The sequence below is a fragment of the Cetorhinus maximus genome, chromosome 9, assembly GCF_964194155.1.
Source record: "Cetorhinus maximus chromosome 9, sCetMax3.hap1.1, whole genome shotgun sequence".
Lineage (NCBI taxonomy): Eukaryota > Metazoa > Chordata > Chondrichthyes > Lamniformes > Cetorhinidae > Cetorhinus > Cetorhinus maximus.
In genome coordinates, this window is record NC_135887.1 from 71,555,889 (window position 1) to 71,844,246 (window position 288,358).

Below are 288,358 nucleotides of genomic sequence, written 5' to 3' on the forward strand. Positions count from 1 at the left end.
GAATTTGAGGGGAGCTGCGTGGAGGATATGGGGGGGCGGGGGCTGTGGGAGATATGGGAGAGGGGAGGTGAAGGAGTGGCGTGGGAGATATTGGGAGATGAGTGGTGTGGGGGGTAGGGGGTGTCGGAGGTATGGGGAGTAGGGGGGCATTGAGGATATGGGGCGAGGGGGGAAATGGGGTGAGTGGGAGATATATGGGTGGGCAAGCGAGGGAGGTGGGGCTGGAATGGGGCGAGGTTGGGGGTGGAAGGCGGGGGGGGAGGTAGGGATGGAAGGCGGGGGGGGGATGGAGGGCGGGGTTGGAGCGGGGGAGGTGGAGCGGGGGGAGGTGGGGCGGGGAGGGGGCGCTGGGGGTGGTCGGGCGGGGAGGGGGCGCTGGGGGAGGTCGGGCGGGGAGGGGGCGAGCGGCGGGCGGGGGGGATGGGGAGGAGCGTAATGGGGCAGATGGGGGAGCGAGGGGGGATTAGGGGGAGCGAGGGGCTAATGGGGCAGATGGGGGAGTGAGGTTGTAATGGGGGAGCGAGGGGCTAATGGGGCAGATGGGGGAGTGAGAGGGGGAATGGAAGGAGCAAGGGGGTAGTGGGGGAAGGTGGGGAGGAATGAGGATGCAAAGGAGAGTTGGGGAATGGGACAGAGGGAAAGAGGGAGAATGGAGGGGGAGAATGGAGGGGGAGAATGGAGGGGGAGAATGGAGGGGGGGGAGAATGGAGGGGGAGAATGGAGGGGAGGGGAGAATGGAGGGGAGGGGAGAATGGAGGGGAGGGGAGAATGGAGGGGAGGGGAGAATGGAGGGGAGGGGTATGGAGGGTATGGGGCTGGAAATACAAACGTCCTGGGTGAGAAGCATCAGGCAATACAATCACCTGAGGTGGGAAATAACACCCTCGGGTGTTTGTGGGTAGGGAGGCCCCAGCACCCAGCACCCTCGGGTGTTTGTGGGTAGGGAGGCCCCAGCACCCAGCACCCTCGGGTGTTTGTGGGTAGGGAGGCCCCAGCACCCTCGGGTGTTTGTGGGTAGGGAGGCCCCAGCACCCTCGGGTGTTTGTGGGTAGGGAGGCCCCAGCACCCTCGGGTGTTTGTGGGTAGGGAGGCCCCAGCACCCTCGGGTGTTTGTGGGTAGGGAGGCCCCAGCACCCTCGGGTGTTTGTGGGTAGGGAGGCCCCAGCACCCTCGGGTGTTTGTGGGTAGGGAGGCCCCAGCACCCTCGGGTGTTTGTGGGTAGGGAAGCCCCAGCACCCTCGGGTGTTTGTGGGTAGGGAGGCCCCAGCACCCTCGGGTGTTTGTGGGTAGGGAGGCCCCAGCACCCACAGGCTTCTCCTCTTTACACTTATGATTATTCTTGGTCCTCTTCCTTTCCGATACACGTATAGATGTGGTTGCCTAGTGAACAGGAGAGTCTAGGCTTCAGAATTGACAGAATAGGGGAGCAGAGTTAAAGCCAGTGGAATAAAACCACAAGGCTTAGCAGAAATGAAAATATGACCAAAAATGTAGTGATAGATTAAAACAGTGTTGTAAACTGATCTTACAATATCTAAAGTTAAATGGGAAAACTAGGAAGAAGAGTAAAGCTAAACATTTAAACGAATTGAAGTTTGAGTAACGTTTAAATTTACAAGTATTTAAAGCAATTTATTGAAAAACAAAATTGAGAGTTAGCAGCCTTAATGGCCACTGATGGTAGCAGGTTTCAGGAAGACCTAGATAGACTGGTGAAATGGGGCAGATACATGGAGAGGAAATTATTTTTCATATTCGTTCAAGGGATGTGGACGTTGTTGGCTAGGCCAATTTTATTGCCCATCCTAATTGCCCTTGAGAAGGTGGTGGTGAGACGCCTTTCTGAACCGCTGCAGTCCATGGGGTGTCACCCACAGTGCTGTTAGCGAGGGAGTTCCAGGATTTTGATCCAGCGACAATGAAGGAAGTGAGATAATTCCAAGTCAGGATGGTGCGTAACTTGGAGGGGAACTTGCAGGTGGTGGTGGTCCCATGTATCTGCTGCCCTTCTAGTTGGTAGAGTTCGTGGGTTTGGAAGGTTTGTTGAAGGAGCCTTGGTGACTTGCTGCAGTGCATCTTGTAGATGGGACACGCTGCTGCCACTCTGCATCGGTGATGGAGGGAGTGAATGTTGAAGGTGGATGGGGTGCCAATCAAGTGGGCTGCCTTGTCCTGGATGGTGTCGCACTTCTTGAGTGTTGTTGGAGCTGCACTCATCCAGGCAAGTGGACAGTATTCCATCACACTCCTGACTTGTGCCTTGTAGATGGTTGACAGGATTTGGGGGGTAAAGAAGTGACTCACTGCAGGATTCCCAGCCTCTGACCTGCTCTTGTAGCCACAGCATTTATATGGCTAATCCAGTTCAGTTTCTGGTCAATGGTAACCCCCAGGATGTTGATAGTGGGGGATTCAGTGATGGTAATGCCATTGAATGTCAAGGGGAGATGGTTAGATCCTCTTGTTGGAGATGATCATTGCCTGGCACTTGTGTAGTGTGAATATTACTTGCCACTTATAGAATGCAGTGATTCATTTTGGTGGGCAATAGAAAATAAATGGTACAATTTTAAGACATGTGCAATAACAGAGAGACCTGGAGATTTATAAGTCTTTGAAGGTGGCAGGACAAGTTGAGAAGATTATTTAAAAAAAAATAAGCATATTGGTTTTATGACTTTATAAATAGAGGCATAGAAGCCAAAATTAAGGAAGTTATGCTAACCCTTTAAAATACATGTCAGGCCCTGCTGAAGTATTATGGCTAACTCTGGACTCCGTACTTTAGCAGAGATGGCCTCAGAGAGGATGTAGGGGAGACTTACTAGAATGGTGACGAACTAGTTCTGGTGAAGGGTCATACAGACTCGAAACGTTAACTGTCTTCCTCTCCGCAGATGCTGTCAGACCTGCTGAGTTTTTCCAGGTATTTTTGTTTTTGTTTCGGATTTCCAGCATTTGCAGTTTTTTGCTTTTATTTTACTAGAATGGTACCAAGTTTAGCTGGAGAGGCTAGAGAAACTGGGTGAGTTCTCCTTAGAGCAGAGAAGGTTAAGGGGAGATTTGATGGAGTGTCCAAAACCATGAAGCATTTATGTGAATAAGGAGAAACTGTTTCCAGTGGCATAAGGTCGGCAACTAGAGGACTCAAATTTAAGGTAATTAACGGAAGAACTAGAGGTGACATGAGGAAAGGACATTTGAGCAGTGAGTTGTTATGATGTGGAATGCAATGTCTGACAAGATGGTGGAAACAGATTCAATGATAACTATCATATATATCCAATATAACAGTACTAGAATTGAAAACATTTCAAGGTTTTGGGGAAAGAACAGATTAAGAGCTTGGACAGGCATGATAGGCCAAATGGATCTCTGTGTTTTATCATCCTCTGATTCTAACAATGAAGGGCAATGTACGGTAGCTGTTACAGAAACCTGGCTTGAGTTTGGCCGGGACTGAAAGTTTAATATTCCTGGTTAGAACATTTATAGGAGTGGCATGTTTGAGCTGTATGTATTAGTGAAGCATTCTATTAGAACATGTGAGAGCAATGTCATTAAAGGGATTGCATTAAGGCTGAATCCACATAGATAGAGTGAAGGAGTAAGAATGGAATGTATGTTACCCGAAGGTGACTATGTGATAGAGATGAGAACTATAGACAGTTCTGCAACATGTGTAAGAACAGGGCAATAATATTGGGGTTTTGTTTAGACTATCCTAGAACATAACGGTATATAAGCAATGTATGTTGTCACAGTGAGAAAGCATCAAGGACTGCTCCTGAATTGGTCTGTTTGTCATCCAACAAGTAAAGCAGCATTCCTTGATTTCATCTTAGGAAATTAAGTGACACAAATAGGGCAATAATGGTCTAGTGGTGATGTAACTGGACTAGTAATGCAGAGACCCAGGTTAATGCTCTGGGGGACATGGGTTTAAATCCCACCATGACAGCTGGTGGAATTTAAACCCAATTAATTAATAAACCTGGATTTAAAAGCTAGTTTCAGTACTGTAATGGCAACCATGAAACTATCAGATTGTTGTAAAAATCCATCTGGTTCACTAATGCCCCTTTAGGGAAGGAAATCTGCTGTCCTTACCTGGCCTGGCATACTGTGACTCAAGACCCACAACGATGTGGCTGAATCATAACTGCCCTCTGAAATGCCCGAGCAACCTCCCAGTTCTACCAAACTGCTACAGAAAAGTCAAAAAAGGAATAAAACCGGATGGACAACCCGGCATTGACCTAGTCGCCAGAAGTGACAATATCGTGCCCTGTCGACCCTGCAAAGTCCTCCTTACTAACAACTGGGGGTTTGTGCCAAAATTGGGAGTACTGTCCCATAGACTAGTCAAGCGATTACCTGACATAGTCATACTCACGGAACCATACCTTACAATGTCCCAGACACCACTGTTATCATCCCTGAGGATGCCCTGTTCCACTGGCAGGACAGACCCACCAGTAGTGGGGGCACAGTGGCACAGAGTTGGGAGGGAGTTGCCCTGGGAGTCCTTAACATTGACTCCGTGAAGTCAGGTCAAGCAAGGGCAAGACAACTTTTGCTCGTTACCACCTCCCGCCCTTCCTCAGCTGATGAATCAGTGCTCCACCATGTTGAGCACAGCTTGGAAGAAGCACTGAGGGTGAGGAAATTCAGTGCCCATCATCAAGAGTGGCTTTGAAGCACCACTACTGATTGAACTGGCAAATCCTGAAGGCCATATCCACCATATAGGTGGAGAGGGAAAACCTACCAGATCTTGTCCTTACCAGTCTGCCTGTTGCAGATGCATCTGGCCCATGAGAGTATTGGTAGGAGTGACCACCTTGTGGTGACAAAGTCCAGTCTTCACATTGAGGATACCCTCAATCGTGTTGTGTGGTACTATAATTGTGCTAAATGGAACACATTCAGAAGTGACCCAGCAGCTCAAAACTGGGTATCCATGAGGGCTGTAGGCCATTAGCTCCAACAGATTTGTGGCATGGCATATCCTTCACCCTACCATTACCATCAAGCTAGGGGATCAATCCTGATTCGATCAGGAGAGCATGCCAGGGCAGCACCAGGCATACCTAAAAATGATGTGACAACCTCGTGAAGCTGTAACACTGGGCTGCTTGTATACCAAACAATGGAAGCAGCAAGTGATAGACAGAGCTAAGCGATCCCACAACCAACAAATCAGATCAAAGCTCTGCATTCCTGCCACATCCAATTGTGAATGGGGGTGGACAACAACTAACAGGAGGAAGGACTCCACAAATATCCCCATCCTCAATGATGGAGAAGCCCAGCACATCAGTGCAAAAGACAAAGCTAAAGCATTTGCAACTATCTTCAGCCAGAAGTGCCAGGCGGGCAATGTTTCCCTTGTCCTGGTAACTTCTTAAAAAAACAATCAAATTGGTAAAACACCACCTTTTCAGGAAGCCATGTGGTGGGCCCCTGATGGGACCTTTTCAGTCTAATCATGTGACGCATCCCTAAGGATTCCTTGGAGTATTTTATCCGTTCCTGATGCCAGGCTCATGGACCTAGAGTTCTTTGATTTGCTCTATTGCTGAATAGTGTAAATGTATTTCAGGGGAAGCTAGATAAACATTTACCTGCAGCAAAGATAGCGAAGTTTTTTACCATTGAAACTTCCCAATGAAGATGTCACTTTTACATTGATTTAGCTATTGCTGAAATGGGTGTGTCAGATGAAACATGTTATAAGGCTGGCGAGTCGTGGATTAGTGTAACCTCTGTTGAATTTAAGAGGCCCTCAAATGTGTATCTGGATTAAATAAGGAAAAACCACTTCCTATATAGTGATAATTTTTCACAGTATTGTATTATCTAGACGTATTGCAGTCAATGGGTACATTACCTGATTTCAGGATATAATGGCAATAAATGTTCACTGTAGTTTTGTTGTAATTAGTAATTTTCATAATTGAACACTGAAGGAAAATCTTTCCACGAGAGAAGATTATGGGGTCATGTCGAACACATATACTGGATAATTTTGGCCTAGGTGGAGTATTTCCAGTTCCCAAAAATGAAACCCTATTTGGTGCCTGGTGTTTAATACACCTTATACATAAATTATCTGCATTCATAAAATGAACTTCACTGTCTGTGTCACTGCGACATTTGACATAGACATGGCAGTCGGTCTGCTTCAATTTCTTTCGTAAGGAATGACTAGCAAATCAGGAAAGGAAGGGAAGGAAGTTACCAAGTTTAGTTTAGTTGAATCTCCTTGCCTTAACACAATTCTCAAATGACAGGCCTGACACAGAGCAAATCAACACGTCACTTTATTTCACTGTTCTTTATTTAGCTATATATATTTCTGATCAATGTTCAATTTTGAATGAACATCCCTGGCTGTCATCTCTGCTTGCTGTTGAATCAGCTCAGATAAGCTGAGGCAGGCACAGAGACAGGATGATGTTATGGAGGTAGAAATGGACAGTCTTCATAGAGTTTGCTGAAGAACACCGCTTGTCACATTCTGCTGATCAAAGGGCATTCTCTTTTTCTTGATTCTGTCTCGTACCTCCCAACTAATGACTAGCCCGTTTCACGAGGTTGCCTCCATATCTTTGTACTTTTATTTTTGCCAGTCTCTCTTGGGAAAGTTTATTATATGCCTTCTGAATGCCCATGTAGACAATCTCCATAGACACTCCCCTATCCACCCTGCTAGTGGTCTCCTCCTATCTGATTCCTCGACCCATGCCTAACATTTTCAGTTCCACTCACAGGAACTTGATCATGTCCATTCTGAGACTTTAATTATGGGGTATGTTTTGAACTCCAGCCCACTCCAGGACTGGTGAGGCTGTGTTAGGAGTGGCAGGGGGGTTAAATTGATTAAAAAGAAAAAGCCGACCCAGCCCATCGCAAATACATCTAAATACGGTTTAACCGGACTGGATTCGGGGTCATCTGAGTACCCACAATTGAGAATGGATTGATAATCATAATATTGAAGTAAGGTTCTGTGACTCAAAATTTGTCAGTGATTTTCAAGATAACATCTCCAGCATGGGTTTCCTGGGGCTTGAGAGCTAAACTGAGAAGGGAGCTGTCAAATGCTGCAGGTAAGTGCCTTTCCAGCACTGCTTGTGGGCCAGGATGATTCATCGTGCTTCTCTTCACCCCAGGCAAACCTGCTGCATTCTTCTGACCATCCTCCGCACTCTGAACACAGCCTCTCCCCCATCATGACCCATGTTCTTCTTGGTTGCTGGGGAATATTCCCAGCTGCTGTCTTGTACTGCAGGCTTTCCTACCCGTCAACTGGCCAATTAATCTGTCTGGTTACTGCACAGGAAACAGTGTTTTTAAAAATTCTGATGAAGCCATGCTCTTAAATTCGGCAGCACCTCTGTGTTTGCAGCATTGTCGGGTTTTGTCGATCGTTGACAGCCGCCCTTGCTCCCTCCCAGCCTCCCCATAAATATTGGAGACTATGTCTTTGTTTAGCTGATTATAACCTAATTCCTTTGTTTCTTAATTGTCCATGTTGTACCTTGATCAACTATTTGATTCCAATAACATTTATAAAATATGCCAATATTTATTCTAATTTACTGCCATGAAACAGCTAATTAAATTCACACCTTATTTTCAGTACAACTGTAGGGGACATAAATCTGCTGGGGTTGGTCGAGAGATGTCTGTATAAACATAAACTGTGATAGTTATTGAGAGGTAACTAGGTTAGATTGACTCAGTGTGCCTGTGAACTTTGTAGCAGAGTTACATTCAGGCTAGAAGTTCTACTCATCCCAACTTCAGGAGAGCACCCTTTTTTGTCCCCAGACTTTTCCTCTTGCAGCCTCAGGCCTCTTTGAGAGGGGCTGCAAATCAGTGCTTGTCAGGAAGATATAATTATTCTCATAATGTTATTGGAATTTATTGTAAATTAGCAGTGTATGTGTGTGTGAGAGAGAGACTTAATTGGATTAAAGGCAGCTGCTCTGAAGGTTTTGTTGTAAATATGGCAAACATGGGAGTCTTTTAAAATCTGTGTCTTACTGTTGCCTTAATGAAAGTGTAACTGGGAGTTAAATTAATTATGGGATTTGGAAGTTATAGTAGTAATTTGTAGACATATGTGTGTGCTTAAAAATCATTTTTGTTAAATATTTAATCTAGTTTTGTAAAAACCTATAAGATTTGGTGGTCTTATTGCTACTGAATTCAAGGCAACCATCTCGAAATTTATGCAAATTGAAAAATAAGTTGTGGCAGTTGTTTCAAGTTTCCCTTTAGGATTTGACAGCTCAGCATTTGCCATCAGCTGTGTCATAACAGTGCTGGGTTAGGTGGAGTTTTAGACTGTAGACTCGGACCTTGTATAAATTGGATTGTGAGTGTTCAAGTTAGTTTCACACATTGGTGCACCCTTGCAGCTAACAAAAGAGTTATTTGTCCATCAGTCTACATTTGAACCCTGATCTTGGATGTGAAAAGCCTTTGCGTGACCTATTGGGACCACCTCGCGCCTCTTCCCTGAGACTCCCAATGGTATTATAAAGGCTGGGCTAGCAACCCTCCACATCAAAGTTTGTCTCTCTGGGAAAGATCCATTGTCAACCATTGAGATGGTGACGTAGTGGCAATGTCACTGGACTAACAATCCAGAGGCCCTAGCTAATGCCCTGGAGACATGGGTTCAAATCCCATTGTGGCAGCTAGTGAAATTTAAATTCAATTGATAAAATCTGGAATGTAAAAATAGTGCCAGTAATGTTGACCATGAAACTACCTTTGATTATTGTTAAAAAAAAAATCCACCTAGTTCACTAATATCTTTTGGACAAGGAGATCTGCCATCCTTACCTGGTCTGGCAAACTTGTGACTCCAGACCCTCAGCGATGTGGTTGACTCTTAGCTGCCCTCTGAAATGGCCTAGCAAGCTACACAATTCAAGGGCAGTTAGGAATAGGCAACAATACTGGTATTGCCAGCAACGCCCACATCCCAAGGAAGAATTTAAAAAACGGGGAAAAAAAAGGAAAATATTCTTAGTTTCTTCATTATGTCTCATCCAGTTCAGCCCCTATGATTTTACAGGTCTCTGCTAGCCGACTACACGTAGATGACTATCACCTAATGTAACATTCCAACAACTGCTGTTCTCACTGCTAAGAACACCTATTTTTGATAGATCTGAACTTTGTTTTAACAATGTTATAAATGACTGTCAAAACAACACCCAAACAGCATTTTGCATTAGCAACTGTGGGCAAACTAATCTATTGCTAAATTCTCCAGACTATTGTCCGGGATACCCTAGTCCACTCCTCCATCACCCCCTATACCTTAACCCCCTCCCATGGCACCTTCCCATGCAGCCGCAAAAGGTGCAACACCTGCCCCCTTACTTCCCCCCTTCTCACCGTCCAAGGGCCCAAACACTCCTTTCAAGTGAAGCAGCACTTCCCTTGCACCTCCTTCAATTTGGTCTACTGCATTCACTGCTCCCAATGCGGTCTCCTCTACATTGGAGAGACCAAACGCAGACTGGGTGACCGCTTTGCGGAACACTTTCGGTCTGTCCGCAAGCATGACCCAGACCTTCCTGTCGCTTGCCATTTCAACACACCACCCTGCTCTCATGCCCACGTGTCCGTCCTTGACCTGCTGCAATGTTCCAGTGAAGCTCAGCGCAAACTGGAGGAACAGCATCTCATCTTCAGATTAGGCACTTTACAGCCTTCCGGACTTAACATTGAGTTCAACAACTTCAGATCATGAACTCTCTCCTCCATCCTCAGCCCTTTTTGATCCCCTTTTTACAAATATATATTTTTTAATTTTAATTTTTATATTTTTTCCCCACCCATTTCTATTATTATTTTTAAAATCTATTTCCATTCATTGTTTTATCCCCACCTTTTAGCCTATTTTGATCTTTTCTCCCATACCATCCCCTCCTCCCACCCCACCTCCACTAAGGCCATCTGTCACTTGCTCATCCGCTTGCTACTCTTAATACCACCATTAGCACCTCCTTTAGCCAGTACCACCACCATCAACACCCCTTCAACCTTTTGTTTATGACATCTTTTGCAATCTCTCCTTTGCCTTCACCTATCACTGGCCTTCTATCCAGCTTCATCTGTCCCATCCCGCTTATACAGTATATATTTCGCCACATTTCTATTTCTCTTTAGTTCTGAAGAAGAGTCATACAGGCTCAAAATGTTAACTCTGTCCTTCTCTCCACAGATACTGTAGGACCTGCTGAGTTTTTCCAGCAATTTTTGTTTTTGTTTCAGATTTCCAGCATCCGCAGTATTTTGCTCTTATTTCCAGATTACCTTTTTGACTCAGCAGGGTACGGAGAGTCAGTGATAGACTTGTTAGCAGCTATGCTAGACCAACTGTTAACAAAGGGGAAGTTACCCAAACTGGCAGAAGAAAGAAAACGCAAGCTGGGTAGGGGGTGCAAAAAGTCAGAAAAGTTACTTATCTCAACAATTGATTTATTCCTGTTAGGAAATAAAATATATATCCGGTATTTGATTATTCAGTCATTGCTCAATTAGCGAATAATTTATTTGTACGAAACAACCATTTAATTCTATCCAGCCAGGAATTTCATTGTATTTCATTATTTATCTATCCCTTTAAGGCTTCTTAGTTGATGGGTTAAACCTTCATGAACAAAGTCAATATTTATACATGTAGCAATTACATTTACAATTAATTGTTTATTAGTATGCTGCTTAATAAAAGTCATGCTGCACTTGACATTATTCAGAAAAGGTGCTCGCAGATAAAGAGCAAAAAAGCACGGATTCAAGACCAATCTACAAGATTAAGCTAAACGTAAACATAAAGATAGATCCTGAGGCAAAGTAGCAAAAATGATGGCATCCATTCCGCAGGAAGTTTCAAAATGTTTAGCAAGTTGCCAAATGTTCACTTTTTATACAGTCACTCAACTTTTGCAGGCACAGGATCTCATTGAATGACAAAATAGGGTCGAGGGGCTAAAGGGCCTATACGTGTTCCTATCATGGCAAGCAGTAGATTTCCAAGTTCCCACATAAACTCAATTTTTGTGCTTAAAGCGAGGATTTGGCAGTTATATCTTACCTATGCCTCTCTTCATATTCTCTTCCATACTTATCTAAATTTTCCTTTCAACTCCATATGAAGGCTTTAACTGATTGTACTCATTGAGAGAATTTTGGGGTCGGACAAAAGCACAACAATATTTCACAGAAAAACAATGAATTTTGGAATATGATCCTGAAATACCAATTAAATGCCTTTTTATCACTTTGAGAATTTTAACTTGCGCAATGGTCTGTTCTCTGTTGGACTTTTGTCTACTTGTGTTGAAGCTGTTCATCAGCTTTCCTAAGTTTCATAAGTTTCATAATACATAAGCTTTTTGCATGAAAAAAATAGTGGTTAATGAATTTCTTCCTGTCTCCTGTAGGTGTTGCTCCACTCAAAGTGATGATGCCTGCACTATCACCAACAATGGAAAAGGGGAATATTGTAAAATGGCTGAAAAGAGAAGGTAAGTCACAATATTAGTGACTAAATCTCTTAGAAGTGCAAGTCGTTAAAACAGAGAAATGAACTGTTTTTGAAGTAGCATTTGTGGCCAGTGGCCTCTTCTTCTCCACCGCGCCCCCCCCCCCCCCCCCCCACCGCCCCAACAGCCTGCACATCACCCAAGTTTAAAGGATCATTGAGTTTTGAATCACGATGGGACAGAAACTCATTTTATTTTTTAGAACAATGTACTGTTCTGAAGCTATAGAGTGTGTGTAAATCTGTGTGCATATATATCACATGTGCACATATAGAATGTGTCTCTAAATTAGGGAGCATCTTCTGTTTGACATATGATTTACAGCAGAGAAACAAACCATTCAGTCCAACAGGCCCATAACAGTGTTTAAGTTCCACATGAGCCTCCTCCTACCCTGGTTCATCTGTCCATCAGCATATCCTTTTATTTCTTTCTCTATCATGTGTTTATTTAGCTCCCCTTTAAATGTATTAATGCCGTTCACCTAAACTCCATGTGGTAGCTCTTTCCACATTCTAATGGTTTTCTAGGTTCAGGAGTTTCTCCTGCATTCCCTATTGGATTTATTAATGACTATCTTATATTTATGGTCTCCCCCACAAGTGGAAACATCTACCCGAAGTCAACCTAATCAAACCCTTTCTCAATTATAAAGGCATCTATCCGGTTGCCACTCAGTTTCCTCTTTTCTAGAAACAAAGAACCCCAGCTTGTTCAACCTTTTTTGATACGCATAACCTCTCACTTCTGATATCATCAGTAAATCTCTTTTGCACCTTCTCCAGTGCCTCCACAACCTTTATTATAACATATTGAGCCCTTCACAATACTCCAAGTAAGGTCTAACTGATGTTCTATACAAGTTTAACATAGCCTTTCTGCTTTACAATTCTATTCTTCCAGAAATAAATCTGAGTGCTTGGTTTGCTTTTTTCTGACTTTATTGACCTGCTTTGCTGCTTCTACTGATTTGTGTATCTGTACCCCCAGATCCCTTTGCTCCTCTGCCCAACTTAGAAACTTATTTTCTAAGGAGAAGGTGGCTTCCTTATTCAGACCAAAATGCACCACTTCACACTTACCTATATTGAAGTTCAATTGTCAATTACAGACCCACTCTGCAAGTTTACCAATATCTTCCTGTAATTTGTCACAGCCCTCCTGTATTAACTACGTGCTCCAATTTAATGTTGTTTATAAATTTTGAAATTATACTTTTGATTCCTAAGTTTAAATAGTTTACATAGATGGTGAACAACAATAATACCAGCACCGACCCTTGTAGGACATCACTTCCCAATTGTTTACCAATCTGAGTAACCAAATTTTTAACCCCTATGTTCTCTTTTCTGTTTTGTAGCCAGATCTCTATCCATTCTGCTACTTGTCCCCTGCCTCCACATGTTCTGTCCTTAGTCTATCATGTGGTACCTTTGCAAAGGCCTTTTAAAAATCTAATATATTATGTCTATTAGGCTACTGTTAACTATCTTTTCTGATCATTCTTCAAAGAATTCAGGTTTGTTAAGCATAACCTTCCTTTGAAATCTGTGCTGACTACTCTTTAGAAAAAACTTCTAGATGCTGAAAATATGCTACCACATTTTTGAGTAAGGATTCCATTATCTTTCCTATCACTGACGTTGAGCTAATTGATCTATAGTTTCCCTTTTTAAATATAAAAATACATTAGCTGCCACTAGTCTTCCAACAGTACTCTATTTTCGAATGAATGTTATATATGTGTTATTGTACCTATGCTGTCTCTTCCTACGAACGTATGAACAAACATACAAATTAGGAGCAGGAGTAGGCCACTCAGTCCTTTGAGCCTGCTGTGCCATTCAATGAGATCATAGCTGATCTGATTGTAACTCCAACCCCACATTCCTGCCTACCGCTGATAACCTTTCACCCTCTTCCTTATGAAAAAAGCTACCTAGCTCTGCCTTAAAAATATTCAGACTCTCCTTGCACTATCTTTTGAGGAAGAGAGTTTCAAAGACTCACAGCCCTTAGAGAAAAAGTTTCTCCTCATCTCTGTCTTAAATTATTTTTAAACAGTGACCCCTAATTCTAGATTCTCCCAAGAAGAGGAAACATCCTCTCCAATCCACTCTGTCAAGTCCCCTCAGGATCTTAAAGGTTTCAATTAAGTCATCTCTTAACGCTTCTAAATTCCAGTGGATACAAGCCTAACGTGTCCAACTTTTCTCCACAAGACAACCCGCCCATTCCTGGTATTGGTCTAGTAAACCTTCTCTTAACTGCTTCTAACATATTTGCATATCTCCTTAAATAAGGAGACCAATACTATACACAGTACTCCAGATGTGGTCTCACCAGTGTCTTGTACACCTGAAGCATAACCTCCCTGTTTTTGTATTCGGTTCCCCTCACAACGAAAGATAACATTCTATTACCTTCCCTAATTACTTGCTGTACCTGTATACTAACCTATTGTGAATTATGCACGAGGACACCCAGATCCCTCTGAATCTCAGAACTCTGCAATCTCTCACCATTTAGACATTAAATATGCTTCTTCATGTACTTCCTGCCAAAATGAATTTCACAGTTGCCCACATAATGCTCCATTTACCTGATCTTTGCCCACTCACTTAACCTATCTGTCCCTTTGTAACCTCCTTATGTCATCTTCACAACTTACTTTCCTACCTATCTTTGTGTCGTCAGCAAATTTAGCAACATAGGCATTTATGCCTTTCATAAGACCAGGAGTTTTATTTCTTTGTTTAGTTTATCAATTAGCTCCCCCTTTTTCTATCTAAACTGTCTTTATATCTTTGCCAATTTCTTCTAACGCTGTGTCCACTGTGCCTTATATTTACCAGGAAGATTAACAATGTAATTTTTTAATATCTCTGCCATTTTGTTGTCGTTATCTGTAAGTTTATTGTCTGTATAGCTTAGTTGCTCTGTCCCTATCCTGATTTTTCTTTTGTTTTTTCTGTGCCTGTAGAATACTTCATGAAGGAGTATAAATAAAACGAACTTCCTAATTTCTTTGAATTCTTTCTAAATATTTTTGCATTCCCTTTTGCTATCCTTTCCTTTGTTGTCTATGTACTTAGTATATACCTTTTTCCTGTTGTTTCAATTTTATCATTATTTCTTTAATCATCCATGGTAAGTCACTGGCTGGATTGTTCTTGTTTTTTGGTGGGATATAAATCTCCTGGACTCCCTTAATCACTGTTTTAAATGTGTGCGACTGCTGTTCTATTTCTTTGACTGCATGTAAATTTTCTTCTTTATTTTCCCTAGTTCCTTTCTCATCTCCTTTAAAATAACTTTTTTTCCCCCAAAGTAATTACCCAAATTGGCCTTTGTCTTACTTCTGTCCTTCCCAATCTGTATCTTAAACTATATAATGATGTGATTGCTATTGCTTAGATGTTCCCCATGCTTTCTTTTATCTGTTCTTTGCGTACTGTGCTTTAAAACCTGCATCACTCACGCTATTTGTTTTTAAATGATACAGAATGTTAGTTTTTGAATAATTGACATTATCATCGTATAGTTCATGGGTGATGCTATGAAAAACCTCAGCCCTAGTGACTGGCCTACCTCTTTAAGTCCCATTCGTGAACTAGACTGGCTGGTCAATTTCACCAGTGTACTGTGGACCTGTCTGGCTTAGTTATTACAATACTGGGTTTGCAATAGAGAGTTGGCCTACTCCACCAGTTATGTGGATATTGATTGGTTTTATTCCTACTGACTTTTTGTGTTGATAAAATTATAAACGGATCCACAGACAGGGAAGGTCACTGAGCTCCATATGTAACTGTGATAATGGAAGTCTGATACAGTGAGCATATACACCAAAGCATCTTCAATATGAGGACAATATCTCAGTCAACCATGTGGTTTACACTGTTCGTCTCCGGCTGACGGCACTAGGACTAAAATACACCTTTGATTTACAAAGGTTATGGGATTAGAAATTGGTCATGTATGATCTTTTCTCCGGTATGCAAATTGTTCTAACACAACTTGTAATTGCCCAGCCTAGAAATCTATAAAACTGAGTTGGTGATGTCGCCTCCCAAATCCATATCAACCTTCTCGCAACTCCATGTTTAAAATTCTCCAAACAGGCTTCTGCTCCTTTCACAGCACTGAAACAGCCCTAATCAGAGTCACAAATGATATTCTGCCTGACAATAACCCTGGTAAATTATCCCTCCTCACCCTTCTCAATCTGTTTGCAACCTTTAATCTTATCAACCAGGTCATACTCCTGCAGTGCCTCCTTTGTTAGCTCTGTGGATTACCTTCACCTCGTTCTGCTCTTACCTGTACAGTTGTAACCAAAGTATCTCCAGAGATGGCTTTCCATCGCTGCACTGTTACCTCTGGAGTCCATCAGAGATCTACCCTTGGCCTCCTCCTATTTCACATTTATATGCTCACCCTTGGTGACATCATCCACAAAAGTTAGAGCCAACTTCCACATAAACACAGGCGATGCATAGCCCTACCTCGCAGCCTCTCTCTGCCCCTCCACTACTACAGTTGTCAGACAGTTTCTCCACCATTCAGTGTTGGGTGAGCTGCAATTTCCTCCAGCTAAACCCTGGGAACACTGAAGCTATAGCCTTTGATTCCTGCCACAAGCTCCCTTGTCCCCAATTCCACCCTACTCTGGGGCAGTGTTGGATACTGTCTCAGCTGATCCAAATTATTCACATTCTCCATATCCTACTTGACCTTGAGCTGTTTCTGACCCCATATCCTGTCCACCACAATGGCAGCTTCCTCCCACCTCAACCATCTAATGTTGAAACTGTCATCTGTTCCTTTGTCACTTGCCGATTTTAAAAAAAATTCATTTATGAAATGTGGGCATCGCTGACTAGGCCGGCATTTATTGTCCCTCCCTAGTTGTCCTAGAAGGTGGTGGTGAGCTTCCTTTTTGAACTGCTGGAGCCTGTATGGTGTAGGTACACCCACAGTGCAATGCTGGGTGGTCTTTCCAATTTTATTTTTATTAGACTTTTCTGCAGTGGTTTGATACAACTGAGTGGCTTCCTGGGCCATTTCAGAGAGCAGATAAGAGGCAACCACTTTGCTGTGAGTTCATAGTCACATGTAGGCCACACAGGGTAAGGACGGCAGATTTCCTTGCCTAAAGGATATTAGCTATTCAGATGGGATGTTACAACACTCCGGTGGTTTCGCGGTCACCCATGCAAAGTCTTCTTTTTTGTTCTAGTTTTTTTTAATGAACTGAATTCAAATTCCTCAATTTGAACGGGTTTAAGTCCCACCCCAAGGCTTGACCTCAATCAAGGCTGACATTCCTGTTCAATACTGAGGGAGCGTTGTACTCTTGAGCTGCTGTCTTTCAAATGAGGTGTTAAACTGAGACCCCTGTCTGCTCTCTCAGGTGGGTATAAATGATCCCATGGCACTATTTCAAGGAAGGGCAAGGAAGCTATTCCAAGTATCCTGGCCAATATTTAGCCCTCGATGACATCACAAAAACAGATTATCTAGTCATTATCACATTGTTGTTTGTAGGAGTTTGCTGTGTGCAAATTGGCTGCTGCGATTCCTACATTACAACAGTAACTACACTTCAGAAGCACTTCATTGGCTGTAAAGCGGTTTGAGACATCTGGTGGACATGAAAAATGCTATAGAAGTGCAAATCTTTTTCTGTCTTACATCTCCGGATGTCCAGGCCTCTGGGGTACTAGCCCAGTAATGTAACCACTATTACTACCATTTGACTGTACCAATTACTACCATTTGGCTGTCCTGGCCAAGCCTCTCATCCTCCACTTTCCAGAGTCTTCAACTTATCCAAAACTCTGCAACCTTGTATCCTATCATGCAACTAGTCCTGGCCACGTTAAGCCTAAGTTTGTGGACTACAGGAGCTCCCAGTCCACCAATGCCTAAAATTTAAAATTTTCATCTCCATGTTTAAATCTCTTCTTATCTCTGTAACTTTGTCCCAGACTCTCTAGGGAGATGGAGCGATTTAGGGAGAGAATTCCAAAGTATTTCCCAGATGGGTGACAGCACCATTTCTGAGGTGCAGGGAGGTAGTGATGTATAAGACCATAAGACATAGAAGCAGAAATTAGGCCATTCGGCCCATCGAGTCTGCTCTGCCATTCAATCATGGCTGATAAGTTTCTCAACCCCATTCTCCCGCCTTCTTCCCGTAACCTTTGATCCCCTTACCAATCAAGAACCTATCTATCTCTGTCTTAAATACACTCAATGACCTGGCTTCCACAGCCTTCTGTGACAATGAATTCCATAGATTTACCACTCTCTGGCTAAAGAAGTTTCTCCTCATCTCTGTTCTAAAAGGTCTTCCCTTTACTCTGAGACTGTGCCCTCGGGTCCTAGTCTCTCCTAATGGAAACATCTTCCCCACGTCCACTCTATCCAGGCCTTTCAGTATTCTGTAAGTTTCAATCAGATCCCCCCTCATCCTTCTAAACTCCATCGAGTATAGACCCAGTCCTCAAACGTTCCTCATATGTTAAGCCTTTCATTCCTGAGATCATTCTCGTGAACCTCCTCTGGACCCTCTCCAGGGCCAGCACATCCTTCCTGAGATATGGGGCCCAAAATTGCTCACAATATTCTAAATGTGGTCTGACCAGAGCCTTATAAAGCCTCAGCAGCACATCCCTGCTTTTATATTCTAGTCCTCTCGAAATAAATGCCAACATTGCATTTGCCTTCCTAACTACCGACTCAACCTGCAAGTTAACCTTAAGAGAATCCTGGACTAGGACTCCCAAGTCCCTTTGCACTCCAGATTTCTGAATTCTCTCCCCATTTAGAAAATAGTCTATGCCTCTGTTCTTCCTACCAAAGTGCATGACCTCACACTTCCCCACGTTGTATTCCATCTGCCACTTCTTTGCCCACTCTCCTAACCTGTCCAAATCCTTCTGCAGCCTCCCCGTCTCCTCAATACTACCTGTCCCTCCACCTATCTTTGTATCATCTGCAGACTTAGCCAGGATGCCCTCAGTTCCTTCATCTAGATCATTAATGTATAAAGTGAAAAGTTGTGGTCCCAACACTGACCCCCGCGGAACTCCACTAGTCACCGGCCGCCATCCTGAGAAGGACCCCCTTATCCCCACTCTCTCTCCTGCCAGACAGCCAATCTTCTATCCATGCTAGTACCTTGCCTCTAACACCATGGGCTCTTATCTTACTGAGCAGCCTCCTGTGCGGCACCTTGTCAAAGGCCTTTTGGAAGTCCAAGTAGATAACATCCATTGGCTCTCCTTTGAGGAGGTAACGAGCAGGTTAGACAAAGAATTCTAACAGATTTGTCAGGCATGACCTCCCCCTGATGAAATCATACTGACTTTGCCCTATTTAACCATGCACGTCCAAGTATTCTGAAATCTCATCCTTAATAACGGACTCTAAAATCTTACCAACGACCGAGGTCAGGCTAATTGGCCTGTAATTTCCCGTCTTTTGCCTCACTCCCTTCTTAAACAGGGGGTTACATTAGCGATTTTCCAGTCCTCTGGGACCCTCCCTGACTCCAGTGATTCCTGAAAGATCACCACTAGCGCCTCCACTATCTCTTCAGCTATCTCCTTCAGAACTCTGGGATGTAATCCATCTGGTCCAGGTGATTTAACCACCTTCAGACCTTTCAGTTTTCCTAGCACCTTCTCCTTGGTAATGGCCACCATACTCACCTCTGCCCCCTGACTCTCTTGAACTTTGGGGATGTTACTCGTGTCTTCCACCGTGAAGACTGACGCAAAGTACCTATTCAGTTCCTCCGCCATTTCTTTGTTCCCCACTACTACTTCTCCAGCTTCATTTTCCAGCGGCCCAATGTCCACTTTTGCATCTCTCTTACCCTTTATATATCTAAAAAACCTCTTGCAATCTTCTTTTATATTACTGGCTAGTTTACCCTCAAATTTGATCTTCTCCCTCCTTATTTCTTTTTTAGTTGTCCTCTGTTGGTCTTTGTAGGCTTCCCAATCCCCTGGTTTCCCACTGCTCTTCGCCGCATTGTATGCTTTCTCTTTAGCTTTTATGCTGTCCCTGACTTCCCTTGTCAGCCATGGTTGCCTTGTCCTCCCTTTAGTATGCTTCTTCTTCTTAGGGATAAATTTTTGCTGTGTCTCCCATATTACTCCCAGAAACTCCTGCCATTGTTGTTCCACTGTCTTTCCTGCTAGGCTCATCTCCCAGTCAATTCTGGCCAGCTCCTCTCTCATGCCTCTGTAGTTGCCTTTATTCAACTATAATGTACAAGACCAATTTCAGAGAAATGGAACATTCATAGGGGCTTTAGGGTGGAGGAGGTTACAGAGATGGAATAGATCTAAGAAGGGATTTCAACACAAAGCTGAGAATTTTAAATGGGAGGCACTGGGGGAATCATGAGCCAATGTAGGACAGAGAGTCCAGGAGGCTTTGGTATAAATAGCAGAGCTTTAGATAAGCTGGAAATTTGTGGAGGATGAGCCAGAGAACATTGGAATGGTTTACTGTGAAGGTGATAAAGGCCTGGATAAGAGTTTCAGCAGCAGATGGTCTCAGAGGCAGGAGTGGATCAAAGAATGGTTACAGCACAGAAGGAGGCCATTCAGTCCATTCTGCCTGTGCCAGCTCTTTGTAAGAGCAACTTAGCTAGTTCCACGCCCCGACCTTTTCCCTGTAGCCCTGCAATTTCTTTCTTTTCAGATAATTATCCAATTCCCTTTTGAAAGCCATGATTGAATCTGACTCCTCCACACTCATGCAGTAGATTCCAGAGTGTGACTCGCACTGTAAAATAGTGAAGTTAGATGATATTACACAAGTGCTCGTGAAGGAGAACACATGGAGTCGGAAACTCAGTTGAGGGTCAAATAAAGAAATGAGAATGCAAATGGTCTGAGGCAGTGCCTGGGGAGGGGGATGAAATTGGTCGTGAGGGGATAGAGTTTAGGGCTGAAGATACTGGCCTTGCACTTGCCGTTGCTAAGATGAAGTGGGAACTTTGCTACAATAGGCTTGTGCAGAAAGCTTCTGAAGAAGAGTGAATCTGCACTTTACAGAGGAGAATAAATGGTGTATAAATGGTATCTTTAAATGCTGTTTTGCAGGATTGATTACAGTTGTATAGAACTAAGTGTCCTGGCCAGCTGTGTGATTCACTTATCCTGTCATACTCCTGGGTGACATTATTTGTGGGACTTTCTCTTGAAAGTTAAGAATTTTAATCGGCATTTTGGTGATGTTGTGAACAGCCCTGTGAATGTGAGTCATGTGTGAAAATGTTTTTTTTGCTGTAGAACTGTTACCCTGTTGGCAGGTGTTAAGAAATGGGGGCGGTGAGCTCTGAAAACTGTTTAAGTACTGTAACTGAACTACATCCTTGATGAATGAAGTGTGGTGTTTCACAATTCATGGTGTTATTTTATCTCTGTTTGCCAGTGGGCCTTAATGCCAAGTGACAATTGCATGTTATTGAAATGTATTCTACATTTACAATGTCCATGAACTATACTCTTCTTATTAAATGCCAGCTAAAAGCAATTGACAACAATCACATCATTATTTTAAAAAGAGGGACACAGCACAATAGCCTTGATGAAGCACTGTTATAGCCTGTTCTGCACTTAGATTTTTAATCTGTCATACTTAGCAAGGCTTGCATGTTAACAAATTGGATGCAAACTTTCAATGGCAATGATACGCTGGTTCTGTGATCCAATATGAACAGGAACATTAATCTGAATTCTAGTACTGATAGAAGCGTTTGATGTACATAGTCCCTTTCAAAATAACTTCCCTTTTTGTCCCCCCAAATATTAAAAGCTATTGCAGAACATTCCACAGTCATCAGTGGTAGGTAATTAAAAGTTTGTAGGGAATTCAGATTTAATTGGGCCATTTGTGCAGGAAAACAGTTTCTAATGTTTACTGAAAGTGGAATATCTCTGGAATATCTAAGAAGCCCATCTAAAAGATTAGACACCCTGTACCTACAGAACTAGCAAGCCTTAGGTTGGCCTGATCTCCACCTTGCACAGGTGTTGAGATTAGTCTGCTAGTGATATCATCAGAACTATATTCACAGCGATTGACTTATAGGTGGTGGCTGGCATTTCTTACAGTACTTCATTTAATAACTGCAACTCAAATAGATTTATACAGTGTGGGGAAAAATGTTTTAATATAAACATCTGATCCTACACAAATCACGACAGTTCAAAGTATTGTGAGTGGAGCACTCCAAACGTTTCAACATAATAACAGTATGAATGTCGGTATTATGGATTCACTGCCTGCAGTAATTAAATTCTGTTCAAACCGTTGAGTTTAATTGTTTCCTTTATTCTTTTTGTTAAGGCTGATAATTGCTTTAGAAAATGTGTTTAATATTCAATTGGAATTATTATTGAACGGAGCAGTGAGGTATTTACCCGAATGTTGCTGTATTTAATACCCTAACAATCAGCAGTGTAACTCCTTCCATCTGTGCCTTTATTATTGCCAAACCTCCTGTATATTGTGTGTTCACATGGAAAGATCTGTTCGCAGAACATTCTGCTAGTCACACTTTTATTGAGAGAATAATATCCTCCTGTAACAGGCTTTACTAAAGAGGTGTTGTGGTTGAGAGAGAGGTTTTACAGACAGTTAGATAATTGGAACAGAGGTCACTGACCTCCATGCACTTGTGCCACACTGACTGCAGTCACACTTTATCTTCTAATGTTACAAATTTGGTCTGACAATGGGTTACAAAGCACTCCAAGAACTGTATTTTGTTTTACTATTTTTAGTGTTTGGCACTTGCAATGAGAATATAGCGTTCCACGCCAGAGACTCAAACAAAAAAATAATCAAAGTACTACACTGGAGTGTCAGCCGAGGGAGTCCTGTTCCAAGTGCCATCTCCTGGATGAGGCATTAAACCGAGACTCCATCTGTCCTCTTGGATGGACATAAAAGACCCCGTGGCACTATTTTGAAGAAGAACAGGGGAGTTATCTCCAGTTTCCTGGCCAATATTTCTCCCTCAATCAACATCGCAGTATCACATTACTGTTTGTGGAATTTTGTTGTGATTACATTGTAACAGTGATTACAATTGCTAAGTACTTTGTTGGCTCGACGGTGTTTTGGGACATCCCGAAGTCATGAAAGGCACTGTATGAGTGTGAGTCTTCCTTTCTTTACTGTATCTGGTAGCATCCTGCAATGTGAGTACCTGAAACTTGAAGTTATTGTTGGCTCATAATTCCAGCCAGTAGAGGGCAGTACAAGCTCATTGTTGGTAGTGAGTGTATATGAATATGACCGTCTGTGCATTTTAACATTCCTACCTAACATTTGTTCTGCCCCAAAAGGGGGATTAATACTGCCGTGACGTTACATCTCAGAACAACTATGAAGCTTGCCAAGACATGTGATACCAGCTGAGCACTGAATCTTACCTGGCCAGTTGAAGCGATGAACAAGCATTAAAATCTTTGGTCTGTCCACAAGCATGACCCAGACCTCCCTGTCGCTTGCCATTTCAACACTCCACCCTGCTCTCATGCCCACATGTCCGTCCTTGGCCTGCTGCATTGTTCCAGTGAAGCTCAACACAAACTGGAGGAACAGCACCTCATCTTCCGACTAGGCACTTTACAGCCTTCCGGACTGAATATTGAGTTCAACAATTTTAGATCATGAACTCTCTCACCCCCTTTTTTTTCCCCCAATATCCCACCTATTTCCATTACTTTTAAATGTATTTCCATTCATTGTTTTATCTCTGCCTTTTAGCCTATTTCGATTCCTTCACCCCACCCCACCCCCACTAGGGCTTTCTGTATCTTGCTTGTCCTGCTTTCTACCCTTAATTAGCACATTCCTTAGATAATATCATCACCTTCAACACCTCTTTGTCCTTTCGCCTGTGACATCTTTTGGTTATCTCCACCTACCACTGGCCTCTATCCAGCTCTACCTGTACCCCCCACCCCCCCTGCCTTAAACCAGCTTATATTTCACCTCTCTTCCATTTTTACTTAGTTCTGTTGAAGAGTCATACGGACTCGAAACGTTAACTGTGTTCCTCTCCGCAGATGCTGCCAGACCTGCTGAGTTTTTTCAGGTATTTTTATTTCTGATTAAGATCTTTTAACTGACCTTTCCAAAATTCACACATTTTTGTTAACTGCTGAGATTTATCAGCACTTCAAAACAGTAAACCAAAGCAGTATGATAACCTGTTTATACAACCCATGGTTCTGAGTGGGAGTTTGGCTCTGGGAACTTTGTTTCTGTATGTTACTTAGCTGTTCTACTTGTATAATTGGATTACCTCACAGGGAGAATATCTACTGTTGGCCCTTTTGAGCTTTCAGAGTGAGCTTCCACGGAAGCTGTTGCACATACTCCAACACCAGCTAAAAGGGCAACTTTTTGTCCATAAGCTTCAATGAAATATGAATCCATATCACTGCAGCGTAAATTATGCAGTGCATTCACACTCCAGTAGAAGTTATGTAGTGCAATTGCCCTGCAGTATGAGCCACATTGGGAAGTCACATTCCAGTATCAGTCGTGCAGTGTAATAATACTACAATTGGAGTCATGTGTTTCACATCAGGTGCATCCTGTCTGGGAACTTGACAAATTTTGCTGTATGTACTATCTGGAATAATGCGTATTATCTGAATGGCCTCTTGTCTCTCACTGCATTCTCAAGCTGCATGTTCCCCTGCCTGCATGGCATTCCCAAACTGCCAACATAAGCTATGTCGTTCTGACTTGCTATGCACTCAGTTGCAAAACAGTCCACAGCTGTACTTTTCCCAGCTTGAACTGTGTGATGCAATTCAACCTGCAGTGATTGTCCATTCCCAATATGTTCCTAACCCCTTGTGTAATGGGTCTGTTTGTGTGTGTTGGGATGGGGGTGGGGGATGTAGTTAGGGGGCGGGGGTCACTTGATTTCCCAGAATGGTAAAGGGCTGTGCCTACTCAGTTCTACTGTATTTACTACCTTGTGGTAGGAATTATGCCATGTAGGATTGCCAACTCTGGAGGACATATTTCTGGAGGTTTCATCATGTGGCCCCCTGGCTCCAACTGATGCACAGTTAAAGAACCTTTTCCTCACCTCCAATATTTTCATAACTAATAAATGAAGAAAGAAACATTTTCAAAGAAACTGGAAAAATGTACTTTTTTACTGCTGCAGTGATTTTTCTCCTGGGTTGCTTGCCAGAATTTTTAATTCCTGGAGAGTTGACAACTCTAATGGAGAGCAGGCCAGTTATTTGCTCTAACAATACTATGTGTGCTTCATTTTTCTAGCTGTCAACAGGGATATCTACATGTGGAATTTAGCAGTTTAAAAACTAATAATTTTAGCATTCAGAGAATAGTGTGCCTTTTGACAGCAGTAATATTGGAAATTCTTGTGAAAGTAGCATCATAGAGGGTTTATTATGTATATCTTTTTTGGGAGCTGGAAGTGTTTATAGTAGCTGAACATCACGCCAGATTCAAGAATGTACAGTGCTGATGGGTTTACAGATTAGGGAACATTGAAGAATGTACAGTGCTGATGGGTTTACAGATTAGGGAACATTGAAGAATGTACAGTGCTGATGGGTTTACAGATTAGGGAACATTGAAGAATGTACAGTGCTGATGGGTTTACAGATTAGGGAACATTGAAGAATGTACAGTGCTGATGGGTTTACAGATTAGGGAACATTGAAGAATTTACAGTGCTGATGGGTTTACAGATTAGGGAACATTGAAGAATGTACAGTGCTGATGGGTTTACAGATTAGGGAACATTGAAGAATGTACAGTGCTGATGGGTTTACAGATTAGGGAACATTGAAGAATGTACAGTGCTGATGGGTTTACAGATTAGGGAACATTGAAGAATGTACAGTGCTGATGGGTTTACAGATTAGGGAACATTGAAGAATGCACAGTGCTGATGGGTTTACAGATTAGGGAACATTGAAGAATGTACAGTGCTGATGGGTTTACAGATTAGGGAACATTGAAGAATGTACAGTGCTGATGGGTTTACAGATTAGGGAACATTGAAGAATGTACAGTGCTGATGGGTTTACAGATTAGGGAACATTGAAGAATGCACAGTGCTGATGGGTTTACAGATTAGGGAACATTGAAGAATGTACAGTGCTGATGGGTTTACAGATTAGGGAACATTGAAGAATGTACAGTGCTGATGGGTTTACAGATTAGGGAACATTGAAGAATGTACAGTGCTGATGGGTTTACAGATTAGGGAATATTGAAGAATGTACGGTGCTGACGGTAATACAGATCCGGGAGTATTCAAGAACTTTTGGTGCTGAAGGTAATATTGACCATGGAATATTGCAGAACATACAGTGCTGATAATACAGATCAGGGAGTGTTCAAGAACGTACAATGCTAATGGTAACACAGAACCGGGAGTATTCAAGAATGTACAGTGCTGATGGTAATACAGATCAGGAGGTATTCAAGAACGTATGGTGCTGATGATAATATTGATCAGGGAGTATTCAAGAACGTACGCTGCTGATGGTAATACAGATAAGGAGGTATTCAAGAACGTACGGTGCTGACGGTAATACTGATCAGGGAGGATTGAAGAACGTACGGTGCTGACGGTAATACAGATCAGGGAGGATTGAAGAACGTACGGTGCTGACGGTAATACTGATCAGGGAGGATTGAAGAACGTACGGTGCTGACGGTAATATTGATCAGGGAGGATTGAAGAACGTACAGTGCTGACGGTAATACAGATCAGGGAGTATTGAAGAACGTACGGTGCTGATGGTGATACAGATCAGGGAGGATTGAAGAACGTACGGTGCTGACGGTAATACAGATCAGGGAGTATTGAAGAACGTACGGTGCTGATGGTGATACAGATCAGGGAGGATTGAAGAACGTACGGTGCTGACGGTAATACAGATCAGGGAGGATTGAAGAACGTACGGTGCTGACGGTAATACAGATCAGGGAGGATTGAAGAACGTACGGTGCTGACGGTAATATTGATCAGGGAGGATTGAAGAACATACTGTGCTGACGGTAATACTGATGTTTCTGATATGTATTTGCGAAAAAAGGTTGAATCTTTATTTGGTTGTGGGGGGTCCTGAAAGGCATTTATTTAACCCCTAGCTGGATTGGAACTTCCTGACAAATTGAAAAACTGTATTCAAATGAGCTGTTTAGTAACCAGAAGCAACTCTCTGATACAATCTTTAGTTCTGTACAGCGCTAGGCAACACAAGAGCTCTTCAGCAGGGTCAGTGTTTTTAGTGTCAATGCAGGGTGAGAAATAGGAAGATTTCCATGATCTCATGCTTGGTGGTATTCATTGAGAATTGTGTTCTGTTGCGCTGTTATCTCTGGCCAAGTACATTGAAGAACCAGAGATTATACTGGTTGAACAGGCCAATTGTGACTTGAACAATGCAAGAGGTATGAGTTGTTCTTAATGTGGCATGCTCTAGGCATTCCGCCATGAGAGCAAAATTATTGTTTGGATGTCAAATGGGGATATAGTAAACTAATTGGTGCCCCTTAAGTGGCCTGATATCCAGTTTGACACCACATGGCTAATGATAGTTGTTACATTGGGACATACCAGATCATGTCGCTGAATTTGATGCTTTATCACTTTGCCTCCACAGCGTTCAAATAAAACCTCGAATGCAAAGCATATATTGATGTTTATCATTATTTAATTCTTTATATACATTTTCTTGGGTTTTGGGATACACACACACACACAACAGAAGTAAAAATGTGGCCTTAGTGTTTACTTGACAGTCTTCTTACCCTTGCTGCTCAGCATTGAAACAATGCATCATCAGTGTTCTACCTCATGTATTTTAGCTATCCCCTTTCTCATCCTCTCCTGTTCCCTCCCACATATCTCCCCACTCAGTTCAGTGCTTTTACATAAATTCTGAATTAAAACCTTTGAAAGCACCATAAGCAATTTTAAAAGAAAAAAATATAATTATTTTTGCTTTTATCAGAGAGAGTTTATGCAGTAGTGGAACCACCTTTGTTAATTTTAGCATTTACAACTTGTGATGTATTATTGATTTAACTAGCATCTTTATCAGTTGTAGTTAGCCTTGGCTCGGTGATAGCACTAATGCCTCTGAATCAGAGGTTCATGGGTTTAAGCCCCACTACGGGACTTGATCAATAATCTAGGCCTTCACATCAGTACGGTACTGTGGGAGTGCAGCACTATCAGAGGTTTTTTGAATGAGGTGTTAAACTGAAGCCCCATCTGTCCCCTCACATAGAAAACCTCATAAGACTATTCAGATAAGAGCAGGGCAGATCTTTCCAGTGTCCTGGTCAATACTTATCTCTTAACTAACACCACCAAAACAGATTATCTGGAGATTTATTTCATTTGTTTGTGGGACCTGTCATGTGCAAATTGGCTGTCATGTTTGCTGAAAGGACAACGAGAGTATTCACCAAAATAGTCCATTTTCTGGAAAGCACTTTGGAAAGTCCCAAAGATATGAAAGGTGCTATAGAAATGCAACTTCTTCCTGATATCCTTTCTTTCTTTTCCCAGGTGAAACTGTTAATGTTGGTGATGCACTGTGTGAAATTGAAACGGACAAAGCTGTTGTTACGTTGGACTCTAGTGATGATGGTGTGCTAGCAAAAATCATGGTAAGAACATTAATTTCAGATCAAGAGTGTCATTCATTATCTATCCTTCTCAAGAATAGTAAATCGGTACCAGCCTAATTCAATGTTGTGTAGCAGAATCAAGGACAAGGAAAGGAGGGTGTGAAAATTGAAGGACAGAGTAAGCTCCTATTACTGGTACATCTCTCAGCAGCTGCTGGTAGAATGGAATTGGCAGAGCTTGACTTATGTGGAGATCAATCGCTAGTTAAATTGTGAGGAATTGATGAAAGAAAGTGTGTTGAAGAGGCATGCCTGCCAATTCTGTTTTACCATCGTCTTTTTTTCTGTCTTTCTATGCAACTCATCTCAACAAGAGTTGTATTCTGGTGCTTGGGTTGATGTTGGATCTGGACTAGAAAAGGGGAAATAAATGGAATGTTTTATGAAATGAACAGCTGCATTTGTGAACTTTAGGAGATTGATGGCTTTCCTGTAGGTTACCAGAGAGTGTAGCAGAAAAGTACTATCATCAATCAGGATTTTACAGATGAGGGCAGGCTGTACAGTAGATCTTGCTGCTGATTTGTGTTTTTTCAGGGCTCTGGGTTATACGGTCCTACACTGCTCTGGTTTATTTCTCATTAATTTCTCTGTACCCTATCATTATCCTGCACTTTAATTAAATGGAGTTACCAGTGGTTTTCAATGATGTCTGTAGACCTTGGTGATATTCAGAAGATTAACTGTAATGTTCGACACATCTCAGATTTTACACCCATGGTTCATATTAACTTTCTTTTGCCTGGACAATTTTGTTGACAACTGGGGGAAATTACTATTTCAGCATATCCTATGTACAGGAAAGATTTATTGAATGTATTCCAATTCTGGAATCTCTTAACTTCTACCCTCAGGCACTAGAAGTCAACAGTGCATAATACAAAAACAAAACTTTATTGGTATATAGATTGGTCTGTAATTCTCAGTTATTAATGCATAAGGTATCTGTATAAATGCGTAAGGAGCCTCAATATCTCATGTAGGAAATGAATTCTTAAAATAAGAAATGCCAATAGAAAATCTGTCTAAAATGATGACATAATTGCTCTGAGAATTTATTGATATCTTCAAATTTCTTGCAGGGTTATGAATAGCTTCTCCGGCCCTACAGCTTGTGGCAAGATCTATTAACATAAACAATGAATTGACTGTACATTTCAATAGTTCAGTGAGGAACCCCACTTTACATAGTGTGATAAAAATAAGGAAGTTCCCTGGTTAGCTTTCTATCACCTTTCTCCTATTTCTCTGCTTTGGTGATGTTTTTCACCATGGATCTTGTACCCAGGTTTCTCATTGCAAAAAAAAAATGAATTTGCTAATTTATAGATGCACTTCAGAACACTGAATAACTGCAATAGTGATATATCTCAATCTAATAACAGTCTTCTGCATGTGCTTTCTGTGTACAAATCCTTATTTCCTTTTGTCACACTTTTATATCACTATTTTTGATTTTTAATTCCTGCCTTTTATTCATAATGAAAATGGAACTTATTCTGTAATTAAACCTTCTCACTAGTGGCGGCACTGCACCATCTCAATTTAGCAGGTCTCTGGTCCTGATCCCTTACTATAGAGAAATTGCAGATTCCTGCTTCCCTAATGATGTATGAAGTTAAAATGGAAACTGAAGTAAATTTACTAACCCTAGACCAATTACCTCCTGCCTTTTAACTTTGTTTTATTTGAAGATGACACTTGGTCTGGGCTGCTTGTGTAGGTCATGGGAAATCAGCTAGCATTTCAAGATCAGGGCTCTTCATTACAGTCTTCCATTCTGTACTTAGTACTATTAGCTCAATGGAGTTTGATATATAAAATACTTAGTATTCATGAACGAGCTTTTAACCCTTTGCAAAAATTCCAAAGAATCAAGAGTCTTTGATTGATGTTGTTTGGCTTTGGTCTCTTAGCTTTTTAAGATTGCGTTTCGGCCCACTTGCCCAACTTAACTTATTTCAGTGGGCAAAGTTTAAAAAAGTAAGAGGGCATTCTTTAAATAGAAAATGCTGGAAATACACAGCAGGCCTAGTACTATCCGTGGAGACAGAAGCAGAGTCCACGTATTAGATCAGCGACATTTCACCAGAGCACTTTTTTTAATGAGACAAGTAAAGGAACAAAAGATATTTCCAGAGGAGGTGTGAATGGCAGGATAAAGAATAGCTGGAGCTGAAAAGCGAAGAAAAAGGAAAGAGAGAAATGAGAGAGAAAAAACAAACCAGAAAACAGTAAACTAAATGGTATTAGAGGTTACGATCTAAAATTGTTGAATTCAGCATTGAGCCCAAAAGGCTATATTGTGCCCAGTTGAAAGATGAAATGTTCCTCGAGCTTGTGTTGATTTTCAATGGGATACTGCAGGAGACAGAGGATAGATAGGTTCAGAGTGGGACTGTGACTACTGCTTAAAATGTGATTGCCCATGTTAGTGATTAGCATAAGGTCAGAAGCATGGCATTGCTTCCATCTGCCAAGATAAAAAATACTGTGTTGTTTTGCCTCGTGAATGAAGCAATGGTTATGAAGCAAGGCCTAGTCCAGAAGGTCAGTTTAATTTTGATCTGATTTTCTCCATCTCCAGATAGTGTGGCCCGGGTTGGCTAGGAGGTTTGTACAGATTTGCCACTCTGAAATGATTGACTCACTATATTACAATGACCTGCATTAGATGCAAATTGTTCTGTGTTAATTCCAATAATTGTATGTTGAGGAAGAATGAGTCCAAAGCTACCTCCTGTACCTTAAACAGGTTTATTCCCAAGACAGCAAAGCAAAGTCATAGACTCTCCCAGTTTCTCCTCCTCCCCCTCTTCAGTGTTCCAGTCCCCATTTATACTTCTTTGAGTATAACGAATGAACAGAAAATAAACCAAACTAACATAACAGGGACACTGTCCCCATTTATACTCTTTTTGAGTAAAGCTAATTAACAAATAAAGGGGACAAATTAACAGAAGAACAAATGAACAAATTAATGGGGCAACTCCTTAAAGGGAAAAAGGGCAGGTGTAGCCCCTAGTTTAATGTCTCACCAAAACAGTAGCGCTTCCAACAGTGGGACTTGAACTCAATGCTCAGAATCAGAGGCAAGGATGCCACCACTGAGCCAGGATTAAGACCGTCCCCATTTTGATCGCTTCTCAGCCTTTTGGCTAAGATCAAGTGTAGTATGTGGTTTTATCTGTTTAATATCCGATAGGTCCCCTATTTGGCGACCAAATATTAAATTGTCCCCATTTATAGGGCAATTGTTCTGAAAGTGGGGCAGGGCTTCGAACCCACGCCTCCAAGGAGCCTGGAATCTAAATCCAGCAGCTTAGGCCACACTGCCACTGGTGGACCAATACTGATCACTTGTTTAACAATGCAACTGCCATTAAGCCTTTATAAAGTGACTGCTGTTGGACCGTAACAATGTAATTAATAAGACATTGACATCTGTGTCAACAAGATCTGCTCTAATATAGATAACACAGCCAAATGCTATGCAGAGAGTAAGAAAGCTGGCAAAAAGGAAGTCAACATGTTCCTCCTGAAGCCAGGTTACAAACAGATTATTTCTAGAATTTAGGGACTGGAGACAGATTGTATAGCAGTTGAGATATTCAAAGTCCAGCTGAAGGATTTTCAAGGCTGGTCCAATATCCAAGATTTCTTGATCGTGGTTAAGATTGGTGAAATTGTTTGAGTCCATGCTTACCAGTACCTAAAGGGCTTGATTTGCCAGTTGTAGTTTCGGTTTTCCCTGTTTGAAGTGGGTTACTTATTGGGAATGGAATGCAGCTGCATTGTTTGGCAAAGGAGTGATTGGAGGCTTGTGGTAGGGGTGGAGAGGAGAGGAGGGGTGGTGGAGGGAGTTGCAAAGTGGATTTTGAGTTTTTAAGCAATAATACAATCATAGAATAGTTACGGTATAGAAGGAAGCCATTTGGCCTGTCATGTTTATGCTGGCTGCCACTTAGCTAGCTCCACCCCATTGCCTTTACTCCATACCCCTGCAATTTTTTTTTCTCTTCAGGAACTTATGAAAGTAGAGAAGTGGATGGGCATTTGAGAGCATGCCTGTGCAATTGAAAACTCTGCTACCAATCTTGGGGCGGGGGAGAAAGAGGATGCATGAGAGCTTGGAGTCAAAGAGCATTATGAACAAGGTAATTGACAGTCTAGAATGCAAAGGAGGGAGGCTGAGGTGGTGAGAGCCTAGGACAGCAACAAGGGAGAGAGAAGGCTGGGGAACAAGCAGGAGGAGTGATTGAGGGCAATGTAATGCTAGAAAAAGTGGAGTAAAAAAGGCAAAATGGAGTAGCTGGATGAGAAGTAGAGGAGAAGTGAACATAATGGCCCGAAAGAAAGGCTGGAAATTGGTGGATTCCGGTATGAAGTGGCAGCTAGAGAGTATATGCGGAAACACATACAAGGAACTTAAATTGCATGGGCCAGTGGAAGAGATGCAGGCATTATGATGGTAGTAAGCTTGAAGCTGATCAACGAGGAGACAGCCAGGTTAAGATGAGGAAGAAGGAAGTTTTCTGAGCAGGGCTTCAAGATATAATGAATTCAGCAGTGCATAGGGGAAGTGAAGGTAACACTAGGAACTGGAGATGACAGAGCAATTTCAGAGCCAACTGAGGAACATAGATTAAACCTGGAACCATAGAAGGAGCAGGGATGTAGGAGGAGATGGTTATCTCAGAAACTAGTAGAGGAATGGAGAACAGCTCAGTAATAGAGGAATGGAGTGGCATCTGTGGAAAGCAGGAACAGAGGGAAAATGAAATCTTCGTCCAAGAAATCAGAGAAGTAAAATTCAATCAAGGAGTTAGTGGCAGAAGTGCAGGTTGAATCAGGAGAGCAGTTGGGTAGACAAGGGCCCCAGGAGGAGCCAATCTAGGAGTTAGGGATGGGTAATATCCAGCCCAGGAGACCAGTGGGCAGTGAATAAAGAAAGTAATGCGCTTTGACTAGGAAACAGGGGAATAGTCTAGAAAACAACAGAGTCAGCAAACTCATAAGGCATCGACCAACAAATCTATAGTATAACAGTTAGCAAATCCATGATCCAAAAATCAATAATCTTATGGTACACCAGAAGGTAAATCCACTATATATCAACTTTTAATACATCATTCAGCGAACTCGCAATACACCAGAGTACCCATTGTCCATCAATATTAGAGGATTTATTTTCAAGTCTGAAATAATCTCCATATATCAAGGTAGAGAATTCAATTGGACAGGTAAGGGCTCACAACTACTGGAAATTCCGAAAAGTCAATTTATCTTTCCTGTACTGAACATTCGGCTGTAAATCGCATTGGGATGGGTTAGAAATGTGTGCAGTAAATTTACACAAATATTTCCCTGGGCGTACTAGTTGAGGCATTTTGGAAGGCCGGTTTTTGATGCATGGTTAGCTATACTTATGAAGTTTCAGAGACTTAACTGCTGCATGGTAATTCCCCATTACACATTAGGTGTATTCTTGTGTGTTTGGACGTCTATACAAACAATGAAAGCATTTGATGAGAACTGAGTCTCTTGGGAAAATTAGGAAAGCCGGTTACAGTTTGTGTAATCGTGGGGCTGATTTTGGCAACTGCTGGCGAATCAGAAATGTCAGGGTTTCATACTTGAAAGCGTGTTGTTATTTTAACAAACCAGCTGATGATATGTCAGAGGTGGGATTGAGAGGCTTTAAACATGTCCTGGGAGCCTGATGACTACATGAAGGGGTAAAAGATCTGAGTTTACTGATAAGCAGCACATATCAGAGTTAAATTAAAGTACTGTGTTACTGTTGTGTTGTCCAATTGCCATAATGTCAAAAAGTTGTAAAATACCATATTTATTGCAGTGATTGTGGAAAACTGAATGGTTCAAATGTGGATCTACTCATAAATCAGTAGTTTTTTTAAAAAATATTGGATTAAATGTCAAAACATTTTCATGTTCAAATTGAGTGATGAGCAGACAATGAAGTGTGCAATCAAAATGAACAGTTTGTATAAAATGTAAAATTATGGCAACATTGAAATGGCTAACAAACAAGCTTTGTAATCAACCGATCCTATTGTGAAAACGTTACTGACTTTTCAGTGTGTGCAATAGCTTGTTACAAACGTCATTGTTATTTCACAGTTTTAAAAAAAGGCATCATCGTTCAGCAGAATGTTTAACCTGAAACACCAGAGCTCTTGGGAGTTGATTTTTTTACTCCTCGGTGACTTCTGCAGAAGTAAAATTCCACAGATAATTACAAGCCAGCCAGGAAATTAAAATGTGAACATTGCTGAGAACATTGATTGGATGTTTTGAAGCCCATGCAAGACTGTAATCTAATCAATTAAGTCACTGGAACCCACATCCCAAGTCATTTTTTTTATTTGGTTCTATATTATAGGATCTGAATGTGTGAGTTTTCAGGGAGAATATAATTGTTGCTTTGTTACCTCTCTCTCTGATCAGTGCTTGCTTGACCTGACTGGAAAATGTTTTAAATTGTCATTTTCTTTCAATGAGATGCAATATGTTTCAGCCCATGAACTGGAAGTGATAGTCTGTGGGATTTGAATGGGTTGAGCATCAGATTGTTCCCATGTGCTGCCTTGTCTGTAGCAACTTTTCAATCTAACTCAAATTAGTGAAATAAAGCATGTGGCTTCAAGCATAAGCACCAATGCTGTCTAACTGCGTGACAGCATGACTTAGACCTTGCAACTCTCTGATGTACAACACAGTATAATACAGTGGGACAGTTCAAATATTCCTTTCTGGGCAACACTAGGCAGAAGTACAGCATTCCATGGGCTGCGTGTTGTTTGTTTTTATTCATTTTTAATGACGAATTGCCATTATTTTCCCTTTTAGCAATAATTTTACTAATTTTTATCCTAACTTGTACCTTTTTTTAGCATTTCAATATCTTCTGTTATATTTTTCTGTTTCTGACTTCATCTGATAGCCATTTGGGCCCATCTCCAAAGTTCTTTGCAAAAACTACATTTCTTACAGTGAAGTTTCTTTCAACACTGTGGTAATCATGTTCATTTTCCTGGGCCTCCTGACTTCTCTGTAAGCTCCCTCCTAAATTCGGCCTTATGAGGCTCAAACACGTTCTGAGACATCTCTTCATTAATAACTCTGCGGAGACAATACCGGTGGTCGTATGTGGCGTAGTCCTATAGCTGAGCAGGAAATGTGATCATTTCAGTTGCTATAGAGTCTCCATCTAGTTTCTTCATTCCAGCCTTGAAGGTCTGGACTGCCCTCTCGGCCAATCCATTGGATGCAGGGTGGTATGGCGAGGTTTTGACATGTGTTATGCCATTGAGACTTGTAAATCTTTAGAATTCCCCACTGGTGAATTCCGTTCATTGTCAGACACTATTATCTCTGCTAAACTGTGTATCGCAAAACTCTTATGCAATCTGTCTTTAGTGGCGACAGATGTGGGTGATCGTACCTCGTAAGCATCCATCCATTTAGAGTGAGAGTCGATAAGTAAGAGGAACATTGTGTCCAAAAAAGGTCCCACGCAGTCAAAGTGGAGGCGGATCCATGGCCTTCTTGGCCATTCCCAAGGATGCAGTGGAACAGAAGGAGGCAATTTCTGTACCTGTTGGCACTGCATGCTGCTCTTGACCATGTTTTCGATCTCAGTGTCCATCACTGCCCACCATTAGTAGCTGCTCGCCAACATTTTCATTCTAGAAATGCCAGTGTGAGCGCTATGTAATTCTATCAGTAATGGTTGTCTTCCTCTGGGAGGCACAATGACTCTCGCTTCCCACAGTAAGATGCCATCTTGGTAGGTGAGCTCGTATCTCCTGTTTAAAATAGGGCTTCATTTCGTCCGACTTTGGCTTGTTAGACCATCCCTGCAAGACTGGATCGCAGTTGGTCCACTCACTGATCTGTTTGGCATTCACTGGTGATGAATCCAGAAAATTTAATAACAAGACAAGTTCTTGAGGGATGGGGACATTCACATTGCTGTCCTTCAGGGGTAATCAGCTCAGTGTGTCGGCATTGGCAATCTGGCTTCCTGGCCTGTGGATAAAACCACATTCGTTTAGATAATATCACCACCTTCAACACCTCTTTGTTCCTTTGTCTGTGACATCTTTTGATTATCTGCTCCTATCACTGCTTGCTTGTCCCTACAACCACCACCCCCCTCAACTTCTCTCCCCCCCCACCTTAAACCAGCTTATATTTCACCCCTCTCCTAATATCACTCAGTTCTGTTGAAGGGTCATGAGGACTCGAAACGTCAACTCTTTTCTTCTCCGCTGATGAAATCACTTCTTTTGCTTGGAAGATACATTTTTCCTTTTTCAAGTGTGCTCCAGCTTGTGAGAAACGTGTCAATACCTCTTCCAAGCTAGCCAGGTGTTCTTCATCAGTTAGTCCTGTTACTAGGTCGTCATCGAGATAAACCACTACATGGGGTAGACCTTGGAGCAAATTTTCCATATTCCGTTGGAAAATGGCACAAGCCGATGAGGCTCTGAAGGGTATACTGGTATAACACCTTATGTGTCTTGATAGTCACAAAATCCTGAGAGGTCTTTTCTAGCTCAACTTACCGGTAAGTGTGGCTCATAAATAATTTTGTATTTGTGGTTCCCCCTGACAGTTTGGAGTACAATTCATAAATTTTTGGTATAGGGTGCCTATCAAGTCTGGCTACCGTGCTAATGGTCAATTTGTAGTTCCCGCATATTCGCACACTTCGGCCTGGCTTTAGAGTTGGAACTATGGGCGCTGCCCATTCGGAAAATTGTACAGGTTGTAAGACTCCCAACCTTTCCAGCCTGTCTAACTCAATATCCACCTTTTCTCGTAATGCATAGGGGACTGGCCTTGCCTTCAAATATCTGGAGGTTACTCTGGGATCCAATGGATTTTACCTTGCAGTCCCTGAATCTTCCCGAGCTCTTCCCTGAACACGGGCATATTTCTGTAATAATTCTTGTAGGTCTTTCATTCTGAGTTGGAAAATCTCAGTCCACTCCAATTTTATTTCCTTAAGCCAGTTGTGACCAAGTAGAGTTAGACCCTCCCCTACTACCCATATCAGGGGCAGGTTAGTACACTGGCCTGCATATTATACTGGAACCTTGCACATACCTTTCACTTATATGTTTTCACCTGTATATGTCTTTATAGTCTGGCATCTGAGTGAGCGACCTCCTCCGTTCAGATACTTAAATGTGTGTTCTCCTATGACTGTCGTGGATGCGCCTGTATCCACCTCCATTCGAAGGGGTTTTCTGTTGACTTCTACATTCACCGTAGATTGGCTCTGTTTTATCCATTTTTAAGTTGTGTAGCAAGTAAATATCTGACTCTGTTTCTTCTGGTTCCTCCATTATATAAATTTCACAACTTTTGCCTTTTTGCTTGAACTTTGTCTCAATCTTTCTTCACAATATTGCATAATGTGCCCATTGCGATGACAGAAGCACTCGATTCTTTTAAATTGTCATTCGTTTGTAGGCTGTCTGGTTCCAATCCTGCTGTAATGAATGTGGTTTTTATCTGTTAAGCCATTGCTTTTTGCTGGTCTGTTAATGGCGGCTGTTTCCTGCTTTTCTGCGGAGCCCTGTGCCTCCCGATGTGAAGAACGGCACCATTTTGTGCTCCCTTGATTTCTTCTGAGTCCTTGACTGTTTTTTCCCTGAGTGCCTACTCCATGGCTTTGCTGGAGTCCGAATTTGTCTCAGACAGCAACCTTCTTTGAGTGACATCTTCGTTAACCCCACACGCTAATCAGCCTCTTAACATGTCATCATTGATCAACATCCCGAACTCATAGTGCTCTGTTAGTTGTTTCAAGGCTGCTACATAGCAAGTGACTATCTCTCCAGGTGCTCGACACCTCAAATTGAATTTAAAATGCTGTGCTGTTACCAAGGGTTTCGGTTGGAAGTGGTCTTTCACTAGATTCACCAACTCATCAAAGCTCTTGGAATCTGGGGTGTTGAGTGCCGTTAGACTACAAAATAGGCCGTGTGTTTTACTGTCACATGTTGATAAGAGGATCAGCCGCCTCTTCTCCTCCCCCGATATGTGGTTGGTCAAAAAGAAAAACGTGAGGCGTTCAATATAATGTGACCAGTCATCAGTGGTCTGATCAAATGGTTCAATGCGGCCAAATTGTGGCATATTGGAGGGTGATGGCTTCGACAATGACGGTGAGGGCTTACAATTGTAATGTACTTACAATCGGCCTGCAGACACAGCCACATCCAGTATAGTTGAGTTTTCGCAGCTTTCCTTGGTGCTGTCAACTGGTCGTGTTTTGCCTCGTCGCCAGTTGTTATGTTTTATCTATGGGTCACTTTGCTCACGAACCGGTTACACACTTCTCTGTTGGCAGGTGAGTTGATTACAATATACGGCAGACGCAGAGACCAATATGCAATGAAGCACGTGCTATTTATTTATACAGGCAACAGAGCACTAACTCTGTGTGCTTCTCCAGCCAGACCCTACTCTAGACTAACATTAACATGGTGGTCTGCACTACACAGCTATTGGGTCTTACAGTCACGTGGTCAATCTGCTCACAGTTTCTTAAAGTTGTGTAACACCTTAGATTACCACACTGACATGGGGTGTGTAGCATGTCTATTAATTTGTATTGTTACATAGAAAAATAAAAATATGGCACAGAAGGGGGCCATTTTCATACATCACACTTGTGCAAAAAAAAAGATATCCAGCCTAATCCCACTTTTCAGCTCATGGCCCATAGTTCTGTAGGTTATGGCACCTTGAATGCATATCCAATTTTATTTTAATGTGATGAGGGTTTCTGCCTCTTCTACTCTTTCAGTCAGTGAGTTCAAAACCCCTACTAAAAATCTCCATTCCTGGCAACATCCTTGTAAATCTCCTCTGTACCCTCTCTGCTGTGGTCACATCCTTCCTACAATGTGGTGATCAGAATTATGCACAGTGGCCTGAATCGTGCTTTTTTTTCTTATTCATTCAGAGGTGTGATCGTTGCGGGCAAGGCCAGCATTTATTGTCCATCCCTAATTTCCCCTGATAAAATGGTACTGAACCTCCGCCTTGAACTGCTGCAGTCCATCTAGTACACTTGCAGTGCTGTTAGGAAGTGAGTTGCAGAGTTTTGACCAGCGACAGTGAAGGGACAATTTTTGTCCAGTTATGCTCTTGTGATGAGCTTTAGGATTTTGAACTACATTAAAGACACTGTGGAATTGAAAAGTATTATGATTGAATACTGTTCCACATGCATCGCTCACCTCCCTCAGGAATCACTCTTCCCATATGAAGCAATGAATTCCAGCAGGCTTTTCCCTATCACCAATGACTGATCTTATCCTCAGCCACCATCCACACAAGTACCCTTCCAGCTGGAATTTAAATAATCCAGTGTCAATGATGCCAAGGGCAGTACTCTGAACACCTTTCCAGGCGGCATTAACTAACTCAGCACAGCCCAAAGATCAAAGCCTCTGGCGAGAGCCTGATACCTTAAGCTTGTGGGCAGGGTTGAAGCGCTTCTGCTCATCCTACAACCAGTGCTGTAAGGTCACCTACATTCTCTCCAAAACTTTTCTTGCCTCCCTTTAGTTGTCGGGTTTCCTGAGGCCTGGGAAATCCAGTCAGCCAGGGTTAAACATGCAAATTGGGCTAAATCAGAGGCTGCTAGCTTCATTAAAATATTTCAATTGCCAACCCGGTTCCTGCAAGTGAGTTGCCTACTTGCTCCTTGTACCATGTCCATTAAACCCAAAAGTGAGTAAGTTGGAGGCAAGTTTCAGACCCTTTAACATTTAACATCTGACCTGACCCCCACTGTCCTCACTTGGGTGTTAAAATTCACCCCAGGGATACAGCAGAGAAATAAACAATACAAAACGAGAGAAAGACTGGTGTCATACCAGAATATGTCCATCTCCTTGAACTCCTTTAAATACCAGCATGTAAAGTTGTTAATACATAGGAGATCTGGTTGGATATGGATTTAAGGATTAAGCATACAATACAGTTATTAGCTCTGATATGAACTATTAGTTTAGTGAATAAGGTCTGTCTGAAACCAGCAGCCATGTGAGGTTTTTTTCATTCCTCAGTTACAGGATTTTCACCTGAAATTCCTCGGTGAACAGATTAAATGCCAAATCAAACAAGTAATCCCAGCTTGTGTTTTCATGAATGAAATATACTTAAAGTTCACATCCAGACATATATTACAGAATTTGGGATTCTTTTGAGAGCAAAATACTGCGGATGCTGGAAATCTGAAATAAAAACAGAAAATGCTGGAAAAACTCAGCAGGTCTGACAGCATCTGTGGAGAGAAAAACAGCGTTAACGTTTCAAGTCCGTATGACTCCTCTTCAGAGCTAAAGAGAAGTAGAAATGTTTCACACAGATGCTGTCAGACCTGCTGAATTTTTCCAGTATTTTCTGTTTTTATTTGGGATTTTTTTTTTGTTTGCTGCTCCCTTATGTTACATTTCCATTTGCTAGGAAGGTAAACATCTGCAGTCACTGTTGGTGTAACTGAGTGTTGTGCAGTTCCTTCTTCCTTCTCAGTGCAGTGAGATAGAGAGAAAGCTCCAAGCGACAGGGAATTACCAGTAAACCATCTTTTAGGTGCTATTGCTTGGTGAGGACAATGGGGAAATTTCCCTACTCTTCCCCGAATAAAACCACAGGACATTTTAACATTCACTGGGACAGGAAGATGTGAATTGATTTAACCACTCATCTGAAAGAAGGCATCTCTGTCAGCACAATACTCCCTCAATGTCTCACTGAAGCTTGTAAACCTTCACTTGCCAGCTCCCCATGATGGCTTAGCTAAGGTTAGAAGTTAATTGTCACAGCTAACAGCTGAAAAAGAAAACTGACCTTAAATCGATTATGGATAAACAGCAAGTGGATCATATTATTTATTGGGCAGTCTGATAACGGGAGCTGATGAAATTAAACAGAGGATAGAAACAGCAATAGTGTCTTTACTAACATGAACATGTTTCTCTGAAGCCATCAAATCATGCCAGTGATTCAACCATAAAAGCATTTATGTTCTGGACCTTGAAAGCTGGAGAAGCTTGAGACATGGGGCTACATATGTGTGTTGAAAAATAATTATACAAGAATAACTAATGGAAAAGTCCTTGAACCAGTGCAAGAAAGTAGAGGAGTGAAGTGGCAGTTTACAGCAATAAAAATGATATACTGTGGAGCAGAGATATTGATTGATTCTAAATCACAGCTGTTGACAACAATGGCAATATCAATATTTTGAGCTCCATGTCCCTGGTCTCCATTCCTGCAAACAATTCCCAAGAATTTTCAGTGTTTATTTCACATCCAAATTAGGTAAAAAGATTTTCAAAAATCTAGAAAAGCAAAAATTCAGTGTATATTGGAGAAAAAAATCCAAGTGCTGGAATTGTAAAATTGTTAAAATATTTAACTGAGTCTAACTGATTCTCTTTTATTGGAACACTATTCTTGCAAATATTAATATATTTTCTCATTTCTTTGTACTTTTGAATTTATATTTCTCTAAACTTCAACCAGTTACAAACATATAATCAATAAAAGAATTAGAAATCAGCCAGCGCCTTCAAGAAAAAAAATACATCAAAAGTGGCATCAACTGGTTGCTCGATATATACTAGAATTTTTAATTTGTGTATACCGTACAGAAGCTGCTTTAGGTCTCATGAGAGCTCTGAAAATAGATAAGCTCTGTGATTGTGTGTTTAATGTCAGCAAACCCACTATCGCACAGGGAGCAAAGTTGTGAAGGTTTAGAAATACAACAGGTTTCAATGACTAGTGATCCAATGGAGAGTCAGTTGCACCCAAGGTTGATGTTGTTACATCAGCAACAAATTCAGAGCTTTCTCTTTGAAAGAGTTGTAAAAGTAGGGAATACTTGCTGGTCATTATTCATGGTCTTCTCTGAGGAGGATTGATCCATTGCATGACATTCCTGAAGGAGTACTAGCATTAAAAACTTGTGCTTTGGAGATTAGCGGCTATTACAAATTTGGGTCTACAGTAAACACCTTCTATGGTTCAGTGGACAGTCACTCCTGTAATCAGATCGCACACCATTTATATGCTGCTTTTGCTCTACTTGTATCTAATTATGTGATAAGGATGTAACATTACATCTCCTTGACAGCCAAAGTGGATATTGTCTCTTTTGTATGGACTCTCCCCTGTGCTTCTCCAAATTATTAAAAGGTGGACCAAGAAAACACTTGGTATGAGGAGGCCAGGTAGAAATCTTTAGGCTGCTGTATTTTACAGATCAGCAGTGATGAAGGAGCTCACCTAATTCAATCAGTACAACTTACATTTGCGTAATTGAATAATTGAAAGAATCCAATTATCACCCCTTGACATTCAATGGTATTAACATCGCTGAATCCCTCACCATCAACATTCTGGGGGTTACCATTGACCAGAAATGAAACTGGACCAGCCATATAAATATTGTGGCTACTAAAAGCAAGTCTGCAATGAGTAACTCACCTCCTGACTCCCCAAAGCCTGTCCACCAAGGCACAAGTCAAGAGTGTGATGGAATCCCCTTACCTGGATGAGTGCAGCTCCAACACACTCAAGAAGCTTAACACAATCCATGGCAAAGCAGTCTGCTTGATTGGCATCACATTCACCACCTTAAACATCCCTCCATCACTGATGCACAGTTGTAGCATATACAAGATGCACTGCAGCAACCGCCAAGCCTCCTTAGACAGCAACCACTACTATCTAGAAGGACAAGGACAGCAGATGCATGGGAACACCACCACCTCCAAGTTTCTCTCAACCACACACCATCCAAACAAACACTTGGTCAAAGAGAGAGGTTTTAAGTAGAGCCTTAAAGGAGGAGAGAGAGAGGTGGAGGCGAAGAGGTTTCTGGAGGATATTTTATGGATTAGAACCTAAATGGCTGAAGATATGGCCACCGATGGTGGAGCAAAGGTAATTGGGGGTCAGAATTGGAGGGATGTTGAGTTCTCAGAGGGTTGTAGGACAAAAAGTAAAAGTCATGTCTGGGAGGAGGAGGAGGAGACGAGGAGAGAACTGGGGGCGGGCGGGGGTGGTGAAATCAGCAACTGAGTTTAATTGCAGTTTTGTTAAGCTTTAATTTATTATTGTTCAGAGTCCTGGGCAAATGCAGAATTTTGTCAGAAGAAAAACACTGTGACAATGGATATAGAAATTATCACTCACAATTGTTGATAACGAGGCTTGTGCCAGTTTCAGGAGCAAAGATCTGGGAGCCACAGATGGTCTCTGTGTGTGGTCTTAGTTTGGGAACATCGATTCTAACATTAAAGCAGCAGGATCAGTTGGTAAAACACGAGGCACATTTGGAGGTGGTCCAAGATGAGCCCTAAGGGATAACTTTTTTTAGTAAAATAATTTCCTTTTAATGAAACATTAATAGAACACGAAATCGCTACAGCACAAACCTTGTAGACTGCATCCCTTGACTACAAAGACTTTAAATAGTTTTCGATCATTTATAAATCTGAAAGCCTTTTTAAACTCAAAATATTATACTGTTTGAAATTGTTATTGACAACCCCTGAGATGCTCTTCCTAATGCAAGTATTACTTTAAACTTAGATCTCCCACAAAGACTTACAAATCTCTTCTACCAGTTAAGGAAAATCGGAAGAGAGAAATATCCTTGCAATAAAAATTCATCTTTCCTCCCAGCAATCATAGACGAGTGCGGAAATCCTGAAGTTGTAGTCTGTCACTTAGTACTCCGACATAAGCTGGACTGTGGACCACCCACACCCCTATAGATGGCAAGCATTAAATCAGTGAGAGCTTTACCTTTCCAACCCCACATTGTTGTCAGAAATCCCATAAAAAGTTACACCTTGTTCAATCAGGTGTGACTGGGTTTTTAAGAAGTGATGTGATTCATAAAATTTGATGAACAATAGAATTTGCCCTGAAAAAGCAATTTTATAATCGTGCATTTCTGTAAAATGATGAATTAGATTTTTAAGCTAAATCCTTTAAATTTTAGAAGTTTTTTTTCCAGAATACTTTAACTTCTGCATTGCGCATTTCCCAATCTTAACTTTGCTTTATGTAAAATAAAATTAAGAATTTCCTTTGGGTATCTGAAAATCCTTTAATGTAATTGGTGCTTGGATAGCTTGATAAAACGACTGCAGCTCCAAGCTGTGAATGCCTAGTCTAGAACGCTACAATCAGCTGGTTATACTGCACAGCAATTGAGGTGAAATTCTCACTGGAGAAATGGTTAAATTCCTCAGCGAGTCTTCCTTCAAATTCAGTGGCAGGAGCCCTTGCTTTGCCGCTGGCTGTAAACTCTGAGCTTTTGACTCTGAAAAAAATGTTATGAGAACAATTTTTGGGATCTGGTGGCACCACTTATCTCACCGATCCTTGTGATACCTTTAATATTGAAAATAATCATCACAGTGCCATCTACAGGAGTATCGGGTAATGCATACAATTACAAACCATTTTCAGTCAAACACCAGTCCTTTATACGAATTTAAAACATAGTAGACTTACTACAAACATCATATATGTCACCTGTAGTTCAGTTGATAGCACTCTCACATCTCTGCCACAAGGTACCGAGTTCAAGTCCGGGCTTGAGTACGAAAATCAAAGCTGACACTCCATGCAGTTCTGAAGGAGTGCTGAAGCGTCAGAGCTACCATCTTTCAGATAAGATCCCATCTGAGGCCCCATCTGCCTGCTTGGATGTAAAAGGTCCCATTTTGAAGAACAGGGAGCAATACCAGGTGTCCTGACCAATTAATATCACATAACGCTATTATCAGGCCATTATCACATTTCTGGTTATGTGAGTTTGCTGTGTGCAAATTGGCTGCTGTGTTGCCTACATTCCAACAGTGATTACACTTAAAAATCCCTCCATTGGCTGTGGAGTGCTTTGAGACATCCGATGGTCCTGAAAAGCACATTAAATGCAAATCTTTTCTTTATGTCCGTCATATGTAACCTCTCGTATTCAGTGGTAACTCCTGTAAACAAATATGACATCTCTCAGATAAAAGCACACCACCCTGCTCTCATGCCCACATGTCTGTCCTTGGCCTGCTGCAATGTTCCAGTGAAGCTCAATACAAATTGGAGGAACAGCACCCCATCTTCAGATTAGGCACTTTACAGCCTTCCGGACTTAACATTGAGTTCAACAACTTCAGATCATGAACTCTCTCCTCCATCTAATTATTAGAAAAAAGGGGATAAAAAAGTGGTGAGCACTTTTTTGTCCCCTTTTTTCTAATAATTATTATATATAATTTAAAAAAATATATATATATTTTTTTCTTTTCCCACCTATTTCTATTATTACTTTTACAATTTATTTCCGTATTGTTTTATCCCAACCTTTTAGCCTATTTTGATACTCTCCCCCCACCCCACCCCCACTAGGGCCATCTGTCACTTGCTCATCCTGCTTTCAACCCTTAATGTCACCATTAGCACATCCTTTAGCTAATATCACCACCGTCAACACCCCTTTGACCTTTTGTTATGACATCTCTGGCAATCTCTCCTTTGCCTCCACCTATCTCTGGCCCTCTATCCAGCTTCACCTGTCCAACCACCCCCCCCACCCCCTTAAACAGCTTATATTTCACCACATTTCTATTTCTCTTTAGTTCTGATGAAGAGTCATACGGACTCGAAACGTTAACTCTGTCTTCCTCTCCACAGATGCTGTCAGACCTGCTGAGTTTTTTCACCAATTTTTGTTTTTGTTTCATGATATCTCTCAGACTTAGGTGTATGGCTATGTCTAGTTGTGAGATACCATGACCCAGTTGTGCAATAATAGGAACATTACATAAACTAGATGCCAAATCTTTAGGTGCGCATTTCCAATTTTATTGTAGGTGGTCTTTAGCCTACATTTTACCATCAGCAAGTGATTGTACAGAGTAACGATTACAGAAAGTTTTAGTGACTTCAACTTGATTCAACCTGCAGAGATTTGAAATTATTCCAAGTTGGGTCTGGGCAGCACTATTACTAAGGTGGCCTACCTGGGCCTTACTTGACTCTCAGCAGCTCCATCGATCATCCTTAAGCATTGTAGGTTTTTGTTCTCTGATTCCGTGCCCAAAAGCAGGTTGGGGAATTGACTTCAGCCTGGAGATTTGTCAATTGAGCTTGCTCCCCAAAAGCCCCATTCCCACCCCTTGAAACTAGCTTCATGCAAAGCTCAACTGGAAGGAATAAGCATCCACGACAAGTTAATGACTCCCGTGCTGTCCTCGATCATTGGGTAATGGCTGCTAATGAACATGCTAGTCCTCTTTGTCCCAGTGGTTCCAACGTGTGGCTGTAAAGTGGGTTTTAAACTTTTGTGAATTCTAAAGCAACAGCATAAGTCACATCTATTCCTGTCAATGAAACAAATGGTTGAATATCCCAAATATTTTTAGTTATGTTTCCACATGGATTTAGAATTGTCATTTTAATTGAATATATTTTTATCTTCATGTTTTTAATATTATCAAATATTTGTATCCCATAATTGTATATTAATAGGATCTAATTTAGTTAGACTTGTATATTGCACATGTTTGGAGGACTGCATTTTTCCAATTTTTCTGTTCGACATGTGTTCTATTTAATATAATGCCCTGCATTTGTCTCTTTCTAAGCCAGTGTTGTGAATTGCTACGTAAGTTTCAGAAATGAGACATATTTCTATGTGAATTGTTATATGAGAGAGACATATTTATGCAACCAGTATGTGCACAGGTTTATTTATAGAGGTGCAGGACCTGAGGGAAATAAATTTATTCATGTGCACTATTTACTTCTTGCACACCACCATCTGTGGCACAGCCTTCAGATGCTATACCCTAAAAATCTAGAAGTTTCACTCCTAACATCATCAACTTGCTACATCTCTCCCCCACCTTGAAAATTTACCTTTTTGATCAGACCTTCGTCAAGCCTGCTTCCAACTTTCTAACTTCTGTTTTCCTCATTTCCCCCATGGAAAGTATGGGGGATGTTTTAAGTTATGCATGATGTTGAACTCAATTTACTCTAAACATTTATGTCATAGAATACTAATACTAGGTCACAAATCCAAGCAGTGACATATCTGTACACTCCCAAGAATATCAGTAAGATAGATGGATTCCTGTCATTGGTGGATTTAAGTTCCTTTAATTATTATGTATACATCCTCCAGAGTAGATAAATGTTCTTTAGGTTATTTTAATGCTTTTGAGGATGTTTCCCATGACTGTCCTAACAAGACACTACATTGGGTCACAAAGAACCCTATTTTGGTGATTATGCATGATCACCTGGAATATCTGTTCTGGCTCTGTAGCGGAGAATTGGTGAAACCTCTAGAAAACGCCCATTTACACTATTTCTCCAGGATTCCTGCCGGAATTACAATGGGAGATCGAAAGGGCCCTCCAGAAAACCTCCCCATTAAGTTTAAGCAAATGGTGCCAAAATGGTATGTTCTTGCAACAATCCTAAATCATCATAAAAGATTACTGCTCAGTTGCACTGTTGCCTACTCACTGAGGAGAATCAATCTTTTTTTTATTCTGTGTGGCTCATAGGTAAGATGCAGTTATCAAGGCCTGGGCCATTGACTTAAAAGACTTCTATTACTTTGTTGGACCTGGTGATTTGGGACAATTTGTTCTCAGATTTTGTACTATATTGGTGGCAAGATTGCAGGTGCATTTGTGACTTACCTTGGGAGAGCGCTTTTATATAAATTTCATTGCAAACTTAAAATTAATTTTGAGCATTGATGGTCATTAAATAACTAACAGACTCAAGTCTTTGCTAGGCATTTACTCTGCTGACTAGGTAGTACAGCACTGCATATACTGCGTGAATTTACTAGGTGATATATATGTGGTAAGTTATCTTTATTAACCAAATCTCTACAATGAACCTGTAAAGTTTTTCAGCATTAAAATGAATTTTCTTGCCAGTGTGTCAGTCTAGTAGGGGAGCTAGGGTGCAAGGACATTTTGGAGCTGGTTCTACAATGTAGTCCTGACTTCCTGACCTGTGTCCCCTGTGTATTACGTCCTGCTGAGAGGGTGAATTTACCCATCTCATCTATTTATACACCAACATATACTTTAAGTTGCCATTTTCTGTATTGCCATTGCTGTAGATAAATTTTTCTGAAATTAGAAATGCTTCTTTAGGGGCTGCGTTAACTCCTTTAGCCTCTGCCTCTGTTGGAAATTACTGTTGCTATCTAATATATACAGTCTTCACCATGGCAATGATGGAATATCCTTGTTCAGACTGAGAGAATTCATCATCTCTCAGCTTCTCATGGGAGGATCTCTACCTGTCACTAGAGGCAGTGAGGGCTCTAACTTGACAATTTAATGTATGGTAATAAGATTACATTGTCCTGAGAGCTGATTGCTTTGGGAGTTTAACAATATTTTAGTATCACTTCATCATGTGGTGGTCTTTTAGACTCTGTGGCTCAGAAAGCTAGTGGGCCCACGTACTGGGGGAGGCGGTGGCACAGTGGTATTATCACTGGATCAGTATTCCAGAGACCCAGAGTAATGCTTTGGGGACCCAGGTTCGAATCCTACCAAAAATCTGGAATTAAAAGTCTGACGGTGATGATTGTCATAAAAAAAAACCTAATTCACTAATGCCCTTTAGGGAAGGAAATCTGCCGTCCTTACATGTGACTCCAGACCCACAGCAATGGTGGTTGACTCTTAAATGCCCCAGAAGGCATTTTCTTTTAGGGATGGGCAATAAATGCTGGTCTAGCCAGCGACGCCCACACCCCATGAACAAAAAACCTGAGACACGATGCCAGCTACAGGATGCAAAGTGGTGAAATACCATCCTGACTCTAATCACATTCACAAGATTTACCTATATCCTCTTTTTAAAGCTATATGTTATCCTTAAGTTTATTGGTTGTAAATTTAATTTGCTTTGTCTCTTTGGGCCTCTGCTTCACCCCTGACACTTTCGCTAAGCAGACAGACCATGCTGGAATCCTCATTCAGTCAGAAGTTAAAATCCCAGCAGAGTAGGAATGAGGCTCTTGCCAGAGGGAGACAATAACTAAAGTGTGTATGAATGAAAGAGATGTTTTTTCTGAGAGGGAGAATGCAGTCTTTGCAGAGTTACTGGTACTGGTATCCATTAAGGCTAAGAACTTCAGCAAATATTTGTGATATCTCACCTGAATGAATGGCAAATCCAATTGTTTGTCAAATTTTTAGCTGCAAGTTCTGTTTTTGTGATGTTGTATACCAGCAAATTTGATTAAGTTTGCAGTTAACTTTAAAGATCTATGCTTATGAGGGTTGACAGGGATCCTAGTAGGGCCTCCACTAGAGAGAAATCCTCTAAACCATGGATCTCAGCAGGGCTCCTCTAAACCGCGGATCCCAGCAGGGCCTCCTCTGAACTATGGATCCCAGCAGGGTCTCCTCTAGAGCAGGATCCCAGCGGGGTCTCCTCTAAACCATGGATCCCAGCAGGGCCTCCTCTGGAGCAGGGATCCCAGCGGGGCCTCCTCTGGAGCAGGGATCCCAGCGGGGCCTCCCCTGGAGCCGGGATCCCAGCGGGGTCTCCCCTAGAGCAGGGATCCCAGCGGGGCCTCCCCTAGAGCAGGGATCCCAGCGGGGCCTCCCCTGGAGCAGGGACCCCAGCGGGGCCTCCCCTGGAGCAGGGACCCCAGCGGGGCCTCCCCTGGAGCAGGGACCCCAGCGGGGCCTCCCCTGGAGCAGGGACCCCAGCGGGGCCTCCCCTGGAGCAGGGACCCCAGCGGGGCCTCCCCTGGAGCAGGGACCCCAGCGGGGTCTCCCCTAGAGCACCTTGCTGGACAATTGTGCACATTGCTCATTATTTTCCTATCATTAAAATTAGTCTCTTTTATATCATGGGAAATTTCATCATCTGTAGCATCCTTAGGAAATGTTCACGAAGTTCCTCTCACAATGTCTGTTAAATATTTTTGGGCTCTTTTTGTTGAGACGTAGGAGATTACGCAGTGTTTTGGTAGAAATGTTTAAAATTATGAAAAGATTGGCCAGAGTCAGTAGAAATGGACTGTTTCCAGTAAATGAGAGGACATGGCTGTAGGAATGAAAGAAAGAGATTTGGAGCAGAGAGCAGGGAAAATACAAAACCTGGTTAATACAATGAACTTTATAAACTAAACTGACCCTTTCTGCGACAACCAATTCTGGTCCCTCGGCCCTACTTTCCAGGACCTTTTTCCCCTACTCCAAATTAGTTCAAGCATAATTTCCTGCCAGAAATTGGGTCTTTCACTGCTAGAATAGCTGATTGTTAAGGCTCCTCCTGCCATGTTTCACAGGCAAAGTGCCAGAGTGGAAATAACTGCAGTGGGTGCAGCACTGAGCTACTTAGTTTTCTACATATGGGTTGTGAGTCTGTGGAATACATTAGCAACTTCAGTGGTTGAACATTTTAACAACATGTTAGGTAGGTGGTTGGAGTAAAAAGGGATATGAAAACGGGACAGATGCTTTAGGAATATGGTTTCTGTAGAAGACGAACAGAACCATGGACGGGGTGGACTGAAACACCCGGTTTTCGGGTTGTCGACTCTTTTAATTCAAAGATGTGCTGCTTCAGCCTCGTCTAGGGTGATGTGATTATTTTACTAGTTGTCAATGTTAAGTCAATAGGCCAATAGTTACACAGCTCAGATTTAATGTCCTTTTTATATATTTTCAAGTCTGCAGTTAATTATTTCTCTCCAAGAAAGTCTGGTATCTCTTCTCCAAGCTCTTTACTTAAAACTGCAATTTAGATCAAAATGTAGTCATGTCACATCAAGATATTAGCATGGATGGTCAATTCAGTATATTTCGGGTTTTATTTGTGCCTTAGACTCCCATTTTTGTTTCCTACATACATAAGTTCATCCAGAGCCTGTATAACTGGGAGAAGAACACCCCTTTTATCATCATTGCTAACCTTGGGAGCAGTTTAGAATTCAGCAAAGGAGAGCCAAGGGATTGATTAAGAAGGGGAAAATAGAGTACGAGAGTAAGCTTGCAGGGAACATAAAAACTAACTGTAAAAGTTTCTATAGGTATGTGAAGAGAAAAAGATTGGTGAAGACAAATGTAGGTCCGTTACAGTCAGAAACAGGGGAATTTATAATGGGGAACAAAGAAATGGCTGACCAACTAAATACATACTTTGGTTCTGTCTTCACAAAGGAGGACACTATTAACATACCAGAAATGTTGGGGGACACAGGATTTAGTGAGACGGAGGAACTGAAAGAAATCAGTATTAGTAGGGAAATGGTATTGGGGAAATTGATGGGATTGAAGGCCGATAAATCCCCGGGGCCTGATAATCTACATCCCAGAGTACTTAAGAAAGTGGCTTTAGAAATAGTGGATGCATTGGTGGTCACCTTCCGAGATTCTTTAGGATATGGAACAGTTCCTACGGATTAGAGGGTAGCTAATGTAACCCCAGTATTTAAAAAGGGAGGCAGAGAGAAAACAGGGAATTATAGACCAGTCAGTTTGACGACGGTAGTGGGGAAAATTCTTGAGTCCATTATAAAAGATTTAATAGCTGAGCACGTGGAAAGCAGTGGCAGAATCAGAGTCAGCATGGATTTATGAAAGGGAAATCATGCTTGACAAATCTAGTGAAATTTTTCGAGGATGTAACTAGTAGAGTTGATGAGGGGGAGCCAGTGGATGTGGTTTATTTGGACTTTTAAACATTTGGACTTTCGACAAAGTCCCACATAAGAGATTAGTGTGTAAAATTAAAGCGCATGGGATTGGGAGTAGTGTATTGAGATGGATAGAAAACTGGTTGGCAGGCAGGAAACAAGGAGTAGGAATAAACGGGTCTTTTTCCGAATGGCAAGCAGTGACTAGTGGGGTACCGCAGGGATCGGTGCTGGGACCTCAGTTATTCACAATATATATTAATGATTTAGATGAGGGAATTAAATGTAATGTCTCCAAATTTGCAGATGACACAAAGCTGGGCGGGAGGGTGGGCTGTGAGGAGGTGCAGAGATGCTTCAGTGTGATTTGGACAAAGAATGAGTAGGTAAATGCATGGCAGATGCAATATAATGTGGATAAATGTGAGGTTATCCATTTTGGCAGCAAAAACAGGAAGTCAGATTATTATCTGAATGGCTATAAATTGAGAGGGGGGAATGTGCAACGAGACCTGGTGTCCTTGTACACCAGTTGCTGAAGGTAAGCATGCAGGTGCAGCAGGCGGTAAAGAAGGCAAATGGTATGTTGGCCTTCACAGCCAGAGGATTCGAGTACAGGAATAGGGATGTCTTGCTGCAATTCTACAGGGCCTTGGTGAGACCACACCTGGAATATTGTGTGCAGTTTTGGTCTCCTTATCTGAGGAAGGATGTTCTTGCTATAGAGGGAGTGCAGCGAAGGTTTACCAGACTGATTCCTTGGGTGGCGGGACTGACAAAAGAGGACAGATTGATTCGGTTAGGATTATATTTGCTGGAGTTCAGGAGAATATGGGGAGATCTCATAGAAACCTCTAAAATTCTAACAGGACTAGACAGGGTAGATGCAGGAAGGATGTTCCCGATGGTGCGGGAGTCCAGAACCAGGGGTCACAGTCTGAGGATATGGGGTAGACCATTTAGGACTGAGATGAGGAGAAATTTCTTCACCCAGAGAGTGGTGAGCCTGTGGAATTCGTTACCACAGAAAGTAGTTGAGACCAAAACATTGTGTGTTTTCAAGGAGGAGTTAGATATAGCTCTTGGGACGAAAGGGATCAAAGGATATGTGGAGAAAGTGGGAGCAGGCTATTGAGTTGGATGATCAGCCATGATCATAATGAATGGCAGAGTAGGCTCAAAGGGCTGAATGGCCTACTCCTGCTCCTAGTTTCTATGTTTCCCTTTCTCCAAGTGTTTCTGAGAGAAAACTGGTCAATAACATAATAAGTATGCTCCCATTATAAGTAGGTCATAAATCCTGAGCACTCTTACTACTTTCAACCTTCTGGTAGTTCTTGGGATAGGCTCAACTCTTGTCATTTTAGTAGGTTAATAGCATTAACAATGTTAAGTACAATGTTAGTGGGTTTTCTAATACCAAATTCAAATACATCATCATAATTCAGCCATGATTCATTATACACATTGGGCCTAGGTTTTCCAATAGGGGGCATCACTGACGGTAATTTAGGAGGTGGGCTTCCCGATGACTCTGGGCAGTCATGCCAGAAGCGGAGACTTGGGAAAGATGTGCATTGATTATCAATTAAAACTGGGATTCATATTTGAGGCTGTCAGTTGGTCAGTGCTTCCAACCATTTGGCTGCAGAGTGTCAATCGTACTTGAACTTCAAAAGGATGCAGCTTTAGAAGCATTTGCCATTTTCAAAGAGCCGGCACAGACAGGGTGGACCAAATGGCTTCCTTCTGTGCTGTAAGATTCTATGATTTCCAAGCACTGCTGGAAATTTGCAGGTTGAGGGTTCAAGCGTTGCAATAATGTGAGTTGCCACAATCAGTTCTCACGTGGGAGGTGTTCTTCAACTCTTTTACAGTGCTTAAAATATCTCTCATTATCATTCCATAACTGCTAATTGCTGCCTTCTTTCATTTTACATCGTTAACATTGCATAAATTATGTAGAGTATTTCTGTTCAAATAAATGGTTCCAATGTGGAGCCTAATTATTTCTCTTACAGCACATCTGGCCACTGCAGTGTTGTTTTGTGTGAAGCAACATGTTATCATCACATCTGAAAAGTACAGAGAAAAAATAAACTGGTAGAGTTTGAGCATCTGTGTTTGGCAGCCAAACGTGGGCTGGTCTGAATGCATGCCCATTTTGCATTTTCTTGAATTACTTCAAACTGTCACATTCATATAAGTTCAGAAAGGTGTAAAGTTTCACAGGCCTGCACAAAATCTAACAGCACTAGAGACTGTCATTCGGTTCATTGTGCCTGTACTTGCTCTTTGGTAGTGCTATCCTGTTAGTCCTACTCCCATGCCCTTTCCCCACAACCCTGTAATTTTCTCCCCTTCAGGTTTACCCAGCTTCTTTTTGAAAATCTTGTTATTTAAAAAAGGGGTTAAATAAAACATTCAGTTAACTTAAGTGACGCCAACAAACGGGAAGTGAGTAGATGGCGAGTCTTTTTTTAAGTAGTGAGGTTTATTGGTAGTAAGGTTGGTTATCTAATAGATAGAGGAATGGCAAGGCATCTGCAAGCTCTCGTGCATATCCAGTGCAATGAGAGAACTTGGGGACGCTTCCCGTGTCCTGGATAACCATTTGTCAGGAGTGTCATCAGTTGTAGTAGCTCAAGCTCCACGTTTCGGAACTTGAACAGCAGCTGGTGTCACTGCAATGCATCCATGAGGTTTAGAGCTTCGTGAATAGCACATTTATAGATGTCACCCCACAGCTTAAGAGTATGCAGGAGAAAGGGAATGGGTGACCACCAGGCAGCCAAGAAGAAACAGGCAGGTATTGCAGCGTGTATCTGAGTGTAACCCAATCTCCAACCAGTTTCCAGTCCTGAATACTGATGAAAGTGAAGGTTCATCTGGGGAGTTCACCAAGTGCAAAGTCCATGGCAACACAGTTAATTCAGCTGTACAGGGGGGCACAAGGACGACTGGGAGAGCAACAGTGATCAGAGATTCAATAGTTCGGGGAACAGACAGGTGATTCAGTGGCCGCTGACATGAATCCAGGATGGTGTGTTGCCTCCCTAGTACTAGGATCAATGGCTGCACAACACCGAGGGGGCAGGGTGAACAGCCAGCGGTCGTGGTCCATATTGGTACCAACAGCTTACGTAGAAAGGAGGATATGGTCCGCGGTCAGAATTTAGGCAGCTAGGTAGGAAATGAGCAAGCAGGACCTCAAAAGTAGTAATCTCCAGATTACTCCCAGTAGCAAGCAGAACTGAGTATCAAAATAGGAAGATAAAAGAATTGAATGTGTGGCTGGAAAGATGGTACAAGAGGGAAGGCTTTAGATTCTTGGGACATTGGGACAAGCTGTGGGGGTGCTGGAACCCATATGAGCCATACAGGTTGCACCTAAACAGAGTCAGGACTAATTTCCTTGCTGGTGCTATTGGGGGAGGATTTAGACGAACTTGGCAGGAGTGTGGAAACCAGGACGTAATACGAAAGAGGAATAATAAAGTGCACAGAATACTGGGACAGACAGTACTAGAGTAGAAAATAGTAAGTTACTGGTGTGTTCAAAGTAAGGGGGAAAATAATAAATTAGGGTTACTGTGCATTTTTGTGAATGCGCACAGTGTGGTAAATAAGATAGGTGAGTTGCAGGTGCAGATAGACATGTGGAAATGAGACCTGGCTCAAAGAGGGGCAGGGCTGGGTATTAACTAGTCCCAGATACAAGGTGTTCAGGAAAGATAAGGAAGGAAAGGAGGCGGGGTGGCAGTATTGATTAAGGAGAGAGAGAGAGAGGATGTCCTAGATGAGTCAAGGACAACATTTACTTGGGTAGCGCTAAGGAACAAAAATTGTGCAATTACATTGCTTGGTGTAATCTATAGGATAGCAGTTAGTGGATAAGATTTAGAGGAACAAATTTGCAAAGAAATTATAGAGAGATGCAAGTATTATATAGAAGTTATAATGGAGAACTTTAATTATCCGAATATAGACTGGGATGGCAATAGTGTGAAGGGCAGAGAGTGACAAGAGTTCCTAGAGTGTGTTCAGGGGAACTTTCTACAGCAGTATGTTTCCAGTTCAATGAGAAAAGAGACATTGCTGGATCTGGATCTTGGGAATGAGGTGGGCCAAATGGACCAAGTGTCAGGATGAGAACAGGGGATAATAATTGTTATATCATAGGGTTTAGGTTGGCTATGGAAATGGACAAGGAGCAATCCAGAGTAAGAATAATTTTTAAAAATTCATTCACAGGATTTGGATTTCGCTAGCTGGGCCAGCATTTATTGCCCATCCCTAGTTGCCCTTCAGAAGGTGGTGGTGGTGAGCTGCCTCCTTGAACCGCTGTAGTTCATGTGGTGTAGGTACACCCACAGTGCTGTTAGAAAATGAGTACCAGGATTTTGACACAGCGACAGTAAAGGAACAGCGATATATTTCCAAATCAGTGTGGTGAGTGACTTGGAAGGAAACTTCCAGATGGTGGTGTTCCCATCTATCTGTTGCCCTTGTCCTTCTAGATAGTAATGGTCGTGGGTTTGGAATGTGCTGTTGAAGGAGCCTTGGTGAATTCCTGCAGTGCATCTTGTGGATGGTGCACACTTCTGCTACTGTGCATCAGTGGTGGAGGGAGTCAATGTTTTTGGATGTGGTGCCAATCAAGCAGGCTGCTTTGTCCTAGGCGGTGTCAAGCTTTTTGAGTGTTGTGGGAGCTGCACTCATCCAGGTAAGTGCAATAAAGGAACATCTGTAATTATGGGTGACTTTAATTTGCATATAGATTGGGCAAATCAAATTAGTAACAATAAGGAAGAGGAGGAATTCCTGGAGTGTATACGGGATGGTTTTCTGGATTAATACGTTAAGGAACCAATGAGAGAACAGGCCATCCTAGACTGGGTATTGTGTAATGAGAAAGGAATAATTGGCAATCTAGTTGTGTGAGGCCCATTGGGGATGAGCTACCATAATATGATAGAATTCTTCATCAAGATGGAGGATGACGTAGTTGATTCTGAGACTCAGGTCCTGAATCTTAATAAAGGAAATTACGATGGTATGAGACACGAGTTCGCTATGATGGCATGGGAAACGTTACTTAAAGGGATGACGGTGGATTGGCAATGGCAAACGTTCAAAGAACGCATGGGTGAACTGCAAGAATTGTTTATTCCTGTCTGGCACAAAAGTAAAATAGGAAAGGTGGCCAAACCATGGCTTACAAGGGAAGTTAGAGATAGTATTAGATCCAAGGGAGAGGCATACAAATTGGCCAGAAAAAACAACAGACCTGAGGATTGGGAGCACTTTAGAAATCAGCAAAGGAGGACCAAGGGATTAATTAAGAAGGGGAAAATAGAGTACGAGAGTAAGCTTGTGGGGAACATAAAAACTGACTGTAAAAGTTTCTATAGGTATGTGAAGAGAAAAAGATTGGTGAAGACAAATGTAGGTCCCTTACAATCAGAAACAGGGGAATTTATAATGGGGAACAAAGAAATGGCTGACCAACTAAATACATACTTTGGTTCTGTCTTCACAAAGGAGGACACAAATAACATACCAGAAATGTTGGGGAACACAGGGTTTAGTGAGAGGGAGTAACTGAAAGAAATCAGTATTAGTAGGGAAATGGAGTTGGAGAGATTGAAGGCCGATAAATCCCCAGGGCCTATTAATCTACATCCCAGAGTACATAAGGAAGTGGTCCCAGAAATAGTGGATGCATTGGTGGTCATCTTCCAAGATTCTATAAACTCTGGAACAGTTCCTACAGATTGGAGGATAGCTAATGTAACCCCACGACTTAAAAAGGGAGGTAGAGAGAAAACAGGGAATTATAGACCAGTCAGCCTGACGTTGGTAGTGGGGAAAATTCTTGAGTCCATTATAAAAGATTTAGTGGCTGAGCACTTGGAAAATAAGTGGCAGAATCGGACAGTCAACATGGATATAAAAAAAGGGAAATCATGCTTGACAAATCTACTGGAATTTTTCGAGAATGTAACTAGTAGAGGGGGAGCCAGTGGATGTGGTTTATTTGAACTTTCAGAAGGCTTTCGACAAAGTCCCACATAAGAGATTAGCGTGTAAAATTAAAGCGCATGGGTTTGGGGGTATTGTATTGAGATGGATAGAAAACTGGTTGCCAGACAGGAAACAAGGAGTAGGAATTAACGGGTCTTTTTCCAAATGGCAGGCAATGACTAGTGGGGTACCGCAGGGATCAGTGCTGGGACCCCAGCTATTCACAATATATATTAATGATCTAGATGAGGGAGCTAAATGTAATATCTCCAAATTTGCAGATGACACAAAGCTGGGTGGGAGGGTGAGCTGTGAGGAGGATACAGAGATGCTTCAGTGTGATTTGGGCAAGCTGAGTGAGTGGGCAAGTGCATGGCAGATGCAATATAATGTGGATAAATGTGAGTTTATACACTTTGGTAGCAAAAACAGGAAGTCAGATTATTATCTGAATGGCTACAAATTGAGAGAGGGGAATGTGCAATTAGACCTGGGTGTCCTCGTACACCAGTTGCTGAAGGTAAGCATGCAGGTGCAGCAGGTAGTAAAGAAAGCAAATGGTATGTTGGCCTTCATAGCGAGTGTACAGGAGCAGGGATGTCTTGCTGCAATTATACAGGGCCTCGGTGAGACCACACGTGGAATATTGTGTGCAGTTTTGGTCTCCCTGTCTGAGGAAGGATGTACTTGCTATAGAGGGAGTGCAGCGAATGTTTACCAGACTGATTCCTGGGATGGCAGGACTGACATATGAGGAGAGATTGAGTCGGTTAGGATTATGTTCGCTAGAGTTCAGAAGAATGAGGGGGCATCTCATAGAAACCTCTAAAATTCTAACAGGACTAGACAGGGTAGATGCAGGAAGGATGTTCCCGATGGTGGGGGCGTCCAGAACCACAGGTCACAGTCTGAGGATACAGGGTAGACACTTTGGACTGAGATGAGGAGAAATTTCTTCACACAGAGAAGGGTGAGCCTGTGGAATTCGCTACCACAGAAAGTAGTTGAGACCAAAACATTGGATGTTTTCAAGAAGGAGTTAGATATAGCTCTTGGGGCAAAAGGATCAAAGGATATGGGGAGAAAGTGGGAACAGGCTATTGAGTTGGATGATCAGCCATGATCATAATGAATGGCGGAGCAGGATCGAAGGGCCGAATGGCCTACGCCTGCTCCTATATTCTATGTTTCTATTTATATGGCTAGTCCAGTTCAGTTTCTGGTTAATGGTAACCCCCAGGATGTTGACAGTAGGAGATTCAGTGATGGTAATGTCATTGAACATCAAGGGGCGATGTTTGGATTCTCTCTTGTTGGAGATGGTCATTGCTTGGCACTTATGTGGTGCAAATGTTACTTGCCACTTGTCAGCCCAAGCCTGGATATTGTCCGGGTCTTGCTGCATTTGGACATGGACTGCTTCAGTATCTGCGGAATCACAAATGGTGCTGAACATTGTGCAATCATCAGCGAACATCCCACTTCTGACCTTATGATGGAAGGAAGGTCATTGATGAAACAGCTGAAGATGGTTGGGCTGAGGACACTACCCTGATGAACTCCTGCAGTGATGTCCTGGAGCTGAGATGACTGACCTCCAACAACCACAACCTTCTTCCTTTGTGCTAGGTATGACTCCAAGCAGCGGAGGATTTTCCCCCTGATTCCCATTAACTCCACTTTTGCTCAGGCTCCTGATGCCAGACTCAGTCAAATGCAGCCTTGACGTCAAGGGCAGTCACTCTCCTCACCTCAGGAGTTCAGTTCTTTTGTCCATGTTTGAACCAAGGCTGTAATGAAGTCAGGGTCTGAGTGGCCCTGGCAGAGCCCAAACTGGGCATCAGTGGCCAGGTTATTGCTAAGCAAGTGCCGTTTGATAGCACTGTTGATGATCCCTTCCATTACTGATGATGGAGAGTAGACTGATTGGGGCAGTAATTGGTCGGGTTGGATTTGTCCTACTTTTTGTGTACAGGATTTACCTGGGCAATTTTCCACATAGCCGGGTAGATGCCAATGTTGTAGCGGTACTGGAACAACTTGGCTAAGGACACCCCAAGTTCCGGAGCACAAGTTTCCTGTACTATTGCTGGAATATTGTCAGGCACTATCCAGTGCCTGCAGCCGTTTCTTGCTGTCACGTGGAGTCAAATTGCCTGAAGCCTGGCATCTGTGATGCTGGGGACCTCCGGAGGAGGGAGAAATCCAATTTCAATGGGATAAGAATGGACCTGACCCAGATCAATTGGAATCAAAGATTAGCAGGCAAAACTCTAACTGAACAATGGGCTGCCTGTGAAGAAGAGATAGTTCACGTATTGTCAAGGTATATTCCCATGAAGGGGAAAGGTAGGGCAAACAAATCCAGAGCTCCCTAGATAGTGAAAAAGATAGAGATTAAAATGAAGCAGAAAAATGGTGCTTATGACAGATGTCAAGTGGGCAATACAATTGAGAACCAGGCTGTATATAGAAAGTTCAGAGGAAAATTGAAAAAAACAAATGAGAAGCAGAGAGAACATGAGAAGAGACTGGCAGCTAACATAAAGGGAATCCAGAAGTCTTCTATAGGCATAGAAATAGAAAAAGGATGGTAAAAGGAAGAGGGGAGGCAATTAGGGATCAAAAAGGGGATTTACTCATGGAGATGAGGGGCATAGCTGAGGTATTAAAGGAATAATTTGCATCTGACTTTACTAAGGAAGAAGGTGCTGTGCAGATCATGGTGGAAGAGGAGGTAATTCAGACACTAGAAGGGTTTAAAATTGGTAAGGATGCGGTATTGAATAGGCTGTCTCTACTGAAAGTTGACAAGGCACCAGGACTAGATGCAATGCATCAAAGGATACTGAAGGAAGTGAGGGTTGAATTTGTGGAGGCACTAGCCATAATTTTACAGTCTTCTCTAGACTCAAATGTGGTGCCAGAGGACTTGAGAATGACAAATGTTAAATTGTTGTTCAATAAAGGATTAAAGATAAGCCTAGTAACTACAGGCCAGTTAGTTTAACCTTGGTTTGGGGAAGCTTCTAGAAACGATAATTCGGGGCAAAATTAATAGCCACTTGGGCAAATTCAGATTAATTAAGGAAAGCCACCAGAGTTAAGGGCAAATCATTTTAGCTAACTTGCTGCAGCTTTTTGATGAGGTAACAGAGAGGGTTGATGAGGTAATGCGGTTGATGTCCTGTGCATGGACTTTCAAAGGCATTTTATAAAGTGCTGCACAGCAGACTTGAGCAAAGTTAGAGATCATGGAATAAAAGGAACAGTAGCAACATGGATATGAAATTGGCTCAGTGACAGGAAGCAGATAGTATGGTTAATGGATGTTTTTCAGATTGGAGGAAGGTTTATGGTGGAGTTCCCTAGAGGTCGGTGTTAGGACCCCTACTCTTCCTGATATATATTAATGATCTAGACATTGGTGTGCAGGGCACAGTTCCAAAATTGTGGACGATAGAAACCTTGAAAGTAATGTGAACTGTGAGGAGGTAGTATAGAACTTAAAAAAAAACATAGACAGGTAGGTGGGATGAGTGGAAAATGACAGATGGAATTTAATGCAGCAAAGTGTGAAGCGATTCATTTTGGTAGAAGGAACATGGAGAAACAATACAAAATAAAGGGTACAATTCTAAAGGGTGTGCTGGAGCAGGGGGACCAAGTGTATATGTGCATTAACCATTGAAGGCAGGGCATGTTGAGAGAGTGGTTAATAAAGCATGCAATACCCTGGGCTTTATTAATAGGGGTATAAGAGTACAAAAACAAGGAGGTTATGTTAAACTGTATAGAACACTGGTTCGGCCTCAACTGGAGTATTGCGTCCAGTTCTGGGTACCACATTTTAGGAAGATATGAAGGCTTTAGAGAGGGTGTAGAAAAGATTCACGAGAATGGCCTCAAGGATGAGGAACTTCAGTTATGTAGCTAGATTGTGGAAGTTGGGACTGTTTTCCTTGGATAAGAGAAGGTTGAGAGGAGACTTGATAGAGGTAATCAAAATCATGAGGGACCTGGACAGAGTGGATAGGGAGAAACTGTCCCCTGTGGTGGAAGGAACGAGAACACGGCACAGATTTAAGGTAATTGACAAAAGAAGCAATAGCGACATGAGAAAAAACTTTTTCACACTGCGAGTGGTTAGGACCTGGAATGCACTGCCTGAGAGTGTGGTGGAGGCAGGGCCAATCAATGCACTCGAGAGGGAGTTGGATTATTGTCTAAAAATACAGATTGTGCAGGGTTACAGGCAGAAGGCAAGGGCATGGCACCAGATGAATTGCTCCTTCAGAGAGCTGGCATGGACATGGCAGGCCGAATAGCTGCCTCCTGTTCTGTAACCATTCATTCTAACTATTGAATCTGCTTCCAACTCATCCCCCCCACTTTCACGCAGTGCACTCCAGATCACCATCATAACTCGATATATAAAGACATATTTTCCTCACCTCATTTCTGGCTCTTTTGTCAATTACCTTAAATTAGCAATAAGTATCCTTTGTGTTTGTTGACTCTCCTGCCACTGGAAACAGTTTTTCCTACTTACTTTCCTAATTTTGAACGCCTTCATCAAAGCTTCCCTTAACCTTCTTTGTTGATAAGGAAAACAACCTCAATGTATTATCATATATGTTATTTTTTTAATTTTAGAACTGATAGAAACTAACCATGAGGTATCAGAGAGAAACAGAGCTTTTACCAAGCTGCTTAGCCTGAATAAAAATGTTGCAGGTCCCATCTGCTGTCACTAGAGGGAGACCTGACAACATGTAAAGGCCTCATTGCAGGATTATGATGGTGAACATCACAAAACTGATAAACCCGGTAAAATGCTTGAGGGCATCAACATGTTTGATCCTAGATCCTGAACCCGCAACCATTTCTCACTTCTCTGCTGTCTCTTTTAGGTCATAGGCAATAAAAAGTTGTGGGACCAAATGGTAATGGGGGTTCTGTGCACGAAGGAAGACTGTGTGAAATGGATTTTAAGTTGTTATTGGTTAAGAGTTACTCTTCTTCAACAAATTCCTTCCTGTCTGGTCCTCCTCTGTGGTGATGGTTAAAAGAAAGAAATGCATTTATGTAGCACCTTTCATGACCTCCAAACTTCCCAAAGCACTTTATATCCAATGAAGCACTTCTATTTTGAAGTGAGGAGTTGATTAAGAACCATTGAGATGGATGTTGCTACACAGGGAGAGCTGAGGGGCACCGTTGCCTTGACAGCACCAACACACAGTGCTATAGTCATAAAACATGGGATCAGTATCCCCTGCAGCAATTATTTTTATTTGTGCATGAGTGTGGATGACACTGGCATGGCAGTATTTATTGCACAACCCTGTTTGCCATGAAGGCATGAACAGTCAATCACAATGTGGGACTGGAGTTACCTATAGGCAGATCAGATATGGGGCTGCAGGTCCTCTTCCCTAAAGTGACCCCTAATGGGTTTATACAGCAATTTGGCAGTTTGTACAATCATTTTAACAATGCTGATCCACAAATTACCAGATTCCTTTCGTTCAACTTCGCAGTAAGCTCCCAGTGGAATTTAAACTCATGCCTTCTGGGGTTCTAATTTTTACCACCAACAATATGTATATATTAAACCATCCCAAGCTGCTTCACAGGAACACCACCGAATTAAATTTGGCACCAAGCCACATAAGAATATATTAAGACAGGCGACCAAAAGATTGGTCAAAGAGAGAGATTTTAAAGCAGCCTTTAAAGAGGAGTCATAGTCACGGCACAAAAGGAGGTCACTTGGCCCATCGAGTTCATGCCAGTTCTCCACAGAGCGATCCAGTCAGTTCCATTTCCCCACTTAATCCCTGTAGCTCTGCAAGTTTATTTCCCTCAAGTGCCCATCCAATTTCTTTTTGAAATCATTCATTATCTCTGCTGGCATCCTAGCAGCAGCAATTTGAAGCTCAATACCACATTAGCATTAAAACATTCTTCCTCATATTCTCGCCCCCCACTCCCTTCCAAATGCCCAAAATCTTATATCTGTCTCCCCTAGCACTGTACTATCAGCGAATGGGAACAGTTTGTCCTTGTCTACCTGATCCAAACCTGTCATAATCTTGTGCACCTCTATCAAATCTCTCCTCAATCTCCTTTACTCCAAGGAGAACAACCCCAGTTTCTCCAGCCTAGCCCTGTAGCTAAAGTCCTCCTCCCTGGAACCATTCTGGTAAACCACCTCTCAAGGACCTTTACACCTTTCCTAAAGTGTGGTGACGAGAACTGGATTCAACACTCTAGTTGGAGCCTAACCAGAGCTTTATAAAGATTCAGCATAACGTCCCTGCTTTTGTACTCAGTACCTCTATTTATGAAGCCCCAAGATCCTATATGCTTTGCTAACTACTCTCTCAATATGTCCTGTCACCTTCATAAATTGATGCACCTGCACCCCCAGGTCCCTCCATCCCCACACATGCTTTAGAACCTTGCCATTTAGTCTATATTGTCTCTCTCTATCCCTTCTGCTAAAACACATCACCTCACACTTCTCTGTATTAAATTCCATCTGCCACTTGTCTGCCCATTCTGCTGGCCTATCTATGTCCTTTTGCAGTGAATTAGTAACATCCTCACTGTTTGCCATTCCTCCAAATTTGGTATCATTGGCAAATTTTGAAAGAGAGAGAGGCAGAGAGATGGGGAGATTTAAGGAGAGAATTCCAGAAACTAGAGCCTTCTCACTTAAAGGCACAACTGCCAATGTTGGAGTGATTAAAGAGGCACAATAGGCCAGAAATAGAGCAGCACAGATATCTTGGAGAGTTGTAGGAAGTGTCATAACATAGGCTGCTAACCTACCTTACTCTCAGTGACTGTGGAGGCTAGACACCTACACATTGAGAGAAAGGAAAGATTTAAGGTATAGTGGTCACTGTATCACTGTTATGCGCCTACATTGAGCCTTGGTTGAAGCTTGAGAGCAGGTGGTATATAGCCTAAAGGAACCACGGGAGGAAGGAAAAGAAGCATCACTGAATCTGAGTAATGCAGTGTTACATAACAGTGTAAACAGTGTCTGGTATACCTATGTAATGTAGTAAAATCTATTATCATGGAATCATGCCATCAGCAACGACACTCATTGCTGTAAAAACAATCAAAAGCAGAATTCAAAACCACCACATCAATTCTGAACTGCAAGAACTACCCTTTCTATAGCTTATTACTACCCTGACTTCTGTCTGTATGTAGCTATTCTGTGTCACTCCCTACCTGAGTGTGAAGTACTGTTTCTGCAAGGCATTCTAGTAACCTGATAGCTCTGATTACTCACCGGGCAATTTACAACCGGAACTCTTGTGTGACATATACTAAAGACTTCACACTGAAAGCAACCTTGATTCCCGTCCCTTTATTCTTACAGGTCAGACATTTTGGTGCTATGCACTGAGCTCGTGACATTTCCAAGCTGAGTATAGATCATTTCATCCTGTTACCTAATCTTCCCCAACTTGCTCACTTTCAAGCAAGCAAACACGATGGCACAGAATATATTTGGAGGGATGACCTGCAAACAGTGACTTAGCGGATGTTCCTCATGGAGACAGCCATGTCAGGAGCGCAGGGTGTAGGCTTTTGATCTGAACCAACCTGCACCCTTTAACGGCCCTGTTGAAAATTGGAAACCTGGGAATGGGGCTGGGGATGCCAGAATTGAGTCCTAGCCACCATTTTTAAAGGGCTGCCCTAACTCAATGCAAGTCCAGGCCACAGTCTCAGGATAAAGGGGCAGCCATTTCAGTTCTGGAAAGGAGGCCTTTCTTCCCTCTATCCCAGAGGACTGTGCATGCCCAGTCGATGAATATATTCAAATTGAGATCAATAGATCTTAAAGGAATCAAAGAAAATGGGGAATAGAACAATGGGGTTGATATGGAAGATCGGCCATGATCTTTTGAATGGGAGAGCAGGCTCAAAGAGCCAAATGGCCTACTTCTGCTTCTGTTCCTTTTGTTCTTATGTATATCAGTGGCCCATAAAGCCTAGTTGTAAATCCGACTAACATTCACTCCATCTGTCACAGCACTGCATGATTATATATACACCAAGGATTAAAATTAACTATTGTAGAGTCATTTTGGACTCTAAACATTAACACTGTTCCTCTCTCCACAGATGTTGCCAGACCTGCCGAGTTTTTCCAGCATTTTCTGTTTTTATTTCAGTTTTCTAGTATCTGCAGTATTTTGCTTTTATTAAAATCAGCCATGATCGTATTGAACGGCAGAGAAGCCTTGAGGAGCCAATTGTTTACTCCTGCACCAACTTGTTCTCAAGGTAGTGAGTTTGAGCAGGGAGCATCACAAAGCATGTCGTGTGGCAAAGGCTAAGCAGGAACCTGCAGGCACTGAGTCCTCCCTCCGCTAGTTGAAACCTAGAGCTCTAAGAACCTGTCTACAGAAACAGTTTGCCGTTTAAGTTTGACTGTTTACTGGTTCACTTGAGGGTGCCCAAAGCATACTGCAAGGTGTGGATGTACGTGTGGCGGAGTTTTCTGGACTCTTTGTGGTAGGGTAATTTGCATCCACACATCACATTTGCATCTGAAGCAAAGACATGAGTTGCAGAGGTCCAAAGCACGGTTTCAGTATCTCTGAGTGCTGTTCTAGAGGCTGTGAGCCTATAGCAGGCTCCCTTGCCTGGCTTCACAAGCTGGCAAAGCGATAAAGAGACACTCTGCAGGACTTCATTGCCGTCATTACAGTTCGGAGGTCTATTCCATGGCACTCAACTCCATAAGCACTGCTGAATCATCAGCTAATATGCAGTGTGCAGCCTTGCACACTTACTGGCAACTCCAGCCCTGAATCTTGCTGGCCACCCCTTGTGCACTAGAAAATTATTGCGGTTCCAGTGTATCATCTCCTAGGAGCTGAAACATTCAGATTATTTAAGATTGTGGAAACCTGACTGTATCGAGTAGTTGTGGGACAGTAGTAATGACAGCAGCTACTGAGATTAGTTATTTAGAAATGAGATCTCAAGCATATGTAAAGCAGTTCGATGGAATGAACAGCTGTTTTTTAAGACTGGAGCTGCAGAAGTAATATGGCCCAAGGGGCTGAGTGGCCTACTCCTGCTCCTAATTCGCTTGTACATTCAAGGCCTTAGTTTTCCTTTCATCGCCAAGCTGTTTAGATTAGATCCCTTCCACGAGCAACAACACAATGATATTTGAATTGCTCTGTGGCTAACATCAAGAAAGGCTCGGTAGAAAACTGAGTAGATTTAGACCCTAAAATGGTCAGGCTTTATTCTTTCATCTGGCATATTACTTGGATTGTACAATAACAGACATAGTTACAAGTAAAAGCTTGTGCATTCTGAAATCCCCCACATGAATCAACATCCTGGGGGTTACCATTGACCAGAAACTGAACTGGACTAGCCATATAAATACTGTGGCTACAAGAGCAGGTCAGAGGCTGCGAATTCTGTGGAGAGTAATTCACTTCCTGACTCCGCATAGCCTGTCCACCATCTACAAGGCACAAGTCAGGGGTGTGATGGAATATTTCCCACTTGCCTGGATGAGTGCAGCTCCAACAACACTCAAGAAGCTGGACACCATCCAGGACAAAGCAGCCTGCCTATTGGCACCCCATCCACCATCTTTAACATCCATGGACTGCAGCAGCTCAAGAAGACAGCTCATCACCATCTTCTTGAGGGAAATTAGGAAAGGGCAACACATGCTGGCCTGCCAGCAATGCCCACAACCCATGAAAGAATTTTTTAAAAATGCAACGTCACACTTCCATTTTTGTTTTCTCCTTGCACTTGTTGCCGCTTGTCCAACTGACTTAGAGTGTTATGATCCCAGCTGATAATACTGGACAAATCAGATCCCAGATTCAAATTCTCACTATTCCTTTTATTCCAGCAACACTTACAGACACAAAATCCCAGTGAAGATTTACCACTGTCTCAACACCTTCTTGCTTGGGTTAGCTCAGTTTCAAACAGTTTTCCTCCAGTGGACTGCTGAGCATTCATGAGATTTTTTTAAAATTCATTTATGGGGGATGTAGGCGTCACTAGCTAGGCCAACATTTATTGCCCACCCCAAATTGCGCTTGAGAAGGTGGTGGTGAGCTGCCTTCTTAAACTGCTGCGCTCCATGTGAAGTAGGTACACCCACATTGCTGTTAGGGAGGGCCTAGGTCGATGTCAGGTGGTCTGTCCAGTTTCATTCCATTTTTTATTGACTTTCTAGTGGTTTGATACAACTGAGTGGCTTGCTAGGCCATTTCAGAGGGCATTTAAGAGTCAATCACATTACTATGGATCTGGAATCACATGTAGGCTAAACCAGGTGAGGACAGCAGATTTCCTTCCCTAACAGACATTAGTAAACCAGATGGGTTTTTACAACAATCGACAATGGTTTTCATGGTCATCATTATATTTCTAATTCCAGATTTTTATTGATTTTATCTGCCATGGTGGGATTCAAACCCAGGTCCCAGAGCATTACCCTGGGTCTCTGGATTACCAGTGCAGAGACAATACCACTACGACACCCAAAAACCCAAATCTAAACTCATTATTACTTCAACTTCAGAGCAAGCACATGAGTTCCCTAAACTACGTTCCCTGCAGGCTTGCAGGATTTCTTATTAGAGGGGTTAGATCTTCTGCCTAACTTATCACCTTCTATGTTTCCCTGTCTCTCTGGATCCCTGTCGCTAGGCAACAACATAGTTTTTCCTACTTTTTAAAAACTTCACTAAACTACTAACCCCTTGGTAACCCATCTCTTCACTTTGAGTTGTAAAACCTCATTAAAAATGCATGTATACAAACAGGGCTACAGACTTTCTGGCACCTGGCTCACATAAACCACTAAATAAAACTAAAGCCAGGTTTCACCTTTTTAACACCCAAATACAAAATATAAATTAAACCTAAAGCTATACATTGTTCCTAACAAGAGGGCAGTTTGGGATCATGCTCCCAAAGCATCTATTAATGTCCTGTGGAAACTCCCAACAGAAAAATCTGCAAGGGTGGCTCGAGGTGACTTACCCTATGATCCCTACCTGTTGCAAAGTATTGCTAGCCTGACACTGAATATCTTTTGAAATCCTGCCCTTTCCCAGGCACAGAACGCCTTGTCTCCAAAACATTCTGCTTCTTAAGTTCTTAGGGTGATTTTCTTATGGAATTAGTTGGGATAAGGAAAGGATTGTCATAAAAAAAACCTATATTTAATTTTCAAACCTGGAGATAAATGCGACTGGCTGTTAACAACAAAGTAATGAAGCATTTCATTTAACTAATCTTAGAAATAAGATTTTCGTCACAGATTGTGGAAAGCCAAGATTGTTTGTGCTAAAAGGATAGTGTTGCAATTTGTTGAAAAGCTCCCCAGGGCTCTAATCACTGAATAACCCAGCTGTTGAATTGCACTTTGTTGAGATATTTCCCCAGCTTTGGAGCCGTGCTGAGAATCCTGAATAACATCAGTGGGTGTAGGAGGTGTGTGCTGTTGACAAACAAGGCTGAGACACAGTAAATGGGGATGGAATGATGCATCTTTATCACTGTTTTTTAGTGAGTAAAGACATTTGTCTCACCAAAAGAAAAAGCAATTTAGCCAGACCAAGGGCTGATCTTGTCAGCAATGGATCCATTATTCCTCTGTTACTGATGTGGAGCTCGGTATGATGGCATCCTTCCAGGAGAGAGAAAATTACTGTTAATTCACTTGTATTTAAGCACACATCTGAGTCACTGTGATAAATTTATACTTGATAGTTATGCAGTAATGATCAAGAATAATACCAGCATTGAGAAATTATAGTGGTCAGCAAAGACTGAACAGGCTGGGACTCTAAGGCTGAGGGTTGATAAAGGTTTTTAAAATGATGAAAGGGTTTGACAAGGTAGACGGAGAGAAGTTGTTTCCGTCTGCAGGGGAGACCAGAACTAGAGATCATAAACATCAAAATGAAACACCAGTAAACCAAATAAGGAATTCAGGAGAAACTTCTTTACCCAGCGCAATTAGAATGTTGCACTTACTGCCACGGTCATTGAGATGAATAATGTAGATGCAGTTCAGGAAATGCTGGATAAATACACCAGGGAGAAAGGAATAAAGGATATGCTGGTGGGATTAGATGGAGTAGGAAGGGAGGAGGTTTACGTGGAACATAAGAATCTGTAGTGTTGTCATGGGTTTTATTCTTGCGCCTCATTGTTGCTGGACTTTGGGGGGTAGCTGAACCAACCCTTTGTAAATGACACTCCTAATTTGGCTGCAACACAGGAGGCCAGAGTACATGACATTGACTTAAACCTCTCCTGTAACAGGCCTCAGTGAGAATGAGAAGCCATTTCATGAGCAATCACACCCACAAACCCACTAACAGCAGGGCATCGTATTGATATGTGCATGCATTGCTCTCCGGGGTCATCTGTTGTGGATGCTTGATACTGTTTAGCTGTGAAGTGACCATCTTAATGAACCCTGGTGGATGAACACATCAATGCAAAAGGAAAAAAATCTGTGAGAACGGAAAAAATTGGAAATGCACAGATTTGATCATACTGCCTGACACCCCCCCATATCTGCAGGAAAGTGAAGAAAGTGGTACAGAGTTAAAATACAAGATGGAATCACAGTAGAAAATGGCCCCGATCGATTTCTGCCCAGCAGTTTCACCAGTTTTGCACATTGGCCCTGATCAGAATTTTTGAATCTATAACCTTTTCTTTTTTCATATGTCGACAGGCCTCTTTTGTTTTTCCTGCTTATATAAGATCCGCGAGGTTCAGCACAGAGACAGGCCATGAAATCTGCTTTATCTTTATCTCCAATTAGCCAACCAATCTAATTCAAACCCCCTGACCCAACTGCATCCTCCAACCTGACCCTAATACCCCACGATCTGACTATCTCCTTGATCCCACCCAACTACCAAGCTACCTACTCACCTGTCTCAACCAGCTACTCATCCATTCACACACACGTGCAATTACCCACGCACTCACCCATTTTTAAAAAGGGGGCGTGTCCTCTCCTTCCCTTGACTCTACCCCATTTGCTGGTGTTAGATGGGAGACGCTGCGCTGCCCTTTTCTGTGTCAGTTGGGTTCGCGTGATCCCGGAAAAAACGGGCAGTAACGTTGGGTCGGGAACATCATCTTGGGCAGCCGCTGACTGGAAGATTTGGACCAATATCTTATAGTAGCTCTTTGTAAATCTTGGAGACACCTCAGGTCTCCCCTTTGTGAATCTTTGTGCAAAGCATCCCTAAAGTTTCACTTCATAACTGTAACCTCTCATTCTTCATTGCTCCGTTTTATGTTCACTGTTGCCATTTAGTTATAATCATGCATGTTTATTTATATTTTGAAGATTTGTCCTGCATTTGTTTTCAGTTACCGAAAGTATTTTTTTTGCATTCTTGTCACAGATTTGAGGCAGACAGTGGAAGCTGAGTCAAAATGGTGCTGTTTATTTACTGGGTTTACACCAAAACTGTTATCGATCTTACACATAATCTTACCAAGCATTAATAACATAATAAAATGTGATGAAGAAGCCACTCATCCCATTGATTTGCCCCTATGCAAAAGTCAGGGACAATTGACATGCTGCTGACCCTCCACAATATTTAATTTCTTTACGGGGGCAGGATAACCACAGGGGAAAATCTTGAAACCTCACTCTCACTCTCACTCTCGGAGACAGTTCGACAAAGAACTGTTACTGCGGTGCCTCTAGGGAGCGAAATCTTGTCATTTAAACAATTCACTTTAATAACTTTATTAACAAACACTGCAGAACGCAGAAGGAGTTAATAGTTACCTCAATTTCTGGGTGTGTTCAGCGCTGTCTTCCTGAGTCTGTTCTGTTCCATTCTGTTCAGTTCCATTGTTTTCCAACAGATAAGTGAGCCTGTTCTAATCTAACACCAAGTCTATTCTGTTCCAAACTTGTTCTCACAGTCAGTGGCTATACGAATTATTTTTATAACCAATTAGTCAGAAAACCATTGGGTTATCCCATAGGTACCATACACAACAATTATCTGCTTATGCATAATCAATTTCTACAAAATGAAACCGAGGTGAGTTAGGACAGTAGATGCTATCAAATACTCATCCTGACACTGCAGCTTCAACAAAGCTACCACTTTACCCTAGTGACAGTAACAGTTTTTTCTGGGCTAAAAATAATTTACTCCATACACTAGGAAAAATGAATAGAAGTATAACAATATACTGGCCTTTCTAACAGAATCTCAGTGGTCTACAGTAATTATCCATAATAGCAAAATGTTAATAAGGCAGGAGTGGAAGAATTTATAATGTTCCACAGCAATACATGATTTTGTAATTTTCTGTTTTCACTCTCAGGATGTAGGTGTCCTTGGCAGTGCTGGCATTTGACTATCCCTAGTTGCCTACGTGGCAGTGGGCTGCCTTCTTGAACCAATCAAGTCAGTGTGATGCAAGTGCTCCCACAATGCTTTTAGTTAGTGTGCAAATGGATGAGGAAGTGGCTGAGTGGGTAGATGGGTGAGTGTGTACGTGACTAGTCGAGTCAGGGACAGGATTCAGTCCTATTGACAATCAAGGTATGTCCAAGGCGGGATAATGGATGCCTTGGAGATTTATGTTCCCCTATACCGACTGCCCTTGTTCTTCCAGTTGCTGGAAATTGTGGGTTGGATAGATGCTGGTGAAGAAGTCTTGTTGAGTTTCTGCAGTGCAGCCCATAGCTAGTACCCACTGCAGCTACAGTGTGCAGGATGGTGGGAGTAAATGTCCTTGTGTTGGATAGTTTGAGCTTCTTGAATGTTGTTGCAGGCCCCTCCATCCAGGCAATTGGAGACTATTTCACACTCCTACTTGTACCTTGTAGGTGCTAGAGAGGCTGTGGGAAGTCAGAAGGTTACCACAGAATATCCATTCCCTGACCTGCTTTAATGTTGCTGGTCCAATTCAGTTTAGAGTCAATCGTGACCCCCTAAGGTTTTGCTGGGGGCTCAGAAATGGTTATCCCATTGAAAATCAAGAGGACGTGGTTAAATTCTCTCTCATTGGAAATGGTCATTGCCTAGCATTTGTGGAACGAGTGTTACTTGTCACATGTCAGTCCAAGCCTGGATATTGTGCACATCATGCTGCAAGTGAGCATGAACTGCTTCATTATCTGAAGTGTTGTAAATGGAGCTGAACACTCTGCAGTCATTATCGAACAGCACCTCCCCCTGATAGCACAACTCAGATCAGTGACTTGAGTGAAGAATCGTGAACATAGACCCACCTTTTACCTTGCATTACAATGTATTACTTGTGACATCTTAATGCCCTTATCTTTTGTCCCCATAGCCTTTTCATTGGTGATTATTAGTGGCATCACTGCTCTGGAAGATAGTAAATTGCCGAAAACATTTATTAAGGTTCTTATCAAGGATTGTACCATGCATTCCCAAATAACCTACTGTATGTTTGTGCCTGTATGTTTGAACAAATAGTTACAGGCGAATGGGTGCAAATTGGCAGAGGGACACGAGAATAAGGGAAGTAAACACGTGGCTAAAGGAGTGGTGCGGGAAAGAGGGGTTCCATTTCGTGAGGCACTGGCATCAGTATTGGAACAGGAGGGATCTGTACCGTTGGGACGGTCTCCACCTTAACCGATCTGGGACCAATGTTCTAGCAAAAAGGGTAAATAGGGTGGTCAACAGGACTTTAAACTAGAAAGTGGGGGGGGGGGAGGGAAGGGTAAAACTCCAAGAAGTATGATTAATGGGAAACAAAGCAGCAGGTTAGCATGTGGGGGGGTGGATTCAACTTCATGGAAAATTATGAAAAAACTGAAAAGAAAGGAGAGCCCAGGAGAGGCTATTAAAGTCTCCAGAACACAAAATAGGACAGTGTGTTTGGAAAGGGCTAGGAATCTAACTTCAAACACATCTGATAAAGGGACGACAATGAGAAAGGGGACGGGAAATACAGGACTGAAGGTGTTGTATCTGAATGCACGCAGTATACAAAATAAGGTAAATGAGCTTGTGGCGCAGATTGAAATTGGCAGGTATTATGTGGTGAGCATCACGGAGACATGGCTGCAAGGGGATCAGGACTGGGAGCTAAATATCCAAGGATATACATCCTATCGAAAAGATAGGCAGATTGGCAGAGGAGGTGGGGTTGCTTTGTTAATAAGAAATGAAATTAAATCGATAGCAAGAAATGATGTAGGGTCAGATGATGTAGAATCTGTGTGGGTAGAGTTGAGGAACTGCAAAGGTAAAAAACCATAATGGGAGTTATGTACAGGACTCCGAACAGTATTCAGGATGTGGGGCACGAGATACACCAGGAGATAGAAAAGGTGTGTAAGAAAGGCAAGGTTACAGTGATCATGGGGGATTTCAATATGCAAGTAGACTGGGAAAATCAGGTTGGTAGTGGATCCCAAGAAAAGGAATTTGTGGAATGTCTACGAGATGGCTTTTTGGAGCAGCTTGTGGTGGAGCCCACTAGGGAACAGGCAATTCTAGATTTAGTGATGTGTAATGAGGCAGATTTGATAAGGGAGCTTAAGGTAAAGGAACCCTTAGGAGGAAGTGACCATAATATGATAGAATTTACCATGCAGTTTGAGAGGAAAAATCTGGAATCAGATGTAACGGTATTACAGTTGAATAAAGGCAACTACAGAGGCATGAGGGAGGAGCTGGCCAGAATTGACTGGGAGATGAGCCTAGCAGGAAAGACAGTGGAACAACAATGGCAGGAGTTACTGGGAGTAATTTGGGAGACACAGCAAAAATTCATCCCTAGGAAGAAGAAGCATACTAAAAGGAGGACGAGGCAACCATGGCTGACAAGGGAAGTCAGGGACAGCATAAAAGCTAAAGAGAAAGCATACAATGCGGCGAAGAGCAGTGGGAAACCAGGGGATTGGGAAGCCTACAAAGACCAACAGAGGACAGCTAAAAAAGAAATAAGGAGGGAGAAAATTAAATATGAGGGTAAACTAGCCAGTAATATAAAAGAAGATTGCAAGAGTTTTTTTAGATATATAAAGGGTAAGTGAGAGGCAAAAGTGGACATTGGGCTGCTGGAAAATGACGCTGGAGAAGTAGTAGTGGGAAACAAAGAAATGGCAGAGGAACTGAATAGGTACTTTGCGTCAGTCTTAACGGTGGAAGACACGAGTAACATCCCCAAAGTTCAAGAGAGTCAGGGGGCAGAGGTGAGTATGGTGGCCATTACCAAGGAAAACTGAAAGGTCTGAAGGTGGATAAATCACCTGGACCAGATGGATTACACCCCAGAGTTCTGAAGGAGATAGCTGAAGAGATAGTGGAGGCATCAGTGGCGATATTTCAAGAACCATTGGAGTCAGGGAGGGTCCCAGAGGACTGTAAAATCGCTAATGTAACCCCCCTGTTTAAGAAGGGAGTGAGGCAAAAGACGGGAAATTACAGGCCGATTAGCCTGACGTCGGTCGTTGGTAAGATTTTATAGTCCATTATTAAGGATGTGATTTCAGAATACTTGGAAGTGCATGGTAAAATCGGGCAAAGTCAGCATGGTTTCATCAAGGGGAGGTCATGCCTGACAAATCTGTTAGAATTCTTTGAGGAGGTAACGAGCAGGTTAGACAAAGGAGAGCCAATGGATGTTATCTACTTGGACTTCCAGAAGGCCTTTGACAAGGTGCCGCACAGGAGGCTGCTCAGTAAGATAAGAGCCCATGGTGTTAGAGGCAAGGTACTAGCATGGATAGAAGATTAGCTGTCTGGCAGGAGGCAGAGAGTGGGGATAAGGGGGTCCTTCTCAGGATGGCGGCCGGTGACTAGTGGAGTTCCGCAGGGGTCAGTGTTGGGACCACAACTTTTCACTTTATACATTAATGATCTAGATGAAGGAACTGAGGGCATCCTGGCTAAGTCTGCAGATGATACAAAGATAGGTGGAGGGACAGGTAGTATTGAGGAGACGGGGAGGCTGCAGAAGGATTTGGACAGGTTAGGAGAATGGGCAAAGAAGTGGCAGATGGAATACAACGTGGGAAGTGTGAGGTCATGCACTTTGGTAGAAAGAACAGAGGCATAGACTATTTTCTAAATGGGGAGAGAATTCAGAAATCTGGAGTGCAAAGGGACTTGGGAGTCCTAGTCCAGGATTCTCTTAAGGTTAACTTGCAGGTTGAGTCGGTAGTTAGGAAGGCAAATGCAATGTTGGCATTTATTTGGAGAGGACTAGAATATAAAAGCAGGGATATGCTGCTTATAAGGCTCTGGTCAGACCACATTTAGAACATTGTGAGCAATTTTGGGCCCCATATCTCAGGAAGGATGTGCTGGCCCTGGAGAGGGTCCAGAGGAGGCTCACAAGAATGATCCCAGGAATGAAAGGCTTAATATATGAGGAATGTTTGAGGACTCTGGGTCTGTACTCGATGGAGTTGAGAAGGATATGGGGGGATCTGATTGAAACTTACAGAATACTGAAAGGCCTGGATAGAATGGACGTGGGGAAGATGTTTCCATTAGTAGGAGAGACTAGGATCCCAGGGCACAGCCTCAGAGTAAAGGGAAGACCTTTTAGAACAGAGATGAGGAGAAACTTCTTTAGCCAGAGAGTGGTGAATCTATGGAATTCATTGCCACAGAAGGCTGTGGAGGCCAGTTCATTGAGTGTATTTAAGATCGAGATAGGTTCTTAATTGGTAAGGGGATCAAAGGTTACGGGGAGAAGGCGGGAGAATGCGGTTGAGAAACTTATCAGCCATGATTGAATAGCAGAGCCGACTCGATGGGCCAATTGGCCTAATTTCTGCTCCTATGTCTTATGGTCTTATGGGTGTTTCAACAACAACAACACTTAGATTGCACCTTTATGAAAGTAAAACATGTCCAGGCATTTCTCATGGGCCATCATCAAAATTTGACACTGAGCCACATAAAGATATTAGGACAGGTGATAAAATGATTGGTCAATAAGGTAAATTTTAAGGAATGCCTTCAAGGAGGAGAGGCAGAGAGGACTTGGGAGGGAATGTTTGCATTTAGGTCCTAGACATCTGACGACATTAGTCATCAGTAGTGAGGTAAAAGAAATTGGAGTTGCAAAAGAGGCCAGAATTGGAGGAACATAGTTCTTGGAATATTGTAGGGCTGGAGAGATTGGAACAAAAGAATGAGAATTTTAAAATTGAGGTGTTGCTACTAGACTAGATAAAACAGTAAGCACAGGGTGTTGGGTGAATGGGACTTTGTGCAAATTAGAATATGGACTTCAGACTTCCCAAGTAAGCCTGTGTGTGCAAATTATTAAAGGCTGTTACCTGAACATGCTTGGTGGAAGGAAGGAAGTGCGGTCTGCCAACTGTTTATATATATAATTAGAGAGACCATACTGCAAAATGTTTTTTATGAAGTGATAATAATCTTCACCTGGATTAGCACAATTGCCTTCATCAGTATGCCTCAGGAGAAAATTCAGTTGTCTCTTAGATAAAAATCTGTTTTGTTTGGCACATAATTCAACAATCTCAGATCTTGACAAAATACCCATATAGTGCAGGTTTTCTGAAAGATTTCAGGATTATTAGATTATTTTTTACTCAGTTGTTGACAGCAGATCAGTGATGGTGTACTTCATTATCCTCATGCAAGTTTAATAGAATTATAGATTGGTTGCAGCACAGAAGGAGACCATTCAGCCTGTTGAGTCCGCGTTGGCTCTAAACGAGCAGTTTAGCCATACCCACTCCCCTGCCTTTCCCAGTGGCCCTGAAAATGTTTTTCCTTCAGGGTGCTTATCCGAGTTCCTTTTGAAAACCAAGATGGAATCTACTTCCACCACACTCTTGAGGTAGTGCAATCCAGATTGTAACCACTCGCTATGTAAAGAAGATTTTCCTCATGTCACCTTTGGTTCTTTGCCAATCTCTTTAAATTTGCGTCCATTGGTTCTTGACTCTTCTGCCAAAAGTTTCTCTCTCTCTACCCTGTCTAGACCCCTTATGATTTGAACACCTCTATCAGTTCTCCCCTCAACCTTCTCTAAAGAGAACAACCCCAGCTTCTCCAATCTATCCTGCATCCTCTCTAATGCCTTCACATCCTTTCTAAGAGCAGTGCCCAGAATTGGATGTAATATTCCAGTTGAGGCTGAATCAATTTTTATAAGGACTCATCATAACTTCCTTGATTTGTACTCTATGCCTCTATTTACAAAGCCCAGGATCCCATATGCCTTATTGACTGCTTTCTTAACTTATCCTTCAATGATTTATGCACGTATAGCGACATGTCCTGCACCTCCTTTAAAATTGTATCCTTTATTTTATATTGCTTCTCATTCTCCCAAACAAATGTATCACTTCACACTTCTCTGCATTAAATTTCAATTGCCAAGTGTCTGTCCATTGCACCAGCCTGTCTATGTCCTCTTGAAATCTATCACTATCCTCCTCACAGTTCATGATACTTCCAAGCTTCGTGTCGTCTGCAAATTCTGAAATTGTGTACACTCAAGTCTAGGTCATTTCTTTTCTTCATATATACAGTTAGCAGTGATCCTAATATTGACCATTTGGGAACCCTATCCTGTACCTTCTTCCATTTCGACAAACAACTGTTCACCACTACTCTTTGTTTTCTATCACTCAGCCCACTACATATCCATTCTTGTTGGGCCAGAAACATATTGAAACCTTTCCCCCTCTCTGCCCTTTGTTATTACCCCGGTCTATATCAGGATAATTAAAGTTTTCCGTTATCACTGCCCTATAGCTTTAGCACCTCTGCTTTTTCTGCAGATCTGCTCCCCTACATCTTTCCTACTAGGTGGTGGTCTATAGAATATACCCAATAGTATAATGGCATCTTTATTGGCCCGTAACTTCCGTGCTCCCCAGCGTTGGGTTTGGGGGCTACCCCAAAGATGTGCTGGGGAATCCCTCTGGCAAGTTCCCAGGTAAGGGTTTGCACAGCAATTGCCCAGAAGTGTTAACTTCCTCTGGACAATTGCACTGCGCTGGGAACCATCCGAAAATGTGATTTAAATCGCAAACTTCGATGGTTCCGCTGGGGCTATACCAATAGTTACCCTGAAAAAATTAGAAGAATTAAAACCTCTTCTAACTTCTGGGTAACTATTGCAAAGACCCCACAGGACTCCCCCAGACCCCTGCTCCCCCCAACCCCACCCCCTGACCTCTGACAACCCCACCTCCCCACCCAACCTCAGAGCCCCCCAACCACCCCCCAACCTAGGACCCCTCCCCCCGACCTCAGACCACTCCACTTACTTAGGGCCACCTCCCCTCGACCTCAGATGCCCCCAACCTCCGGCCAACCCCCAACCTTGGACCCACATCCGACCTCCGAACAAGCACCCCCACCCCAGTCCCGTACAATCCCCACACCCCGACCTCCGGACCCCCCATCCCGACCTCCGGACACCGCTGCACCCCCGACTTCCGGACTACCCCACCGCCCCCCAGCCTCCAAACCCCCCAGATCCCTCTCCCAAAACCACCCCCCACCCCAAACACCCTCCCCCGAACCCACCCAACAACCTCCCCCCCCCCCCCCCAATCCTGGAGCACGGCACCCCCGAACACCCGCCTCCCCCCGAACACCCGCCTCCCCCCACCCCCCGAACACCACCGATCTACACTTCACTGAGGCCTGCGAGGATTCTTTCGATGCAGGCCCCAAGCAGCTCCGGAGAACGGGAATGGCAACGCAGTTTTCAAGACCAGGTGAGTAGACATTTATTTCTTCTAATTTCTGCGTGCCAGCACTTTCCGATGCTAGCCCATCCTTTCTTAAGCCTAACCAAGCAGATTCTGTCCTTGAGCCCTCTAAGACATCCTCTATCTCTCTCGCAGTGTAATATTGTCCTTAATCAATACTGGCACCCTCCTTTTTTCCTTCCCTATCTTTCCTGAACGCCTTGTATTCAGGAATCTTTTGTACTCAGTGCTGCTCTTTTTTGAGACAGGTCTCTGTTATTGCCACAGCATCATATTCCCATGTGGCTGTTTGCACCTGCAGCTTAGCAACCTTGTTTACCATGCTTTGTGCATTCACATACACACACCCTAAATCTAATTTAGACATTGCATTCCCTCATAGTCTGACCCCATCCAATATGTTTTTACTCTAGTGCTATTTGTCTCTCTCTTTGTGCACCTTGCTTCTTCTTTCTAATGCAACATCCTGGTTCCGAATCCCCTGTCAAATTAGTTTAAACCTTCAGTATATCTCACAATGATCTCCTGATTTTGGATTGGGCATTATAGGACAAGCAGTTGAGATAGCAACTTGCTAATGCTTAATAGGATAAACAAGAGTAATGATTATAGATCTGAGTCAGTAATCCAGCCGTCATGAAAGATCCCACTGTCGCAAATCACAAAGCTTAGTTCAATAAATTTGCTAATATGTGAGCCATGAAAGCTTGCCTCAAAAACCCCAGCTAGTTCAGAGAAGGGAACCTGCCATCCATACCTGGTCTGCCCTTCACACAGCTTCAGTACCACAACATGCAGCTGACTCGTAATGGCCTCTGAACTATCATAGCAGCCACGCTCCTGTTTGGGGGGAAAAAAACTACCCAATCATAACATTACCAGGGCAATTAGGAATGAACAATGAATACGCCCTTGCTAGCATCACTCCCATCCTGAGATGCTGTCCGCAATTACCTGGAGTAGAGGGGAACCTTGGAGAAAACAACAAGCAAGGCTAACTTTCCTAGTAAATAGACAGCTACTGTAAATTTAAACTGAATCATGCGTCAGCAGTAACTTCAGAGAATGATAGAACGATACAACACCGCAAGTGATCATTCAGCCCATCTGACCTGTACCAGCTCTTTGAAAGTATTATCCACTCCCCTGATCTTTGGGTTTTTTTTGGCGAGGTGTGTATCAAATTACAAAAAGCGGACCTTCCACCTTCATAATCCATGTAAACACATCTAAGAGCTAATGATTTATTTCATGAATGCTGACATTATTTTAAACCTATTGCTGACTTGGTGGCATTTATTAAATACTTAACTTACCAACGACTTACTCTGGGGATTTTCATTTGAGTTTAGATTGAATTGCTGAACAAGCTCTTAATCAGGTTGCAATAAGTGACTGCAAAATCATCTTTTTTCTTTTTAAAAACCTGCAGTTCATGGAAATTCTTATCCAAGCACATTAATTCTCCTCAAGCAAGCTAAAGGGCTCATCCAGATTGAGCTGTACAAGTGTCCAAGATGGAAATAGAAAATGCCAGAAATACACAGCACCAGGAAAGGGAACATAAAAACTGGATAAAATGCTGGAGCCTAGTCTTTATTCATCTGCAAACTTTTATTTACAGAGACACATTGCATATTATGCACATTCAACTTTTTCAGCCTGTGCCTATAAACATATTATATACAATATATGCACAGATGAGCCACCAATTAATTGCCACTACCTGAATACAATTAACACCCAATTGCTTTGCAGTTAACATTAATGAACGGTCTAAACCCAAAACTTTAATCAACCATTCCTTCTTTACTGCTTTTACCTCTGATTTCCAGCATTTGAAGTGTTTTGCATTTTATTGACACCAGTACCACAGCTGTTCCTGCGATTTGTGGAACAATGTCGGTGTGGAATTATTCGAGCACTGTTTATTTTCCTCGTAATAGATAATAGGAATGGGAGTAGGTTAGTTAGCCCTTTGAGCCTTTTCTTCCATTAAGTATGATCATGGCTGATCTGTGACCTAAGACCACATACCTGCCTTTCCCTGATATCTCTTAATGTCTTTTGTTAACAAAAATCCATCAATCTCAGTTCTAGCAATAGCAATTGATCGAGCACCAATTGCCATTTGCTGCAGAGAGTTCCTAACATCTACAAACCTTTGATGTGATGTGTTTCCGATGCTTCAAGTGAATACATAATTAAACATGTTTTTAAATTTGAGCTTTGCATTTGTATTCAGAAATGGAAACTTAGTTCTCAGAAACTTGATATGACAGGGATAAAGGTTCCTTGGCAAGGTTACCTATTATTTCACAGTTCTCTCTCCAAGCTTTGCAAACCCAGTGCTAAAGGTCATGAATGCAGTTGTTGTTCAATAGATGAGATTTGGAAATGTCAAGGCAATGGTGAATAACAGCTTTCACAGCAGTATGAGTGCAGAATGAGAGCAGGGGCAGCCCCAGGAGGGCTTTAACTGAAAGTGAGGGACACACATTAAGACCTGCAATTCTTCAAAGAAATACATCATTAATTTTTTTGGCAGATGCTAAGGACTGTGAGTTTTGTGTCTGATATCACTTAACTCGCTCATGTCCTTGTATCCAGTCAACCCACAGCTAGCGTAGTTCATCCAGCAACCAACCTGCAGCTGGCCACCACCTACAGCAGGGGAAGGCACAAGGTTCCCCAGGTCGTGGGAGCAGCAACAGTAGTGCAGTTGCTGCCAGGAATGAAGTCAGAACTGGAAGAGGCAGCAACATAACCGAGAAAACAGCTGGCAGGGGTTGAAGAAATTAGAGAGTTGGAAACGCGAGATACCTAATTAGGTTTTACTGTAAACCTCATAGTCAATGCAGAACTGCCACTGAGAGTTGGAGACTTTTGTACAGAGATTTACTGTAAAAACTTACTAGTTCTCACCTTTCTGTCACTCTCACTTCTCCAGTCTGCCTTCCTGCCAGCTCTCCTGCTTCCGATTCTGTGACAGGGGAGAAATTGTGCGATGACACACAAATTCGATGCCAATTTCTGCAGAATCACGAAGTCTCTAAGTTTGTTTTTGATTTATATTTTAAAAATTGAGAGATTTTGATATGATGAAGTATAAATCAACTGTTACTGTAATTTCAGACCAGAGATACTAGGACAGTTATTGAAACATAATTCCATTCACTGAGAACAGGCATGATTCCTGATTTGATCCATTTAATGATAGTTTTCTGATTTCTCATTCCAAATTGTGAACTCCCTCAAATACTGCGCTTCATAATTTAGAGCTTGTATTGTTTATGGAAACCTTTTAAAATTTTGAGTATTTGGTCACCTGACTGCTTCTCATTTGTAAAGGCCTGGATTTTTTTTTTGAAGGGGTTTGTACTGAAACCTGAATTGTGGCTGAACACGTAGATCATTGTTGTATGCCACCATTAGTAAGGTAAGTAACTTCATATCCCAAAGCTTACTGACAGTTGTGGGGGAAATGGAGGAAATCCAGGACAATTGCAAAAGGTATTCTCGTCGCACCTGCTGACTAATCCCCAGCAGGAACCCTGCTCTCCCCCCCCCCCCACACCCCGCACTGACAGCATCTATTTTAATCAGTAACATGGTTTAAGGTTTCTCACGTGTCGATGCAGACTCGATGGGCCGAAGGGCCTCTTCTGCACTGTGAGATTCTGTGAAGGTGTTAACACCAACATCTGCCTACAATCCACCTGCTTAATTGTGCAGGAGTTACTGTAAAGCTGCCCTTTAAATCAACATTCACTCTTTCACTTAATAGTGCTATAATTGCCTCATTTTAAACTATGCTGGTGAGTAGGATGCATACTGTGTTGGATAGTTGACATAAGCAGGGCATCAGCACAAAATCACTGTTGAATAAAGTTCAGTGTTGATGAAGAGAGAACTGACAGAGGAAATAGCATTGTCATCTGAAATTTGTGGGATACCGATTTATGACGAATCATATTCTTTATATATTGTAATAGATATGGGGTTTCAGTCTGTATCGTAATAGATATGAGGCTTCTGTCCATAGTGTAATAGATATTGCACTTCAGTCCATTCTGTAAGAGATATAAGGCTTCAGTCTGTACAGTATTAAATTAAAAGCTTCAGTCTGTACAATATTAAATATGAGGCTTCAGTCTGTAGTTTTTTAATATTCATTTGTAGGATGTGGACATCGCTGGCTAGGCCAGCATTTATTGCCCATCCCTAATTGCCCTTGAGAAGGTGGTGGTGTGCTGCCTTTTTGAACCACTGAAATCCCTGTGTTGTAGGTATGGTGTAGGGAGCGAGTTTCAGGATTTTGACCCAGCGACCGTAAGTGGCTTGGAGGGGAACATCCAGGTGGTGGTGTTCCCATCTATCTGCTGCCCTTGCCCTTCTAGGTGGTAGTGGTCGTGGGTTTGGAAGGTGCTGCCTAAGGAGCCTTGGTGAATTCCTGCAGTGCATCTTGTAGATGGTACACACTGCTACCACTGTGCGTCGGTGTTGGAGGGAGTGAATGTTTATGGAAGGGGTGCCAATCAAGCTTTGTCCTGAATGGTGTCAAGCTTCTTGAGTGTTGTTGGAGCTGCACTCATCCAGGCAAGTTAGAGAATGTTGCATCACACTTCTGACCTGTGCCATGTAGATAGTGGACAGGCTTTGGGGTGTCAGGAGGTGAGTTACTCGTCGCAGGATTCCTAGTCTCTGGCCTACCCTTGTAGCCACAGTATTTATATGGCTAGCCCAATTCAGTTTCTGGTCAAGGGTAACCACCAGGATGTTGATAGTGTTAAATATGGGGCTTCAGTCCACATTCTATTAGATATGGAGCTTCAGTCCACATTCTATTAGATATGAAGCTTCAATCCACAATCTATTTGATATGAGGCTCCTGTCCACATTCAATTAGATAAGGAGCTTCAGTCCACAATCTATTTGATATGAGACTCCTGTCCACATTCTATTAGATATGGGGCTTCAGACTGTACTGTAATAGCTAAGGGGCTTCAGTCAGCACTGTAATAGATATGGGGCTTCCACCCTTGTTAAAACGTTTGATTTATTTGTTTGCAGGTGGAAGAAGGCACCAAAGATGTAATTTTGGGGTCCTTAATTGCTTTACTAGTGGCAGAAGGTGAGGACTGGAAACAAGTAGAAATTCCTGTCCAAACAGGCCCGCCATCACCCACTCAGACTGTGTCTGCACCGAAAGAACCAGCAGCCCCTCAGGCGCCTGTCTCTATCAAAGTACAACATCTAACCAGCAAAAGAGAGTAAGTACGCAGCAACTGAGACTACTACCTTTGTGGATCTTATACAATATATTAAAGGAAGTCTTTTTAAAGCTAAATAAAATTACTTTCAGCTCGGTAGATTCTTGAGATTTGTAGCAATAAGACTTGTATTTATATCACACTTTTCATGACTTCAAGACAACCCAAAGCCTATGTACTGCAAATTATGTACTTTTAAAATGTATTTGCAGTTGTAATGTAGGAATTATATCAAATTGTGCACAGCAAGCTCCCACAAATAGGGATGCAATAATTACCAGTGAATTTGTTTTTATAATGTTTAATTGAATGATAAATATTGGCCAAGACACTGGGGAGAACTCCCTTGCTCTTCTTCAAAATAGTGCTGAGGGTGTCAGTTTAACATCTCATTCTAAAGGTGGTACTTTTGACAGTGCAGCACTCCATCAGTAATAATCTGGACTGTCAATCTGGTTTTTTCCCTGTTTTTCTTAATAGAATCCGTTTAAGCCCAGCTGCCCGCCAGATCCTGGAAACACACGGGCTTGACCCAAGCAGCACTGTCCCCACTGGACCACGGGGAATCTTCACAAAAGAGTAAGTAGGAATATAATAACCATGGTTGGAAAACTGTTCAAATTAAGCTGTGTGCTGTCAGGGTTTGATAAGTTGACCATGTCACATGCAAACTCCTGACAAGTCAGTGTGGTCATGCATTGTGCTGATGATTAGAGGGAGTTTTTTTTTAATTCTTTCATGGGATGTGGCCATTGCTGGCAAGGCCAACAGTTGTTGCCCATCCCTAATTGCCTTTGAACTGACCTTGCTAGGTCATTTCAGAGGGCAGTTGAGAGTCAACCACATTGGCGTGGGTCTGGAATCACATATAAGCCAGACCAGATAAGGATGGCAGATTTCCTCCCCTAAAGGACATTAGTGAACCAGATGGGTTTTTATGATGATAGTTTCATGGTCACTATCACTGCTTCATATTCCAGATTTATTAATTGAATTCAAATTCACCAGCTGCCGTGGTGGGATTTGAACCCATGTCCCCAGAGCATTAGCCAGGGTCTCTGGATTACAGGTCATCGGACCTGTAAATTTGCTGGTCTCTGGATTGCAGTGACATTCCCGCTACACCACCGTCTCCCTAAATATTTGAACATGTAACAAAACTGCAGTGCGATTTTAGATATATAAAAGCTACAATCACAATATAATGCTAAGGAATGTTTTAAGTCACGTGCCAGTGAATGGCACTGCTTATGAAGTAGCTCCAAGAAACTAACTTGAACTTTGAACCAAAATAATCATTTTGCGGCATTGTTCATGAGGCAGCTGAGTTGTGGATAAGAAAATGAGTTGCATCAGAAATTTGCTAATGTGATTGTAAAAGAAAGTAAAATAAAATTGGAATGCAGAAGAAAGAAGCAAAGGAAAAGGCAGATAATGTGCCCGCTGCCAGGCTTAAGAGGGTAAGCAGCATAATGTCAGGACTAAGGCCTGAACAATTTCAGGAGTCAGGAGGGAGGGTTGGCATGTTGCCAGAGGCCCATGCCACTGCACAAAGGGCCATGATCCAAAATACTGCAGGGGTAAGGAAACCAGCCGGGCACGTGGCTGGACACCTGAGGGTAGATATGGGGTGTCTGAGGCCGGGCACAAGAAACAACCGAAGAAAACTTCAGATGCAGAGATGAGGCCAGAATCAGGAGCAGGAGGTGAAGGCAGCCAGAAAGGCAAGAGGCCCTGGACAGAGGATCTAGAGGGTGAGCGGGAGCCCAAAATGAGCCTATGATGCCTGGATGGAGAGAACAGTAACACGTTTACAAAAATATATTTGATATATGATGGAATTTTCTTAGAAGAAAAATATTTACCTGTAAGCAGAGCAGGAAAGCAAGATGGCAAATGGATTGACAGACACTTCAAAACTGCTGCATCATGTCATCCAGTGGTCAGCCCACACAATATCAATATAGAGACCAGTTTATGTACAAGATTTCCATTCTAAATGTTTACAGAGCAGTTTGTGCAGAAAGTTGTCGTGTATAATTTTTATTCATCGCTCAATGCAATAATATTTTTATATAATTGCTTAAGTAAAGTTCAAAAAATACTTAGCTGGAAATATAAACTTGATTTTTGGGAAGTTGTTAAATATGACATACTTAAGTTTGTCCCTGGTCTATGCATACAAACAAACTAATTAGAAGCAGGAGTAGGCCATTCGACCCCTTGATCCTGCTCCGCCTTTTGGTAAGGTCATGGCTGATCTGATTGTGGCCTCAACTCCATTTTCCTGTCTACCCCCATACCCTATACGTACATTTTTGGTTTTAAGCCTTCCGTAAAATATTTGCAAGATACTGGATGAAGTCTTCATATATCATCTGTTCTTCAATAAATACTGAATGGTAAATCAGTGAATACATGGTTTTCTTGTTTACAAATGGGACTTAGACAACTCAGATACTGGCTGACTGGTTTGAAAATTGTCTGCCAGTGACCTATTTATTGGTAAAGGCAAAGCTGCCTGTAATCCCAACGTAAGCAGCTTTGTAGATGTTGACACCATCTTTTTACATGCCAGTCCCACAGCTCACTCCTCATCCCAGGATAGTGTGAATCCCAGATTAGAGCAACCTCTACTATGCCTTTTAAGAGGGCTTCTCTTTGGCCCTAACACCTTCTGGGTTCTACTTGTTTTATGCTTTAGAAAAATGTGAACCATACCTGGTTCGTAATGCACTAAGGTATGTTCAGGCAGCCCTTACCACAAATAAAGCTTCAAAACTTAATTCAATGCTGTTGTACTTGGTATTTGCAAAAACTGGAAAGGGGTCATCTGATTCTAATGGGTTACCTCCAGGAGATCAACAAATGCTGACTATTTTATATGCCAATATACAATTAGACAATCACTGTCACTCCTTCTATGATGTGTATCTTTTATATTCATCATTTTTTTGTCTCATGCATATGTGTATACACACGTGCACATATGTACAATCTTGTATCAATAATGTATCAAAAATATTGATATTAAATAGTTGGAAAATCTTGTTACTGCTTGATCATTTTTAATTTACTAATGAATATCTAGTCAGTCAGAGCACTGTATTACTTTCAGTGATTACCCCCCTGGAAAGATATCTCTGATCTGCTAACAGAGACCTGAGACAATTCCAGGAACGAATACTGAAAGGAATGCCGCTGGACTACTTTGCAACAGTGAGCAACAGATGGTGTGTTTTAATGTCCCATTGTCTGAATAAGATGCATTTTAGCTAGTTGGTAAACACGTTTCATGGCATTTATTTGTAATTTAAATTCAAGTCTCAGCTGTCAGTGAGAGCTGAAGCAAGTTCTGATTCATTCCGGAAATGACAGCTTTCACAAGCCTGCATGTGAAATTTCTAGACGAATGGCTATAAAGAGATCTGATTAAGTTTTTTTCTTCAAAAATATTTTCTGTTGTAACTGCAGTTTGATTGATGTTTTCAGACAAATCACAATTGCCTGACCCTGATTTTGAATAACTGTATGAAAATTAACGATGTATAAAATGCAGAATTTTTATATTTTCTTATAAGTACAGGGAAGTTCGTTTTTCAAGGAAACTTGCGTTCCTGCTATCTTGGCTTACATGCGAAATGCAGGCCATCTGTGTGTTTTGCACCTTTACTTTTACCACCTACCCACCTATAGCTGACTCCAATCAACATAAATTGGCTCTAATTTGTCAACCTCATTGAGAGGCTATGGTGCAGGACATGGAATTGTTATTAGTGAGTTATCTACTGGGCTTATGTTATGGGAAATTGGTGGGGTAATTTATTCTGCACTTAACTTCTATCAGACAAGGACCAGGGAATGCTACTGGGGCAATGTAGAGGCAACTAGCATATGCCATACCTGACCTCAAAATAGCCTGATATCAATATCAACTTTCAAAAACTAAAATTGTCTTCAGTATGAGAGGATTGTCATAGAACGAGTTATTGGCTGCATGATAGTTGGGATAACTAGTTGGCAAGAATTACTGAAGGTGGAGATAAGCCAGATAAAAATTCTTGCAATAAAAAAAGAGCCATCTCATGTTATTTTTGAGTTCTTTACACATACCTAGCCTTGAACACCGAACTGGCTATGACTGATGATAGCAGCAACCTCACCAACTCAACTCAACTCAACAATAAGTAGATATTTATGAAGGTAACTTCTGACATGTGAATATCCCCCAGATGGGTGCTGGACCCCCTGAGTCTTGAACTAATCTAATTAGTGTTCATAGTTGGCATGAACAATTGTCAAAGATTTCCTAGAAACATTCAGTCAGGGCCAGTAGATAGGGCAGTTTTACAGGACTGCAGTTGACTAGACCCAACTCTCTCTCACCCTGCTGCTTAACATAAATAACCCATGTAGTGCAAAAGTGACAAAATGCTTTTCTCAACATCTCAGAGAGCAGGCATGTAAATTGTCTCAGCTGCAAATGGTAAGGAAGACCCTTGTCATTCCAGGTAATCATCATCTGATAAGTGAACACTGAGGAATGTAGTAACAGGAGGCGTGCAGTCAGCTCAAGCTTGTTCCAACATTCAGTTAGATCATTTGTTAGATCCTAACACAATTCTACCTCCTACCCAAAATCCACAAACAGAACTGTCCTGGCAGACCGATCGTGTCAGCCTGTTCCTGCCCCACGGAACTCATTTCTCGTTATCTTGACTCCCTTCTCTCTCCCCTTGTCCAGTCCCTTCCCACCTACATCCGTGATTCCTCTGACACCTTACGTCACATCAACAATTTCCAGTTCCCTGGCCCCAACCGCTTCCTCTTCACCATGGATGTCCAATCCCTCTACACCTCCATCCCCTACCAGGATGGTCTGAGGGCCCTTAGCTTCTTCCTTGAACAGAGGCCCGAACAATCCCCATCCACCACTACTCTCCTCCGTCTGGCTGAACTTGTTCTCACACTGAACAATTTCTCCTTTAACTCCTCTCACTTCCTCCAAATAAAAGGTGTGGCTATGGGTACCCGCATGGGCCCCAGCTATGCCTGTCTCTTTATGGGGTATGTGGAACATTCCTTGTTCCAGTCCTACTCCGGCCCCCTCCCACAACTCTTTCTCCGGTACATCGATGATTACTTCGCTGCTGCTTCATGCTCTCGTCGGGACCTGGAAAAATTTATTAATTTTGCTTCCAATCTCCACCCCTCCATCATTTTCACATCGTCCATCTCTGACACTTCTCTTCCCTTCCTTGACCTCTCTGTCTCAATTTCTGATGATAGACTGTCCACCAATATCCATTACAAGCCTACCGACTCCCACAGCTACCTCGACTACAGCTCCTCACACCCCGCTTCTTGTAAAGACTCCATCCCATTCTCTCAGTTCCTTCGCCTCCGTCGCATCTGTTCTGATGACGCTACCTTCAAAAACAGCTCCTCTGACATGTCCTCCTTCTTCCTTAACCGAGGTTTTCCATCCACGGTCGTTGACAGGGCCCTCAACCGTGTCCGGCCCATATCCCGCGCATCCTCCCTCACGCCTTCTCCTCCTTCCCAGAAACATGATAGGGTCCCCCTTGTCCTCACTTATCACCCCACCAGCCTCCGGATTCAAAGGATCATCCTCCGCCATTTCCGCCAACTCCAGCATGATGCCACCACCAAACACATCTTCCCTTCACCCCCCCTGACGGCATTCCGTAGGGATCGTTCCCTCCGGGACACCCTGGTCCACTCCTCCATCACCCCCTACTCCTCAACCCCCACTTATGGCACCTCCCCATGCCCACGCAGAAGATGCAACACCTGCCCCTTCACTTCCTCTCTCCTCACCGTCCAAGGGCCCAAACACTCCTTTCAAGTGAAGCAGCATTTCACTTGCATTTCCCCTAACTTAGTCTACTGCATTCGTTGCTCCCAATGCGGTCTCCTCTACATTGGAGAGACCAAACGCAAACTGGGCGACCGTTTTGCGGAACACCTGCGGTCTGTCTGCAAGAAAGACCCAAACCTCCCTGTCGCTTGCCATTTTCACAGTCCACCCTGTTCTCTTGCCCACATGTCTGTCCTTGGCTTGCTGCATTGTTCCAGTGAAGCCCAACGCAAACTGGAGGAACAGCACCTCATCTTCCGACTAGGCACTTTACAGCCTTCCGGGCTGAATATTGAATTCAACAACTTTAGATCTTAAACTCCCCCTCCCCCCATCCCCACCCCGTTTCTCCCCCCCCCCCCCCTTTTTTTTTCAATAATTTATATAGATTCTTCTATCCCCACCTATTTCCATTATTTTTAAATCTAAAACTAAAACCTTGTTAGTCTGTCCACCCCACTCCCACTAGAGCTGTACTTTGAGTATCCTGTCTTCCATTCTTAATTAGCACTTTTCTTAGACAAATATCACCACCTTCAACACCTCTTTGACCCTTTTGTCTGTGACATCTTTTGATTATCTGTTCCTATCACTGCTTATCTCCACAATCACCACACCCTCAACGTCTCTCTTCCCACCCCCCCCCAAACACCTTAAACCAGTTTATATTTCTCCCTTCTCCTAAATATGCTTCAGTTCTGCCGAAGGGCCATGAAGGCTCGAAACGTTAACTGATTTCTTCTCCGCCGATGCTGCCAGACCTGCTGAGTTTTTCCAGGTAATTCTGTTTTTGTTTTGGATTTCCAGCATCCGCAGTAGCTTTTAGCTTTTTTGTTTTTAGTTCTGCATCATTCATGACTTCCCAGATGCTGAAGCAGTCCATGTCCAAATGCAGCAAGACATGGACAATATCCAGGCTTGGGCTGACAAATGGCAAGTAGCATTCATGCTACACAGGTGCCAGGCAATGACTGTCTCCTACAAGAGAGAATCTAACCAATGAGCCTGGACATTCAATGGCATTACCATCGCTGAATCCCTCGCTATTAACAACCTGGGGGTTACCATTGACCAGAAACTGAACTGGACTAGCCATATAAATACTGTGACTGCAAGAGCAGGTCAGAGGCTAGGAATTCTGCAACGTGTAACTCACCTCCTGACTCCGCATAGCCTGTCCACCAACTACAAGGCACAAGTCAGGAGTGTGATGGAACACTCTCCATTTGCCTGGATGAGTGCTGCTCCAACAACACTCAAGAAGCTTAACAGAATCCAGGACAAAGCAGCCCATTTGATTGACACCCCATCCACAATCATTCACGTCCTCCACCACCGATGCACTGTGGCAGCAGTGTGCACCATCTACAAGATGCGCTGCAGGAACACACCAAGGCTCCTTAGGCAACACCTTCTAAACCCATGACTACTACCATCTTGAAGCAGAAGGGCAGCAGACATGTGGGAACACCACCTGGAAGTTGCCCTCCAAGCCACTCACCATTCCTGAACTCAAAATGTATCGCCGTACCTTCACTGTCACTGGGTCAAAATCTTGGAACTCCCTCCCTAACAGCACTGTGGGTGTACCTAGACCACAGGGACTGCAAGAAGGCAGCTCAGCACCACCTTCTCAAGGGCAACTAGGGATGGGCAATAAATGCTGGCCTAGCCAGTGACATCCATCTCCCAAGAAAGAATAAAAAAAGAATGGAAGAGATTCAGTTGGCAATCTGTTCATGGGCCTATGGCATTTCCACTTGCTAGCTGGCCGCAGAAGTAGGTGGGAGTCTTCCTGAGGTGACTGTCTTTCTGCCTCAGTCCACTTAGTACTGCCCAACAGCAGCTATTTATACAGCACTGCCCAGTTTGGTTTGAAAATGATGTTGGGTAAATTGAACAGTCCCCAGTCACATGCACACTTAGCCTGCACCTGTGGATGAAATGCAGGCAGCTTGCCCACCTAATGTTACCTTGTACAGGATACTTACATGCAGCCAGTGTTAAACATGCTGTTTATTGGCTGCACACATCTGCAGGGGGCCCAAAGTTGATACTTGCCCTATTTAAAGCTGACCTGCTCTGTTTAAAGCTAGCATCATTGGAGCTCTGCGCTGGGAGTCCTGTGTAGGTGACCTCATGGACACAACTCAAAAATAAATCCACAACAAAAAGGGACTGTCTCGGTTGTTACCTCCTTTCCTCTTCCTCCTCCTTGTGCTCTTGCTCCTCAGCTTCTCGTGATAGCTGGTGACAAGGGCTGTCCCATCGTGATGGCAAAGGTTGTGCAGCATGCAACAGACCATCTTGAAGCTTGACTGATTCTCAGTGAGTACTGCAGGGCTTCTAAGCGGTCCATGTTGTTTCAGCAGGCTGATGGTGTGCTCTGCCACATTTCTTGTGAAAGCATGGCTCTCACATTATGCATGAGTTGTGAATGAATTGACATCAGCACCTGACTGTTCTGCATAGTTTCAGTGGACCTTCACTGTGTGTGTACTTCTACCTGCACCGAAATGGTAATTGGTACTTCACAAATATGCGTGTGTGCCATGGATGCTATTTTGAAGCTCTAAGGGCACTCAGCCCCAGAAAATGGGCCCTCCCGAGGCTGATTTCTCACCTATATGGGGGCTTTGGACAATTGCAAACTATAAATTCAAAGTTTCAGCAGTTTACAGATACGCTCCAAACTCAGGGTGTTTTAGCTTGAGTGCACTTACTGTCACTTTTAATAATGTACCAGTTTTTACAGCATTCTGGAACAGAAAAATAATATACAGTTTCACAGTGGTATAACACTCCTATTATAGAGAGAAGAAAGGAATATTGTAATCTGAAATAGAAACTAGAATTACTGGAAATACAAAGCAAGTTGGTCAACACCTGAAAAAGAAAGATGGGTTAACATTTTGGATGTATTTTTTTCCTCAAAATTTCTAACTTATAATCTCCTACCCAAACTGCTATATGTTGTAATAAATACGGCATTGTTTCAGATTATGAAAGCCTATTGCAGTATATGACTGTCCAGTTACTTAAGTATGTTTTCCTTCATCCTGAATCCATTATATAGAACACTTTTTTTTTCCCTCCAAATACTGATGACTAGTCCGTCTCTGCAATTTGCCCTCTGGACATAAACCATTGTAAATTAAGTGGTCTGTAAAAAAAAAAATTCCACAAAAATCACAGTAAAACCATTGCTCTGTATTGAAAACATTGCTGTGATAAATTATCCAGACCTATATCAAAGGGCCAATTCATTTCTGTAATTAAGTGACTAGCCAGTACTTTGGAGAGTAGAGAGAGAGGAGAGGAAGTTTCAATGTGATAGATTGAAGGAATTACCTAATGTAAGGAATTTAATATGTTGCAGATTACAGAGCACTTATAGGATTGTAATTAATGCTTTGTGTAATGCAGTTTACCACAAGGAAAGTGAAGTCCCTTGCGAGATAGGATGGAGATCGACTCTATCATCCCGTGGTCCTTTATGTTTTGTGTTTGTTAAAGCACTTAAATAATGTCCTGTATTTGTTATTTCCATCCCAAGAGTTTTTTTTTGTTCAGAGCACCGTGACAAATGATCACCAGCAGCTCCAAGAAACAAAAATTGTGCTTCCGAAATCTCTTGATATCGATTCCGCATGGATAAACTCAAGCGCCTCATTCATGTGCTATGCACAGTTTGCACTATGTCCACAAGCTTAGCATACAATGAGAGGCTTTTCCATAGTCGTTTGACTTTATAAATACTGTCACCTGCATTAACCATTTATTCCAGCGCCTCTTCACCCATCGAAATGGTAAGGTGCCTTCTAAATGTATTAGAGTCCTGAAATATCGCTGCTTGTTTTGAAATTTTTACATGCCATCACTCTTCGAACTGATTCATGTTGATGGACAGTGCAGTTTGGATTAAATAGGATGAGTGGTTGAATAGGACTCTGTTTTAAAATCCTAATTCCATTAAGTGCAAATGTACTAAAGGCGGTTAAATTGCACCAGAATGATATGAGGAAAGTGTTTAGATAACAGAGGTCTGCAAAGACACCATGAAGAAGGCATTGTTCTACAACAGAACAGACTACTAACCAGAAATGACCAACCACTCCTGGTCAGGCCAGATTGTAGTATCAGCCCATTTGTGCTGTGCTTTCCACACTTGAACAGTAGGTGGCAAGACCATACCCTCAGAATTCCCATCTCCCAATTTGTAAAATCCTACTTTCCGGAATTACCAAAAATACTAGGAATGAAAATTCCCTCCTATTTAATCAGCCTTCTTCCTGAACTGAAAATGTGTTAGAAAATTAACTCTTTCATAAACTGAGCAGTTTCTTATTTCTAATCAGCCCAATTGGCAGACTGTCGTTTTCTTAATGGGCCTTGGGTTTAGTTATACCTGTTGGCCCGTCAGTATGGATAGGAAGAGAAATGTTCCTAACTAGGCTACACTCTCCTCTCAGGACTGAGGTTGAGATTTAAGCTGTGTCTTTTATCCTGAGTGGAATTTCTTCCCTGAAATCACGTACAGAATCTACTTTCTGTAAATAGAAAAATAGGCTCACAGGTTGACCATTTAACCCTTCAAGCCTATTCCACCATTCAATAAAATCATGGCTGACCGTGACCTAACTCCATAAACTCACATTTGCCTCATAACCCCTTAATACCTTTGGTTAGCAAAACTCTGAAAATTTCAGATTTAAAATTCATATTTGATCATACATCAATTGCCATTTGCAGAAGATAGTTCCAAACTTCTCCCATCCTTTGTGGTCTAAAAATGTTTCCCAATTTTCTTCCTGAGAGGTTGGGTTCTAATTTTTAGACTCTGCTACCTCGTCCTAGACTTCCCAACTAATGGAAATAATTTGACTCTATCTACCATATCTGTTCCCCTTAATAGTTTGAAAACTTTGCTCAAGTCACCCTTTAATCTTATAAATTCCAAGGAATACAATCCTAGTTTATGTAATCCCTCCTTGTAATGTAGCCCTTGGAGTCCAGGTATCATTCTAGTAAACCTGTGCTGCCCTATCTTTGAGGGTGCTGCCCTATCTTTGAGGATGCTGCCCTATCTTTGAGGGTGCTGCCCTATCTTTGAGGGTGCTGCCCTATCTTTGAGGGTGCTGCCCTATCTTTGAGGGTGCTGCCCTATCTTTGAGGGTGCTGCCCTATCTTTGAGGGTGCTGCCCTATCTTTGAGGGTGCTGCCCTATCTTTGAGGGTGCTGCCCTATCTTTTATTTACATATCTGGCTTTGTATTTCATCATCTAAATTGTTAACGAATACGATATGGTGAATAGTTGAGACCCCAACACAAATCCTCCTGAGATCTCACTCGTCCCATAAATTAAGCAAAGAGATAGTTCACTCGTATCCACTGATTTTCATCTCTGAAGGTTTTGGCTTCTGTATGTATTCGGTATTCTACAAGTTAACAAGGAGAAAAAAGGAACTTTCTACATGGGATATAGTGGGTGGATGGGTGGAGGGACAGTGCGGGGGAGGGTCGGTGATTGTAGTCATTCCTTTGCATCTACTAGGAATAGGAGCGATTTTTTTTGGAGAGCTGAAGTATTTTGTGTGTGATGAGGTAGTTATACCCAGTAAACTTAGAGGGAGCTGTAAGATTAGCCTTTGCAATTGCTGTGTATTTGAACAAAGCAGCTGTGACATACAGCTCCAATTGGACAGATTACCATGGTCAGTAACTAGACCAACGAAGCTTGTTTCAAGAAGCACAACCCTTGTCCCAGAGAACATGTTTTAAAAATTCTTAAGATTTTTCATTTTTCTGCATGGTTGTTAATTTAAATTTTCATTCTCCTGAAATATATCTATTGCGTACATAATTTAGTTTTATATAAATGCTCTGCTCACAATGACCAACTGCAGATTATTCCTTGTTACTTTACAGTCATATTCATCTTCCTTTCTGGCAATCTTCATTGCGCTAGTGACCTGAAGTATATCGGCAGCCAGTGTCTGAACGGAGATTTGCCAGTGGTAGAAAAACAGACCGAAATCTAGGGAGGTAACCCTGAAAAGTGTATCAGAGTATAATTTAAAGTTATTAGATTGCTGCCTCATGATCACTCCCTGGTATCCATTGTTTTCCATGAGATTAGGAAGAAGGGTGTATATTCTACTCTTTTCATTAATGCTTTGTAACTTAAAAATTGAAGTAATGCCTGAATGCTCACTAGATTCTTCATTCTCATTGAGTTTAATTTTGGGAGATACTATCCTTGGTGCCTCAGCTGATGACTTATTTGAGTCCTTCTTTTGCACACAAAAATAATCTTCTGGGGAAAAAGACAGTATTACTTTCAGAGGATTTCATAGAATATAAAGCACAGAAACAGGCCACTCAGTCCAACCAGTCCTTGCTGGTGTTTATGCTCCACTTGCGACACCTCTCATCTTTCCTCATCTAAATCTACCACCATAACCATCTATTTCCTTTTCCCTCAAATGTTTGTCTAGCTTCACCTTAAATGCATCTATGAATTAGATTTGCATGTAGTTTGAATGCTGTGTCAAGGCGTAGATAAAGAATGGACCGATCTTCACAACCTTTTAGAAAGCATTCTTCGAAAATTAAAGCAAAAATAACAGCCTTAAGGTGATTATAGGTCATAAAACTTCATATCCAGCCATTCATGCAACAGTGCAATTCTGTAACATTAATATGCTTTCTAATTTGTACACTGTTCTAGTGCAGAAACGGGGGAAGTTATAATGGGGAACAAAGAAATGGCAGAAGAATTGAACATACATTTTGGTTTTGTCTTCACAAAAGACGACGCAAATAATTTCCCAGAAATGTTAGGGAACCAAGAGCCTACTGAGAGGGAGGAATTGAAGAAAATCAGTATTAGTAAAAAAAAATGGTGCTAAGTGAAATTACTTGGGTTAAAGGCTGAAAAATCCTCAGGGCCTGATGATTTACATCCCAGAGTACTAAAGGAAGTCGCCCTGGAAATATTGGATGCATTGGTGGTCATCTTCCAAAATTCCATAGACTCTGGAGCAGTTCCTACAGATTGGAGGGTGACAAATGCAACCCCGCTATTTAAAAAAGGAGGGAGAGAAAAAACAGAGAATTACAGACCAGTTAGCCTAACATCAGTAGTGGGGAAAATACTAGAGTCCATTATAAAAGACATGGTAACAGAACACTTGGAAAGCATTAACGGGATTAGACAAAGTCAGCATGGGTTTATGAAAGGGAAACCATGCTTAACTAATCTACTGGAGTTTTTTTAGGATGTAATTAGTAGAATAGATAAGGGAGAACCAATGGATGTGGTGTATTTGGATTTCAAGAGGCTTTTGACATAAGAGGCTAGTGGGTAAAATTAAAGCACGTGGGATTGGGGGTAATATACTGGCATGGATTGAAAGTTGGTTGACAAACCGGAAACAGAGAGTGGGAATAAATGGATAAAAGCAAAATACAGCAGATGCTGGAAACCTGAAACAAAAACAAAATGCTGGAAAAACTCAGCAGGTCTAACAGCATCTGTGGAGAGAAAAAAAAATAGAGTTAACATTTCGAGTCCGTATGACTTCTTCAGACCTGCTGAGTTTTTCCAGCATTTTCTGTTTTTGTTGCTACTGTTGTTGTGGGAATGAATGGGTCTTTTTCCGGATGGCAGGCGGTGACTAGCTGTGTACCACAGGGATCAGTACTTGGGCCCCAGCTATTTACGATATATATAAATGACTTGGATGAGGAAACCAAATTTAATATTTCCAAGTTTGCTGATGATACAAAACTGGGTGGGGTTGTGAGGAGGATGCAAGGAGGCTTCAGGGTGATTTAAACCAAGTTGTGTGTGTGGGCAAACACGTGGCAGATGCAGCATAACGTGGATAAGTATGAAGTTATACGTTTCGGTGTGAAAAACAGAAAGTCGGTGTATTATTTAAATGGTGATATATTGGGAAATGTGGATGTACAAAGGAATCTGGCTGTTCTTGTACACCAGTCAATGAAGTAAATAGGCAGGCACAGCAAGCAATTAGGAAGGCAAATAGTATGTTAGTCTTCATTGTAAGAGGATTTGAGTTCAGAAGTTGGGATGTCTTACTGCAGTTATACAGGGCCTTGGTGAGACCACCTGGAATACTGCATGCAGTTCTGGTCTCCCTACCTAAGAATGGATATACTTGCCATGGAGGACGTGCAGCGAAGATTCACTAGGCTGATACCAGGGATGGCAGGACTGTCGTATGAGGAGAGATTGCGCCTGTATTCACTGGAGTTTAGAAGAATGCGAGGGGATCTGATTGAAACGTATAAAATTCTAACAGGGCTAGACAGACTGGATGTAGGGAGGATGTTTCCCCTGGTTGGGGAGTCTAGAACCAGGGGCCACAGTCTCAGGATATGGGGCAGGTCATTTAGGACTGAGATGAGGAAAAATTTCTTCACTCAGAAGGTGGTCAACCTGTGGAATTCTCTACTACAGAAGGTTGTAGCGCCTGGGTCACTGAGTATATTCAAGAAAGAAATTGATACATTTTTGGATATTAGGGGCATCAAGGGGTATGGAGAGAAAGTGGGAATATGGCGTTGAGATCGAGGATCAGCCATGATCATATTGAATGGCGGAGCGGGCTTGAAGGGCCAAATGGTCTACTCCTCCTAGTTTCTATATTATTATGTTTCTTGTAAAGGTTGAAGGTCATTTACTTTTGTTGAATAGCAATCAAGAACAGGAACACATGAGTGTTATTCCTTCCCCTCTGTAGCTCAGGGATTGAATTATTCTCACACTGCTATTCTAACTGAAGTCATCTAACTCATCAGAGACTGGGGGTCCCAACCTGGAACCTTCCTGCTCTGTATGGCACGATGCCACTCATGCAATACTTTTACCCATTGAGCTATTAGAACCTCATCTCACACCAACTATCAATTCAGGAGCTTTAGAATGGAGCATTTCATTAGCTACTGATAGACAGAAATGAACAGTTGTCCTCCATCAGTCCCAAAATCTTCCTGTTCCCCTTTGCCTGCTGGCTTCTATTATTTTTTAAAATCACAGTTCCTTTTAAGTATTTTCCCCACTATATCACACTCTAACATCAACAGTGTTCTAACCACAGCAGTGCATAGGAGGAATGCAGAACTCAACTTTCTCTTAATCTGTTAGATGGCGGTTTACTGTCCGATACTCAATTCCCTGCAATCCATGCTGTCATTCATTTCTTAGTGCATTTCTTGGTTCCCTATTACCCATGAAATCTTCCTAATTGACCTTGCTGACTCCATCCTCAACCTTTTCACTGATTCTTTGTGCCCGTCACATTTGTAAACTTCTGTCTATGCTGTCAGAATGGGACCATGGTGTAATAAATATTATTATACGTTTTATAGCAATCTCAAGTGGCCCAATACTTATACAATAGCTTAACCAGGTTTAACAATGTACCCCCTTTGACATGCTCGATGGGACCAGCTTATCTCTCACAACAAAAATCCCCTTTTCTTTTTTTTCCCCAATAATTTATATAGATTTTTCTTTTCCCACCTATTTCCATTACTTAAACCAGCTTATCTCTCTCTTATTTCCAAAACTAATTTGATCCACTACAGAATTTCATACAGTTCACACATACGTATGAGAGCGCCATTGTGTTTGTGGCATCTGTTTATTTTCCTTGATTGTAAGTATATACACAGTAATATATTATTTAGTCCCTTGAGATTCCTACATTAGAGAAACCTTTATTCAGAATAAAGGCTGATTATCTCTCTGATGGGTACAATTAGTTGGTATAGAAAATTTGCAAGAAAGCAAAAGATATTTATCAAGGACTCATTCATACTCAATCTCAAGTCATTGAGTGACTGACCCATTACAAGCTTTCTTGGTTTATGCATGTACATAACACTTATAATATTTCATTTTTGGACTTCATATTACTATTTAATTGTAAATTAATGCATTGGTCTGCAGATTAAATTAACCAATTGTTTTTCACTATTTTGAAGAGAGTTTGATATCATAGCTGCCGTTTGGCTCATTGTGCCTGTGCCAGCTCTCTAAAACAGCAAACCACTCCACTGCGCTTTCCCAAAGTCCTGCAGATATTTTCCTTTTTTAAGAAATTCAACTCCATTTTGAAAGTACTCTTGAGTCAGTCTCCACCACCCTTTCACTAAGTTGGAAAAAAAGCAACCCTCCTCTCCTCCCTAAATTCTTCTGCCAATTACCTTAAATTTATGCCTTCTGGTTACTGACCCATCTGCTATAGGAAACAGGTTTTCCCTAACTTAACTATCAAAACCCCTCATAAAATCCAGTAATCAGAATTACTTCAAGCAGGTAATTATTAACCTATGTGTAACACTGCAAGGACAGCATATAGAAAGATTCTGAATGTTATATCACAAGTTCTATGGGAAATGCTCCGATGCTATTGAAAGAGAAGGTAATTTTACAAAAAAAACCCACAATAGTTCGAGCATGCCTGGTTGTTTGACAGACAGTTGCGAGAATCTTTTTTTACAAAGCAAATGAAAACTGAGGCATAGTGGAACTGGCAGCAGAAATGTAACTAATGTCAAAACTCATCTGCTGTTAACAGGGAGCTTCCTGGTTTAGACTTGTAAGTGCACCGAATAGCAAGACAGCATAAGATTTTCAAACTTCCTTCACCTGAAAATGCCTGTTCCTTTCCTTCTGGACTCCCAATATTCCTTGATTCAGAAGGTGATTGTTGGTAATAAGCTCAGCTGCTGTGCCATCTGGCATCATGATACTAACTGATCTCCGGACGAATTTTTATACTCTCAGTACAGAACCCCGAAAGCTTAATTTATTATATATGGTATTTGAAAAAAAGACAAAATATATTCATAATGCATTATTGGGCTTTGAACAGTGATTGCAATCTTGAAGTTTCACTGATGCAATGATATCATCCAGTTGTCAGAAGTGTGTTAACTTTGTAACAGTTTCAGCCATCTGTTGTAAATGGTCTTCTGCAGTGAATGCCATTTGGGATGCTTTTGTTAGATGTCATTTTATCACAGTTCAGTACATTTGATTATTTATGCACTTCCTCATAAATGCAAATTCAACACTGTTTTCTGAATGTCTCTAGGAAATCTAAGTCTTGATTAGATAAAGAGTTTGCACTAGGATATGATAGGCGACCAAATTTGAGATCAGGGCACTCCATTACAAACCTACCAGCTATCGTTGCACATAAGAAATAGGAGCAGGAGTATGCCATTTGGCCCATCAAGTCTTCTCTGCTAGTTGGTAAGATCGTGGCTGATCTGATTGTGGCTGTAACTCCACTTCCCTGCCCCATAACGTTTGACTCCTTTGTAGATTAAAAAGCTATCCAACTCAGCCTTGAATATATTCAATGACCCAACCCCCACTGCTCTCTGAGGAAGAGAATTCCACAGATTAACGATCCTCTGAGAGAAGAAATTCATCCTCGTCTCCATCTTAAATGGGAGACCCCTTATTTTTAACCTGTGCTCCCTAGTTATGGCTTCCCCAATGAGAGGAAACATCCTCTTAGCATCTACCCTTTCAAGTCCCCTCAGAATCTTATTTTTTAATATATATTCATTCATGGGATGTGGGCATCACTGACTAGGCCAGCATTTATCCCCCATCCCTAATTACCTTTCAGAAGGTGGTGGTGAGCTGCCTTCTTGAACCGTTGCAGTCCATGTGGTGTAGGAATACCCACAGTGCTGTTAGGGAGGGAGTTCCAGGATTTTGACCCAACAACAGTGAAGGAACGGCGATATATTTCCAAGTCAGGATGGTGTGTGGCTTGGAGGGGAACTTCCAGATGGTGGTGTTCCCATCTATCTGCTGCCCTTGGCCTTCCAGATGGTAGTGGTCATGGGTTCGGAAGGTGTTGTCTAAATGTTGTCTGTGAGTTCCTGCAGTGCATCTTGTAGTTGGTACACACTGCTGCCTGTGCGTTTGTGGCGGAGGGAGTGAATGTTTGTGGATGGGGTGCTAATCAAGTGGGCTGCTTTGCCCTGGATGGTGTCAAGCTCCTCGAGTGTTGTGGGAGCTGCACTCATCCAGGCAAGTGCACAGTATTCCACCACACTCCTGACTTATGCCTTGTAGGTGGTGGATAGGCTTTGGGGAGTCAGGGGTGAGTTACTCGCTGCAGGAATCCTAGCTTCTGACCTGCTCTTGTAGCCCACAGCACTTATATGGCTAGCCCAGTTCAGTTTCTGGTCAAGGGTAACCCCCCAGGTGTTGAAAGTGCAGGATTCAGCGATGGTAATGCCATTAAATGTCAAGAAGTGATGGTTAAATTCTCTCTTGTTGGAGATGGTCATTGCCTGGCACTTGTGTGACATGAATGTTACTTGCCACTTGTCAACCCAAGCCTGGATATTGTCCAGGTCTTGCTGCATTTGGACATGGACTGCTTCAGTATCTGAGGGGTCACGAATGGTGCTGAACATTGTACAATCATCAGCGAACATCCCCACTTCTGACCTTATGATGGAAGGAAGGTCATTGATGAAGCAGCTGAAGCTGGTTGGGTCGAGGACACTACCCTGAGGAACTCCTGCAGTGATGTCCTGGAACTGAGATGATTTACCTCCAACAACCACAACCATCTTTCTTTGTGCTAGGTATGACTCCAACCAGCAGAGATTTCCCCCGATTCCCATTGATTCCAGCTTTGCTAGTGTCCCCTGATGCCACACTTGGCCGAAGCAGCCTTGATGTCAAGGGCAGTCACCCTCATCTCACCTCTGGTGTTCAGCTCTTTTGTCCATGTTTGAACCAAGACTGTATTGAGGTCAGGAGCTGAGTGGCCCTGGCGGGTCCCAAACTGAGCATAAGTGAGCAGGTTATTGCTAAGTAGCTTGATAGCACTGTAGATAACCCCCTTCCATCACTTTGCTGATGATGGAGAGTAGACTGATGGCACGGTAATTGGCCAGGTTGGATTTGCCCTGCTTTTTGTGTACAGGACAGCCTGGGTAATTTCCCACACTGCTGGGTAGATGCCAGTGTTGTAGCTGTACTGAAACAGCTTGGTTAGGGGCACGACAAGTTCTGACTTCATCCCTGCCTCAGCTCATCTGCTGCTGAAACCCTCAATCATACCTTTGAATCCTCTAGACTTGGATGTTCCGATGCACTCCTGGACACCTCCCACATTCTACCTTCTGTAAGCCTGGGGTCATCCAAAACTCTGCTCTCAGTGACCTAACTTGCACCAAGTCCCAATCACCCTGTTCTCGCTGATCTGCATTGGTCCCCATTTGAGCAACATTTCGATTCTAAAATTCTCATCCTGGTTTTCAAATCCCTCGATGGCCTTGCCCTGTCCTATCCCTAATCTCCTCCAGGCCTACAACACTTAGATATTTTGGCACTCCTCTGAATCTGATTTCTTGAACATCCCTGATTTTAATAGCTGCACCATCGGTGGCTGTGCCTTCATCTGCAAGGACCCTAAGCTCTGGAATTCCCTCCCTAAGCCTCTCAGCTTCTCTATCTCACTTTCCTCCTTTAAAGCTCTCTCTTTAAAACCCACCAAAGTTTTTGGTTATTTGCTCCAATGTCCTATGTGTCATATTTTGTACAATAATGTTTCTGTGAAGCATCTTGGGAAGTTTTAAGTTAAAAGTGCTACACAAATATATGTTGTTTAGATTGTACAGTTTCTTATTTTAAAACAGCTCAATACCTATATACAGAAAGTAAGTTTTGAAAGTAATTTCAGGGAAGAGCTTTAAACAGCTGAAACATTACTTCCACTTCTTTGTATTCCAGTCCCTTTAGGATGAAAGCAAACATTCCACTACCTTCCAAATTATTTTCAGGTACCTGTTCACTAGTTTTTAGTCATTTGTGTACATGAATCACTAAAGCTCTCTGCCCATCCACAGTTTCTAGCTCATCACCATTCAGAAAATACTCTGGTCTACCATTTTTCCATGTTTAATTCTAACTGCCACCTTTTTTGCTATCAATTAACCCCTCGATCCTGCTTAGCCATTCAATACGATCCTGGCTGATTTCCTGCCTCAACTCCACTTTCCCACCTGTTCCCAGTATCCTTGATTCCCTGAGATCAAAAATCATTAGCCACTTATCTTGACACTATGCACCCCTCCTGTGTTCTAGATTCCCCAGCCAGGGGAAACCACCAGTCAATGACTACCCTGCTAAGCCCCTTCAGAATCTTGTATCATTTTTCTAAGCTGCAGAGACTGTAGCCTAATTTACTCTGTGTCTCATCAAAGGATAGCATTCTTATCCCAGGAATAAATTGAGCAAAGATTCACTCCACTGCTTCTAAGGCAAGTATATCCTTCCCTAAATATGGAGACCAGAATTGCACACAGTACTCAAGGTGTGGTCTCACCAAAACATTATACAATTGTAGAAAAACTTGCTTATTCTTGTACTCCAATACCCTTGTAATAAAGGGCTACATGCCATTTGCCTTTCTAAATGCTTGCTGTACCTATATGCTAACTTTCTATGTTCCTTGCACACCAAGTCCCTCTAACCATCAACATTTATAAATTTCAAGCCTTTCAAAAAATATCCTGCTTTTCTATTCCTACCACCTCACACTTCCCAACATTATACTCCATTTACCACCTGTTGCCCACTCACTTAAACTGTATATATTCTTTTTGCGCCTCTTTGTGTCGTCCTCACAGCTTATATTCCCACCTAGATTTACATTATCAGCAAACTTAGATACTTTACTCAGCCTGCTCCTCAAAGCCTATCTCTGCGGGAAGACTTCCTACCATTGCCTGCAGAACTGACCCAGTATCTGTGTACCAACTTAATCTTGCAGTATCAGCACCAGCTCGGAAGAGAACTTTACACTTCGAGTTTTCAGTCAGCTGAAATCAAGCTCCTACCTGAAAGAACTCCTCATTGGACTCTGACTCTGGACTCTAAAAAGCAGACTAGTTTTGAAAATGAACCATATTCTTCTCAATAGTGAGGGGAGTAACTGATTAATTATTGCCAACATTTAAGCAGATGAATGAACAGTCACCTACTTCTGAAATTTAATTTGCTTTCAGTACCTTAATGCAATGAAAATCATTCTTAATATCTAATAATCTAGATAATTTGAATAGTAAAATAACCTTTCAGAGCAGCAGTAATTTTGAACATCACCTAGATACCGGACTTTAGCCACTTAACTGATCTGCATATTGAATGCCCTGTCTGAATTTTGTGAATAACATACCTGCCTGGGCACAGTATTTGTTCTCAGCACATCTTTGTGTATTGGCTCTTCCTTGAAACAAATTTGACTCATTTAAAGATACAGTCACCTAAAGCTAATTTTCAAATATTTTCTCCCATCTCCCAACGATGTATCTTATACGTCTCAGCCATCTGACCTCTGAATCAAAAGGTTGCAATTCACACCATTTACGGAACTGAACACACACTAGCACTTCAGCGCAGCGCTGAGGGCATGCTAAATTGTTTAAGGTGCCGTACTCATGGAGGAAACATTAAACTGTGGCCCCGTTTGCCCACTCAGATTACTGTAAAAGCGCCCATTGCACTGTTTGAAGACATGCATAAAGACCTCCTGGCCAGCATTCCTCCCTCAACCATTTATCTATTTTGCTGTTTGTAGGCACTTGCTATATGCAGATTGGCATCTATGTTTGACTAGGGAACAGTCACTGCATTTTAAAAGTAATCCTTTGTGAAGCATTACCATTATTCTAAGGATGTATAAGGTACTAGGTAAGCTGAAATTATTTCTGGAATCTGTATACTGTAATAGTGCAATAAAATGAAATGAATCTCTACTTATTGAGGACAACCTTGTGGAAAAGCAGATCATTATTGAGGAAGGCTGTAAAAGGCAGTTAATATTGAACAGCAATAGTGAATGCTGTTTAAATGATAGTGGGGAATTAGATCTAAAGTTAGATCTCATGCCATCAGCAAAGTATAGGCAAAAATCCATTAATTGAATTCATTTTAAAATGTTTTGTGATCTGCTAGTTTTGTAGAGGAAGAGGGCGTGTGCAATGTGCTAAGATTGTAGGTTGCTAACTTATAAACAGTTTTTATAGAGTAGTTAAAAATAATTTGCTATTATATAACAACTTGTGATGACATGTACCTACTTCCTCTGTGTTAAGTTTCTCTGTAAAGAGCTAAGCTTGGTATTTGTACCATAAAGACTGTGTTGTTTGATCAGCAAAATAAATTTTAGCATTTTTAATTGAGCACTACATCTTGATTATAAGATCCTGTACTGCAGAAAGCACTGTGGGTGTACCTACACCACATGGACTGCAGTGGTTCAAAAAGGCAGCTCACCACCACCTTCTCAAGGGCAACTAGGGATGGGTAATAAAGGCTGCCACAGCCAGCGAAGCCCACATCCCGTGAATGAATAAAAAAAATGACCTAGACTTACTTGCAGTACTATTTCTATTTTTGTATATGCTCATAATAAAAAATGGTATTTTATTCAAGAAACATGTTCACAGCCTGAAGGCTGAACTGCAGTGTGACTTGCATTGAAAAATTCATATAATGTTACATTAAGTAATGTAACAATTAAGCGGTAACAAAAATAAACAAATTCAGCAGATAACAGAGAAGTGGTGTACAGTATATTAAAAGAAGTGTAATGTTAAATTAAAATTATATTTAAATTACAAACCATTACACCATTCCTACATTGCAGGCACTGAAGCACATGTAAATTTCTTCATTTAAGTGCTTCATTGAGGACCCAAACCATGTGAGTAATAGGGTTATATCAGTACCTTTGCATTCTGCATCTTAACAGGGTTGAATTTAGTGGAACTTCTGCATGCCTTGATTGCTCTGGACATGCTGGGGGTAACCAACTCTGAAATTGGGTAGATTGCAGAAAGGATTTTCCAAATATTAACTGTTCTTGTTTGTAAGGTTTTGAGTTTTGTGACATGAAGGACATTGTCATACAACTGATATTTTGAGGGCCAAAGAGCAATCTCAGCGCATGCTTCTGTATTTTTTCAGTCTGGGTCGTTTATGCGTGTGTGTGGTCAAGGTGCCAGACAAGCACAGTGTATTCAAATGACGATATAGTCAGTGTAGCTCAATAGACGTCATGGACAGGGAATCTGAAAGGGATGAGGGATCTGAGAATGAACATCGTTCATTTTTTTACTTAGCATATTGTCCATTTGCCATCCTACTTCAAGTCAGCTTGAATGTGTATACCCAGGAATGCCAAGGCTTTCACCTCTGACAGGGTGTAATTGCCTGACTTTATGCCAAGGGGCATATGCTCATGTCTACTGAAGTCTGCTGACATGATGTTACATCTACTAGCATTTAACTCCATACTGATTTCTCCACGCCATTCTTTGAGGGCCTCATGAGTTCCCTGAACCTTACTGACCACAGTCCGTGGCCTAGACTGTCATATCGTCCACATATATTTCCAGTATTTGAGGTCAGAAGAAGAGAGAACATCATTCATGAAGATAAAAAATAAAACTTCACGGCACCCTGGGGCGAACTCCATCATCTCGACCAAAACTGTACTAAAATTATGTTCATTTTACGTATTATATATGTGAACATAAAAAATAAGAGCAGGAGTAGACCATACAGCCATCTAGCCTGTTCCACCTTCAACCTCTTTGTCTACCCTTCAGAATCTTGTATGTTCAGTGAGATCACTTCTCATTCTCCTAAACACCAGAGTACAGACCCGGCTTACTCAGCCTCTCATCATTAGACAACCTCATCTCAGGAACCAATCTAGTGAACCTACACTATAATGCCTCAAAGGCAAGTGTGTACATCCTTAGATATGGAGACCAAAACTATACACAGTACTGCAAAGCTTCCTTATATTTATACTCCAATCCCCTTCCAATAAAGGCCAACATGCCATTTGCCTTACTAATTGCTTGCTGTACATACAGTGATGACCTATGTTCAGCTTTTTGTCCAGTTTAACTCTATTACGCAGCAGAGCACCTTGTAAATGTGCCTTCTCTGTTCTCCCCACCCCCCTCACCAGCTGCAGCACTCCTTGTGCTTGCCAGCCACACAGCTGTCAAATGTTAACTTCCCTCCTGTTGGTACTGTTTCCGGATCAAGGGTCACCAGGTCAGCTACAATATTCCTTACTGTCTTGAGTAAAACCACAGTCTGCTCCATGCACTGTTCATAAGACCAAATTCTATCTTTTTCTTTCTGATTACACTGTGATCCTCCCACACATCCAATATGCATGCTAAAATAACTTGAAGAGCATTTTTAAGAGAGATTTATATCCACAATTTTTGACCTCATTAGGAGCTTTCATGTGGATAGAGGTCACAGTTATGTACTAGAGCACTGATGGTATGCCTGTACGTGAATCAAATAAAATCCTATCAACCATCTTGATAGAGAGTCTAAATGAATCAGAGATTCTGGTCACCTCTCTCTTATCTCAGCACATGTTATAGAGCTATACCTGTTGAATTCAGTGAGCTATCTTTGTTTGGGTAGATATTATTTTAACTCAGTGGTCAAATGGTGTAGGAGTTCCAATATGCTCTGAAACATAGGCCCAGAAGTTCTGCAGGGGGTGGGAGGTGGGTGGATGGGTCGTACCCCAGAATATGCGCTGGGTGCCCTCCACCTCACCCCACCCCACCTAGACATCCCCTTGCAAGCATCATGACCACGGATCTTGGCCCCGAATTACTTACAGACATATTGAACTTTTAAGTAAAATGTGTTTTTTTGAAGAAAGGACATACAAGCAAAATGTGGCTGGGACTGTAAAGTAACCACTTGCTGGAAAATGCCTATGTAGATTACACTGAACCAACTAGTCCAGAGAGAACAGAATGTCACCTAAAAAGGTATCCAGGCCTACTTCACACACAGACACTTCAAAGGAAGAGATGCAAAGCAAAAACTGAACTGTAATCTCCTGTGGTTGCGGGGATAATGGAGGCTGATTACCATCTCAGCGGAAACCATCTCCTGTTGGGTTATATTCCAGACTGGACATGAACTGAGCTGAAAGAAAGTTTCTGGGCGAAAGACATGTTTGTTTTTTCCCTTCCAGGAATACACAAGAAAAGGGGTTAAAAGCCAACTCCAACCCTGGTCTCTGTGTGCTAGCTTTGGTGTTCTGTTCTGGTGCTAGTATCTGCTGTAACGATCACAGCTGAGGAACATCAACTAGGCATACCCTGCGCTTGCAGGTAAAACAATTTCTCCTCTCTCTGATTGCTAGAAGCAAGTCACAAGTCAGCAAAGCCACAGTCGAAAATGAAACAGGCCAATTTCTTTCAGCTAATCTGCCAAAACAAGAATCTCCAAACCAACTGCCCAAGCTCCAAAGTCAGCTCTATCAGAATCTTCCAGTTTAAGGGCAGCAACGTTTCATCATTCACTCCTCACGGGCAAGCCCAAAGGGTGATTTGTATAGCTTTATAAAATTTTTATTTCTGCACTCACTTCTCATTTTTAATCTGTGTGCATGTGTGTTGTGTTTTTTTTCTCTCGTTTTAGTACTTAATAAACTCACTCTTTCTTTAACTCAAGAAAGCCTGGTTAGATTGGTTCCCAGTTCAATCCTCCTCACCTGGGAGCATAACAATTTGGGGTATCTCGTCTGGGATCATAATAAATTGGGGAACCTTGTCCAGGAATCAGTCGTATCACAAGGACTACACGGGAATTGCCCGGGATGTTTAAACTTCTGATGGGCAATTGCCCTGTACCTAGAACAATCCGATGCTGTTTTAAATCAGAGACTTTGGATGGTTCTGAAAGTCTTAGCAGAAGTTACCCAGGAAACGTTAGAAGGATTAAAACCACTTGTAACCCCTGAGTGACTATAGTACCACACCCCCACTGGACTCTCCTGACTACCCCCACCCGGCCCTCAACATCCTCCCCAACCTCTGACATCCCTCCACCCCCAACTACCTCTCCAGCACCCCCGACTACTACTCCACCCCCCCCTGACTATCCCCCACCCCTGACCACCCTCCTGCCCCCCCTCCACCCCTCTATTACCCCTTGACCCTCCCCCGACCACACTCTTTCCCCCCCGCCCCCCACCAACCACCCTAACCTTACCTTACACACTTACCTTCTCCCTGGCTTCTCAAAGTGGCTGGGGCCTTTAAACTTACCTTGTTTATGGCAGCCAGTGCTGTAAAATTGAGGCATGGCTTCACTTCCCCCGCGCTGCTGCCCTGCCCTGGAAGGAGTTGGGAACCATCTACATTGCACATTTCTCACCTGGCCTGAAATGGAAGATTGAGTGGGAAATGGTGTAAGAAAAAAGGAGCAGAGTGGCAATCCAACAGTGGTTGTCACTCCTCAGAAGTTCTGGCACATTAAGAATTGCCAAAGAATATTCCATGACATTTAAAAAATTTTAGAGGTAATTGATTTTTTTAAAAGCCTATCGAAGAACATTGTAGTGAACTTTGAAGAAATGTTGTGTCTGACATTGTAACTTGGACTGATTTGGTCATTGTTGAGGCAGGCTAAACATAAATTTAGGAAGTTTCCATTTTTATTTTACTTTGTTTGCTAAAGGAGGGTGTGAGAAATGAATGTCCCTCCATATTATGTCTCTTTGTTTCTCCTCCCTTGCTTTTGTCTGCCCAGCTTCTTATTACAACTCTACTTACATGTATTATTCCAGATTTTGTTTGCTCACAATTGAAATACAAGCCATAACAGTTAAGACTTGAAAAATGGATTTGGAGGATGTTTTTAAATGAATCTCCATTCACCAAGTGGTGTGATATGTTTTTAAAAGTCCACATTAAGGAAGTGTTTTGTTTTTCTTTCTGTCTTTTGATTGTTTTAAATTGAATATTCTGAGTTTTGAAGAGTGTGGGTGGCATTGAAGCAGTTTTGGAGCAAGCAATGTGAGCGAGCGGAGTTAACCTGTAAACTTCAAGTTGATAGCCCATTGGGCTGACAACCATCTTCACTGACACCAGTCTAACTTGCTCATACCCTGAAGGCTTGCTGCTCTTCACTAAAACCTGTACCTTAAACTTGGCTGTAATGGAAGCATAACCCCTTGCCTTAACTGACTGTACTCTTCTGAGTTTGAAAAACCGAATACACCTTGAAGATGTTGCCTTCCTTCATTAGCATTGCTGACATTACACTTCTATCAGCAGGCTTACCAGTTTAATAGTGAATCTCTGGAAGAATAGTACCGCCCTGCTGGGGCTGCAGTTTTCAGTGAGCAGACTGCAGCTGTGTTTTTCCTGCCCACGAGCAACCTGATTCCACTTCACAGTCTGACCAGGACACAGCCTTGCGTGCACTATGGCGCCTGTCACTCCAACTGATCTGACCGAAGTCTGTAATACCCAAGCTGGAGCAATGCTGGAACTGTTAACTGGTTCTTTTAGAGTGAACTTCAGAGCAGTGATGGTACAATGTAGCCTCAAAAAAACTGAAACCTGCCACTCCTTTCAATCCTGTACTCGTATATTGCCCTTGGGGCTAAATTGATGCTAAATTAGAAAAACTGTTGGGAGAGAAGAGGCAGAGTGCAGCATTAATATAAATTAACTGTTATGATAGCCTACCTCTGGGTAATGAAGAATATCAAACAGCAGTTATATCACAGTTTCTGCTTTAAAAAGCCCTCAAGGCACATCAGAGATGTAACCAGCAAAAAGGACACTAAATTGAAAAGGAGGATGCTGAAGAGATGATAAAAGAAACTTGGTCAAACATTTAGTTTCAAAGGAGATCTTAAAGAAGGAGAAGTGGTGGGGGAATTCCAGGGTGTGGAAAGTAAAACAAATAGACTGCAGGAGTGTACCTTTCCTGCTCCCCTTATCTGACAGTGGCCACAACAGCCCATTGACTGAGATTTCAGAAATTTAAACATAGTTTAGGTGCACATTGCTGTTGTACTGGTGATAACTGCAGCGATCATTCAGAAAGGATATATAATGAAAAATATAAAAGACATCTTTTAACATTTAAAGAAGTAACTTGCACTCTGACACCAAAGGCCTTGATATTTTACAGGGATGCTCTGAATATGTTGAAGCAAAAAGATACTGTGACATTACCCAGGACAACAGCCAGTGCCCCTGTGCAGCCCCCTGTGAAGAGTACTCAAGCAGCATCAAGCACCCCTGGATATCCCAGACCCTCTTCACCACCAATCTCCATTCCAGGACAGGCATTAGCTCCGGTGAGTTTTTCTGAATCAAAACTGATAGAATAGAATGGAAGAAAATATGTTTCATAAGAGCACCATTTGCCCTGTATGAGTCTCTCGGCCCTTCTCTCACTCTCTCGCCACCTGCCCCTCCCTCTCTCTTGCCCCCTCTCCCTCCCTCTCTCAGCCCCTCCCTCCCTCTCTCTCTCACCCCCTCTCTCTATTTCTCTCTCGCCATCGTCTCCCCCCCCTCCCACTCTGTCTCGCCCCCTCCCTCCTTCTCTGTCTCGCGCCCCCCCACCCCGTCTAGCCCCCCCACCCCTCTGTCTCGCCCCCACCCTCTCTCTGTGTCACCCCCCCTCTCTCTCTGTCTTGCACCCCTCTTCTCTCTTTTTCACCCCCATTTTATCTCTCAGCCCCATTCTCTCATTGTGTAACCCCGCCACCCCGGCCCTCGTTCCTGTGATTTGCCCCTAGCCCTCTCTCCTGTGACCCCCTCGACTTTACCATGCGTGACCTCCCCGCCAGCCTCCCTCCTGTGACCCCTACCCCCAGCCCACTCTTGTGACATCCACCACCACTCATGATCCCCCTGCCTCTTCTTGCGACCCCGACCTCCCTTTCTTCCGGTCCCGCCCCGCTCTCCCGTGGCCGACCCCTCCCCTCTCCCTCGTGGCCTGCCCTGCCCCTCTCCCTCACACCCCTGCCACACCCATCTCTCTCGTGCCCTGCCACACCCTCGCAGCCCACCCTGCCCCGATCTCTCACGGCCGGATCCGCCCTGCGCTCTCGCACGGCTGGAACAGCCTGACAGTCTCACGCAGCGGGAAAATCCCATCTCCTCTCGTGCGTGATGGGCCGCGCCTCAACCCACCCTCTGGTGGCAGGCCCTGCCCTGCCCTTTTGCCGCCGGCCCTGCCCTTTCGCCGCCGGCCCCACCCCGCCCTGGCGCCGCCGGCCCCGCCCCACCCTCTCGCCACCAGCCCCGCCCCGCCCTCTAGCCGCCGGCCCTGCCCCGCCGTCCTCACCGCCGGCCCTGCCCCGCCGTCCTCGCCGCCGGCCCTGCCCCGCCGTCCTCGCCGCCGGCCCTGCCCCGCCGTCCTCGCCGCCGGCCCTGCCCCCCCGTCCTCGCCGCCGGCCCTGCCCCGCCGGCCCCGCCCCGCCGTCCTCGCCGCCGGCCCCGCCCCGCTGTCCTCGCCGCCGGCCCCGCCCCGCCGTCCTCGCCGCCGGCCCCGCCCCGCCGTCCTCGCCGCCGGCCCCGCCCCGCCGTCCTCGCCGCCAGCCCCGCCCCGCCGTCCTCGCCGCCGGCCCCTCGCCGCCGGCCCCGCCGTCCTCGCCGCCGGCCCCGCCCCGCCGTCCTCGCCGCCGGCCCCGCCCCGCCGTCCTCGCCGCCGACCCCGCCCCGCCGTCCTCGCCGCCGGCCCCGCCCCGCCGTCCTCGCCGCCGGCCCCGCCCCGTCGTCCTCGCCGCCGGCCCCGCCCCACGCTCTCTTTGTCGGCCCTGCCCCATTGACTCGTGCCCAGCCCTGCCCCCTGGCGGCTGGTCCTGGGGCGCTGTATTGCGGCCGACCCCACCCTGCTTGCTCTCTCTGGCCCCGCCCCACTGTTTCACTCCAGCCCTGGCCCCCTCCACTCTCTCGCCGCCGGCCCTGTCCTGCCCTGCCCCACTCTCTCGCCGCCGGCCCTGTCCTGCCCTGCCCCACCCTCTCACTGCCGGCCCTGCCCTGCCCTGTCCTGCCCTGTCCCACTCTCTCGCCGCCAGCCCCACTCTCAGGCCCTCACCCATTCCTCTAAAATTAAGTTTGTCCTCATTTGTTGGACACGCTCATGATTTGTGGTCTGCCTCCTCCAATTAAGTTCGAGGTGTACAACTTGGAAACTTTATATATCCACCTCATCTGAATTATTGTACCGTTGCTCCATGCCGTAGAATGGCACCCGCATTGCTTTCTACTTGAGTCTGCTACTTGTGGCCCTTGTATGCAGCAAGGCAGGTCTGACAGTGTTCTTTATAGACTGCATGGTACAGCCAGCCAGCTCTTCATAAAGGCAGGGTGCACCTTAAAGGAAAATCTTTACAAAAATAGTGATAGTGATTGATATGGCGCTGGAGGCATTAAATGCTAGTGAGCGGGAGGAGTTCATGAGGGACAAGGAGACACTCGAAGATCACCCTCAGCAGGCTAGTCAATTTCCCCAGTCGGGACCTGAGAACCTGGCCACAAAAAGTCAAATGATGTCAAGTGAGTAGTTGTTACGATCTCGGTAGAGACCAGTAACTTATTTTAATAAGTAGAAGAAATTTCAAATCCCAGCTCTTTACTAAAAGAATGAAGCCAAAAGATTCCACAGTTTAAAACAGAAGAAGTTTTGCTGTACAAGAGTCAAACAAGGCAAACACTAAATACAATATTAGATAGCTTTTTATACTCGCCTAGAATCAACATAAGTTAAACATGAATTAACGGGCAAGTTACGGTCAATTATAAATGATAAATTACACTTTAAATGGCAGATACAATTAAGACAGATCTTACGAATTGGCTCGGCACTCAGATTCTATATCATCAATCTCAGTCACAAAGCCCTTCAAACTTTGTCTTCCTCATGAGGAATTTAAGCTCCTCTCCCTCTGGGATGTATTCTGATCCCCAGCCAACAACAGCATACAACCAACCCAAATTCTGCAGACACGATCTTCACTGCAAATGTCACACGTCTGCAGCACCTCCTCAACTCAGTCTGGATGGGGTAAATCCACCAACATTACCTTCCTGTAACAGAAACAGCTGTAACTACTTATTCTCAGCTTCTGGACCTGGACTTTGCCTTCTTCAGCTTGTCTGTACTATACCAATTGACTCATCAACTGCTACTACCCAGCTTGGATTAATCTGTGTCCTTTTATAACTTTCAACCATGTTCAGTCTACCTAGAAGTTTTGGTTTCCAAACCTGTTTGTTTTCGTTTCCTTAGAAACTGGGAGTGTCTGTTTCCGTTTCAGTTAGGGTCTGACTCAAAAAATACAACCTTTAAAAGCACAGATTCCTTCAAAATGTCAAGGTCAGTGAATGACATGAGACATCTCCAACCCACCACAACTCCATCCTCTCACACTGCTCAATGCACCATACCTCCATCACTCACCTACCAGCAGTCCGGGGCACTCAGGACTCACACCTATCAACCCAGAGAGACCAACTCACCCTCACACACCTACCAATGCTGCCAGCCTCACATCAACCTGTGGCTGTCTCCACATATCTCCAACTACTCAGCGATGGCAGATACAAAACCCAAATACAGTGCTACACAACCACTAGTATTCTACTCTCTTGCAGGATAAGGTGACGCACAATAAAAGGAAACAAGTAGAACTGATGGGGGACAAGGCCACCTGCATCCCCTGAATAGCAGAGATGGTTCTCTGGATCATGGTGTCAGCTGCTGGGTATCTGATATCAGAGAACATTGAGGATAACGGCCTGTTCCTGCATCTCCCTGCCCTCCCTCCAGCCCACCACCACCACCACCCCACCCGTCCCTTCTTAACTCCCAAAACATCCTCATCCTGTTACCTGGCATGATAAGCAAGTAGCTGATGTTGTGACCATGGACCTCTTGCATCCCACCCATCCCTGTCCTTAATACCAACCTTCCTCCTCTGAGTTTTCAGACACCCAAGGACTGCTGTCTGCCTGCCCAGCCACAGTAGGCTCAGAAGGAGGAAAGAGAACAAGAGCAGAGTGCTACTGAAGATGCCGCATCACTGGCACTCTCAAACACCAGCTCAGATACTAGGCTGCAAGTATCTTGGAGGCTGGTACAGAACTGGAATCAGCACATGATGAGCCATCTGGGCACGAGTGGCCTTCAGCCAAGCCAGGGGTAACGGGTGGTTCATTTCCTAGCTCATTGGAGGCTGAGGTCACAGATGAACTCTGCTGCAGCAGACTCAGATTGATGGGGCGCCATACAGGAGAGTGCTGATAGGCATGCACATCAAGATGCTGGGTGCATTGGCTGGCCTGCCAGACAGCTCCCTGTCACTGTCCAGCTACAATTTGGCAGGGAGGATGATATAAAGCTGGTCCTCTCCATAGTCCCTGTTCCATCTCTCTGTTATGCTGCAGGCCCAGTAGTACTGCCACTGCTACTCCATACCTGTTGCAGTCTTTGTGTAGATAGGTCACCTTTTCCTCCAACACCCCCATCCTGCTCCTTGAGGATGGGGCAACACTCAGGTAAATCCAGAAATTTACCAGAACACGTCCAAAACTACTTACTTTGCTTCACAAAAAATTTCAATAATTCCACTCGCCTGCAATCAGCGTGCTTCACCCTTCAAATACTGCAGGGCCCACCTTGCAGCTTTGCACGTTTTTCTCGAGTAAATAACACAGCCAGTACCTGGAAATGTGTTGAATAAATTTGGCATCCTGGCGTCACACATCAGAATAGAGCTGACTCAGAGCCTTCTGGCGTACGCAAGAGACACACTTGCTTGTGGTCTTATCCTGGTGGTACACCACGCAGGAAGCAGCCGAGTGTGCATAAGACACTGGTAGAGCGGCACAAGGCTCAGCAGCGATGTGCCAAGCCAGCGCACACTCCTGAGACGATTTCATTAACACCCTGCAATCTTAGCATGTAGAGACAAGAACAATAACCACTTACATTTATACAGCACCTTAGCATAGTAAAATATTCTGGCATTTCAAGAGCATCGTCAAACAAAATGTTATACCAAACCACATGAGATGTTAGGACTAATAACAAAAAACTGGTTCAAAGGGCTAGGTTTTAAGGAAAAGTAGAATAGAAAGGCAGAGAGTTTTAATGAGGGCATTTTTAGAACTTAGTGCCTAGCCAGTTGAAAGTGCAACCGCCAATGGTGGAGCAATTAAAATCAAGGATGCAAAAGAGATCAGAATAGAAAGAGATTAGATATCTTGGAGGGTTGTGGGGCTACAGTAGGTTACAGAGATGATGCCAAGATGGAGGGATTTCCAAACAAGGATAAGAATTTTCAATCAAGGTGTGACTTAATCAATGTAGGCCTATATCACAGAGGGTGATAGGTGAACGGGCCTTTGTGCAAGTAAGGATGAGGGCAGCAGAGTTTTGGATAAACTTAGTTTAATGTTTGAGGGTGGTGGTAGGGGTGGTGTGTAGAACATGGGAGGTTGGCCAAGAGTGTATTGGGATAGTCAAGTGCATGCAGACTTCCTTTCCCTTCAAGATCACCATTGGCCTTTTGGCCTCCATAAATTTTATGTACAAAATTAAATAACATTATATTCATATACAGTTGGTCTGGACTGCAATAATTCACCTTCAAGAAGGAAAATCCAGTTAAACCCACAGGGCGGTGACGGTCTGGAATGCGCTGCCTGGGAGGGTGGTGGAAGCGGGTTGCCTCACATCCTTTAAAAAGTACCTGGATGAGCACTTGGCACGTCATAACATTCAAGGCTATGGGCCAAGTGCTAGTAAATGGGATTAGGTAGGTAGATCAGGTGTTTCTCACGTGTCGGTGCCGACTCGATGGGCCTCTTCTGCACTGTGAGATTCTGTGATATACAGCTTTAATGCAGTCAAATCCTGATAATCATACTTTCCCTAGGAATCCTAATCATTATTTTCCTAGGAAATGTTATGCTTGGAGTAAGATTATATCTTGACCAGAACTCCTGTAAACTAGAGATTGAAAATAACCCATTTGTAAATCTATTCACTGTAACCCACCCAATTGCAGAAACAACATTCAGTCAAAACAAAACTGAAAATGCTTCACCGAATCCTCGATTCTATATACTACTGTAAAATGCATTGCAGTTACTATGTAAAATTGAATGCTTCACTGTCGACATTTAGTGTAAAGATAGGTTTATGTTTTATGTCGTGCCGTTCACAACCTTAGAAGGTCCCAAAGTACTTTATGACAACTTAAATACCTTTTGAAGTGTAGTCATATTGTAATGTAGGAAATGTGGCAGTCAGTTTGCATGCAGCAAGGCTCTGCAAACAGCAATGTTATAATTACCAGAGAATATTTTTTTAGTGATGTTGCCTGAGGGATAAATATTGATCAGGATACCAGGGATTACTCCCCTGCTGTTCTTCAGAATATTGCCGTGGAATCTTTTATGTTCACCCAAGAGGGCAGAGACACTCTCAGTTTGACATCTCATCAAAGTAGTAACAGCTCCGACAGTGCAGAACTCACTGTCAGCCTGGATTACGTGCTCAAGTCTCTAGTATAGGCCTTGAACCCACAGCCTTCTGACTCAGGGGTGAGAGTGCTATCACTGAGCTAATCTTTTTATTTAATTCATTCGCAGAATGTGGGCTTCGCTGGCTGGACCAGCGTTTATTGCCCATTCGTAGTTACCCTTGAAAAGGTGGTGTTGAGCTACATTCGTGAACCGCTGCAGTCCATATGGTTTAGGTACACCCACAGTGCTGTTAGGGAGGGGGTTCCAGGATTTTGACCCAGCGGCAGTGAAGAAACGGCGATATATTTCCAAATCAGGATGGTAAGTGATTTGGAGGGGAACTTCTAGGTGGTGGCGTTCCCATGTGCCTGCTGCCCTTGCCCTTCTAGGTGGTAGTGGTTGTGGGTTTGGAAGATGATGTCTAAGGAGCCTTGGCGAATTCCTGCAGTGCATCTTGTAGATGATACACACCGCTGCCACTATGCGTCGGCAGTAGAGGGAATAAATGTTTGTGGATGTGGTGCCAAATCAAGTGGGCTGCTTTGCCCTGGGGGGTGTCCAGCTTCTTGTGTTTTGTGGGAGCTGTACTCATCCAGGCAAATGGGGAGTATTCTTCACACTCCTAACTTGTGCCTTGTTGATCATGGACAGCCTTTGGGGAGTCAGGAGGTGAATTACTCGTCGCACAATTCCTAGCCTCTGACCTGCTCTTGTAGTCACAGTATTTATATAGGTAACCCAGTTCAATTTCTGGCCAATGGTAGCCCCCAGGAAGTTGATAGTGGGGGATTCAGTGATGGTAATGCCATTGAATGCCATGGGGTGATGGTTAGATTCTCTCTTGTTGGAGATGGCCATTGACTGGCACTTGTGTGGCGCGAATGCTACTTGCCTCTTGCCAGCCCAAGCCTGGATATTGTCCAGGTCTAGCTGCATTTGGACATGGACTGCTTCAATATCTGAGGGGTTGTGAATTGTGCTGAACATCGTGCAATCATCAGCGAACATCCCCACTTCTGACCTTATGATGGAAGGAAGGTAATTGATGAAGCAGTTGAAGATGGTTGGGCCTAGGACACTACCCTGAGGAACTCCTGCAGTGATGCCCTGGAGCTGAGATGGCTGACCTCCAGCAACCACAACCATCTTCCTATGTGCTAGGTGTGACTACAATGCTGACGCCAAGTACTAGTGAGCTGATTGTCTATTTATGTGCTTGGTGGGATATTGTGTTTTCAACAAAGTTGCATTCAAAGATAAAAGTGTTACAAGAAAAACATGTAATTTTAATTGACTGTATGTAGAACTGCTGGTGAACCAGATGGAAAGGGGTTTGGTCCATTAAAATTATATAGTTATGTATAAATTGGGAGATAGAAAACAGTACAAATACAAAGGAAATAGGTTCAATTGAATAATTGAGGCTAGTTCCCTTGAACACTTTGTCTTCCACCTAACATGGAGCCCAGAATACTCAATTTAGTTATGAGTAATGAAGCAAAAATAGTGATCTGGTAGCAAGGATGCATCTTGTGAAAAGTCATAACAAAATGGTGAACTCAGAATTAACCTAGAACAGGAAAAAGGAGGGTCACAAACCATAGTTTTGGACTTAAAACAGAGCTAAGGTTTGAAATAATGAGGAAGGAATTGATCACAGTATGGTGAGATAATCATTTGTCAATCTACCGCCCAACAGTGGAATGTAGGAAGTAGCTATAAAGACAGTGGTATTTCTGGGTGGATGACACCATGCTTTACAAGAATGGTTAAGATCAATATTAACAAAAACAAGAAGGCAAAAAAAAAAGCAAACCTTATTAAGCGAAGGAATATAGAAAGCAACAAGCAAAGATCAAGAAGATAATGAGGCAGTGGAGAGGGATTTTGGAAAAGATAACTTGGAGATTGTTATGGACAGGAGAGAGATAGGCAAACTGGACTGGTTTCCTCTCGCCACATTTCTTTAAGCTGAAGATGTTTTGAATTATTTTTAAAGTATGCAGTGGCATGTTCTCCCAAACCCTCGGTTTGTGTGATCCAATTTACTAATAACCCGCAGCAAACCCATGTTATGATTAACTCAGAAGGTTCGTTTATTTCACATTCAAAACCCGGCGGAGGCATATTCGCAACTTCCCACTCCACTACACATACATAACACACGTGCTCACGCAGATGCACACATGCACACACACAGAGTAAAGGGGGGGAGAGAGAAATAGGAGTTTTGCAACTATAGATATTAATAGTACAAGGACGACAGATATGAATATTAGTTCATGTGATTTTCAGAGTCCAATGAGGAATTTTTCACATAGGAGTTGAAGTTCAGTTGGCTGAAGACAGGAGATGTAGGGTTCACTTTGCAGTTGGTGTGGATACTGCAGATGAAATAGGTACACAGAGACTGGGTTGGTTCTGCAGGCAATGCTAGGAAATCTTTCAGCAGAGACAGGCTTGGAGGAGCTGAGAAATGGTAACCGACTGCTTGCTCAGCCAGGCAGCTGGAGTCCTTTCCAGTTGATAAAACAGCAAACTGAGGATTTCTCAGTTCTCAAAGGCATATATAGATTTCAAAATGGTCATTTGAGTCATGTGACCTTCTCTCGCCACAATGACTTCCAAAAGGAATGTTTATCCATTGGAAGGAACTGGCTTTGACTTCTAGACCGCTAATGTCCCGGTCATTAGTTGTTCAAAGAGCTACCATCCGTATTGAGGGACCTGGTGTCAGGAAGCCATTGTCTAGGCAGATGCAGTGAGTCCGCTAGCAAGGTGAGCTTGTCAGATGTAAATTACGTCCCTTTGGTTCCATTTTGAAATGGGCCTGAACAGTCCCAGGTGTGATATGAGTCCCTTAACAGCTCTGCAAGCATAATGAGTTTCAATGTGTGAGTCTCCTGGCTTTTGTGATTACAAGGGGTCCAAACAACAAAGTGTGAGGTAACCACTGCCTGAGAAAATAATTCTTTTGCTCTTGTAAGTCTGGGGAGAAACTCTCCACTGTTGGGAGTCTTACCTAGCACAAAGGAAAATGGTTGTGGTTATTGGAGGTCAATCATCTTAGTTCCAGGGCATCACTGCAGGAGTTCCTTAGGGTAGTGTCCTAGGTCCAACTGTATTCAGCTGCTTCATCAATGACCTTCCTTCCATCATAAGGTCAGAAGTGGTGATGTTCGCTGATGATTACACAATGTTTTGCACAATGTTCAGCACCATTCACGACTCAGATACTGAAGCAGTCCATGTCTAAATGCAACAGGACCTGGGCAATATCCAGGCTTGGGCTGACAAGTAGCAATTGACATTCATGCCACTCAAGTGCCAGGCAATGGCCATCTCCAACGAGAGAGAATCTAACCATCGCCCCTTGACATTCAATGACAATGGCTGAAACCCCCACCATCAACATCCTGGGGGTTACCATTGACCAGAAACTGAACTGGACAAGCCATCTAAATACTGTGGCTTCAACAGGTCAGACGCTATGAATCCTGTGGCAAGTAACTCGCATCCTAAATCTCTAAAGCCTGTCCACTATCTACGAGATACAAGACAGGAGTGTGATGGAATACTCTCCCCTTGCCTGGATGAATGCAGCTCCAATAACACTCAAGAAGCTCGACACCATCCAGGACAAAGCAGCCTGCTTGATTGACACTCCATCAACAAACATTCACTCCCTCCATCACCAACTCACAGTGGTAGCAGCGTACAATACCTACAAGATGCACTGCAGGAACTCACCAAGTCTCCTTCGACAGCACCTTCTAAATCCCCATCCACTACCATCTAGACGGATAAGGGCAGCAGATAGATGGGAACACCACCACCTGGAGGTTCCCCTCCAAGCTACTCACCATCCTGACTTGGAGATATATCGCCGTTCCTTCATTGTCACTGAGTCAAAATCCTGAAACTCCCTCCCTAACAGCACTGTGGGTGTACCTACACCACAGGGACTGCAGCGGTTCAAGAAAGCAGCTCACCACCACCTTCTCAAGGGCAATTTTGGATGGGCAATAAATGCTGGCTTAGCCAGTGATGCCCACATCCCATGAAAACTAATAAATAAAAGCACCCAGACAAAGTGCCAGCCTTGTGGTCATGTGACTTGTAGCAGCCATCTTTTTTTGGTTCAGCAGGAAGTCAGTTTTTAAAAATGGCAAAAGTACAAAGGCCTGGATTTCTTTTCCCATCATATGGAACCCAACAAGATGGTTTCGATGTAAAAGCAAATATTTTTCTAAGTATATCAAGAAAAAAGAGTGGAACAGGAAGATCCATTATCAGAGGTACATTGATCATTCAGGATTAATGAAGGGACGATTATTATGATCCTTGCAATGTCCTGTTTATAATATAAGGTTGGACCAGACAAATTTCTAAATCCTGAAGGTATCCATTAGAGAATATTTAAAAAAAAAGGTGAGGAAATTAGGCTGCTATGAGCTATAGTTTACCAAAGCTCAGTGGACCTTGAGATAGTGCTAGAGGGCTTGAAGATAGGATATATACCATTTCTTTAAAAGCAAGCAAGAGATAAGTCCAGCAAGCGGAAGACAGTGAGTTAAATGTCAATGTTGTGGAAGTTGATAAGAATCCATTATCCGGGAACAATAAATGAAGCATTAAAAATCTGTGAGCTTATTGAGGACTTCTGTATGGTTTTGTAAAAGATGGAGCGCACCAACCTAACCTAATAGAAGTCTTTTGATAGAATCGCTAAGGTAGACAGAAGAGGTTCAGTGGAACGAGGAGCCACTTTGTCAGTTTTTGGACTCATCTTTACAGAGGAAAGTGGAAAAGGAATATTTGAGGATAATGTGGAAGAGCACCACAGGAGACAATTTTTTAATTGAATGCACAAAAAAGAACTTTTTTTAAAAGAAGTTTGTAAGATCATAAGAAATAGCAGCATGAGTAGGCCAGTCAGCTCTTTAAACCTGTTCCTCAATTCAATAAGGTCGTGGCTGATCTGATTGTGGCCTTAAATCTACTTTCCTAGCTGCCCCCCCCATAACCCTTGACTCCCTGTAGATCAAAAATCTGCCTAACTAAGCCTTGAATATATTCAATGACCTGGCCTCCTTTGCACTCTGTAGAAGAGAATTCCAAAGACTAACAACCTTCCTCATCTCTATCTTAAATGGGAGACCTCTTATTTTTAAATTGTACCCCCAGTTCTATATTCTCCCACAAAGGAAAGCATCCTCTCAGCATCCACCCTGTCAAGCCCCCTAGAATCTGATATAAGATCACTTCTCATTCTTCTAAACTCCAATGAGTATAGGCCCAACCTGCTCACTCTATCTTCATAAGGCAACCTCTTTAACCCAGGAATCAGCCTAGTGAATCTTTTCTGAACTGCTTCCAGTGCAAGTATATCCCTTCTTAAGTAAGGAGACCAAAACTGCACACACTACTCCAGGTGTGGTCTCACCAATACTCTGTACAGTTGTAGCAAGCCTTCCCTTGCAATAAAGATGAACATTCCATTTGCCTTCTTAATTACTTGCTGTACTTGCATGCTAACTTTTTGTGATTCATCTACAAGGACACCCAGATCCCTCCGTACCGTAACATTCTGCAATTTCTTCCCATTTAAATGATTCAGTATTCTGCTTTTCTATTCTTCCTGCTAAAGTGGACATCCTCATATTTCCCCAAATTATGCTCCATATGCTAAATTCTTGACCACTCACTGAACCTATGTATAATTCCTTTGCAGACTCCTTAAACCTCCTCACAACTTGCTTTCCTACCTATTTTTTGTATCATCAGCAAATTTGGTTACAATGTAGTCTGCCCCTTCACCCTGTCATTAATATGGATGGTAAATAGTTGAGGCCCCAGGACTGATCCCTGTGGCACTCCACCAGTTACAGTTTGCCAATCTGTGACTGAATGCAAAAAGATCAACAGTTCTGGATGGTATCGTTTCCAAAATGCTAAAGGAACTAATAGGGGCATTAACCATAATTTTAAAAACACATGGGTTGTGGCCAATGACTGGAATGTGACCAAAATTACATCCCTATTTAAAAATGAGGAAAAGAAAAGCAAATTCAGTTGTGAATTACTTTCTAGAGTTCATTAATGCTGACTTAAAAAGGAATGGACTAATCAAGCTAATAATTCATGAGGGGAAACTTGCTTGAGCTTGACCAAGAAGCCAGAACTGCTGAGTTGATGATCCAGCTTGACCTCCTTTTGAGGATCCCAGCATCACAATCGCCAGCTTTAGCCAATTCAATTCACCCCATGCGATATTAAAGCCCGTAACATCCAGCAATTGAATCGGATTGCCACTCCACTCCTAGTTTCTTACCTGAAAATGAAGCTGCTCCTATCACGCCTGACATTCCAATTCGGGCTGGGCGAAATTACTCCAGCACAGAGGGTTCCCATGGCCTACAGTCAAGGGCAGCTGAGTCGAAGGTAAGTAAAGCACGCTCCCTTTTTTAAAAGCACTAGCTGACATAAACCAGGTAAATTTAAAGGTCCAGCCACTTTGACAAGCCAGGGAGAAGGTAAGTATATAAGGTAAGTGGGTATGATTTGGGGAGAGGGAGGAGTGGGGTCGGGTTGAGCCTGGCTGCGGGGGTTGGTGGGGTCAGATGGAGACTTGGGAAGGTGGGTGGTGGGGTTGGGTTGAGCCTTGGGGTTTGGGGGCATGGAGGTTGGCAGTGGTGGGGTCAGGTTGAGCCTGGTGGGGCTGGTCGGGCCCGCGAGTGGAGGTTGGGTCGGGCTAGGGGGAGGGAGATGTGTCAGGCTGCGTTGGGGGTGTGGGGTCAGGTCGAGGGGGGGAACGGAATCAGGGGGGCTGTTGAGGGGTGGGGGTTATCCTATGGGAAGTTGGGGGGTGTGGTAGTCGGGTGTGTGGAGGAGTCCCATGGGGACTCGGCGTGGGGGGAGTCCCCTGGGGGGAGTTAGGGAGGAATAGTGGGGAAGTGGGGGGAGTCCTATAGGGGGTGTAGGGGGTCTTAGTGAGGGGGAGGGTAGTGAGGGGTGGGAGGAGTCCCATGGGCAGTCTGGACGGTGGGGGGTGGTGTCCTGTTGGGGGTTAGGGTGGGCCAGTGCTATAGTTAGCCAGAAGCTAGAAATGGTTTTAATTCTTCTAACTTTTTCTGCATAACTATTGCTGTAAGACATTCAGAACCATCTGAGGTTTGCGATTTAAATCACATTAGCAGATGGTTCCCTGTGCAGGGCAATTGCCTAAAGGAAGTTTGAACATCCCTGGCAATTACCTGGGAATTTCCAGGGTGGGGGCCCACCCCAGAGCTTGGAAGTTACGAGCCCAAGAATTGACTGAGCACACTGAACATAGCTAAGGCTATGGGTTCTGACAACATTCCAGCTATAATGCTGCAGACTTGTGCTTCAGAACTTGCTGCGCCCCTAGTCAAGCTGTTCCAGTACAGCTACTACGCTGGCATCTACCTGACAAAATGGAAAATTGCCCAGATATGTCCTGTGCACAAAGCAGGACAAATCCAACCCGACCAATTACCGCCCCATCAGTCTACTCTCCATCATCAGTAAAGAGGTGGAAGGTGTCGTCAACAGTGCTATCAAGTGGCATTTATTCAGCAATAACCTGCTCACTGGCGCTCAGTTTGGGTTCTGCCAGGACCACTCATTTCCAGATCTCATTACAGCCTTGGTTCAAACACGGAAAAAAGAGTTGAATTCCTGAGGTGAAAGTGACTGCCCTTGACATCAAGGCAGCATTTTATTGAATGTGATGTAAAGCAATTTAGCAAAATTGAAACCAAGGAATTGGGGCAAACTCTAAACCTATTAGTACCATACCTAGCACAAAGGAAAACAGCTGTGGTTGTCAGAGGTTAGTCATCTCAGCTCCAGAACATTCTTGCAGGAGTTCCTCAGGGCAGTGTCTTTGCTTGCTTCATTAATGACCTTTTCTCCATCGTAAAGTCAGATGTTCCTTTAAGATTGAACAATGTTCAGTACCATTCGCAACACCACAAATACTGAAGTAGCCCATATCTGGGTGTATCAAGACCTGGACAACATTCCGGCTTTGATTGACAAGTAGCAAGTAACATTCACATCACACAAGTACCAGGTAATGATCATTTCCAACAAGAGAGAATCTAACCATCTTCCCTTGACATTCAGCGGCATTACTCTCACTGAATCCTCCACCGTCAACATCCAAAAAGATACCATTGACAGAAATTTAACTTGACCAGCCACATCAAAACTGTGGTCAGAGGCTGGGAATTCTGAGGCAAGTAACTCACCTCCTAACTCCCCAAAGCCTGTCCACCATCTACACGGGCACAAGTCAGGAGTGTGATGGAATACCCTGCACTTGCCTGGAGGAGTGCAGCTCAAACAACACCAAGAAGCTCGACACCAGCCAGGTCAAAGCAGCCCACTTGATCAGCACCCCATCCACCATCTTAAAAATCACTTCCTCTACTACCAACGCACAGTGGCAACAGTGTGTACCATCTACAAGCTGCACTGCAGCAACTTGCCAAGGTTCCTTTGATAGCACCTTCTAAATCCGCAACCTCTACCACCTAGAAGAACAAAGGCAGTAGACGCATGAGAACACCATTACATGCAAGCTTCCCTTCAAGCCACACGCCATCCTGACTTGGAATTATATTGCTGTTCCTTCACTGTAGCTGGATCAAAATCCTGGAACACCCTAACATTGTACCTACACAAGATGGGCTGCAGCGGTTCAAGAAGGCAACTCACCACCACCTTTTCAAGAGCAATTAGGAATGGGCATCAAATGCTGGCCTAACTAGTGACGTCCAGATCCCATAAAAGAATAAAGAAAAAGCAATGAAAAGCTTGAAATACTCGACATGTATGGCAGCACCTGTGGAGAGAGAAAAGCAGTTAGTGTTTCTAGTCAATGACTTTTCAATAAGGTTCTGATTGATTATGAGAATGTGGAATGCACTGTCCCAGACTGTCGTTGGTACAAAAAATTTGTAATTTCAGAGTTTCTCAAGTTGGAAAGGTGAGTGAAGAATGGGGAAAGAAAAATAGGGATGAAGATGGTTACTGAGGTAGAGCTATGAAGGTTTGATGGTAAGAACAAAAACCGTCAAATTGACTGATAGGGAAACAGGGACCCAATAGAACCTATCAAGGCTTGGTACACCAGGATAATCACTTGAGATGTTTAAAACAGGGCTGAATACCGAGGAAGTTTAGAATTCTATCCATTGGAAATTAATGGGAAGCTGTTCGTTTATTGGAAATGAAAGGGAAGCTATTTGTTTATTGAAATTTGAAGCAGGCTATACTATTATTTGTACGAATTCAGTGGTTTGTTTTGTGCTGAATAAATTGAGATTTATGGAGTTTAGATGCTGGGCAATCAGTTAGTTCTAAGTGTGTGTTCAGATTGACCTCAGAAGTTCTGCAAAATTAGCATCCTGATTGAACTGTGAAGCCTGCTGGGGACTGGGTGGCCAATCAACCAAATAGAAGCAATTATCCAGTGATGTTTTACATACGAATTAGGAGCAGGAGTAGGCCACTTGGCTTTTCGAGCCTGCTGCGCCATTCAATAACATCATGGCTGATCTGATTGTAACCTGAACCCCACATTCCCACCTACCCCCAATAACCTATCACCCCCTTGCTTATCAAGAATCTATCTACCTCTGCCTTAAAAATATTCAAAGACTCTGCTTCCACTGCCTTTTGAGGAAGAGTGTTCCAAAGACACTCAATCCTCAGGGAAAGAAATTCTCATTTCTGTCCTAAATGGGCAACCCCTTATTTTCAAACAGTGACCCCTAGTACTAGATCCTCCCACAAGAGGAAACATCCTTTCTACATCCACTGTCAAGAACCTTCAGGATCTTATATGTTTCAATCAAGTTGTCCTTTTAAATCTGATATAAGGTCACCCCTGTTACAGCAACAGTAATGGTTGTTGGGAATACGGAGCTCCCGTTCGGTCAGCCAAAGGGGCAGATGTGAGCCTTATTGAGATCTTATCTAAGGCATGGAGGTGATCATTTGGGGAGAGTGCATATTTACTCTATCTCTAGAGTGAAAAGATGTGAATATCAAACTGTCTCATTTGGGATAACTGCAGAGTCTCGCTGAAACACAGTGTCCTGAAGCCAGAGAAATTGCACATATCTAAGGTATTTATCAAACCAAAAGTCTCTGATACAGCACCGTTTTATATAAAGCCTTACTTTTTGAAGACTAATCAGCTGGCTGTTGAGGGAATTGTAAGCACTCCACCACTTTTAAAATATTATTTTTGAAATTGTTACAGACAGGAGGGGGTTTAATTTAAACAGCCCTGATTTCTTCTCTCATCCCCTGTCTGTAAACAGAAAGGTGTTTTGATTTTAATTTTCCCTTTTATAACCAGTGGCATATTTCCCAACCTCTCAGCTTTGGTGTGATCTAATTTCTATTAATAACCCCACAGCAAACTCGAGATGGGATGAACTCAGAGTTTGGTTTATCTGCAGACATTCAGATGCAGGAGGAGGGTCACAACGTTGCCTCCTTTGCATTCATTAAGTAAAAGGGCAAAGACCACAGAGAAAATAATTGTTGCACGTGTGTGCAGAACCAAAATCCAATGGTGAATTCCTTCACAGAGGCTGGCAGGCTGAACTGATGATGGATAATTCACTTTTCCAGAGGTGATGACTTCCACGATGAGCTAGGCACACAGAGATGAATTATCTTGTAGGCAATGGTAATAGGTTCCAGCCGAAACAGTGTAGATGGGGCCAGCCATTCAAACTTGGCCATTGCCCCATTTTCTGTGCTGCTGCTAGGAAGATAGAAAGACAGCTGACTGAGCTTTGCAGCTCCACAAAGCAATATTGCTGGTTCTACCAGTTGTGGCTGGGGGGGCGGGGTGGAGGCCATGTCAATGACTCTCATCTCTCCAATTTGGCTTTGACAAAGGGTGTGTATCCCTTTGTCTGGATCCTTTGCCCTGGCTTATGAAATGTAGATGGCCTTTGTATCGTTCCCTTTGAATTTGGCCTCTGCAGCCCACAGGGTGTCGTTAGGATCCCTTCAGAGATAACGAGGTACAAATTTATTTGACACTCAGGGTCACAGACAGACATAGCTTCAGCCATTTTAAAAGCCTTTGCCCAGTTTAAAAGTTTTAGAAATTAGCCATAAGGATATATATTTTATAAAAATATAGAGTGTCTTAGCCCCCTAACAAAATACAGATAACCAATGTTAGAAATAAATACTTCACTGTAAGACCTTCTTCATCACTGTTAATACTAGCTCATGAAAATCCCAAAATCTAGTTGCCCTCATGACAGTCCCAATTTACACTAGCTCGTGACGGTCCTGACATACACTTGCTCATGATGGTCCCAATATGCACTGTCCCTTGACGGACCCAATATTTTTTTTTCATTCATGGGATGAGAGCATCGCTGGCAAGGCCAGTGTTTATTGCCCGTCCCTAATTGCCCCTGTTCAGAAGGATTTTAAGAGTCAACCACATTGCTGTGGGTCTGGAATCACATGTAGGCAGGACCAGGTAAGGATGGCAGATTTCCTTCCCTAAAGGACATTAGTGAACCAGATGGGTTTTTACGACAATCAACAACAGTTTCATGGTCACCATTAGACTTTAAATTCCAGATTTTTTATTGAATTCAAATTCCACCATCTGCCGTGGTGGGATTTGAACCTGGGTCCCCAGAACATTACCCTGGGTCTCTAGGTTACCAGTCCAGTGACAATACCACTACCACCTCCCCGCAAAGAAAACACTCTCCCGTGACTGTTCCGATCTACACCCTCCCGTGACGGTTCCGATCTACACCCTCCCGTGACGGTTCCGATCTACACCCTCCCGTGACGGTTCCGATCTACACCCTCCCGTGACGGTTCCGATCTACACTCTCCCGTGACGGTTCCGATCTACACCCTCCCATGACGGTTCCGATCTACACCCTCCCGTGACGGTTCCGATCTACACCCTCCCGTGACGGTTCCGATCTACACCCTCCCGTGACGGTTCCGATCTACACCCGTGACGGTTCCGATCTACACTCTCCCCTGACGGTTCCGATCTACACTCTCCCCTGACGGTTCCCATCTACACTCTCCCCTGACGGTTCCGATCTACACTCTCCCCTGACGATTCCGATCTACACTCTCCCCTGACGGTTCCGATCGACCCTCGCTGGCGGCGGTCCCGATCGACCCTCGCTGGCGGCGGTCCCGATCGACCCTCGCTGGCGGCGGTCCCGATCGACCCTCGCTGGCGGCGGTCCCGATCGACCCTCGCTGGCGGCGGTCCCGATCGACCCTCGCTGGCGGCGGCCCCGATCGACCCTAGCTGGCGGCGGCCCCGATCGACCCTCGCTGGCGGCGGCCCCGATCGACCCTCGCTGGCGGCGGCCCCGATCGACCCTCGCTGGCGGCGGCCCCGATCGACCCTCGCTGGCGGCGGCCCCGATCGACCCTCGCTGGCGGCGGCCCCGATCGACCCTCGCTGGCGGCGGCCCCGATCGACCCTCGCTGGCGGCGGCCCCGATCGACCCTCGCTGGCGGTGGCCCCGATACACATCAGCCTGTAAATATTTTATCAACACTAGCCTGCGAATGTCCTGATAGCGTCGGCCTGCAATTAAGTTGCTTAACCTTGAAGACCTCTTGTGACATTTTGTATACAACTCTCCTTATTACGTTTCCTTTATTTAAAATAATACTCTTCAGAAAGAAATTTTTTAGCATACTGTCTTTGCTCGTCTGGTGTTTCATTATGTGCCATTATGGTTAGAATCACTTCAGCAAATGATGCAACATTAAATTGTAAGGTAATTGGTATTATTGTATTGTGTGTTTGTAAACAAATGGAAAAATTACCAGACGGTATTCATAGAAATTACATGAGCTCACATTTTCTTAGTTTAATTCTGTAACATTTCCTAAAGTAACCCTACAGATGAACCTTCCACTCTCCTTAATTGCTCAGATATAATAATGTATTCCATTGATATGTTTGTGTTTGGCACTGTCAGTCCCAGCCAGGTTTGCATGCCAGATGAGGGCCCAAGGATGTTGTTTGACTGGAGCCCATGATCCTCACAACAGCTACATGAACTAAATATAACCAAGTGCAAGAAACCTGGAATTGTCATATCTGAGTAATTGCAGCAGTATTCACTGTAAGACAGCAATTAAACAGGATTGGAAAGTTGCTTTGAAGCTAAGATTTCTTTGAGAAGTACTTTTGAACGAAATGAGGTAATGGAGCTTGAAAAGAAAACAAAAACAGATTGCAAAAAAAAACAAAGATTTCCTTGATTCTGCCATTTAAAAATTGTTGCACGGTATCCTTGGTCCACTGACCTATAGAGATGTGCATCACTGCTGTCTGGTTTTATAGTTCTGCTGTATACAGTTTGTTAGCTCCTGGGACTATGCTGTAAAAGATCCTGAACCAGGACCATTTAGATCCCACACATGTTAGTTTGCGAATGACAAAACTGGTATAAAGATACTGTAGACACCATGACACTTCCAGCGAAGAAGGTTCCTCATTTCCATCAACAGAAAAAATGGATCATAAATTAAAATCAGTAGCATGTAAATGACAACACTTTAGTTACACTGCACCTTTCGTCAACGAATTTCAGACCTTTTCAATTTTGAAACAAAGGTACCACTTGAATAATTTGATTGAATTTTTTGAGAAGGTAACAAGGCAGGGGGATGGGATCCCAAGGAGGATCATTGAGGGAAGTACATTTGATGTAGTCTGTATGCACTAAAGCCAGGCTTTTGACATGGCAGATGTGTCAGAAAAGAAAGGTTCCATGGTATCCAAGGGAAAGTGGTGAGTTGGATCCAAAATTGGCTCAGTGGCAGGAAGCAAGATGTAATGGTCGATGGATGCTGTGACTGGAAGGCAGTTTTCATTGAGGTTGCACAGGGTTCAGTACTAGGCTCCTTGCTTTTTGTGGCATATATCAGTGATTTAGACTTAAATGTACGGGGCACATTTAAAAAATTAGCAGATGATACAAAAATTGGTCATGTGGTTGATAGTGAGGAAGAAAGCTGTAGCCTACAGGAAATTATTAATAGACAATGGTCAGATGGGCAGAAAAGTAGCAAATGAAATTCAATCTGGAAAAATGTGAGGTAATGCATTTGGAGAGAGCAAACAAGACAAAGAAATACATAATCAATGGTAGGATACTGAGAAATGTAGAGGAACTGAGGGGCCGCGGAGTACATATCCACAGGTCCCTGAATGTAGCAGGGTAAGTAGATAAGGTGGTTAAAAGGACACACAGGATACTTTCCTTTATTAGTGAAAAAATTTAATATAAGAGCAAGAAGGTAATGCTTGAACTGTATTAAAAAAAACTAGTTAGGTCATAGTTAAAGTACTGCGTACAGTTCTGGTCACTGCAATACAGGAAGGGTGTGATTGCACTCAAAATAATACAAAGGAGACTTACGAGATTTTGCCAGTAAATAAGAATTTTAGCTGTGAGTAAAGATTGGATAGACAGGGGTTATTTTCTTTAGAAGAAAGGAAGCTGAAGGAAGATTTAATTGAGATGTATAAAATTGAGGGGTCTAGATAGAGTGGATAAGAGGGACCTATTTCCCTTAGTAGGGAGGTCAATAACTAGGGGGCAAAGCAGTATTGGTAGGAGTTGAGAATTTTTTCTTCCAGATGGTGGTGGGGAATTGGGTCTGGTAAGAATTGGTAAGTGGGATTAAGTTGGAGAGCTCTTTTTTGGCCAACACAAATGTGCCAGATGCCCTACTGTGCCTTAAATTTTCTATATTTCTAAAAATATTTTGGACTGTGTAGCACCCAACTTACAGTATTCAATATAGATAGATGTGTGAAATGCCTGCCTCATAGTATAACAGGCACAGATGCAAGATGGCAAGGAGCTTTCCATTTTCCAGATGCAGGGTAACACTCAGTCTCAATGGATGACAAGTTGCTGAGGTCTTCAGGGGTTGTTTTAAATCAGGATAGTCAAGCAATTTATCAACTCAACCATGCAATACTCTAAAATGTGCTCCGTAGTGGAACTATTTTCTAAGAACATTGTAATGATGCATTTTAACTTCCAGTATTGCTCTGCCTGCAAAGTGAACTTGTATATTTTAATATTTTATTTTCATGATACATTGATAAAGATTGCACAGTGTCCATCAAATGCCATGACGTTTCCAACATTCTTTACACCTGTGTAGCATAGCTTTTGTGGAGTAAGTAAGTACCTTGGTCTGGCACGAGTGAACTCATGTTCAGCATCAAAATGCTGTGAAGATCTGTCCTGGTGATGCTTCAGAACATCCTTTCCTGTGAAAAAGCTGAATAGAACCCAAAGGAATATTAATATTACTTCACCATATTAGAGAAAACAAATAAATAGTAACAGGATTATATTTTCTGAGAGTAAAATGTTAAGTGAGTACCATGAATAGAAAGTTTTTCATTTTTCATCAATAACATCTAATAAAATCAGAAAATGCTGGAAATCTTCAGCAGGTCTGGGAACAGACTTAACATTTCAGGTCAATGACCTTTCAGCAGAACTAGAAGAAGTTAAGATGTAATCGGCTTTAGACAGTTAAATGGGGGAAGGTGGGAAAACAGCGCAAAAGATAAGGCCTGTGATAGGGTGGAAGGCAAGAAACATTAAACAAAAAAGGGATGATGGTGCAAATCTATAAGGCCTGTGATAGGGTGGAAGGCAAGAAACATTAAACAAAAAAGGGATGATGGTGCAAATCTATAAGGTACGGTAACGGGACAAGTAAAGAGACAAAAGATGTATCTAGAGGGGATGTGAATGGCAGAACCATAAACTCTTGTCACAGTGAAAAAAAGGAAGAGAAACACATGAATAAAGCCAAAATCAGCAAAGAAAAAGGAAACAAAATAGGTACAAAGGTTATGATCAAAAATTGTTAAACTCAGTTATGGTCCCAGAAGATTATAAAGTGCTCTCAGAATGCAGAACTTCTCCTTTAACTTGACTCACTTTCCCCAAATAAAAGGTGTCAATAAGAGTACCTGCATGGGTCTTAGCCATGCCTCCTTTTTTCTGGAGTATATGGAACATTCTTTGATCCTGTCCTACTCAGGCCCGCTCCCTTCCTCACTTCTTTATCTGGTATATTGATGACTCTGTCAGTGCAGTTTTATGCCCTTGCCCTGAAGTAGAAAATTTTGTCAACTTTGCTTTCACTTTCTATCCTTGTCTCAGCTTCAAAATGTCCATCTCCAACTCTTCTCTTCTTTGACTTCTCTGTTTTCATTTCAATCAATGGGTATTTATTATAAGCCCACTGACTCCAACAGCTACCTTGCCTACACTTGCTCACACCCCATCCCCTCTAAGAATTCCAAGTTTCTCCATCACTTTTGCATTTGTTTTGATGGTGCTATCTTCCATGTTAGCATTTCCATATGGCTTCCTTTCTCCTCAACTGAGGATTGCCCCCCCCTACCCTGAACCCACAACACTGGTTGACAGGACCCTTGACCATGTCCATTCCATATCCTGCACTTCTGTTCTCACCTCTTCCCTAGGTCCTGAGCACTCCTTCCACATGAAACTGTATTTGCTGCTCACAAAATGGTGGTCTCTACACTGAGGAGTCCAAACTCAGATTGAGTGACCATTTTGCGGAACACCCCCATTCAGCCCGCAAAGTGACCCCAAGCTTGGAGTCATTTGTCATTTTAATTCTTCACCTTGCTCACACTCTGAACCTTTTCTGTCTTAGGCTTCCAGAGTCTTGTAATGAAACTCAACACAAGCTCAAGGAATTGTACCTGATCTTCTGATTAGACACTTTCAAGTCTCACAGGCTCAACATTGTGTTCAACAGTTCTGGGTCATAATCTCTGCCCCCAAATTATTTCTTTATCTTTGCAAGCCTTGGTTTTTTTCTCCCTTTCACCCTCTTTTTTTTGCTTTCATTTGGCAACTCTTCACGGTTCTGCCATTCACACCTCCTCTAGGCACATCTTTTGTTTCTCTACTTATTTCATTGCCATTCCATTTGGCCTTCCATCATGAGCTCTTTTGTCATTTAACCCTGTCATAGTTCTTCCCTTTTATTCTGTACCTATTGTATCTTAACTTCTCCCAGTTGTGATGAAAGGTCATCGACCTGAAATGTTAACTCTATTTATCTCTCCACAGACATTGCTGGATCTGCTGAGCAATTCCAGCATTTTCTGTTTTTATTTCAAATTTCCAGCATCTACAGTATTTTGCTTTTTCAGTAACATCTCTCGCCTTGAACACAAAATTCACCCTAATTTTTTGAAATTAGAAAGGAATTGCCCAGTATAAAAACTGCACTGCATTGGTACGCTTTCCAATAGCCTCAATATCTGCTCAGAAATACAGGGTTCCCGGGCCTCTGATAATGGCAGTATGTACCTGGCCAATTTTCTTTATTCTCTAAATGTCGGCATCACTGGCAAAGCCTCATTTTTTGCCCATCCCTTGTTTATATAACCGAATGACTTTCTAGACCAGTTGAAAGGGCACTAAGAATAGTATGGGACAGGAGCCATGTGTGAACCAGGCTGGTTAGGGGTGGCAGATTGCCTGACAAGTGGCATTAACTGCTGAATGTACAAACAGTGTATTGGAATGAAGAAAGTACAAAATAATATTTACCCCTTACATTTACCAAACTTATGTCTTGTTTAGCTTTTACCTTCTGATTGGAGTTCTGTGCTTTTAAAACAAAATACCAAAAATATTTTGGAAAATAGCATATAAAAATATATACTAAAATGCACATATGGCAAGTTGCAAAGTTTTATTAAGATTCTTCAATAACCCATTGACTTGAGTTATCTGGAAAAAACAACACTATGTACAGCTCTGCATTCAGATTAATGTGGAGTTATGTTTGAAGTTTGCTTTTTCTTGCATCTTGACTAAACAAATTATTTCTGATATCATTTGGGTTTTTTTTTATTTATTTAAGTTTTTTGTCATTTCTCTATATCCCCATATTAGTTGGGAAGGTGAGATATACTTGCAGGGTACAGTCGGAATCAGTCTGAGTCTAGGGAACTGAAAAGTAATTTATACTGTTGATTATCTTGGACAGATGGGATTGTGTGGTTTAAATTAAGCGGAATTATTGTCAGGGCTGAACAAAGTCACTGAAGATTCAAATCTGGACCCTAGATTTGACCCTATATTTTCCATTATTAAAATCAGATTTTAAATTTAGAAAAAATCCGACTTCAGATTTGTCAAAGGTGCAGTCAGGTAACTTGATGAAATATGTCTGCATCTCATATTTAGTTGACATGGCCAAATTCAAGTACATCCCAGTATAAGTGATTAACATGGTTCTGAACACTGGTATCTTTCAATCCTACCAGCAGGGCATAGCCCAGAGCTTAAGGGCTGTATGCACTGAAACAATGGAAATCTTCTTGGCACTAACTTTCACACTGCCGATCTAAGTTGGAGTACCAGAAGATCATGGGCTAAAGCCCGGTTCCATGACTTGAACACATAATCTAGCTGGCTGTGGCATTTTTTGGATGAAAGGTGCCACCTAGTTGTTTAGATGGATGTACAGGTTATAATGGACATATTTCGAAGAACAGAATTCTATGGGTGTCTTGGTCAACATTCATCCCCAGTCAGCGCCGCCAAAACAGATCAGCTGATCACTCACCTCAATGCTGTCAGTAGGAGCTTGCTAGGTGCAATTTGACAACCTTTTTTTTTTCATTCCGTCATGGGATTTGAGCATCTCTGGCGAGACCAGCATTTATTATCCATCCCTAATTACCCATGAGAAGATGTGGTGAGCCACCTTCTTGAATATGATCGAATGGTTTGCTAGGCCATTTCAGAGGACTATTAAGAGTCAGCCACCTTGCCTACTTAACAACAGTGACTACACTCCAAGTAATTTATTGGCTTTTGAAGCATTTTGGACCATCCTGTTGATATGAGATGTGTTGAATAAATGCAAGTTATTTATTTCATTTGGCAATTTACATTGTTTCCTATTGCTTGCAGGGCACATTTACTGAAATCCCAGCTAGTAACATTCGGCAAGTCATTGCACGGAGACTAACAGAGTCCAAGACCACCATCCCTCATTCATATGCCAGTATTGACTGTAATATCGAACAAGTCTTAAAGATGAGGAAGCAACTAGCCAAAGGTGGGTTTTGCTTTTAATCTGACATTACTGTCAGAAAGACCTGTTTCATTTTTCACATGTTCCCCCACAGCCACCTGACACTAATGCTGTAAGTGTAAAGCAAAAACAGAAATCTCTCAGATCAGGAAATGTGTGGAAGGGAAAGTTAGGTTAACATATTGCACAGGACTCACCATCAGCAAAGTCATTCAGTTATATAAACGAGGATGGGCAAAAAATGAGGCTTTGCCAGTAATGGCCACATTTAGAGAACAAAGAAAATTGGCCAGGTACACACTGCCATTATCAGAGGGCAGAGAACTAGTTTTTCTCCTTCAAAAACTGAATACTGTGCATCACCATTTTCTATTTTCTATTTAGCGACACAGGTGCTTAAAAGAATGATTTCACCAACCAAACAATCTAGGACATTTTCTCAGCTTTAACATTACAACCATAGTGTGATATATACAGTTTATGCTGTCATCAGGAACGCCATTGACCATAAGGGGACAGATTTTTTCTTACTTTACCTTTCACTTTCTCTCTCCCTCTTGATCCAGCGATAACGCTACAGCAAAGGAAACTGGGCATTTGGGACCTGAGTGGGCAGCCAACAGGGTATCTCTTTAATCAATGACATTTAATGATTGGGAAATAACAGAGGAAGGACTCAGAACGAGGATAAATTAGATTGGGTGAATTCAATATCACATCAGAAAGTATAATGAGGTACAGGAAGAGGGAGAAAAGAGGGAATTAAATATTGGATTAAGAGAAAGAAAGAAAAACTAATTTTAAAAAAATAGCACCTTGCATTGTTACTATAGCACTTAGGCTGGTAATTACTAGCTCTACATTTTTGCAGCAGATTTAGTTTGTATCTGCTGCAAAGAACAGCAACTTCACACCATTCAGTGTACATTAATGGTGAAGCAGACAACAAAATGCCATCTTCACAAAACTAATGGCAAAGCGGCGCAACTCTGACAGCAACATTTGTGCATTCGCATTTAGCCAGAATTTGCCCTATGCTTCAAGTTGCTGTACCACTTATGCATAAATAACGATGAGCACCATAGCCTCTCCTGCTATTTTGAGAGCAACTTGGCGGGGGAGATGGTGGCATAATGATAATGTTGTTGGTCTAGTAATCCAGAGGCCCAGGCCAATGCTCAGGGGACATGGGTTCAAAACCCACCATGGCAGCTGGTGGAATTTGAATTCAGTTAATAAATCTGGAATTATAAAGCTGGTCTCAGTTTGCAGCAGATTTAGTTTGTATCTACTGCAAAGAACAGCAACTTCACATCATTCAATGCACATCAATGGTGAAGCAGACAACAAATGCCATCTTCAGTAATGGTAACCATGAAACTATCATCGTAAAAACCCATCTGGGTTCACTAATGTCCTTTAGTCCTTACCTGGCCTGGCCTACATGTGACTCAGATCCACAGCAATGTGGTTGAATCTTAACTGTTCCCTGAAATAGCCTAGCAAGGTCAGTTCAAGGGCAATTTGGGTTGGGCAACAAATGCTGGCCTTGCCAGCGATGCCCACATCCCATGAGAGAACAAAAAAAAACAATTTATCTTGCAGAGAGTAGCTAAATCTCAAGTGTACAATGACCACCTGAACTTTGAGCGTTTGGTGCAGATTGGCATCTAATTCACTTGATGAGATAGATGACAGTTTGTTCGTTAGTCATTAACCATTATTCTCTGCATGAGTGACATGTAATAAATTGAATGTTGCACATTTTTATGACAGGAACATTATATCATTTAAGATCCAGGAAACCCATTCAAATGGAATCACTGCTTAAAGATTTTGTTAAAATGGCAAGAGATTCCTTATTCTATACAGTGTAACAAGAATAACTGGGAGCACAGTGATACAAGTATCTGGCTCAATATTTACTATTGTGAGAATTTACTTCAGAGGGCCAGCTTGTTGGAATTTGAGCAGAGGATATTTGGGTCAGGGAGGAAGGTTTTCTGAGTTTTTTTCTGCAAATGTACTGCAATACATAAGAGCCCTGTAGTTTCAACTCTGGGTCTTGGGTTTGAATGTACCTCAGACAAGTAAGTAAAAGTTGCTTCTCTTTGGCTTCATGTTCGGGTGTTTTATTCAGTTTCCAATGGGTTTAAGTTGGCAACGCAAAATACCGTATAAGTTGGTTTCAACTGATGGGTATGACTAAAGTAGTCTCTTGCTCCTTCCATTAAGCTTTTCAGCCAAATTGCTCATAATTACAACCTCAACAAAAAATTTGTAAATACATATTTTTAGCCACACAACACATTGGACAAAAGTGTAGAAAAGAGGTGGCCAGTGGTTGATATCCATTTATCGAATCAGGCAGTGGAAGACACTCTTCATGCAGCTCCTAAGTACAGGCTTCAGTGAGCATCGCCTGCTCTCAATTCATTCTGAGGCTTGTCCTGGTTTACTCTTAAAGGGACCTGCATTTCTAACATTGTCAGCCAGGAAAGGATTTATACCAAACAACGTACGTTTAGAGGTTGTCCAAAATTGTATCATTGTGCTCCCACGTATTCTTGTTATGCTGCATAGACTAAGAATCTCTTACCATTTTAATCAAATCTTTAAGCAGTAATTCGATTTGAATCAGTTGCCTGGATCTTAAATTATATAATGTTCCTGTCACAAAACAGTGTACCGCTCATTTTATTATGCAGCACTAATGGATATGGGGTAGTGACTGACTACCAGACTAATCTATCACACAAAAGAATTAGATGCCAATCTGCACCAAAAGCTGAAAGTTCAGGTTGTTGTAGCTACTGTCTGCAAGATAAATTGGTCGTGCCAAAATATTTCAAGTTTATTGAGTGATCATCTAGAGCCATCAACAGAAAACGAGAGTCAGCAGAAATTGAGAGACTTCAATGTATCTCGGGCTTATGTGATTCTCATAACTGCATGAACAGCATTTGTGCCACTCATGAATCATATCGTCTCAACTTGCTTGAGAAGTGCAGAAAGTATGCCACTGTTCCACACAGCGTGCCTTTTATGAATAGTATAATTTTATTTCTAGGGGAATATGTGCACTACCATTCAGTTGTTACAGACCGATTATCACATCCCTCACCTGAAATGTTGTTGCAGTCAAAGGCATGCTGCTATTGTGCAATATTTCCATTGGCTTGGACCCCTGGTTAGGAGGTAATGCTTTCATTGAATCTCATTCACTAGCTCAGCCAAGACTATAGCTTACCCTCAGAGTGCTGAATGTCTTCTTCAGGTCAAAGCCGTCAGTTTCTACTGTGCTGTTGTTTAGACTGCACAAAAGTTTACTGCAGTTTTCCTTTCTTTTCTTTACAACTGGCAACTTTTAAAATCTTATATTAGCTTTGCAGGTAAAATGCTCAATAAGATAAGTAACTCTTTACCAAAGGGATTCAATCAAAGGGAATCAGACAAGGCAGTAACTTCACTACAAACTCGAAGAGTGTGTGCAAATTCTGCTTACCATGTGTGATGTTTCAGCACTTTTTCCCCTGCTTAGTCAACTCAAGTTACTTTAATTTGTGAGAAATCAATGCATGTAGTTCTCTGGAAAATTAAGATGCCCTTTCCCTTCCCCACATTCACAAAGTACAAATACATTCTTCCAGCTGAAGCAACTTGCAGATCTCTAGCAAGTTTAACTGCATACATGTTGATGTGGACAGGGTAAAGTTCTGTGTTATTTGTTTAGTGACTTTATTTGTATCCTGAGGTTCTCAGCTTTAAATCTGAGAAGAGAGTTCATGTTCTGAACCTGGGCCCATGCCAGAAGCAGGAGCACTGTTTTATCTGGAAAAAGGAATCCTATATTTCTATTTAAATCTGACTCCTTTGTCATTATCAAAGTAATTATTATAATCTTGCCAAACCTAAAAGCAAAATAATGATTGTGCCATGGTGTATTATATAACAAAAATCTAATGGCATGTCATGAGTTCACTGAAGACTGGGTTTACAAAAGGTTGTGCCATCTTTATGACTGCCTGTCTAATATTTCACCTAAGTTAAAGTATTGCAATTTCTAAGAGCCAAATCAGTTTGAATAATGTCCCCTCCCCTTTCTCATCACAGAATGTGGGAGGGAAATCAAAATGACTTGTCTCACGGAGACTTTCCTGCTGGCAGCTCAAGTTTACTCATGGTCGCAGCTGTCACAGACCTTTGGAGCTTCAGGCATATCGAATAAGCAAATTTAAATATTTTCAATCCTCACCTTTCTCTCCCTGGTCCTCTCAAGGAAAGGAAAAGAAACCAAAATAGTTTCCCATGTAGATCCAATTAAACAGTTTCAGAGGCTCCAATCAAGAAATTAATCAGGCTCCTGTGTCATATGATCTCATCTGTGTTGCCAAATCCAGGTCTACAGCTGTTGGCCATTTGCCGAGTACCTGCGCTGGGACTTCAGCAGTACCTGTACAGGACCATTTTAATATTTTACCTGCACCACTAATCCTTCCCACACAATGCAATAAAATACAGGCTGCGAAGGACCATAGCATTAGAATGTAACACAGCATATTCAAAATATCCAGATAATAAAGATTGTGTCTGAACATGGATGGCATGGTCCTTGCACGTCCCCTCTCGAATATGTCCTGTAGACTGAACTACAATCTCAATTTAAAGGAATTGCTAAGATTATGTTAGTTCAAGTGTTCTAATAGGATTTAATACTGGAGTCATTGGTTTCTCATAGAGTCTAGACAAGCTGTTTTGTTTCATGTCCTTTTACGAGCATTGAGAGGTATCAGAGAGCCAAGTTAATCCTTCTGCTGATGAATAATCTTAACATTGTTTTTTAGTGTTCATGTTTTTCTTCATTATACTCGTCAGTAATTTTGACTCATTTCTAATATTGAATATTGCATAACTGATTAACAACTTGAATTTATATTGCATCTTTAATGAAGAGAAACATCCCATAGAGCTTTATACAGCTGTAAGAAAACCAATCAGGATTAAAAGAAAGTAGCGTTGAGGCCAGCTGAAGGGATAATTATACATCAGACAAACGGCATCTGTATAACAACAACAAGTCATGTGTCCAGTATGTGATGTGATACCACGTTCATACACAACAGTGATCCTGGGGGAACCACTGTTTGTGAAATGAAATGGCAGCACTTTCATTTTGTAAAGTTTTGTTTATTGTAACTGTTGCAGTTTTGAGTATTTAGTTTTGTTTCTTAATAGCAGACCTTGTCCCTAGGAATTGGGAGCCTGTACCTTTACTATACTTTTGTAGGCACTTAAGGATTATTAATAACCCGACTTGAACCAGACTGCATGCTAGATTTGATAAGAGATCCACACTTCACTTCCAACCCTCTTCAAAATAAGTATTGTCTCATGGAAAACAATAATATCTTTATGCCTTAATAGTGAGGTTAATAGGCCATGCAAAAAGCAAACCAAGCACTATTTCCGAAGGTTTATTTCCGAAAGGATAGAATTGAAAAACAGAGAAGCTATGCTGAACTTAGAAAAATCCTTGGTTAGGCCACACTCAGATACAGTGTACACCATATTGTATTGTAAGAAGGATATAGTGGCACTCGGGAGTGTGTAAAAATGATGTACAAAGATGATAGCAAAATTGTGAGGTTATACCTTTCAGGAAATGATGAGTAAGTTACATCTCTTTAAGAATAGGTAGTAAAATGGGAAAACACATGAGACCAGAGTCAGAGGAACAGTGTTTGGGAACTGATGTAGGGCTGGAGCAGCCTGTAGCAATAAGGCACCGTGAGGCTGTTTTGTGGGGGGGGTTATTTTTCAAGAAAAGGACAGTGATTTTAAATTTTAGGCTTTGCAGGATGAACAACCAATGTCAGGGACAATCTGGATGATGGGTAAGTTGGACGTTGTATAGGACAGGACACAGGCAGCAGAGTTTGAAGAAGTTAGTGTTTATGTAGAGTAAAGAATAGCAAAGTGGAGTCATTGAGTATGGAGGTGACAGTAGGTATAAGGGTTTCTATGGCGCAGTGAGTCAGATTTCAGTGGCGTAGTGATAGAACAGAGGCAGGCAATGTTGCAGAGGTGGGAATGAGTGGTCGGTGTATAGAAAGGATATGGGAATAGAGATGACATTTTAACATGTCTCTTTCTCTCGTTTTGATGGTATATCCTTGCCAAGAGCCAGGCTGCTGAGCACTGCACTGCTAGGCTCCGGGCTGCGCTGGAGACAGCCTGCTGACTCCACTGTCTTGTTGGCTTTGATGACCTTGGCAGTCGTCCTATGACCAGTTGACCCTGTGCTGGCCCCACCTGGGAAGGAGCGGCCAGTGCCACTGCTGACATCCCCCCAGTCGCCGCAGCCTCATCAGATGCCACGGTCACTGGAAGAGAGGCGCAGGAGCTGCTGCTGTCACCCAGAGCGCCCTGAGAGGAGCCCGCAGAGACGACAGACAGCTCATGTGCCAATGTGAGGTTGCTCTGGACCTCCCTGCTCACCATTGATGGAAGGGCATCTAGCTGGGATACTGGGTGCATCATCCATCTTCCACACAGGCACTGACCACCTGAGGTCAGTGCCTGTGTGAGGGCTTGCAGGTCCGAGTGCAATCCCAGGAACTCCTCATTCTGTCCCTGGAGCAGCCTCTCCATGAGAGTCGCCACTTTCTCATTGGAGGAGGCAGTGCACCCAGCCATGAGCACCAACGGAGTGCTCATGCTCCGCATGGACTCCTCTATAACGGAGACCACGGCACGCACCCTCATGGATCTCAGCCTGATCCTCCCGCACATCTCGCTGGATATCCAGCATCTGCCGCCTAATGGACGACTCCAGAGGCTCATCATCTGCCTTCGACTGAGTGTCATCCTGGTCTCCAGCGGTCCTCCGACTGCCGGCACCCTGGGCACTCTCTGCCTCTGCCTACACCTCAAGCAAGTGTGAAGTGCCCTCACCACTGTGCACTGACATTCTAACTGAAGATCTAACGCCCACCAAGGTGCTGGTAACTGTGCTGGTGCGGGTGTGACGCAGGTGCACCTGGAGTCTGGCAGTCCTCTAGCGTCAGGAGTGCCTCTTCGGCACCCTGTGATTGGGTGCGTAGTGGCAAACCTAAGGGAGAACAACATGTCACTAGTTTAAGTAGCCACACTGTCAATGTGCATGCAGGGCACCCTGGTGAGACAATGGAGATCTGCATCATGGTGCCCTCGTCGTTCAGTGATCAATGGGGAATCCAGTTTTGAGGTTCCCATCAATGATGAGGCTACACAGGAATGTTTGCAACATCCAAAATTCTCACCTCTGTGCACTGCACTCTTACCTTCGTCTGAGACCCCAGCCTCTTCATGGCCAGTTGACCGAGGTGCCTGGCACCTCTCCAGCTCCAACGTGTCCTCTCGTATCTGGTTAGGATTGGGAGGTTAGCGGGGCCTCCGCCGGTCTGCAACCTCTCAATGTTGTTATGGGCTGTCTTCTCCTGAAAGGACAGAGGAGCATTGATTAGTCCACTCTCTACCTACAGCACCATTGCAGCCTGGCCAACCCCACCTGAGGAACACCTTGCAGGGCACATCCAAGTCGTGGCCTCGATCCACAAGGCACTCAGCCCAAGCAGACAGGGCTCACCCCCTTGGCCAGATCCAGTGTCATAGACAATTGGCACTCAGACTTTAACACCCTTGAGCTCCACAGGGGGGACGGCCATCCCTTAACACTTAATAGACTGATCCGTGCCAACACAGTACTCACCCTGCTTGAGCACAGCAGGTTATTAAACCTCTTGCAGCACTGGAAACAGGCGCAGCACGCATCATGGCTGCTAACCAGCGCTGCCACCTCCTCCCAAGTTCTTTTGGTTAGGTGCGATGGCCTCCTCCTTCCATCCCTGGGACAAGGGTGTCCCTCCTGGCAGCCAACCCCTCCAGGAGGACCGCGAAGCACTCATCAGAAAACCGGGAGGCTGAGTGCCCACCTGACCTGTGCTCCTGCCTGGCATCTGCAGCCGCATTGGAATCAATCATTTTGAATCTCCTGCTAACAACACTGAAGATGTCTTCCTCGCCAGCAGCCCCCCAGGGCCTGACTGTGCCAATTTTAAACCAGCCGCCGGGTCACCGTTAGACCAGGCGGCCGACAGGCCCCCACCCTCTTCTCGACCATTGGGGAGCAGCTGTTCATGCTTGGTGGGTCTTAATTGGCCCGCTAGCGTGAAATCATAGTCGGGGGCCGATCGAGGGCCATGGGCTGTTTCCCGCTCACTCCCAGGCCTGCAGAGCTCAAAATTTTGGCCAATGACTTTTACACTTGGCTCTCCAGAGAATTGTCTTTCCAACCAGCACAGGAAAATTTCTAATGACGAGGCTGACTCCAAAGTGTGGTGCATTCTGATATGGCCATGGCATTTAAGGTATGATGTGTCAGCACTGAACTTGCCCATCTTCTCTCAGAATTGGGTGTCAACTAAAGGTACCCCTAAAGGTTTATCCTGCCATCCAGCTGAATATTAGAGATGGGGTGAAAGTGTGCAGCTAGAAGGTAAGGGGTTACTATCAAAGCCCAGTGGTCAGTTTGGGCTGAGAAAGTAATCACTTGCTTCTGGCTCCTAGGTAGTGCTCCCTGAAACCCTTTCTTTTTCATCGTTTCACAGAGTGCCTTCATCCAATATAATCCTTGCTTAACCACATTACTTCAGAATAGTCCCTACTGCTTTTATTTCTGGAGCTGCCTGCTCATGTTTAACACTGCTCAGACAAGAGCTGAACAGAGAGAGTTTTCAGCACAGATTTGGCTGCGCCTGACTTGTGTGGAAATTAAAAGACTTTTTTCTCTTGTATAACATTTTAAGTGCTTCCTCTTTAATCAATGGCTGTATATTTAAGTGAAAACCATTTAGTGTCGAACATAGACTTATTAAACATTTCAGGCTCTAGGCTTGGATGCCTTTCTTTGTCCAATAAAAAAAACACTTAACTATGTAATATTTGAAGGATTGCATTTAGAAACAGGGCCTGATTATATTGCTAAACTGCTCAAATTCAAGTTCACAACGCCATTTTAAAATACTTCTGTAGACTGATAATACAGACAATCCTCTGTGTGAACCTGGAGCAAGCACATAGCAGCCTTAGCAAACCCAGCACCACAGACAATGTGTGACCCTGTATTCAACACACACAGTAGACAGTGTGTGACCCTGTATCCAACACACACCACAGTGAGTGATCCTGTATCCAACACACACCACAGACAGTGTGTGCCCTGTATCCAACACATATCACAGACAGTGTGACCCTATATCCAACACACCAAAGACAATGTGTGACCCTGTACCCAGCATATAGCAGTGCCTGACCCTGTATCCAACACACCATAGCACAGTGTGTGACCCTGTATCCAACACACACCACAGATAATGGGACCAATGACCTGACCTCACCCTATGATGCAAGTCAGCTGATTCCTGTAATATGACCACTTGCGAGGCATAGTGCACAAGTCGATTGGAGTGTCAAAGAGCCTGGAGCCGGAGTAAGAAAAGGGTTCCCAGCTGCCTTTTCATTACCTACATTTTTTCCTGCTTCCTAGTCACAGAGTTCAATGAAAACAATGGCCTAATGTCAAGTAGAGGGCCACTCAGGTTCAGCTTTTCTGTGATTCCCTGCAAACCTTCCTAGATATCTCTTCCAAATGTACATTCATTGCTGGAGTGCTAATTTTCATAAATACCATAGATCACGATGTATAAGTCGACCTTTGAAGCTTTAAGAAATCTTTCCAATAATGGGGTTGATTTATACACTGAGTATAAAATGTGAACTGCAATTCCTGGTGTAGGTGGTCACCATTTTAAAACATGAAAAAAGACATAACACTGGTAATTGAAATTAAATCAACGTGTCACTTTTTAAAAATTAAGTAATTTTACAGGGATAGTTTGAACCATAATCATATTGTTTTAAAAACTCATTGCCTGTGCATCCAACACAGAGGGTTCATCGAATTTATCCTGAATCACTTTGGCTATGGCATCATTGTAAGGACCCACTCTGGATCAGATGTGGCACTTCTAGTCTCAGAATGATCCCTCCACAACAAAACCTTCTCCATCCATTGAATTGGATTTTCCACATTTTTTGAACAATCTGATGACACTGTCTGCACTAATAGAATCCCATGATTTGATGACGAAACCACACACAACAACAATAGGGACAGCATGCATATTTCTACTCTTTGTGAAGGTTTTTATTCCCATCAGCCATCCACCTATTCCAATCAGTGCAAACATGATCCTTGAATGACTTGATGGGGCACACATCCAAAGGTTGAACCCTTTGGACTTTGGAACCCTGATATATTTTTTTTAATTCGTTTATCGAATGTGGGCATTGCTGGCTTGGCCAGCATTTGTTCCACATTCCTAATTGCCCTTGAAAAGGTGATGGTGAGCTGCCTTCTTGAACCACTGTAGTCCCTGTGGTGTAGGTACACCCACAGTGCTGTTAGGGAGGGAGTTCCAGGATTTTGACCCAGCGACAGTGAAGGAACGGCAATATATTTCCAAGCCAGGATGGCGAGTGCCTTGGAGGGGAACTTCCAGGTGGTGGTGTTCCCATTTATCTGCTGCCCTCGTCCTTCTAGACGGTAGTGATCGTGGGTTTGGAAGATGCTGTCTAAGAAGCCTTGGTAAGTTTCTACAGTGCATCTTGTAGGTGGTACACACTGCTACCACTGTTCGTCGGTGGTGGTGGAGGGAGTGAATGTTTGTGGAAGGGGTGCCAATCAAGTGGGCTGCTTTGTCCTGGATAGTGTCAAGCTTCTTGAGTGTGGTTGGAACTGCACTCATCCAGGCAAGTGGAGAGTATTCCATCACACTCCTGACTTGTGCCTTGTAGATGGTGGACAGGCTTTGGGGAGTCAGGAGGTGAGTTACTCGCCGCAGGATTCCTAGCCTCTCACTTGCTCTTGTAGCTACAGTATTTATATGGCTAGTCCAATTCAGTTTCTAGTCAATGGTAACCCCGAGGATGTTGATACTGGGGGATTCAGCGATGCTAATGCCATTGAACGTCAAGAGGCAATGGTTAGATTCTCTCTTGTTGGAGATGGTTGACCTCCAACAACCACAACCATCTTCCTTTATGCTAGGTATGACTGCAAGCAGCGGAGTGTTTTCCACCTGATTCCCATTGACTCCAATGGGATCCTGATGCCACACTTACCCAAATGCTGCCTTGACGTCAAGGGCAGTCACTCTAACCTCACTTATGGAGTTCAGCTCTTTTGTCTGTGTTTGAACCAAGGCTGTGATGAGGTCAGAAGCTGAGTGACCCTGGCGGAACCCAAACTGTGTGTCAGTGAGCAGGTTATTGCTGTGCAAGTGCTGCTTGATAGCACTTTTGATGATCCTATCCATCATTTACTGATGAAGTGTGGATGGTATTTCTTCGCAGGCACCTCGATCTCATCAGTTATATGGGATCTGAACATGTCCCACACTAATAAACTGCAATCTTTGTTTAGGCCTATTCCACACGCTATCAAAACATAACTTCATTCCATCCTCATCCATCCAACCATGGTCATGGATATGCACAAAACCCGTGCAGGGAACTTGATTTTCAGCATGGTTTAAAGTTTGAAAATTGCCATTGGCTATAATTTTGTTTTGTTAGCCATGCAGACTAGTACCACTATGAATTTTGTCTTCCATGAGCTGTGGTTTTCACTAGAACTGTTTTTGAATCTTTGCACTCCACAATTCATTTGCTAGGCATATCAAAATTCATGGGAGCTTCATCTATGCTACCAATGTGACATAATGGGTACTCATATTTTTGCTGCTGTCTGGTGATGAATCACTAGAAACGTCATTTTGGCTTTGAGGTCTTTTGGTAGTCTCTGAGCGATCTTGGTCTTCTGCATTTTCTGAAATCTTTGCTGGACTCGAGGGTTTGATTTAGCTCTCTTAAGTGCATACATAAGTTTTGAATTTCCTGTGATGATGTAACCATTCTGACAATTTTCAAGGACCCATTCCGATACATGCTTCTCAAGATCAGGCCTGTGGCTGGACTCTGTTCCCATGGTACGTTTGGTCTTGGGCATGTTCTTCAGGGAGGGCTCCTTCTCCTTTCATTCTCACGCCATTTTATACTAACACCGAATTCCTTTGCTTCCATACAGTTATTTGACGAGTTCACAAACGTTGCAGCTTTTAGCTTGAAAGCAGCTTCGTACTTCATTTTTTTTGTAGGAGGACCCATTTCTGTTCGTCAGTCACCATGCACGATCTACTCTGTGTGGGTGTGTCTTTTACAGCCTCACATCATCTTGGCAAGCGCCTGATTGATCCCATGTGCTGATTTATAAGGTGTGTATAACCCTAATCATATTTGAGTTGAAAAATTGAGGCTGACTCCAAATGCAAGTACAGCTCTGAAAATACATTTATTAGCTGAAAAATGGGGGGTCGACTTATACACCAAGTATAGGCCTAAACATGCATTTTGGCACCAAATTGTTTTATACACTGGGTCGACTTATACGCCATGATTTACAATAAAAACAGAAAATGCTGGAAATACTCAGCAGGTCAGGTGATATCCGCAGAGGTTGAAACAGATCATCTTTGATCAGAATGGGTTAATTAATAGTTCCTACAATTTACACACTATAGTTAATACACTCTTCTCTAAATTGTTTACAAATTTCATACTCAGTTTTCTTTCTATTGTTCAGTGCACTCCAATAATGGGTCACTTAATAATCCTTAACTCAATCCAAAGGGATTCTGTTCAAACAACTTCTCTGTTTAAATGCCATTATTTCTAATTAATAATTCTACCCCATCTTACTTTATCTTTCCCTATCCCTCAATGGAAACCTGCCCATTTTCAATTTTCCACCTTCCATATCCTTAAATTAAAAGGTTCTAAAAGAAATACCTGAACTACTAATACTGTTCAGTAAATCTAACGCAGGGCTTAAAGTCCTGGATATATATTTAAGATAGATGTTGTATTCCAGCCCAGCTGTAATGGTTAACAGGGTTATTACGCCACCAAGACAATGTAAAATGAGAGTGAAGCCTGATTGCTTTGTGGACCTTGTGCCTTATCCAGCAGTTACTACATAATCCAAAATGTGGCTGGATGGCATAGCAAGTGATTACAAGTTGAAATAAAAACAGAAAGTGCTGATTAAACTCAGCAGGTCTGGTAGCATCTGTGGAGAGAGAAAGAGAGTTAACATTTCAAGTCCAACATAACTCTTCTCCAGAACAGAAGAGAGGCAGCTCTGCCAACTCTGTTTCTGATGCTGCCAGACCTGCTGAGTTTTTCCAGCACTTTGTTTTTATTTCAGATCTCCAGCATCTGGAATATTTTGCTTTTATTTTATTGTCACAAGTTGAAATCTGTTATCAATTAAGGAATATGCAAATATCCATCATGAAGGCAAATTGACAGCCTGTTCCACACTTTGCTGCAGTTAAATCAGTTGAAAAGGAAATTGAGCAGCATGTAAAATGGACTACTGAATCACCTAACACCTGTTTTGCATGAACACCCAAGACAAATTTCAATCCCTTTTGCGTTTCAGGCAAAGAACAAATGGAACTGTGCTCTGTTAGAAGAAAGATCAATGTACTATCAAACTGTTCCAACTAGTTTGGGTTAGGCTCCTTATTGCACTAAGACTTTCCTTATAGAGCAGCTTTCTTTCTTTGTTCAGACAAGCATCATTTTAAGGCACAAAAATAAAAGACACACATGAAAGAGCTCATCAAATTCCAGCTTTTCACAGAACCTTAGCTACAATTAATCATGTCCTGCTTAATCAAAAAGCCACAATAACATCAGCTTGAAAGCAAAATGTGTGGAATTATTTAGTTAAAGCATCAAAATTAGGTTCCGCTGGCGAAGGCTGGTTTCTCACTTTCTTCGAAGTTAGGCCCTATCCCAGAAATTCTAGTCCAATACTGAGGGAATGCTGCGCTGTCAGAGGTGCTGTCTTTTTGAAGAGATGTTAAACCTCGCAGGCGGGTGTAAAAGATCTCACGGCAGCCTTTCAAAGAAGAGCAAGGGAGTTCTGGTGTCCTAGCCTACCATTTATAGCTCAACCAGTAACATTGATCTCATTGCTGCTTACGGGGAGGGCCTTGCTCTGCACAAATTGGCTGCCATGTTTCTTACACTTACAACAGTGATGAGATTTCAAAAGTACTCTATTGACAGTGAGGTGCTTTGGGGCATCCTGAGGTTGTCAAAGGTATTATATAAATGCAAGTTCTTTTTTTGATGCCTCCTACCACTGTGCAATCACTTTGAGTGCACTCCAAAAATCTATCCTTCGCCTTCTTTCTATTCCTCCTTTAAATGTTGTCCTTCAGTAACACCATCCACAGGCAAGTTGCCAGCTTCCACATGTATACTGACAACACATACCTCAACTTCTATTATACTACACAGTCACAACTCTACCATCAGATTGCTTTCTGACATCAAACTTTAGATAAGGGGAACTTTCTTCAACTTAACAGTGACCAGGCCAAGCCATCTGTTTGGTTACCACCAAAATGTCTGTACCATAGCCCAGCTCTGTCCAAGCTGCAGTCCCTAGGTCACATCCAGCCCTAAACCTTGTCAAACAGGCAAACTTGAAGCTCACGCAACTCAGTCATTTTTATGTTGTTTAGTCCTGCCTATTTCTTGCTTTCTAGTTCTTTCTAATTCTTTTTGAATTTCATGTGCCTGGAGACTTGCTAAAGCCTGTTCAGCAGAGTTGCATCATTGATGATAAATATTAATCCTGTAGGAACAAGACATCATACATACAAATCAATGGGAAAATTAATCTATGTTTCACATATAACCAGGAATGCTCCTCAATGCATATATATATTATCCATGAGGACAAAGGCTTGGCCTGCCCTTGCCCCTAACTTTCGTTTCCCCTCTAGATGATCACTCTGTTTGAACTGGACTGTACATAACTCCCGTGTTATGTTTAACTCTGAGCTTCAAGCTCCAAATACAATCCATCACTCAGACTGCTCATTACCACTTCCACAGAATTCACTAACTCCGTCCTTTACTGAGATTCACCAATAACAAAACCCTCACCATGTTTTTATCTCCAGACACAACTTTTCCACCACTCTTCTTGCAGCCCCCTGAGCCGTGCCATTACATAAGCCTGAACTTGTCTGAACTCTACTGACCACAACCCATCCCACAATACATCCAACTCAACCATCAGTCCAAATCTAGCCAACCTCTAAGTTCCCTATCCCCCTACACATCAGGTTTGCAGCCATTTTCTTCATTTATAAATCTCTCTTCAGCCTCACCCGACATCTGCAACCTCCTTCAGCTTTTCAATCCAGCCAGTGCCATTCAGTCCTCCTGTGTCTCTGAACTCCATCATTCATGGCAGAACCATCGGTTGTCTTTGCCCTAGTTCCTCCCAAATCCTCTCTGCTTTGCCAGTTCTCTGCAACTGTATCAGTCATCTATTAACTCCGCTGATACTCTTGGGTGTCCATTTTTTAAAGTTCATTCACGGGATGTGGGTGTCGCTGGCTGGGCCAGCATTTATTGCCCATCCCTAATTGCCCTTGAGAAGGTGGTGGTGAGCTGCCTTCTTGAACCGCTGCAGCCCATGTGGTATAGGTACATCCACAGTGCTGTTAGGGAGGGAGTTCCAGGACTTTGTCCCAGCGACAGTGAAGGAACAGCGATATATTTCCAAGTCGGGATGGCGAGTGACTTGGAGGGGAACTTCCAGGTGGCAGTGTTCCCATTTATCTGCTGCCCTCGTCCTTCTAGATGGTAGTGGTCGTGGGTTTGGAAGGTGCTGTCTAAGGAGCCTTGGTGAATTCCTGTAGTACACACTGTTGCTACTGTGCGTCGGTGATGGAGAGAGTGAATGTTTGTGGATGTGGTGCCAGTCAAGTGGGCTGCTTTGTCCTGGACGATGTGAAGCTTCTTGAGTGTTGCGGGAGCTATACTCATCCAGGCAAGTGGGGAGTATTCCATCACACTCCTGAATTATGCCTTGTAGATGGTGGACAGGCTTTGGCGAGTCAGGAGGTGAGTTACTCGTCGCACAATTCCTAGTTTCTGACCTGCTCTTGTAGCCACAGTATTTATATGGCTAGTCCAACTCCGTTTCTGGTCAATGGTAACTCCCCAGGATGTTGATAATGGGGGATTCAGTGATGGTAATGCCTTTGAACATCAAGGGGCGATGGTTGGATTCTCTCCTGTTGGAGATGATCATTGCCTGACACTTGTGTGGCGTGAACATTACTTACCACTTGTCAGCCCAAGTCTGGATATTGTCCAGGTCTTGTTGCATTTGGACATGGACTCCTCTTGTGAGGGGAACTTTATTATTACATTAAAGGTGCTATTCTAAATATCCAGCAGATTCAAGTGTACTGCAGCCACTTGATGTTCAGCGCTCTTCTATAGTGCCATATAGTTATCATTGGCTGTTTCATTTCTTCTCCCCCCACCCCTTCCCCTTCCCCACACCTCCTACTAATGTAGCTGGGGAAAGAGTAATCAGATGAGCACATACAAAGAATGTGGAGTGTAAATCCGACAGGGCCGGATTTGGGTCGAATGACCAGTTTGTGTTATCTGTAACCCTTGTGGATTTCTATGTACTATCATTTTCTAACTGGACTGAAGTCCAAAGGGAGCAACCTTCATTGATGTTTCCACTCCTGAACCTATGCTGTGCTCTATAATTGCGCTGGCTGAGGCGAGATAGCCCAGTACGGACAGGGATCAAACACATCCATCCTGGCCTCTGTGGTTCACTGATTACTGTGTAAGCTCATTGAGCGCCAGGAACAGGGAAAGTATTTGTCATGGCTGAGAACTAAGGGATTGTTGTTCAGGATTGATCCTTACCTACATGATTGAAAGATACATCCCAGAGATAAACAAAGTGCGAGAATCACTTCCATCAGAGAACACTGTAAAATAAAGCCAAAATGTGTGCTAGCGAGGGAAGCAGCAAAGAGAGAAAACCAGGAGAAGATACAGAGGCTGGGAAAAAAGCAAGTAACTCAGCTGGCCGATGAGCAGAAGAATTTCATGTACTGCAGTAAACCACAGAAGACAAACTTCCACTGTAGACCTCACATCTATGATATAAATATGTATCTCTGCAGCCTGCATTAAGAAACTGTTATTTTCAGTATATCCTGACCAGAGGCCTGTATGAACGATGGAATGTTTTTTTTTACTGGTTTTGAAGCCTCTGCAAACATTATTTTCCCATAAATACTTTTTGAAAAATATTGTACAATTTGAACAAAGTTTTAAAATATCACAAGTGCTTTCATTCAGGCAAATGTTGGCTTACAGCCTGTAACTCAGCTAATTGTATAGAAATTTTAGCACAGTAAATGTCCTTAACCCTCAAAGCTATACACATCTCTGTATCACATCTGCTGGGACACTATTCACAACAACAGAAGGGGGGTCTGTGCAGAAATGTCAAAATGACATTAGCATTCCACTGCCCTTTTTTTTAAAAACAATGCACTAATGAAAAGCTGCATTAGAATCACAAGTCCCTGCAGTCTCATTGCTTTTTATTGTTTTTTTTTCTAGATGATATCAAGATCTCAGTGAATGATTTCATTATTAAGGCAGCTGCTGTCACACTGAAAGTAAGTGGACTCTAAAAGAGGAATGGTACAGTGTAAGAGATTCCCTTGACATCAGGAATGGTAATGTCATTCAGAGTCTCCTCGTGGCCCTGACTAGAGTAAACTGATGCGTCCAAGCCCAAAAACATGAGTTGGGATAATACAGAGCTGATAGAGCCGGTACAATGCCTGTAATGTATGTGTACACGAGCAGGCATCTTTAACCCTGCTCTGCCAGGAATGAGACGATACACAGTTAAGATGCTGCCAATGTATGAGTCCAGTTTCAAACCCCGACTCCACCCTCTAAAATAATAGAAAGAAGAACATACAATGCTGGAAATACAGCAGGTCAGTCAGAATCCATGGAGAGAACAGACAGGTCGAAGTTCAGGACTTCTACAAAGGGCCTGACCCCTTCTGTTCTCTCTCTTGACCAATGCTGGCAGTTGTAGGGTTTTTTTGCCTCAAACAATTCGTTGGACAACACGTAGCCTCTGTAATCAAATTGTAACCAGGAAGCTATCTTTATATTTTAAGTATCCTAGTTATGAACATTTCTTCAGGAATCTCTTTAGCCCCTTTCAATCACTGACACCCCTGAAAAACAGCAAGCAAATAGCTTTGCATGGATTTTAAAGGTCAAGTACAAGCTAAAGCTGTGCCCTGAGGAAAGTTGCACTAATGAGCTATTAAAATAATTCATGAGTGACTAAATATTCCTGTTCCCCAAAGTAAGCAGATGGTTCTGTATAGGTCAGATTTTGCAGAGCAGCATGACTTTTCCATTTTTCTTGTAAATACACTCTCACGTTTTATAAATGGGTGTATTTTAAACTGAGAGCCCTTTAGATGCAAATGAGGATGAGTAACATGCAAAGAGACCCAGTAAAGAAGAGTAAAATGCTTGCCTAATTTAAAAATAAATGAAATGTCTTGGTGTTTAAAGAGATCTTAATAATGAACCTCTTTACAATTGCTACCATGCAGCAAGATGGAATTATTAGAATACATTCAAAAAATTAAGTAACTTGCTATGGAGGAGCTAATCGTGATTATGTCTTGCAAGAGCTGGCTAATGGCATGAGATGGGAAAAGAAAAGTGATAGTAAGAGCTTCTAAAATTTGGCAAGTGTGTGAATTTAGTGCAGACTGGGAGGGAGGTGCTAAACAAACTAGCTGATATTAAGAGAATGTAATATAAACGTTGAAGTGAGCTAAAAACTAACCAAAAATGTCAGCACCTGAAGAGATAATGATTTGTCATTCCCGCAAAATGTGGAAGATTTAAACATTAACTGTTGATGTATCAGGAAGGCACTGAATACATCAAGAGGCTCGTCGAGAACGTGCAGAGGCGAAGTTGAGGGTCGGAGCCTCAAAACCTCCAAACAACCCATCTACCAAACACTTCAAGCACCACCTACCTCACGTGTGGCAGAGTCTACAGATCGCACGTTGGACTTGTCATTGGACCTTAGAACCCATTGAACCAGAGTAAAAGCTCCATCCCGGGGGACCATCTAAGAAGAAAATTGGGACAGTATTGGTTGAAGCGAGAATAAGTTTGTAGAAAGGGAAGATGTCACAAGGAAGGTGTAGAGAGAAAGTCAATATGGTTAGAACTTAAAGATTAAAATAAAATAACTTGTTAAGTGAGTAGGGTGTGTTACAATCCTCCAAATCCTGAGAAGGAAATGGAGGAAGGAATCTGCACTGGGATTAGAAAGATGAATCGGAATAACAAAAAAAATTTGAAAAATTCACTGATCGATGGGACAGAGAGGGAGAAAAGGGAATGGGATTCCTAAATTGTGTACAAGATTCTTTCTTCAAGCAGTAAGGTGTAGGCATTATTTGTTCTGGTTATAAGGAATGAAATGGGTCACATAGATAAAATAAATGATGGTGATCAAAGTATGATGAGGGCTAAGTTAACCAGAAAGTGTAGATCCTGCACAAAGACTAAAAAAGCAAATTGGATTAGGACAGATTTCAGAAAAATGAAGCAAGCTAGCTGAGGTGAGATGGAAGGGCACAGTGACACAGGACTATAGAGCAACAGTGGAAGTTTTTAATAAAGAAATTACAAAGGTAAAGAATAAATAGATTCTATTTTTAAAAAAGAAAACTACCAGTGGTTTTAGGATCCCATGGATAAATAGAGGTTAGAAACCAATGAGTGAATAAGAGGGCCTATCTGAGGAAGTAGGAGGTTGAGTGAGATAAGAGAAACAAAGAGTGTGAAAAATGTCAGAAACCATACCAGTAAAAAGAGAATTATTAAATGTTAGATGGAACCCATGAGAGAAGAGGATTGTCAGTTTGTAGATGATAGATGTAGATGATGGCAGAGGTACTTACTAAGTATTTAGTAAAGAGAAGGATGGTGGAGAGATATGAATTCTGAATTGGTTGAGAGTAAGATGAGTGATATTATGATAACTGAATTATCTGAAATATTATTTTATTTATGCCAGAGGAAGGCAAAGCTTCAGAGCCCAGAATCCTAAGAGCATTAGGGGAAGAATTTGCCTAGACTCTAGAAATTGTACTTCAAGACTCTAAGTGTGGATGTGTATGGGAGGACTGGAAAGTGTCTAATGTAATGCTGATTTTTAGAAAGGGACTCAGCTAATCCAGATAATTATAGGTCAATTAGCTTAAATTTTAGAGTCATTAATTAAAATGAAATTGCCACACATCTGGATAGAGAAAATAGCTAGAAGTAACCAACACAGATTGCCAAAGGAACAATTGTGCTTTATAACCCTCTTAGAATTACTTGAGAGGAATTGACAAACCTGGTAGTTAGAGGAAAAACAGTGGAGGTGCTACCTGAAAAATAACTGGACAAGATTAATGGTTGTGGTATTAGTGGGAGGATCACGAATTGAATTAAAAATTACATAGAAGGCCATTAAGAAAGAGTAAGAGTTGAGGGCGGTTTTGCAGAGTGGTTGGATGTGGGTAGTGATGCCCCGCAGGGCTCACTACTCGGGAGTGATGTCAAAATTTGCAGGACATGCAGTTAATTCTTAGAACTATAAAGAGATATTTTTAAGATTGGGAACCAGCTGAAGTGGCAGATTGAATTGAATATCAACAATGTGATTTTTTTTATTTTAATGAAAAAATACTGTACAACACAAATGTAGAATAGAATTAGGTTGACTGCTCTGGAAGAGAAGAGGGGTTTGGAGGTACAGACTCACAGGACATTAAAGACAGTATCTTATGGTGCTAAGGCAGTTTTAGAAAAACACTAACAAATGGAATGTCAGATTTCATCACAGGTGTAAATATAAAAGCCAAGAGGTAATGATCATATTTAAAACTGAGTAAAACCTTAGTTAGAGTACTATGTGAAGTATTGAGCTTTAAACTATACAAAGAATATTGAACTTTAAAGTGTAGTGTGGTATCACTAGAATGCTGCCTAGTATGAGGAAACATAAATGCAAAAATAGACTTGGAAAAACTGGCCTTTTTTGATAGAACAATGCAGATTATGGGGCAATGTGATAGAAATTGTTTAAAATTCTTGAGGATGGGAGAGGGTAGATCGAAGCAGACTGTTGGCAGAAGTTAAGGTGTCAAGAATAACATCTTGGATGCAAGATTAACCGTAAAAGATTTAGAACATAATCCCACAGCCACTGAATCTACAGTGGGCATTACCATTTGATGGTAAATTGCTTCTATTTATAACACAAGCATTTTGTTTTGCCCACTCCAGTTCTTTCTCTGACAGCTGTCTTTTTTCCTCCACCATTCACACCACCTCCACCCCCACACCTCCCTTGCTCCCTCCCTTTTCTCTCGATGAAAATCTTTTGAAGCAAATGCCGGATGTGAACTCCACCTGGAGCAATGAGGGCCCTCATCAGCTGAGCTCCATCGACATCGCAGTGGCAGTTGCTACGGAGCGTGGTCTCGTTACACCAATCGTGCGAGAAGCTGCTACCAAGGGAATAGAGGAAATTTCCACCATGGTCAAGGTAGGACAAGAGGGTCTGAATGCCACGAGAATAGTGACAGAAATCAGCATTTTATTTAATCCTTTCACCACCATAAATGTTAACATGTTGGTGTAAAGTCTGTCTTCTCGATAGAATTGATACATCTACTTAATATTTCTGTTCAAATCATTATGATAGATTGTCCAGTGTTTTGTAAATTACAATACAGTTTAATAAGAATTTTAGCATACTTAAGAAAACAGATTGATGGAAATTCAGCATAGCATGATTGTTGCTTTTTTCTACACTTACCATAAGAAACACTGACTTTTGGAAGGTTAGTGGATGTCTGATACCAAAGCTGTTCAGGTTTTGAGGCCTCTTGCCAAAAGCCTTACAGCATGCTGCAGAGTAGTAGAGTGGCAGGACTCGCATTCACACTTGTGATACCCAGTACCCTAAGGGCACCTTTACACTATAACAATAATATCGGTGCAAAGTGGAACTTCAACCCAAGTCCAGAGTCAAGCATGGTCTGGCACCAGAACAAGAGGAGTCCTGCTTCAGGTCTCAACACTTGATTTCTATTACACAAGTTTAGCATCGCTGTGCACCAATGCTAAACCTGTAGTGCAAATGAACCCCTTTGATATCTGTAATTACCTAGGCTGGCATGGCATGCTGTTGAGTGGAGAAACATAGAGACCCATATCCAGTGTAACCAGTGACAATCCAAAATTGGCAATATATTCGGAGGCCATCTTGAGCCAACCTGTTCAACCAGGAAAATACTGCAGTATGACAAGGAAACAAAACTGAAGTTATTTAGGAAAAACTGTGATGTGAAAAGATCTGCATCATTTTTATGTAATGACTAAGAATAGGCAATGCAGCAGGACTAGTGTTAAATAATTCGACATGAAGTATTATAGGTGTATTTTTTGTTTGTTTGAGATTTTTTTCGAAGAATGAAATTTAAACTCATCAAGGGGAGAGATGTTAATCCTGGAAGGTAGAGTAATACCATTTTCCACATATCCCAGATAAAGCATCAGCAGTCCTGAGTCAGATAGAGTGCAAGTTAGATGTACAATCAAAACTGCACTGCAGAGCAGCACTCCTTACTGCACCAAGGTGACAAGTTCCACTCCCCATAGCAACCATCCTGCGGGGTTGGAGTGAGATTGCCAATCTACTTCCAAACTAAGACAAATTTTTACTGGCAATTCTCCAGTCATCAGGCACAATTTCCACATCTAAGAAAGTTTGTAAGATTGTGGTCAGACTCAGCTATTTCCTTCCTGATTTCCCTCAGCATTCTAGGATGTGTGCCCTCAAGCCTTGGTGCCTTTTGCACTTCTCACTTAACTCCAGTTTATTCAGTAGTGTTTCCTTTTGGTTCATTCCCATTCTCAGTATTCTGTGACAACCAGGGCAAAGTATTAATTTAATATTTCCACCGTCCCTTTATCCTCCATTAGACTTTCTTTCCCCTTGCTAATCAGTGCTACACTTTTTTTTACTTTTAGTGCATTTATAAAATCCTTGACCAGTTTTACATGCCAATTTTTGTTTTTTTTAACCCCCTCAGCCTTTCTAAACCTTTTTTTTTGTTTCACTGTATTTCATTTATTCAGAGATAGAAACAAAAAACTACTGCGGATGCTAGAAATCCAAAACAAAAACAGAATTACCTGGAAAAACTCAGCAGGTCTGGCAGCATCCCAGAGAAGAAAAGAGTTGATGTTTCAAGTCCTCATGACCCTTCAGCAGAACTGAGTAAAGTTAGGAGAGGGGTGAAATATAAGCTGGTTTAAGGTGGGGTGGAGGGGAGAGAAGTTGTGGGGGTGGGTGGTTGTAGGGACAAGCAAGCAGTGATAGGAGCAGATAATCAAAAGATGTCACAGACAAAAGGAATAAAGAGGTGTTGAAGGTGGTGATATTATCTAAGAAAATGTGCTAATTAAGAATGGATGGCAGGACACAAGGTACAGCTCTAGTGGGGGTGGGGTGGAAAGAGTGACAGGGTATTACAGTTATAGATTTAAAAATAATGGAAATAGGTGGGAAAAGAAAAATCTATATAAATTATTGGAAAAAACAAAAGGGAGGGGGAAGAAATGGAAAGGGGGTGGGGATGGGGAAGGGAGTTTAAGATCTAAAGTTGTTGAATTCAATATTCAGCCCGGAAGGCTGTAAAGTGCCTAGTCGAAAGATGAGGTGCTGTTCCTCCAGTTTGCGTTGGGCTTCACTGGAACAATGCAGCAAGCCAAGGACAGACATGTGAGCAAGAGAGCAGGGTGGAGTGTTAAAATGGCAAGCAACAGGGAGGTTTGGGTCTTTCTTGTGGACAGACCGCAGGTGTTCTGCAAAGCGGTCGCCCAGTTTGCGTTTGGTCTCTCCAATGTAGAGGAGACCGCATTGGGAGCAACGAATGTAGTAGACTAAGTTAGGGGAAATGCAAGTGAAATGCTGCTTCACTTGAAAGGAGTGTTTGGGCCCTTGGATGGTGAGGAGAGAGGAAGTGAAGGGGCAGGTGTTGCATCTTCTGCGTGGGCATGGGGAGGTGCCATAGGTGGGGATTGAGGAGTAGGGGGTGATGGAGGAGTGGACCAGGGTGTCCCGGAGGGAACAATCCCTACGGGATGCCGCCGGGGGGGGGGGGTGAAGGGAAGATGTGTTTGGTGGTGGCATCATGCTGGAGTTGGCGGAACTGGCGGAGGATGATCCTTTGAATGCAGAGGCTGGTGGGGTGATAAGTGAGGACAAGGGGGACTCTATCATGTTTCTGGGAGGGAGGAGAAGGCGTGAGGACGGATGCGCGGGAGATGGGCTGGACACGGTTGAGGGCCCTGTCAACGACCGTGGGTGGAAAACCTCGGTTAAGGAAGAAGGAGGACATGTCAGAGGAACTGTTTTTGAAGGTAGCATCATCAGAACAGATGCGACGGAGGCGAAGGAACTGAGAGAATGGGTTGGAGTCCTTACAGGAAGCGGGGTGTGAGGAGCTGTAGTCGAGGTAGCTGTGGGAGTCGGTAGGCTTGTAATGGATGTTGGTGGACAATCTATCATCAGAAATTGAGACAGAGAGGTCAAGGAAGGGAAGGGAAGTGTCAGAGATGGACCATGTGAAAATGATGGAGGGGTGGAGGTTGGAAGCAAAATCAATAAATTTTTCCAGGTCCCGACGAGAGCATGAAGCCGCACCGAAGTAATCATCGATGTACCGGAGAAAGAGTTGTGGGAGGGGGCCGGAGCAGGACTGGAACAAGGAATGTTCCACATACCCCATAAAGAGACAGGCATAGCTGGGGCCCATGCTTGCTTGTCCCTACAACCACCCACCCCACAACTTCTCTCCCCCCACCCCACCCCCCACCTTAAACCAGCTTATATTTCACCCCTCTCCTAACTTTACTGAGTTCTGCTGAAGGGTCATGAGGACTCGAAACGTCAACTCTTTTCTTCTCCGCCGATGCTGCCAGACTGCTGAGTTTTTCCAGGTAATTCTGTTTTTGTTCATTTATTCAGCTTTGTTTCTTTTGTATTATTAAGCTTGATTCCTTGTATGCCTCTGTCTTTAAGTCTCAGTTTAATTTTGATTTGTCTATTCCTAATAATCTGTTTTCTATTGTTTGCATCTTATCTTTCTTACTAATTTTTCAATTTGGTTTATTTTGACTTGTTCCCCTTTTAATCTCATACCTTTACCCTGACTGTTCCCTAGTCAAATACCTTTGTAATTGACTGCTCCCTCACCAAACACCTTTATCATTGACTGTTCTCTCGCCAAATACCTTTATTGCTGACTTCCTCTCCTATTTAACTTCTTTATCAAACATAACAATGTTGTGGTTACCATCTCCCAAATATTTCCCTACCCTTATATTACATACACATGCCTCAAACATCTCTCTGTCTGTTTGGCAGTTTCACTTATTTTAGTCCATCCTCCTTTTGATATATTTTCTGTCTTATCTTACTGTTCCTTCGACTATCAGTTATGCTTCCTCATCATTTTTTCCCTTTTCATCCACCTCATTAGTTTAAAACCTCACAATGCACCAGTTATTCTCCCAGCTAGCACATTGGTTACATCCAGTACAGGTGAAACCCATCCGTGATGAGCAGGATGCTCGTGCCCCAGCACTGGTCTCATTGTGCCAGGAATCTGAAACCTTAACTCATACACCATGTTTCCAATTGTGCGTCTAACTTCATTGTCTTCCAGTTCCTATATTGACTAGCATATTGCTGAGATTACTAACCTGGCAGTCCTGCTTTTCAATTTTTATCTCCTAAGTAATGAAACTCCCTTTGCAGAACTGTATTTCAACATGAGCTGTGGCATTTTGCATACTCCCCTTCCCTCTGCAAAATCTTTTGCACCTGCTCCATGTTATTCCATACCTAGGCCAGAATTTTACATTCATCGGTCAGGCAGGCCCGACCGACTCGGCCGTGGGTGGGCGGCCGATTGCCGCTGGCGAAACGGGCCACGTCACCATTTTCCGCGGGCAGGCCAATTAAGGCCCGCACCGCGGCTTTGAGACTCCCGTGAAGAACGGGAAAATGGTCGCGGGGGCGGGCGGTCTCAGACTGCCGGTTCCAATGGGGAGCCGGCAGCCTGTTTAAAGAGTGGCCAGGCAGCCTGCTTGAAGCAGTGCACCATGGCCACTCAGAGAGGTAGAAATGCTCCAAGGAGGGCAGAGGAGGAGGAGGTGGAGGAGGAGCGGGGCAGGCTGCAGGAGAGGCCAGCGGGGGCCACTGTGCCCCCAGATTTTCGGATGCATGCCTTGCTGTCTTCCTGCAAGAAGTGGGAAACCGGCGTCAGATTCTGTATCCTGAGGATGGGAGGAGGAGGGCTCCCCATGTCACCAGCCAGGCATGGGAGGAGGCGGGTGAGGCTGTAAGTGCCCATGATGACATCCAGCGCACTGATACACAGTACAGAAAACGATTTAATGATTTGCTGTGCTCCGGACGGGTGAGTACCATGTCTGTCTTGGCCATTTGGCCCACAAGGCAGCCTTAGTCTTTGCCCCCCCCCCCCCCCCGCCCCCTCGCCATGTATTGCTGTCGTTACTGCAGAGGACATCTGTCGCACTCTGGGTGGGCAAATGGGTACTGACAATGCTTACATCAGCCTTAGTGGTTGAGGAGAAGAAGGGCTTTCTCCACAGCATATATTGGTTTCTGTGGCATTTAAATAGTTTGGGGGCAAGCTGCAGGGGAGGCCTCTAGACACATACTCAGAACTCCAACACGTCATATTGATGGTAATGAGATGGTCCAAGGGGTGCCTCAAGGTCTTTTGGGCAAGTCCCGTCTGCTGGCATCGGCACCGCACCTATTTGCTCCTCCTTGCCATGGGTGCTAGGACCCGTATACTATTCAAAGTGATGGACGCCGAATGTGTCCAAGGGAACCGTTGGGGGAGGGGGTTGGGACCAGCCGTAATATCTTCTGGGAACTCATCACTAGTAGTGTGGACAGGAGCCACTGGAGGCCTCAGATGGGCCACTGTGGTTGGGGTGCGGCATGCGTGTGCAGAGTACATGAGCGGGCTGCCCCAATAAATCCTGTTCTCGGTTTTGCAGGCAAAAAAACCACAATGCCCGGGAGCGCCTGAGGACTGGAGGTGGGCTCCGCCAGCGCCTCACACCCTTCGAGGAGCAGGCCATGAAGCTGGGCAGGAGGCCAGGGCAGCCCGGGGCAGTGAGGCTGGGGTCCAGCGGGCAGGTACTTGTGGTCCACAGTCTCATCCACTCTGTCTGCCCACAATCCAATAATCCACTGATGGTTGTTGCAATCATTAATGCTGCAACAATGCTCATTCACAGACTGAGACATTCTGACCTTTGGGTCATACAGGAGGGACCCTCGTCCCCTTGAGGAATAGCATCTCCACCACCTTCCAAAGTCACCTTATCCCATTTGTTACCACTATCACCATGGTCTAACTTGCCATTGGATCGCTGCTGCACAGCCAAAGACTTATTCCATTCTAGGAGGCTTGGGACCTCCTGCACCCTTTCAGCCAGTGCACCCCACATTACTTTGTCCAAAAGGTCCTCAGCACCTCAGCTGTGAACCTCATGGCACTCAACTTAGATGAATGCCACCACGTTACTCATCCCTGCGCCAAGGGGAAATGTTGCCTTCTGGCCTATGCCCCTCCTTACGGAATGAAGGGCAATAATGTGACCTCTCAATCTCCTGTGTGCGGCGGAAAATGTCACAACTGTTTGAGATGTTTCCTCAGCCCCGCAACTATCCAGGCAACAATGCATCCAGGTCAGGTACCCCTGCACTCTCCCCATTCCTATGGTTCATAACAAGCCACGTGGCATTTTATGAGGCCATCTGACCAGCCTGTCTGCATGTGCGTTTAATGGTTGGGGCCCGTCTTGACTCATTTCCACCTCACCAATGTTCTTCTTCTTAGGTTCTTTAAGGGTGAGCGACTTATGAGGCTGGGGGGGAAAGGGATGAAAGGTTGAAGTGATTGAACGCTAACTGATGCACTGTCCTTGTTGTTAATTTCAGCATCACCACCATAGCGACCCACATGACCGCACCGCAGCCCCTCCTCCACACCTGAGGGGCAACATGTGCAACTTGCAGCACATCATTTCAGCCAGCCAGGCACCAGTGCAGACACACACACCTCGGTGGGGACTTTACCATCGGCTAGTGTCCCAGGTCACAGTGGAGAGGGCACATCGCGATCGCTGGAGGAGATGATAGGGGCAGAGAGTGCTGATGGCTCCAGCAGCCGGAGGGCTGCAGGGGACGAGGCACATGCTGAGTCCGGCACAGATGACGTGCCTCTGGAGTTGTCCCCATTGCAGCAGCTGCAAGACAGGTGGCAGGAAGTGCATTTGCATCTGGCAGGGTTGCATGAGGGAGTGGTTCAGTTGCTCTCTGCGATGGAGGAGTCTAGGCAGAGTGCACGTGAAGATTCCACCCTCAGGGCAGAGCTTCAGGCTTCCTTCAATGAGAGATTGGCAACTCTCATAGAGAGGGGCCTCCACCAAATGGATCAAAATATGATTGGGTTATGCTCTGACCTGCAAGCCCTCACAGCGGTACTGGCCACAAGTGGTCTTTCCCATTGTGGGAGATATTGTGGACACCAAGCATCGGCACTCGGTGCCCATGCACCTGCGGTGAGCAGGGAGGTCGAAAAGGACCTCACGTCGGCGCAGCAGCTGCCTGTCATCGCTGCGAGCTCCTCCCATGGGTCTCCGGATGAGGGCAGCAGCTCCTCCACCCCTCTGCCAGTCAAAGTTTCTTCCGTTGAGGCTGCGACAACAGGGGAGGTGCCAGTTCAGGAACTGGCCACTCCCTCCCAGTTGGGGCCATCACAGGCTCCGTGGGCCAGAGGATGCCCGCCAAGCTCATCCAAGCCAATAGGACAGCAGAGTCAGCAGGCTGTCTCACAAGCCACTCCGAGCGATGGGGCGGCACGTAGACGTAGCACCTGGAAACATAAGCATAAGGCACCTTAGGCACTCCCTGGGTATGTCACTGGTGATTTTGTGTTGGCCTTAGAATAGGGACCCATTTTTCTGTCATTGTGAAATAATCATGTGTGCTTTAGTTTTGGACACAATAAAGTCCACCTTTGTTACCATGGCTGAGGGTCTTTTCATTGTGGTGCTTTCTTCTTTTTCACATAATTATCATGAGTGCTTGAGTGGACATTGATGTTTCTGTACTAAGGCCTTATTTGCAGCTGATAAGGTGGAAGGTGTAGCACCTAAGTGCCATGTGTGAAAGTTCCAGGCAATGCTGGTCCTGCTGATCCACGTGTGTGGAGCTAGCTGAAGGTTCTTTGGATTAAATTGTCCCGGGTGTCCCTGCCTCCTTGGTGTAAACGCGGGTTGTTGTTGTGCCCCTGATCATCACCCTGTGCTTCCTCACCCTCTGAGGCACTGCTGGATTCATCCTGTGCAGCCTCATCCAGGATGTCAAGGTCTTCATCGTCAATTCCATCACCCCTTTCTAGCGCAAGATTGTGCAGGGCGCAGCAGACTACCACGATCAGAGAGACACGATCTGGGGAGTGCTGGAGTGCGCCCCCTGAGCTGTCAAGGCAACGGAAGCGCATCTTGAGAAGACCGATGGCTCTCTCCACCACACCCCTTGTGGCGCCGTGGCTCCTATTGTACCGCTGCTCAGTTTCTATTCTTGGACGGCGGAGTGACATCATGAGCCACCTTCGCAGGGGATAGCCCTTGTCACCCAGCAGCCAACCATCCAGCCAAGCCAGAGCACTGAAGAGCCCCGGCACCTGGGAGTGTCTGAGGATGTAGGCGTCGTGGGAGCTGCCTGGGTACATTGCACAGACTTGCAGAATCTGCATCCTGTGATCACACACTATCTGCACGTTCATGGAGTGGAAGCCCTTCCTGTTGATGAAGGCACTGGGCTCACCTGCTGGCGCCTTGATGGCCACATGTGTGCAGTCTATTGCACCCTGGACGCGGGGGAAGGCAGCATCGGCCGCAAAGCCTCTAGCTTGCTGTGCCTGACTTGCCTGGTCGCAGCAAAAGTGGATAAAGATGGATACCCATCTGAACAGAGCATCTGTGACCTGCTTGACACAAGTGTGGACAGCTGATTGGGAGACACCGCAAAGATCACCCACCGAGCCCTGGAAGGAGCCAGAGGCATAGAAGTGGAGAGCAACTGTAAGCTTCAGAGCCGCTGGCATGGGATGTCCACCCACAGAGTTAGGGGAGATCTTAGGGCCAATCATCTGACAGATATAGTTGACTGTCTCCCTTGAGAGTCGGAGTCTCCTTCGGCACTGCATCTCAGTCATATTGAGGTAGCTGCTTCGCCGCCTGTATACCCTGGCAGCAAGATAGTGGCATCGTCTGCGGCCCCTTCCACCTTGGACAACCTCTTGGCCCTGCGCCCCTTGTGCCTGCGCCTGAACACCCAAAGGTGGCTCCCCTGGAGGCTGATTGTTCAGTCCTGGCCTCCTCCTTATTCTATCCCTCCCTTCCTCCTCAGGGGTGCTGCCTCCACTGGAGAGGTCAGAACTCATAGCCCCAGGCTAAATGGAGGCCTCCGGAAAGCTGCAAGGCTGAAAAAGAATGCTGTCTGCAGATTGGTTTTAAATTACACAAAAACCTCATGGAGATCGATGAGAACTACTAACAATCACACAGGCCAGTTTTAAACACTTTCATCAATTATTACTTCATGTAAAACATGAACAACCCCTCTGAGTCCACATATCCCGATATTGCAAGTTTTCTTAAATAATCTCCTACCCGCCTGCCCGTTGGGCCCTTGCACTGATCCAAAGTTTGCACGGGCCCCTCAAAATCCTGGACAATTGGCAAGTTAAGGGCCTTAATGAGCCCTTCAATTAAAGGCAGGCGAACTGAGCGCGCCCGCCCACCGAAATATCGCGATGCCGCGCACTGACTTCGGGACGCTCACGCAACGTCAGCGCGCGACATTTTACATGCTGATGTGCGGGCTCCGCCATCCGCACATCAGCCGGAAAATTCTGCCCCTAGTCTCCTGGGAAATATGTCCCATTTGGGACCCTGGATTGTGACTGCTAAAGGTTCTGTCTATTCCCCTGACTATGGAATCCTCTATTACTACTGCATTTCCACACTTCATTCCTCCTCCTCGGTACCCACTTGCTGCACGGTTTAGTTGTGTTTGCTACCCACCAAGTTGCTGCCAACAGGGGTCATCATCTCACACACACAGACCATCCAGGATTGCCGCATCATGGGCCTCCACATGCTAACCTAATCTCTCTTTTGTTCGCCATTTACTAAAATGAAAGTCAACGCTTCAGTTATCTACCCTCAAGCACATACATATAATTTCTCCAATAAAGGTTTATATTTAATTTGCTACAAAGTATGAATCTTGGTACTGGACAATTCTACAATAAGTTAACCTGTCCTTAAGCAGTTTTGGTGGCCTGGAATTTCTAATTTCTATAAATGTACAGCTAATTTATTCTGTGACTCAAATCCTGTATAATGACTCCAGTTTTGCATAGTATTACTTGCTGAGTGTTATAGGGAAACGGAGAGGTGGCATTTTTAATAAGGGATGTGAGGTGGCATTTGGGGAATGGGCCATGCAAATAAAGAGATGCTGAAAGTTATTGTTTATTGACCAATAACATCAGCAGGAAATTTTTAAGTCTATAAAAATGTACTCCTGTTCTAATGAGTACCAGTTTAATGAGTGTCTGTTCTAAAGTGTGTTGTCAAATCCTGGATAATTAAGTTTTAATCATGATCAGAATATCTTGACCTAGGAATGGTAAAGCAGGAATTCACCAGAAGTAGAAATTTAATGAACTGTGAAGTTCACTGGTATTTTGCATTAGAGTGCAAGATGAAACTGGAAGAGTATTCACTGCAGCTGTGTTCTTAACACGCTACGGTTACCTTTTATCATTGACAAAGCTCTGGTTGGAAACTTTGTTCAAGTCTCTCCAGTTCCGCCTTACTCATTACACCAAGGCTGTCCCAGAAAATTGTTCTCAGGCTGTTCTTACATAAACCAGTTAGATGTTGTGGCCTTAAAGGGCAGTGAACTTAAAACAAACAACCCTTGGCAACAGAAGATGGATGTTTTTTAACGGCAGGAGTATTGAATCAATTTACTACGTGCAATGTCAATGCAGGCGCGGTTTTTAAAAAAATAAATGTTAAAGCCTTGTCCTATTTATAAAGTGTCTTCATCTCCACAAATGCAGTATGTTATTGATCTGAAATAAAAACAGAAAATACTGGAAATACTCAAGTTCATCAACCTGAAAGGTTAACTCTGTTTCTCTCGCCACAGATGCTGCCTGACCTGCTGATTATTTCCAGCATTTTGTTTTTATTTCAGAATTCCAGCTCCTGCAGCATTTTGCTTTTCTTCTCATGTTATGATACTTACCTTTGGAGATTAGGGAACTCACCTGTGATCTCACTGCTCAGTTATAATATCCTTCCCAAAGTTGTGTGTTATTTTTCATAAAACTGTCCAACGGTGTAACTAAATAAGGATGCTACTCGCACGGATTGTCACAAAATCCGAAATCATATGAAGAGAGCTAGCAGGACACTTACTGTTGTGCCTTAATCTACCTCATTGCTTTGCTTCATACTTTAAAGCTGCTGGTCATTTGAGTTCTCTGATTGAGCTCCTGTGAAGCACTTTGGGGTTTCTTGCCCACAGTCGAGCTCCAGACAGTGATGTGTCGAATCACTGTGTCATTTTGATGTGGTGGAGTTAAATGATGTTCCCAAGAGAGGATTTTACAGAATGAAAAGCTGAATTGGATTCATTTTTGATAAGTACCATTTACTAAGAATATATACTCATTCCCTTATCGTAGAACATATACTCAAATCCTTAGAGCTTTTACACAACTTTCTTAATAAATATATAACACCTTATGCCATTTCCTTTACGTTAACATTTGTGCCTGTGGGTATGAAAAGACTAATTATCTGTAACGCTTCAAATCTGCAGTAAGTCAGTAACGTTGCTGATTGGTTTATGCTAATCTTACAATAGTGCAAACCAATCAGACCCTAAAGGCTACTTCATGTCTACTTATGAGTATTTGCTGAAGAAAAATAAAGTTGGGAACATGTTGCAGACCCAAATGGATTCCAGACTTCACTTATATTTATTTTTTAAAATTTTCCTCATTGAGGAAAATAACCAGAAAGCAGAGTCCAGCAAACTAACCAGTCAGAAGGAGCAGCTCCCTCTCAACATGAACTAAAAGAACAGCAGAGAACAAATTTACAGAGACAGATGATTTAGAGCCAGATGTGCTGGTTTATGCAGGTTAGTTGGTTGCTTACCTGCCCTTGTTGCCCAATTCAGCAGGTCCAGACATGACCCCATTTCATGTCAATCTGGGATGTTAACTAGTCTACATATTTGAATAAAATGGACAGGGGAAATTTGCTTAAAAACTGAGATCGGAAACTTCAGCATGTCACAAATAGAAAATTTTAGGCTATGAACACAATCAGAGGAGCTATGGACTGTGCTTATATATATAGCCACGTATACTCTTCAACTTGCTTAACCTCCTGAAGAGGTGAATAACCACAGGTAGAAGAAGAGAAAACTGAAACCACTTTCTTGATCAGTTAAAACTCCCTGCCATCCAACTGTGTGGGACTGAACACACCTGGTCCCATTCTTACCTATCCAGTCATAGCCAGAGAAACATCTGTAATGGCCTCCCTTCCTTTTCCCACGCTTACCTCAAAGATCTATCCTTGGTCGTCCTATTTATCATCTATACACTGCCCCTTGGTAACAGCATGAAAACACAATGTCAGTTTCCACATGTATGCTGACAAGACCCAGTTCTCTCTCGTCCCTTTCTTTGTCTCTTGACTGTTTGTCTGCCAACTAGTACTGAATGAGCAGAAATTTCCTCCAACTAAGCATTGGGAAGAAAGAAGCTATTGTCTTCAGCCTCTATCACATAATCCTTCCCCAGCCACCAAATTCATCCTTCTCCCTGGCAACTGCCTGAAGGTGGGCCAGACTGTTCACATCTTTGATGTCATATTTGATCCCAAGAAGAGTTTCTGACCATCACTGCAAATGCCTATTTCTATCTCTGAACCATCGGCCAACTCCGACCCTTATCAGCTCACCTTCTGAAACCTTCATTTTTACCTTTGTTACCTCTAGGCTCTCCTGGCTATCCTCCCATCTACCACATTCTACCTTCCATAAACTTGAGGTCATCTAAAATTTTGTTCCCCCTTTCCTAACTCGCACCAAGTCCTGTTCGTCCATCATCCCTGTGCTCGATGAGCTACATTGGTTTCCACCTCAATTTTAAAAACCCCATCATTATTTCAAATTTTCCAATACTTTGCCCCTTCCGATCTCTCTAAGCTCCTCCAGCCTTACGCCCCTGCACATTATCTGCCCTCTTGCGCAATCCCGATTTTATATCTGTCCACTATTGGTGGATATGCCTACAGCTGCCTAGCCTTAAGCTCCAGAATTTCCTCTCTAAACCTATCCACTTCTCTTTCCTTCGTTTCTTAAAATCTACCTGTTTGGCCAATCTTTTGGTTATCTGCCCTGATATCTTGCTATGTGGCTCAGTTTCAGATTTTGTTTGATAATGTTCTTGTGAAGAACTTGTGGAATGTTTTACTGCATTAAAGGCACTATACAAATGCAAGTTGTTGTTGTTGACATCGACCCTATCAACAGCATTGAGCAGTTTTATGCTGCAAATCCTAAGAGCTCTTGAGTGATAAAGTTCCTATAAATGCTTCATTATCTGTTCCATGGATTATTTATCCCTATTGAATTCCAACTTCTTTCATAAACAGATATACTTGTCCTATTCCTTGTGCTGCTGAATAGGTTAACTCTGCAGCAAGCAGAATCTGGCTGTTAGACAATATTGTACATGACTCAATTCTGTGAAATTAGTATGAATTGATGGAGTCATGCAGGAACTTGCTATGAATACCACTGAAATCCCCACTCAATAAAAAAGGGAAAATAGATTTGTGAACTTTGATCAGGAGCTCCTGCCTGCATGTCAGTGCCAGGTAGTACTGAGATATGCAGGCTGCGATTAGTACTGTCCATTTATTTGCGCAGCTGAACGTTTTGATAAAAGTTCTTGTTTAAAGGGCTTGTATTTGCTTTTCTTATCCTTCCCTTTTGTATGCCTCATTCAATGATAGCAGTTTTATTTTCCTATAATAAATCCAGCATTATCACTAGGATTTCAGTGAAGTGTAACAATGAAGGGTATGATTTTTACATTCAGGTTTCAGTGAATCATAACAGTGGGTGGATGAGAATGTTGTTGCTATGTCTATTTTAATTACAAGCGCCAATAACAACCATCCAAGATTTTGCATCTTCTGTCTTGAGCTGTCTTGAGTCATAGGAAAGCATTTTGAATGCTATAAAACTGTGGTAAAGTTCAGGTGCTTAGAGGTCTAACTTGATAGTAGTGACGGCACACAGCTCCTGACATCCAAGTCACTCAGCGTCCTGACTTGGAAATATATCGCTGTTCCTTCACTGTCGCTGGGTCAAAATCCTGGAACTCCCTCCCTAACAGCAGTGCGGGTGTACCTACACCACATGGACTGCAGCAGTTCAAGAAGGCAGCTCACCACCACCTTCTTGAGGGAAGTTAGGGATGGGCAATAAATGCTGGCGCAGCCAGTGATGCCCACATCCCATGTTCAAATGAAAAAAAGAACTGAGATGATGAATTAAAAGTGGCACACAAGAATTACCTTGGCTTAAATGTGATTTTTTTTTCCCTTGCATCACATTGGTGTCATTATACCAAATATGGCAGTAGGATTCCCATTCATATGGCCCTTGTGTCAGTGCAATATTGGACAAATTCTTCACCATCCGAGATCAACTCTTCCTAAACACTGAGGGTGGGGGCCCATCACACATGTTCCTGGGATAGTCTCAGATTTAACCAGGGGTGTGGTTGACACTGCGTGTGTGTTCCACACACCCACTTTCACTTTCAGAGGAGAAGTCAGTTTTCAGCCACAAAACTTGACGGAATATGCTTCTCAGAATTAGTGATTCTAAAATTAGAAAGGACAAAAGGAAGAGGACTTATCCTTCCTGACACTTGTGTACACAGGCCTTGATATCTCATCTAAGTCTCCACTGGCCTGCAAGCTCCCATACAGGCCCCCTTCCATCTCTGGGTTTCCATCCAGGCCTCTTTTGGGTGTCCAAGACCACATCCAATTCTATCTGACCTCGAGCTTATATCCAGGGACCCTCTCCGTCCCACGTTCCCACCAGGCCAATGCCTGCCCCCAAGCCTCTGTCAATCAAAGCAATGTGAGCAGACAAATTGTGAAGGAGTCTGTAAGGCCATGACAGTTGTTACAAAAGACTCTCTAGGTTTTATTTTTTGTGTGCAAGAATTTGCAGGTGAATAAAATAAACAGTTACTTAAAAAGAAACTATGTGAATGAATTTGTTTAACTATCTAATTTGTTTCACAAATTAAATAATGGAGTTGTTGTTCACTGACTAGGTCCAAAACTGAAACATGTTGATTGGAGTATTTAAGACTTAGCTTGGAGCCAGTACAGTGAAGGTTCACTAAATTGGTCCCTGGGCTGAGGGGTTGTCCTATGATGAAGTTTGGATGAATGAAAGGTGACCTCATTGAAACATACAAGATTCTGAAGGGGCTTGATAGGGTAGACACCGAGCTTGTTTCCCCCGGTTGGGGAACCTAAAACACGGGAGCAGAGTCTAAGGATAATTGCAGGAGATGTTGCATAGTCTGTGGCTCAGTTCCACATTCACAGGTTGTCGGGCTGGTTGTATATCCCCATTTGCTTAGTGATACCTTTGAACGACCTACACCAGTCCTAAGTCTGTGAAGGCACTTCCAGGTTGCCCAGTTGCAACTAGTTCCTGGGGGGAAGGCTTTCATCCAGTAGAATTTCCATCACTGGGGGTTGTTCAAGACTGGCAAGCCAGTCTTTCCACAAGGAGATGCGGGCTTCAGATGGGGTTGATTGTAATGGAACAACACTGTTCATGAAGCTCTGATGTTTGACGGAGTCGCTCTTTCTTGCTGGCTACCGTTCTTCATATACCATGGGGAGTGATACCTGCCAGGATATATAGGCTGTTGGTGTTTGTTGGTTTTAAACAACCTGTGATAAGTCGGCAGTTTGCATTCAGAACAGCATCCATCTTCTTAGCATGAGTAGATCTTTCCCATGCAGGGCAGGCGTATTCGGCAGTGGAATAGCAAAGAGCAAGTGCACTGGTTCGCAATGTTTTTGAGCTTGCTCCCCATTTTGCATTAGTGAGCTTATTCAGGATGTTGTTTCGTGCACTCACTTTTGCCTTTGTCTTTTCAATGTGGTTCTTGAAGGTGAGGCATCTGTCAAGGGTGACTCCTAAGTAGACAGGGTGCTCGCAATGCGTCAGTGTTGCTCCACACCGGATTACTTTAAGCTGGCATTTGGCTTCACAGTTTCTGAGGTGGAATGCACAAACTTGCGTCTTTGATGGGTTTGCGCGAAGGTGGTTTTCTTCATAGTAGGATGTTAGTCCCTCCAAGGCCTCAGAAAGCGTTTTCTCCACGCTGTTAAAATCAGTGCTTTGGGCAGTGACACATAAGTCATCAGCATATATAAAACGGGTGTGACACCGTCTATAGGTAAGTCATTCGTGTAGATGTTGTACAGCAGCGGTGCAAGCACGCTTCCCTGAGGAAGACCATTCTGAATATGCCACCTGCTGCGCTTCCTGAGATGAGGAGAAATTACTTCACTTAAAGGGTTGTGAATCTTTGGAATTCTCTACCCAAGGGGTTTGTGGATGCTGCATCATTGAATGCATTTAAGACTGGGATAGACAGATTTTTGGTGTCTCAAGGAATGAAGGAATATGTGGAGTGGGCAGGAAAGTGGAGTTGAAGCCAAAGATCAACCATGATCATCTTGAATAATGGAGCAGTCTCAATGGGCTGTGTGGTCTACTCCTGCTCCTATTTCTTGTGTTCTTGTGTTTGAAAAAGTGTCAAGAAACTAATGTAATGTTATAATAACCACTAGTGCCACAATTATAGTTTTCTCTTCAATGGATTGTCATGCACATAGATGTAAATTACATTCCACTGCAAAATGCTTTGAAATCCTCTAAACATGGCAAGAATGTAAAAGGCTACACAAAAAGCCAGAGACAGAGGAATGGAGATTTTGAGGGTGGAGGGGTTATTGAGTTGGATGTATAGATTATACAGATATGGAGAGGCAAGGCTATGAAAGGATTTAAACATCAGGATGAGAATTTTAAATAGGGCTCTTGAAGGGCAGGTAAGTGTCATGATCTGTTTTAAATGTCTTACTCTTTAAACTTTAAAAGGAAATAGGCTGATGTTGTCAGAGAGATTTTTTTCAAAAAGCCCTCTGTTGGACTGCATTGACTAACAGGCATAGGTTAGAAAAAAGAAAGCAGGGTCTTGTTGCGCAGTTTCCATAGAGCTCTTTGCTGACATTTCCCCAGGGCTATTATTATGTAATTATGAATGCTTATCTGAGTTTCAAAAGTTACAATTATCTCAACAGGGACATCTGATTCAGTTTGATTGACAGTTTGAAGATGCTACGAAAGAATGAACTGTCTTTGATGTGGGGTGTGAATTGAAGTTTGAGATTTAAAAGCTTTTAATGAGTCTGTGAATGGGAGATTTTTTAACTATCAAGTGTGTACAAGTGAGCGCTGTATTTGATTGTTAGAAGTTTATTTTTTTCATATTCACATGACTCCTGAAGTCTGCCCATGGTGGATTCTGGGTGAGTGGCTATGGAGGTGACATGGAGAGTATGAGGGGCCAAGGGGTGGTGGATGGGAGCATTGAGTTGGCATGGGGAATATGAGGAGCCACTGGGTTTGGATGTGGGCTAGACAATCTAACAATTTCTAAAACAACTGGGACAAAGTCCAGAGATCCAAGGAGGCCCTTCTAATCAGTCTGCCGCGGCACTCGCTCACCTATGCTCCGCTTCCAGGGTAAGCAGGCCCAACTGTATCCCCCGCCTGCCTACCCCGGCAAAAATTGAGCTTTTCAAGGTACTTGCTGAAGTGGGTTTGGCATTACCTGCCTCGGTAGCCAAAATCCAGCCCATTGAGAACGAGAGTGACTGGAGAGAAAAGCATAGATAAACAGGAGACTGTAAAACAAGCACCTATTGACCATAACTTTTAATGGACCAGGAGGCACCAGGTGCCAGGCATGGACATGAGTCACAGTGATGATGATCTGCCCATACTCAAACGCACAAAGTGCCCCACATGCCACCCCAGTCTAACCTGAACATTGCTGCACTGTGGCCCAGCCTTGTATTCTTTCAGTTTCTACACTTGATCTGATGAATAAAGAGTTCTTGCGAGATAAATGCAAGACCTCAGTGAGTAAATAAAGTAGTGCCAACAGCACCATGTGCCCCAGAAAATCATTGGTTCAACCAAAGAAGCAACCAAATCAGAAAATGGAACTGGTTTTGGAGGCAGATTGATAGCTGGTTACACACATCTGGGATCTGTTTGGTTGAAGGACTTTCCATCTCATAAGACTTAATGATATTGATATTTATAAATCTTTGTATGTCCTGAGATTCCCTATGGTGTTAATCATGAGATCTGTGTGCTCGTTCAATTCTAGCCTCTTGCACATCTCTGATTTTAATCATTCCGTCATCTGCGCTCATGTTTGTGTTGCTTAGGCTCCAAGCTATGGAATCCCCTCCCTAACCCTCTTTGCCTCACTCCTCCTTTAAGTTGTTTGTTAAAACCTACTTCTTTGATCAAGCTTTTGGTCACATGCCCTAATATCTCTTTAGTTGGCAAAAACTTTCAGTGATATGGTGCTTGGAGAGGGGGAGTTGGACTAATTGGATTGCTCTTCAAAAAACTGACAGAGTTGATGGGCTGAATGGCCTTTTTTTTTTACTATTCCATGATTCTATAACGTGTCTGTGAAGCATGTTGGGACGTTTTACAATGTTAAAGGCAGTACACTAATATAAGTTGTTGTACGTGAGCAGTCTGGGGTGTGATGCATAGTATATCTTCCCCACGTAGAATTCTTGTGTCCAAGGTGGACATCTCCAGGGTGTTGGAGGAAGCTGGGCTGATTACCATAATTTGATAATTCAGACAGAGCCTGTGGAAATACTGCTTATATATCAGCGCCCGTCACCACACAGAGATTTCTTTTTTCAAATGGAACAGAATTTTAATGAGCGTTTTTGAACCTTTTTTTAATCTAAGAGAATTATTTGAAGACTGAAAGAGATTTGCATACTTCTGGAGTAGTGTACATGAGTAAGTCACATGTATGAGCAGCTGGCTGGAGATGTTTACACTGAAATTTGTGTTCTTTGCACAATGTGGGATTCTTGGGTTTTGAGCTGGCTCTGGTGTGGAAGGTTGGGCAGGGATAGATCTCGACATTGCTCCCAGAAAACTGTTACAAATAGGCTTTAGCAGTTTCTGTGATCATATATTCACCCTGTTCCCCAAGTGATGATATCTGAAATTGGTCACCTGAGTTGGTATTGTCCCCATAGCCAGAGGCCTCACTACTCTGGAGCAGGATTGGCAGTTCAACATTCCTGGCTATAGGGTATTCAGACGAGATAGAGAGGGGATAGAAGAGGAGGGGGATGGAGGTTGCAATATTGATCAAGGAATCAATTATAGCAGTGAGGAGGGATGATATCTTGGAAGGATCATCAAATGAAGCCATATGGGTAAAATTAAAAAACACAAAAGAGGCAAACATGCTGTTAGGTGTGTAATATAGGCTCCCAAACAGTCAAGGAGAGATAGAAGATCAAATATGTAATCAAATTTCAGAGAAGTGTAAGAATAATAGGGTAGTAATAGTAGGGGATTTTAACTACCCAAATATTAACTGGGATAGCTTTAGTGTGCAAGGTAGGGAGGGAGCAAAATTCTTACGTTTCATCCAGGAGAACTTTTTTAGCCAGTACGTAGAAAGCCCAACAAGGGAGGGGGCAGTTCTGAACCTAATATTCAGAAATGAGCCCGGGCAGGTAGAAGGCATATCAGTAGAGCATTTTGGAGATAGTGACCGTAACTGAGTTAGATTTAGGATAGTTATGGAAAAGGATAAGGTTGAGCCAGGAATAAAAGTTCTAAACTGGGGAAAGGCTAATTTTACTAAGATGAGATGCAATTTAGCACAAGTGGCCAGGGAGCAGCTACTTGCAGATAAAACTGTGTCAGACAGTGGGAGGTGTTCAAGAAGGAAATAGCGAGAGTACAGGGCAAATATGTTCCCGTAAAGACAAAGTGGGGGAGTCTGGAGAGCCCTGGATGTCAATGGACATAAAAGGTTAGCATTAAGAAAAAAAGAGAAGCTTATGGCAGATACCAAGGACTTGATATGGCAGAGTCCTTAGAGGAGTATAAAATGTGCAGAGGGGAACTTAAAAAAAAGAAATTAGGAAAGCTAAGAGAGTGCATGAGAAAGCATTGGTGGGTAGAATAAAGGAAAACCCAAAGGGGTTTTTTTAATATATAAAGAGCAAGAGAATAACTAGGGGAAGAGTAGAGCCATTTAGGGACCATAGAGGTAATCTGTGTGTGGACCCAGAAGACGTGAGTACAGTCCTCAATAAATACTTTGCGCCGGTCTTCGCAATATAGATATAGACATCAGGGTGGAGGTCTGTGAAATATTAGAGGAAATTAGCATAGAGAAAGAGGAGGTACTAGCAAGTTTAGCAGCCTTAAAAGTAGATAAATCCACAGGCCCGGGATGAGATGTATCCCAGGCTGTTGAGAAAGGCAAGGGAAAGGATATCAAGGGCCCTGGCAGTAATTTTCAAATCCTCTCTGGCCACAGGTGAGGTGCCAGAGGACTGGAGGACTGCTAACATTGCCACGTTATTAAGAAAGGGAAGAAGGGATAGATCAGGAAATTACAGGCAAGTCAGTCTAACCTCGGTGGTGGGGAAATTACTAGAAAGAATTCTGAGGGATAGAATGCATCTGTACATGGAGAGACACGGATTAATCAGGGATAGTCAGCATGGATTTAAGGGAAGGTCGTGTTTGACAAATTTGATGGAATTTTTTGAGGAGGTAACCAGGAGCGTTGATGAGAGTAATGCATTTGATGTGATCTACATGGACTTTAGCAAGGCTTTTGATAAGGTCCCTCATGGCAGACTGGTCAAGAAAGTAAGAGCCCATGGGATCCAAGGCAAAGTGGCACATTGGATCCAAAATTGGCTGAGAGGCAGGAAGCAGAGGGTGATGGTAGAGGGATGTTTCTGTGACTGGGTGTGTTTCCAGTGCGGTTCCGCAGGGCTCGGTGCTGGGCCCTTGCTGTTTGTGGTGTACATAAATGATTTGGACTTAAATGTAGGGGGTATGATCAAGAAGTTCGCGGATGACACAAAAATTGCTAGGGTGGTAAATAGTGAGGAGGATAGCCAGAATCTGCAGGAGGATATCAATAGATTGGTCAGGTGGGCAGAGCAGTGGCAAATGGAATTCAACCCAGAAAAGTGTGAGGTAATGCACTTGGGGAGGGCTAACAAGCCAAGGGATTACACTATGAATGGTAGGACCCTGGAAAGCACTGAAGATCAGAGGGACCTTGCTGTGCAAATCCACAGATCCCTGAAGGTAGCAGGGCATGTAGAAAAGGTGGTTAAGAAGGCTCATGGGATACTTGCCTTTATTAGTCGAGGCATAGAATACAAGAGCAGGGAGGTTCTGCTGGAACTGTATAAAACGCTGGTTAGGCCATAACTGGAGTACTGCATGCAGTTCTGGTCACCATATTATTGGAAGGATGTGATTTCACTGGAGAGGGTGCAGAGGAGATTTACCAGGATGCTGCCTGGGCTGGAGGGTCTGAGCTATGAGGAAAGATTGGATAGGCTTGGGTTGTTTTCCTTGGCGCAATGAAGGTTGAGAGGGGACCTGTTAGAGGTGTATAAGATTATGAGGGGCATAGATAGAGTGGATAGGAGGGCACTTTTTACATTAGCAGAGAGGTCAATAACCAGGGGGCATAGATTTAAGGTAAGAGGTAGAAGGCTAAGAGAGGAGTTGAGGAGAAATCTTTTCACCCAGAGGATGGTGGGAGTCTGGAACTCACTGCCTGAAAGGGTGGTTGAGTCAGAAACTCTCATAACATTTAAGAAGTATTTAGATATTCACTTGCGTTGCCTCCAGAGCCACAGGCCAAGTGCTGGAAAATCACAGAATCTCACAGTGCAGAAGAGGCCCTTCGGCCCATCGAGTCTGCACTGACACGTGAGAAACACCTGACCTACCTACCTAATCCCATTTACCAGCACTTGGCCCATAGCCTTGAATGTTATGACATGCCAAGTGCTCATCCAGGTACTTTTTAAAGGATGTGAGGCAATTCGCCTCCACCACCCTCCCAGGCAGTGCATTCCAGACCGTCACCACTCTCTGGGTAAAAATGTTTTTCCTCACATGCCCCCAAACCTCCTGCTCCTCACCTTGAACTTATGTCCCCTCGTGACTGAATGGATTAGTATCATCAGATCTTTGTTGACCAGCATGGACACGATGGGCCGAATGGCCTCACTCTGTGCTATAAACGTCTATGAGTACTATATAAATGCATTGAGTCATGATTTGTGTGTGGCAGAGCTCCCAAACAATGTATGACTGATCTTGGCTGTGCAATCCAAGAACTTCAGGCCTTTGCAGGTAACTACATGCATAGCAAGCAGTGCTGTCTGCTGGGAAACATCAAAGAATCCAGAGCATGTACGTCAGGTGCTGGCCTAGAAACAGTATTGCACATTCTGGATTTGGAATACCCTGGATTCTATTGTGTGTGTTTGCCGCTCCCCCCTCCTTTTCTCCCACGCTCCCATTTCTTGGCTTAATTCCACCACCACCCCCAACTTCCCTCAGGTTCATTTGCCCTTAGCCAGTTACCAAGTCGCTTTTCCATAACAGTGTCATCAGTGTTCCTTGGGTATTTACGCATCAGGAGCCTTGCCAACTGCTTGAGTTAAAAAGCCGCTGTTTCTGTTTTGCTTTTGCTTCCTTGTGTCTCTGCTTCCTTCATTGTCCCCACCCCTTCTTCACCCAAAGCCCCACCTAATTAAATCTGAAGCGGCCCATCACTAGCCAATAGACAGATGTGCTGGTTAATGCTGGGACGTGAAGAAGCCCTACACTGCATTCATGAATGTTTTTCAGGCCCACCCTGAAAATTTCCTGCTTCCTTGGATTTTGTTTGAGCAGTGGGATCCTCCCAAAACAAACAGGAACGATGGGAGATGAGTGAGGAGTGTCCCAATGGGTGTTTTTTTAAGGACAATATTACAATATAAAACTTTCTTTCATTAGGTGTGTTTTTTTCCCATTTTCATCCTTTGCCATGACGAGGAGGGGAGTCATTGACAAGTGACCATAACTGTGTGTCCATTTTGAGAGGTTATTTGAATGCTTTGACCCTAAGTCCTAAAGTACAGAGTGTAACAGGGGATACTGAATAACCCCAAATTACTACTAGAATGCGAATGGTTTCAGCGTACCAGCAGAGGGGGTGGAAACAGCACTGACGGGCTGGAGCGGCTTGCTGAGACAAGGCTCTGGCAGACTGAAGCAATGGAGAGGCGCATGCATTTAAGTTTGCTATTGCCTTTTCATCAGGGGTTTGTGTAGTTACTGTTCATTAAACACTCGCTTGACTTCTGTTGTTGATCACAGTCCCATACCAACACTTCTGTGAGAAGCACAGGCTTAATGGTCAAGCCCAGCGGATGCTGAGAACGGTTCACTTTTTCACCACGTCCTCCCAACAAAATGTAAGATACTTGAAAATCTGTGCAGCAGCTCGGGGGCATGGGAAGGAGACAGAACTATTGGAGAGGGTGACACAGTTTAACAGCACGCAGTGCAACAGCCATACAGGAGAGGGGCATGATGGTGTGTGACACCTCAGCAAACCTCCAATGTCAAGCATTCCAACCTCCAGCAGTAATTGGTGTCGAGAACCTTTCAATAGATGTCTAATTTTGCCTCCCAAGTGTGAAACAATTTTCATGTTACACTCTACTGTGAATCATACGGCAGTATTGCTTCTGTTTTTAGATTGATAGAATACACTTAATTACACTAAATAAGAATGCAGAATGAATGAAAGGCTGGAACCTGATCTTGATGTCATGCAGAGGAAACAAGCAGCAAGCAGACCACTCTCTTAATTCCACAAACTCAACATGCACACGCACAACGCATGCACAAACACACCGCACACGCATGAACACACACCAGCGCCCACCTGCACATCTACACGCACACATGCAAAGCCCACCATCTGTCCAATGCACACACAAACACACACAGTGCATGCACACACTGACACACACACGTGAGGTAATTTGAGGTATTCGGTGGAGCTGCCCATCTATGTCAATTGAGACCATCTGATAAGCTGCCTCTTCTGCTTCCCTCCTGTTCCCTAGATCACTGGGTCGAGATTTATATAATGGTTCCTCCTATCCTCACCCTGAAATTGCATCTTTCTCTAATTTCTGTCCTGTCTCTCCTTGTGTCCTCTCTGAGCTCATCTTGTCCGTGAAACCTGTCTCCTGCTCCCTCTAATCCCAATAAATTGTCATCCACCCAACTTCCCTTCCTGACTCCTATGTTAACTGTTCTCTCTCTTCAGATACTGTTCCCCTCTCTTTAAAATCTGCCATCATCACCCCTCTCCTCAAAAATCCATCCTTGACTGCTGTCCAATTGCAAACATCCGCCCCATCTCCAACCTTCCCTCTCTAAAGTCTGTGGATGTGCTGTCGCCTCCCAAACCTGTGCCCATTTTTCCTACAACACCACGTTTAAGTTGTTCTAATCAGGTTTCCGTCCCTGCCATAGTACCAAAACAGCTCTTATTCAAACTCTCAAATGACACCCTATATGACTGTAGCAAAGGTAAACTATCCCTCTTCGTCCTCTTCAACCCGTCTGCAGCTTTTGACACAGTTGACCACGCCATCTTCTTCCATTCATATTTCTCCAGTTATATCAAGAGAATCTCCTGCAATGGCATCTCTTCCTGTTCCCGCACCATTACCTCTGGTATTCCCCCAAGGATCTATCCTTGTCTTCCTCATATTTCTCATCTATATGCTTCCCCCTTGGAAACATCATCAGAAAACATCAATTTCCAGATGTACACTGACATCCAGCTCTGCCTCACTACCACCTCTCTCAATTCCTCCACTATCTCTAGCTTGTCAGATGTTCAGTACAGAGTGAGCATACATTTCCTCCAGCTATTGTCTTCGGTCCTCACCAAAAAACCCTTTCCTAGCTTCTGACTCCATCCCTGTCCCTGGCAACTGTCTGAGGCTGAACAAGACTATTCACAACCTTGGTGTCATATTTGACTCCATGATAAGCTTGCCACCTGACATCTGTGCCACCTACTTCCAGCTCCGTAACATTGTTCGACTTTACAACTGCACCTCATCCATTCCTTTGTTACCTCGAGACTTGCCCATTCCAATGCATTTTTGGCCAACCTTCCACATTCTACCCTCTAAACTTGAGGTTATCTGAATTTCTGCTCCCCATGTTTCAACTCATGCCAAGTTCCATTCTCCTGTTACCCCAATGCCCTCTGACCTACATTAGTTACTGGTTAGGCAATGACTCGATTTTAAAATCCATGTCCTTGTTTTCAAATCCCTATGTGATCTCATCCCTCCACCCCTAGCTCCTACAAGCCTCCGAGATGTCTGGTCTCTTGAGCACCACCCAGTTTTAATTGCTTCATCATCAATGCCTTCAGCAGCCAAGGTCCTAAGCTCTGGAATGCCTTCCCTAAACCACTCCACCTCTCTACCTCACTTTCCTCCTTTAAGACACTCCTTAAAACGACTTCTTCGACTAAGCATTTGGTTATCTGCCTTAATATCTCCTTATGTGGCTCAGTGTAAAATTGTGTTTGATAATGTTCCTTTGAATCGCCTTGGAACTTTTTGTACATTAAAGACACTATATACATAAAAACTGTTGTTGCTGCCCATCTATATAAATGCGAAGGGGAATGATCACAACCTGTGGGTTTGTAAGGTTTAGGATCTTCACAGGACTGCAATAGTGGAAATATATTCTGGAAAAGTAAATGAAACTGTTAAAGGGTGTGAACCAGATCAGAAACTGATGAGATTGCTGCTTCACAGACCCCAAAAGCCAGGCTGTTTGATTCCTACAATAGAATAGGAATGCAATCAAATCATTTTTATTTTAACTTAACATTTCTGGTTTTCTGATGCTCAAGGTGAAAGGTGACCAATCCCAGGTCAGGTAAAGCATAAGTTCAGTAGAATATTAGATCCAAAGTTTCTTGAGATTTTGGAAGTGATAGGGCTGTTATCGGAGAGGCAAGGATAGTATGGATAGGAATTGGGACCAGACTCGTTTCTGCTAAATCTCTTGTTTAAACATTCAATAGAAAATGCACAGGATAGGATGATCTACCCACAGTCTATCATAGGCCTCTGCTAAAGGCTTGGTTGTTGGCCAGTAGCGAGTGCACAAGAGTACCCCTCCCTCCCTCCCTCACATCACTCAACACCAGGGCCCAGGAGAAGGCGCTGCAAAAGCTGCATAACATAACTGTCGTGTCCAAAGCAGCCAATCTGGCACATAGACCATCCCAATTGACAGGCTACTCAGCCAATGATTGTTGTTGTTCTGAACAACAGCAATCATTGGCCAAGTAGGAATGCCAGATTCCACAGTCCCTCCTATCTTGCTTACCTCATGGACTGTCAGTTTAGGGGTAGTTGGGTGCTATTTTCTTCACTCTTCTTCAGATCTGGCTGGAGCGCAAGATAAGATAAGGTAAAGAGCCTGGTGCCTCAATGTTTGATTTACCCGCACAAGACCCTTGGCTTCCTGATCTCTCCTCCAAGTCCTTCCTTGAGTCAATGGTGTTTGGGTTTGGCCTCTGCCCCTTCCTGACCTCTCCTTAGACCTTTGACAGTGATGTAGCCATGGTCTTGGCTTCCTCTCCTGACATCCCCCTCAGGTCCATTGTGTACAAGGCCCTGGCCCTTCCCTTCACTTTGCAACCTGCCCTCCAAGCCCTCCCTCAGTTGATGGTATCTGTGGCTCCTGACTTCCCTGTGTGAGAGTGAGTGAATGTGAGCATGAAGCGAGCTTGAGAGCAAGCAAGCGAGGGCACAAGAGTGAGAGGGCAAGGGCAAGTGGGCGAGGGTGAGAGTGAATTTGTTGAGAGAATGTGAGTGTGTGTGTGTGTGTATGTTGGTGTGAGAGAATGTGAGTGTGTGTGTATGTTGGTGTGAGAGAATGAGAGTGTTGTGAGAGAATGTGAGTGAGTATATGTGTAGGTGTGAGCGAATGTGAGTGAGTGTGTGTCTGTGTTGGTGTGAGACATTGTGAGTGAGTGTGTGTGTGTTGGAGTGAGAGAATTTGTTGAGTAAGCGTGTGTGAGACCAAGAGGACGGGAGCGAGAACCCTGAGACTGGAGGTGAGCCAGGCACGCATGCGCGCACACACACAAGTTGCGCGGTGTGGAGCATACACCCTCCCCTGCCCTTCCTCCCCCTCCTTCTTCTCCTCCTCTCTTCCCAAAAACCTATCCACATACTGGGCCGGGAGAGGAGGAAATCCCATGCTGAAAGGCAACCTGCTTCCGACCCCCATTTTTGTATGAATTCAGCCGAGGCCAGCATGGAGTGTGCACCACCAGAGGCATACACAAGGTCAGTGTTAGTTGAACCCACCTCCTTAGCTCAGCCCTGATCCGCTCCCCCTTCCCTGGTGGTCAAGGACTTGGGACCTAGTCTGTCTCTAGCCCTAGTGCTTAAGCAAAAAGGCAAATCAGGTTTTATTGGGTAACTAACTTTTTAATGGTCATTTTTATTAATTACTCTTAGTGAATTTATCAATTTATTGCTTTGGCATTGTTTCTTTTTGCTGAGCAAGTTGTTTATATTTTCTTTATACCTTAACTTTTTTTTCTGAAATTCATGTTTAATGTTGTGCTAAGCCAGATCTCAGGCAGCAGCTGCTGGAATTCTTGCTGAAAGGGAATGAGAGGCTCACAGGACGTCTGATTGCTCTTTGGAAGCTTGGCAAAAGGGGTTAATTTTGCTCCAATAGAAGAAGGTAGTGTTGGAAATGCTCAGCACATCTGGCAGCATCTGTGCAGAGAGAAACAGAGGTCAGTGACCCTTCATCAGAACTAGTGCAGGTGGTGGTCATGAAGTTTTGACTCTGTTTCTCTCTCCACAGATGCTGCCTGACCTGCTGAGTATTTCCAGCATTTTCTGTTTATGTTTCAGATTTCAAGCATCTGCAGTACTTTGCTCTATTGTATGCTGCATGCTGGGCATTTGCAAGTGTGGTTAGTTTCAATTTAAAATGAGATAAGTGTAATTTTTCTGTTAACAATGGTCACTTGTGTCAATCGAAAAAGCACATTATTGCAGGTGAATTGGTTGGTACTAAATTACTAGAGGATTTTGCCATTTTCAAATTTGGATGTGAAAGTCATGCGTCAGTTAGTTCAATATATTCTCATTTCTACATAGGATTGTTATTTGCAGTGCTTGTGAGTTTCAAGTCTTTCAGTTGTTGCTGTCTGGATTTTGCATAGGGCCAGGTTCAAAGAAAAAGAGCTGGTTGCATAATATGAATAACCAAGTTGTGTGTAACTGTCTGACAAAGCAATGGTTGTAAAGTGCACCACACTGAAACCTGAGCTTTCAATGGGCTGTATGAATAGAGGCACAGAGTACAAAAGCCAAGAAGTTTTGCTAAATCTATATAAAACAGTTTTACCCCACTGTGACTGTTTCCTAATTCTAGGCATCCAATGTTAGGGGAAGGGTTAGGGGGCCGGGATAAGGGGCCCGGAAACAGGAGAAGCACCAGGGCCCACGATTTCTCTCTCTGGTCCTGCGCAACACCTACTGCAGAATGTGTGACAGACGTTAGTCGCTCTTGCATGGGCTAGACTGACAGGCATGAGCATGTTTCTTGCGACTTTCTGTTCTGCTGCACTCCAATTTGCCCAGGACAGGTGGAAAACACAAGGTAAATCTCAACCACAGTCTCTTATTTTCTGTCCAATCCTGTGTTTTAAGGCCTGACATGCAATGGGTCTTTGTAATATTCTCACACAAGTGTCTCTGTATTTTCTTTGAAATACTATAATAAATGTCTAGCCAGATAATTGTGGTTAATCAGTCTAGTCTAATCAGTTTTTCACATTATGTAAAAAGAGCACAGTGTACTGAAGCTGTCTTGAATTTTTCTTTTATTTCTAGTTGTTTTAATGACAGTTGGCTCCTTGTTTTTTTTTGGGTTAAAACAGTCATCAACAAACTGACTGACCTAACCTGATAATGAATTCTTCAGTAAAAATGAGTTCTCAGAATGAATTTCAAAGTGTTAGTGTTTATTGGTGAGAAGATGCTCTCAAGAGAAGAGGAGGGAGGACTAGAGACAGTCACCTAGGCCAAACTTCTACCTTTTTAACTGGCAATAACAAGGTATTATCGACTGACCCTTCAATGGAAAACCTAGCACATAATCCCAGTCAGGGCAAAGTGAGTAAACAGCGTAATAGGAAGAGGAGAAAGACCAACATTAAAGCTACTCTGTGTCATGCATACCATTCAGAAACAAACTTTAGCTCAGTGATATTGCGGTCAGCAGGGTGGCCTTTCAGTAGAGGTCTTGAAATAGGACATCCAGAGACATTTGGCCATCTTAACCTGGCTCCTACAGCCTCCCCCACCTCCCCAGTTCCAAACCTCTGCAGAATCCTAGTTTTCATGAAATGATCAGTGCCTAAATTTTGACGCTGATCCAAGCTCCATTGTGACATTATGGCTTGTAAAGATTAGTATTTTAATTTAGTAAAAGCGTTGTGTTTTCAATGACTAAGGCCGGAATTTTCCCTGAATTGTACCAAGTGCGGTGGCATGCGTGAAGAAAGACATTTTTCCCACCAGCCGCAAGGACAGGTTTTTGTGCCTTTGTGCCATATCGTCCGCTTCCCGTTAACTGTGCAGCCACAGGAAACACGCCGCATCGTTAGCGGGCGGCCTCTGAATCATCCTGCCATGCAGTTACCTCATCATTTCCTCACTCCAGGTGCCATATCTAAACTGCAGCCACGCACACAGTCCTCAATGCTTGCAACCCAGGACTGTGCCAGTGAAGACATGACCCTGAAAGCCAAAAAGAGTTCAGTGACCTTACACTGGAATGCCTTTTGGATGCCCATCATGATGTCCTCCGACCCTACTCTGCCCACAGGAAGTCCAACAATCTCACCGTTCCGTCTTCAGAGGCAGTGGCAGTCGTGGTCAGTGCCAACGTTGCACAGAAGAGGTTGGCAATCCAGTGCAGAAAGAGAATGAATGATCTCATCTGTGTTGCCAGTGTAGGGCAACCATCTCATCACTCTAAACTCACACACTCACAAGCCAATTACACATTCACTGGCATCTCACTCACTGCCAGCTCAATGGACATCACCACTCACTCACACATACCTTCTCACACGCACCCTTACATCTACAACTGGCCTCATCTGCTGTGGAGACTGCTTCCTCAGCCCTCACCACCTTGAGGCCACTTGCACAGATCAACATGCACCCCCCCACTCACACCCCAGGATACCCCCCCCCACCCTTCCCCAGTACAGCCCTCGCCCTGCAGCTTCTTCCTTTGCTTGGGGCCACTTCTCCCTTTTCCCCAAGCAAGCCCTAGCCCTACAGCTGCTGAAAAGCCACCCCCACCTTACAGCTGGTCTGGTAGGTAGAGACTTGCCCGTGAGCCCCGCTAAAGGTGATGTGGTGCTGCCTACGAATCCTGTGCTGCTGACAGCCAGTGCTTCCCAAAGCAAAGTAGGCAAATAAAGCTCGAAGTGCAGGTCACCGAGTGCATGTCGCTTATGTACCATTGTCAAACACGTCAACATGATTGTGAGCTCATGATCCAGCATGGGAGGGATGATTCCGGCGAGCAGAGATTATAATGAGATTCTAATGTATTGAAACTAGCTTCCCAACGTGCAATGTCAGGAATCGTGGCCCGCCGTTGATGGGTGGAGTGTACGATTGCAAACTGGTTTTACAGTGACGTGAAACTGATTTTTAATATCTGATATTTTCCACTTCCACCCGCTTTGACACCCACCGCAAATGGGAGTGGAAAATCCCAGCTTAAGTCTTTGATTGTATACGGGAATCTGCCAACATCTCATCACTCAGAAACCCTACAGTTCAGAACGTAAATTCTGCCCCAGGAAATTTTGGAAAATCATAACCAGTGTTTACAATATCTCTGCAGCTACTTCTTTTAAAATCCTTGAATGTACGATGTCCTGGGGATTTTAGTCCTTTAAGTTTTTCCAATGCCTTTTCTCTGCTAATATTAATTACTTTAAGTTCCTCACTTTTATTAGGCCCCTGGTTACCCTCTATTTCTGGTATATAACCATCTGCTTCCTCCTTCATAGATACATAGTGAATCCGACAAGAGAAAGCACTGACAGGACTTTTATTTTAACAATGCAAATTATTCCTAAGGTCAGCCAGGGTTCCTTGTTCAGTGACTTCTGCTGGAAAGTATGCATTTGTGTATAGTTGCGTTAGGACAGGATCAGACTCAGCAAGGATGACTCCCACAGTTGGAATAGCCTGCCAAAGCTTATTATCTAAATTCACCCATCCTAAATTTGATGAGGTGCTGACAGAGCCAATACTCTTGGAATTTGAACCTTCGGGGCAAGAGAGAAGAACATTGGATGGAAGGAGAAACATTGTTATGTTCCAACAGAACATGACAAACTGTTCTCTTTCCCCCAACCCCTCATCCACATGCACAGCGAATGACTGAGAATTTCTGGAAATCAATCCTGTTATATGGCAAAAACAAAATACTGCAGATGCTGGACCTCTGAAATAAAAGCAGAAAATGTCTGAAATACTCAGTAAGTCGGGCAGCACCCGTGGAGGGAGAAACGGGTTTCAGATCCACAGCCTTCTGTCAGGACTAGAAAGGTTATCAACCTGAAATTTGAGGTGCTTCCTTTGAATCTGCCAACCCTCCTAGTTTGGAGTCATCTGCATTGGTCGCTTTGCATTGTGTTTCTAATCCAAGTCAGTTATGTAAATTAGAAATGGTAGAGAGTGCATCCCACCTAGTACTTTCTCTTCACCCTGACATAACTTCTGTAATGAATAGTTGCAGTTTCCTACCCTTTTTAAATCCATTTCCAGGTTTTACTCTAAATCCCACAACTTTGTAATTAATTAAATAGCCTTTCATGTGGAAGTTGTCTTGTTGGAAGCTGAGGCAAATATTGAATCAGTGCTGATCTCGGGTGTCTTTGTGAACTGTTATTGTTATCTTTAGTCTTAGCAACTGAAAAAATAGACCAAAATGTGAACTAAAAAGAAATCCAAACACCATTTGGCCTTTTATTGTTCCCCTTTTCTTAATTTCTGTGATAGTTTTCTCTTCTAAGAAAAAAATCACCAGGTGCAACAGCCCTTTACCAGAGCAGTGGTGTTGTGTAAACTATACTTCATGGAGTACAGCAGTGCTTGGATGTTGGCATGGGGATGGATGATGTTGCCTGCTGAGGGCAGCAATTCAGCGTTAATGCTGAAGATGTGGGGAGAGACGAATATTCCTGAATACGCCTCGGGACCAGGGAGTGAGGAAATTTCCCCCAGAAGATTGGATATGTGGAGCAGAATCCATCACCCCACAATAGAGTGTGCAGCAAGAGCAGGCCTAATGGGCATTTCCAGTGCAGTCTCCACCACTTATTGGCTTATCATGACAGCCGCCTATATCAGACAAATAGCAATAACCATTTTCCAGTACCATAGGTGACAATTACAAAGGTGCCACTTGAAACTTATTTCAGGCACTTCAACAGGTTTTTCACAATCTCATTAATTCCCTTTTAATTACTGATTTACACATCACTTCACATCACCCCTCTGTGCAATGTTCATTTTCTACACGTTGGGGATTTCTGTGTCAAACTGTTCCAAGTTAAAGTGGAATTGTACAGTAACAGAAGCAAAAATATTGGAGATTAAAGTATCAAAAAGAGTCACTACAACCTTGCATGTTGCACAAGTTGGATCATACTTGTGGACAGTAGCACATCTGAATTTACATGACCTGGGCATATTTGGATGCACCAAGATTAATTAAAATATATTAGTGTTTTCAATTTGTTGGTTTAAATTGCTGAACACAGTTGTGAGGCACAGGTGATCAGTTTTTTGTATAATGACTTGGAGATTGTTTTTACTGTCCATTGTCTACAGAGGGTAAATCCCAGTAACGCCAAGTGGTGGGGACTGTACCAAGTTGATGGTTGGTCTATTGCCATGACCAAGGAAGGAAGTGGGACAATCTGCTTTGGTAGTGAAGATAGCCAGTGGCAACTAGCTGGCCAGTTGTTCCCAAGCTAACTGTTGCTCAGTAACCCCTGATGAAGGTGTGGAGGAAATAGATGTGCAAATTGCACAATCCAGTTCATTCCTCAGGGTAAGGTGTAAGTTCAAATGGACAAAAGGCAAGATAACCCAAATCACCTATTTTGGGTGGTATTATAGATTTTTAAAAATGGATGGCACTCTCTGTTCTGCCTTGAAGAGCCAGGATGTTGTTCTTAATAATTAAATGACTATGCACAAGGGTATTGGAAATGAACTTGGCAGTTTGTCTAAATTGAATTAATACCAGTGAATGAATCTTGCTGGCAGTTCTTGGTGAGGCCTTAAGTTCAAGGTGAGGCCTGCGCATAAACACTAACATACAATTGAGGGATTATATATATTAAGAGGCCAAGTGTAAGCCAACACCTGTCTGTGAGCTCCTAGTTGTAGATATAGTCGCCATTAATATCTCTCATTAAAGCTATCTAGCTACTAAAAATACTTTTGACTCTCCTGGGATTTTGAACAAACTTTTTGACAGGGGCAGCATCTCATTCAGGCATTCCAGCCATCCATAGCTTTTACAGTGAAGGAAAGGCCAGATTATCACCATGTACAATACTTCAATTTCTCACTGCTGAGGTCAGTCTGCTTTTTGTACCCAATCATCTCTCCATTCTTTTACTGGGTAAACGCAAGCTGCTCAAGGGTGAATTTATAATCATAATGTTAATTTGCTGTATTCCATGAAGGATCATGGACATCTCTCTCCATTAGAGAGAGCCAATGGTTATATGATGATTCTTAACTGCAATGGAGAGGAAGCCTCGCTTCCACATGCCCAGTTTTTGTTTAACAATAGCTACTCGCCCCTTCCAGTTTCCGGGTCCCTCTGAACCATATCCCCAGCACCTCCAGGCAGCCTGAAGAGGTCAAAAGGGGGTCAGCCCAGTTCCCAAAGAACATAGCCTTGCTCTTGCTGCAATTTGCCTTGGCTCCCTAGGCTAGTTTGAACTGGTCACAAATGCTCATCAGTCTGTGCACTAACAGCAGATCCAAGCAGAAGGTAGCAATATCGTCCAAGTACAGGGAGGCTTTGACTTGAGTGCTTCCACGACCTGGGATTGTCACTCCTCTTATTCCCAAATCCCTCCTGATGGACTCAGCAAGGCTTCTATGCAACACATGAACTGGGCAGGGGAGAGAGGGCAGCCCTGCCTGACTCCAGATTTAATTAGAAAGCTTTCCAACTCCCACCCATTGATTGAAACTGTGCTACTGATGTTTGTGTTGAGGAGTTGGACCCAATTGCAGATTCCCTCCCCAAACCCCATTTTGGAGAGCACATCCATCTGTTAAGTAAACAGTTAATTTTTCAGGTCAATGACCTTTCACCAGAACTAGAAAAATGTAGAGATGTAACAGGTTTTAAGCAAGGAAAGCAAGGAGGGAAAGATAGCACAATAGTGTTTGATAGGGTGGAAGGCAGGAGAGATTAAGTGACAAAGGGGATGATGGTGCAAGGCAATGGGAATGATAACGAGACAAGTAAATAAACAAAAAATGAATCTAGAGGTGTAAATAGCAAAGCAGAATCATCACTGATAACTATTGCTCAAAAAAATGGGATCCCAGGTTATGATCTGAAATTGGTGAACTCAATTTTGAGTCCAGAAGCTGTAAGGTGCCTAATCAAAAGATGAGCTTATTTTGAGCTTTATTGGAACAGCATAGGAGGCAAAAGACAAGAGAGGTCAGAGTGGGAGCAAGGTGGAGAATTAAAATAGCAGGCAACCGATAGCTCAAAGTCATGCTTGCAGACTGAAGGGAGGTGTTCTGCAAAGTGGTTACCCAATCTGCGTTTGGTCTCCCCAATGTAGAGGAAGACTGCCGCATTGTGAGCAGCGAATAAAGTATACTACATTGAAATAAATATACGTAAATCACTGTTTCACCTGAAAGAAGTGTACGGGCCTCAGATGGTGAAGGGGGAGGAGGTAAAAGGTATGCATCTTCTGCACTATATGGAAAGGTGCTGTGGGAATGGGAGGGATTGTTAAATATCGAAGAGTGGACCAGGGTGTCACGAGAGAATGCTGAACCTGTCCACCATCTACAAGGCACAAGTCAGGAGTGTGATGGAATATTCTCACTTGCCTGCATGACTGTGGCTGCAACAACACTCAAGAGGCTGTACACCATCCAGGGCAAAGCAGCTCACTGATTGGCACCCCGTCCACAACCTTCAACATTCACTCCCTCCACCACTGACGCACAGTAGCAGCAGTGTGTACTGTCTGTGGGATGCACTGCAGGAATTCACCAAGGCTCTGTAGACAGCGCCTTCCAAACCCCCAACCACTACCATCTGGAAGGACAAGGGCAGCAGACACAGGGAACACCACCACCTGCAAGTTCCCCTCCAAGCCACTCACCATCCTGATTTGGAAAATTATCGCCGTTCCTTCACTGTCACTGGATCAAAATCCTGGAACTCCCTCCCTAACAACACTGTGGGTGTACCTACACCACATGGACTGCAGCAGTTCAAGAAGGCAGCTCACCACCACCTTCTCAAGGGCAATTAGGGATGGGCAATAAATGCTGGTCTTACAAGCAATGCCCACATCGCATAAAATAATAAAGAAAATGCCAATGAGTTAGTGACTTGGCCCTAAAACTAGTTAAACTCCATGGTTTTCCTGTAAATCTACAAACCTAGTTACGCACTTGTTTCTCTTCCAACCTAACTTGACTCCTTTAAGCACCTGAATTCAATTGCCCTCACATCCAGCAAAATCCAGTCTTCCACCCCTGCGATTTCAGTAATGTCAGAGATCTGGTATGATGCATTCTGAACTGAATGAAATTGCGATCCAGTTTTTCAAGGTGTTCTAGATTGAGGATTTTACTTCCATTTCTACCTCTCTTGTCTTAACGCTGGAACAACTTGTCTAACTCGGCTAAGGTTCGTATAATATTGGCGGCAGGGTCAGGTTAGCCCACACAAACTAGTAAAATAGCCAGCATCAATCTCTCCAGACATCTTATCCGAGTCCCTCTGCCAGTCCCATGTTATTGTATCCAAACTAATTGCCGTTACCACGGATACAGCATTCTTATGCAGATTATGTCTTGGCAGATTAATTTAAGAGCTCTCTGTGTTCCTGGATGAGATTTCAGGGCTGTTGACTTTTCTTTTTTTTTTAAAAACTGCTTTATGATAATTGAGGAGTTTTCCAGAAACTGTGTTTTCAGTAGAGTTGAAATGATGACCCTTTACGCTAAGCTGTGCTCACTGTTAAAGCCACTTGCATAATGAAAGATGTAGGCTTTCAGAAAAAAAAATCTTAACTTTAAAATTTTAACAAGCGCATGTGAAACATTTCACACAGTTTCTTAAGAAATAATGTAGTTTGAATTATTTCTCTTAGATTTTAAAATCCTGACACACCCTAAAATGCAACAATAGTGCCCCTGCCAGAAAGGATTTGTGAGGAGTGGAGGCTTCTGCCCTGACCTTGATCACCATCCAGTCACGATATGTATATATTTTTTAAAATATGAATATATAAACGGAAAGAAACCCAGTAAAGATATACACTGGATCAGGAGTTTCATTGTATCGGGGTCCACCTGAGCACTGTCAGATACACTGGATCAGAGGTTTCACTGTGTTGGGGTCCATCTGAATATTGAGAGATACACTCGATCAGGAGTTTCACCGTATCGGGGTCCATCTGACCCCTGTGAGATACAATGGATCAGGGGTTTCACTGTATCGGGGTCTGTCTGAGCCCTGTCAGACACACTGGATCAGGAGTTTCACTGTATTGGGGTCTGTCTGAGCACTGTGAGATACACTGGATCAGGAGTTTCACTGTATGGGGGTCCATCTGAGCACTGAGAGATACACTGGATCAAGAGTTTCATTGTATCGGGGTCTGTCTGAGCACTGTGAGATACACTGGATCAGGAGTTTCACTGTATGGGGGTCCATCTGAGCACTGTGAGAGATACACTGGATCAAGAGTTTCACTGTATCGGGGTCTGTCTGAGCACAGAGAGATACATTGGATCAAGAGTTTCACTGCATTAGAGTCTCTTTGAGCACTGTGAGATACACTGGAGCAGGAGTTCCACTATCAGGAGTTGGCTGACCATGAAAGACTTTGCACTGGAGCAAGAATTTCCCTGTATTGTGGCTGTTTGGCTAAGACATACACTGGAATAAGTTTTCACTCAGGAGCTAAATGACAGAGACATGCAATGCAGAGGCTGTAGGACCCTGAAGGAAGCCCTGGATCAATAGTCAAAAGACAAGTTGAGGTATCCGAACACCACAATGCAATATATTTTATTGAATCATAAAGTGTCTTCCAAAATATACTGTGCACTTCAATATGTCTATTTGAAGACCCAGGTGAATTGCTGCTGATTGTCATTGGTTTCTGCAGGTCTATAACATGCTCTGTAGGGTTGCTAATCTGTCATACAAAGGATTAGCACACAAATGCTCATTCTGAGAGGAGTTTCAGTTCATTGCAGCAATGTTAGTTCATCCAGTGCCACATGTAGTGGATGGAGCTTAATAAATCTTCCCCTTCGCTCTAAACAACTTGAGTTCACTATAATTAGGTTGCATTGTGCTGTGTTGAGCAAATGAATATTTACCTCTGTCAGCCACGAGAAGAATGACAGAGGATTTATTGTGTTAGTGGATGATTTAGTAGCTCTAAACCCAGTGTGTGAATCATTTCACTGACAGACCATGGCAGTCATATTGTTGAGATTTCTCTATATGAAGTACCATACAAGTATTTACTTTTCAAACATTGAGAAAAGAAAATAGCTGATGGAGACAGTATGTAATATTCAATGTTACTGGGTAGCAGAAGAGGGAACACTATTCCCAGGCAGCATTTGAGACATATGAAAGCACTTTCCCTTGTTTAAGGAATATAACAGTTGCTACTCTTTAAAGGTTATATTAGCAGCATTATAAACAAACACTCCTATATGAGTTTAAAGTTATGTGTATCATGGGCTGACAACCAGAAATGGCCCCCTTACACAGTCTTCACGTGCTGCCGTGGGCCTCCAGGAGCTGCTTCAACACAGGGAAGACCATTGGGGGTGAGGCATGTGGGCAGAGTTTGGGGAGGGGGAGGTGGGTGAGTGGAGTAATCCAAGGTAAAAGTAGAACTGATGGATGCCCAGCAACAGGCTCTTTAAAGGACTAGATAAAGGTGAGAGTTGGTGAACATTAAACAGTCATCTCCGTGAGGCAGTGATAATGCAATGATGGAACAAAAAGCTATGTACGACACTGTAAAGGTCCAGAAAAGATATGTGACCCAGAAAAGCCTCCAAAATACAATGTATGAAATGGTAGGTGGATGGGGAAAATGGGCAAGAAATGGACCTTCAGCTAAAGGCTGAAATCTCTAAAGTCACCATTGAGACCAGAGGGTGGCCACAAGGATCACACTTATAGACAACAATGAGGCACTCAGCAACATGGTTCAATCTACAGTGAACTCCCCATTGTACAGGACTCTGCTTTAAGAACTGTAAATACAATATGCATGTTGCCTCATAATGGGGTGGAAGAGTGAATGAGTATATGTTGTAGCTGGAAGAGTGTCAGAAGAAGGGCAGTCAGAACTCGGGATGTTGGAAGAGTATTCCAGAGGGAACCATTCCCCAGAAAGCTGAGGAGAAGGTGGAAGATGTGCCCATTGGTGATGATGTTTTAAGCGGCTGAGATGGATGTAAATGATGTGGGGGGAAATGGGATTGAAGCTGAGAACAGTATGTAAGTCGAGGGGCAACAAATAGGGTAGATATGATCAAGGGCACTGTCAACGGCAAATAAAGGAATACATCAGTTTAGGAAAAAGGAGAAGGTTTTAAAAGTTCTGGTAAAGAGACTGGATAAAGTAATAGTAACTTTACAAAAAACATAATCCAAGTAGCTGTGGAAATCAGTGGGCTTGTATAGACATCTCGGGGATACCTAATTAACAGAGATATGATGAGTGAGTCCAGGAAGAGAAGAGAGAGGAAGACCACAAAGACTGATGGGCGGAAATTGGTGCGTCATCACTGAAATTCTCCGGGTTGAAGCCAGCAGGAGGTAGCATCAACATAGTCACCAGTGTAATGGAGAAGAGATCTGGAGAGAGACTGAGTGGAATTGAAATAAAGACTTCCATATATCCTACCAAAAGACAGGCATAATTGGAGCCTATACAGATTTCCATAGCAACAATGTTTATCTGAAGGAAGTGAGTGGAGTTAAAAGAGAAGCTGTCAGGGTGCAAACAAGCTCAGCTGAGCAGAGGAGGGATTAGGTCGCTTTTCAGTAAAGAAGTGGTGAATTCAGCAGCCATCCTGGTGCAGTACAAAGATTCAATACGTATACAGTGACAAAATGAATAGGAGACCTAATATGGAATGGCCAAAGCAGCACAGAGCATCTGAAGCATCATAAATGTAGGTATGGAAAGACTGGACTAAGGGGAGAGAATGGCATCAGGTGAGAGGAGACTACCTCAGTGGGACAGGAATGGGTACCCAGGTCATAAATCCAGGAGATAGAAACAAATTGTGCAGAGTGTAGGGTCCAGTGGGATTGGAGGCAATGGTGCCGGGGAAGGTGGGAGGGAAGATGATAAGAGAAGAAATAAGTGATGATCAGGGGAATGATGTAGAGTTGCAGTTCAAAAGGAGATAAGGAGGAGAGTCATACAGTTGATCCTGGGCTTTTCCCAAGTGTAGGTGCTTCCACTACAGCCTTGCCAGCAGGTTTGTTGATGATGAAATAGAACTGAAAGAATGGGGAGTTGAAAGGGATATCACTCAGTGAGTAAGGCGAACAGTCACATTCATATGGTCATTATTACGGTAATCAAGATCCATGAGGTCGTTATACAGGTATTTCATTAAGGTTCTTTGTTATCGAAGTATGAGATGACTTTGGGAGTGATCTGGATCTTAAACAGACAAAATAATCCAAAAGTGAAGTTTCTTACCAAGATCTTTCAAGTTGCCTATTTTATTTTCTGTTCAGTTTCTGAACAGTGTGCTGACCCAGACATTAAATGTCCTCTTCCAATTTGTTCCTTTGCTACTTGCTATCTAACTGATTTCGGTTTAGGCCGTTCTGTTAGTTCTGTCAGCAAATTGTGTTCACAAGAAGTTTGTGATGTTACTGAGAATACATAGAGAAACAATTTGCTCTTTGTTAGCTGGGGAATTCTCTCCAGCACATACTGCACGCTCAAATGCTGCAAAATAAATTAACAGCAATGTTTATAATTCTATTCCAGGCACTCGCAAAGAAAGCAAAAGCAGGAAAGCTGCTGCCTGAGGAATACCAGGGGGGATCCTTCAGGTAAAACACCAGCAGCTCTGTACTTTTACCTCTATCATTCTACTTCTAGTTGTAGGATATTAAAGCACTGGAAGTCTGCAATTTTGTTGAGTTGGGGCATGTTTGTTTTTCCTGGAACCTATTCTTACACTTTTGTTCTCAATCCTTTATTGGCTGTAGCCACATTGTAAGCGGTAAGCAATTCCATGGCCTGTATAAAGTTTACCAAAATGAGACAGCCTGTCCAGCATACTTTGCATATACAGTGAGTTGTCTGGGTGATCATCGGTGGCTAATCTGCCAGTAAAGGTGTCCTGCACAGTCCTAATGCCAGCAACTCTTGGACTGTTACAGAAATAAAGCAGGCACTGTTCCTTGAAGATAACACAGCCAATCCAATGAAAGAAAGAGTAAGGTGCACAAACAATATGAAATATGCACCATGTTTTACCCCTGACTGTTTTCTAATGAAGCAACCACTCAGCTGTAACCTCTGCAAACCCAGGCAAGGGACTCTTTTAGTAGGATATCTAACTGCATTACCTCTCCCTAGCAGTTGGAGCAGCTGAGATGCATGGAATATATTTTTGACCTTGATTGTCCACACTGACAGTTGTGAATTATATCTCATATAATAAAATAAAAGCAAAATACTGCGGATGCTGGAAATCTGAAACAAAAACAGAAAATGCTGGAAAAACTCAGCAGGTCTGACAGCATCTGTGGAGCTCTGAAGAAGAGTCATACAGACTTGAAATGTTAACTCTGTCTTTGTCTCCACAGATGCTATTAGACCTGCTGAGTTTTTCTAGCATTTTCTAAATTATATCTCAACTCAATAGCAGAGTTCACACAAAGCTTCTGCGAAAAGCCATTGCACATTACAAATGAAGGACACCTCAATGATCAGAACTATGTACCGCCTGCACCAAAAATCTTGAGTACAATTACAAATTGATCAGATAGGAAGGGAAGTGATGTCATCCACAGCACTGTCACATTGACAACATCTACTGCTGCATCCTATTTCTGAGTGACATACACACAGTAGTTGCCTTTGTCCACCTACCATTTGGGTTAAAACTAAGCATTTAAGCTGATTGACCAAATTCAGAATAGTTCACATGATACACTTTCACCTAAAGAGGCCATCCGGGCATTTGAGGCAGTGCAGACAACAATGAAGCTAATCCCTGAGCACTCAGCGAAGAGGTACGAGGAGGGCCTGATAAATTAGCCTTCTAAAGAGTCATACCAGAGGGGACCTTGTAGAGAGGATTATAATTTACTTAATAGGCAAGAGAAAGTAAATCTAAAACATATTTCAGATACGTCCAACAAGCATGAAAATTGAACACGTTGTGAGGGCAGATTTCAGAAAGTATTCCTTTCTGGTCAGTGCTAGGCATGTTACCCAGAGAGAACATCCTATCGCAGGTTCACGATTTTGTGAAATGTTATCTCTTACAATGCAGATTTTACTTGTTAGAATTCAAGCGCTGCCCTCAGAGGCACTGGTGGATAACACCGTCATGTTCAACGATCACCTTACGTAAGATTGGATTTGTCTTTTAAAGTGTAATAGGAATAAATACATGCAATAACAGAGAGCTACAAACATATACCGTGCTACAATGAAAGGGTGACAGAGAATCACAGACACACAGAGAGAAGGAGAGAGAGAGAGAATCAGATACACATACAGGGACAGATAGAGAGAACCACAGACACAGAGAGAGAGTCACAATCACACATGAGAGAGAGAGAGAGAGGGAATCACAGTTACACAGAGAGAGGGAGAATCGCAGACAGGCAGAGAGAGAGAGAATCACAGAGAGAGAATCACAGACATGCAGAGAGAGAGAATCGCAGACACAGAGAGAGAGAGAGAATCACAGAAACACAGAGAATCACAGACACACAGAGAGAGAGAGAGAATCACAGACACGCAGAGAGAGAGAATCGCAGACACGCAGAGAGAGAGAGAGAATTGCAGACACGCAGAGAGAGAGAGAGAGAATCGCAGACACGCAGAGAGAGAGAGAGAGAATCGCAGACACGCAGAGAGAGAGAGAATCGCAGACACGCAGAGAGAGAGAGAATCGCAGACACGCAGAGAGAGAGAGAATCGCAGACACGCAGAGAGAGAGAGAGAATCACAGACACGCAGAGAGAGAGAGAGAGAATCACAGACACACAGAGAGAGAGATCGCAGACACGCAGAGAGAGAGAGAGAATTGCAGACACGCAGAGAGAGAGAATCGCAGACACGCAGAGAGAGAGAGAGAATTGCAGACACGCAGCGAGAGAGAGAATTGCAGACACGCAGAGAGAGAGAATTGCAGACACGCAGAGAGAGAGAATCGCAGACACGCAGAGAGAGAGAGAGAATTGCAGACACGCAGCGAGAGAGAGAATTGCAGACACGCAGAGAGAGAGAATTGCAGACACGCAGAGAGAGAGAATCGCAGACACGCAGCGAGAGAGAGAATCGCAGACACGCAGCGAGAGAGAGAATCGCAGACACGCAGCGAGAGAGAATCGCAGACACGCAGAGAGAGAGAATCGCAGACACGCAGAGAGAGAGAGAGAGAATCGCAGACACGCAGAGAGAGAGAGTCGCAGACACGCAGAGAGAGAATCGCAGACACGCAGAGAGAGAGAGAATCGCAGACACGCAGCGAGAGAGAATCGCAGACACGCAGAGAGAGAGAATCGCAGACACGCAGAGAGAGAGAGAGAGAATTGCAGACATGCAGAGAGAGAGAGTCGCAGACACGCAGAGGGAGAGAATCGCAGACACGCAGAGAGAGAGAGAATCGCAGACACGCAGAGAGAGAGAGAATCGCAGACACGCAGAGAGAGAGAGAATCGCAGACACGCAGAGAGAGAGAGAATCGCAGACACGCAGAGAGAGAGAGAGAATCACAGACACGCAGACAGAGAGAAAGAATCGCAGACACGCAGAGAGAGAGAGAATCGCAGACACAGAGAGAGAATCGCAGACACACAGAGAGAGAGAGAATCGCAGACACGCAGAGAGAGAGAATCACAGACACGCAGAGAGAGAGAATCACAGACACGCAGAGAGAGAGAATCGCAGACACGCAGAGAGAGAGAGAATCGCAGACACAGAGAGAGAGAGAATCACAGACACGCAGAGAGAGAGAGAATCGCAGACACGCAGAGAGAGAGAATCGCAGACACGCAGAGAGAGAGAATCGCAGACACGCAGAGAGAGAATCGCAGACACGCAGAGAGAGAGAGAATCGCAGACACGCAGAGAGAGAGAGAATGGCAGACACACAGAGAGAGAGAGAATCGCAGACACGCAGAGAGAGAATCACAGACACGCCGAGAGAGAGAGAGAATCGCAGACACGCAGAGAGAGAGAGAGAATCGCAGACACGCAGAGAGAGAGAGAATGGCAGACACACAGAGAGAGAGAGAATCGCAGACACGCAGAGAGAGAATCACAGACACGCCGAGAGAGAGAGAGAATCGCAGACACGCAGAGAGAGAGAGAGAATCGCAGACACGCAGAGAGAGAGAGAGAATCGCAGACACGCAGAGAGAGAGAGAATTGCAGACACGCAGAGAGAGAGAATCACAGACACGCAGAGAGAGAGAGAATTGCAGAAACGCAGAGAGAGAGAATCGCAGACACGCAGAGAGAGAGAATCGCAGACACGCAAAGAGAGAGAGAATCGCAGACACGCAGAGAGAGAGAGAATCGCAGACACGCAGAGAGAGAGAGAATCGCAGACACGCAGAGAGAGAGAATCGCAGACACGCAGAGAGAGAGAGAGAATTGCAGACACGCAGAGAGAGAGAGAGAATCGCAGACACAGAGAGAGAGAGAATCGCAGACACGCAGAGAGAGAGAGAGAATCGCAGACACGCAGCGAGAGAGAGAGAGAATCGCAGACACGCAGCGAGAGAGAGAGAATCGCAGACACGCAGAGAGAGAGAGAGAATCGCAGACACAGAGAGAGAGAGAATCGCAGACACGCAGAGAGAGAGAGAGAATCGCGGACACGCAGAGAGAGGGAGAATCGCAGACACGCAGAGAGAGAGAGAGAATCGCAGACACAGAGAGAGAGAGAATGGCAGACACACAGAGAGAGAGAGAATCGCAGACACGCAGAGAGAGAATCACAGACACGCAGAGAGAGAGAGAGAATCGCAGACACGCAGAGAGAGAGAGAGAGAGAATCGCAGACACGCAGAGAGAGAGAGAATTGCAGACACGCAGAGAGAGAGAATCACAGACACGCAGAGAGAGAGAGAATCACAGACACGCAGAGAGAGAGAATCGCAGACACGCAGAGAGAGAGAATCGCAGACACGCAGAGAGAGAGAGAATCGCAGACACGCAGAGAGAGAGAGAATCGCAGACACGCAGAGAGAGAGAATCGCAGACACGCAGAGAGAGAGAGAGAATTGCAGACACGCAGAGAGAGAGAGAGAATCGCAGACACGCAGAGAGAGAGAATCGCAGACACAGAGAGAGAGAGAATCGCAGACACGCAGAGAGAGAGAGAGAATCGCAGACACGCAGCGAGAGAGAGAGAATCGCAGACACGCAGCGAGAGAGAGAGAATCGCAGACACGCAGAGAGAGAGAGAGAATTGCAGACACAGAGAGAGAGAGAATCGCAGACACGCAGAGAGAGAGAGAGAATCGCGGACACGCAGAGAGAGGGAGAATCGCAGACACGCAGAGAGAGAGAGAGAATCGCAGACACAGAGAGAGAGAGAATCGCAGACACAGAGAGAGAGAGAATCGCAGACACGCAGAGAGAGAGAGAGAATCGCAGACACAGAGAGTGAGAATCGCAGACACGCAGAGAGAGAGAATCGCAGACACGCAGAGAGAGAGAATTGCAGACACGCAGAGAGAGAGAGAGAATCGCAGACACACAGAGAGAGAGAATTGCAGACACGCAGAGAGAGAGAGAGAATTGCAGACACGCAGAGGGAGAAAGAATCGCAGACACGCAGAGAGAGAGAGAGAATCGCAGACACAGAGAGAGAGAATCGCAGACACGCAGAGAGAGAGAGAGAATCGCAGACACAGAGAGAGAGAGAATCGCAGACACGCAGAGAGAGAGAGAATTGCAGACACGCAGAGAGAGAGAGAGAATCGCAGACACGCAGAGAGAATCGCAGACACGCAGAGAGAGAGAATCGCAGACACGCAGAGAGAGAGAGAATCGCAGACACGCAGAGAGAGAGAATCGCAGACACGCAGAGAGAGAATCGCAGACACGCAAAGAGAGAGAGAGAATCGCAGACACGCAGAGAGAGAATCGCAGACACGCAGAGAGAGAGAATCGCAGAGAGAGAATCGCAGACACGCAGAGAGAGAGAGAATCGCAGACACGCAGAGAGAGAGAGAATCGCAGACACGCAGAGAGAGAGAGAATCGCAGACACGCAGAGAGAGAGAGAATCGCAGACACGCAGAGAGAGAGAGAATCGCAGACACGCAGAGAGAGAGAGAATCGCAGACACGCAGAGAGAGAGAGAATCGCAGACACGCAGAGAGAGAGAATCGCAGACACGCAGAGAGAGAGAGAGAATCGCAGACACAGAGAGAGAGAGAATCGCAGACACGCAGAGAGAGAGAGAATTGCAGACACGCAGAGAGAGAGAGAGAATCGCAGACACGCAGAGAGAATCGCAGACACGCAGAGAGAGAGAATCGCAGACACGCAGAGAGAGAGAGAATCGCAGACACGCAGAGAGAGAGAATCGCAGACACGCAGAGAGAGAATCGCAGACACGCAAAGAGAGAGAGAGAATCGCAGACACGCAGAGAGAGAATCGCAGACACGCAGAGAGAGAGAATCGCAGAGAGAGAATCGCAGACACGCAGAGAGAGAGAGAATCGCAGACACGCAGAGAGAGAGAGAATCGCAGACACGCAGAGAGAGAGAGAATCGCAGACACGCAGAGAGAGAGAGAATCGCAGACACGCAGAGAGAGAGAGAATCGCAGACACGCAGAGAGAGAGAGAATCGCAGACACGCAGAGAGAGAGAGAATCGCAGACACGCAGAGAGAGAGAATCGCAGACACGCAGAGAGAGAATCGCAGACACGCAGAGAGAGAATCGCAGACACGCAGAGAGAGAACCGCAGACACGCAGAGAGGGAGAGAATCGCAGACACGCAGAGAGAGAGAATCGCAGACACGCAGAGAGAATCGCAGACACACAGGGAGAGAATTGCAGACACGCAGCGAGAGAGAATCGCAGACACACAGAGAGAATTGCAGACACGCAGAGAGAGAGAATCGCAGACACAGAGAGAGAGAATCACAGACACGCAGAGAGAGAATCGCAGACACGCAGAGAGAGAATCGCAGACACGCAGAGAGAGAGAGAATCGCAGACACGCAGAGAGAGAGAGAATCGCAGACACGCAGAGAGAGAGAATCGCAGACACGCAGAGAGAGAGAGAATCGCAGACACGCAGAGAGAGAGAGAATCGCAGACACGCAGAGAGAGAGAGAATCGCAGACACGCAGAGAGAGAGAGAATGGCAGACACGCAGAGAGAGAATCGCAGACACGCAGAGAGAGAATCGCAGACACGCAGAGAGAGAATCGCAGACGCACAGAGAGAGAATCGCAGACACGCAGAGAGAGAACCGCAGACACGCAGAGAGGGAGAGAATCGCAGACACGCAGAGAGAGAGAGAATCGCAGACACGCAGAGAGAGAGAGAATCGCAGACACGCAGAGAGAGAACCGCAGACACGCAGAGAGAGAGAGAATCGCAGACACGCAGAGAGAGAGAGAATCACAGACACGCAGAGAGAGAGAGAATCACAGACACGCAGAGAGAGAGAGAATCACAGACACGCAGAGAGAGAGAGAGAATCGCAGACACGCAGAGAGAGAGAATCGCAGACACAGAGAGAGAGAGAGAATCACAGACACGCAGAGAGAGAATCGCAGACACGCAGAGAGAGAATCGCAGACGCACAGAGAGAGAATCGCAGACACGCAGAGAGAGAACCGCAGACACGCAGAGAGAGAGAGAATCGCAGAGAGAGAGAGAATCGCAGACACGCAGAGAGAGTACCGCAGACACGCAGAGAGAGAGAGAATCGCAGACACGCAGAGAGAGAGAGAATCACAGACACGCAGAGAGAGAGAGAATCGCAGACACGCAGAGAGAGAGAGAATCGCAGACACGCAGAGAGAGAGAGAGAGAATCGCAGACACGCAGAGAGAGAGAGAATCGCAGACACGCAGAGAGAGAGAGAATCGCAGACACGCAGAGAGAGAGAATCGCAGACACACAGAGAGAGAGAATTGCAGACACGCAGCGAGAGAGAATCGCAGACACAGAGAGAGAGTCATAATCACACACGAGAGAGAGAGGGAATCACAGTCACACAGAGAGAGATGGAGAATTACCTTCACAAAGAGAGGGGAAATCACAGACACGCAGAGAGAGAGAAAAAATCACAGACACGCAGAGAGAGAGAAAAAAATTCGGACAGAGAGAGGGAGAGAATCACAGACAGAGAGAGAGAGGGAATCACAGTCACAGATAGAGAGGCAACCACAGTTGCACACACACAATCACAGTTACATAGAGAGAGAGGAAAGCACAGTCACACACGCACACAGAGAATCGCAGATGCACAGAGGGAGAATCACAGTCAGAGGGAGAGAGAGAATCACCGTCACAGAGAGAGGGAATCACAGTCACAGACAAGAGATGGAATTACAGTCACACAGAGAGGGGGAATCAGTCACACACGCACACGCGCAGAATAACAGACACAGAGAAAGAGAGAATCACAGTCACAGAAAGAGAGGGAATCACAGTCACAGAGAGGAAGGGGGGTGAATCACAGTCACAGTCACACACACACAGAATCACAGGCACCAAAAGAAAGGGAATCACAGCCACACAGCAAGAGAATCACAGAGAGAGGGGCAGAATCACAGTCACACACAGAGAGCGAATCACAGTCGCAGAGAGAGAGAATCACAATCACAGAGAGAGCACGAGGAAATCATAGTTACACAGAGTGAGAATCACAAACACAGTGAGTGAGAATCACAGACACAGTGAGAACCACAGACAGAAAGAGAGTGAGAATCACAGAAAGAGAGAGGGAGAATTACAGAGAGAGAGAGAGGGAATCACAGTCACAGAGAGAGAATCACAGACACACAGAGAGAGAGGGAATCACAGTCACACAGCAAGAGAATCATAGACACAGAGAGAGGGGAGGAATCACAGTCACACAGAGAGAGAGAGAATCACAGTCTCAGAGAGAGAGAGAATCACAGTCACAGAGAGAGCGCGAGGAAATCACAGTCACACACTGAGAATCACAAATAGAGGGAGAGAGTGAGAATCACAGAGGGAGAGAGTGAGAATCACAGAGAGAGTGAGAATCACAGAGAGAGAGAGAGTGAGAATCACAGAGAGAGAGAGAGTGAGAATCACAGAGAGAGAGAGTGAGAATCACAGAGAGAGAGAGAGTGAGAATCACAGAGAGAGAGAGTGAGAATCACAGAGAGAGATGAGAGAATCACAGAGAGAGAGAGAGAGTGAGAATCACAGAGAGAGAGTGAGAATCACAGAGAGTGAGAATCACAGAGAGAGAGTGAGAATCACAGAGAGAGAGTGAGAATCACAGAGAGAGTGAGAATCACAGAGAGAGTGAGAATCACAGAGAGTGAGAATCACAGAGAGTGAGAATCACAGAGAGAGAGAGAATCACAGAGAGAGAGAGTGAGAGAGAGAGAGAGAGAGAGAGGAAATCATGGTCACAGAGAGAGAGAGAGAATCACAGAGAGGAAATCACAGTCACAGAGAGAGAGAGAATCACCAACACACAGAGACAGAGAGAGCAGATCACAGGCACACACAGGTGTAGAGAGGGGACCACAGATACGCACAGGCACAGAGAGAGAACCACAGATGCACACAGGGATGGAGAGAGGATTAGATGCTCTCACACAAAGGGAGAAAAAAACAGACACACACACACATAGGAACAATGTAAGACAGGCACTGACAAGGTAGACAGTGAACCACAGGCGCGTAGAGAGAAAACAATAGAAATGCAAAGACAGAGAGACCAACCACAAGAGTATACATGGAGAGACAGAAAGATCCACAACTCCTATACTCCAGAATCATGTACAGTTTAGAATGGGATTGAAGGTGAGGTTGTCCGATAAGATATAAAATAAAATTGCTTCTCCAAAGATGCTGGGTGTTTCTTCAGTACCCTTAAAATATCCCTTCCCCTGCGGTTACCAGGCAGAATGGCTAGCATCACAGTGAACATATTACAGATGTTATATGGGCGATAGTATGGCTGGTACTGTGGAAAGAGCAGATTAAATTGCCTGAAGCGACTTATTCACAAAAACCACCTTCTTATCTTCAACATATTTAATTCACTTTAATTCCTGAATGCAAAAGCTAAACTCAAATTAATATCTAATAAAGGTTGTGAATCACTGTGAATGGGGCAGCTTTAGGAACTTAAATGCATCCTAGTTATATAACGCCCTAACATCTGCCGAGAAGCCTGGTTGGTATTGCAGTATCCTCGGGCCACCAATTACAACCAAGGGAGAGTTTAGTTCTCAGCTGAATAGATTACGGGGCAATCAGGAGAACTGATATTTCATAGTTTACACTGTTTCTGTAGACAGCTGCACCCTCTTCCCTCACCTCCCGAGGAGTAGATAAGAGAAAACAAGTGGAAGGGTGATAAGAAAAATGGTCTTCAGAGGCCACCATACATCTTAAAGTTTGTTTATTTAGTTCTGACACAGGGTAAATACACAACAGGTGAATGGGTATAACAGTTGCAGCCTCAAAGCTAGCCTGGCTGTTTTGACGTTTGCTTCAAGCATAAAATTCCAAACAGAAGGACAGAACTTTGTAGGTGACTGACACAAGCAGTTAACTGACAGGGGCAGGCGACTGATGACAGAGAAGTGGGTGGGTGTCTAACATGAGCCGGGTACTGATGGGGCAGAAAGGGAACGAGCGGCGCAGGAAGGGAACTGGGGACGCAGGAAGGGAACTGGCGACACAAGCAGGTAATTGACTGGAGTGGGTCACTGATGCCATGTGACTTGAGTGTCAAAGGCTGCAGTAGAAATGAAGATGGTCATTTTCTTTTCACTCTTTTTTTCAGTATCTCCAATTTGGGAATGTTTGGAATCAGCGGTTTCAGTGCTGTGATTAATCCCCCCCAGGCTTGTATCTTGGCCATCGGGCAGTCACGCCAGGATCTGACAGTTTCTGAAGATGACAAAGGGAACCCCAGCCTCAACCTTAAAGATATGATGACAGTCACTCTGTCCAGTGATGGCCGTGTGGTGGATGATGAACTTGCGTCTCAGTTTTTGGAGAACTTCAGGCTTAACCTGGAGAACCCAAAACGATTAGCTTTGTTCTAGACTGCCTTCTCTGAGCTTCACCTTCCACGGGATTTACCATGTTACATGGACGTCATCATAGAATGCACCTGTGATGCAGAGTTTATTTTATTGTTAGTGTTGCAACATTACAGGGGAATGTAGACCCTGCCTTTACTGCTACCTGTGTGTCAGGTCAAATAAAGCTCCTTGTTATTTATTTCACTGGGTTGCCAAATTCATCTCTTTATTATCAACACTGCCTGACTACAGGCATCTTCCTTTTGCCCTCTCCAAGCTCATCTTGTTCATGAGACTCACTTCCTGCTCTCTCAACCTTATACTATTAAACTGCTGACCACTCAACTTCTCCTGGGCCTCATGTTGGCCAATATTGTTAATGGTCCTCGATCTTCGGCTGTTAGAAAAATGAGAGGTAATCTTATTGAAATGTATAAGATCCTGAGGGGCTTTGACACGGTGGATGCTGAAAGGATGTTTCCTCTTGTGGGAGAAACTAGCACTAAGGGGCACAGTTTAAAAATAAGGGGTCTCCCATTTAAGATGGAGAATTTTTTTTCTCTTAGAGGGTTGTTGCTCTATGGAATTCTCTTCCACAGAGAGAAGTGGAGACTGGGTCATTGCATATTTTTAAGGCTGAGTTAGATAGATTCTTGTTCGACAAGAGAGTTAAAGGTTACAGAGGGTAGACAGGAAGTGGAGTTGAGGCCACAATCAGATCAGCCATGATGTTATCAAATGGCGGAGTAGGCTCGAGGGGCTGAATAGCCTACTCCAGTTCCTAACTTGTATGGTTGTATGTCGTTTAAATCTGCCATCATTACCCCTCTGACCAATAAACGAACCTTTGACCTCTTCATCCTTGCAAACTGCTGTCTGATCTCCAACTTCTCTTTCCTCTCCAAGGTCCTTGAACATGTTGTGTGCCCATCTTTCCTGAAACTCCATGTTTGAATCCTTCCAATCAGGTTTTCACCCTTGCAACTGTGCCAAAACTGCTCTTATCAAAGTCCCAGTGACATCCTATGTGACTGTGACAAAAACAAACTTTCCCTTTTTCATCCTGCTCAACCTCTCTGCAGCCTTTGACATAGTTATCACACTATTTTCCTCCATCACCTTTCCACCATCATCCAGCTGGGTGGAACTGCTCTCAGTTGACCCAATAACCAGAGAATCACCATCAATGGCTTCTCTTCTCATTCCCACACAGTTACCTCTATCCTTGGTCCCCTCCTATCTCTCTCCATGCTGCCGCTCAACAAGATTTTCCATATATATGCTGACAATACCCAGCTCTATCTCACCACCACATCATTCAACCTCTCCACCATCTCTATGTTAGCAGGTTGCTTATCTAACATATGGGACTGGCTGAGCAGAAATTTCCTCCAGCTAAATATTGAGAAGACTAAAGCCACTGTCTTCGGTCCCATCTACAAACTCCATTCCCTCGCCAAAGGCTCCATCTCTCTCCCTGGGAACTGCCTGAGGCTGAAGCAGACTGTTTGCAACCCCGGGACCATGTATCTGTACTATCATTGAGACTGCCTATTTCCACCTCTGTAACATTGCCTGACTTCGTCACTGCCTCAGCTTATCTGCTGCTGAAACATTCATTCATGTTTTCGTTCATTCCAAACTTGCCAAATCGAACCAACTCCTGGTCAGCCTCCCACATCCTACTTTCTGTAAACTTGAGCTCCTCCAAAACTCTGCTGCCCATATCATAACTTGCACCAAGTCCCATTCACCCATCACCCCTGTGTTTGCTGACCTAAGCTGGCTACTGTTTAAGCAACTCCTCGATTTTAAAATTCTCACCCTTGTTTTCAAACCCCCCGGTGGCCTGGCTCTTCCCGATCTTTAATCTCCTCCAGCCCTACAATCCTCCAAGATATTTGCGCTCCTCCAATTCTGGCCTTTTGAGCATTCCCAATATTAATTGCTCCAGCATTGGCTATGCTGTCAGCTGCCTAGGCCTCAAGCTCTGGTACCATCCCTGCACCTTTCCATGTCTCTCTCTTGCTTTCCTCCTTTAAGACATTCATTAAAACCTAAATCTTTGACCAAGCTTTTGATCATCTGTCCTAGTATCTCCTTATGTGATTTGGTGTCTTTTTTATAAAATGCATCTGTCAAGTGGCTTGGGCCATTTCATTACAAGTGGTTTTGTTGTTGTGTGCTTAAAACTCTATGGCCTCACCCCATCTCTGTCACTTCCCCCCACACAAACCCCACTCCTGAACACTCCATTCATCCGATTACAAACCCTTGTGCCAGCTCCCTTCCCCCAACCATTGGTGGCTGTGCTTTCAATCGTGTGGGCCCTGTGTTCTCCCACAAAGCTTCCATTCCTATCGTCCTTTCCTCCCTTAACTCTCACTTTAAACCCCCAGCTTTTTGTCCAAGCTTTGAGTCACCCCTCCTTAAACCAACACCTCTGGTTCAGCACCTGTTTATCCCTCAATGCCTCCGTGGAATGCCTTGGGGCATTTTTCTATATTCAAGTTGCAATATAAATCTAAATTATTCCTGAAAAACTAATTTCAATGTCCCACTCTCTTTCCATAACCCTCTATCTTCCCCTGCTGCAAATAAATTATCCAATTTTGCTTTAAATGATGCAATCCCCTCTGCCTCAGCTACTCTCATCACAAAGGATTCTCTATTCCAACATCCCTCCCTTTCGAGAAATTTCTACTAACCTCTCACTTAATTGGAAGTGTTTGTGGCCCACAATGAGGTCAATGAGGACAGATGTCAACAGTGAGTAAGACTTGTTGCATTAAAGGAATAAGGCTGCAGAGTTTTGGATGAGCTGAAATTTGTGGAGGAGTGCTGCATAGGAGATCAACCAGTAATGTTCATTGACAATTTCAAATTGATGACTTTGTCATTGACTCTCCCCAGTCAGAGCAAATAGTCTTTCCTTATTCACCCTGTTCAAAGCCCTTCATCATTTTAAATACCTCTGTTAATTTTGTTAAGTTTCCTCAGTCTTATTTGCTCTATATATGGGGCTACTTCTACTGGAGCAAATAAGACTGATATATCTCTCCTCCTCCTATTGTTTCCAATTCTAACATCATTGACAGTGCTGCTTACACAGCAGGTACTGTATAACTATCAGAGGTCCAGCATTATGTCAGCAACATACCTGAGCTTCACCTTCATCTATCAACTGCTGTGCTCTGAGTGGGTGTGCCATGTACCTGGTTTGTACAGGAAGCTGCACTGAGGCACACCGGCTATGTTGCAGGACTCAACACGAATGATGTATTAACTTTTATTGTGCACTGTCCAGTTTTCGGCATCAGTTGACAGGATTGTGCAGATGACTCAGTGAAAGCCAATCAAATATTTTTGAAGCGTGCAGTTTGTAATGTAAGAAATGTAGCAGCCAGAGTGTGCACAGCAAGCTTATACAAATTGTAATATGATCCCAACACATTAAATGAGAGTGCTGGGAAACTCAGCTAATGTAGAACTGGCCAAAATACCTGGCTTTGTCTTACAAACATGGGTCAGTAAGTGTCTAAGACTCCCACTGCCATTTTAAGACTCTGATCTTCCATCTGTGCTAGGGGAATGCCAGCTTCCTGAACAATGAAGAGCCTGATTTATTCTGCCTATATCAAGAATAACGGGGAGGCAAGAATGAGTTAACAAAAGAGCAAGCAATGCAATCGCAGGCTTTACAGAACCTAAACCACAAATGCCAAGCCTAGAAAGTAAAACTGCCTTTCTCAAGACTATGTTCATTACCTTTAATCCACAGCAGCCAATTATTTGGTATAATTGTACAGAAATGTCCCTCTGTTCATTCAAATTGAAAATTTTAGAGGCTTAGCCAATGACGAGACATTATTAGCCATTGTTATTAATTGCCTTGCATATATTCAATCAAGAGTAACAGTCCTGCTGGAATCTGATGTAAAATCATTAGCCCTCCTGAGACAACAAGCATAAGAGTGAAGGTTGAACCCTGAAGTCGGTTTTGAACGTATGTCCCTTTCCAGTTCTAACGGGCTGCTAAAGGAAGTGGGAGTGGAGTTGGCAGAAGGGCTTGCCTTAATCTTTCAATTTCCCCTAGAAATGAGGGAGGTGCCGGAGGATTGGAGAGACAAATGCGACCCCCTTATTCAATAAAGGTTGTAAAGACAGTGCTAGCAACCACAGGTAGTTTAACATCAGTTCTGGGGAAGGTTTTGGAATCCATAATCAAGGGGAAAAAATCAACAGCAACTTGGTGAGGTTTGAGTTAATGAAGGAGAGCCAACACAAAATTGTAGAAGGTAGCTCTGAAGAAGGGTCATACTGACTCAAAACGTCAACTCTGTTTCTCTCTCCACAGTCTCTCGCTGTCAGACCTGCTGAGTTTTTCCAGCATTTTCTGTTTTTGTTGTAAAAGGCAGTTTGTGCTTGAATAATCTGCCTTTTCAATGAAGTAACAGAGAAGATTGATGAAAGGAATGCGATGGATGTTGTCTATATGGATTTTAAGAACGTGTTCAACAAGGTACCACAGAAAAGGCTGGTTAACAAAATTAAGTCTCATGGAATAGGAAGATCAGTGCCCAATTGGATAAAAAATGGCTTAAGGACAGAAAGCAGTGAGTCAAGGACTAGGCTACACAGATTTCAGATTTTGGGCAAGAGTTGGAGGGGGAATTTGAAGAAGAACTTTTTTTATGTAGTTAATGGCAATGACCTGGAACTTGCAACCCAAGAGGCTCTGTGGAAGCAGCGAAAATCAATGATTTCAAAAGGAAATTGAATGGGACTTGAAGGAAATAAGATTACTGGGATATGGGGATACAGTGGGGAAGTGGGGCTGACTAGTTTGCTCCATGGGGAGCCAGCATGGAATTGATGGGCTGAATGGCCTCCTTCTGTGCCATAAATATGACTCCATATAGTGATGTAAGAAGGAAGGGAAACTATTTTTCCACATAGCAAGTAATGTTACTGGACTAGTAATCCAGAATAGTATTTCCCTAAAGACGTGTTCAAATCCCACCAGGGCAAGTAGAGGAACTTAAATTCAATTAATTAATAAATCTGGAATAAAATGCTAGTCTCACTAATAATAATCATGAAACTATAATTGTGAAATAATCATCTGGCTTGCTAATGTCCTTCAGGAGAGGAAATCTGCCATCCTTACCCAGTCTTCCCTACATGTGACTCCAAACCCACAGTGATGTGATTGAGTCTTAACTGCCCTTTGAAATGGCCTAGCAAGCCACTCAGTTGTATCAAACCTCAACAACAAACGTCAAATAAGAATTAACCAGGCAGACCACCCAACATCAACCTAGAGACTAGAAACAACAAAGGCACACCCTATCACCCCTGCAAAGCCCTCCTTCCTAACATCTGGGCTTGTGTGAAGTTTGAAACAACTGCCCACAAGCTAGTCAAGCTCACCAAATCCTACCGTACAGCCAATACCCCTGACTCCTCCATTACCATTCCTGGGTACATCCTGTCCACTGGCTAGTCAGACCCAACAGATGTGGCAGCAGAGTGATATACAATTGGGAGGGCATTACTGTGAGAGACCTCAACGTTGGCTCTGGACCCCATGAATCAGTCAAATGCAGGCAAGGAAACCTGTTAATTACCATGTACCACCCTTCCTCAGCTGATGAAGCAGTGCTTCTCCATCTTGAACACCAATTGGAAGAAGCACTGAGGGTAGTAAATGCATCGAATGTACTGTAGGTAGGAAACTTCAATATCCATCAACAAGAGTGGCTTGGTAGTGCCATTATTGACTGAGCCAGCTGGGTTCTGAAGGGCATATCTGCCAGACTGGGCCTCTGGAAGGTGGTGAGGGAAACAACAAGAGGGAAAAATATACTTGACCTTGTTCTCACAAATGTACCTGTCGAAGATGTATATGTCCATGACAGTGTTCTTGAAATGATCATCACGTAGCCTTTGTAGAGATGAAGTCCCATCTTTACACTGAGGGTACCCACCATCATGTTGTGTGGCCCTACCACCATGCTAAATGGGATAGATTCAAACCAGATCTAGCAAATCAAAACTGGACATTGATGAGACTCTGTGGACCATCAGCAGCAGCAGAATTGTATTCAACCACAATCTGTAATATTATAGCTTAGCATATCCCTCGCTGTACCAGTACCATCAAGCCAGGGGATCAACTCTGGTTCAATGAAGAGTGCAGGAGGGCGTGCCAGGAGCAGCACCAGGCATACCTAAAAATGAAGTGTCAACACACAACTACTTGCATGCCACACAGCAGAAGCAGCATGCAATAGATAGAGCTAAGCGACCCCACAGCCAATGGATCAGATCACTCCACATGATATCAGGAAACGGCTAAAGGCACTGGATGCTATAAAGGCTATGGACCCTGACAATATTCCAGCAATAGTACTTAGACTTATGCTCCGGAACTAGCTGTGCTCTTAGGCAAGCTGTTCCACTACATCTATAACACTGGCAACTACCTGGCAAAGTGGAAAGTTACTCAAGTATGCCCTTTCCACAAGAAGCATGACAAGTCCAATCTGGCCAATTACCGCCCCATCAGTCCACTCTCGATTGTCAGTAAAGTGATAGAAGTTGTCATCGACTGTGCTATCAAGCAGCATTTACTCAGCAACAACCTGCTCACCGATGCTCATTTTGGGTTCCGCCAGGACCACCCAGCTCCAGACCATTGTTACAGCCTTGGTACAAACATGGACAGGAGAGCCGAATTACAGGAGTGAAGTGAGAGTGACTAACCTTGACATCAAGACAATGTTTGACACAGTATGCCTTCAAGGACCCCTAGGAAAATTGAAGTCAATGGACATCAGAGGAAAACTTTCCACTGGTTGGAGTCATACCTAGCACAAAGGAGGATGTTTGTGGTTATTGGAGACCCATCATCTCAGGACATCACTGCAGGAGTTCCTCAGGGTAGTGTCCTAGGCCCAACCATCTTCAGCTGCTTCATTAATGACCTTCCTTTCATCATAAGGTCAGAAGTAGGGATGTTCTCTAATGATTGCACAATGTTCAGCATCACTAGGAACTCCTCAGATACTGAATCAGTCCATGTCCATATGTAGCAAGACCTGGACAACATTCAGGCTTGGGCTGATAAGTGGCAAGTAACATTCATGCCACACAAGTGCCAGGCAATGACCTTCTCCAACAAGACAGAATCTAACCATCTCTCTTTGACATTTAATGGCATTACCATCTCTGAATTCACCACCATCAACATCCTGGGGGTTACCATAGACTAGAAACTGGACTAGCCACATAAATACTGTGACTACAAGAGCAGGTTGGAGGCTGGGAATTCTGCAGCGAGTGACTCACCTCATGACTCCCCAAAGTCTGTCCACAATCTACAAGGCATATGATGGAATACTCTGCACTTGCCTAGTCAAGGGCAGCTCCAACAACACTCAAGAAGCTTGACAAAATCTATGACAAAGCAGCCCACTTGATTGGCATCCCATCCACCTTAAACACTCATTCTCTACACCACCAATGCACAGTAGCAGCAATGCATACATAATAACATAAAAAATAGGAATGGTAGGCCATTTGGCACTTTGAGACTGTTCTGCCATTTAATAAGAGCATGGCTGATCTGATTATGGCCTTAACTCCACTTTCCTGCTGCCCCCATAACCCTTGGCTCCCTTTTTGATCAAAAATTTGTCTAACCCAGCCTTGAATATGAAATGTTGAAAGCTGCCATAGTCCCAGAGGGCCAAAGGCTGCTCTCTCATCAGAGAGAGATGACTGGTGGTGAGTTTAACCTGAGGGTCATTACACTTCAGGTGAGGAGGCGAGGTCGAGAAGGCAAGGCCTTCATGGATGATCTCAGCTGGTACAGGAATTGAACCCGTGCTGTTGGTGTCACCCTCCATCACAAACCAGGCATCCAGCCAACCGAACTAACCGACCCCCTGTTCAACTTGAATATATTCAATGATCCAGCCTCCACTGCATTCTGTGGAAGCGAATTCTGAAGATTAATGACCCACTGAGAGAAGAAATTCCTCCTCACCTCCGTGTTAAATGGGGGACCACTTATTGTTAAACTGTGCCCACTAGTTCTAAACTATCCCATGAGGGGAATCACCCTCTTAGCATCTACCCTGTCAATCCCCTCAGAATTTTACATGCTTCAATAAGATTCCCCTCTCATTCAAACTCCAATGAGTATAGGCCCAATCTGCTCAGCCTTTCCTCTTAAGATAAACCCCTTCATTCCCAGGAATCAACTTGGTGAACTCTCTCTGAACTGCCTCCAATGCAAGTATATCCTTCCTTATGTAAGGAGACCAAAACTGTACATGTGCGACCTCATCAATGTCTTGTACAGTTGTAGCAAGAATTCCCTACTTTTATACTCCTTCCCCCTTGCAATAAAGGCCAACATTCCATTTGCTTTCCTAATCACTTGCTGCACCTGCATGCTAACTTTTTGTGATTTATGAATGAAGACACCCATGTCCCTCTGCACAGCAGCATTCTACAGTCTCTCTCCATTGAAATAATATTCTGCTTTTCTATCTGTCAAAGTGGACACCCTCACATTTTTCTACATTATACTCCATTTGCCAGATTTTGTCCACTCTATTTCCCTTTGCAACCTCTTTTGTCTTCCTCACAACTTGCTTTTCTATCCATCTTTGTATTGTTAGCAAACTTGGCTACAATTCTCTCAGTCCATTCATCCAACTCATTGATATAGGTTGTAAATAGTTGAGGCCCCAAAATTGATCCGTGTGGCACTCCACCAGTTACAGCTTGCCAACTTGAAAATGACCCGTTTATCCTGACCCTGCTTCCTGTAGCCAATCCTCTATCCAAGCTAATATATTATTGACACCATGAGCTCTTATCTTGTGCAGTAACCTTTCATGTGGCACCTTATCAAATGCTTTTTGGAAATCCAAATACATTATATCATCTGGTTCCCCTTTACCCACCCTGTGTATTACATCCTCAAAAGAACTCCAATAAATATGTCAAACATGATTTTCCCTTTCACAAAAACATGCTTGATTGTATTATGATTTTCTAAATGTCCTGCTACTAGTACCTTAATAAGAGATTCTACCATTCTCCCAATGACAGATGTTAGGCTAACTGGCCTATAGTTCCCTGCTTTCTGTTTCCCTCCTTTCTTGAATAGTGATTTTACATTTGCAGTTTCCAACCCGCTAAAACTTTTCCAGAATCTAGGCAATTTTGGAAAATTACAACCAATGCACCCACTGTCTCTGCAGCCACTTCTTTTAAGATGCTCGGGTACAGGCCATCTGGACCAAAGGACTTGACAGCCTTTAGTTCCATTAGTTTTCTGCATGCTTTTTCTCTAGTGATAGTGATTGTTTTAAGTTCCTCCCTCCTTTTTGTCCCTTGATTGTCTCCTATTATTCTTGGGATGCTCTTTGTGTCTTTATCGTAAAGACAGGTATAAGTATTTGTTCAGAGATTTTGTCATTTCCTTGTTTCCCATTATTAATTCACCAGTTTTGCCCCTTAGGGGACCGACACTCAATTTAGCTATTTTCTTCCTTTTTATATATTTGTAGAAGCTCTCACTGTCTCTTAAATTTCTTGCTAAGTTACTCTCATGGGTTTCTTTCAATTTAATACAAACCTTAGCTTCCTTAGTTACCCACAGATGGCATATCTTTGTCACAGAGTCTTTCTTTCTCAATGAAATATATCCTTGTTGAGTTATGAAATATCTCCTTTAATGCCTGGCACTGCTTTTCTTCCATTCTACTTTTTAACCTATTTTCTGAGTCTACTGTAGCCAAATCTGTCTTCATACCTTTGTAATTAATTGCCTTTATTTAAGTTTAAGATCCTAGTTTCAGACCTATATTTCTCACCCTCAACTTGAATGTGAAATTCTAACATACTATGATCATTCTTGCCTAGAGGATTCTTTACTATGATATCATTAAGCAATCCTGTCTCATTACCAGGTCTAAAATAGTCTGTCCCCTCGTTTGTTCCAGAACATATTGTTCTAAGAAACTGCCTCGAATACACTCTATAAACTCATCCTCAAGGCTACCTTTGTAACAATTTAATTCGTCCAATCTATGTGAAGATTAAAATCACACACATATTACAGTACCATTCTTATAAGCACCCATTGTTTCTATTTATAGTGTAGGTACTATTAGGGGGCATATGAACTAATCCCAGAAGTGACATCTTTCCCTTGCTATTTCTTATTTCTACCCAAACTGATTATACATATTGATCTTCTGAGACAAAATCATTTCTCACTAATTTTATGATCTCATCTTTTGTTAACAGAGATACCCCACCTCCTTCTTCAATCTTTTTATCTTTCCAAAATCTCAAATACCCTTGAATATTCAATCCTCAGTCTTGGTCACCTTCCAACTATGTTTCTGTAAAGTCTATCTCAACCATTTATCTCAATTTGTGCTATGAATTCATCCATCTTGCTTTGAATACTGTGTGTGTATTCAGATAAAGAGCCTTTAATTCTTTTTTAATGCCATTTTTCCCTACTCTGATATTATTTGCTGGTGCACTCTTTTGTTTGTACACTTTGTCCTTCCTGTCGCACTCTGGTTATCATTACCCTTATCGCTACCCTGTTAACTTTCTACATCTCTGCTCATGTGAACCCTCTACCCCACACTATTTAGTTTAAAGCTTTCTCTATAGCCGTAGTCATATGATTCACCAGGATATTGATCCCGGCGCAGTTCAAGTGAAGGCCACCCCAATAGTATAGCTCCCGCTTTCCCCAGTACTGATGCCAGTGCTTCATGAACCCATTTCTCACACATTATGCATTCAACTTTCTAACCTTATTTGCCCTATACCAATTTTCTTGTTGCTCAGGTAGTAACTCAGAGATTATTGTCTTTGTGGTTCTGCTTTTTAATTTAGCCCCTAGCTGCTCATTCTCCCTTAGCAGAACAACTTTCTTAGTCCTACCTGTCACTGGTACTGACATGGACCACAACAACTGGATCCTTCCCCTCCCACTTCCAAGTTCCTCTCCACCCCTGAGGAGATTTCCTTTACCCTGTCACCGGGCAGGTAACACAGCTTTCTGGACTTGTGCTCTTGGCTGCAGCAAATAAGCTACAAGATGCACTGCAGCAATTCACCAAGCTTCCTCCAACAGAGGCTTCCAAACCCATGCCTTCTATGCCAAGAAGGACAAGGACAACAGACATATGGGAACACCACCACCTGCAAGCTCCTCTCCATGTCATTCATCATCCTGACTTGGAAATATATTGCCGTTCCTTCACTGTCGTTAGGTAAATATCCTGGAACTCCCTCCCTAACAGCACTGTGGGTGTACCTACACCACATGGACTGCAGCGGTTCAAGAAGGCAGCTCACCACCACCTTCTCAAGGGCAACTAGGGATGGGCAATAAGTACTGACCTAGCCAGTGATGTTCACATCTTAAAAACGAATAAATTAAAACAAAACTTGCAAGCAATATTTAACCCTCCCTACCCAAATTTAATTCTTGTGTCTGTACAGTGTACACAGAGAATGGTACTCAGATCGAAGCAGCTTATTTAACCCTTTTAGAATGGAAATGCTGGCCACAATGCATGTTTTATCTTATGTCATACACTAAGTCTGTTGAGTTCTTACTTTCATTTTTCTCCTCCCCCTCTCATTAAAGGGGCAAGATCCTCACTGGAGTTCAGATCCATGAGTACCCATTGTCCTCCAGCACATAACTCGAATGGCCACTCTCCCCCATGATGTTGATGGTTAATGTTGGCTGTTCAACCCAAGAATATCACAGGTCCAGGCTTCGCAGACTAACACTAGGCACACTCCCATCAGAGATCAGTGCATATTGATCATCATTGGAGCATTTTAGGCTGTCCATAATTCTGCTATTTTAATTTGAGAGTTCTACAGGACCTTTTACCCAAATTTTGCCTATTAAAGGTAAAAAGTCTGCAATATCATTAACATTCACATCTGTTGAACAAAAACTTCTAGACACAGGGCAACATTTTACGCAGATCAGGCGGGCATGCGCCTGACCCAATTGGACATGAAATCACGCGAGATGACGTCAGGTGAGGGTCCCGACGTCAGCCCATGCGTGATATTTCGGTCAGCAGGCGCATGCGGGTGCGGGAGCTGTGCCCGCCATTAATTTAGAGGCCAGTTATGACCATTAAAAAGGCAATTGATGCCGATTTTATGTTGCCCATGCGATTTCGCACTCATCACATGAGCAAAACGGATAAGCGGCTAGCCGACAATTTGCAAAACCTCACCCACGGGCGGGATAAAAAGGGTCAGCAGCATTGCCAATGTGAGTAGTGAGGAGTTTGGTAGATAGTTTGCTGCTGGTGACTGAGTGCGTGGTGGCCAATCTAAGGGAGAACAATGATATGTCATTAGTTTAAGTCATCACACTGTCACTGTGCATACCAGGCACCCTGGTGAGACAGTGGAGATCTGCATCATGGTGCCATCGTCTTTCAATGATCAATGGGGAATCCAGTTCTGAGGTTCCCATCAATGATGAGACTACACAAGAAAGTTTGCAGCATCCGAAATTCTCATCACTGTGCTCTGCACTCTTAGCTTCGTCTGACACCCCAGCCTCTCCGTGGCCAGTTGACCGAGGTGCATGGCACCTCTCCAGCTCCAAAGCCTCCTGCTCATACCTCCTGAGGATTAGGAGGTTTTGGAAGCCTCTGCCTGTCCGCAACCTTTCAATGTTGTTATGAGCCGTCTTCTCCTGAAAGGACAGAGGAGCATTGATTAGTCCACTCTCTACCCACAGCACCATTGCAGCCTGGCCAACCCCACCTGAGGAACACCTTGTAGGGCACATCCGAGTTGTGGCCTCGATCCACAAGGCACTCAGCCCAAGCAGACAGGGCTCACCACCTTGGCCAGATCCGGTGTCATCGACAGTTGGCCCTCAGACTTTAACACCCCTGAGCTCCACTGGTGGGGGAGATGGCCAGCCCTTAACACTTCTCCACACTGATCCATGCTAATGCGGTACTGACCCTTCCCGAGCACAGCAGGTTGTTAAACCTCTTGCGGCACTGGACCCAGTTGTGCCCCACAACATCATGGCTGCTGACCAGCGCTGCCACCTTCTCCCAAGCTCTTTTGGTTAGGTGCGGTGGCCTCCTCCTTCCATCCCTGGGACAAGGGTGTCCCTTCTGGCAGCCACCCCCTCCAGGAGGACCGCGAAGCACTCATCAGAAAACCGGGGGGTCCAAGTTCCCACCTGACCTGCCCTCCTGCCTGGTGTCTGCAGCCGCATTTGAAGCCATAATTTCCTGTTGACAACGCCGAAGATGTCTTCACCGTTGGCAGCCTTCCAGGGGCTCACTGTGCCGTATTTAAACCGACTGCCAGATCCAACCCGGCAGTTGACATGGCCACGCCCCTGCCTGCCCCTTCCCGACCATTGAGGAGTCACTGTTCATGATGCGTGGGCCTTAATTGGCCCGCCAGTGTGAAATCGCGGTCGGGGGCCAATCACGGGTGGCAGCACCTTTCCCGGCCACACCCAGGCCTGCCTATCGTGCCCATCCACTAAACTAAAAATTCTCCCCACAGTTATATAACTAACATTTGAAGTTTAAAGTCATATCAGTGTGTTTGGTTTGATTGCTTTTGTTCATAAGGCCTTAAGAACATAAGAATTAGGAGCAGGTGTAGGCCATTCGGCCCCTCAAGCCTGCTCCGCCATTTAGTAAGACCATGGCTGATCTGATGGTGGTTCTTACTCAACTTTCCTGCCTGTGCCCCATAAACCTTAACTCACTTGTTGAACAAAAACCTGTACAACCCAGCCTTAAATATATTCAGCAATCCAGCCACCACTACTCTCTGTGGAAGAGAATTGCAGGATTAATCATCCTCTGAGAGAAGAAATTCCGCCTCAGCTCTAACTTAAATGGGGAACTCCTTATTTTTAAACTGTGTCCCCTAGTTCTACATTCCCCAATGAGAGGAAACATCCTCTCAGCATCTACCCTGTCAAGTCCCCTCAGAGTCTTATATGTTTTAATAAGATCATCTCTCATTCGTCTAAGCTCCAATGAGTATTGGTCAACCTGCTCAAACTTTCCTCATAAGGCAGCCCCTTCATCCAGGATTAGCCTAGTGAACATTCCCTGAACTGCTTCCAACGCAGTATATCCTTCCTTAAGTAAGGAGACCAAAACTGCACACGCTACTCCAGATGTTGTCTCAGCTCTGTACAGTTGTAGCAAGACTTCCCTACTTTTATATTCCATCTCCCTTGCATTAAAGGCCAACATTCCATTTGCTCCCTAATTACTTGTTGTACCTGCATGCTAACTCTTTGTGATTCATTTACAAAGATACCCAGATCCCTCTGTACCACAGCATTGTGCAGTCTCTCTCCATTTAAATAATATTCTGCTTTTCTATTCTTTCTGCTAAATTGGATAACCTCACATTTTCCCACATTATACGCCATCTGCCAGTTTTTTACCTGTTCACCTAATCTATCTATATCTCTTTGCAGACTCTTTGTATCCTCCTCACAACTTACTTTCCTACCTATCTTCATATCATCAGCAAATTTGGCTATAATATGCTCAGTCCCTTCATCCAAGTCATTAATATAGGTGGTAAATAGTTGAAGCCCCAGCACTGATCCCTGCGGCACTCCACCAGTGACAATGTGCCCGCCTGAAAATGACCCATTTATCATGACTTTCTGGGCCGTAAGTTCCGTGGAGTGGCAATCACAGTTGGATTGTCACTGCGCTCCTAGTTACTTTCCCTGAAACATAGCTGAACCTTTCTTGCCGGACCTTCTGACTCAGACCGGATGAGAAAGGTGCAGTGCAGGGGGTTCCCGTGACCTTGTGTTGGGAACCTTTGGTACAGCAGCTAAGAAAATTTCATGGAATTATACAGCACAGAAGGAGTCCATTTAGCCCATCTTGCCTATGCATACCCTTTGAAAGAGCTATCCAATTAGTCCCATTCCCCCTGGGTATCTACATAGTCCTGTATTATTCCCATTTTCAAGTATATGTCCAATTTTCTTCTGAGTGTTACTATTGAATCTGATTCCACCACCCTTTCAGGCAGCACAATGTACACTACTGTTTGACTCCAGAAATCACAACTGAAAAGAAGCAGAAAAGATCTTAAAGTGGACACAGCGGTCTAAAGAGTGGGACTGTAATTAGACAGTCTATCCTCTACTGTACAGGGGAATGAAGGGACTTATCGTGGGACTTTCATTCCCCACACTGAGCTGTTACACCTTGTTTGTATTTGGTTTGATGGAGGATCATGGTGGTCTCTGAAAAACAAGCGGGTAAATGAAAAAGTATAATAATCCCTGGTAGAAAGTGTGAGGGAGTGTAAAATCTGTACAGAGGTACTGCCTCTGTCTTCATTCGTGTAGCAGACTCTCCAGAGCTTTACTTTTCCAATCTTGTGAAATGATATAAAAGTTAACTGATACCACCCCACTCTTCCACACCCACAAACCACCCCCACCCCACCCCACCAAATACACACATTTCATATATAAATATTGTCAACCCACAGCACAGAAATGGGTAATTAGGTCTATGTCAGTATTTATAGACCACATGAGCCTCTCCTCACTCTAATTACCTCTTCCCATCCTGTTCCCCCTGTCACCCTTACTTTTATTCTCTGCCCCCTAATGTATATATCAACACTATCTGATCCAACCATTCCATGCTGATGTCTAATTGTGGATAAAATACAACAATTTTCCTTCAGATTTGCTTTTTCTTTATGGTAGAAAAGTATGTGTTTAATTTGGAGAAAACAGTCAGAGATAGTGAGGTGGAAGGGTGTTTGTTTCCTGAAGGGAGTGGGCAGATAAAGAATACAGCCAGTGCAGCAATTCTGACAGCCCCTGCCAAGGGAGAGCCCTTCATATCATAACAAAGGGACAGGGAGTTTTAAAGATACTTCCTAATTTTAAACAGACTAGTTACCTAAAAATAGCACTTGATCATATGGGGTTTGTTCAGCTGATGAGCTAAAAATAGAAACTTAAGCTTTCCTCTTGTTTGATTTGTTTAAGGTTGACTTTCTACTTTATCCCCATAGACTCATCTCAGCAGCTGGCAGTGGGAATAGTTTGAGGTGGAGATTCCTCCTGGTTCCCACAGGGGCACTCTGTATTTAATGTGAGCGGAGAGTGCTTGCTGTTGCTTCATGGTCATTGAGCTTGGCATCTCCCTCATCTCAGCCGGGTTCATCAAATTTGAGCACTGTGATCAAATATCAGCCGTGGCCCAGTTGGGTAGCACTCTCACCTCTGAGTCAGAAAGTTGTGGATACAAGCCCCATTCCAGAGACTTGAGCACATAATCTAGGGCTGACACTCCAGTGGGGTACAGCAGGAACATTGCACTATCAGAGTCTTTTGGATGACACATTAAACTGAGGCCTCATCTGTCCTCTCAGGTGCATGTAAAAGATCCCATGGCGCTATTTCAAAGAAGGGCAGGGATTTCTCCCCATTTTCCTGACCAATATTTATCCTTCAACCAACATCAGTAAATCAGATTCTTTGGTTATTTATCTCATTGTTGTTTGTGGGTCCTTGCTGTTTGCAAATTGGCTCTTATGTTTCCTACATTGCAACAGTGACTGTGCTTCAAAAGTAATTAATTCGTTGTAAAGCACTTTGGTGCTGAGACTGTGAATGGCGCTATATAAATGACAGTTCTTTCTTTCTTGGATATCTATCAAAGGGTTTCAACTTGAATCTTGATTCTGTTTCAACTACCAACCCCCTATGTCATTCCGATTTGAGCCTATCAAATTTAAGCATCACTCATTCAACTTGACCCACAAATCCAAATGAGTAAAATCATGGGGCTGAATTTTCTGGTTGGCGGGGGGGCGGTTTGGGGGTGGGGTGGGGGGGGTGGTAGGTGCGAAGCGGGAGTGGGAGCGGGCGTGGACCCGATCACCGCCCTCGATCAGGTCCGCACCGCCATTTTACACAGGTGGGCTAATTAAAGCCCACCCAGTGTAAGGCATGACACCCGAGGATAGCAGGAGTGGGTGGTTGGCGGCAGGAGTGCATTGTCCACCGGGTCCAATGGCGACCTGGCAGCCTGTTTATCTGAAGCGCTGACAGCCTTTGCAAGGCTGCTTACAATGTCAAGTGGAAGGGCTTACCAGAGGGCTTCTGGTGAGCAGGCCAGTCTGGAGGGTAGGCCACCGGGACAGGCCAGGCTGTAGGGTGTGCCCCTTGTTTCTTGGATGACTGCCTTGCTGCCCTCCTCGAGGAGGTGGCAGCACGGCGGGAGGTGCTGGTTCCCCAGAAGGAATCCCCCCCAGATGACGAAATGTGCCTGGGAGGAGGTGGTGGAGATGGGGAGCTCCCGTGACATGGTGTGGCGCACCTGGATCCAGTGTCGCAAGCACTTCAATGACTTGTTGCACTCAGGAAGGGTGAGTACCATGTTGGCATTGGTCACTTAACCTAGCAAGTCAGCTTATTCCCCGCTGCCCCCCCAACTCAAGTCTGAGTGTAGTGACTGCATTGAATCATTGACGGCATTTGTCCTTTGCTGGATGGGCAAGCAGATTCTGCCTATGCTGAGGTCAGCATGAGAGAGTGATGAAGAGATGTGTTTTGCCCCTGCAGCATGTGTTACACTGAGTCCTACATGACTGGTTTGGGGACAACCTGGAGCAGCTGCACCTAGGTGCTGTGTTTGAACTCCAGGACATGCCCAAGTCAGGGTGATGAGATGGTGGGAGGGGAGCTTCAAGGTGGCGTGGCAACGAACCAGCTATTGCCCTCTGCGCTCCACGTGCTTGCGCCTCCTTGCTATGGAAGGATATACCATGTGGTGCCTAATGTGAGGTAGGCAGCATTTGGCTAAGGGGGTGGTGGGGGGGTGGTGGGAAACAGGCCTATCACCTTTGTGTGAGTGTTTAACAGCAGCGGGGTGAGGAGGCACTGGGGCCCTGCAATGTCCCACTCTGGTTGGGGAGGGCCATGCGCGAAGAGAGCCCATGTGCAATTTGCACTAATCAATGCTCGTCTTTCATTTTCAGGAGAAGAATGCTCATAATACAGCAGAGCATGCAAGGATTGGCGATGGCCAGGCACAGATCGCCATTCTTAGCCGGTTTGGGCAGGAAGCCCTGGATTTGGAGAGGTGCCATGCGCCCAGGTCCACTGGTGTCGGTGAGGCTGGGATGCCACGGCCAGGTATTTATGTCCAACAGTGAGGTCAGCATTGTTCCCCCAACAGCAAAGCAGTGCTGAATGTTCAGTGATTTAATTTTGCAACATGGCTTGACCAATGGTTACGGAAGGATGAGTGCATAATGATCCAGGGGACAGGGTTGAACTTTGTCATTGTCTCCACGTTAACTGATCCAATATCCTTGTTCTTCCTTTCAGCTCCAGCGGAGCAGGGCCGGGAGGAGGAGCAGCAGAGGCCCCCTCTCACACCTGAGGGGTCTGAAGTCTCACCAGCATCACACCATTTCTGCGAGGCAGGCACCAGTGCAGATACTAGCACCTCGGTGGGAATTAGAACATTGGCTAGTGTCCCGGGGCACAGTGGTGAGGGCACTTCACAGTCGCTGGAGGAGCTGGTAGAGACAGAGAGTGCCCATGGCGCCAACAGTCAGAGGACTGCAGGGGACCAGGCACATGCCCAGTCGGTGCCTGATGATGTGCCTCTGGAGTCGGCTGTGACACAGCAGCTGCAGGAAATGCGGCCGGGTGTGCGGGAGCATCTGGGGGAGATACATGAGGCTATGCTTGGCTTGGTGTCTGTGGTGGAGGGGTCTACGTGGACGATCGCCGAAGCCACATGTCCAAACACCATGCGCCCTCCATGGAGAGAGTTGCGAGTCTCGTGGCGAGGCTCCTCCAGGAGGCCAATCAGGGCTTCCTGGGGATGTGCTCTGACCAGCAAGCCCTCACATCGGCATTGACCTCAGCTGGTCAGTGCCAGTGTGGGAGATAGTTTGGGCATCAATTTTCCCAGCTTGGTGCCCATCCATCCATGGTGAGCAGGGAGTTCCGAAGCGACCTCACGTCAGTGCAGCAGCTGCCTGTTGTCTCTGTGGGCACCTCTCATGGCGCTCTGGATGAGGGCGGCAGCTCCTCTCCTCTCCCAGTGACCGTAGCTTCCAGTGAGGCTGTGACAACTGGGGAGATGCCAGCTGTGGAACTGGCAGCTCCCTCCCAGGTGGGCCCAGCACAGGCTCCACGGGCCAGAGGATGACTGCCAAGGTCATCGAGGCCAACAGGACAGACTGTCTCAGATGCCACTCCGAGATATGGGGCAGCACCAAGATGTAGCGACCGGAAACAAAAACTTAAGGCACCTTAGGCACACCACGGATTTTTCACTGGTGCTTTTGTGTTGGCCCGAGCTGAGGTCCTTATAATTTGTTTTGATTTGTAACACTACTCTCTTTTTTTTGGAATATGTTGATTTGCTTGACATATTAAATTCAGATATGTCATCATGGCTGAAGGTGCCTCTTTTCTTCTGCATGTGTATGGTTTCCAAAACAGTAATGAGTGCTTTGTTGGACATTCAGCTTTATTAACAAGGCTCTTAGTGAGCGTTCCTAACCAGGCAGATTTTGCACTGAGGTGTCGAATATCAAGCCTACAGCCCAGGCATGTCCTGGAGGTCCATCTGTGGTGTGCTAGCTGAAGGTTTGTTGGTTTAAAGCCTCCCGGGTGTTCCTGCCTCCCTGAAGTATGCCAGGGTCAGCGCCTACCTCCTCAGCATTTCCCTGTGCATGCTCATCCTCAGACTCACTGCTCGACTCATCGTGTTCAGCCACAGCCGCAGCGTCAACATCTTCATCGTCCACTGCGTCCCCCCTTTCCAGCGCAAGATTGTGGAGAGTGCAGCATGCAACCACTATCAGTGACACACGATCTGGGGGGTACTAGAGTGCGTCCCCTGAGCGGTCCAGGCATCGGAATCGCATCTTGAGAAGACCGATGGCTCTCTCCACCACAGCCCTTGTGGTGCCCTGGCTCCTATTATACCGCTGCTCAGCTTCTGTTCTTGGATGGCGGAGAGGCGTCATGAGTCACCTTCGCAGGGGATAGCCCTTGTCACCCAGCAGCCATCCATCCAGCCGGGCTGGAGCACTGAAGAGCCCCGGCACCTGGGAGTGTCTGAGGATGTAGGCATCGTGGGAACTGCCTGGGTGCCTTGCACAAACTTGTAGAATCTGTATCCTGTGATCACACACTATCTGCACGTTCATGGAGTGGAAGCCCTTCCTGTTGATGAAGGCACTGGGCTCACCTGCTGGCGCCTTGATGGCCACATGTGTGCAGTCTATTGCACCCTGGACACGGGGGAAGCCAGCAATGGCCGCGAAGCCTCTGGCTCGCTGTGTCTGGCTTGCCTCGTCCCAACGGCAATGGATGAAAGTCAATGCCCGTCTGGACAGAGCTTCTGTGACCTGCTTGACACAAGTGTGGACAGCTGATTGGGAGACACCGCAAAGATCACCCACGGAGCCCTGGAAAGAGCCAGAGGTACAGAAGTTGAGAGCAGCTGTGACCTTTAGTGCCACTGGCATGGGGCGTCCACCCACACAGTTAGCGGAGATCTCAGGCCCTATCATCTGACAGATATAGTAGACTGTCTCCCTTGAGAGATGGAGCCTCCTTCGGCACTGCATCTCAAACATATTGAGGTAGCTGCTTCGCCACCTGTATACCCTGGCAGTAGGATAATGGCATCTTCTGCGGCCCCTTCCACCTTGGACTACCACTTGGCCCTGCGCCCCTTGTGCCTGCACCTGTCCTCCCAAAGGTGGCTCCCCTGGAGGCTGAATGTGCACTCCTGGCCTCTTTGCCTTTCTAGCCCTCCCTCCCTCCTCAGAGGAGCTGCCTCCAGTGGACAGTTTAACTCCCATTCCCAGACTAAGGGAAGGCTCCCTGAAACCTGCAGGCCCAGAAAAGATTCCGCACTGCAGAGTGCTGACCTGAAGGTTAAGAGTCCAGAAAAAGCAGCTGGTATGCGTTTTGAAGTACTGCAGAACTCACAGGCAAGTTTCAAAAACTTTCATAAATAAATACTTGACTGTGCACACCGCCTGTGGATGAGGTTAATACAAATGTGTCCCACCCACCTGCCTGTTGCGCCCGTGTGCCGACCCGAAGATTGCACGGGCACCGAAAAATCGGCATCGATTGGTGAGTCAAGGGCATTAAGTGGCCTGTTAATCAATGGCGGGCACACATCAGACATCATCACGTGCCTGCCCAGTGAAATATCGTGATGGCACGCGGCAATGTTGGGACGCTCGCCAGAAGTCACCGCGTGTCATTTTATGTGTGGAAGAGCGGGGCCCGCTTCTGCATGCCAATGGGAAAATTCTGCCCATTGGGTCAATGAGACAGGAAAAACCTTGGCTCAGCTCCACCTATTCTGTTGATGCCATTTTGTTGTTGGTCACTACACTGAGAACTTGACAATTTCTTAAGTTGGCCAGTTTTAGATAATGTGCGGAAACAATATTTCAGTGGTCAATCGATGGAGCAGTGTCCGTAAAGAGACAGTGGAAAAGTTAGCATTGATTAATTCCATTGAAAAGTAGATTGATTTCTTTCAGAAAATAACATTTTTGGATATGGTATATGAATAATTTGAGACGTGACACGTGGTAAGTGTAACATGCTTGAGAGGGCAAAGTTAACTTTGGACCTATGGTTTCCAAAGTACTGCCAATGTTGTTTCCTTATCACCTGTCTGGGTCTATTGTAGACTAATGGATAGAAATTGACTGGTGATCAGTCAACAACTTCATTATTATTGTATCATGTGACCACTATGGTGGAGAAGGCCAACTAGATGGACCTTTTTTTCCCATTGAGCAATTCCAATGTTTGTTTATCTATTGTAGGGAACACTGTATTTGATTCCTTCCATATTATTGCCATAATATGCAAGGTTTTACAAGTTTGCCACATGACATAATAAATTATTGTAACTCGTCTATGATTTATAATATTTTACTGACCCTACAGCTAAATATTTATCGCCAAGATTCTTAAAGTAAATAATGAAGTTAACATTTCCAACAAGCAATGCTCTAATGTGAGATGCACATCTCGCCCATTCCAAATCGTATTCTAACTCTTCTGTTCAACCACAGCTCAGAATGGACTTCAATTGGCTAGAACTCCTTATGCCTCTTGGATGTACTGTAGCCCAGGTGTTTAATGTTTCAATAGAACCGTACATATACATTGTAAGCTAGACTGTTCAGAGGGCCAAATTTTAATTCAATGTAACAAAGATTGAAATAACTATGTTCCATTTGAAGGTTTTTTTTCCTATTTTAGTTTGAATTATCTAAGTTTAGTATTTGGTCATCTTGTTACCTGCTCACCCCACTGACTCAAACCACAAGCTAACCTTTTTTTTCCAGATAATCACTCACAGTTGTGACTTGTGCAACAAAATATCAGATGTTACGATCCCCAGGGGGAACTGTAAATCGAAATAACAAAGTTACCAAACAACCCCAAACGAAGAAATTACCAACAAGATTTCACTTTCTGTAACTTTTACTTTAACACAAATCAGAACCGACACAAATTAAACATGAATTAACAGGCAAAATGATACTTCAAGTAAAAAGGTAATTTTCTCTTTAAGTGGTCGATATATCAAAGATACATCTTACACAACCAGAAGCATCCGCATCACTCCCTGCAGACATATGACACTATGTACAGTTCCAAATTTCTCTAACTTAGCCTTTGCTGCATAGGATCTCTCACTTTCCACTCAATCAATTCAGCCCTCGAGTTGCAGTCATTGGCAGCTGTTTTCCATCTGAGGTCCCTGCAGATAGTTGTAACCCAAACAGTATACACCTGCAGAACTAGGTTCACGACAGTTTTGATGGCACAGATTCGCCAGGGATTCCTTTATCGGAATCCTTTAATAAACTCCATTAAATGGTCTGGTCAGCTCTGCCAAAAGTGAAGAAGTAGCAGTAAAATTGTTCAATTCACAATTCCTATTCTAACCCTATCTTCAGCTTTCTGTCCTATTTAACTGTATTGTGCGTGTGCATACACACACACACACATACAGCTCTTTGTAAATGTGCCTTCTCTGTTCTCCCCTCTGCTGCCCCTGTCCCTTTGTCTGCCCCTCTCCTTTGTGTCTGCCAGTACACAGCTTTCATATGTTAACTTCTTTCTTGTTGGTACTGCTTCCAGGCCAAGAGAAAAATTTTCCCCCCATTGGAGGAGATGTGCAGGAGCGGGCGGGTGCGCCTCTGATCAGTGCCCCCAATTGGGGGCGCGCTGCCATTTTATGTGGCCTTAATTGGCCCGCCCAACGTGACATCCATTCAGAAGCGCTATGCACTCCCTGTGCAGGCAGTGGGAGGATTCCCTCAGCTGGGAGTGCGCTCTTTCACGCATGTGTGTGAAAGAGCACACAGATCTCCCTAAGGCTAAGTGCTGCCTCAGGGAAATCAGCTTCAATTTAAAATTCGTAATACAAATGAAAAAAAAAATTCCCTGACATGTCCCCTCATGTGACACTGTCACATGAGTTGGGACATGTCCATAACTTTTATTGAAACCTTTAATAAAAATTTAAATACCCTCATGAAACCTGATCCCATCCGTGGATGAGGTTTTATGCTTTTTCTGAAGCCCACCAGGGCTCCCGGCCTGCCCGCCAACCTTAAGGTCAGACAGGCAGGTCCTTTAATGACCTTAATTAGTTTTTCAATGGCCTCAATGGGCCATTGACAGGTCGGCGGGTGTGCAGCTGACTCGGCTGCACCCCCGGCAACCTGAAAATGGAAATGACGCAGGGTGAAGTTGGAAGTTCCGCCCGACATCATACCGCATCATTTTACGTGTCATCGAGTGGGCCCCGCCCCCTGCTCGCCGACTGGAAGATCCTACCCCAAGGGTTGCCAGGTCACATGGACCAGTATTTCTTATTATTCAAGAAAATTATAAAGTTAAGCACCAAGAATGCAGCCATTGCCATGAATCTAACATTCAAACTGTTGCATTGTGTTCTTTTTACGCTCAATGCATATTCCCTCAGTTCAAAGTAAGTGGGCCAAGCAAAACCTAAGGGAAGGCTGAAATTGTAGGGTGAGGGCCACAAACAACAACTTGTGTTTATATAGCATCTTTAATGTAACAAGATGCCCAAGGTGCTTTCCAGGATTGTAATGGAACATAATTTAACATATGTATTAGAGATATTAGGCCAGATGACCAAAAGCTTGCTCAAAGAAGTAGGTTTTAAGGAGTGCCTTAAAGTAGGAGAGAGAGGTGGAGGGCTGTGCAGTTCACCACCAACTTCTCAAGGGCAACTAGGGATGGGCAATAAATGCTGGCACAGCCAGTGAAGTCCACATCCCCATGAATGAATAAAAAAGATGTAGTGAGGGAATTTCAGAACTTTGGGCCCAGGCAGCTAGGGGCACGGTTGTCAATGGGGGAGCGATTAAAATGAAGCAGTGATAGCAGGCAGAGATTGGCAAATTGTTGTTAATGATACTGTGATTCACTGCAGGAGAGCACCAGTGGACAAATTTCCTCTGCTGAAAAACATGAGCTTGATTGATGGAACACTGCATGAAGCCGTCCACATTTTTTAAACACTAACAGTGATGGGCCCCAACCCCTCTTAACAGCTGGTTCTGCTGAATGTAAACAAATTTGATCTTGAATCATAGTCTGTAAGAAATACAGTCAATCTTTACTGCAGCTGGAGAACACACACATATAGAGCAGGCTGGCATATACTTTAATAAGAGGTCCCAGGTACCCCACATACAATCAATTACCTAGAGGCACACAAAATGTTGTGAAAGGGTCCACATTCAAAGCAATAAGATTAATCTGTTTTGGTGCTGGTGGCTGAGGGAGCAATGTTGACCAGCACAGTGAGCGAGTTCCTTAGCATGGAAAGACCACAACCTGAGATATTGTAGCGCTTAATCAGCAGTGAACTGGAGTGTCAGCTTAGATTATGTGCTCAAGTCCTGAAGTACGGCTTGAAGATATAGCCTTCTAATTCAGAGTCGTGAAGGCTGGCAACTGAGTCAAGTGGATACTTGGCACCCCAGATAATATTTACAGCGAGTGAGGTCAAGTGAGAAGCAGGTGATAGCCACATTCTAATTGGAAAAATATTGGTGACAAATTCTGAGGAAGAAAATTTATTGTTTTAAACTTGAAGGGAAATAATTACCATTCTGTGTATATTATATAAATACATACTTTATTTAACCCAGACTAGGTAAGGGAAGGAAAAATTAGATTCTTGGTGAGCAGGGGGGTGATAGGTTATTGGGGATAGGCAGGATGTGGATTTGAGGTTACCATCATATCAGCCATGATCTTATTTAAAAGCCCAAGCGGTCTTGAGGGACCAAATGGCCTACTCCCACTCCTTGTTCGTACGTAAAATTTACAAACTCGAACTGTTGCTGAGAAAGGATGCACGAGGCAATAGATTGTTTCACACAGGCTGGGTGTGAGGGACATAGATTTATATCCTGGGCTGATCTAGGTGACCACATTGGGATCTCTTTAATGTTGTGATGTCTTAAAGGGAGTTTATTCCTTGTGTAATTTCACCCCCCTGCCCCAACCCCACATTACATAGCCTGGTGTGGGCTCACAACACTGTGGAGAATACAAACTGAAGAACAGTACTTACCTGAGTTAGCGTTTAAGGATCAATGGAGACATATCATTCTGGGGCCAGGTGACTAAAGAGAGTACTACATTATTATTATAGTGGGGAGAAGTACAACACAATATTTGAAGACAGAATTTGTGCTACTGATCCACAGATAGATCAATTTGGCAGCTTTAGTTACTTAGAACATAGTTGGCAGCACCTAACACCTGAGCACCTGAGTCCCAAAGCGCATGAACCTCTGGTTGTTGCTATGGCCAACAGAAGTGGCGAGTTCAGTAGTGTGATTTCTCAATCTCCATTGGTATGATATGTCCATATATACTCACTATCTCATGAATAAGTTTCAGTCTCACATTTGCTTTGCCTCATTGGTGGGAGCACTCAACTGCTTTTCTATTCAGACAGCGGGATCACCCGTTTATTTGGTTATTGCTACCTACAGTATTCTAAGTATGGTCCATATTGATATGACCCTTAAACAAACCATTAAACAGAAGGTCACCACATGAGGAGTAATAGGCCAATCTTCCACCCCCTCAGTCGTTGATGGAGCATTAGCGCATTGCTGTAGTAATCACCCCAATTAGTCACTACCACAGTTAACTAAGCGGTACGGACAGGGAGAGAAAGCATCCACCATGTTAATAATAGCCCCAAAATTAAATTAAATAAATGGACCCATGCCACCCACCTGTCATGTCTTTAAAATGATATAAGGCACCATTCACTCATAAGGGATTGTGTAAACACGCTGTGGGTTCATTTATTTAAACTAGGCACATGCAAATATTTTTACATGGATAGAAAGCTTGAAGACACCAGCGCAGATATGTGCTGTGGTCTGCTCACAGGCCAAAGTGAAACTGAGACTGGGTCACACGATACACTTCCCTTCTAGTGATGGCATGTTGCTGTCCCTTAAAGGCATATTACAATATCACTCACATGAAGATGTAAGTCTAACGCCTTACCTACAGCATCCTCCTCTTTATTGCATCTCCTTTTGCCAACCAACTACTTTCTGTGCAGCTTACAACTTCTGCTCCATCATTATCTGCAGCGCTTCCACTAAACCATCAGTTTAACACTTTTGCTGTTTTCCTCTCTACTGTGTTTCTTGTACTAATCCTTGGACAACTATCTTGAAATAAGATACTCTAGTCTTAGGAAAGATACCAGCTGTTGTTTTAGAATGAACCTGAAATGGCCCATAATATAATGTTACTATTTCATTCCTGACTATATTCTAACAGGGTGGAGTGGATTAATTTACTCCGGCACATGCCAGGAACAAGTATCCTTGACTATCATGTTTGGCATCTCAAGCTCGCTTGTTGCTTCTGCTAGCTATTTGTGTGCCAATTAAGATAATTACATTGTTTTTGAGGATACTAGTCTTTGGGTTCAGATGGTGGACAAGGGGTCAGTTTGTTGGATTGCTGTGGGTGTGCGCAAGAATAGGAGGATAATAAGAAAATGGCAGGCTTGTTAAATTAACAATTTGTATCCATTTTCACAGTGGAAGAAGAGAATAAAATACTACTCGTAAGGTAGACAAAATAAATCAAGGGACGGAGCTTACTGAATTTGATATAATTCAAAAAAGGATAATGGAGAAAATAATTAGATTAAAGAAAGTCAAATTTCCGTTGTTTGGTAGTACAGAACTTGACTATTACTGAAAAGAGAAAAAACTTAGCAGCTTTGGATGCAGAGGGGCTACTCTTAAGTACAAATTGTTGAGATAATTTGAAATTTGGCATTCTTGCATTTTTTCCTGATGAGCTCAAGGCGAAAAACTTTGGCAACATGTCCCTTTTTTCAGCATTACTCATTGTCAAATATCTGAGAGTGGATGGCTTCCACTCCAGAGAAGCAAAGGAAATAGGAGAAACCACAGATGCAATTGTCTCGATTTTTTAATGCTCTCCAGATTCAGCAATTGTATCTTTGGATTAGAAAATTGCAAATGCCATTCCATCATTTAAGAAAGGAAGAATGGAGAAACTATCTAATTACAGACCTGCCAGTTTAACATTAATTGTGGGGAAGTTACTGGAATCTATAATCAGAGACAGAGCAGCCGAGCGCTTGGATAGGTAGGAACTGACCAAAGAGAGTCAACATGGATTTTATGACGATTCTTGTTCCTAATGTTTCGAAAAGCAATCAGAATAGCTAATAATAAAGTATTTATTTCATCATGCACATTTGGTAACTTTTTTCCTAGCTTCACTTTAAGTGTGAGCCCTCAATCCCTAAAGGAAGGAAGGTTGCAGTTCCCCCTCTAATGCCCAGCTCTGCTTTATGATAAGACCACTGGAACACAAAATTCCAAACTAGAATCACAACGCCAGGTGTCTTGGGCACCTCCTTACACCCAACGGCTGTGCATGGCACTGTATTGGATAGGACTTTGGATGTATTGAGTTGGGACAAACCACTCCATAAATGGTCACAAACATGGATACGTGATTCAGTATATTTGCAGAGGACTCATACAATCTGTCATAACTAGTTCAACATAATTAAACTTGTTATACACCAAGATAACAGCAATGGCAACCAAGGATCACAAAACAGTTCCTTTCCTGTATCTGTGGATTGTTTAAACCTAGAAGATTATTTCAACATCATTGTGCAAATACAAACTGGAGGAGGCCATTAGGTCCCTTGATCCTGTTCTGCCATTCAATTGGATGATGGCTGAGTTGTATCAAAGCCATTTACCCTTCTTGGTTCCATATCCCTTAATGCTTATGCCTAACAAAAAATCAAACCAATCTGAGAATTTGACCTTTTCAATTGACCCCTGCCCCGAAATTTCCACTAACCTCCATGTGGTAATGTGCTTCCTGAGGTCATCTCTGAACATAGTAGCTCTAAACTTAAGGTCATACCCCTTGTTTTTCACTCCCCTACCAGAGGACACAGTTTCTCTCGATATACTCTATCAAATTTTCCAATAGCAACTGCATCATCATCAATGACTATAGACCAAGAGTGAGATACTATGATAGCTCCTACACCCCAGATTCTTGATTACACAGTGCAAGATCTGTGCTATACCTGCAGTTTGATCATATTCAATCCCTATAGATACTGGCCACCAAATGTGCCTAGAACAGGGAAAGGCTGGTGACCCATTGGGCACATTATGTGTCCAAGAGGCTAGATCTTATATGGTGGCTCCCAGCCTCACATGTCTTGCCTAATCCACTTATTGCTGTGTTGTATTCTGTGTGGTGAAACATACCAGACTGCTTTACATCTGAACAGACACTCGGCCTCTGCTCCCAACTCACTTCTCCTTAGCTTAGAGCAGGACTTTCAAGGTTGAAATGATGACCTGGCCCTTGGCCAACCTGCCAAGAGACTCCAGTATTGGAGCACCCCCAACATAATCCCCCTTCCCTCCAGTTTTCGTTCGGCTGGTGGGGGAGGGGGGCAGTAGGCGGAGGGGAGCAGTGAGGTGACTTTTAAAAAGTCAAATAGCGTAAACAGATGATTGTTCTTGCTCTTGTCGATAGCTTGGCTTGGATGTTGTGCTGACTCCAACCCCTGTGCCACGATGAATGTGAATTGGGCTGTGAGATAAGCTCAGCTGCCGCTTCTCCCTTACAGGGACACAGTGTTCTACATCCCAGTTCTATCGGTTGCTGCCTCACCACCTCATAGAGACCAAACACTATTGCGGCCACCAGCTCACTGTCTCAGAAAGAGCCAAAATGCACTGAAATAATCGCGCTTAGCAACGGCCAGTTTCCCTTTGCAATTTCAGTGTGAATCCAACTCTTGTTCATTTATCTCACAGAAAGGAAACACTAAGCAGCCATTTGTTTATTGACTGGAAACTATTCAGTCTTGTATATCCTCTACTTTTAAGTAACAAAGTGCTGCTTCTCAGCAGTGTGATAAAGCACAGATCTGACTCTGTGGAAATCACTGTAAATATTATACAGGGCTACTACAAAAAAAAACAAACACCACTTCCAGGATTTCCTTATTAAACAAACACTATTCATTTCTCGCAGCCGATCTGGGCTATCGTCAGAGCTGCTGAAATCAAACCTTGCAATGAAAACCATTAGTTTTGTGTCTGCCTTAGCAGTTATAAAGGGCAGGGCTTTATGTGCCCTGAATGCCTGTGACCTGCTGCACAAACCCCTCTGACTTGAAACTCAACTGAAGTAAACATTATCATATCTGTGGGGCTTGTGTTCACACCACCACACTAAAGGTATTCAGACAGTCTTCTAATACTGAGAGGGATGGATGGCTGGAAGGTTCACAGGTCAGAATCAGGGGATGGAAAAGCAGTTCAACAGAATCCCACTCTGTCCCCATCATGGTTCAATATAAAACCAGGTACCTGACAAAAAGCTAGAGTTGGGTAAAAGTTTGGTTCCAGGTTTTGTGTGTGTAGATAACCAGATGCTGTATTCTTGGTTACTGTGGTCTTCCATTGAAATGCAGCTTGCATCACAGTGAGTTGCTATTTGTCTTGGGTCAGCCAAGTGTGGAACTGGGGAATTCCAATGCCTTGTTAAAGTGTCTCCAAATCAAGCTACTCTAGTTAGGATTTCTGACTGATGTGTGTGTGTGTACACAAGTGTGTATGTATGTGTATGTGTATAAGTTTGTGTGTGCATGCATGTATATGTATGCATGAGTGTGTGTGTGCACGGATGTACATGTGTGTGTGTGTGTGTTTGTGTGTGCATGATTGTGTGTGCGCATGAGTGCGTGTGTGTGTGCATGAATGTATATGTGTGCACGAGTGTGTGTGTGTGCACATGAGTATGTGTGTGTGTGCACATGAGTATGTGTGTGTGTGCGCATGAATGTGTGTGTAAGGGCAGAATTTTATGCCTCACGGGTGGGTGCGTTCCCGGCCCAATCGGGTGTAAAGTAGCGCGAGAAGATGTCGGGCGTACGTCCCGACGTCATCCCGCACAGATACAATCTTCAGGTCAGCAGGTGTGCGTGGATTTGTAGCCGCACCCGCCATCATTTAAAAGGCCACTTAAGGCCATTAAAAACTCAATTGAACCTGATGTTATGTTGCCCGTGTGATTTCACACTAGTCGCATGGGCAAAACGGACAGGTGGGCAGCCCACATTTTAAAAAACCTCGTCCAAGGGTGGGATAAAAAGGGTCAGCAGCATTGCCAGTGTGAGTAGTGAGGAGTTTAGGAGATAGTTTGCTGCTGGTTGCTTATTTGAACTTGGCAGCTTCATCTCTGAGCTTCAGTCTTAGCATTTCCAGGCTTCATTTCAGGATTCATTGATGTCACCAAGGACCCTGGAGGATTCAGACTGTGTGGACCCTTCCAGGTATCTGACAGCCTTCTATGACCCTGGTAATGGGGATTGTGGTCTCCACTGGAGGCACCTCCCCTGAGGAGGAAGAGAGGGGCAGAAGGGAGAGGAGGTCAGATGTCCCAATGCAGCTTCCAGGGGAGCGACCTGTGGGAGGAGAGGCACAGGCACAAGGGAGGCAGGGCCAACAGGAAGTCCAAGGCGGAAGGGGCCACAGAAGACGCCACTATCCTGCTGCCAAGGTTTACAGGCAGCGATGCAGCTACCTCAATATGTCCAAAGTGCAATGCCGAAGGAGGCTCTGCCTCTCAAGGGAGACTGTGACCTCCATCTGTCAAATGATCGACCCTGAGATCAGCTCCGACTGTGTGGGTGGACACCCCATGCCAGTGGCTCTGAACGTCACTGTGGCCCTCAACTTCTATGCCTCTGAGTCTTTCCAGGGGTCAGTGGGGGATCTGTATGGAGTGTCCCAATCAGCTGTCCACAGTTGCATCAAGCTGGTGACAGAAGGTGTGCATTGACTTTCATTCACCACCGCAAGGACGAGGCCAGCCAGGCTGAGCGAGCCAGAGGCTTTGCAGTGATTGCTGGCTTCCCCCGTGTCCAGGGTGCAATAGACTGCACACATGTGGCCATCAAGGAGCCAGAGGGTCAGCCGGGTGCCTTCATCAACAGGAAGGGATTCCACTCCATGAACGTGCAGATACTGTGTGACCACAGGATGCAGATTCTGCAAGTCTGTGCGAGATACCCAGGCAGCTCCCATGACGCCTACATCCTCAGGCACTCCCAGGTGCCAAGGCTCTTCAGTGCTCCAGCCCGACTGGATGGATGGCTGCTGGGTGACAGGGGCTTTCTGTTGAAAAGGTGGCTCATGACGCCTCTCCGCCACCCAAGAACAGAGGCAGAGCAGCAGTACAACAGGAGTCATGCCTCCACAAAGGCTGTGCAAGAGAGGACCATAGGTCTTCTGAAGATGTACTTCTGATGCCTGGACCGTCCAGGGGGTGCACTACAATAGCCCCCAGAGCGGGTGTCACTGATCGTGGTTGCATGCTGCTCTCTCCACAATCTGGCAGTGGCAAGGGGGGAGCCACTGGAGGAAGAGGATCTTGACGCAGCTCCACAGGCCACAGATGATGAATCCAGTAGTGAGTCAGAAGAGGAGCACAGGGAGGAGAATGCTGAGGGCGTGGAGGCCGACCTCTCTATCTTTCTGGGAGGCAGGGACACCAGGGATGCCTTGATCCAACGCTCCTTCAACTAGGCTGCCAAAGATCTGCTTCCACCGCATGCCAGGGCTGCCACCTCCATCCCGGATGTCTGAAATGACCCTTTCATTTGAGCCCAAAGTCCACTCAGTGCCTGTGCAATAAAGTTTAGAGCCATTCATGTCCAGCATTACATACTGGTGTACCATGCATGAAAAACTAAAAAGGTGAAGCATACCCAGGCCATTACGACAAAAACAAAATTGATCTCATTTGACAACCCAAACAAATTAACATAACCTCTGGTCTTCATTCACAGTGGGTGGGTGTGTGTGTGTATGTGTCTGTGTGTGTGTGTGGGTGGGTGTGTGTGTGTGTCTGTGTGTGTGTCTGTGTGTCTGTGTGTGTGTGTGTGGGTGTGTGTGTATGTATGAGTGTGTGTGTGTCTGTGTGTGTGTGTGTGTCTGTATGTGTGGGTGGGTGTGTGTGTGGGTGGGTATGTGGGTGTGTGTGTGTGTGTGTGTGGGCGGGTGTGTATGTGTGTATGACTGTGTGTGTCTGTGTATGAGTGTGTGTGTGTGTGTGTGTGTCTGTGGGTGTGTGTGTATATGAGTGTGTCTGTGTATGTGTCTGTGTGTGTGTCTGTCTGTGTGTGTGATTGTGTGTGTGTATGAGTGTGTGTGTGTGTATGAGTGTCTGTCTGTGTGTGTGTGTGTGTGTGTGCGTATATGAATGTATGTGTGTGTGTGTACCTTTGCAGCCTGGCCTCCAGGTAATCCCAGCAACTGTGGGCCCCAAGCCTCAGAGTTTGTGCAATGGCTGTATGATATCAATTTTCTTTCAGTGAGAGACAAGGACATTCACAGGGAAGCTTGCATTGCACAAGACACCTTCCAAGTCATAGGGCAGGATTTCCCCCTCTTCGGGCAGGCGGGACAGGGAGGCCTGGGAGCAGCCGCAAAACTGACCGCTGCCCACGATCGGACCTCGACCGCGATTCCTTGCTGCCGGCCCAATTAACACCCGCCCAACATGAAACGCGGCTACGCACTGACCGGGAAAGGCCGAGCGGGGGAGGGGGCCTGTCGGTCGCCCGGTCCAATGACGACCTGGCAACCAGTTTAAAAGTAGCCCAGGCAGTCCCAGGAAGGCTGCCAGGGAGGGACTTCTGTCTGCCGGCCTAACGATAGGGTCGAGTGAAGCTGCAAACACCAGGCAGGAGGGCAGGTCGGGTGAGCACGTGGCCCCCCTGCTTTTCTGATGAGTGTCTCGCTGTCCTGGAGGAGATGGCTGCCAGGAGGGACACCCTTATCCCCAGAGATGGGAGGAAGAGGCCACCGCACCTCACCAAGGGGGCATGGGAGGAGGTGGCAGCCTGGGTGAGCAGCCACGATGTGGTGCAGTGCACGTAGATCCAGTGCTTGAAGTGCTTTAATAACCTGCTGTGCTCAGGAAGGATCAGTGTGCAGAAGCATTAAGGTGTAGCCACTCCCCGTGGAGCTCAGGGGCGTTAGAGTCTGAGGGCCAACTGTCAGTGATGCTGGAGCTGGCCAAGGGGGTGAGCCCTGGCTGCTTGGGCTGAGTGCCTTGCGGCTCATGGCCCACCACTTGGATGTGCCCTGCAAGGTGTTCCTCAGGTGGGTTTGGCCAGGCTGCAATGGCGCTGCAGGTAGAGAGTGGACTAATCAATGTTCCTCTGTCCTTTCAGGAGAAGACAACCAGGCTGAGAGGGCACATACTGGTGGAGGGCCGCCCAACTTGCTGCAGCTCACCAGGTTCGAGAAGGATGCCCTCAAGCTAGAGAGCTGGCACACTCCCCGCCCAACCGGGCATGAAAAGGCGGGGGTTCCAGATGAAAGTAAGAGTGCAGTGCACTGTGGTGAGAGTTTCAGATACTATAAACATTCTTGTGTTGTGTCATCATTGATGTGGGCCTCAAACCTTCAGTTCCCATTGATCTTTGAAAGACAATGCAAATCTCCATTATCTCACCAGGGTACCTGGCCTGCACAGTGACAGTGTGATGACTTAAACTAATACCATGTCCTTCTTCTCCAGGTTCGCTAGCAGGTGTCCAATCTGCAGACTCCGAAGGGCTACCCCTGATGCCAGAGGGCCACCGGGCATCATTTGCAATTGCGTCACACCTGTTCTATGAAGCAGGCACCAGCGGTGATACCAGCACCTTGGTGGGCATTAGAGCGGCGGCTAGTATCTGGGAGCACAGCGGTGAGGGCATTTCACACTTGCTTGAGGTGCAGGTGAAGGCAGAGTGCTCAGGGTGCCGGCAGTTGGAGGACTGCTGGAGACCAGGACAATGCTCAGTCGAAGGCTGATGATGAGCCTCTGGAATCACCCATTAGACGTCAGATTCAGGTTGTACAGCGGGATGTGTGGGAGGATCTGGCAGAGATCCCTGAGGGCCTGTGTGCAATGGTCTCCGTTATAGAGGAGTCCATGCAGAGCATAAACACTGCGTTGACCGTTATGGGTGAGCAACTGCCTCCTCCATTGAGAGACTGGCAACTCTCATGGAGAGGCAGCACCAGGCACAGAATGAGGGGTTCCTGGGGACACGCTTAGACCTGCAAGCCCTCACACAAGCACTGAGCTCAGGTGGTCAGTGCCAGTATGGGAGATGGATTGGGCACCCAGTATCCCAGCTAGGTGCCCATCCATCAATGGTGAGCAGGGAGGTCCAGGGTGACCTCACGTTGGCGCATGATCCGCTTGTCGTCTCTGCGGGCTCCTCTCAGGGCGCTCTGGATGTCCGGCAGCAGCTGATCTACCCCTCTGCCTGTGACGGTGGCATCTGAAAAAGCTGTGATGATTGGGGAGATGCCAGCTGTGGCGCTAGCACAGGCTCCATGGGCCAGAGGACGACCGCCAAGGTCATCAAGGCCAACAAGACAACAGAGTCAGCAGGCTGTCTCCAATGCTGGTGCCAGCAAGGGGGGAGCGCCAAGACATAGCGCCCGCAAACGTAAGTTAAAGGCACCAGGAGCACAAGAGGGACATGTCATGGGTGATTTTATGTTCATTTCTGTTCACTTTATCTATACTGGTCTGGGATTGAAGACCCAAAATGTTTAGAACAAAGAACAAAGAACAAAGAAAAGTACAGCACAGGAACAGGCCCTTCGGCCCTCCAAGCCTGCGCCGATCATATTGCCCATCAACTAAAACATTCTGCACTTCCAGGGTCCGTATCCCTCTATTCCCATCCTATTCATGTATTTGTCAAGCTGCCTCTTAAACACCACTATCGTACCTGCTTCCACCACCTCCTCTAGCAGCGAATTCCAGACATTCACTACCCTCTGCGTAAAAAACTTGCCCCGCACATCTCCTCTATAGTTTTCTCCTCTCACCTTAAATCTATGTCCACTAGTAATTGACCCTTCCACCCTGGGAAAAAGCTTCTGACTATCTACTCTGTCCATGCCACTCATAATTTTGTAAACTCCTATCAAGTCGCCCCTCAATCTCCGTCGCTCCAGTGAGAACAATCCGAGTTTCTCCAACCTCTCCTCATAGCTAATAACCTCCAGACCAGGCAGCATCCTGGTAAACCTCCTCTGCACCCTCTCCAATGCCTCCATATCCTTCTGGCAATGTGGCGACCAGAATTTCATGCAATATTCCAAGTGTGGCCTAACCAAGTTTCTATACAGCTGCAGCATGACTTCCCAGCTTTTATACTCAATACCCCTGCCAATGAAGGCAAGCATGCCATATGCCTTCCTGACTACCTTATCCACCTGCGTTGCCACTTTCAGTGACCTGTGGACCTGTACACCCAGATCCCTCTGCCCGTCAATGCACTTAAGGGTTCTGCCATTTACTGTATAATTCTTGCCTGTATTAGACCTTCCAAAATGCATTACCTCGCATTTGTTTGGATTAAACCCCATCTGCCATTTCTCTGCCCAAGTCTCCAACCGATCTATATCCCGTTGTATCCTTTGACAATCCTCTTCACTATCTGCAACTCCTTCAACCTTAGTGTTGTCTGCAAACTTAATAATTAGCCCAGTTACATTTTCCTCCAAATCATTTATGTATACTACAAACAGCATAGGTCTCAGCACTGATCCCTGCGGAACACCACTAGTCACAGCTCTCCATTCAGAAAAGCACCCTTCCACTGCTATCCTCTGTCTTCTACGACCAAGCCAATTCTGTATCCATCTTGCCAGCTCACCTCTGATCCTGTGCGACTTTACCTTCTGTACCAGTATGTAAATATTTTTGAAGTGTCACAAGGAGATAAATTTTGTTTTTGTCGTCATGGCCTGAGTGTGCTTCATCCTTTTTATTTAATGCTTTGCAGGGTACGCCAGTATGTAATGCTGGACGTAAGTAGCTCTAAACTTTATTGCACAGGCACTAAATGGACTTTGTGTTCAAATGAAAGGATCATTTCAGACATCTGGGATGAAGGCAGCAGCCCTGGCATGAGGTTGAAGCTGATCTTTGGCAGCCTAGATGAAGGAACATTGGATCAAGGCATCCCTGGTATTCCTGCCTCCCTGGAGGTTACCGAGGTCAGCCTCCACGCCCTCAGTATTCTCCTCACCGTGCTCCTCTTCTGACTCACCACTGGACTCATCATCTGTGGCCTGTGCAGCTGCATCAAGATCCTCTTCCTCCAGTGGGTCCCCCCCTTGGCAGTGCCAGATTGTGGATAGTGCAGCATGCAACCACTATCAGTGACATCCACTCTGGGGCGTATTGCAGTTCTCCCCCTGAACGGTCCAGGTATTGGAAGCGCATCTTGAGAAGACCTATGGTTTTCTCTATCACTGCCGTTGTGGAGCCATGACTCGTATTGTAACACTGCTCTGCCTCTGTTCTTGGATGGCGGAGAGACGTCATTAACCACCTCTTCAACAGATAGCCCTTATCGCCCAGCAGCCATCCATCCAGCCGAGCTGGAGCACTGAAGAGCCTTGGTACCTCGGAGTGTCTCAGGATGTAGGCGTCATGGGAGCTGCCAGGGTACCTTGCACAGACTTGCAGAATCTACACCTTGTGGTCACACACTATCTGCACGTTCAAGGAGTGAAATCCCTTCCTGTTGACGAAGATACCCGGCTGACCCGCTGGCACCTTGATAGCCACATGTGTGCAGTCTATAGCACCCTGGACGTGGGGGAACACAGCAATTGCAAAGCCTCTGGCTCACTCAGCCTGGCTGGTCTCTTCCTTATGGTAAAGAATAAAGGTCAGTACCTGCCTGAACAGAGCTTGACGCAACTGTGGACAGCTGATTGCTACACTCCACACTGCTCCCTCACTGAGCCCTGGACTGCATCGTCGCCTGTAAACCCTGGCAGCAGGATAGAGGCAGCTTCTGCGGCCCCTTCAGCCTTGGACTTCCTGCTGACCCTGCGCCCCTAGTGCCTGGACCTCGTCTCCCACAGGTCGCTCCCCTGGAAGCTGCATTGGGACACCTGGCCTCCTCTCCTTTCTGCTGTCCCTCCTCAGAGGAGGTGCCCCCAGCAGAGACCACAATCCTCATTACCAGGGTACAGGAAGGCTGTCTGACACCAGGAAGGGTCCACACGGCCTGAATCCTCCGGCAGCTTGGCAGACAACAATGAGTCCTGAAATGAAGCCTGGGAATGCTAAGAATGAAGCCCCAAACAGAGATGAAGCTGCCAAGTGCCAATAAGCAATCAGCTGCAAAATCTGTCCAAAACCCCTCACTACTCACACTGGCAATGCTGCTGATTCTTACATGAGGTTTGTGAAAATGTCAGTGGGCCAACTGCCCATTTTGCTTGTGTGACAAGCTGGAAATCGCACGCGCAACGAAAAATCGCATTCAATTGGACAAAGTGACCGCTTAATTAATGGCAGGCGCCACTCCAGCACCCGTGCTCGCCCGCCGAGCGTCATATCACGCAAGTTTGCGATGAGGTCGGGACGTTCGCCCAACGTCATTGCACAGTATCTTACGCCTGATTGGCTTGGGCATGGGCCCGCCTGCGGGAGATAAAATTCTGCCCATCGAGTTACATGGAGTGCACAGAAACAGGCCTTTCGGCCCAAGCAGTCCATGCTGCTGTTTATCCTCTGTGCTGTGTTCAAGACTCATGCATCAGCCACTGCTTAATCCAATCCTCATAGGAGGGGCTTTATCAAAGAGTCCAAATGGTTGACTCCCCACTCTGTGGTATTGAATGACTGGCCAATGCTCAGTGGAGCCCTCCCTGCAGGGGGCTAGCAGGAGGAGTAGCTGATCAAGGTCTACGCTGAGACCAGCTCAATGGGTAATTTATCAATGGGTGGGCATCCTGAAACTTAATAGTTTCATGTTTTTAATGAACTTTGCGTTGGCCATAAAGCACTGATACTTTTAGAAAAGAACAGCATTTGCTGTCAGAAGTGTTATTCTGTGCTGGGGTCTTCATGAACTAGAGAATTCAGCCACATTTATCCTTTCCTTTGTATTTTTATTGGAAGTGCATGATCCAAATTGGCAGTCAGACCTTCTCCAGTAACAGGACCTGCCTTTTGATTAAAAATGTGATGACTTTGTAATTCTTCATCGTGCAGCGCAGATACTGTTGTCAACAGTTGTTTAGTTTGGAGTTTGTTTTTCAATCTTTGCCACATCACAGGCTGCACCAATGTTCTTAGGCAATGCCAACTGTTCTCTAATGGAGGAAGGTGACCTTAATACACAAATGATTATTGTAGAGAACAGAAGTCGGAGACCTCTTCATTTTGCCTCTGGGTCACATTCGGCAGGCAAAGGATTGTGGTTGGATTAGCAGAGGCTCAGAATGTTTAAAGAATATCTGTAAAGAAAGTCAATGAGGAAAGGTGGGGGCCACATTCAAAAGTGTCTAAATCACATTTCTTGGAGCTTTGTCTTACTTCTATATTCTGCCTCATCGCTTTCTCTATGTGCAGAGTCCCAGGCCTGGAGCTCCTGCTTGGCTGCACTGGATTTACAGCTTAATTTGCCCAAAATCAGCACAAAAGACCCAGGAAATTCAAGTGCCAATTATGCCCACTGCAAATCAAGTTTCCTTGTGCTGGTTTAAGAGTCATCGCTCCAGAAGCTCTGCCAACAAAACTGGCCACGCCACAAGCTCAAATTAATTGCGATTGCCAGTTTCCACTAACCGAGCCCACCATAGGCTTTCAAGCTGACTCAAAAGATGGGCAGAATTCTCCTTCCGGCATGCAGGGGCAGGGCCCACTTACCAACACATAAAATGACGCCAGTGACGTCGGGCGGGCATCCCGCCGAACTTTCAAAGGCTTATTTAGGCCATTTAAAACCTAATTAACTCAATTAAATGAGCTGCCTGTCCAACCTTAAGGTTGGTGGGCAGGTGAAAAGCCCAGGCGACGTTCGCATTTTTCATGAAGCTTCATCCACGGGCGGGATGAGGTTTGATGAAGTGTTTTAAAATCTAATAAAAATATATGCGTTTATTCTTTGACATGTCCCAGCTCATGTGATAGTGTCACATGAGGGGGCATGTTTTAAAAGTGTTAAAAACCTTTATTTAAAACTTTAACACTGAAACAAATCTCCCTGAGGCACCTTCGTGCCTCGGGGAGATCTCGGCACTCTTTTGCGTGCATGCGTAAAAGAGCGCAGGGAACAACTCAGGGAATCCCCTCCGCCTACACAGGGAGCGCTCAGCACTTCCGGGCGAGCGTCACGCTGGGCAGGCCTTAATTGGCCCACCCACGGAAAATGGTGGCGCGTCCCTGACCAGGGGCGCCGTTCGGGTTCGTGCCCACCCCTGCCCGTCCCCACACAACCCCCCTTTCTTTTCTAGATACAAGGGCACTAACAGGCACATTTTCAAATCTTTTACATATAACTCTTAACTTATTAAGAACCTGACTACTGCACACCAATATAACCAGCAAGCGGTTCTGTATAGTTTTTGTTTTAAGTCATTTTCAGCTACTTAAAATCAGCTATCTCGCAGGAGATGGACTGGAGACTAAAAATTATACTTTTTGTGACAAAGTCCCTCCCAGCTGTATGAATTAAACCGCGCTGGGTTACCACGTGTAAACATAGAAAGGAATGGTTTTTAATCCAACAACTTTTTTAAAATTACAATCTAAAATGCTGGTTCATGGAAGATTTTACATTTGTTGCTTTGTTTGAAAGGAAACTTAGGGCAGAATCATCCCAGATTTGCACTAAGTTCGGTAGTGGGCGAGAAAAACGACATTTTACCTGCTGGCCGTAATGGCGGCTTCTCACGCTGTATCGCCCCAAACCCGCCACATTAATTGTGCATTCCCGGGAAATACGCCGTTTCCATGGTGGGTGGGCTCTCATCTTCCCGCCACGCCATCACCTCGCCACATCAACACGCCGGGCACCATATTTAAGGTGCAGCCACACGCAACACCTCTCAGTGCTTCCAGCTCATGACTGCTGCACAGAAGACATGGCCCCAAAAGGCAAAACGACTGCAGTCCTGAGGCTCAATACGCATCCCTCGAGTGCCTTTTGGACGCAGTGGAGGCTCGCCATGATGTCCTCTACGCCCGCTCTGGCCGCAGGCTGAATGATCTCCTCCGTTCCGCCAGGGTAAGTCACTCTTCTCATCACTCTCAACTCACACACACACAAACCCATCATGCATCCACAGGGCCCTCACTCACTGTCGGTACAAGGGACATCACCGTTCACGCTTTCACACACACCGTCATTGTCCTCATCCCGTCCATGTGAGGACACATGGTGTCTCCTCACTGCATGTTGCCATCATCCTCCACAAATCTAGCAGCCATGAGGGCCTCCCAAGAGCGCCTGCCTCACCTGGCCAGTGCAAGGGCCTCACCCCCGTCATCATCGCCTTCGAGGACCTCCTCACCCTCATCACCCTCGATGTCCTCCCCATCAGAGGAGACGTGCAGCTCCTCCATATCCTCCTCAGCCAGCTCCCCTTCCCGTTGCAGCACCAGGTTGTAAAGGGTGCAGCAGGTGATGATGATGTGTGACACCCTCTGTGGACTGTATTGCAGGGCTCCACCAGACTGGAATAGGCACTGGAACCTCATTTCCAACATCTCGATGGTTTGCTCCACCAAGTTGTGAGATGCAGCATGAGCCTTGTTTTACCATTGCTCTGCTGCAGCCTGAGGCCACCGCACAGGTGTCATCAGCTACGGCCTCTGTCCCCAAGGAGCCAACCCTGTAGCCTCTGTGGACCCTGGAAGGAGTCATGGACGCTCCCTGAAAACTGTGCGCAGACCAGCGATGGCTCAATGTGGCTTATCGGTGGTGTGCGCGAGAGCCCCAGTCACCCCTTCTTACTGAGGGTGCTGCTCCTTCCTCTGTGCAGCCATGTGCCTCTGTCCCTCTCTCCTCTGCCGTCTCCACTCTCTGGACACCACGAGGCATACAGCTAGTTCACCAGGCCCCATGATCCTGATGTACTCCTCTTGCAGGATGAAAGAGAGAGATGCGTGGGTTAGCTTGGGCATGCTAAGAATCTGCCTTGTTTAAGTCTGAAGACCCCTGAATGTATCCTGGAGAGTGCTGGCCACCACTTGGTTGGCCAGAGTTTATCGCGCTGCATGGCTGCCTGAAACCCCACCCACCTCCGCCCCACTCCACCTGACCGATTGGTGGCAGCTTTGCCCACTTGACTGCATGCTGTGCTCTCAGCTCAGGCACAGGCATTCTCCTAACCCGCACTGCAAGGCTGCACTGTTAGCTTGAACCATGGGGGAGACTGGCCCAAACTGGGATGATGACATTGCAAGGGGCTGTGAGCGCCTCCACAGTGACTGCTCCATGGCCAGCTTTAGCAAGGAGATTGTACAACATGTGCAATTGTCCAGCTGTTCTGCAGTCCACTAAAATGCTCATTAGTTTGCAATCTGTGTCTAAGGGATGAAAATCTCTGGAGCACTTGAAGACACTTTCATGCCTCTGCATTGATTGAGTGGGCAGGTTAGCTAGAGACCGACTCCACGTATGTCAATGTGACTGCCTCTGAACTATCTCAGTTGCGGAGGAATGGTCACTTTATACAAGGTGTCCCTGATGTGTGGCTGTTTCCTTTCCCACCGCCCCGCACGTGCTGATGCACTACCTTCAACCGCAGGGCAGCCCTTGACCCACCCCCCTCAAAGCCACCTCAACCGCAGGGCACCCACCTCCAAGTTCCCCTCAAAGTGCAGCCTGCCACATGCACACCTATGCTGTTGTGAAACACATAGGTGTGATTGCACGCTGACATGGGCAGATGATCCTGTGCCGGGGGGGTGAGTCCGGCGGGCTGGCCTTATAACGATATGCAGGTACATTAGAATGAGGCTCCCAACATCGTGAAACTGATTTCTGGCCTTCTCACCGCATTGTCTGCTCATGCTGCCGAATACGCCTGATGCCAGCGGGCACGGAAAATTCCACTCTTAAACATAAAACACACTTTTGTAGACCAGTGCAATTTTGAGCATGATTTGCTCTCCGATTGCCAATTGTGTCCAAAGCAATCTTAACTTCTCAGTGTTCAGTTAAGGGAATATGGATGGTGATATTATTGTATCAAGTACTGGAGATCTACACAGTGATATATAAATTACAGGAAATCTGTACAGTCATATATAAATTACAGGAGATCTGTACAGTCATATATAAATTACAGGAAATCTGTACAGTCATATATAAATTACAGGAGATCTGTACAGTGATATATAAATTACAGGAAATCTGTACAGTGATATACCATCTACAAGGGAATAACAGAATGATTTATTAAAGTGTCAGCCTTATTTATTGGGAGCTTTCTCACCTCTGAGTCAGAAGGTTTTGGGGTAAACTCCCACTCAAGGACTTGAGCGTAAAAATTGAGTCTGACACTCCAGTGCTGTCTTTTGGGGGAGATGTTAAATTGAGACCCATCCGTCCTGTCTGGTGGGTGTCCAAGATCCTATGAAACTGTTTTGAAGAAGAGCAGGGGCTTTATCCCCAATGTCCTGGCCAATATTTATAATGCAATCGACATCACAGAAAGAGATAAAAATGCTTGGAAAATCTCAGCAGGTCTGACAGCAACTGCGGAGAGGAACACCGTTAACATTTCGAGTCCGTATGACTCTTCAACAGAACTAAGGAAAAATAGAAAAGAGGTGAAATATAAGCTGGTTTAAGGGGGTGGGGGTGGGACCAGTAGAGCTGGATAGAGGGCCAGTGATAGGTGGAGATAACCAAAAGATGTCATAAACAAAAAGACAAAGAGGTGTTGAAGGTGGTGATATTATCTAAGGAATGTGCTAATTAAGGGTAGAAAGCAGGACGAGCAAGGTACAGATAGCCCTAGTGGGGGTGGGGTGGGGTGAAGGAATCGAAAAAGGCTAAAAGGTAGAGATAAAACAATGGATGGAAATACATTTAAAAATAATGGAAATAGGTGGGAAAAGAAAAATCTATATAAATTATTGGAAAAAAGGGGGATCGGAAAGGGGGTGGGGATGGAGGAGAGAGTTCATGATCTAAAATTGTTGAACTCAATATTCAGTCCGGAAGGCTGCAAAGTGCCTAGTCGGAAGATGAGGTGCTGTTTCTCCAGTTTGCATTGAGCTTCACTGGAACAATGCAGCAAGCCAAGGATGGATATGTGGGCATGATAGCAGGGTGGAGTGTTGAAATGGCAAGCGACAGGGAGGTCTGGGTCATGCTTGCGGACAGACCAAAGGTGTTCCACAAAGCGGTGACCCAGTCTGCGTTTGGTCTCTCCAATGTAGAGGAAACCGCATTGGGAGCAGCGAATGCAGTAGACTAATTTGAGGGAAGTGCAAGTGAAATGCTGCTTCACTTGAAAGGAGTGTTTGGGCCCTTGGACGGTGAGGAGAGGGGAAGTAAAGGGGTAGGTGTTGCACTTTCTGCGGTTGCATGGGAAGGTGCCGTGGGAGGGGGTTGAGGTGTAGGGGGTGATGGAGGAGTGGACAAGGGTGTCCCTGAGGGAACGATCCCTGTGGAATGCCGCCGGGGGGGTGAAGGGAAGATGTGTTTGGTGGTGGCATCGTGCTGGAGTTAGCGGAAATGGCGGAGGATGATCCTTTGAATGTGGAGGCTGGTGGGGTGATAAGTGAGGACAAGGGGGACCCTATCATGGTTCTGGGAGGGAGAGGAAGGTGTGAGGGCGGATGCGCGGGAGATGGGCCGGGCACGGTTGAGGGCCCTGTCAACCACCCTGGGTGGAAAACCTCGGTCAAGGAAGAAGGAAGACATGTCAGAGGAAAAAAACAAAAAACTGCGGATGCTGGAAATCCAAAACAAAAACAGAAATACCTGGAAAAACTCAGAAGGGTCATGAGGACTCGAAACGTCAACTTTGCTCTTCTCAGCCGATGCTACCAGACCTGCTGAGTTTTTCCAGGTATTTCTGTTTTTGACATGTCAGAGGAACTGTTTTTGAAAGTGGCATCATCAGAACAGATGCGATGGAGGCGAAGGAACTGAGAGAATGGGATGGAGTCCTTACAGGAAGCGGGGTGTGAGGAGTTGTAGACGAGGTAGCTGTGGGAGTCGGTAGGCTTGTAATGGATATTGGTGGACAGTCTATCACCAGAAATTGAGACAGAGAGGTCAAGGAAGGGAAACGACATGTCAGAGATGGACCATGTGAAAATGATGGAGGGGTGGAAAATGGAAGCAGAATTAATAAATTTTTCCAGGTCCAGACGAGAGCATGAAGCAGCACCAAAGCAATCATCGATGTACTGGAGAAAGAGTTGTGGGAGGGGGCCGGAGTAGGACTGGAACAAGGAATGTTCCACATACCCCATGAAGAGACAGGCATAGCTGGGGCCCATGCAGGTACCCATAGCCACACCTTGTATTTGGAGGAAGTGAGAGGAGTTTAAGGAGAAATTGTTCAGTGAGAGAACAAGTTCAGCCAGACGGAGGAGAGTAGTCGCGGATGGGGATTATTTGGGCCTCTCCCTCCCAGAACCATGATAGGGTCCCCCTTGTCCTCACTTATCACCCCACCAGCCTCCACATTCAAATGATCATCCTCCGCCAACTCCAGCATGATGCCACCACCAAACACATCTTCCTTTCACCCCCCCGGCGGCATTCCGCAGGGATCGTTCCCTCAGGGACACCCTTGTCCACTCCTCCATCACCCCCTACACCTCAACCCCCTCCTACGGCCCCTTCCCATGCAACCGCAGAAGGTGCAACACCTGCCCCTTTACTTCCCCTCTCCTCACCGTCCAAGGGCCCAAACACTCCTTTCAAGTGAAGCAGCATTTCACTTGCACTTCCCTCAAATTAGTCTACTGCATTCGCTGCTCCCAATGCGGTTTCCTCTACATTGGAGAGACCAAACGCAGACTGGGTCACCACTTTGTGGAACACCTTTGGTCTGTCCGCAAGCATTACCCAGACCTCCCTGTCGCTTGCCATTTCAACACTCCACCCTGCTCTCATGCCCACATATCCATCCTTGGCCTGCTGCAATGTTCCAGTGAAGCTCAATGCAAACTGGAGGAACAGCACCTCATCTTCCAACTAGGTACTTTGCAGCCTTCCGGACTGAATACTGAGTTCAACAATTTTAGATCATGAACTCTCTCCTCCATCCCCACCCCCTTTCCGATCCCCCTTTTTTCCAATAATTTATATAGATTTTTCTTTTCCCATCTATTTCCATTATTTTTAAATGTATTTCCATCCATTGTTTTATCTCTACCTTTTAGCCTATTTCGATCCCTTCCCCCCACCCCACCCCCACTAGGGCTATCTGTACCTAGCTTGTCCTGCTTTCTACCCTTAATGTCACCTATTAGCACATTCCTTAGATAATATCACCACCTTCAACACCTCTTTGTCTTTTTGTCTATGACATCTTTTGACAATCTCCACCTATCACTGGCCCTCTATCCAGCTCTACTGGCCCCACCCCCCTTAAACCAGCTTATATTTCACCTCTTTTCTATTTTTCCTTAGTTCTGTTGAAGAGTCATATGGACTCGAAATGTTAACTGTGTTCCTCTCCGCAGATGCTGTCAGACCTGCTGAGCTTTTCCAGGCATTTTTATTTTTGTTTTGGATTTACAGCATCCGCAGTTTTTTGCTTTTATCACAGAAAGAGATGATCTGCTCATTAACACATTGCTGTTTGGGGCAATTTGCTATGTGCAAACTGACTGCTACTTTTCCTACAGGACTACACTTCAAAAGTACTTCATTGGCCGGAAAGCACTTTGAGGGCATATGAAAGGTGCTATATATAAATACAAGCTTTTTTAATATGTTACCAGAAGATATGGATGATGATAGCATTCTATAAATTACCAGGGGTATATATACAGTGATATAATTATATAAAGTATCAAGCAGTACGTACCATTACATTATATGCACATATCACCTGGTAGTTTACACAATGCTCTGTATGCTGGCATAATGTTATGTTGGCGATGCTTCAGTTTTTAAGCCTATTTTCTCTCAATTTTATTTTGTTCCATTTTCATTCTTTCTCTAAGTTTCAGTTTTCCTCCTTTTTGCTCTCTCTGCACATCAACTGCACCCGCCCCCGAACCACCCCCCAGTCCCCACCTGCCCTCACCACCCCCAACCCCCCACCCCCACCCCCCGTCCCCCCACTCCTCCAACTCTGTCCTTTCAAATAGTAAATGCTGTTCTTGTCCAAGGACGGTAATTACAATTTCAAGGATCTTACTAATTCTAGCTCTGCTGTAACCCAACAAAATGAAGGAGGTGGCTGGGCTGGGTTGGGCTGAGATGGGCTGTCCTGTCAGATATAATGTCTGTCAATGTTCAGTGTTGTTTCACATAAAGGCCCAAAACAACATGTAGTTAATGTAAAATTCGTCGAAAAAGAAGTTTTAAAAAAGATACAAGGGGCCATGCTTGAGAAAGGAGCCAGAAAATCAACAATTTGTTGATCTTCAACTTGCATTAATGTAATGAAACATCCCAAAGCGCTTCATTGGAGTGTAATCAGGGAAAAATTGACATGAGCCAAAGAAGGAGATATTAGGACAGGTGACGAAAAGCTTGGCGAAGAGATGGGCTTCAATGAGTGTCTTAAAGGAAGAGAGGGCGAGGCAGAGAGAATTGGGAACAGAATTTCTAGAGCTCAGGGCCCAGATGGCTTAAGACATGGCCAGCAATGGTGGAGTGAAAGAGGTGGCTGATGCGCAAGGGGCCTGAGTTGGTGGAAAGCAGAGATCTTGGAGGATTGTAGAGCTGGAGGAGGTTACAGGGATAGAGAGGCATGAGATTGAGGAGGGAGTTAAATATGAGGATGAGAACTTTAAAGCTGTTTCCGGACCAGGAGCCAATGTAGGTTAGCAAACAAAGCAATAATGGGTGAACGGAACTGGGTGCAAGTTTCGAGGTGTCAGCTATGGCTCAGTTCATAGCACCCTCACCTTTGAATCAGAGGGTTGTGGGTTCATGTCCCACTCCCGGAAAACCAAGAACTGTGATTGTACTCGAAAGAGTTGTGACTGTTGATAACTCGAAAGAGTTTAACTGAGTTAACCATGTATATATTTGAAGGTAAACAGGTAGTTTAAGTGGCAAATGATTAGCATCTGCAATGAAGCTGCTGTGTAGTTACCAGCGGCCAATTCGCTTTTTCTGTCATATTGCTCACTTAGTGACAATTGATACTCAGTATTTCACAGAGACCGCATTGACTTACTACATTGGTGCAGGAGTACAGTGGTTATGTTACAAAACTAATAATCGTAAAGGCCTGGGCTAATGATCTAAAAACATGTTCAAATCCCACCAGAGCAACTGAAGAATTTAAATTCCGTTAGTTAAATAAACCTGGAATTTTTTTCAAACAGCTTGTCTCAGTAATGGTGACCACAAAACCTACTGGATTGGTGGAAAAACTCATTTAGTACAATAAGGTCATCGAATGGTTACAGTACAGAAGGAGATCATTTGACCTGTTGTGTCTGTGCCAACTCTCTGCAAGAGTAACTCAGCTGGTCCCATTCCCCATAAAAACTCCAGTCACCTCCAACCCCCCACATCAATTCCTGCAAAAGCTCAAACTCCCTGCGCCACTGCACCCGAATCCCAAAGCCCACAAACATGACTGTCAGGCTAAAAGAGATGAAGATATTGCTTTTGTTTTGTTATACACTGATACTGCACTGAAACATGAACAGTATCAATAGGGTCAGCAGAATAGGAGAAAGAAATATGTGACACTCCAATCACAGCATGGAGCTCAATGGCCTTAAACTCCTTTTCTAGAAAAATGAAAGGTTGTTGGATGACATAAAATATTAGCTCCATCAGGAGAACAAGAAAAAACAGAAGGGCGTGCAAATAATGTCTGACCCACCAAACGGAAAGGCAGGAAATGGGCACAATTGGGAAACAAGCCTAAAGTCTCTAGATACAGCTTCTCCTTTCTCCCCACACATTCTAGCTGACCTGCTGTGTAGTCCCTGTAGTGCCTAACGTTCCCACCGAGCTGCATGAGCCTGTGGCTGTGCAGCAGTCTGGATGATACCACACAGGTCTTGCTCTGTGTGTACATTGACAGGAAGGAATCAGGAACTGAAAAAACTGCCTGTACACAACAGCTCCATTTTAAAAGGGAACACTGGCAGCCTTGGTGTTTCTCTTTGGTTTACAACATTAACAACACGTCTTGCTCCTTATCTGCACGCAATGGATGTTGATCATACCTCCTGGCTCAGTTAGTGTACGGAATCAGTGTGAAAGCTAAGGATAGACAAGCAGAGCAGCTGATAAGATGTGCTTGATACCGATAACTATCTTAAATTGTGGGGACAAGGCTTGGGGTTCTTCTGCTTTGAAATCTACACAAAAAAAAATAAAGTGTGCACAAGATTAGATTCGTTCCCATGGAAATGTGGACAGTGACAGAGGCACTGAACTGTCATGATATCAGTCAGCTACTTTTAACTCACAACGGCAACAAAATCACATAATGACGCAACAACGGGAATATAAATAGTTCCTGAATCTGAATTAAATGGCTGGGACCAAATCACATAGTCCCATGTCATCAGATCTTCAAAACACAGGAACTTTGACTAACACATTCGACTGACTAATTAAGTTCTTTACTCTCCCTTCTCAAAATGAAAGGCAAATGGCCCCACTTGAAGTAAATACAACTATTTCCTTTCAAACCTTAATTCAATTATTTTTTATACAATAATAATTTCACAATTTGTGACGAAGTGGGCTATGGATTTTGTGATGGGTGAAGCTTAATTAAAAATGGGAGTGGCAGAGGCAGTGCAGGACGCATTTCCACAGATTTGTCATAGTCTCTGCAACCTCATTCTGTAGCAGCCATCAAAGCAGGGATTGGAATGTGCTACTTCATCACATTAGCATAGACTTGGTTTCCTGCCACTACATTTATTGTGCCAACCATTTAGTTCATCCAGGCATTGTTGTTATCCAAAAGCTTTTGCAAAGGCCAAAGTATGCCTTAAAAATATTAGAAGCCTTTTTAAAGTCTATCAGTATTTTCTTTTTTTTAATTCATCCCTGGCTAGGCCAGCATTTATTGCCCATCCCTAATTGCCCTTGAGAAAGTGGAGATGAGCTGCCTTCTTGAACTGCTGCACTCCATGTGGTGTAGGTTTACATCCCTCAAAAGTCACCCATCACCTATTATAGGCTGCTCTGTAGATGCCATCTTGATGTGGTGGAGGGACTTGCGCACTCCAAAGATCCCTTGAACGATGCTGTCAGGAGACCCTTGCAGCTGTAGGGCCACCCAAGGTCAAAGGGAATTGCCAGACAAAGTGCAGGGAAAAAAGTCCTGAACTGCAGAACAGGCAAAGGAAGACTGTGCATGAAGGAAAGTGGAAGAAGGCTGGTCTCTGTCATCATGGTTTGACACGTCACCAAAACCTGATCACCAACCTGTCAAGATTGTGTGGCCAATGACAGTGCCCCAAGCTCCCCGCATTAAAAAAGTCACAAGTAGGCTTCTACCAGGGTCCATTTGTCAAGTCCTGTGGCGATGGAGAATTGGCAATGGGGACAGGGCTGTGAGGAGTCCCTGGTCAAGAATTTTCATGCAGGTGACAGATGCATGATGGGGTTTAGACACCTGTGTTGGGACAGAGGTGTTTTTGAGCAGCAGCATCTATGATTGATCCTCTTCAGGATGCCCGCTGCTCAGACCAAATGGGGAGGGGGCTAGAAAAGATACCCTAAAAATAGATTGCCCCACTTCATCCTGGTTGGGTAAACCACACCCTGCGGGATTACCATCTTTGTGGTCAAAGTAAGAAACTAAATTTTTCACTTTGGAATGTTAGAACACTCTTGGATAATCTCAAGAGTGAGTGACCTGATAGAAAGAAGAACTGCAAGCGTATCATATGAGCTACCAAGACTCCAAATTGACATTACCTCAGTGAGACCCACCTTCCTGTGGACGGGCAGCTGAAGGAACATGCAGGGGGATACACTTTCTACTGGAAAGGAAAGGCTGTTAGCAACGCCCGTGTCCATGGAGTTAATTTTGCCATGCAGAATAGGATCTTGGATTCACTGCCAGAACTCCCTGACTGGATAAATGAAAGACACTTCACCTACAGCTCAGCCATTACTAATGTGCCACTGTCATCAGGGCTTATACCCTGACCTTTGACCCCTATTCCGACCTTGATGAAGTCCTCACTGCTGTTAAATGAGTCCAAGCCAGATGGTAAAGTATGAAACAAAACACATATCTTTTCCATGTTAGTGGGTTTATTCACAGGATGCAGCATTACAGATCTCTGCCTCCTAACTACCCATGCTGTGTTCCAGCCTGTGCAGGACTTTGTTTAACGTAGGGCTCTTGGGGCGCTCTCATTGTCCACACGATCTTAACAAGTCAGATTTCAGAGACGTGTCAAACCATGATGACTAGGAACACTTTGTCGCTGTAGCCTTCTTTATGTGCGTTCTTAGTCCTTAATCAAACAATGCCCATCACTTATGTATCTTTAACAACATAACCAATCAACTATTAACAACTGCCATCCCAAAAGAAGGATGCCAGGGTTGGCCATGACTCCAATGCCTAGATTGGAACAATTGGAAGAAACAGGGTGGGATAGAACAATAATGATGTCTTCCTGCTGACATAGTGTGCTCAGCATGGCCTCATTATAACAAACATCCTCTTCTTCCAAAAGAACAAATATAAAGATAAAAGCAAAATACTGAGGATGCTGGAAATCTGAAATAAATACAGAAAATACGGGAAAAACTCAGCAGGTCTGAAAGCATTTGTGGAGAAGTAAACAGAGTTAACATTTTGAGCCTGTATGACCCTTCTTCAGGGCAAATATAAAACTGCATTCCATCCTAGATCAAAGCATTGGCACCTCCTGGATGATGTCATTGCTCGGGTCATAGATCTAAGTGATGTCTATATCACATTATCTATGCAGGGGGCTGATACATGCTGGAAAAATCATCGATGTTCAATCGGTGATGATCATCCACATAGCAGCAAGATATTGCAAGACCTAAAGGTCCAAAGAGGAAGAAGATCAATGTCTCAGTTCCAAAGCCGCCCGACCAAAGAGAGGAATTCCAATTGTAGCTCACGACCAATCAAGAAAATCTTCACACATCCAACTCAATTCCAGGCCAGTGGGACCAAATAAAGTCAGGCGCACTAGACTCCTGTGCCCAGACCATTGGGTTCGAGCATCATTGTCACTAGGACTGCCTCAACAAAAATCATGCTGAAATATGTGACCTCCAGTACAGAAAGGAGCAGACTTCATCGCCTGGCAGAACAACTCAAGGTCACAAGTCAAGAAGGCAACATTCCAACAGCTCAAGGCCGACGCCCAAAGACAAATCCAGAAGATAAAGGACATGTGATGGGAGAGAAATCTCAAGACATCCAACAATATACTGACCATCATGACATGCAAAGCTTTTTTGAAGCCAGCAGGGCCACCTATAGACTGAGGTCAAAAGGGCAGAATCTATTTCACTCACAAGGTGGTGTTTCTCTTCTTAAGAATGTCAATGCCGTCCATCAACATTGGAAGGGATACTTCCAACAAATCCTTAACTGTGAATCCACAGAGGCAGCTGATACTGTCCAGTCTATTCCCCAGTAACCTATCCAGGGTGAATCACCATCGACCGGAGAGCTGCAATAAGCAATTAACCAGATGAAAAACAATAAAGCCAGTGGCCCCGATGGTTTTCCAGTGAGATCTTCAAAGCTGGTGGGCTTTTACTCACATCAAGCCTCCAGAAGTCATCCTATGGATCTGGGAGGAAGAAGACCTCCCCCCACCACCCTGGGCCCTGACTTCAGGAATGTGACAATTGAAACTATCTTCAAGAACAGGGATAAATCATGCATTAGGAACTATCGAGGTATTTCCCTCTTGTCCAAATCAGGGAAAATCCTGACACACATTCTCCTGAATCACCCACTTCCTGTGGCTGAGGTCATCCCTCCCAGAGACACAGTGTGGCTTTAAACCTGCCAGAGGAACCTCTGATAAGGTCATTGTTGCCAAACAGATCCAAGAAAAATGTTACTGTCTGTGTCTGTGATGAGTTGGTGTGTTACTGTCTGTGTGTAATGAGTTGGTGTGTTACTGTCTGTGTGTAATGAGTTGGTGTGTTACTGTCTGTGTGTGTGATGAGTTGGTGTTTTACTGTCTGTGTGTGTGATGAGTTGGTGTGTTACTGTCAGTGTGTGTCATGAGTTGGTGTGTTACTGTCTGTGTGTAATGAGTTGGTGTGTTACTGTCTGTGTGTGTGATGAGTTGTTGTGTTACTGTCTCTGTTTAATGAGTTGGTGTGTTACTGTCTGTGTGTAATGAGTTGGTGTGTTACTGTCTGTGTGTGTGATAAGTTGTGTTACTGTCTCTGTTTAATGAGTTGGTGTGTTACTGTCTGTGTGTGTGATGAGTTGGTGTGTTACTGTCTGTGTGTAATGAGTTGGTGTGTTACTGTCTGTGTGTGTGATGAGTTGGTGTGTTACTGCCTCTGTGTGTAATGAGTTGGTGTGTTACTGTCTGTGTGTGTGTTGAGTTGGTATGTTACCGTCTGTGTGTAATGAGTTGGCGTGTTACTGTCTGTGTGTAATGAGTTGGTGTGTTACTGTCTGTGTGTGCAATGAGCTGGTGTGTTACTATCTGTGTGTGTGATGAGTTGGTTTTACTGTCTGTGTGTGTGATGAGTTGGTGTGTTACTGTCTGTGTGTGTGATGAGTTGTTGTGTTACTGTCTCTGTTTAATGAGTTGGTGTGTTACTGTCTGTGTGTAATGAGTTGGTGTGTTACTGTCTGTGTGTGTGATAAGTTGTTGTGTTACTGTCTCTGTTTAATGAGTTGGTGTGTTACTGTCTGTGTGTGTGATGAGTTGGGGTGTTACTGCCTCTGTGTGTGATGAGTTGGTGTGTTACTGTCTGTGTGTGTGTTGAGTATGTATGTTACCGTCTGTGTGTAATGAGTTGGTGTGTTACTGTCTGTGTGTAATGAGCTGGTGTGTTACTGTCTGTGTGTGAGGAGTTGGTGTGCTACTGTCAGTCTGTGTGATGAGTTGGTGTGTTACTGTCTGTGTGTGATGAGTTGGTGTGTTACTGCCTCTGTGTGTGATAAGTTGGTGTGTTACTGTCTGTGTGTGTGTTGAGTTGGTATGTTACTGTCTGTGTGTAATGAGTTGGTGTGTTACTGTCTGTGTGTGTGATGAGTTGGTGTGTTACTGTCTGTGTGTAATGAGTTGGTGTGTTACTGTCTGTGTGTGAGGAGTTGGTGTGCTACTGTCAGTCTGTGTGATGAGTTGGTGTGTTACTGTCTGTGTGTAAGGAGTTGGTGTGTTACTGTCTGTGTGTGTGATGAGTTGGTTTTACTGTCTGTGTGTGTGATGAGTTGGTGTGTTACTGTCAGTGTGTGTGATGAGTTGGTGTGTTACTGTCTGTGTGTAATGAGTTGGTGTGTTACTGTCTGTGTGTGTGATGAGTTGGTGTGTTACTGCCTCTGTGTGTGATGAGTTGGTGTGTTACTGTCTGTGTGTGTGTTGAGTTGGTATGGTACTGTCTGTGTGTAATGAGTTGGTGCATTACTGTCTGTGTGTAATGAGTTGGTGTGTTACTGTCTGTGTGTGTGATGAGTTGGTGTGTTAATGCCTCTGTGTGTGATGAGTTGGTGTGTTACTGTCTGTGTGTGTGTTGAGTTGGTATGTTACTGTCTGTGTGTAATGAATTGGTCTGTTACTGTCTGTGTGTAATGAGTTGGTGTGTTACTGTCTGTGTGTGTGATGAGTTGGTGTGTTACTGTATGTGTGTAATGAGCTGGTGTGTTACTGTCTGTGTGTGAGGAGTTGGTGTGCTACTGTCAGTCTGTGTGATGAGTTGGTGTGTTACTGTCTGTGTGTAATGAGTTGGTGTGTTACTGTCTGTGTGTGTGATGAGTTGGTTTTACTGTCTGTGTGTGTGATGAGTTGGTGTGTTACTGTCAGTGTGTGTGATGAGTTGGTGTGTTACTGTCTGTGTGTAATGAGTTGGTGTGTTACTGTCTGTGTGTAATGAATTGGTGTGCTACTGTCTGTGTGTGTGATGAGTTGATGTGTTATTGTCATTCTGTGTAATGAGTTAGCGTATTACTGTCAGTCTGTGTGATGAGTTGGTGTGTTACTGTCAGTCTGTGTAATGAGTTGGTGTATTACTGTCAGCCAGTGTGATGAGTTGGTCTGTTATTGTCAGTCTGCGTAATGAGTTCGTGTATTACTGTCAGTCTGTGTGATGAGTTGGTGTGTTACTGTGTGTGCGTGTGTGTGTGGTGAGTTGGTGTGTTACTGTCTGTGTGTAATGAGTTGGTGTGTTACTGTCTGTGTGTGTGATGAGTTGGTGTGTTACTGTCTGTGTGTAATGAGCTGGTGTGTTACTGTCTGTGTGTGACGAGTTGGTGTGCTACTGTCAGTCTGTGTAATGAGTTGGTGTGTTACTGTCTGTGTGTAATGAGCTGATGTGTTATTGTCTGTGCGTGTGATGAGTTGGTTTTACTGTCTGTGTGTGCGATGAGTTGGTGTGTTACTGTCTGTGTGTGTGTTGAGTTGGTATGTTACTGTCTGTGTGGAATGAGTTGGTGTGTTACTGTCTGTGTGTAATGAGTTGGTGTGTTACTGTCTGTGTGTGTGATGAGTTGGTGTGTTACTGTCTGTGTGTAATAAGCTGGTGTGTTACTGTCTGTGTGTGAGGAGTTGGTGTGCTACTGTCAGTCTGTGTGATGAGTTGGTGTGTTACTGTCTGTGTGTAATGAGTTGGTGTGTTACTGTCTGTGTGTGTGATGAGTTGGTTTTACTGTCTGTGTGTGTGATGAGTTGGTGTGTTACTGTCAGTGTGTGTGATGAGTTGGTGTGTTACTGTCTGTGTGTAATGAGTTGGTGTGTTACTGTCTGTGTGTGTGATGAGTTGTTGTGTTACTGTCTCTGTTTAATGAGTTGGTGTGTTACTGTATGTGTGTGTGATGAGTTGGTGTGTTACTGTCAGTCTGTAATGAGTTGGTGTGTTACTGTCTGTGTGTGTGATGAGTTGGTGTGTTACTGTCTGTCTGTAATGAGTTGGTGTGTTACTGTCTGTGTGTGTGATGAGTTGGTGTGTTACTGCCTCTGTGTGTGATGAGTTGGTGTGTTACTGTCTGTGTGTGTGTTGAGTTGGTATGTTACTGTCTGTGTGTAATGAGTTGGTGTATTACTGTCTGTGTGTAATGAGTTGGTGTGTTACTGTCTGTGTGTGTGATGAGTTGGTGTGTTAATGCCTCTGTGTGTGATGAGTTGGTGTGTTACTGTCTGTGTGTGTGTTGAGTTGGTATGTTACTGTCTGTGTGTAATGAATTGGTCTGTTACTGTCTGTGTGTAATGAGTTGGTGTGTTACTGTCTGTGTGTGTGATGAGTTGGTGTGTTACTGTATGTGTGTAATGAGCTGGTGTGTTACTGTCTGTGTGTGAGGAGTTGGTGTGCTACTGTCAGTCTGTGTGATGAGTTGGTGTGTTACTGTCTGTGTGTAATGAGTTGGTGTGTTACTGTCTGTGTGTGTGATGAGTTGGTTTTACTGTCTGTGTGTGTGATGAGTTGGTGTGTTACTGTCAGTGTGTGTGATGAGTTGGTGTGTTACTGTCTGTGTGTAATGAGTTGGTGTGTTACTGTCTGTGTGTAATGAATTGGTGTGCTACTGTCTGTGTGTGTGATGAGTTGATGTGTTATTGTCATTCTGTGTAATGAGTTAGCGTATTACTGTCAGTCTGTGTGATGAGTTGGTGTGTTACTGTCAGTCTGTGTAATGAGTTGGTGTATTACTGTCAGCCAGTGTGATGAGTTGGTCTGTTATTGTCAGTCTGTGTAATGAGTTCGTGTATTACTGTCAGTCTGTGTGATGAGTTGGTGTGTTACTGTGTGTGCGTGTGTGTGTGGTGAGTTGGTGTGTTACTGTCTGTGTGTAATGAGTTGGTGTGTTACTGTCTGTGTGTGTGATGAGTTGGTGTGTTACTGTCTGTGTGTAATGAGCTGGTGTGTTACTGTCTGTGTGTGACGAGTTGGTGTGCTACTGTCAGTCTGTGTAATGAGTTGGTGTGTTACTGTCTGTGTGTAATGAGCTGATGTGTTATTGTCTGTGCGTGTGATGAGTTGGTTTTACTGTCTGTGTGTGCGATGAGTTGGTGTGTTACTGTCTGTGTGTGTGTTGAGTTGGTATGTTACTGTCTGTGTGTAATGAGTTGGTGTGTAACTGTCTGTGTGTAATGAGTTGGTGTGTTACTGTCTGTGTGTGTGATGAGTTGGTGTGTTACTGTCTGTGTGTAATGAGCTGGTGTGTTACTGTCTGTGTGTGAGGAGTTGGTGTGCTACTGTCAGTCTGTGTGATGAGTTGGTGTGTTACTGTCTGTGTGTAATGAGTTGGTGTGTTACTGTCTGTGCGTGTGATGAGTTGGTTTTACTGTCTGTGTGTGTGATGAGTTGGTGTGTTACTGTCAGTGTGTGTGATGAGTTGGTGTGTTACTGTCTGTGTGTAATGAGTTGGTGTGTTACTGTCTGTGTGTGTGATGAGTTGTTGTGTTACTGTCTCTGTTTAATGAGTTGGTGTGTTACTGTCTGTGTGTGTGATGAGTTGGTGTGTTACTGTCTGTCTGTAATGAGTTGGTGTGTTACTGTCTGTGTGTGTGATGAGTTGGTGTGTTACTGTCTGTCTGTAATGAGTTGGTGTGTTACTGTCTGTGTGTGTGATGAGTTGGTGTATTACTGTCTGTGTGTAATGAGTTGGTGTGTTACTGTCTGTGTGTGTGATGAGTTGGTGTGTTACTGCCTCTGTGTGTAATGAGTTGGTGTGTTACTGTCTGTGTGTGTGATGAGTTGGTGTGTTACTGTCTGTGTGTAATGAGCTGGTGTGTTACTGTCTGTGTGTGAGGAGTTGGTGTGCTACTGTCAGTCTGTGTGATGAGTTGGTGTGTTACTGTCTGTGTGTAATGAGCTGATGTGTTACTGTCTGTGTGTGTGATGAGTTGGTTTTACTGTCTGTGTGTGTGATGAGTTGGTGTGTTAATGCCTCTGTGTGTGATGAGTTGGTGTGTTACTGTCTGTGTGTGTGTTGAGTTGGTATGTTACTGTCTGTGTGTAATGAGTTGGTGTGTTACTGTCTGTGTGTAATGAGTTGGTGTGTTACTGTCTGTGTGTGTGATGAGTTGATTTTACTGTCTGTGTGTGTGATGAGTTGGTTTTACTGTCTGTTTGTGTGATGAATTGGTGTGTTACTGTCAGTGTGTGTGATGAGTTGGTGTGTTACTGTCTGTGTGTAATGAGTTGGTGTGTTACTGTCTGTGTGTGTGTTGAGTTGGTGTGTTACTGTCTGTGTGTGTGATAAGTTGTGTTACTGTCTCTGTTTAATGAGTTGGTGTGTTACTGTCTGTGTGTAATGAGTTGGTGTGTTACTGTCTGTGTGTGTGTTGAGTTGGTATGTTACTGTCTGTGTGTGTGATGAGTTGGTGTGTTACTGTCTGTGTGTAATGAGTTGGTGTGTTACTGTCTGTGTGTGTGATGAGTTGGTGTGTTACTGTCTGTGTGTAATGAGCTGGTGTGTTACTGTCTGTGTGTGAGGAGTTGGTGTGCTACTGTCAGTCTGTGTGATGAGTTGGTGTGTTACTGTCTGTGTGTAATGAGCTGATGTGTTACTGTCTGTGTGTGTGATGAGTTGGTTTTACTGTCTGTGTGTGTGATGAGTTGGTGTGTTAATGCCTCTGTGTGTGATGAGTTGGTGTGTTACTGTCTGTGTGTGTGTTGAGATGGTATGTTACTGTCTGTGTGTAATGAGTTGGTGTGTTACTGTCTGTGTGTAATGAGTTGGTGTGTTACTGTCTGTGTGTGTGATGAGTTGGTGTGTTACTGTCTGTGTGTAATGAGCTGGTGTGTTACTGTCTGTGTGTGAGGAGTTGCTGTGCTACTGTCAGTCTGTGTGATGAGTTGGTGTGTTACTGTCTGTGTGCAATGAGTTGGTGTGTTACTGTCTGTGTGTGTGATGAGTTGGTTTTACTGTCTGTTTGTGTGATGAATTGGTGTGTTACTGTCAGTGTGTGTGATGAGTTGGTGTGTTACTGTCTGTGTGTAATGAGTTGGTGTGTTACTGTCTGTGTGTGTGTTGAGTTGGTGTGTTACTGTCTGTGTGTGTGATAAGTTGTGTTATTGTCTCTGTTTAATGAGTTGGTGTGTTACTGTCTGTGTGTGTGATGAGTTGGTGTGTTACTGTCTGTGTGTAATGAGTTGGTGTGTTACTGTCTGTGTGTGTGATGAGTTGGTGTGTTACTGCCTCTGTGTGTAATGAGTTGGTGTGTTACTGTCTGTGTGTGTGTTGAGTTGGTATGTTACCGTCTGTGTGTAATGAGTTGGCGTGTTACTGTCTGTGTGTAATGAGTTGGTGTGTTACTGTCTGTGTGTGCAATGAGCTGGTGTGTTACTATCTGTGTGTGTGATGAGTTGGTTTTACTGTCTGTGTGTGTGATGAGTTGGTGTGTTACTGTCTGTGTGTGTGATGAGTTGTTGTGTTACTGTCTCTGTTTAATGAGTTGGTGTGTTACTGTCTGTGTGTAATGAGTTGGTGTGTTACTGTCTGTGTGTGTGATAAGTTGTTGTGTTACTGTCTCTGTTTAATGAGTTGGTGTGTTACTGTCTGTGTGTGTGATGAGTTGGTGTGTTACTGTCTGGGTGTAATGAGTTGGTGTGTTACTGTCTGTGTGTGTGATGAGTTGGTGTGTTACTGCCTCTGTGTGTGATGAGTTGGTGTGTTACTGTCTGTGTGTGTGTTGAGTAGGTATGTTACCGTCTGTGTGTAATGAGTTGGTGTGTTACTGTCTGTGTGTAATGTGTTGGTGTGTTACTGTCTGTGTGTGAGGAGTTGGTGTGCTACTGTCAGTCTGTGTGATGAGTTGGTGTGTTACTGTCTGTGTGTGATGAGTTGGTGTGTTACTGTCTGTGTGTAATGTGTTGGTGTGTTACTGTCTGTGTGTGATGAGTTGGTGTGTTAATGCCTCTGTGTGTAATGAGTTGGTGTGTTACTGTCTGTGTGTGTGTTGAGTTGGTATGTTACTGTCTGTGTGTAATGAATTGGTCTGTTACTGTCTGTGTGTAATGAGTTGGTGTGTTACTGTCTGTGTGTGTGATGAGTTGGTGTGTTACTGTATGTGTGTAATGAGCTGGTGTGTTACTGTCTGTGTGTGATGAGTTGGTGTGCTACTGTCAGTCTGTGTGATGAGTTGGTGTGTTACTGTCTGTGTGTAATGAGTTGGTGTGTTACTGTCTGTGTGTGTGATGAGTTGGTTTTACTGTCTGTGTGTGTGATGAGTTGGTGTGTTACTGTCAGTGTGTGTGATGAGTTGGTGTGTTACTGTCTGTGTGTAATGAGTTGGTGTGTTACTGTCTGTGTGTAATGAATTGGTGTGCTACTGTCTGTGTGTGTGATGAGTTGATGTGTTATTGTCATTCTGTGTAATGAGTTAGCGTATTACTGTCAGTCTGTGTGATGAGTTGGTGTGTTACTGTCAGTCTGTGTAATGAGTTGTTGTATTACTGTCAGCCAGTGTGATGAGTTGGTCTGTTATTGTCAGTCTGTGTAATGAGTTCGTGTATTACTGTCAGTCTGTGTGATGAGTTGGTGTGTTACTGTGTGTGCGTGTGTGTGTGGTGAGTTGGTGTGTTACTGTCTGTGTGTAATGAGTTGGTGTGTTAATGTCTGTGTGTGTGATGAGTTGGTGTGTTACTGTCTGTGTGTAATGAGCTGGTGTGTTACTGTCTGTGTGTGACGAGTTGGTGTGCTACTGTCAGTCTGTGTAATGAGTTGGTGTGTTACTGTCTGTGTGTAATGAGCTGCTGTGTTATTGTCTGTGCGTGTGATGAGTTGGTTTTACTGTCTGTGTGTGCGATGAGTTGGTGTGTTACTGTCTGTGTGTGTGTTGAGTTGGTATGTTACTGTCTGTGTGTAATGAGTTGGTGTGTAACTGTCTGTGTGTAATGAGTTGGTGTGTTACTGTCTGTGTGTGTGATGAGTTGGTGTGTTACTGTTTGTGTGTAATGAGCTGGTGTGTTACTGTCTGTGTGTGAGGAGTTGGTGTGCTACTGTCAGTCTGTGTGATGAGTTGGTGTGTTACTGTCTTTGTGTAATGAGTTGGTGTGTTACTGTCTGTGTGTGTGATGAGTTGGTTTTACTGTCTGCGTGTGTGATGAGTTGGTGTGTTACTGTCAGTGTGTGTGATGAGTTGATGTGTTACTGTCTGTGTGTAATGAGTTGGTGTGTTACTGTCTGTGTGTGTGATGAGTTGTTGTGTTACTGTCTCTGTTTAATGAGTTGGTGTGTTACTGTCTGTGTGTGTGATGAGTTGGTGTGTTACTGTCTGTCTGTAATGAGTTGGTGTGTTACTGTCTGTGTGTGTGATGAGTTGGTGTGTTACTGTCTGTCTGTAATGAGTTGGTGTGTTACTGTCTGTGTGTGTGATGAGTTGGTGTGTTACTGTCTGTGTGTAATGAGTTGGTGTGTTACTGTCTGTGTGTGTGATGAGTTGGTGTGTTACTGCCTCTGTGTGTAATGAGTTGGTGTGTTACTGTCTGTGTGTGTGATGAGTTGGTGTGTTACTGTCTGTGTGTAATGAGCTGGTGTGTTACTGTCTGTGTGTGAGGAGTTGGTGTGCTACTGTCAGTCTGTTTGATGAGTTGGTGTGTTACTGTCTGTGTGTAATGAGCTGATGTGTTACTGTCTGTGTGTGTGATGATTTGGTTTTACTGTCTGTGTGTGTGTTGAGTTGGTGTGTTAATGCTTCTGTGTGTGATGAGTTGGTGTGTTACTGTCTGTGTGTGTGTTGAGTTGGTATGTTACTGTCTGTGTGTAATGAGTTGGTGTGTTACTGTCTGTGTGTAATGAGTTGGTGTGTTACTGTCTGTGTGTGTGATTAGTTGATTTTACTGTCTGTGTGTGTGATGAGTTGGTTTTACTGTCTGTTTGTGTGTTGAATTGGTGTGTTACTGTCAGTGTGTGTGATGAGTTGGTGTGTTACTGTCTGTGTGTAATGAGTTGGTGTGTTACTGTCTGTGTGTGTGATGAGTTGATTTTACTGTCTGTGTGTGTGATTAATTGGTGTGTTACTGTCAGTGTGTGTGATGAGTTGGTGTGTTACTGTCTGTGTGTAATGAGTTGGTGTGTTACTGTCTGTGTGTGTGTTGAGTTGGTATGTTACTGTCTGTGTGTGTGATGAGTTGGTGTGTTACTGTCTGTGTGTAATGAGTTGGTGTGTTACTGTCTGTGTGTGTGATGAGTTGGTGTGTTACTGTCTGTGTGCAATGAGCTGTTGTGTTACTGTCTGTGTGTGAGGAGTTGGTGTGCTACTGTCAGTCTGTGTGATGAGTTGGTGTGTTACTGTCTGTGTGTAATGAGCTGATGTGTTACTGTCTGTGTGTGTGATGAGTTGGTTTTACTGTCTGTGTGTGTGATGAGTTGGTGTGTTAATGCCTCTGTGTGTGATGAGTTGGTGTGTTACTGTCTGTGTGTGTGTTGAGTTGGTATGTTACTGTCTGTGTGTAATGAGTTGGTGTGTTACTGTCTGTGTGTAATGAGTTGGTGTGTTACTGTCTGTGTGTGTGATGAGTTGGTGTGTTACTGTCTGTGTGTAATGAGCTGGTGTGTTACTGTCTGTGTGTGAGGAGTTGCTGTGCTACTGTCAGTCTGTGTGATGAGTTGGTGTGTTACTGTCTGTGTGTAATGAGTTGGTGTGTTACTGTCTGTGTGTGTGATGAGTTGGTTTTACTGTCTGTTTGTGTGATGAATTGGTGTGTTACTGTCAGTGTGTGTGATGAGTTGGTGTGTTACTGTCTGTGTGTAATGAGTTGGTGTGTTACTGTCTGTGTGTGTGATGTGTTGGTGTGTTACTGCCTCTGTGTGTAATGAGTTGGTGTGTTACTGTCTGTGTGTGTGTTGAGTTGGTATGTTACCGTCTGTGTGTAATGAGTTGGCGTGTTACTGTCTGTGTGTAATGAGTTGGTGTGTTACTGTCTGTGTGTGCAATGAGCTGGTGTGTTACTATCTGTGTGTGTGATGAGTTGGTTTTACTGTCTGTGTGTGTGATGAGTTGGTGTGTTACTGTCTGTGTGTGTGATGAGTTGTTGTGTTACTGTCTCTGTATAATGAGTTGGTGTGTTACTGTCTGTGTGTAATGAGTTGGTGTGTTACTGTCTGTGTGTGTGATAAGTTGTTGTGTTACTGTCTCTGTTTAATGAGTTGGTGTGTTACTGTCTGTGTGTGTGATGTGTTGGTGTGTTACTGTCTGTGTGTAATGAGTTGGTGTGTTACTGTCTGTGTGTGTGATAAGTTGTTGTGTTACTGTCTCTGTTTAATGAGTTGGTGTGTTACTGTCTGTGTGTGTGATGTGTTGGTGTGTTACTGTCTGTGTGTAATGAGTTGGTGTGTTACTGTCTGTGTGTGTGATGAGTTGGTGTGTTACTGCCTCTGTGTGTGATGAGTTGGTGTGTTACTGTCTGTGTGTGTGTTGAGTAGGTATGTTACCGTCTGTGTGTAATGAGTTGGTGTGTTACTGTCTGTGTGTAATGAGCTGGTGTGTTAATGTCTGTGTGTGAGGAGTTGGTGTGCTACTGTCAGTCTGTGTGATGAGTTGGTGTGTTACTGTCTGTCTGTGATGAGTTGGTGTGTTACTGCCTCTGTGTGTGATGAGTTGGTGTGTTACTGTCTGTGTGTGTGTTGAGTTGGTATGTTACTGTCTGTGTGTAATGAGTTGGTGTGTTACTGTCTGTGTGTGTGATGAGTTGGTGTGTTACAGTCTGTGTGTAATGAGTTGGTTTGTTACTGCCTGTGTGTGAGGAGTTGGTGTGCTACTGTCAGTCTGTGTGATGAGTTGGTGTGTTACTGTCTGTGTGTAATGAGTTGGTGTGTTACTGTCTGTGTGTGTGATGAGTTGGTTTTACTGTCTGTGTGTGTGATGAGTTGGTGTGTTACTGTCAGTGTGTGTGATGAGTTGGTGTGTTACTGTCTGTGTGTAATGTGTTGGCGTGTTACTGTCTGTGTGTAATGAGTTGGTGTGTTACTGTCTGTGTGTGCAATGAGCTGGTGTGTTACTATCTGTGTGTGTGATGAGTTGGTTTTACTGTCTGTGTGTGTGATGAGTTGGTGTGTTACTGTCTGTGTGTGTGATGAGTTGTTGTGTTACTGTCTCTGTTTAATGAGTTGGTGTGTTACTGTCTGTGTGTAATGAGTTGGTGTGTTACTGTCTGTGTGTGTGATAAGTTGTTGTGTTACTGTCTCTGTTTAATGAGTTGGTGTGTTACTGTCTGTGTGTGTGATGTGTTGGTGTGTTACTGTCTGTGTCTAATGAGTTGGTGTGTTACTGTCTGTGTGTGTGATGAGTTGGTGTGTTACTGCCTCTGTGTGTGATGAGTTGGTGTGTTACTGTCTGTGTGTGTGTTGAGTAGGTATGTTACCGTCTGTGTGTAATGAGTTGGTGTGTTACTGTCTGTGTGTAATGAGCTGGTGTGTTACTGTCTGTGTGTGAGGAGTTGGTGTGCTACTGTCAGTCTGTGTGATGAGTTGGTGTGTTACTGTCTGTCTGTGATGAGTTGGTGTGTTACTGCCTCTGTGTGTGATGAGTTGGTGTGTTACTGTCTGTGTGTGTGTTGAGTTGGTATGTTACTGTCTGTGTGTAATGAGTTGGTGTGTTACTGTCTCTGTGTGTGATGAGTTGGTGTGTTACAGTCTGTGTGTAATGAGTTGGTGTGTTACTGCCTGTGTGTGAGGAGTTGGTGTGCTACTGTCAGTCTGTGTGATGAGTTGGTGTGTTACTGTCTGTGTGTAATGAGTTGGTGTGTTACTGTCTGTGTGTGTGATGAGTTGGTTTTACTGTCTGTGTGTGTGATGAGTTGGTGTGTTACTGTCAGTGTGTGTGATGAGTTGGTGTGTTACTGTCTGTGTGTAATGAGTTGGTGTGTTACTGCCTCTGTGTGTGATGAGTTGGTGTGTTACTGTCTGTGTGTGTGTTGAGTTGGTATGTTACTGTCTGTGTGTAATGAGTTGGTGTATTACTGTCTGTGTGTAATGAGTTGGTGTGTTACTGTCTGTGTGTGTGATGAGTTGGTGTGTTAATGCCTCTGTGTGTGATGAGTTGGTGTGTTACTGTCTGTGTGTGTGTTGAGTTGGTGTGTTACTGTATGTGTGTAATGAGCTGGTGTGTTACTGTCTGTGTGTGAGGAGTTGGTGTGCTACTGTCAGTCTGTGTGATGAGTTGGTGTGTTACTGTCTGTGTGTAATGAGTTGGTGTGTTACTGTCTGTATGTGTGATGAGTTGGTGTGTTGCTGTATGTGTGTAATGAGCTGGTGTGTTACTGTCTGTGTGTGAGGAGTTGGTGTGCTACTGTCAGTCTGTGTGATGAGTTGGCGTGTTACTGTCTGTGTGTAATGAGTTGGTGTGTTACTGTCTGTGTGTGTGATGAGTTGGTTTTACTGTCTGTGTTTGTGATGAGTTGGTTTGTTACTGTCAGTGTGTGTGATGAGTTGGTGTGTTACTGTCTGTGTGTAATGAGTTGGTGTGTTACTGTCTGTGTGTAATGAATTGGTGTGCTACTGTCTGTGTGTGTGATGAGTTGATGTGTTATTGTCATCCTGTGTAATGAGTTAGCGTATTACTGTCAGTCTGTGTGATGAGTTGGTGTGTTACTTTCAGTCTGTGTAATGAGTTGGTGTATTACTGTCAGCCTGTGTGATGAGTTGGTCTGTTATTGTCAGTCTGTGTAATGAGTTCGTGTATTACTGTCAGTCTGTGTGATGAGTTGGTGTGTTACTGTGTGTGCGTGTGTGTGTGGTGAGTTGGTGTGTTACTGTCTGTGTGTGTGATGAGTTGGTGTGTTACTGTCTGTGTGTAATGAGCTGGTGTGTTACTGTCTGTGTGTGAGGAGTTGGTGTGCTACTGTCAGTCTGTGTAATGTGTTGGTGTGTTACTGTCTGTGTGTAATGAGCTGATGTGTTATTGTCTGTGCGTGTGATGAGTTGGTTTTACTGTCTGTGTGTGCGATGAGTTGGTGTGTTACTGTCTGTGTGTGTGTTGAGTTGGTATGTTACTGTCTGTGTGTAATGAGTTGGTGTGTTACTGTCTGTGTGTAATGAGTTGGTGTGTTACTGTCTGTGTGTGTGATGAGTTGGTGTGTTACTGTCTGTGTGTAATGAGCTGGTGTGTTACTGTCTGTGTGTGAGGAGTTGGTGTGCTACTGTCAGTCTGTGTGATGAGTTGGTGTGTTACTGTCTGTGTGTAATGAGTTGGTGTGTTACTGTCTGTGTGTGTGATGAGTTGGTTTTACTGTCTGTGAGTGTGATGAGTTGGTGTGTTACTGTCAGTGTGTGTGATGAGTTGGTGTGTTACTGTCTGTGTGTAATGAGTTGGTGTGTTACTGTCTGTGTGTGTGATGAGTTGTTGTGTTACTGTCTCTGTTTAATGAGTTGGTGTGTTACTGTCTGTGTGTGTGATGAGTTGGTGTGTTACTGTCTGTCTGTAATGAGTTGGTGTGTTACTGTCTGTGTGTGTGATGAGTTGGTGTGTTACTGTCTGTCTGTAATGAGTTGGTGTGTTACTGTCTGTGTGTGTGATGAGTTGGTGTGTTACTGTCTGTGTGTAATGAGTTGGTGTGTTACTGTCTGTGTGTGTGATGAGTTGGTGTGTTACTGCCTCTGTGTGTAATGAGTTGGTGTGTTACTGTCTGTGTGTGTGATGAGTTGGTGTGTTACTGTCTGTGTGTAATGAGCTGGTGTGTTACTGTCTGTGTGTGAGGAGTTGGTGTGCTACTGTCAGTCTGTGTGATGAGTTGGTGTGTTACTGTCTGTGTGTAATGAGCTGATGTGTTACTGTCTGTGTGTGTGATGAGTTGGTTTTACTGTTTGTGTGTGTGATGAGTTGGTGTGTTAATGCCTCTGTGTGTGATGAGTTGGTGTGTTACTGTCTGTGTGTGTGTTGAGTTGGTATGTTACTGTCTGTGTGTAATGAGTTGGTGTGTTACTGTCTGTGTGTAATGAGTTGGTGTGTTAATGTCTGTGTGTGTGATGAGTTGGTGTGTTACTGTCTGTGTGTAATGAGCTGGTGTGTTACTGTCTGTGTGTGAGGAGTTGCTGTGCTACTGTCAGTCTGTGTGATGAGTTGGTGTGTTACTGTCTGTGTGTGAGGAGTTGGTGTGCTACTGTCAGTCTGTGTGATGAGTTGTTGTGTTACTGTCTGTGTGTAATGAGTTGGTGTGTTACTGTCTGTGTGTGTGATGAGTTGGTTTTACTGTCTGTGTGTGTGATGAGTTGGTGTGTTACTGTCAGTGTGTGTGATGAGTTGGTGTGTTACTGTCTGTGTGTAATGAGTTGGTGTGTTACTGTCTGTGTGTGTGTTGAGTTGGTGTGTTACTGTCTGTGTGTGTGATAAGTTGTGTTACTGTCTCTGTTTAATGAGTTGGTGTGTTACTGTCTGTGTGTGTGATGAGTTGGTGTGTTACTGTCTGTTTGTAATGAGTTGGTGTGTTACTGTCTGTGTGTGTGATGAGTTGGTGTGTTACTGCCTCTGTGTGTAATGAGTTGGTGTGTTACTGTCTGTGTGTGTGTTGAGTTGGTATGTTACCGTCTGTGTGTAATGAGTTGGCGTGTTACTGTCTGTGTGTAATGAGTTGGTGTGTTACTGTCTGTGTGTGCAATGAGCTGGTGTGTTACTATCTGTGTGTGTGATGAGTTGGTTTTACTGTCTGTGTGTGTGATGAGTTGTTGTGTTACTGTCTCTGTTTAATGAGTTGGTGTGTTACTGTCTGTGTGTAATGAGTTGGTGTGTTACTGTCTGTGTGTGTGATAAGTTGTTGTGTTACTGTCTCTGTTTAATGAGTTGGTGTGTTACTGTCTGTGTGTGTGATGAGTTGGTGTGTTACTGTCTCTGTTTAATGAGTTGGTGTGTTACTGTCTGTGTGTGTGATGAGTTGGTGTGTTACTGTCTGTTTGTAATGAGTTGGTGTGTTACTGTCTGTGTGTGTGATGAGTTGGTGTGTTACTGCCTCTGTGTGTAATGAGTTGGTGTGTTACTGTCTGTGTGTGTGTTGAGTTGGTATGTTACCGTCTGTGTGTAATGAGTTGGCGTGTTACTGTCTGTGTGTAATGAGTTGGTGTGTTACTGTCTGTGTGTGCAATGAGCTGGTGTGTTACTATCTGTGTGTGTGATGAGTTGGTTTTACTGTCTGTGTGTGTGATGAGTTGGTGTGTTACTGTCTGTGTGTAATGAATTGGTGTGCTACTGTCTGTGTGTAATGAGTTGGTGTGTTACTGTCTGTGTGTGTGATAAGTTGGTGTGTTACTGTCTGTGTGTAATGAGTTGGTGTGTTACTGTCTGTGTGTGTGATGAGTTGGTGTGTTACTGCCTCTGTGTGTAATGAGTTGGTGTGTTACTGTCTGTGTGTGTGATGAGTTGGTGTGTTACTGTCTGTGTGTAATGAGCTGGTGTGTTACTGTCTGTGTGTGAGGAGTTGGTGTGCTACTGTCAGTCAGTGTGATGAGTTGGTGTGTTACTGTCTGTGTGTAATGAGCTGATGTGTTACTGTCTGTGTGTGTGATGAGTTGGTTTTACTGTTTGTGTGTGTGATGAGTTGGTGTGTTAATGCCTCTGTGTGTGATGAGTTGGTGTGTTACTGTCTGTGTGTGTGTTGAGTTGGTATGTTACTGTCTGTGTGTAATGAGTTGGTGTGTTACTGTCTGTGTGTAATGAGTTGGTGTGTTAATGTCTGTGTGTGTGATGAGTTGGTGTGTTACTGTCTGTGTGTAATGAGCTGGTGTGTTACTGTCTGTGTGTGAGGAGTTGCTGTGCTACTGTCAGTCTGTGTGATGAGTTGGTGTGTTACTGTCTGTGTGTAATGAGTTGGTGTGTTACTGTCTGTGTGTGTGATGAGTTGGTTTTACTGTCTGTTTGTGTGATGAATTGGTGTGTTACTGTCAGTGTGTGTGATGAGTTGGTGTGTTACTGTCTGTGTGTAATGAGTTGGTGTGTTACTGTCTGTGTGTGTGTTGAGTTGGTGTGTTACTGTCTGTGTGTGTGATAAGTTGTGTTACTGTCTCTGTTTAATGAGTTGGTGTGTTACTGTCTGTGTGTGTGATGAGTTGGTGTGTTACTGTCTGTTTGTAATGAGTTGGTGTGTTACTGTCTGTGTGTGTGATGAGTTGGTGTGTTACTGCCTCTGTGTGTAATGAGTTGGTGTGTTACTGTCTGTGTGTGTGTTGAGTTGGTATGTTACCGTCTGTGTGTAATGAGTTGGCGTGTTACTGTCTGTGTGTAATGAGTTGGTGTGTTACTGTCTGTGTGTGCAATGAGCTGGTGTGTTACTATCTGTGTGTGTGATGAGTTGGTTTTACTGTCTGTGTGTGTGATGAGTTGTTGTGTTACTGTCTCTGTTTAATGAGTTGGTGTGTTACTGTCTGTGTGTAATGAGTTGGTGTGTTACTGTCTGTGTGTGTGATAAGTTGTTGTGTTACTGTCTCTGTTTAATGAGTTGGTGTGTTACTGTCTGTGTGTGTGATGAGTTGGTGTGTTACTGTCTGTGTGTAATGAGTTGGTGTGTTACTGTCTGTGTGTGTGATGAGTTGGTGTGTTACTGCCTCTGTGTGTGATGAGTTGGTGTGTTACTGTCTGTGTGTGTGTTGAGTAGGTATGTTACCGTCTGTGTGTAATGAGTTGGTGTGTTACTGTCTGTGTGTAATGAGCTGGTGTGTTACTGTCTGTGTGTGAGGAGTTGGTGTGCTACTGTCAGTCTGTGTGATGAGTTGGTGTGTTACTGTCTGTGTGTGATGAGTTGGTGTGTTACTGCCTCTGTGTGTAATGAGTTGGTGTGTTACTGTCTGTGTGTGTGTTGAGTTGGTATGTTACTGTCTGTGTGTAATGAGTTGGTGTGTTACTGTCTGTGTGTGTGATGAGTTGGTGTGTTACTGTCTGTGTGTAATGAGTTGGTGTGTTACTGTCTGTGTGTGAGGAGTTGGTGTGCTACTGTCAGTCTGTGTGATGAGTTGGTGTGTTACGGTCTGTGTGTAATGAGTTGGTGTGTTACTGTCTGTGTGTGTGATGAGTTGGTTTTACTGTCTGTGTGTGTGATGAGTTGGTGTGTTACTGTCAGTGTGTGTGATGAGTTGTTGTGTTACTGTCTGTGTGTAATGAGTTGGTGTGTTACTGTCTGTGTGTGTGATGAGTTGGTGTGTTACTGCCTCTGTGTGTGATGAGTTGGTGTGTTACTGTCTGTGTGTGTGTTGAGTTGGTATGTTACTGTCTGTGTGTAATGAGTTGGTGTATTACTGTCTGTGTGTAATGAGTTGGTGTGTTACTGTCTGTGTGTGTGATGAGTTGGTGTGTTAATGCCTCTGTGTGTGATGAGTTGGTGTGTTACTGTCTGTGTGTGTGTTGAGTTGGTGTGTTACTGTATGTGTGTAATGAGCTGGTGTGTTACTGTCTGTGTGTGAGGAGTTGGTGTGCTACTGTCAGTCTGTGTGATGAGTTGGTGTGTTACTGTCTGTGTGTAATGAGTTGGTGTGTTACTGTCTGTATGTGTGATGAGTTGGTGTGTTACTGTATGTGTGTAATGAGCTGGTGTGTTACTGTCTGTGTGTGAGGAGTTGGTGTGCTACTGTCAGTCTGTGTGATGAGTTGGTGTGTTACTGTCTGTGTGTAATGAGTTGGTGTGTTACTGTCTGTGTGTGTGATGAGTTGGTTTTACTGTCTGTGTTTGTGATGAGTTGGTGTGTTACTGTCAGTGTGTGTGATGAGTTGGTGTGTTACTGTCTGTGTGTAATGAGTTGGTGTGTTACTGTCTGTGTGTAATGAATTGGTGTGCTACTGTCTGTGTGTGTGATGAGTTGATGTGTTATTGTCATTCTGTGTAATGAGTTAGCGTATTACTGTCAGTCTGTGTGATGAGTTGCTGTGTTACTTTCAGTCTGTGTAATGAGTTGGTGTATTACTGTCAGCCAGTGTGATGAGTTGGTCTGTTATTGTCAGTCTGTGTAATGAGTTCGTGTATTACTGTCAGTCTGTGTGATGAGTTGGTGTGTTACTGTGTGTGCGTGTGTGTGTGGTGAGTTGGTGTGTTACTGTCTGTGTGTAATGAGTTGGTGTGTTACTGTCTGTGTGTGTGATGAGTTGGTGTGTTACTGTCTGTGTGTAATGAGCTGGTGTGTTACTGTCTGTGTGTGAGGAGTTGGTGTGCTACTGTCAGTCTGTGTAATGAGTTGGTGTGTTACTGTCTGTGTGTAATGAGCTGATGTGTTATTGTCTGTGCGTGTGATGAGTTGGTTTTACTGTCTGTGTGTGCGATGAGTTGGTGTGTTACTGTCTGTGTGTGTGTTGAGTTGGTATGTTACTGTCTGTGTGTAATGAGTTGGTGTATTACTGTCTGTGTGTAATGAGTTGGTGTGTTACTGTCTGTGTGTTTGATGAGTTGGTGTGTTACTGTCTGTGCGTAATGAGCTGGTGTGTTACTGTCTGTGTGTGAGGAGTTGGTGTGCTACTGTCAGTCTGTGTGATGAGTTGGTGTGTTACTGTCTGTGTGTAATGAGTTGGTGTGTTACTGTCTGTGTGTGTGATGAGTTGGTTTTACTGTCTGTGTGTGTGTTGAGTTGGTGTGTTAATGTCAGTGTGTGTGATGAGTTGGTGTGTTACTGTCTGTGTGTAATGAGTTGGTGTGTTACTGTCTGTGTGTGTGATGAGTTGTTGTGTTACTGTCTCTGTTTAATGAGTTGGTGTGTTACTGTCTGTGTGTGTGATGAGTTGGTGTGTTACTGTCTGTCTGTAATGAGTTGGTGTGTTACTGTCTGTGTGTGTGATGAGTTGGTGTGTTACTGTCTGTCTGTAATGAGTTGGTGTGTTACTGTCTGTGTGTGTGATGAGTTGGTGTGTTACTGTCTGTGTGTAATGAGTTGGTGTGTTACTGTCTGTGTGTGTGATGAGTTGGTGTGTTACTGCCTCTGTGTGTAATGAGTTGGTGTGTTACTGTCTGTGTGTGTGATGAGTTGGTGTGTTACTGTCTGTGTGTAATGAGCTGGTGTGTTACTGTCTGTGTGTGAGGAGTTGGTGTGCTACTGTCTGTGTGTGTGATGAGTTGTTGTGTTACTGTCTCTGTTTATTGAGTTGGTGTGTTACTGTCTGTGTGTGTGATGAGTTGGTGTGTTACTGTCTGTCTGTAATGAGTTGGTGTGTTACTGTCTGTGTGTGTGATGAGTTGGTGTGTTACTGTCTGTCTGTAATGAGTTGGTGTGTTACTGTCTGTGTGTGTGATGAGTTGGTGTGTTACTGTCTGTGTGTAATGAGTTGGTGTGTTACTGTCTGTGTGTGTGATGAGTTGGTGTGTTACTGCCTCTGTGTATAATGAGTTGGTGTGTTACTGTCTGTGTGTGTGATGAGTTGGTGTGTTACTGTCTGTGTGTAATGAGCTGGTGTGTTACTGTCTGTGTGTGAGGAGTTGGTGTGCTACTGTCAGTCTGTGTGATGAGTTGGTGTGTTACTGTCTGTGTGTAATGAGCTGATGTGTTACTGTCTGTGTGTGTGATGAGTTGGTTTAACTGTCTGTGTGTGTGATGAGTTGGTGTGTTAATGCCTCTGTGTGTGATGAGTTGGTGTGTTACTGTCTGTGTGTGTGTTGGGTTGGTATGTTACTGTCTGTGTGTAATGAGTTGGTGTGTTACTGTCTGTGTGTAATGAGTTGGTGTGTTAATGTCTGTGTGTGTGATGAGTTGGTGTGTTACTGTCTGTGTGTAATGAGCTGGTGTGTTACTGTCTGTGTGTGAGGAGTTGCTGTGCTACTGTCAGTCTGTGTGATGAGTTGGTGTGTTACTGTCTGTGTGTAATGAGTTGGTGTGTTACTGTCTGTGTGTGTGATGAGTTGGTTTTACTGTCTGTTTGTGTGATGAATTGGTGTGTTACTGTCAGTGTGTGTGATGAGTTGGTGTGTTACTGTCTGTGTGTAATGAGTTGGTGTGTTACTGTCTGTGTGTGTGTGTTGAGTTGGTGTGTTACTGTCTGTGTGTGTGATAAGTTGTGTTACTGTCTCTGTTTAATGAGTTGGTGTGTTACTGTCTGTGTGTGTGATGAGTTGGTGTGTTACTGTCTGTTTGTAATGAGTTGGTGTGTTACTGTCTGTGTGTGTGATGAGTTGGTGTGTTACTGCCTCTGTGTGTAATGAGTTGGTGTGTTACTGTCTGTGTGTGTGTTGAGTTGGTATGTTACCGTCTGTGTGTAATGAGTTGGCGTGTTACTGTCTGTGTGTAATGAGTTGGTGTGTTACTGTCTGTGTGTGCAATGAGCTGGTGTGTTACTATCTGTGTGTGTGATGAGTTGGTTTTACTGTCTGTGTGTGTGATGAGTTGTTGTGTTACTGTCTGTGTGTGTGATGAGTTGTTGTGTTACTGTCTCTGTTTAATGAGTTGGTGTGTTACTGTCTGTGTGTAATGAATTGGTGTGTTACTGTCTGTGTGTGTGATAAGTTGTTGTGTTACTGTCTCTGTTTAATGAGTTGGTGTGTTACTGTCTGTGTGTGTGATGAGTTGGTGTGTTACTGTCTGTGTGTAATGAGTTGGTGTGTTACTGTCTGTGTGTGTGATGAGTTGGTGTGTTACTGCCTCTGTGTGTGATGAGTTGGTGTGTTACTGTCTGTGTGTGTGTTGAGTAGGTATGTTACCGTCTGTGTGTAATGAGTTGGTGTGTTACTGTCTGTGTGTAATGAGCTGGTGTGTTACTGTCTGTGTGTGAGGAGTTGGTGTGCTACTGTCAGTCTGTGTGATGAGTTGGTGTGTTACTGTCTGTGTGTGATGAGTTGGTGTGTTACTGCCTCTGTGTGTGATGAGTTGGTGTGTTACTGTCTGTGTGTGTGTTGAGTTGGTATGTTACTGTCTGTGTGTAATGAGTTGGTGTGTTACTGTCTGTGTGTGTGATGAGTTGGTGTGTTACTGTCTGTGTGTAATGAGTTGGTGTGTTACTGTCTGTGTGTGAGGAGTTGGTGTGCTACTGTCAGTCTGTGTAATGAGTTGGTGTGTTACTGTCTGTGTGTAATGAGTTGGTGTGTTACTGTCTGTGTGTGTGATGAGTTGGTTTTACTGTCTGTGTGTGTGATGAGTTGGTGTGTTACTGTCAGTGTGTGTGATGAGTTGTTGTGTTACTGTCTGTGTGTAATGAGTTGGTGTGTTACTGTCTGTGTGTGTGATGAGTTGGTGTGTTACTGCCTCTGTGTGTGATGAGTTGGTGTGTTACTGTCTGTGTGTGTGTTGAGTTGGTATGTTACTGTCTGTGTGTAATGAGTTGGTGTATTACTGTCTGTGTGTAATGAGTTGGTGTGTTACTGTCTGTGTGTGTGATGAGTTGGTGTGTTAATGCCTCTGTGTGTGATGAGTTGGTGTGTTACTGTCTGTGTGTGTGTTGAGTTGGTGCTTTACTGTATGTGTGTAATGAGCTGGTGTGTTACTGTCTGTGTGTGAGGAGTTGGTGTGCTACTGTCAGTCTGTGTGATGAGTTGGTGTGTTACTGTCTGTGTGTAATGAGTTGGTGTGTTACTGTCTGTATGTGTGATGAGTTGGTGTGTTACTGTATGTGTGTAATGAGCTGGTGTGTTACTGTCTGTGTGTGAGGAGTTGGTGTGCTACTGTCAGTCTGTGTGATGAGTTGGTGTGTTACTGTCTGTGTGTAATGAGTTGGTGTGTTACTGTCTGTGTGTGTGATGAGTTGGTTTTACTGTCTGTGTTTGTGATGAGTTGGTGTGTTACTGTCAGTGTGTGTGATGAGTTGGTGTGTTACTGTCTGTGTGTAATGAGTTGGTGTGTTACTGTCTGTGTGTAATGAATTGGTGTGCTACTGTCTGTGTGTGTGATGAGTTGATGTGTTATTGTCATTCTGTGTAATGAGTTAGCGTATTACTGTCAGTCTGTGTGATGAGTTGCTGTGTTACTTTCAGTCTGTGTAATGAGTTGGTGTATTACTGTCAGCCAGTGTGATGAGTTGGTCTGTTATTGTCAGTCTGTGTAATGAGTTCGTGTATTACTGTCAGTCTGTGTGATGAGTTGGTGTGTTACTGTGTGTGCGTGTGTGTGTGGTGAGTTGGTGTGTTACTGTCTGTGTGTAATGAGTTGGTGTGTTACTGTCTGTGTGTGTGATGAGTTGGTGTGTTACTGTCTGTGTGTAATGAGCTGGTGTGTTACTGTCTGTGTGTGAGGAGTTGGTGTGCTACTGTCAGTCTGTGTGATGAGTTGGTGTGTTACTGTCTGTGTGTAATGAGTTGGTGTGTTACTGTCTGTGTGTGTGATGAGTTGGTTTTACTGTCTGTGTGTGTGTTGAGTTGGTGTGTTACTGTCAGTGTGTGTGATGAGTTGGTGTGTTACTGTCTGTGTGTAATGAGTTGGTGTGTTACTGTCTGTGTGTGTGATGAGTTGTTGTGTTACTGTCTCTGTTTAATGAGTTGGTGTGTTACTGTCTGTGTGTGTGATGAGTTGGTGTGTTACTGTCTGTCTGTAATGAGTTGGTGTGTTACTGTCTGTGTGTGTGATGAGTTGGTGTGTTACTGTCTGTCTGTAATGAGTTGGTGTGTTACTGTCTGTGTGTGTGATGAGTTGGTGTGTTACTTTCTGTGTGTAATGAGTTGGTGTGTTACTGTCTGTGTGTGTGATGAGTTGGTGTGTTACTGCCTCTGTGTGTAATGAGTTGGTGTGTTACTGTCTGTGTGTGTGATGAGTTGGTGTGTTACTGTCTGTGTGTAATGAGCTGGTGTGTTACTGTCTGTGTGTGAGGAGTTGGTGTGCTACTGTCAGTCTGTGTGATGAGTTGGTGTGTTACTGTCTGTGTGTAATGAGCTGATGTGTTACTGTCTGTGTGCGTGATGAGTTGGTTTTACTGTCTGTGTGTGTGATGAGTTGGTGTGTTAATGCCTCTGTGTGTGATGAGTTGGTGTGTTACTGTCTGTGTGTGTGTTGAGTTGGTATGTTACTGTCTGTGTGTAATGAGTTGGTGTGTTACTGTCTGTGTGTAATGAGTTGGTGTGTTACTGTCTGTGTGTGTGATGAGTTGGTGTGTTACTGTCTGTGTGTAATGAGCTGGTGTGTTACTGTCTGTGTGTGAGGAGTTGCTGTGCTACTGTCAGTCTGTGTGATGAGTTGGTGTGTTACTGTCTGTGTGTAATGAGTTGGTGTGTTACTGTCTGTGTGTGTGATGAGTTGGTTTTACTGTCTGTTTGTGTGATGAATTGGTGTGTTACTGTCAGTGTGTGTGATGAGTTGGTGTGTTACTGTCTGTGTGTAATGAGTTGGTGTGTTACTGTCTGTGTGTGTGTTGAGTTGGTGTGTTACTGTCTGTGTGTGTGATAAGTTGTGTTACTGTCTCTGTTTAATGAGTTGGTGTGTTACTGTCTGTGTGTGTGATGAGTTGGTGTGTTACTGTCTGTTTGTAATGAGTTGGTGTGTTACTGTCTGTGTGTGTGATGAGTTGGTGTGTTACTGCCTCTGTGTGTAATGAGTTGGTGTGTTACTGTCTGTGTGTGTGTTGAGTTGGTATGTTACCGTCTGTGTGTAATGAGTTGGCGTGTTACTGTCTGTGTGTAATGAGTTGGTGTGTTACTGTCTGTGTGTGCAATGAGCTGGTGTGTTACTATCTGTGTGTGTGATGAGTTGGTTTTACTGTCTGTGTGTGTGATGAGTTGGTGTGTTACTGTCTGTGTGTGTGATGAGTTGTTGTGTTACTGTCTCTGTTTAATGAGTTGGTGTGTTACTGTCTGTGTGTAATGAGTTGGTGTGTTACTGTCTGTGTGTGTGATAAGTTGTTGTGTTACTGTCTCTGTTTAATGAGTTGGTGTGTTACTGTCTGTGTGTGTGATGAGTTGGTGTGTTACTGTCTGTGTGTAATGAGTTGGTGTGTTACTGTCTGTGTGTGTGATGAGTTGGTGTGTTACTGCCTCTGTGTGTGATGAGTTGGTGTGTTACTGTCTGTGTGTGTGTTGAGTAGGTATGTTACCGTCTGTGTGTAATGAGTTGGTGTGTTACTGTCTGTGTGTAATGAGCTGGTGTGTTACTGTCTGTGTGTGAGGAGTTGGTGTGCTACTGTCAGTCTGTGTGATGAGTTGGTGTGTTACTGTCTGTGTGTGATGAGTTGGTGTGTTACTGCCTCTGTGTGTGATGAGTTGGTGTGTTACTGTCTGTGTGTGTGTTGAGTTGGTATGTTACTGTCTGTGTGTAATGAGTTGGTGTGTTACTGTCTGTGTGTGTGATGAGTTGGTGTGTTACTGTCTGTGTGTAATGAGTTGGTGTGTTACTGTCGGTGTGTGAGGAGTTGGTGTGCTACTGTCAGTCTGTGTGATGAGTTGGTGTGTTACTGTCTGTGTGTAAT

At 44.0% G+C, this 288,358-nt stretch overlaps 1 protein-coding gene and 2 pseudogenes across 1 annotated transcript; 2 read left to right on the top strand and 1 right to left on the bottom strand.

Moving 5' to 3' along the window:
* The first annotated feature begins 11,463 nt into the window (after positions 1-11,463).
* pdhx (pyruvate dehydrogenase complex component X) lies at positions 11,464-211,378 on the top strand. The gene is made up of 10 exons (XM_078548835.1): positions 11,464-11,561; positions 28,204-28,304; positions 84,983-85,182; positions 85,663-85,761; positions 113,128-113,296; positions 138,551-138,698; positions 156,309-156,367; positions 160,189-160,347; positions 200,702-200,766; positions 210,936-211,378. Exons 1-10 carry the CDS (start codon positions 11,498-11,500, stop codon positions 211,198-211,200), a joined length of 1,329 nt encoding a protein of 442 aa, XP_078404961.1. The 5' UTR covers positions 11,464-11,497; the 3' UTR covers positions 211,201-211,378.
* LOC144685141 (U2 spliceosomal RNA) lies at positions 31,464-31,618 on the top strand (annotated as a pseudogene).
* On the bottom strand, positions 94,634-94,797 carry LOC144685116 (U11 spliceosomal RNA; annotated as a pseudogene).
* Positions 211,379-288,358: the final 76,980 nt, after the last annotated feature.

Excerpts from the sequence above, each read along its gene's own strand:
- pdhx (XM_078548835.1), top strand. The coding sequence starts at position 11,498 with ATGATGCCTGCACTATCACCAACAATGGAAAAGGGGAATATTGTAAAA. Across the intron at positions 11,562-28,203 it reads AAAATGGCTGAAAAGAGAAG|GTGAAACTGTTAATGTTGGT; the intron begins GTAAGTCACAAT and ends TTCTTTTCCCAG. Across the intron at positions 200,767-210,935 it reads TACCAGGGGGGATCCTTCAG|TATCTCCAATTTGGGAATGT; the intron begins GTAAAACACCAG and ends TCTTTTTTTCAG.